Raw genomic sequence first — 222,177 nt, 5'->3', positions numbered from 1 at the left:
ATTCTCAAATTATTTTAATGTATTAAGACCTTTTGAATCAGAGTAAATAAACACACTCAACTTGTTAAAGATGGAAGGAGGCACTAGAAACTCTTTTCTAGCTGTTGAAATACGTGCTGTAATTTCCATTGTGTGCCTTAAGTATGTGCAGGTGGTGGTGGTTTTCAAGGACCTAAGAAGAATCCAAGGACCAAGTTCAGTATTAATTTTGAAACAACTTTTCTAATTGAAGAAGTTAATTCTAACAAACAACAGAGGGAGAATAACTTTTTTTTTAAAAGTTGTTGCACCTGTTCTACATAAATAGATATGAGAGCGCTCCTACACACTCTGAGATGCTGGCATGTCGTTTTTGTAGTTATATATCGTCCCTTCCAATGTAAATCTTGCACAGGGGGGTTATTTAGCATCTTTTAAAGATGAGCTTCTGTAAAACTTCACTTGGCATTTAACAGTGAATTGAGTCAAAAGGGGCTTTGGGGGAATGTTGAATTAGAAAAGAAACATTGAATTACACTTTTTTTGTTTGTTATATTAGCACATTTTTCAAAGCCTGAAGGATTTTATGTACAATTTAGCCTCAAAACAGTGAAGGAGGGCACTTGAATCTTTGTTTTGCAGACTAATATAAACTGAAATGCAGAGAAGTTTATTTGCTACTTGTCCTACAACAGCTATAGAGAGAATAAAGTTTTGGAGCCTTTAGTCTTAAACTGATGATCTGGTGAGTGAAAAACACATGCTTTTATAGGACTAGCTCAATAAGGATTTTAGAGCTTTCAAATGCATGCTACAATGAGTATCTTTGAAATACCACTTGTCAGACAAGACTTCCCTGTTGAATGGTAATACTATGAAATCTAGAATTTCTGTTCTTATCCAAAATTTCACTTGTCTAAAATCTAAACAGGTCTCAAAGTAGATTTAGGTGTTTGGGGCGTTGTTTTGATTTGTTGTGTGTGTTGTGTTTTTTTTTTTTTTTGTTTGCTTGCTTTTCTTAAAGAAAATGTAGGTATTCTCTAAGAAGCAGGGCTTTTTGATTACTTCAAAGAGGATGTGGTCCATGAAGACTGCACACATATTCAAAGCTTCACAGCTTGGAAGAGATTAGTTTTACGGCTGGTATTCAAGAATGTCTGTTACTGCTGATTTTAAAAATATGCAGAATCTAGGACGTGCTTTCCTTCAGTATTTACTGTATTTGCTCGTCTGTCTGTGATGCTCCGTGAGGGAGAAGCGGTAACGTGTGAAAGGAAAAAGGTGCAAGAAGACTGATAGCGCCTGAAAGGGGAAAAAAAGCAAATAAAAACAAATAAACTAAAAATTTCAGGTGGCTCCAGAGGCAGGCTGCGGAGGGTCCCTCTCCCTGGGGAGATGCTCTCAGGGGGAGCCGTCGGCAGCCGTGGCCGAAGCCACCCAGGAGATGGTGCTGTTGAACCGGCGAAGCAGCGCAGCCCTGACCCAGAAGCATCTCTCAATGCGGTCCTCCCTGTTTTCCATCTGTGTTGCATGTAATTCTTTGGGGGTCCTGGTTTTCTTTTGGGAGAAGAGGGTGTCAGTGTTGAACCCGGAGCCCCTCCCGGTCTGGTATGTAATGCCGTTCCCAGACAGACATCCCTACGCCCTCGATGGAGATGACGCCAGAGCCTGAAGGCGATGTTTTCCCCTTGGACTGGGTGGCTGGTGAGATGGTAACGCCGAGGCAGGGAGCAGCTCCACAGCTCATCGCCCTCATCCGAGCAACCGCCTGAGACGTGCCGTGCCAATTCCAAGCCTTTGCTGGGTGTCCGCTGCCTTGCTGCCAGTGGTGGGGGGCAGCCCGGGGGCTCCTCGGGGACCCACCGGCTTCCCTCCGCCATCCTCCAAGGCGGCCTGTCCCCACGTACACGTGTCTGGGAAAGGTAAGCGTAAGGGCGGCGACTCGAGCGGGGCCGAGCGTGGGACATGATGCCATTTTGCCATGGGTTGGGGGATGTGGGGAGCGGAGGTGCCGCAGCACCCAGTGGGGTGGGTGTGCAACTCTGGGGCACCCTCACCCTGTGTCTCGGGGTACCAGGTACCTGTCTCCTTCCCGCACCATCGGGCCACAGCCAGTGCGATCATCTGCAGCTGGGTCAGGAGGGGAAAATTTGAGGTGGCAAAGGGGAATTTGGGTTTCTTTCAGTCCAGAGCATCTCATCAGAGCAAGAGGTCAGATGGTTGTGGTGATGTTTTTCTGTTGGTTTGCTATTTTGTTAGCATCCTCTGGTTGGGTTCAGAGGCTTCAAATTTGGCCAGGAAAGAACAGCAGGAGCTGGATCAGGTCACCGGATGCCCTGGCAGTGGCCACAGCAGCACAATGTCTGGGTATTTCCAGAATATTTAATGGAAAATTTGTTCAGTAAGGGCCTTTTCCCCAGTTGCAGGAGGGCTTACATCTCTGAGTGTTTCTGCATGCGTAACCAGTGACCAGGGTTTTGTATGTGACATAAATCAGCAGCTCGAATTCCCCAGTCTTCTACAGGAGCTGTTTTCTATCTGAATGAGTATTACCGAAAAGAGGTCTTTTCATGTTCAGGCACAGAGGCAGACAGCGAGCCTACTGCAGGTGTTGGGATGGTTTACAAGGCCTCGCTCGGTGCAGCCGCTGTTCTGCTACAAAGTTGTTTTGAGTCATTGCACCCAGCTCCCTGTGGTCCAAGTGAGCGTGGCCACTGGTGGCACAGCGTTTGTTGAAGATAGACCCATCTGTGGGGAGGGTGGCCAAGCCACACGTGGTATGGACCCACCCGAGAAGGCCAGTAAAGGATTTGAGGATTATGTCTGTTGTGCTGCATCTTATCTTCCTCTCTTCCTACACCATTAACAGCAATTCAGTGCTCAGCCTTGCCAGGGCTTGTGGCAGGCCGAGCAGTAACAATTCTTGTTGGCTTTTGCGTGGTCAAAGGTAGTCTGACTTTTTACATTTTGGTTTTTTTGCTAACAATAAATTACTTAAAGCTCATCTGATGCATGAGAAACCATTTGGCAGCATGTGAGGAGGCAGCTGGGTAGGGATGGGGTTGAGAAACTCTTGTCGGGCGGTAATTAGGTGTGTCAACAGCAGGAAACCAGAACAAAATACTGAAGAAGCTTCTAACAAGTTAGGAAGTCACGCAAAGCAAGCCTGTTCAAATACCTTTGCTTTTCACGTGGACTTGAGATGCAGTTCAGCTTGCCCTGATGAAGAACTTCCAAGTTTTAGGGCTGGGACTGGATGTTGCCCAAGTCCAGGCCTCAGGAGTGAGTGCTGTGAACAGGAGATAGTTTGGGGCTCAGGCCGCTACTTCAGCTCCATCAATGTGGTCCTGCACATCTCTCCATCTCAGAAAGATAAGCTCTTCCTATGTACCAAAGGCGAGTCTCAGCAGGTACCAGACACTAAGTTACATATTTTGTTTTAGAGACTGTTTTGCACTGAACTCTTGGATAAAAGAAAGTGCTAAGGATCAGCACAACGACTCAAACCTAGGAGACCTCTCTCCTCTGAGACCCCAAACCGCTGAGCTATAGTGTCAGGCTTCCTTTCAGCCCAGAAGCTTTGTGGTTCTTTCTGAGCCAGGAACCCTGCCCCAACAAGTGGGAGAGCCTATATTCTTTTCTCTCCTGGCGCCTGGTGACCTGCCTGGTGGCCAAATGCTTCATTTGAGATGGGCAATGCTGGCTTGACCTCCCTTGTATGCAGCCTTTCCATGTCCAGAAGCAAGTACTATAATAACTATGCTGTTGCAGAAAAGCAGCTTCCACCATGAGGTTGTTACTGGTATGGATTACACACTCCAGCTTTTCCAGCTACTGCCTTGTTTCTGCCTTTGGCAACTCTAAAACAGGGGGTAGGTGCCTTTTTTTTTTTTTTTTTTTTCAGCATGGAACAGAGCCATAGGTAGGTATGGAATTTCAGATCAGAATTTGCCCTTTTTTAGGTGCCTAAATCCTTATATCCTGTTTTTTCGTTCATAATCTTAAGCAATATGCAGGAAGGAATTCAAGACAAGATTGTATCTGAAGCTGCTAACAGACACATTAATGTGATACGGTCCAGTAACTTAGTGGGAAAGAAAGTACAGAAAAGTGACTGAAATTTGAACTTCAGGACATCTGTGATTTGGTCGCGTTGAGAGGTTTAGTCAGGAAAGCTCCTGAGGGAAGAGTACAGGAAGAAAAATCCTCATAGATGCCATGAATTCCACTTAAGAACAGTAATAGAGTCTGGAGGGCATGTATGTTGCTAATAAAAATAAGAGTAAATAACTGAATTGGAGGGTTGGAGAGCTTTTTTTGAGTCAAATGGGAATCTTTCCAAATTTGAAAATCTAACCTTAGCTTACCAATACATTGGTGCATTAATTTGTGTAAAGACTAGATGAAAAGGAAATTAAGAGGAAATACAGTGGGCTGCAAACAGCTAAAGATATAAAATAAGAATGCTTCATGTTTATCAGTCAGAAGAGTACAAATAATTAATTGGTAGTTCAGAAACTGGATCGCTGAAGATTAAAGGCAGAAATTAAAGAAGATAAAGACATTGCTGAGAATCTAAATTATTTCTTTGCATCACTCTTCAGCACAGAGAATATCAGAGCAATACCTACTGGGACTTGCTCTTTTCTGGTAATCAAGATGTGTCAGAAGAAGAGCTGGAACAAATCGATAATTTAAAAAGCAGCAAATCATCAGCTCCAGATGGTACATTGAAAAGTTCTGAAGGAGCTTAGTGTGAAATAGCTGATCTGCAGCAAAAATATGCCTTCCGTAATTAAAAACAGCTATTTCATTGGAGAAGTGGAGGGTAACAATTGTACCCAAAGTTAAGAACAGGATTGAGATAATTTGAGGAAGCACACACTCTCTTTACCCAGACGCACACTTCTGTTTATTAACTGGTTGAAAACAGAATGTGAAGTAGGAAAGCAAATTAAACAAAGAAAAAAAAAAAAAAGTGGTGTCATGATAGGATCTAAAGAGCAAGATTTCTGCAAAGAAAAATCATGCCTCATCATTAATCTGTTATAACTCCAACTGGGCCAGTCTTGTCATTGACAAAGAAGCAGCAACCACTCTAATTTAGGTAAACCTCAAAGGATCTTTAGCCAATGTAGGATCAAAGAGAGGGGAATTTGCTGCGTATCTTTTGGTTGATGTGACCGTGCCAGGCTGCATGTCCAAGAAGCCCCGACCGTCCTTGGCATCTCCATGCTGCATCAGTCCCATGGCTTGTTCCTGCTCTGTGATGGTGTTATCCCACCTACATGACACCAAGCCCTGCTTTCAGCTGCCCTTGGAGGTGAGAAACCGAGAAAGGGAATGAGTGATCCATTTCCAGCCTCTGAGAGAGGTTAGGCGGAGGTTGTTTCTGTGTGTCTGTTAGCTTTACAAGTCTGAAAAGATGAATATTTTTGAAAAAGCTGACATGCTGCTTTTGAATCTTAAATCCTACAGAGGATGTAAAGGCCATTCTGGGGAACTGCAGGAGGGCAGAAACTACGAGTTGAGAAGCATCAGTGGCAGCTGTGGTGGGGAGCTCTTCCTGCAGGTAGCACCAAGAGAGCAGCTTTGTGGTGGATGCACACGTGGGGCAAGAAAAATATTGACAAAAAGTTAACCCCCAGGGGCTGGCTGGCTGAATCCTCTTTATCATTGTCAGTGTCACTCACCAGAAGAATGTATAATACCATTTTTAAAAAAAAAAAAAAAAAAATCTTGAATTAGCTATCTAACAGGAGGAATTTGGTACTAGGGAAATAGGAAAAAAAAAAAAAAAAAACAAAACCATGGCAAAGAATCTAACTTCAGCAGATGAAAGAAGAGGGAATGTACTATTCTTCCCCCTCCCCCTGCCAATGCCATGCATGAATTAATTAGATACCGTTTCAACGTCAACATCGTTTAACAACACCCCTGTATGTTTATAGTGAACACTTTGGATTAGCTGAGAAGGAAATGTCATCATAATCCATACCTTTACCCTTAACAATGTGGGGTTTTTTCTATCTTTATTTTATGCAAATTGGGATTATTTGTGGCCTCCTCATTGTTGTTCTTTGTTCCCACGTGCTGCTTCAAAGGTACCCACCTGCTTCCATGCTGCCAGCAAAGGCTGACAAACTGCTCATGTTAACTGGAAAAAAAATCTCAGATTCTGTGGAACAGTTTAAAAAAACAAAACAAAAAAACCCACAACCAAACCAAAAAACTTTTAACAAATATTTCCTGCCCAGACCCATTGTTAGTAGAATAATCCCATACCCAAAACTGCTCTGGGCTGGATAACACAATAAGATATTGGTGATGGTTGCCTAGAGCGATTCTCAAAATCACTTTACTCATCATTAAGCAGTTTTCATCAACTTCTACTGGTGGTTCTTTGCTCTTTTAGACAGACAACAGAACTACTACCTCCACTTCTCCTTTATCCTTTGTTTTTTGCCTGCAAGGCCTTTTCCTCCATTTCTTCTGATCTCTGTTTCTGTGCATTTTTTCCTTATTCCTAGGATCTCTCCTTCCTTGCCTCCCTTCTCCCAGGTGTGTGATGCTGCTGTTGCTCATCTTCCTCTAGACCTGCCTCCTCAGAGCATTATCAGCTCACAGCCGTACTGACTCTGGTGCCCAGCCAGAGTCATTTATGCCAGCAAAGCTAATTAGAAGGCATAGGATGCTATCCCTCGCTCTTGAGATCTGTACATCTCAACATTGTGGTGTGCTCTGCTGACTAGGAAATACTGATTTATAGCAACATTAAATGACACAAACTAAAAAAAATAATTTACAGGCTTCCAGAATAACCCTGCTGGTTTCCTCTCTGCTCTGTTGTGTGCAACTATGTTCATATCAGTAAGCTCCAGTATACAGCACTTCTAGCGTTTCACTGGTTATTTGGTAGGGAACAGCATCAGCCGCAAGATGCCTGGAGAAGCACTATATTTATGGGTGATAAACTAGACTGTAGATTTTCGAAAGGCTGTGTTTCACCTTTTCCTTTGAATTTTCTATGCAGTCTCAGAAGGGAGGAAAGGATGGTGCAGAGGTGTCCAGGATGCTTTTAAATTAGCTAATTTAGTTGAAAAATCAGTTTAGCCATGGCAGCATGGAGCAGAGCAGCATGGCTGATCCACTCAGCTCCCCAACAGTACTGAGGGTCCCACTGCTCAGTTTTTTCAGTGCTCTTTTCTAAAAGAAAAGTCTTCCCTCTCTAATGCTATGGGATACTGTGGCTCATGTTGTCACACAGTAATTCAGCTGCTTGACGTGACAATTTGATGGTATGCAGACTTGTGGACTTTTCCAGATGTAAGATCCATAGTAGAGTTGAATCGCTAACACTTTGGGATCAGAAGGTTTGGGTCCTTCCTTGCCATTTATGAAAACATCCATAACTGTCAAAATTCAGAAGAACCAAGACCCTAAAAAAAATTTTAACAACTTATACATCAATGCCATCATCAAATGTTCTTTAGAGCTGGTTTCCATGTCTGAATCTCAGACCAACATGCAGTGATCTTGTAACTTCTACATCAGCAGAAGAGCAGACAGACCAGACATCTCTTCATAGAATGGTTTGGGTTGGAAGGGACCTTAAAGATCATCTAGTTCCAACCCCCCTGCTATGGGCAGGGACACCTCCCACTAGGTGAGCATCCAGCCTGTCCTTGAACACTTCAGGGATGGAGCTTCTCTGGGCAACCTGTTACAGCCTCACCACCCTCAAAGTGAAAAATTTCTTCCTGATATCTAATCTAAATCTACCTCTTTCAATTTGAAGCCATTACCCCCCATCCTATCACTACATGCCCTTGTAAAAAGTCCCTCTCCAGCTTTCTTGTGGCCCCCTTTAGGTACTGGAAGGGGATATACCATCTTCCCAGAGCCCTTTCTTCTCCAGGCTGAAGAATGCCAACTCTCTCAGTCTGTATTCATAGGAGAGGTGCTCCAGCCCTCTGATCATCTTTGTGTCCCTCCTCTGGACCTGCTTCAACAGGTCTATGTCCTTCATATGTTGGGGGCTCCAGAGCTGAACACAATACTCCAGTTGGGTCTCACCAGAGCGGAGTAGAGGGACAGAATCACCTCCCTCGACCTGCTGGACATGCTTGTTTTGATGCAGGCTTTCTGGGCTGTGATCGCACGTTGTCGGCTCATGTTGAGCTTCTCATCCATCAACACTCCACTTCCCATACCCAAAACTACTTTGGGCTGCATAACACAATAAGATGTTGGTGATGGTTGCCTAGAGCGATTCTCAAAACCACTTTATTCATCATTAAGACAAAGAAAATTTTCCTCCTCAGTAGCAGAACTGGAGCTTTTCTCAGGAGCAGGAAATATAGATTATAGGTGCAGTCTTGGGGAAAAGCTTCGTGTTAATTATCAATAATATCTTGTGAACTCTTCTAAGATGTTCAAGTTGTGAAAGTTTGGCTTGGCTCCAAAAATAGAGATATGTTTTCTGATCATCCTGCCAGAATAAGACAGATTGTAACTATGCAGTTTGTGTTTGTTTTTTTTTTCTTCATGGCTTAAGGTAGGGTCTTTAAGTTGGTGGACAAGTTGTTTTTCATTTTTCACCTCCAAAAGAACCGGAGTGGGAGAGTGAAACTTCAGATCCTGTGTCTAGGAGAAATTGCTATATAGTTTTCTACTTGGAGAAGCCAAAGTTAACAGAAAATTAAAGCAAATTTTTCTCACAAGAGGTGTATTATTTTGCCTGATCAGTTATTGTGAGTTCGTTTTCCAGAACGGCTGAGTTCAGCTGGAACTTTTGGTGCTTGGTTGCTTTGAAAATCATGCCCAGGGTTTCCAAGTCCAGGCAAAGGGTGGTGATGGTTTATGTAGTAATTCTGTCACTGAGGATGAAATAGAGGGTCTCCCTTTCAGAGGGGCCCTCTTACTTCAAGGACTTCAGGGATTATAAGTACTGTAACCTTGCTGTTTAAAATCCTTTCCACTTTTAGGTAAGCTGAATTCCACCAGGAAGTACAGTCCCCAACTTCAGCACAAAATTATGCAACCCCAAATAGGACACTGTATCTGAGCCCACTCTAGATTATTTTTTGACACTCCATTTTTCTTGTGGAGATCATAAAGAGTGCATGATGGAGCTCTGCAGCATCTCTTCTACAGAGTACTGGGAGCTAGTATCCTGAGAGGACAACAGGAATTTATCAGTTTGAATTTTATTAAGTTGGCAAATCCTTGTTTCACTGTGTCAGTAGTTGGGTTAATACTTCATTCTGTTCACTGTCCTGCTTTGATTGGAATCTCAAATGCTGAAGCCAGTCTGATCACTGTAATTTTACCTTCTGGATTTTATACTTCTGCTTCCAGTTGACCATGCTATGTTGCCATCTTGCTTTTTTCAGTCTGGATGTTTTCATTTAGATCTTCTGAAAAAAAGTTTACCCTATTCTGGCATGCAGAATATTCACAGTGAGTCCCGGAGACAGGTTTCTGGGGACCTACTTGACTTTGAGATCACATCTTGGAGGATGGAGGTATAGAACTATAATTGTTTTTTTCGGAGTTGATTTTCTCCTCCTATTAGTCGACCGCAGATGAACGATTTACTCGCTTAACTTTGTATTGGCTCATGAGATTGAAGAGCCCTTACTTGCACCCATATTTTAAACATCTCCTACCATTCCTTTATAAACAGGCAGTTGAATGATAATAAGTTTGAACCTAAAGTACCTATTTTCTTTACCACATTGCAGTGTAGCTTGAAAGCATCCAAAGTTCGATGTAGCTGTTAATAAAGTGATTTTCTGTTTTTCAAAACATACTGCTGCTTTTGTTGATATGCCCCACTGGAGCTCAACAAACGTGTATTACTTTTATTACCATGATAATACAAGCCTGTACACTTTCTGATGGAATTCAAAGAGGCACTTGTGTTCTCTTCTGCTTGTAATCAGGGCAAAGCAAATAGTTCAGGAGGAGACCCTGACCTCTTACAGCAGTTTGTATGGGGGCTGTGGTCATGATGCCAGAGCTGGAATGAGACTCTTTAGGCTTCGTTGCTGACTCTGCTGGAGATGCTTCCTCCAGGGCTCAGGCTCTATTTCCCATTACATCAATGACTTGACTTAACCCAATTTTTTTAATCAATGAACTAACACTGATTTACCCACTGAGTAGGGTTTGTCCTTGATCCTGTTTCTGCAGTGCCAGTGACCAGTGATGCTAGGTTTGTGCTGTCTCTGTGTCCTCCTTGGGAAAATGGGCTGTATGTGGTGGGACACACAAGCTAAAAACTACTGTGCTGCTGTGTCACAACTGGTGTGTAAAACCTGGGTACGTTTTAACATGAGAGTTAGGCAAACATTGCCACCTGCATGGAGGCATCTACATGTGAAATGGCCGTCTATGCTCTGATCATAGTCAGTGATGGTCAGTCAGTACTTCCAGAGGGGTCTGGAGAGGTGTGCACCAGGGGCTCAGTTCAGTTGCTTAAACATGAGTGTCTGGTGCCATTAGAGATGGCCTGGAGTAAGTGGGACATCCATAGAGAGCTGAAGATTTGGCACAGGACTTTTGCTGTTCTGGAGTGGCAGCTGCAGGCCAAACCAGGTACCTCCAGCTCTCAATTCACCCCATCAAACCCAGCTCTCTGCTTGAGGGTAGGCTGAATCACTCTTAAGGGTTTGCTTACTCTATTGGCAGAATCTCCTGGCGATTCCAACCTGGACACATCGCTCACATGTAGGCACCTGGATGGAGGCATCTTCACCTCCAACTGAATCCAGTCCCTTATGGCTAAAGATACAGGTCTGGCTCCTGGAGGCATTTAGAGTCAAGTATGTAGGTAACAGCTCTAGAGGGCAATATATTCAGCCTATTTTTAATACCTATGAAGTAAATTGCCCTCTGAAAGCGCCTTTCATCACACTGACTACAGAGAGAGACTAGGAATATCAGCTGTTTAACTTTCAGGTTAAGAAAGTGAAAAGCATCCCACCTTTAGTTCAGATGTAATCCTTTTAACTCCACTGACCCAGAAACAGCTTTCTTTAGCTACCCGCAGGAAAGGCTGTATGGGAGAACCTCAGGAACATCTTGAATATTTCTGAACTTTGCAAAATGAAATTGACTTAAAGATCACTGGAATTGAGCTAAGCATAAGCTAAAAGCTTACTGTTTTCCCTTCTCCAGAGAAAACTTTACACATTTGCAGCCCAAAATATCTGTGGGAATGAGAATACTTTCTTGCTCTGTTTCCCTGGACAATTTCAGTCTTCACCACCTGGATGATGTTTTCTTATCTCCTCCCCCTATTTCCCTTCTTTTTGAAAGACGAAAAGACCACAATTTCACTAAGGTTGTTCTGGGAGACATAGAAACCATGATGGCTGCTGTGGGATTGATGGGGGAAGTTTTGTGTGGGAGTAATGACATTTTCAAATTAAGGCTGGCTGACCCAGATGCTCTTCATAGACATATCTCATTTAGAAGCTTAAGTGAATTATATGGTCAAAGTTTTAAAAGGAGGTGGGAGAGGAAAAACTGGGACAACTGAAAAAGTGCGGCAACAATGAATGTCTGAAAAGTGCCACAGGGACTGTATAAATCTACAATTGACTGATCACCCTGGGGACATGGGGAAGTGGAGGTCAATGTAGAAAAGTAAAAGGTAAATCTTCAATGGGTGTAGACTGAGTTGAATCCAGTGGGATTAATTTTACTTCCACCAATAAGAATCCAGCTCTCACCATGTGGGCTGATGGCTCTGGTGAGAAGGTAGTAATGTCAACGCGATATATCATTAAACAATATGGTTTTGCTTCCATAATTGTCCAGAATGTAACATTCTGCAGTTGCTTTGATTAGTTTAGCTTTTTATCTGTATATAGATGGTGAGAATGACTGGAACTTTAAACAGAGCCCACTTATTTAGTCTTGATTTACATATACATATCAAAATGCATAGAGCTATTGGGATGAAAGAGCCAAGCAGATCTTGTCAGCTAGCATTTTCCTCAGGGTCACTATTCTGCACTTAGATCCATGCAGAGGGGTATATGTATTTGTATGAACTTTGAAGGAGACCAAACAACAACAGTACACTGGCAATTTGCTGTCTGTAATCCTGTGGTGCCTTGTTTATAAAGATCCTAAATGATCTTACAAGGTGTAATGAAAAGAGGGTCACAACAAATATGATGCCAGGAAGAGTGCCAGGCTGCTGAAGTCCAGCATTGGCAGGGGATTTGCACAAGAGCTCTCTGGCAAAAGCAAGAACAGAGTTGAGATTCCTGGCTCTTGGCTCTACACCACGAAGAAAAGGCTCTCTGTAGCAGTCACCTGGGCAGTCCAGGTTTCCCTCTACACATTCTGGCTGTTGCAGTCCAGACTGCTGTCTACTAAAGCTATTATCAAGGTTTGCTCTGTGCAAATAAACTGTAATGCCATCACTACTTGATGGTCTGGAGATCTGCTAGGTTGATAGGGTGTGATTGCAGCGTGATCCCATAAGTGAACTCCTCTTGTCTGGGACCACCAAGCTACTGACCTCCTGTCCAATTGAGGAACACTCTCCTGTAAGATGCCGTGTGCTGTTAGGAGGTACCCTGGTACCCAGTGGTCAGCCACGCGTGGGGATGGGCCCAGCTGTGTTCCCTGGCTGTAATTTACTGTCATGACCTGGAGCTTGGTATAGAGCAGAGGTTATTGTGTTGGATGAATAGCTCCCGGTGTCCCCTGGGGAATGCTTGGGAGGAAGTCCCATCCTAGAGAAGCTGCTGAAGGTAAGTGGACAGAGGGAAGGTGACAGGGTTACTTTTGGCATCCTGAAGTGGGAGAAACATAACTGGATTGTGCAATGTAGCTGAAAATGTGACACTTCTAATGAATCGAGTTGTTTCCCTTCTCCCCCTCCACGTCTGTGCCTCCCTCAGCTCAGCCCTCTGTACATCTTTCTTTCTTTGAACCAGCACCAAAATCACTTGCTTGGAAATTTCTATAGTCAGAATTGGATTAAAATAGACCAGAAATAAAGCACCTCTGCCTTCACATCCACTTTTACCACTTCTTGTAATTCTTTGAGTTGATTGTATGAACCCTTCACTCCTCCAGATGCTGTCACAGCTTTCGGTTAGCACAAAGCTTAGGTAGGGAACCTCATCAATCAGTCCTCCTGCCTCAGGGCAGCAGGTGCCTTCGCAGGCGTTATTTGCTGGAAGGAGAAACCTTGCTCAGGTTAGGCTGGGGGGAAGAGGAGTTGATGTTGGCAGTGGAACTGGAGGGAAATCATGGCCCCATCCACATTGAGGGTGGCTAACCGTCACTAGAAAACATCATCCCTCTTTTGGAATAATACATCTGACAAGTGAACCCACCTTCACTATTACTTTGGATCATGACAGGAAAATAAACTCTCCTGTATAGAAGACACTGCTTGTCCTTCACTTATGTAAGTCAGAGCTACGGCTTCTGGGCTCTCACTGAGCGCCTCCTTTTCTCTGTACTTTTCCAGCTCATTTGATACAGTTTTGTGTGGTTTTTTCTTTTTTTTTTCTTAAGGGTTTAAAAAAAGAGATGTATTAATTACACAAATGCTTGGTGGAGAGGAAGGCTCATGTCAAAAGGTTTAAGCTTTGGGTTCAATTTGGATGAGTGCCTGAAATTTAGCTCTGAACCAGTGGCAGTCTTTGAATTTATAAATACTAATATCCACCTGTGATTCTGGTTCAAAGCAAGAGCAAGACTTTTATTCTGTTCAGGTTCCTCACTCTCTGCTTATCACCATAGCAAATAAGCACTTTTCAGGCAAGCAACAAGTGGCATGACTAACCACCATGTACCGCTTATTCTTGCTTCCCAGAAGTTTTGGTGAGAACGGCCAAGGTCTGGCCATTCAGGCCAAGGACTTAAAAAGACATTTGATATTTTTGAGGACGCTTGCAAAATTTAACACAAATTCTCTTTGTTTGGGAATTTGTCTGGTCTTGGCTGGCCTGGGTTAATCAAATATGGAGTGCAGGTTCAGCATCCTTTCCATTCCCCAAAGCCATGGAGTGAGCGAGAGTCCGTAACAAGGTGTTTAGCCAAAGAAGCTGGTGCCCAAGAGAGGAGTGATCAAATCAGATAAATTAGCATCTGAAAACAGCTGAAAGCATGACAATAGGACAGGAATAATACTTCAGTTATGATAAAAGTGGGGGGACATGCTCATGCATTTAAAATTGGGAATTTATGTTTTCTTGCTATCTGAGCTGAAAAACATTAAAGGATTTAGAACTGACATTGAACAGATAAGTGAAACGCTGTATTTGGGACCAAATATGTGATAAAGCTAGGAAACTCAGAGGGGACTTTTTCTAATTGGTAGGACCATGGGTAGAAGTGTCTGTGGCGCTATGTGCTGTGTAAGCAAGTATGTCCTTTCAGGCTGCTGTTCCCTGCATGCATGTTTTCATGTGTATTTGCCAATTCCTCTTCCAACACAGACAGGGTCCTGCTGTAATCTCTTGGCAACAGGCTGTCCAGGTGGATTTGTGAATTTTCAGCTTATGGTAAGGCTGGAAATGTCACCAAGGCAGGGCATTTTGTGCGAGTTGGAGATTTCTGTTTCCAACGTCAAGGAAGACAAGACAGACAAAATGTTACCTTTCTGACTCCCATACACGCTTGGTCTGAGCACAGGGCTGAGGGTATCCAGCAATGCCTTAGTCTGAAGGAACTGTTCTTTCACCTGCAGAAGGTGAGCAGAATTAGGAGCTTCTTTTCTTAACCACCCATGATTGAATACTGTTAGTATTTAATACTTGTATTGAATCTCAGATAATTGCTAAAGTGCTGAACTGCTGTCTCAACTTATCCACATGCAATTAATAATATTGATCACCCTACATTGAGCTTGAGAGTTAATAACTGGTTTTTCCCTTAGTTTCCCTTGATGAATGTTGCTTTCTACATGCCAACTTATAATTTTGTCAAGCTGTCAGATCACAGGGTCTGATCCTGCAGACACTGAAATGGAAGTAGCCCTTGCTGCAATGGCTTTTTCTTTGGGATCAATAGGACTATTTACATGCAGACTGACAAAAGTACTTTTTTTACAGGATTTGGCCTGGGGGGAAGTCTGCACAAATGTTTGCGTATGAATCAAATTACTTGAAAGCTGGATAGCATACATATGTAAAGATTTGGGCGTCCAAAAGCTGGGACTTATTTTCTCCATCTAATAATAAAGAAGTTCTTTTTTTTTCCCCAAAGTCTTTGCTGAAGTAAGCACCCTGGTTAAGACAAAACACAGAAATAATTGAAACAATTTATTTGTCTCATGTCATTTGGAGGGACCTTTAGAGGTTTTTTTTCTCTAGGTAGTCTTAATAACATCTTTTTCCCAATTTGCCTTGAACAAACTGAAGAATTCAGTTGTGGTTACCTCTTATTTACAGGCTTCCCTGCTTACTTAATCCTCATTTTATTAGTATAATCTTATAATGAATCACCAGTATTGCTCTTGTTTTGTATGACATTTACCTCTGAAACTCCTATTGCACGATGTGCCTGTACAGTCATGCACATCCCTCTACTAAAAAATGTTCTGTTGAGATCAGAGCTACCGCAAGGCTGGAAATGGAGAATTTAGCAAGCAGGTTCTGTCAAAGTTTCTGAAACGTGTTCATTCTCTGCTGCAGAGAAAACCAAACAAATCTGGAATGTCTGGAGTGGCACTACCAGCCCAGAGCTTGGCATCACTGAGAAACGCTTTGCAGAGCCGTATTATCCAAGAGACACATAGCGAGGGAGTTTGGGGTAAGGAATACGCCTCCACATCAGTTTTCTCACATCAGCACTAACACCCATTGGCGGAGCAGTATGTGGGAACGATGTGCTGATAATCTCAGGGCTCCTTCTGTAGAGCAAATGGAGCATGTTGTGCCATAACAGCCACCACCCAGCACTTCTTTAGCACTGATTTGCCTCCCCTACAGACACATATAACCGCCCCCCTTCCTTTGGACAACTGGCATCATCTGAAGACACCTTATCTTTGTAAAAAGCATCTTGACAAACTATTCAAACGCTGCCTCTTCCCTGCCTTTGTACTCATTTATTCCCTCCCCATTGCATCCTCAGCTAAAACAGATTATTGCGAAATCCATTTAAAAAGCACAGCAGTTTTCTGCTGAAAGATATCTAGAGGGCAGCAAATCCAGAGGGAAATCTCATCCTTCAGTGCAAACAAAACCTCCTCTTTTATTTCATTTCTGAAAAATCAAGCATGGAGATCCATAAAGCCTCTTTTTCCCCTCTACGCAAAGCAGCAATAATAATAAGATATCTCTATAAGGTTGAGATATAATCATACCTGGGAGCAAATTTTTAATTTGATTAAAGCTTACTGTAGTGGGAAAAGACTCTGAAGTTCAGGTGTGAGTTAAGAAGAAACTGCTCGGCCATCTATAATCCTATCTGAAGGCAAATGTATTTTTAGAGTGCTGCTGTGTGACATGGAATGCTCCCGAGTTATTTGTGCATAACTGCGGTTGATGTGGAGGATATATTTAATTCAATATTAAGATTGAGCTACTGATTGCAATTCTGTCATTCTTCTTGTTTGGTTCAAATTGTAGTTGGTCAAACAGTAGCTGGGATCCAATGAACTGTTACCAATGGAAATGAAGGCTTCTTTGCCATCTTGTTTTATTGTATACTGTGTTCTTCAGCACATTTTGAAACCCTTTGAGAAGCGTTTCTACAATTACGGCTACTGACTTTCATCACCAACAGTTAATGCATACAGTAAAGGGATGTCGCAAACCTCTGTCTCATCTCTATATCATCTGTTTGGTACTTGAGGTTTGGAGCTTGGCCATCATGAAGTTATCAGAAAGCTTAAAAAATATAAATGATAGTTTAAAAGTATCCATGCAAATTATTTCAGTTTTTACTCCATTTTTGAAGATTTTCACTTGAATTGTGTATGAAAAACTGGCCTTTGCATGTTGAGAGGTGCAAGTAGAGGCAAATCAGTACAACTTTGTGTGGACACTGGCAGTAACCAGAGGGAAAACCAGACAAGCTCCTCTGAGCATACCTGGGAATACTGGTGCCTAAACGAGGAAGCCGTGCCAAGCGCCTTGAGACGCATCCCCCAGCACATGCGTGATACAGTTATGCCCTTTGAATTTGACCTGTGTTCAGTCCAGGCTGCAAGTACAGAGGTGACGGATCCCAGGGGAGCATCCCTGGGCGCCAAAGTCTGCTTCTGTTTCAACCTGCCAGGAGGGACGTCTCCCATTCCCCACTTTCTGAAGCTGCGAAATGGGGTTAATGAACTGATCTCTGTTGGTCTGATGTTTGCTTTTACATCTACTGATGAAAAATGTGATATGAGAGCTGTGGGTGATTGTTATTATTAAGGGGCACCACATTTTTGTTGAAATAGGATAGGATATATACAGGAGAGCAGAGGATCGGGTCTGCGTGCTGAGTTTTTTGCTGGAGAGCATAGAATCATAGAATCTTCATGGTTGGAAAGGATCTTTGAGATCATCGAGTCCAACCATACACACACAAAAAGCCCTTACAATCTCTGTCACTAGAGCATGCCCTGAAGTGCCAAATCTACACGTTTCTTAAGTACCTCTAGGGCTGGTGACTCAACCACCCCCCTGGGCAGGCTGTTCCAGTGCCTGACCACTCTTTCAGTAAAGTCATTCTTCCTAATACCTAATCTAAACCTCCCTTGCTGCAACTTCAGACCATTTCCTCTGGTCCTGTCATTATTCACCTGGGAGAAGAGGCCAACACCCACCTCTCTCCAACCTCCTTTCAGGTAGTTGTAGAGGGCAATGAGGCCTCCCCTCAGCCTCCTCTTCTCCAAGCTAAACACGCCCAGCTCTCTCAGCCTCTCCTCATATGACTTGGTCTCCAGACCCCTCACCAGCTTGGTAGCTCTCCTCTGGACACGCTCCAGCACTTCAATGTCCCTCTTGTACAGAGGGGCCCAGAACTGAACACAGCACTCGAGGTGATGTGGTACCCTGTCAGCATGTATGGCAAAGGCTATACCAGACCACAGGCAATTTCCTGCTAATTGCATTTCTTTTGATGTACAAACCCCTTTTCCTGTCTTATACATGCGGTGATTTTGAACAGCTGTCATTACAATACATTAAAATTTCAGGGAGTTTTTGTCACTAGAATAGTCAGTTGTTACTGAATATACAAAAGGCAGCAAGTTCCTTAAATGCCTGCTATCTCTGAGTATCCATCTGTTTCTTCTGAAGAAAAAGAAGATTCCCTTTCTGCCTCCAGCTTTACTGCAGTTTTCCTTTTGCCTGGGGTAACTGTTTATAATTTGACCACTCAGTCGTTTTCCAAAGCAGCTGCAAGTTGTGAAGTGCTGGTTCAGAATGATGCACCGCTGAAACCCACTGGCCTGCTACTATTTAATGGCCATATAGAACTGCTTTTTTCTATTTGAATGTGTTTTCTTTTCTTTTTTTTTAAAGATGCTTAATTCACATACTTCGGGCATTGGGCAGTGGCAGAACTAGAGGCTTTTGGCCTCTGAGAGGCGTCAGCCTTTCCTCCATACAAAAGCAGGGTCAGTCTGGCCAGCTGTGGGCTGGATGTGTGCCCTGACTCTTACAGAAAGAGGCTTCATGGCTGGGATATTAGCTCAGAGCCTGATCCGGGAGGAGAGATGCTCCTCGGGCAGAGTGGAGGTGGGGCACAGCATGCCGGGGTGCGGCGAGGCGGCTGCCGGGGCTGTCTGGGCAAGGGAAAGCAGCTGGCAAGGAGGGGAACCCCTGCTCCTGGAGCGGCTGGGGTCAGTGGTTGCTGCGCACAGAGGATAGCTGGTATCTGCCTGGAGTGGGAAATGGTTGTAAAATGGGGAAAGGATGCCCAGGTCAGGGGATCTCAGGCAGGAGATGTGAATTCTGCCAACAGCACTCTGTAGCACCACCCTCAGTTGTACTGTCCTTTCCCCTGGCGGCGTGAAACGGGACCATTTCATGGTGAGAGCTGACTGCAACGGTGGTATCATTCATACTATGTCCTGTGAGCAGCAGGTATATCTGAGCTGTGAGAGGTTAAACTCTTTTGGACTCCCTTGGTTGCTCAGAAAACTCTGCTGCCTTGGGCTTCATAGGTTAAATATAAACACCATTTACATCTGCTTAAAATCTGAATTGAACTTGAAATTTATGTTCAGTCCAGCGGTGAATGTAGCTGCTGTTAAATTGCTCCATTAACTATAAAGCAAAGTTTAATCTGCTGTGTTTTACTTTCATGAAGTGCTTCTAAGCACTGGTAATGTTCTCTTTATTGCGTTCTTTTAACGTTATGGGAAACTGAAAGCTTTGCCCTAAAAAAAAAAAGAGGAAGATCTTAGGCTTAAAATATCCATGAAAGCAAACGCAAAGATTCGAAAAAGAGAGAAGGAGGGATCAGCATTACCAGGAAGAATCAAGAGGAACAACATTTGAGCAACTTGCTGCTTTGCCTTTTCCTTTCCAAATATCCAACGTGGTCAAAGAGCCCTACTAAGTAGATTACCTCAAGTACTGGTGGAAAAGGGTACAAGTGCAATCCAGAAAGGCAATTACTTTTTTCATTCAGATAGAATTTTTCAGCTTATAACATGGAGTTAATTGCCTCTTTTTTTTCCCTTTTTTTTCCCCTGTAATGGTTCTTTGCATAGGTTTAGTCATCCTTGAGGGCAGCTGCTCCATCTATACAGCTATTGCCAGATGATTACCTCTTTAATGTTTTCACTGAGTACTTTGCTGGTTAACCTCCTTAACCGGAGAGCTGCTTATTGATATTTATGTCTTGTCAGCATAGAGGTTCATTAAGCATTGGTAAATGACATGTTTTCATATCTGCTGACACTAGAAATGCAATATGATCAATTGCAAATTGACTTTAGTGCAGCAATAGAGTGCATTTAACACACATCAGCGGATCATTTGTACAAGCAGAGCTGGAATTTTTATGGCTGTTTATGTCTCTCTAATATCCAAGTATAAATTCTCCCAAGTCGAGCAATTCTTAGTGAAACAAAATGCACAACTTAGTCCAACAAGCGATCATGTATCCCAGGCCGGCTCTCAGCGCAGGCAATTTTTGGATGGCAGGATGCTGAAGGTGGTGAAACAGCCCCAATGGCCTCACCTCTGGGGCATCTCTTGGAGGTGTTTTCTCCCCTGCCTTGGGCTGCACCAGGGGCAGCTCTCCAGGGCTCTCCCTTGCTTGCTGGCTTTGCTGGTCCTTTTCCATCAGGAGGGTAACACGGAGTCTTGCCTACAGCCCAGGCAGCTCTGGAGGTGGCTTTGTGTATGTGTGAGTCCCAGAAGCTGAGCTGACAGCCACCTGCGTGTCCAGGTCCTGCTGGAAGTCAATGGTGGGGAGTCAAGAGCTTGTAGATTTTTGGGTGTGCATGGTCTTTTCCAGCTCTGCTGCTTGCTCTTCTGGTAAAGAAGCTGAGCTCACACTAAGTTGGGCCCAAAGTGATATTCTGATATTTTCTTACTGCAGCAGAAGTTTCTGAAGAGGCTGCAGCTACTTTTAATGGTTCAACGCCATTGTTAAACTGACAGTCAGCCTTGGGGGTGGGGGTGCTGGGGTTGGAGGGCTCCAAAACCTGTCCTGCTGTGCAGTGTGATAGAGCATCACTGTGATAGCACTGTCAGGCACTGTGGATCTCCTGCCGTGTGGAGGCTTGGGGTGGTGATCATCCCTATCAGTGCTCAAATCTCTTCTCTAGGATGAGCTCTGACCCTATGCCAAAGGCAGCAAACCAGTGACCATGTCCCCTCAGGGTGACTCCTGCCCAAAGCCATGCATGTGTATAAGAGTTTTGCTGGGTGTCCCTCACTGGAGTACAAGTGCCCCATCCTGTTTCCTTCTGGCCAAAATTTCTAGGAGCTATTGCTGTTCTGTATTTCTGAGGCTGCCCTCTCCTTTAAACCAACATGCTGGGGCTGGAGTAGGTCACCTTCACAGACACCCCTTCCTTCAGAAATATGTCCCAGTGGCAGGGGTAAAATTTTCAACTTTACAGATCCAGGCAGATTATATGATACAGAATTGCCATCGGAGCTAGGAAAAGCATATCTTTAACAAAAAAAAAAAAAAAAAGGAGGGATGGAAGGAAGGAAAAAAGATCTTTTTCAGCAAAGGCCTTCATTAAAAAATACCATCAGCTTTCAATGTAACAAAACACTGTATAATTAAAGAAAGTTTTGAATGCAGGTGGTAGCCCTGGGAACATCCAGCACTGATTCACTATGCCAGGACATCTCTCCTGTAGAGTTACATTATTATTTTTCTTTACTGCTCTGTCACACATTGTTGGACGTCTGAGATTCCTCACCAGTAACTGAGAAAAAGCAAAGAGGATGTACTCACATTAAGTCCATTATGTTATGTACTGCAGGAAAAGAAATAATGGCTTATGTCCCAAGTCTCCTTGGGAAGAAAGTAAGATCTTTACATTGTTTTAATGGGGGCAGCTCTGGTAACTTAAAATCTATTCTTAAGTTGAAACATCTTGAGATTCATCTGAAGTATCCTGGCTCTTAGGTTATGCTTTTTTTCAGTTGGAATATTTGCAATATGCTCTTGGCTTTACATGCTTTTGTTTTGTCTTATGAAAATGAGATTAAACTTCAGCTTGTCTCTTCTGTATAGGAAAAACACAAGCTTCCAATCTAATCTGTTTGGTTAGTGACCTTCTTGAAGAAACTTTCAGGGCTGTAGTCTTCCTGGTTATAACTCTGCTCACTGAATATCCAGCATCACTTTTGTTCACACACAGCTGAAGTACTGGCTGTGTCTGCTCTCTGTGGATCGAACCAGGTGAAACAGCCATTATTTCAGCACCATGAACACCCAAATGCTAAATTAATATTATGGCTCCCTAACAAAATGGTTTTGATATAAGATTCCAATATCCTTTTTTTGTTACAGAGCCATAACACTATTTTAGCCTTCTGTTATTCACAGTGCTGAGATGATATTGATGGACTTATTAGGAGTACAGCCGTGGAGTTCATGCTAAGGTAGAGTCAGACAGATGAAGGCAGATTTCAATCCAAGTTTAAGACTATAAGGTGGAGCAGATGGCAGAGCCAGTGATTTCAGCCTTGGTTATCAATATGCTGATTATCCCCACACCTTTTTCCCAACTCCACCATTTTTTAGCACAGTGCAAGTCCAGATCCTGCCCCGGGGAAAGCCGCAGTGCGCTGGCAGCACAGGCTGCAAGCTGTGTGTCTGAACAAGGCATGTTTTAAAAAAGAGGGAGGAAAAAAGGTACCCGTTGGTCACAAAATTGCAATTTTTATTTAAGGAAAACAATGATAGATTTGGCAAAGGTTAGAAAGGTGAAAAAAAAGGGTCTGTCTAGGGACGTTTGAATGTCTAAGCAAGAAGTGTGGTGATTCCATTTATTTCTTGACAATTTAACCAAACTCTGCTTGTGCAAACAAGTAAGTATGAGCGACATTTGGAAGGAAAGAAGGAAGGAAGAACAACTGCCTTGTGTGTTTTCAGAGCCTACATTCCTTTCTGCATTCCCTAGGAGGGACAGTATGTAAAAGTATGGTATGCACTGAGACAGTAATAACCAAACAGTTTGAGATCATGGGGAGTTCTTACTATTTTCCTTTCCTCTCTTAAAATCAATTAAAAAGCAATTTTATTTCAAGAAAAAGCTTCCTGAAAGATCAGGAAAATGGTTAGGTAGATAACTTAGAGATAATTCTAACTCTGGATGATGATGCCCACTAACAACAAAGCACAAGAAAACAAGATCCCAGAGCTCTTTAAACTGATCTCTTAAAATCTGATGGATATCTGCCAACCCTGGGCTTTCTAGAGGCACTGCAGACCTCGTTTCTGCTGTCTCTGTCTGTCCAAATCGCAGAGCCACTGCCCGGCTGTAAGACAAGGAGGTGCCTTTCCTCTGGGCTGCCTCCAGAGCCCGGGCAGAGCTTTGGAGATGGAGGAAACCACCTCTGAGATGCTTTGCAGAAACCATCATGGTCCAGCTAAGGGGTGGGGGCAGAGATTTGTTCCTCTCTGGCTCGGTGTGCGTGTTGGGAGGCTGCTGCCCATCCTGAAGCTGTCACCAGGCTAGGGACAGAGCAGCTGGCTCAGCCAGGGGTGCAGGAGGACATGGAGCAGAAGCTGTAGGAGGACATGAAGCAGGAGCCATGGGAGGCTGTGGTCCCGCTCCGCATGGCTCCTCAGGCTTTAACAGACAAGAATTCGAGTTTCAAAGTTACACATAGCTGCAAGGATGAAGGAGAAAATTGACCAGAAATAGCAAAAGGACAAGTATTTCATTAAGGAGGATAGATTTATTGACAGTCTAGACTGAAGTTAGTTTTGTATTCACACTTTAAAAGTTTTAATTAAGTTTAAAGTTTACACTCATACTGTCTAGCCATTCCCTGGTTAGTTTTATGAAAACATTAACCTTGACATTTTGACAACTTTTTTCCTTTCATTTAGTCTCTCATTTAGAGTTGTTTTCATTGTCTGTGGTTTAGCGATTCCCTTGGTCCCCTTACACAACCCAAGCCCTTTGAAGAGCGACAGCTCAGCGTGCCCGGTGGCAGCTCCCAGCATGGCATTTAATTCTCAGTTCAAGCCGAGCAGCGGAGCTCTGCCTCTGTGGTACTGCACCAATGTGACGCCAGGTTTTGCAGGCAGTGATGCAAAATTTGCCTCCGCACTTGCACAAGGTACTTGTGAGAACAACACGCTGGTGCCTTCACAGCTTGCGGGGACCAGGGACCAGCAGAGATGCGCCCCCCCGACACTTGCCCCGAAGCCTAGGGCAAGCTGCTCCTGTTGTCCCTCCTGTCACCATGTACACACATAAGTCCTGTTCCTCCCAGTGCAGTTTGCCTCTCTAGAAGATGCTGGCAGCTCCTGTGCTGGAGGCCCTAAGCAGTTCCCAGGAAATTGTGCCCTGCACTGGGACAAAGCTGTGCAGCACACGAGGATGCTCTGATAGTTCCATGTGTTAACTTGGAAAGTCCAAGTTCAGCATCAGTGTACTGGAGAAATGCCCCAAATCACCTAAGAACTGAATGCAAGACATAATTAAATCCTTTCTGCTCCAGCTTTCTAAAGATATTTAGGCAGACACTTATGCAAACTCAGTAAGTTTATAGTGATGCAGGCAGGTGATATGAAAATCAGGCTGGTATCTTTCCATGGCTCAGGCCATTTAAACACCTCTTGAAAGGCTGAGTCTTTAAGTTTTACTGATATATTTCTACTCAAGTGTTTTTCTCTGCAAAGCTGCCATAGTTATTAATTCATTGGAGTTCACGAGGTGCCGAGGCAAGGCATTTGGATGTCAACAGCAGCACTTTGATAGACAAGCAGGGAGAGAGAGAAGCTGTAAACATGTTTCCAGGGAGATAGAGGGAATCACTAACTCTGCAACTATCTGAAGAAAGGAATAACCATCACCTCTGCATCCTTGCACAACCTGCCTTAAGACTGCATTATGTTGAGGAATTGCCATTCCAATCGCAGTGACTGAATGTAAGAAGCTGGTCTTTCAATTTTGCTGGAAAAGAGGAAAATGAAGGGTCTTGGTGTTGTATGAAAAAACAGAGAAAAAGCAGTAAGATGGCATCATTGCGACCAAACTCTCGTGGGAGGCTGTAAACGTTGCTGGTAGGAGCTACCAGAGGATAGAAATGGCTGCATAGGGCCTAGGAATGTAAATAGTGTGGTTGTGGACAACCTTTCCTATAAAAGCTGCCTGCACGTCCTCTCACTTCTCTTTCAAATATTGTCAAATATTGCTGATGACTAGATGAAGGAAGTGAACCCTCTGGTTCCAGTTTTGGGAGGTCAGAATGAGAGCACAGAGTCACTCGCTCTTACCGAAGGTAACTTCCTAACCGATGTGTGAATCAGAAGCTAAGAACGGTGACATTTTGCAAAGTTAGGGCTACCCAAAAATGTGAAAGATTCTGCCTCATGTAAGGCCAAGGGGAAAAGAAGGCTGGGGCTGCAATTTTAATACTGTTTGGGAATCCAGGTCCCCAAGACAGGCGATGTACATCCACATGAGCACAAGGGAGCACTGCGGAGAGTGTGTGACTTTGTGTCACCATCTCCCTCCTGGCGATGGTGACAACATGTTTATAGCTGGAACATGGTCCCTGTTCCTGGGGCAGGGAGAGACAACGGGGACCTGAGGAACCAAACACATACCACTTTTAAAAATCTTTGCTCCTGAACACAAATACATCTCTCTTTTCACGTAAAGTGAGCATCTGAGGATTAACTAAGAAATAGCAAATGACAGAATGACAGAATGGTAGGGGTTGGAAGGGACCTTCGGAGATCATCTAGTCCAAACCCCCCTGCGAGAGCGGGTTCACCTAGAGCAGGATGCACAGGAACGCATCCAGGCGGGTTTGGAATATCTCCAGAGATGGAGTCCCCACAACCTCTCTGGGCGGCCTGTTCCAGTGCTTTGGCACCCTCAAAAGAAAGAAGTTTTTCCTCATGTTCAGATAGTATTTCCTCTGTTCCAGTTTGTGCCCATTGCCCCTTGTCCTGTAGCCTCTGGCTCTATCCTCTTGGCACCCACCCTTTAGATATTTATAAGCATTGATGAGAACCCCTCTCAGACTCCTCTTCTCCAGGCTAAGCAGCCCCAGGTCTCTCAGCCTTTCCTCATTGGAGAGGTGCTCCAGTCCCTTAATCATCTCTGTAGCCCTCCACTGGACTCTCTCCAGCAGTTCCTTGGATTTTGGTACTGGAATTAGGATTTAGAGAAATCTAATGAAGCAAGTAGTGTATAGGGCTTTGAGATAAAATAGGCATGGCAATGAAACTCATAATAAGGGAAACACCCTTGTGAATCCCGTAATGGAAACCCTCATTGATTTCTTCTGACAGAGAAAGAAAAAGCCAGGTCAACGGTTTGACAAGCACTGTGTGAAGGAAAAATGTAAATTACAGTCAGTTGATAATCCCAAATCAAAAGGAGTTCAGAAGAAAGAGAAGTGTCTAAGCTTGTTTGTTTATAACTGAACTTCACAAGCAAGGATGCTATTTGCTGAGGACACAACTGTATTGATAATTCCAACAATAAAATTTAAGAGGAAAAAAAAAACAAACCCAGAAGAGCAGATTACACTGAGGTATCAATAAATTATTTGCTCTGCCATGCAAAAGAAGGAAAAGACTGCCCATAAGCATCTTGATTAATTCTGCAGCATCCTGAGGCAATGCCCTGTGTCAGAAATGCAAATCTTTTCTTTAAATGAAAATGTTTTTTTAATCATTCCAAAGATTAGTGGTACTGATTCACCACTAACAATTTATTTATTACTTATTAGCTGTTTATTAATAATTATAAAAATCTAATCTGTTTTCTTGTATTAGTTTCCTTTTCTCACTTCACCTATATTGGATTGCAAAATTTGGCTCAGCAAACCATCTTTTCAACATATTTGACCCTTACTGATAAGAATATTGATTTTGTTTCAAAGGACCTGGCCTGGCATTTAAGTCTCTGGTATCTAATTCCCATCTCTGACACAAACTTTATATATGATTTTGAATAGAGGGCTTCATTTTTTGTGCTTCATTTGCCTCTTTGTAAAAGATGACTTTTTGGAAGAAAGTTCCTGAGCTTCATCCTCCTAATAACTGGAATCCTTCTTCTAGTTTACAGGATGGATGTGTTTGTGGTAAGTTCGCATCCAATATCTTTATGTCAATATCTCTATTAAATTAAATAGTTCTTTTCCTCTCCTGGTACTTAGTTCTTGGAGACCTTACAGACTGCAATTGTCTCCTCTTTCAGTCTGTGTTTTACTGTGCAAGACAAGTTTTCTAGCATTCTGTCATGAAAAAATGCTTCTCTGATCACCTCTATAAGCTCTTCCATGCCTCTGTTTCCATGTGAGTTCTAGTGTGCAGTATCCAGATGGGATTTCTCTAGTGTTTTGTATAGGAAGTTCCAGCAAGAAATTTTGCAGAAATGCTTGTCCCCTCAAAAATACAGGAATCTTTCTGAGCCTGTTCATTCATAAGAAATACATTGGACAAAGAGACACTTACTTCTAGTACCCCAAGACCTTGTCTGTCACTCCACCCCCCAACAAACAAAGAAGGTCCAGCTGAAAGGTCAGCATTTCTTGGGGAAGCCTGTAGGATTACAATCATAGAATCACAGAATGGTTTGGGCTGGAGGGGTCCTTAAAGATCATCTAGTTCCAAATCCCTGCCCTGGGCAGGGACACCTCCCACTAGACCAGGTTGCTCAAAGCCCCATCCAGCCTGCGCTTGTTGGGTGGGATGGGGCATCCACAACTTCCCTGGGCAACCTGTTCCCCCTCAGAGTGAAAAATCCCTTTCTGATATCTAATCTAAATCTACCCTCTTCCAGTTTGAAGCCATTACCCCTTGACCTATCACTACATGCCCTTGTAAAAAGTCCCTCCCCAGCTTTCTTGTAGGCGCACTTCAGATACTAGAAGGCTGCTCTAAGGTCTCCCTGGAGCCTTCTCTTCTCCAGGCTGAACACGCCCAACTCTCTCAGCCTGTCCTCAGATGGGAGGTGCTCCAGCCCTCTGATCACCTTTGTGGCCCTCCTCTGGACCTGCTCCAACAGGTCCATGTCCTTCTTGTGCTGAGGGCTCCAGAGCTGGACATGGTACTCCAGATCGGGTCAAAATACAAAATCAGACACTATGACGATACCAAAAAAACAACCAACCAACCAAACAAACAAAAGAAAACCCCCCAAAACAAACAAAAACCCACAAAAAAACCCCCAACAACAAAAAAAAGGAGGGAGTTTCTACATAGCTATGTTTAATAAGAAATACCCATGTTAACCGAGTAAATGCTTGAGACCATTTCGTGTGTTAGCCGTGGGGCACCCTGATTGCATTACTCTCCCCTGGATCTCCAGACCCTCTGCTCCTGTCCAGGCTGGAGCCTCTCTGCCCTCTTGCACTTGCTAACTGCCAGAAGAGCACCTGGTGGAGGCAAAACCAGCCCAACCCGGGGCCCTGGTACCAGTAGGAGATTCCCTTCATGGCATCCCAGCAGCCACAAAGACAAGCATTTGAAAGCAGGTTGCTGCTGCCAAAGAGGAGCTGGGGTGGAGTTTTGGCTGATGTAAAGTGCTGTCCTTCTGCAGGACACAAGGCAGCTGTACTGCATTACCTTGTTGAGTGATGGTGCTGTGCTGTTGTGGGAACCACAGGTGATGTGTTTAAATGCAGTTAATGGGGCAGTATAGAGTAGTTTTGGTCTGGAACAAACAAGATTTTCTCTAGTCCCTGGGAGACAGGTATGGCCCATTTTGCTCATGATGTGGAGCTGAGATAAAGGGAAAATGTTGGGGACAAAAGTAGTCAAGTGGGGATTTAGACATGGCTGATGTTTCTGGGACTTAACTGATGATGGCTTCTATTTACAGAATACAAAAGCTGTAAGTAGCTTCATGCAGTCTTCCCTTGTGCAGAATTGTTTCATTAGAAACAGTGACTGCTGCTTTTTATTTACTTTTTTCTGAAGTCTTTTCTGCTCTTACAATTCTTGAACTGATCTGTCTTAGACTTTAAGTCTTAAGTATCATTCCTCGGGATTGAAGCATTTTGTTGTGTTGCTCCTTGTTTCCAGTGCCGAGATCACAGTCAAAAGGTGTCGCCGATGAAGGTTTGTCTGTGCAGCTAAGCAAACTGCTCATGGAGAAAGCTCCAAGTGAAGCAGGTCAGTTATATATATATGTAGTTTTGCTTTTCTGATTTAGGAGGTAAATTCTTTGTGAAATAATACAAAGTTAAATCTCTGTTTGTTTGGTGTTTTTTTTAAGAATTATTTGTGGAAAGTGCTATCTAGAAATAATTATTTTTTTTTACTGAAGTTGGCTAGGATCAAGCTAGACCTAAGCATGCTTAAGCTTGAAGAAAATATAACATGAATGAGGTGAGGCTCTGGGGTATCTTGTCTCTGGCTTCCCCCTAATTTTAGGGGTACCTAAAGCTTTCTATTTTTGGGAAAACTTAAGTGTAGTTCCAAACCAGGTTATCTACCTTTTAACATACCTCTGTGTGTTTCACTTCTGTTAGAGCAATTCTCTTTTGGTCTGTATGTATATGCCTAAGCAGTAAGTCTCTCAGGGTGGCTTGAGCATTTTACAGTATCACGTGCTAAGAGATTGTAAATGCCTGTGAATGGCTCTGTTTTGTAGAGAAGCTGGTTGCGTTGGCATTTTGCTGCCTGGAAAGGAAGGCTCAGGTGCACTCATAAGAGGTTTTTACTTTGTGATTGTTGTTTCAGACAAACCATGTTCTGAATCATCAGAGTTAACGGAATTGACCTGGGAAAGTTTTTAAACTGCTTTATAGTCTCTGGTTTAAAAATGTTTGTTTCTAGTGGGGAGGAAACTTGAGTTGCCTCTTCTTTCAGGAGTACTTTATTAGTGTTAGTCTCACTCCTAACCAGATTCGGTGCTTAGGGAGATGCATCTTTGTGCTAACATTAAATAAACAAAACCAGACACAGAATAGCATTTTGCTTTCTGGAGTCTACTGCAGATGAGGTTCCTAGATATCTGCACTCCCAAGTACATAACTCCAGCGTGTTGTGTCGGAGGATGAACCTCTCTGATCGCAACTAGAAAAAAACAGTACTTTGCCCTTGAATAAGAAAATTGCTCTCCTGTGGAAGTAGCTTATATAAATTATGTTGCTGGGTTCTCTTTTCATGCCATCAGCTGTTCCTTCTTCTAATAAAAAAAATAAAGGTGAGAAATGCTGATTCTAAATTGCAGCTGCGAATACAAACACTTCAGCTTTTTCAAAGCATCTCTTTTGCAGAAACTTCTCCTCACAAAGTCAAAATTGAGGCCAAAACCTCTCAGAGAAGTGTCTTGGCCCATTGTTCGGCTCTTTTCCAGGCCAAGCAATTTTTTGCTACTGAATTATTTACTGAGGAGGAGAATCGGATTTAATCATCAGAGGAGCATTAGAATTTAACAGGACTTTGAATACATATTTAAAATGTTTAGTAGTGTGTTGGCTTATTCATTTAAAGCCTTTAGAGACTGAGCTTTTCATTACAACCTCAAATGAGGTTTACCCTCACTTTTTTAACTTTACAGACTGTAAGATGCTTTTCTCAGCTTTTTGTTCTGCCCTGAGTGTGTGGCTGTTTGTTTTGTGCTCGAGGAATCAGAAGTGAGACATTTTCCATGGTACAAGGTTCTCTTACAGGAACATGGTATATGTGTGGTATTTTGAGTTCTAATTAAGCCATGTTGGGGGCAGGGGGGAAATCCCACTGAGGGAATGCTCTTTCTGCTGAAGATTATGGTGTGGTGGTTGCGGTGTTCTTGGAATATTACTCTATTGTGCTTGAGAAGTATTTAATAGTGCTACACTGGATGTCTTATTAAATCTCTCTTGTAGCTATTCCACTCCTGATGCAATCAAAGCTAAACTGCACTAATCCTTCATAGCTATTAGCATGTCAAAAACTTACACTTTAAATAGTTCCTTCGCCTTTCCTCAAGATTTTCAGAGTCGTCTTTTGGATTACTTCTCAGGATAAGAAAGACTATGAAATATTTATTAAGCTTTCTGGGAAAACTCTGGAGGCAGGATTTATTAATAGTGAAAATTCATTATTGATGCTGTTGTTCTCAACTGATAAGCAGTTTTATGCCTGCTTATTTTTTCTTTTTCTTTTTTTTTTTTTTCAAGATGGCATAGATTGCAGCTACTCACTATCAAAAATCCTTCCCTGGCTTCTAAGGAGACTGAATCCTTTGTGCCCAGGCTTAAAAGCTGAACCTCTTGACCTGTGCCTACAAATTCAGCTAGGCTCATATCAACTAAGGCAAAACAGTTTCTTGTTTATGTTGTCTGCTCTTCACACATCTCTCCCAAGGCTACTTCAGATTGTCCAAAGCTGACTTATCTTTTGATGGCTAGCATCTTTTTACCAAGGCTTCACGGAAGTCTTTCCATCCCCTCTGCCCTGACATAGACTTCCCTCTGTCCCAGTACAGCAGTCCATGATCTAGCACTTCCATGAGTCTGTGATATGACTGAGATTACGGTTATGCTGGGGTGGAAAAAGATGGGTTTTGTTATTGCTGAGGTGGTGGGCAGAGCTGCACTTAAAGGAAAACTTCTAGATCCCAGTCAGAGCTTTTCTGAATTGCTCACCTTAATTTCACATTCTTCGTATGCACCTGAAGCACCTATGGCTAAGGGAATGCTTTTAGAGATGAAGTGATGGAAATCCAACCCTTGCTGAGGTTAGAAACTCTAAGTGGCATTTTAGAGACTCTTTCTCTGGACTGCGTGGCTCAGGGTTTACCGTGATGTGGTAGGCATTAAGGCATTCATGTGTAACATCCTCTGTGTTAAAGAATAACACAGTCGTCAAACATATTGATGTTAAATCCTTTATTTTACCGTCAGCGATCCTACGCATCCAATAATATTCTGGTACAAACTGCTGTGTTGTATTTAAATACAATAAGTAAGTCCCATATAAAACTCAGTGTTCTGAATTCAAAGCATTTTAAATCAGTGTTCCTAAAACACCCAGACTCCCACTGCTTCATCAGCTGTGTAATCTGAACAGGCTGCCCCTTCTTATACACAAACAAGGGATCAAGGAGTGAGCACAGACCTGATCCTCCTGAAATTCGCCTGTCCCTTCTGGGAGAGAAAAAAGCAGCGCAGTGTGTGCTAGTATTACAGGGGCATAAACCAAACCCTGGTTTTCCCTTCTGCTTCCCCCTCCCTGCCCCCAAATAACATCAGTTGTCTTATTGTTCCTAATTTACCTACAAAATACACTTCCCTCTAGTGGAAGGCACAGTACCCCTTTAGAAAGCCTAGACTGCAAACCATATCCTGCCTGGTTTTCATTAAAGGTGTGCTTTGAACCCCTTCATCTTAAACCCAGCTTTTTCTGTTCTGGGTAGGCTGGAAGTATGTACTTAATGACTACCGTTGCTAAAACACAACCCACCTTGCAGTGATTGGAGTTCTGGTACATACAATCACCACACCTCACTGTCTCGCTTGTGGTGGGAAATTACTTGTTGAAATGAAACATTCTCTTATGTCCCAAAATGGATAATGGGTTTTGGGCAAAACCACAGTTAATTTCTTTGAGAAAGAGCTCATTAGAGCAGCTGAACTTTCAATAAGCAGCATGATGTGAGGTTTGTTATCTGTACAGGGTACTTGTATTCCGGATCCTTGTTCTGTTTGATGTTTGCTACCTGGCTAACTTCACATTTTTTAACATTTTTTTAAAAAATATATCTGAGAGCTGTAGGGTTGGTTGGAACCCAGAGGTCTCTGTGCACCTCCTCCTCTTCAGGGAGGGGATAAGACATCCCTTAGTAATTATCTCTGAAATTGCAAAACACTAAAGCCTTTATCTCATTAATGTCCAGATCTGTTTTGGCCTCTCTTCTCACTTTATCTATATTTAATTAGAATGCTGGAGAAAATACAGCTTTGCAGCTATAGTAATCATCCTAGAATAGTTTTTCTCCCTTGCTATGAAATTTTACTGATCCTTGTTAAGGAACAGTTCTTTCCAAACTGCCACGGTAAGTCTCCTCTTCCCTGGGCAAACAAATATCTCCAAAAAATGCTTTCATACCGAGTGTGCGCAAAACTGCAAAGATTTAAATTAAATTCGTAGCCACAAGAAACTCCCTGCATTTGTTATGCTCCTCGCAGCACCACTAGCCCTGGCTCATTGGCAAGTCTAATCGGCACTCTGAGCCCAGCCAGGTCCTTCCGCCCACGCCGGGGAGGCTTCAGCCAGCCATGGCGTTCAAGGAGCCAGCGCTGTGTAGCTGCTATCTCTGCTTGTTGAGTTGACACAAGACAAGTTATTACCATATAAATGAGATAAGGTCTTCGATAATTGCAGACTGAAAGTAAAACTGAACTGGACTGCTTGTGGCTGGAAATCTTAAATGTACTTTTCTATCTTCATTTTTTTTTCTTTTAAGGTCTGTATACTTTTTTCCTTACATCCATTAGGCTACTCTATAAATGATATAAAGAACCCTTATGTTTTCCATCAAGCTACCAGTTAGGAACTGAATTCTTCAGAGCTGGAACTTTCCTGGTGCCTTTTGCTTCTTCTCTGCTGGTTATTATGAAACCTGTATGCAGAGGTAATAAAATTGCTTTGAGGAAAATATGAATGTCAATGGCTTCAACCAAAATAATCCAGTGCATTCACTTTATTCCATTTTCTTTAGAAAAATTCAAAGATAATATCTCTTGCTCATTCATTCATTGCCTCAGTGTGGCCTGACCATACGCAAAGGTGGATGGCTGAATTCAGAAGATACTTTTGCTCTAGGTTGGGATCTTTATTTTTTTGTTCCCAGGCATCTGACTGCAGCGTGGTGTGTAAGTAATGGAGGAAAAAGTGATATTCTATTCCATTCACCTCTATGTTTGTCTTTTCCCTCCCATATAGGACAGAACATCCCAAGAAAAGGAGGAAGTATTTGCGTGTGTCTCACCAAGGCATGGTGGAATCTTAAGGATTACTTCTAGTAGCTAAAAATAGCGGGGGGTTTTCAAGTGACAATCATCAAATAGCCTGTTCTTGCAAGGGAGAAACATCTGGTGAGACAGCCAAGCAGTGAGCAATGAATCTCTTATTTGTTCTGGGGATCAAACTTGCAGGTCAAGGTCAGGTCTTGCACACTAAGCTTGGATAAGTTCAGTCTTTCAGAGAAGACCAGGATGGCTACTGCGCGTATACCCAGGGAATGATGCCTGCAGCAGGGCATGGAGTTTGTGCTGGATGAATTGTGGGAGGCTCAATTTGTGAGCCAAAGGCAACTTGCCAGCAGCACACAGGAGTTAAGTCTTTATTTTCATTAATAGCAGTGTGAAGCCTAAAACTCCCCCAGGCCTCCAAGCTGCTTTGGAGATAGCACAGTTTGGGTTGTTCGTGGTTGGTAGGGTTTTTTGTGTGTGGTGTAGCTGAAGATTTAAGCGGCAAAAGATGAGCTTCCTGGAAGAGCTGCGAGGCTGTGGGGCATTCTTTTTGAGGAAGATACTGGAAACTCCTTAAGTCTGTAGTAGGTACACAGGGTGATAGGTATATAATGCCTCTAGAGGGACACAGCGTTGTATCTGCTGGCTCTGCTGTACTAAGTACATTCTCCCTGAAGGTAGAAGCAGGAGGGCTTTTCTGCTCACCAAACCTAGGGTCCTGCTGCTGGAGGCAGCTGACATTGCTCTTGCAAAAGTGTCTTTGCCTTAAAGTTAGCTACTGAAAATTTTTCCTCTCGCTTCCCCAGTTGTGAATTTGTTCCAGAACCTGTCTCCTTGGGTGGTTTGAAGACTTCTCTTTTTAAGCCTTAATACATTCATGGGCAGTTTATAATCCTTCGACTAAATCAGATGACACAAACCCATTGTTAGAAAAAAGCTTTTGTACTAAATATGTAACAAAATTCTATGCATTGACTAATAGTATATCATAAATAAACCACTAAATTAAAGCTCAGTCTGAACACCAGTCCATTCTTGGGATATAATATAGAACTTTTACAAAAGATTGCCTGAGTGGAGTCCCTCTTTAAAGAGTATCTTTCCCAATTTCCAATGGCACTGGCCCAGTATTACTGCTTGTGCTTGCTATCTCGTTTCACAATGTCCTTCAGTTTGGTGCCTTGCCTGCAGCAAGGGGATTGCTGAGGGGCTCACTTACTTTTTTTGTGATCTGTCAGAACATCTAGATGAATACCAAACCCAAGGAAAAAAAGGTAAGACTACGGTTTGATCACCTAAGGTACCTACAGTATTACAAACTTTAATATACATAGATGTTTAAATTTAAAGAGATTTTCGAAAGACAGGCCAGATCTTTCAAAGAAAACTGGCTCCATGTGAAGAATAAGGAATGTGTTCCTCTGGAACACAGCGAGGCTTAAAACACATAGCTCTCCCAACATGTGAGTCATCATATGGATGCAATGATGTCCAGAGGATATTGAAACATAAACAGGGAGAATATTGGATGGCATGAGAAGAAACATCAAACAATAGAGGCAGAGTGAAAGAATAATGAACGCTAAGATTAATATTTCAGCAGTCTATTTAAAACCATGTTATTACAGCGCTTGAGGCGTTAAATTTGCTGGGCTGACTAGTGTGGGAAATCAGTTTATTTTAAAAACTGTGCAGTTTTGAGAACTTGCAGAAGTTTTCAACCAAGCTAATGCGTTATGCATCTGAATTGGACAGAAAAAAGTGTAAATCCTACACATAATAAAAATTGATGGAGGTGTAGAAGTGCTTGGAGTTTAAAAATAAAGTATGAGGAGCATCCAAGGAGATGAAATCATGTAAAGAAAGAACAGTGAAGACAAAGGAAACTTTACAAATAAGAACAACTGGGAATTTCATCACAACACTACTCGAGGATATCTAGGATGCGCTTTTCCCACCGGTTAAAGTTAATCCGCAAGGTAACAGCTAAATCATCAACTTGCAGGAAGCCAGAAACAGTCAGTGGCTTGGTAATTCCAGTCCACGTTGCTATCAATAAACAGTGAGGTATACATTGTGGCTCCTGAAGTGGAGCGTGAATGCCAATATCCTCTGTACAAGATTGCCTGCTGTGGAAGAGAATGGGCTTCTGGAGGTATGAGCTACAGTCTGCCCCACATCCCAGCAGAAACAGCTTTCCCATCTTCCCAATGTGAGAGGACATAAGCGGGGCAGTTATTAAAATGCATGCTGACCTGCCTTCTTAAAGAACTTATTTTATACTACAATGAGAGCTGGAGAAGAGGTCTGATGTATTCATTAAACGTGGGAAACAAATGGTGTTAGAAACAACCTGGTTCTTGGTGCTGAAGAAAAAGGAGTTTATCTCCATCTTATTTAAGATTTGGTATGAGGGAACAGTACGATTTTGATTCTCTAGGCTCCTTTAACTGGTGCGTGAGTACATGTAGTGCTTTATGGTTTATTGTGTGACTCTACAACAGAAAAACTTGGGCTTTAATCTCTTCATTCCTTCCCCTCTTCCTTCCCTCCCTCCTCCCCATTTCCCCCCTCTGACAAAGAACAAAACAACCTTTCCTCTTCCAATTAAACACAACAGGATCCCCAAAGACACAGACAAAAAGCAACCCAATAAACAGATAAAACTGAAGCACGTGCAATAAGCAGTGTTTTTAGAAGTTCTAGAAGAAATTTTTGCCTTGCAGAAGTTTAACTTTAACCTATTTTGCAGTGTTTGCAGTAGAGATTTGATTGCCAGGTATCAGAGCTGGAAAGAAACAGGAAAAAAAAAAATAATCCATATTATATTATCAAAGACCACAAGCGTGTCTGACTTCAGTGTAGCAGAGCATTTGTGCTGTAAGACTTTAGGTAACTATGTTTTAATACCCTCTCAGTGTAAATAATAGAGTGAATCCTGTACAAAATATGGCCTTGAGGTCACTGAATGTTTTCCTTCTAACCTCCTCATTGGTATCTCTGGAGCATGAAAGGGGATGTGGAGGGGAAAGAAGCAAAAGAATAACACTAGCTGTGAACTGAAGCATTGGGGGACTATCTGCAAGGACTGAATTGAGCTAGGAAGGATTAAACGGCCTCTGCTTATAGAAGTACCTATCCTCTTCCTAGCACCTGTGGCAGATGTTTTCTCCAACAGTGCAGGGGTGGTGACTGGAGCCCTGCTTCAGCTGAAATCTGCATGGGAGCACTGTGGTGGCAGCATGCAGAGCCCCTGATAGGTCTCCCCCACAAAGACAGCTGCTGCCTTTTCATTTTGCAAGTTCCCACCCTGCTGAGAGATGGTGCAGGCAGCCAAAAGCAGAGCCTTCTTGGGTTGGCACTGAATCAGAGTAGCTGTCACCTGGGCTCTGTGTGTGTGGGCGAGCTTTCTCAAGGAGAGCTGGAAACGGAGTCATAGTCTCAGTTGTGATGTGCTATAATGAGGGATCTTCAGGTTTTCCAATTGCCATGTCTGTTCCTCTGCTGGCCAGATGGCCCATTTGAAACCATCTCATCTGAGTTATACCTCCTTACTGTCAGCACTTGGCTTTCTGTCTGAACTTCTTAAATACAGCCCTAGAGTCATATCCAGCCTTTAACTTCTGAACACAGCATAGTTATTATTCACCTTGCAGTTAATTCTCCGACACAGGATTTTTTTCATGGTGTGAATCTTTTTCGAGTCTTCCTTATGGACTTCTTCAAAACTTTTTTCCAATCTTTTTTTTCTTTCTTTATCAGGAAACTTTGCTTCACAAATTTGTTAAGATCTGGTTGTGGAACAAAACATTAACAGTCATAACCACTGTGCTACTAAAGTCTTTGTAGCCTAATTAAAAGCAAGTTCTAACTGGAGTCTATTTGGGTTGAACACCCCTGTGTAATCTTACAGCAAAACAACTGCTTCATTAATGAGTGACCGGAGTGTCACTCTGAACAGGACTTGTTTCACTGCCACAGCGGATCAGGTTGTCCTGTCTTTAATTAGCCCACCTAAAGCCATCGTGGGGTTTGCAATCGTGATGGGTTGGTATGTGGGTGGGACTGCTCTCCTCCCTGAGCCACAGGGCCAGGCTGGACTGCGAGAGAGCATGCCTGAGTCTCCTCTCAGAAGGAACCGCAGTGGTCGCAAGAAGAGGTGATCACACCATCTCTCTTCCTGACTTATGGGTAGGACATGGCAAAGGCATGCACCTGGAGACCAGGCGAGCACAATAAACGCATCTCATGCTGAAGCTATGGCTTAAGTCAAATAACCTGTTTTCTCTGTGTCTTGTTAGAATAGAGCATGAATGTGGATTAGTATTTGGATTGCACCAGCACCTATTCTGTAAGTCACATAGTTCAAAAGTATTTAAGAGGGCTGCAGTATTCATAAATCTCCTTTCTTGCCTTTAGCCATCTTTCTGATGAACTTGTGCTCTTTGTTGCAATGATCTAAAGACTTGGGACAATGTGTCTGTCTGGAGCAGAGCAGCATGTGGCTTTTGACTGTTCCTCTGATGTATTGTCACCTGCAGAAATTGCAGCCTGGATTGTGACAGCAGGGAAACTGCAGTGTGACATGTCAGGTATAATCTTGGTATTTGTAATGAAATCTACGTTGTAATTTAAATTGAGCCAGGAAACCCCTTTTGCCAGCGCTTTATGCAACCTCTTTTCCCACCTGAAGAGTTCCAGGTCTAAAAATAGCAGAGAGGAGACTGGCAGTGTGGGGGTATATAATGACTTGAATAATAAAAATATACCTGAGGTGGTTGTGAGCGTTTCTGAAAATGCCTGACATGTACTTTCTGAAATGCCTGTTTACGCCCTGTGTAAATTGGGATTTCTCCTATGGCAGGTCATTGTGCTGAATATCCAGGGGCCTGGGTTAAAGCTTAAACGGGAAAGACGTGGAACAGTGAAAATGCCCAACTAGGTTTACTGGGTGCAATGTTGTTACCTGTATGTGTACGGGTTGCAAGGTTTTACATAGTAATAGATGGTCCACCTCAAATTGCTTATGAGTATGTGCTCTCTGTCCATGTACATGAGTGCCTGTGGCTTTCGCATGTGGGTTCTAGGTTCCTGACCCTACTCTGTGTGGTTTGTTGTGCAACATTGAATACTTTCTGCGCTATCTGCGGCTGAACATGAGCCAGCAGTGTGCCCAGGTGGCCAAGAGGGCCAATGGCATCCTGGCTTGTATTAGAAATAGTGTGACCAGCAGAGGTAGGGAGGTGATTGTCCCCCTGTACTCAACACTGGGGAGGCCACACCTTGAGTATTGTGTCCAGTTCTGGGCACCTCAATACGAGAGAGATATCGAGGTGCTGGAGCGAGTGCAGAGGAGGGCAACGAAGCTGGTGAAGGGCCTGCAGAATAAATCTTATGAGGAGCAATTGAAGGAGCTGGGACTGTTTAGTTTGAGGGGAGACCTCATCACTCTCTACAGCTACTTGAAAGGACATTGTAGAGAGGCTGGTGCTGGTCTCTTCTCACAGGTAATTAGCGATAGAACAAGAGGGAAGGGGTTCAAGCTGCAGCAGGGCAGATTTAGGCTGGACATTAGGAAAAAATTCTTCACAGAAAGAGCGGTCAGACACTGGAATAGGCTGCCCAGGGAGGTGGTGGAGTCACCATCCCTGGATGTGTTTAAGAGTCGTTTAGATGTGGTGTTAAGGGATATGGTGTAAGGGAGAACTTTGTAGAGTGGGGTTGATGGTTGGACTCGATGATCACAGGGGTATTTTCCAACCTAAATGATTCTATGATTCTATCTACGTTCACTTCAATGTTTCAGCGCAGGAAATCATCCAGGATGTTTTTTCCCTTGTTTGTGAACTTTGCCTCAAAGTGTTGATAATCTCAAAAAGGAGGTTTGAGTGGAACTTGTGATAAAGTGGCAAATGTTTTGTTACATGTTACAGGGCTAGACTGTTCCAAGTCCTAAGCATAAGCTATAGCAGGTGACAAGCATGTACCACTTATGCTTACAGTAGGATTACACCTAAAACAAATGCATTGAAATTAAATAACATAAAAGTAATGAAGTGGTCTTCGTTCCCCAAATTCTCCAAATATAGCTGATGTTTATATTGTGATGCTTTGTTTTGACCAAAAAAAAGCTTATGAAATATTTGGATCATGAAAGACTACTTAAAAAGTACTAGGCAGCTGTAACTTTGTGTATCAATAAATACTTAGGCTTTTAAGAGACCTTGAGAGCTATTGTTGGCTATGAAAACATCAGTTGCTGTCCATAAGAACAGTACTGGAAACACTGATTCAGTAAAGTCTGCAACATAAACCCCTCGGAATAATAAACAACAGAATAAAAACTGTCAGTGTCGTAATTGTTTAAAAGGTGCCTTCAAACCTGAAGCTGAGACCACGTAGTTAGAATAATGACTGAAGATTTAAGAAACTTATGCTGGGCTCTCTCTCCTTGTCTGTGGATTTTCTGTGACCTGTGATCCATCCGTGTAGCTCGGCTCCCTGAACGCTGGCGCAGATTTCCAGCAGAACTGCTGCTTTCTGAGGTTACCATCTGTCAACCAAGCATGTGTGTGCTTTTTACTTCATGCTTGCAAGAGGTTAAAAGTATCAGCTTCAATTAAAAAAAATGAGGCTTTATGTATTGTTTTATTTGCGTGCGTGGCAGGTGTTGACACTGGATGCAGCTTCACTGGCAAAGGGGACCTTGTCAAGTAACAGTAACGACTGGGTCCCAAAATAGGGACAATATTCCTTTCCCTCAGTACTGCAGAGCCTTTGCGTTCTGCAATGGGAGCCATATTATACCAGAGACAAGTGGTTTTGGGTGGTTCTGGATAAAGGTTTATTTTCCTATTGAAGTCGTACTTAGTCATGCGAAATATTTTGCTAGCTTGAGTTGGGCTTGCTATTAGTCACTGTTCCACGCAGTTCAGTGGCTTTATGCTTGTGGCCACACCCCCCTGACTAGAGGCAAAACCCACTGCTGGGGAAGCTCTCCATCAGCGCCTTCCTCTGCAGGGGTGATGTTCCCTCTCAAAGTCCACTGCTTGCTCTCTGCTGGTCGTACCACACGTGAGACAAAGACACAGTTGTCAAGAGGTTATTGAAGAGGAACTGCCTCGAAAGGGAGATTTGGGATTAAATTATGTGCGTAGGTACAGGAGCTGCTGGGGTAAAAAATATTGTCTCTGACAGAGATGTAGCTGGGTTTGATTGGAGGAAAGACCTTCCAACAACTCAAGTAACCTCTTCTCTTACCTTGTCATGGCTTATTCATTGACTGACAAAGATGTATTAAACAGTTTAATGTATTCTTTCTCCATCCACGGATGATAGCTAGAAAAATTTTAAATCCCATTTGCCTCAACACTTTCCCCAAACAGTTATTGCTGTTAAAATTTCCATGGAAATTGTAATAACTAAAAATACCATAGGAGTTCACTTATATATTTTATAATTTAATTTGTGGTCAATGACAAGCAGCTAAGCAAATTCTGTTGTGCAAGAACAACGTGGACAAAAGCAAGTTTTTCATCTCTGTTTTAGGACCCTGTGGGTGTAGGTTAAGGCTGTGTTGATCCTTTAACTTTTTTTGTGTATTCTCTACTTATTGTCACTTAAAGCTGTCTGATAGAAATGTAAATCTTGGCCCCTGTTAAACATAAGCAGTAATAAACCAGACTTCCATCAAAATAAATAATAATTCAATGATTTCTACTGATAACCTCTGCCAAGATGGGTGTGGCAGCCATAAGGCAGCTTCTGCCAGTTGTTTGAGCATCCTGGGAACTTTGCTCCCCCTCAGGTTGGCAGAATTTAATATTGTCCCTTGTCTTTGGGCACAGAGCTCAGGCAAAACTGCCGACCTCAGCAACGACAGTTTTCTTAGTCTCCTGTCATATCTGGATGTGAGAGTGCAGTAGGAGGTTGCTCTAGGCTTGTCTAGTAGGAGGATGCTTTCCAAGAGCCCCTACACGAGACACTTTTCAGCCCTTACTCCGATGTGTGAACCGTGCCAGTGAGCATCACTGCAAAGGCTGGGTTTGTTACTTTTCTCCTCCAGTTGGAAAGAAACGCCGTACCCTGTCTCACTTTGCCATCTGGGTGTGTGGAGCGAGGGTATGAAAACAACCAGTACAAGGTCTCGGAGCTGTGTTCAAACTTGATAACTCAAGCTCAAAGCAAACGCAAAATTCTGATTGCCAGGTGTGCCCAGTGGAGGGGAGCCTGTGTGGGAGAGGGCCCAAGGGATGTGGTGGAGAAGGGGGAAGGGAAGAGACAGGCAGGGGCTGGCAGGCTGGAAACCTGTGGTTTAGGTATGTCCTTTTACTGTGCTTAAGAAGCAATTCTGCCTGGCTAAAAGGAGTGAGGAGTAGTTAGTTACTTGTTTTAATGTACAGCAGTAGTGGACAGTATCAGGATGAAAAAGTTACAGCCTATAAGAAAATGGAGACAGGATGCTTTCTGCAGAACTCTTGTGTTGTGGAGGCCCTTCAAGAATTTCCTCCTTGCAGGAGGGCTCTGCTGCTTGTGGGGCTGCCGGCCGCTTGCTGAGAGACAGAGCAGAGGCTCCTCACAAGCCAGGAATGGTCCGTGGGGCTGAAGACACTCCTGTCACCAGGCTGGTGTCAATCTGCATTGGGCATCGCTACCCAGCAAGACTTGGCAACCTAAACCTGTGAGTTCAGTGTTACTGTGAGAGGGGTAAAATTAAATTGGTGGACCTAGTAAAATTAACTATCTAGATGAAAGGGTTGTGAAATTATGGGTTTGGTGCTGTGTGGTTTTTTGATTTATTTTTTTTTTTAAATACTGGTTGGCAAGCTAAATTACTTGTCTTTTGAAAGTGAGGTTTCTAGATAAGGAGCTTCAGCCAGTGTTTTAGAAGCAACCCAACTTCTAATTCACCCCCAGACAAGTCCCAGTGGAAGGATTAGATGTGGCTGAGTAAAAGGGGTGTAAACAGAGAAACATGTATGAATTTGTAGGGCATCCTGTTGCAAGTAAGTTTTTGTTGATGGTGAAGAGATTAAAGAGAAATAGTCCTACTTAACTTAATTTAATTTTTAAATGAAGAAAAAGTGTAGCTGGTAGAGAACCGTGGTGTGTTTTGCTGGACACTTCCCTCTTTCTTGGACACTGAAACCAAGAAAACCCCAACCATTTACAGAATTGTGCATTTCACCACCCTCTAGGAAACTGGGCTTTGTGGGCTGACAGGTAGCACTCTCCTGTTGCTAGCAGTCTCGTTAGCTGGTTACAATTTCAGCAGTGAGTTAGTGTGACAGTGGGTCAGGCTGTCGGAGCAGGTCAGGGATGCTCGGCGCTCTGGCTGCAGGACCTTATTTCAGACAGAAGTGCACGGAGTGCTAGAGGGATGCAAAGTCTGTCAGGGAACAGCTCTTCCGCTGGTCTGTGCTCTCCATCTGGTCTGGTGAGGTGAAATGTGTGCTTTGGGTGAAATTCGTATTGGGAAAGGCAGGAGGAGGTAGTACATTCTTCTACTCATCTGCGTTCATCCACCTGTTAGTGAAATATCGCAGAGCGCCGATCTCAAAATGCAGCAGGCACATACGCGATCTCCTTCACGTCTGTTCGGAGTTTATAGGCTTATTTTTTTGGAAGGGTCTTTGTCAGGTTTAAGTACTGATGTGGATGCAAACACAGGCAGTAGTTTGGTGTCCTGAATATCATCTTTAAATGGCACCAACTTGCTGCAACATTTGCTTCACAAATAACGGGACGTACAGCCTTAGGTTCAAATACCAGCTTTACTTCAAAGCACCCCTGCATATCTTTTGGCTTCTTCCAAAATACTCCTGAGGTATAGAGAACAGGAGAAGGAGAAAGCATCAGTCTGGACTCGATACGCTTTTCTGAGTTTCCTCTGTTGTTGAATGCTTTCCCCAGCAATGGATCATCGCTTCTTTGGGGCTCTTCCACTCCAGTGAACTCGTAGTATGGGGCCTGACGCGATGGAAAGGTCTGGGCAGCTGGCACTGAGCCAGGGCCTTTCCTCACAAAAGCTGTCATGATGCTGTCCGTTGTTATGGGGACACCGCTTATTTTCTTTGGATAAGTTTTTTGGCAATATGCAATGTAAGCAGGTATAGATTTAGACAGTTTAATTTTAAAACAAACTGATTACAAAGCTACTTTCACTTGCTCTGCTCAGCAGCCTGAGGCGTTATTTATTTTTCCATAATACAAATTCTGGGCAAAAACCTGTCTATGATTGTGACTCAAAATCTGGAGACTAAACAATTACTTCAGTAAAGATTTCAGTGTGGCATTTGACGCCCTGCAGATTGCCCAGCGTATATAATCCTATTAACTGAAGTGGAGAGATGAGATCCTTTTATGTTTAGAATCAACAAACACTGCACACTAAACCCTGCTTGTCTCAGACAGCTAACTAAATAGGCACCGAGAGCTCAGTCTGATGGTTGGCTACTTGACTCACCAAAGTAAATACAGATAATACTAAGTGTTCTGAAAATGCCAGAGTGAAGTCCTTGCTGCTGCTTTTTCCAGAGTATCTCTAAGATCTGTTTGTTTGTTTGTTTTGCCTTGCATAACTTTGGGCTTGCTTGCTTTTTCTCTCTTCTCATTAAAATTTTCTTCATGCTGCAGTATTAACAATCTTACCCCATTTGCTAAATTCATGCCAAAACTTCTACTTCTTCCGTGTTTTCCACCTCTTAAGTGAAATGGAAACCCTGTGCCAGGACGAGCTCTGACATGCTACAGAAAATAATGTTCCTTTCAAAAAATACTGTAGTAAACAAATACCAACAAATTTACAATGTCAAGTATACAGAATTTAGGGAATAACAACTGAGAGTGTCCCATGCAATCTCTCTTCTGTGCCACTGTGCACGTTTGCTGTGATGCAGTCTTCAATTAGTTGTGTGCTCACATAGTACTTCTTTTCAAAACTTGGTAATAGGCATTTAATAAGGATTTTCATGCATAATCTCCTAAGGATTTCAAAATTATATTTATTTTTTTAACTATATGATTATCTCTTATTTTGGCTAAGGACATAACTGATACCAATGCAATGTTGTCTGTATGTGGACAAGCCCTAGAAGGAGATGACACATCTCTCCTTCAGTTGTTGTTTCCAATCTTATCTTGCTTTTATACCAATCCAGAGCTTCTAAATCTTCTTTTGGGATGCATTCTGTGCAACTGTTCCCCTGCTGCCATACAATTCCTGGTCTTGTTGTTTTACAACCGATATTTGGAAGTTAAAAAGTGCCCTTGGGCTCATTCTCTTTTTTTAGCAATGTTGTCCCCCTGTGAAGGGCAAACACTTGTAGAAGTCAGTCTTAATAGTGTTGCCTATTCTACTGTAAGAGAATTTCAATACCAATAAATCAAAGTAAAGAAAACATCATAAAAAATAATTTGGGTGGTACACTTGGTTGTTATATTATTGGTTTTAGAAGGCAAATGGTAGCTACATCATTAGGAAATATACTGAGAATCATAGAATTGTAATTCAGGTTGGAAGGGACCTCTAGAGGTCATCTGCTCCAACTCGTCAACTCCAGAGTTCTAACTAGATCAAGTTATCCAAAGCTATGTCTGGTCACAATCCTGAGTGCAGCGTATTGCTCCAGAATATCTGGGACACCCCAGGCCTGCTGGAGAGTTACCTGTGACTGTTTCCTTTAATGGAACGAAACAGGATGCCTGAATGAGCTCCTGGCTAGATAGAGGGATAAAACACAGTTAAATACAGGAAAGATTACACTGCAGTTCGTTCTCAGAGGAAAAGACAAGAATAAACCCAGAACAAATGAAAAAAGTGGGGAGGGAAAACAGGGGGGTGTTGATAGATGCTGTAAGTTTTGAAGTGCTGAGCTGGCAGAATGTGAAAGTGAACTCCATAGGTTACAAATTTTTGCCAAGGAATTTCATAGTCTTCCTGGAAAACTTGCCTCTAAGCCACTACTGCGATCTGGGGGCATTTATTCTGGAGAGAACCCACAGTGTTTCTGATGCATTTTGTTGCATGTGGTGTGCATGCATATCTCCCGTGGTGTGATGTAATGTATCATGGCATGTGGTGTTATAAATAGAATGATGAGATCTTGCAAAAACCTGCCTGGCAGGCAAACTCACTGTCTCTCCTTTTGAAGGCTTCCTGAGCTCTCCATTACACTCCCTTCTTTTGTTAAAAGGTGCCTTCCCGCCCCCCCCCCACCCCCCCCCGCACCCTCCCACTCAGGCTCCTAGGGAGCGATTGGGATAGAATGGCTTTTCCTCCCAAATTCCTTTTGCTTGTCAGCAGCACAGCAAAGACTTCATGGGGGCAGCGTCTTGCTGCTCTTGGTTCCTGTCTCTCCTTTCATCTGTGTCTACACACTTCTAATTTGCTCGGTGCTATGGGCAAGATGCTAATTTTAGCAACCTTGTGTAATTACTCTGAAGTCACTGGGGTTAATGCATGTGTACAGTATAGTTCCAATCAGAATCTGGCCTTATGTTGTCTTAATATTTTTGGCTTTTTTTTTTCCTTCTTTTTTTTTTTTTCCCCCCTGACAGTAAATTCAATCTCCGTGGCCTTAACAGCAATGCTACTGTTAGAATAATATTCAATGTTTTAAAATAGGCTATGGAGTCAGAGTTACCAACACGACAGCATGGGAGCAATTCCCTGGGCTTTCTGGCAGTGATGCTGGACTGCAATTTTATGCTCCCCAGCTTGCTCTGTGCTCTCTGGAAGAGTGCTGGGTTACTATATTTATGCCTATCAGTTAAGAATACTGCTTTACAAGCGTTTATTTCTAGAACTGTTTGGGTTTCCTGGCAGGCTTCTCCTCTGAGTGCCTAACTAAGAATAGTTCCTTTTAGCTGCATCTTGTGTAAGAGTTGAAGGTGATCTCAATTGCCTGCTAATAGTCAGTAATCTAAAGCATCAGCTGTAAAACTGGACTAATCAGGACTCCCTCTTATATGTTTCATGTTCTAGTGTCTGACAAAAGATACAGACAGGGACTAAAATTTCTTTTTCACTAGAAATTTTTAGTTGTTTTGTCTTCACTTTTCTTACAGACTAAAATGATATATTTCTGAAACTGTGTTGAAAGAAGCATTAATGAACAACAGCATGATTTACCCTTGTTGGCTCAAATACTTTGATAGATCTGTGAAGGTACTGTATGATATATGCCCGAAACTCTTACATACTGTGATTTCCTGATGCAAAGCTTGTTACTTCTGTTGAATAAAGCCCAGACGTATTGTGGTACCTTTTCCTGAAGTCTAAAGTGGTCTTGAGGCCCCAATTGGCAAGTCCGTACAAGAAGACAGCAGTTTGGTGCCATTCACTCTCCTTTCGTTGAGCCACCCAGGAGAAGTGTGCATGCAGAAGTCACTGAAATATTTTACGGGGAGAGGTTGCATCAGGCTTCATGTAGCTCCTGAGGGGTGAGGAGGAACAACCAAATGTAGCCAACAAATAATTGGCTTGTTTAATCACTTCCCGCTCACTATGAGTCCATACATAAGAAAGCATTAACCAGAGAAAATGTTAGCACATGAACGCTGCGTTGAGTTGAAACTCCACACATTGTGTTTGGCTCAGTAATTTAGGCAAAAACAAAACACATTCAGCCTAAAGCAACATAGCTCTTGTTAAATTTCACAACTCGTGAAACATTTGAAATGCTATAGTGTTACAAATTAAAAGCACATTTATATGCATGATTGGATGCATATCAGGGGATAGTTTTTAGTAAAGTCTTTCTTTTTTCTTTACTCTTAATCTTTCCAGCTACGCTGAAACATGATCCTTTATTAAACTTTATCTTGTGTTGTGTCACCCTGCCTCTAGTTATTGCGTATCTCGCATCCCCATTTGGATCTGCTGCAGAGTATTTTCTTTCTGGTTACTTTAAGGGCTGTTCTTTGCATCCAAATTCTTTCCCCTCTCTTAATTTATTCTGCTCCAGCTGCAAGGATTTATTTCTATCTGCAGCACAGAAAAGCAGTCAGACTAAGTAATGAAAGCAAATGTTGCTCTTCTTGCTGTCACAGAACATCTTTCTTCTAGATCTAAACGTGTGCTCCTCATCAGAAACAAATGGATCTAGTATGGGCTGCAATCCAAAGCATGTACAACAAATTCAGGACTTCTGCAGCTACTTAATTGATAGCCAGGAATTAAGATAACTACTGTGCCCTCTGATCCTGCTTGACGAGCAGAACCAAATGCTACAATTCAGGAGTATGGACTTGAAGCATTTTTTTTTTAATCTCAAATTTCCCTCATTTGAAATGAAAATACATGATAAAACATAGAAGTGCTGGAAGGAACTGCAGTTGCTTGTAAAACCTTCAAAACCTCTTTTTGTCACTGTGGTATCTTGTCTCCCATTGCTGATGGATAAGTGTGAAGGGGAGGCTAAGTGGATGCTGTGGGATTTTGGAATCCTTAATGTATGTTTAAATCGCATTTTAAATGTGTAACCACATTGAAGCCTGGATTCAGCAATGCAACAGAATCTGAAATTAAGCATGGCTTTAATAACCGCCTGGTGCTAAGGAATACTTCCTAGATTAATTTGAATAAATTTTATATAAAATCGTCCAAAGCTTGTTTTTGTTAATTGCCTTGTGATGGGACATACAGAGCAGCAGAAACACTAAATAGAAAGGTGAGGGGAGACTAGTTCTCCCTGAATTCCTCACCTGTGACTGAATCCCCTGGCAGGAGGTATCTGAAGTATCTTAAGGCGTCTCTTATGTTCTTAACTCCACCACCACTTGCCCTTAATCACACAAGAAGTTGGTATTGGGAAGAAAAGAAAATGCATCTGGTGCAATGTTTTTACATCGGTCAACTATCTAGTAGAATAATCTTTAAAACAAATCCTAATTAAACAGCTTTTGCATCTTTTTAAACAAACAAAAAAGCCCCATACAAACTTTTTTCTGTTGCACTCATAGACTTGTTCTTCCATGACACTCATGAGGGATTCCCTTTTACTGAAAGCCTAAGATTGGGAGCTTCACAGCATGTGGGGTTTTGTGGCAAAAAGCAAGTTATTCCTGATGCTACATTTGTTCACGTCTAACACTGTCTGGTTGCAGCATGAACCATCCTTTCTTGCAGTGAAGGGACTCAATAACCCCTTTGTGAATGCTGAAGAACGGTGGGTGAATATAGGGAAGGAATTAACTTCAAATCAGATGGTTTGTCTATGTCATCAGACACTTCAATGCATAGAGAGTTCCCTATGGGGAAAAACACCTACATAGTCAGGAAAAGTAAACAAAGGAACTCGAGGACACTGATATCTGGTAGCTGTTTTATGGTTTGCCTCCGAGCTGCTAAGGTACTCGAAAGTTCTGATCCACAGAGAAATTTGCTATGGGAAGTGGGATAGATCACCGTAAGAGAAGAAATATAATGTGCTTTTGTCACGCGGTGGCAAGTGCTGTAGGGACTCAGTATACCTGTGTTTCAGTGATGCTCTTTGAGATGTCAAGCTTGACCGACTGTGTCTTCATGGTGGTTTGCCTATGTAGGCTTTGGGTGTGTTGTTTTTTGGTGTTTTGTTTTTGTTTTTTTTTTTTCTTCTTCTATTAATAAAGCTTAAAAAAGAAAGCAAGGTGGGGGGGAAAAAAGCCTCTATGCATGATCATGGAGTGAATGATAAGGACACATCCCATACCTCGCTACAGCAAATGGTGTCGGCATCCTTAAAGTAAGTGGTGAAACAAAAGGTTTTCCCTTCGTTAAACCACAGTGCATATCGCAGCTCTGCAATGAAATTTATTCCTCACGAAGCTTGTTTGAGAGCTGCACTCTGGAATTTGCGTGCAATTCTTCCACAGTTGTCTTTGAGCTTAATAGTCTCCCACTGTGGCTGAATTAAGGGCCCAGTAGACTTTCCTTTGCCCACGTATATCTTGAATATTGGAACAGCTGAGATATGACTTTATGTATCTTTCAGTCTGTAAGCAATGAGATGAACTGAGGGGGAGTCTGCCTCTGCTCCAACCTGTTCTGCACATGCCAAGCCTGTCCCTAGTGGAAGCCAGCCTCCGAGTGTCTCTGCACAAATGTTATAACCAGACAAACTATATTCAAAATAACTCTGAAGTCAGAATAATCTTTCTATCAAGATTATGGGGTGCAATTGAATGAAACAGAAATTAGTTGGTTTTTTTTTTTAATACTCACTTGAATTTCTAAAGCTTATTACTAAATGAGAAGTTGGTTTATTATCCTACAGGTTCCTGATGGAAATAATTAGCTTCTTTCACCACTGAGAATCAACGCAATAAGCTATTCTTGAGACCTATCCTGCCAAAGATAGGTGTTTAAAAGTGTTCTCTCCGTGAGTAATTGTTTTCTGTGTTATCTGCAGAGAGAAATAGATTTACATCCCAGAAACAATTGCAGACTGCTAAAATTGGCCACTTACACAAAAGCCAATTAATTTTTTTCCCTGTTTTCTACCAAGGAGTTCAATTCTGATATGGAAACTATCTTGAGTTACAGTGATATGGGGTCAAACTTATCAGAATATATTTTCTGGTCATTCATCATTGTGCTGTGTGGGTCTTGACTTCGTTCTCCCCTGCCCCTCTCTCAGTCAAAACATGTCCTGCCTACTTATTTTCTTATGCTTTGGGTTTGGTTTTTTTCTTTCTTTTTGTTTTGCTGTTTGGGCTTTTTTGTTTGTTATAGTTCTCAAACCAAATTTGGATGAAAGATACTTAATCTTCCCTGTTTTACGTCTCTGAATGTGTTTCTCCTGTGTCTGGAACTTCCCCTTGAGGCTGGTGGTTCTGCTCAAGGGTGTTGGGGTTTGGATGGTAATCCGGGCATTATGGTTTACATTTGAACAGAAGGCAAGCCTGCTGGAGGATGGTGGTTAATCCTCTGGATAATAATGCCTGCTCCTGGTTTAAAAAATGGGCTGGTTCTGGTGCTCATGACCAGTAACATCAGGACTGTGCTCCCTGCGGGCTCCTCAACTCCTTTGCCATTTTTAAGTATGGGAGAGTGAACACTGATCTGAGCTGCTGAGTGTGCATCATGAAAGTTTTGTTCAGAGGGAGATCATACTAACATTGGGCTAAATGCAAAGTTTGTTTTGTGTCCCTAAACGGAAAAGATTTATAGCACCTTTGTTTTGATCTTCATATATACTAACTTTGAATAGAATGGTTAATGCCTTATTACTGCTTGAAATTACAAACCTACGTACAATAGAAGTTCAAATGGCTTCTTCATCTATTATGTACGAATACAACTCAGAACACAAACAAGTTTCCAGGCTTTGTTCACAAGAGACCAAGGAACGGTTAAAAACAGTAGAGAAGGAGAACACAATTTATTTAGATTCTTAAACTCTAGACAAACCCATCTTGACAACCCCAGTAAAGGAAAAATGAGGCATTAACTTCAAGGATTTAGGGGGAGGTGGGTGAAGCTAGAGATAAAGCTGTTAAAATAGCTTTAATAAGGATGAGGTACTCTGTTAACAAAGTCTCCTGCTCTTCTACTTGTAATGACGTGCTGTTGACAGATGCAATTATTTTATAAAATAAAGACACGAACGCCCATAAATGTAAGTGCCAGATAATGACTTGCACTTGGGTTTTTTGTCACTTTTTCTGTTCTCAGTAAATATTTTTCTCCTGAAATGTTTATCACGGCAGTTAATAATTTAAAGTTATTATATAGCTAAGGACTTCACTCAAGGCTGATGTTACGTTAGCCAATGCAGCAATATAGAATAGACAATGATCTCTACTGAGTTTACTTTCTGAAAAGTCAAGGCAGACTAATAAAAACAGGCAACAAATAGAAAAATGGTACAAATGAATTTCTATTTGAAGCACAGCCTGTGCCAGGAAAAGAGTAAAGCGTTCTTCTAAAGTATTTATTTCCTTCTTCAGCTAAGGGAATAGCCTTCATATGTGCAACAGCCAGGGATTTTCTTCTAAATATAACTCAAGTAAAAATTGCAGGGGTCTTTTCTATGCCTAAATCATGTTGTTTAAGTGTATGTTAAACGTAGTCAGATGCTGTCTTGCATTCCCATTTAGAAATATTAACTAGAGACTCTTTGGACTTGTTTTAAAAACAATATCCTAGAATATCTGTGCTCAGCAAGTGTTGTTCAGAGGTCCTGAGTTCCAGTGAATTTGCTCTAATCTTTGAAGAGGGATGCAGCACTGACTTCAGCTGAAAGGGGAATGGCCCAAATGGACTAATAAATTGGGACAAGTGGATTACAAAACCAATTCTTGATTTCATTTACCACAGTATGCCTGCAGCCCATGTGGACACTAGTGGAATTAACGTGGCAAGGCAGAATCCATTTTATCTATAAATTTTTTTCTACTTTTAATATAGATGCTGCATCTGCAAAGAAAATGGTGAGTCTGAATTTCAGTGGCTGAAGAGATCTGTATGTTTATGATTTCAGTGCAAAGATGAAGCATATAGATCTATGAAAGAACCTTCTGAAGGACCAAGTAATAGGAAAGGTATATGTTAACACCGGCTTGGTTTGTTATGAATATAGCTGGGGAAGGTTTCCAGTTTCAGCTGTACTAAGTAGGCAGATTACAATCTAATAATACATTGTATGGGGTGGGTGGAAATTGGGCTCACTTTTAAACAAGTGCAAATACAGTCAGTATATATTAATTTCTAAGGTACATGTGTTCCCTGTTCTTCCTCAGCTGTTACCTCCTGAAGTAAGTACCACCTACACCTTCTTTTTGAAGATGTAACAACTAAGCAGACATGCAAAATCATAGTTGGTTTTTTTTTTTCATTATTTTTATTTGGAAATAATTTAGTGACTTAAATGTGAATTGCAAAGATCACTTTTGGTTAGAACTTGTTTCTGTCAGGTTAATAGGGGGCCATATGACATGGTTCATGATATATTGGTGGATGTAGATTGCTCAGGATGCTCTACCCATGCGTTACATACACTTAGCAGCTTATTCCTATTGCATAAACTATTCATTTCTATGGTGAATATTTGAGATCCCGATGGCTACTAAATCCTCATTGATTTGTTTTATGTTATGATAGCTACATGGGTGATATACAGTGACCCCTGAACTTGGTCTGTGATCCCAGTATCCAACCTTTGACAAGAACAAGGTGGCCCTTTGTCCTTATGCTAGCTCTTGCCGGACAGTCCTCTCATGTCCAGCAGATCTCTGCTTCTAAGCTTTCATCTTCACATCCCTTTGATGTTTGTCAAACAATCGAGTCTCATCTTCTCCAAATCTTCTCACAATTCCTTTTATTTGTTGATGTTCTCTAATGGCCTTCATAGAAGAAATGTGGAAATTCTCTGGATCAACCATCTTTGGTTTATACTGCCTCAAACTCCACTTTACATGAAGGTCTATTGTTAGACAGAGGTCTGTTGTTAGTACACATGCTGTTTTAGCTAGTCTTACACTCCTGAATTTTTCATGAAGTGCAAAATTAACATTCAAAGCCTTATTGTAAGGCACAAGGAGACCCAGCAAGTCAAATAAATTGAGTCACCTGTTGAATACACCCAGCTCTTGATATGACTATTTTGCTGGTGCTGGACTTGTCATAGTACAAATTTAAGTGGGTGAATTGATATGGTATGTCTGAAATTTCTTTTCTTGTAAAGAATGTTGCTCTGGGGCTTTTATGCATGTCTGATCTCATCAGGTCCAGGGGATATGTAAGTATCTCTGCTATTATGCCACTTACGACACTATTTCTTGATTTCTAGTAGAAGTAAGCACAGTATCAAGTTTGAAAATAATCCACTGTGGGGAAGGGTTCTAACTTTAAATCTATATTTCAATGCCATTACAACAATAAAATTGTTAGGGAAAAATAAATCCTATAAACTTCCACAAACCCAGAAATGTCATAGATTAATAGCTTGTTTTCAAGCATCTTAATAAATAACAATGCATGAATCCTGAAGGGTTTAGGGATCAGATAGTTATTCACATTTAGTCCTATTGTGTAATGCATATGATTTAAAGAACATAAACATACAATCAAGTGATTTAGGTAAAAATTAAATAATAGTACGGACCAATCCAAGGTTCTAAAATCCTTTCTTGAAAACATAAAATTTTCGTGCTATCCCTGTTCAGGAATGAACTTTTTTATTACTGTTGTATTTTAGAGATTGTGAAAGGAAGGCACAGAGATTTTAAATCTTGTTCGGGTCACAGATAGAGCAAATATTAGAACTTGGAAGTTCCTGTTTCTCACTTCTGTGTTTACAGTATGAAGGTATCAACATCAAATAAGCTTTGTGTTCAGTTTCTTTTCGTTGAGAATCTTATCCAATCCACTCTTTCTTATCTCCTGTTAATTTGGGTTTCTTGTAGATAAGGGGAACTGTTCTCAGTGTATCTTTCTTTCCTGCTAATAGGATATTGGTGAGATACTGTCTCCGATATTGCCCTGCTTTCATACTTGACACTTTATTCCACAGCAGCAACCCAGAACACGTGTCAGTTAAATGAGACTTCCAGCTTTTGCCTGGTTATCACTATGATCAGATTTTGATGGAGAGGCCATTAGCAATTGCATTCACAGTCTCCAGATGTATCTGTACTCTTCTCGACCTATGAATCTAGGACATCTCTGAAATATTTATCTGGCTTCAGTAAGAAATCTTGCGTAGATATTGTTCTTTTAATACATCCTTATTGCAAGCTCTAAAAAATATCTTGAAAATATGTGTGATAAGCTATGAAACATTCTCCTAGAATAAGAACATTTATTTATAAGGGAAAGAATATTACAAAGGAAGAATTTAGTGATTAATTCACACATTTTGAGATGTGTTGGGAAGTTTTAGGAGCTGTATTGACAGTGTATTCCAGTAGGCTTGCTGTTATAAACTAGGATAAGCTACAGTGGCAGAATGACTGGTGCTTACACTGAAGCTTTTTTTTTAAAGAAATTTTTATGCTGATCTTAGCTGTATCGCTAAAGGTGTTTTCTAAGGTGAGGAGGTCAGCTAATGAAGTTGGAATGGGAGGCCAGTTTCCCAAATGCCTTAATGCGAGGCTTACTCTGAATTTTCCTAGGGTATTAACAGAATTCTACTTTACATATATGGTGTGCCAGCAGACTCAACCCTGATGGAAGTGAGTGGTGGTGGTGGCTGGAAAATGCTGAAGCTGGAACAGAAACTTCTGAGGTACTTTCCTTAGGATTTGGTACTTCGATAGTGTTTCTTTCCAAGGAATATAAAATTTCAGGACTCATTGGACAGTAAAGTCATAGAAAGTTTGAATGGTAAAGATGCAAAGGAGTGATGGCTGTGGGCTGTCAGTGGAGTGGAATCTGCACCATCACTATAAACAACATCAAATGAAAAATAGTATCTTGACTTCTGATAAGAAAATAAGACTCATTTCATTCATATTTTATATTCTTGTGTTAAGAGTCACCTAGACTCCTTGAGTTGGTGGAGAGAGAAATTTGACTGATCCTGATAAAGGCTATGAAATGCTCCTGGAGGAGCTTATTCAGAGTTTAGTTTTGGGGAAGTCTATGTGATTAGTCTCTAAACCATGTGGAATGCATCCTGCCCCAAATTTCAGTCATTAGTCGAACTCAAGCCTGGCCTTCTGTATGAGGTACCTTATACTGGGGGATGAGGGGGATTTACTCTAAGGTGAAGACAACTCGTGTTCCCCACAGCACTGTGGGTTGGAGGGCATGCTTAGAGTGGGTGGTGGAGAGTAGTGGTGTTTTGTGTAGCCCTTCTGTTCCATCATGGCTGTCTCTCAAACCTGATGGCCACAGTGCTCCCTGCCAGGCAGTACAACGATGCATCTGTTGATCACCTGCCTGAAACCTGGTGGTGGTCAGCCACAGTGAGTGAATCATGGTGAAAGTCAGACGTGTACGCAAAGGTGGGAAAAAACCCAAGTAATTGAAAAGTTTTAAAATAATCATTTGACTGATTACAGCTTAAGTTGTAAAGCTGCAAATGCTTTTGAAGGGAATTAAAGAAGCTGGGAAGGGGAAAAATATCAAATTACCAGTACGAGGAATGATTATGTTAATACCTTGCTGAGCTTCCAAGCATACCCTGTGGGAACTAGATGTTTACAGAGCCCTGAGCAAGCTCTTTCTCAGCTAGGTGCTTATGTACTAAAAAAAAAAAAAAAAAAAATCAACACAACTATCTTCCCTGAGCCAAAGCTTCTCAATGCTTGCTAAACAGCACAGATGGACAAGTTTCCATGGGCACTTGAATTGAGGAGTTTAAAGGGATGGAGGGCAGGAGTGGGGAAAGTATTGACTGCTGGAGAGATTTGTTCTAATACTACTACTTTTGATTGAAGGTGAATGGATGTTCCTACCTCAGTTAGCTTAAAAGTTTCTGTTGATTTTTTCACCATTTCTTTTGGATGCTTTGGTGAAATTCTCTGTAGCTTCAGGTGTGTGTATTACAAGCCTCATTTTAGCTGATCACCCAAAGCTTTCTGCAGAGCCCATGGAAACAGGCATTTATCTGCTCTGCTTTGCATGTCTGCCTCAAGGTGAGATGAGTTGTGTCCTAGCACTACCTGCTTCCCATCCTTGACTGTTGTGGGAGCTTAGTTGTCCATCATCCATGTTCCACTCAGACGACTTTCAGACTTTATTTGGATAGCTTAGCTACTTGGCCCACTTAAAGCAGTCCTTTTAAGTAGGTGTATATCTATGTTAAAACAATGTCATAGGCTAATGTTTTGCAACCTTCCCTTTAACTTCTCTTCATTTCCATGTCTAATCTAGGCTGTAGATTCCTATTTTTACTGTCTGAGTATCATGAAGGCCTTGTGGCATGCTAATAAATAGCCCTAATTCCTGCTAGGGACAAACTTGCTTTTTCTACACAGTTTTAAACTATCTGTTGGAGGCATGGCAATATGCAGTGATGTGTCATACTGCCGCTTTTTTAGATCAAATACCTTCCCTTTTTAGGCAAAAGGCTGCATATTGAATGCCTACAGGAACTCTGCCAGTGTTACGAGTGACCCTGAGCAGCTGGTGGAAGAGATTTCGGCAGAAGCTTTCCTCAGCCTTTGTGGCTCTGGGCTGGGGATGCTCAGTCCAGATGGAATCTGCAAACCATTCATCTGCCAAACTCAAATAAGCCTTTAGTGGTCATGTGTAAAATGGGACTTTTCTCAGTTTGGAAACAGAAAACTTTGGCAGGTTTTCCTGGAAACAGGAAAATTCAGTACCCTTCCAAAACCAAGATTCTTCTTAAAAATGAGCAGTTTTGGTGTGATTGTGGTTTTTGGTAGGGTTGTTTCGGGCTTTTTTGAGAAAGCAGAACTTCTGAATGTGTCACCTTGAAAGAGTTTTGTGGTTGGTTTTTTTTGTGTGTTGTTTTTTTTGTTGTTGTTGTTGCTTTTTAACATGGACAACAAAACGGTTATATGATTTTGCTGGGAATTCAGTCTGAGGCAGACACCCATTGGGAAATTTTCATGGCCCAAACAGAGTCATAAAGCAGGTTCTAGAAGGGGATGTTTGAGATATAGGCAGCACAACAAGCACTGCTGTCATGGTTTAACCCTAGCTGGCAACTAGGACCATGCAGTTGTTCACTCACCTTCTCCCACCTTTCCTCCTTCCACCTTTCGGCCCATCCCAAGCAGCGATTGTGGATTCCTGCACCCCAGCCAACCCCCATTTATATACTGAGCCATATATCTGTGGTATGGAATATTTCTTTGGCCAGCTTGTCCTGTCTATGCTCCCCCTCAGCTTCTATGGGAAGCTGAAGAAGTCCTTGACTTAATATAAGCATTACTTGATAATACATACTGTTTTAGTTGTTGCTAACATTATTCTCTTACTAAATCTAAAACACAGCAGCTGCTAGGAAGGAAATGAACTCTATCCCAGCTGAAACCAGGACAATTGTTTATACCATGGTGATACTTCTGGAGGTGCATGGATCATTTGTTACAAAGTTTTCATAGATTGCAGGTTCGTACCCAGGAAATAGGGCTTTTAAAGCTTTTTCCTATACGCACAGTCACTGCTTGGTACCCGTGTGCTCTGTGTAAATGCTAGGCTCTCTGACTGGGATCTTCCAAACCAATCCTGATCTTTTAAAAATGTACAAGCTGTAAATGCCAACACACAGAAACACCCCAAAAAGAATGATCTTTAACAGATCTTGAGGCAGCTGGTGTGTATAAATGTTTTATGTATCTCAGTGCACTGACACTGACTAGACCATCACGTGCCACGTGGAGCTGGATGTTGAAAGCTACTTGTGTAATGCAGTTGCGTTGCCATCCTGGGTTAGACAGATGGGTGTCCCTGTGCCATGATGACAGTGTGGATTGTACCCATAGGCGTGCAGGGCCTGACACAGGAGCTGCCCTGGGCTTGCGATGGGATCTGGGCAGCCAAAGGAGAAGCTTGACCATGGGTCTGCTGAGCTGCTTTCTCTTTGCTGTGATGATGTTTGGTGTGTGTGATAATGGGGCTAGTGGACCCTTGATTATATAGACCCTGCAGACAGCTGGCCCAGTGTGGATTTCTGAGTGCCAGTGATGCTAACAAAGTTTTGGAGACATGATGGATCTCTTCTGTTAGGCTGGAGTGGGAGTCTTCCCATTGGGATATTGCTCTGAGGACAAGATAAACAATCTGAACATCCAGTGCAGGATTCAATGTAGTCAAAACCTGAGATTTCTCATCATCTCTTTAAGGGACTGTGCTTACAAATAAGGAATAGGGAGACCTTGTCTCTAGGGCCTGTCTCTTATCCCTTCTCTGCCATAGAATGCATTTCTTGATGCAAAATATATGCATTATAAATGTCTTCTGGCTGTATTGCTTAGATTTTTTGGGTTTTTTTTTCCTCCTTCTTTGTGTACAATTGTACCAATTTCCTGCACTCAGGGGACAGTGATATCCCTGAAAATTACTTGGCTGCTCAGGAGAGTCAGTCAGACTGTCTGGTGGGGAAAGGACAATGATGATAGAAGGACGGCAGTATGTTTTTCTATCTATATTATTACCAAATCTAGCTTTTAGCAGAAATAGCAAGTAACAGCTTAAGCAGAGATCAGCCTTCATGATCAGTAAGTGCAAGTCCAAGCACTGTGCGCACTCTTGGGCATGGGCTGGCCCTGCTGGCAGCCGCCCGCCCTGTGTTGCCATAGAAATTCCAGGCATTTCTGGTGATGCTTTGTGCTTGGGAGCCCTGCCCCAGTGGTACCCATGGCCGTGCTTGCAGATCTGTGGCATCCAGTCTCAAAGGATGTCTCAAGGGCCTCCCTTGTATTCAGCACAGAGTCACAGTGTGACCAGTGTCCGCTAATTTCAAGAGAAGTGCTTCAAAATCATTTACCCATTGATTCTTCACCCTCTCACTGATTCATTTCAAATTTTGCCAGAATTACTTGTTTGGTTTGGTTTTCTTGCATTTTCTTTTCTTTTTTTTTTTTCCTTTACCCCAAGCCAAATTAGTCTTTATCTGCCGTTTGGTTGCTTTCAGGGTGGCTTTGGCACCTGAATGTAAACAATCTCACATGTCTTGGAGGCTGTTTTGTGGTATATGTCACCCCATTAAACAGCATACAACAAAACTAGAAATTTTAAAAAGGCAATTGTAACTTGAAGCAAATATTAGCCTAATTATTTGTGATAACTTCTGTCATGTATTTAAGGCAAGCCCCTGGAATAAGACAACTTTTTTTTTTTCTTTCCCTTCATACTGTTCTTCTGATATTCTTGACCCCTGTGGTCAAAATCAATGCACTGAAATCCTATTAAAAACATGGAAAGAAACATATACTTAATGTTCCATGCTCTCGCTGGGATTCTTCTGTAGATTGACTTTTAAAGATGTTTTTCTTTAGGCTGATAACACCTAAAAGTAGCTTAGGTTCTGTGGTAAATCTCACCTGTATGGGTTTATATCCCTCCACACACTGAGGCTTTGCTCTGTAGTGGTAGGTTTTTGGAAGCTTTTTATAATGAAAAAGAGGCCATGCAGTTTTACTGCCACGACCCAGTGAAGCGTGGTTCCATCAGAGCCTTTTATCGGGAGTTTACAAGTGCAGCGTTACAAATGAGTTTGCTGGCAGGGAGCTGACGCCTCACTGTGGAAAGCAGAAACTAGTTGTATAATTTGACGTCTGCCCTTCTGGGATTTCCACCTGAAAAAAGACCCTATCTGAAAAGGGCTCAGAGCAGGTAACTGTGGCACACGCAGAATGGCAAGCCCTGCCTGGCGAGCAAAGCTCAGTAAACACTCACTTCACCAGAGCAACCAGAGCTCTGTGTTGTGCTTGGAAGTTTTACCCTAATATGCTGTGCTTTTCAGCAAGGAGCTGCTAATCGTTTAAAAGCCAGCACAGCGCATCTGGGAATGGGAAATGGCATGGCTGCATCCACATAATGGTCTGCCTGCGCTGATAAGCCCTGCTCAAAATCAGGGCTTGCTAGCTGAGCTCGGCGCCGTGGGGCTGTGACTGTGGTGATCCAGAGCTCTGCTGGCTCCGGCACTTCTGCTCCAGCTTCCCTGGCCCTGCAAATTCCCCTGCCCACTCTCACCAGCGCACACATGCCCTCAGTCCCCTCTTGTCCCAATGGGACAGTGCCAAGCCCTGTGCTGGACTAGGGGCTAGAGTGAGTAATTAATTTTTCAGCTCACTGGGAGCTGTGAGAAAGTGTGTGTGTGAGAGTGGAGAATGGAACTCTTGAATTTTGATGGGAACTTTGAAAAAGGGTGGGTTTTTTGTGTTCAAAATGGAAGGATATGCTGAAATGAGCAGTAGCTGTAGCAGAGAAGTTCGAAAATGTCAAATGGAATGTGTTGACTCTTAAAATGTCTGCCTTTTTATTTTTAAGGAATTTAAGGAGACAAGGTGAATGTAAAAGTTCTGGGGGTGTTATTAAATTTATGCTTTTGGTGAAGAAACTATGATGGCAAAAAAAATCATCCATCTCTGATGTGGAATTTCTAGAAGAAAAGAAAATATAAGCATTAGAGGGGAAACTGCAACAACAAAGGTCTCTCTGGTACATGATAAAGACATAGAAAGATGAAAAATTAAGACCAGGCAGCCTGAGTAAAAATGGTAGTGTCAGGTGTGGGCTAACCATTAATGATAATAAATGCAAACCAAGGGAAACACTCTAATTTTTCTTTTCACCTACTTTGTACTGACATAAAGGACTACAATTAACAGAAAATTGAGAATCGGATACTTCAAGGGTGGCTACTTGTTTTCTTAAGTTTTTTTTCCGAAGACTATCTTGAGCCAGCATATTTCTAGAGTTTTTAAAGGCAGTACGGGTATCCTAAAGGAACAGCAGGAAAATGATTTGGCAGGGTCCCTTTTGATGGGAAGGAATATAAGACTTGCTTTAAAATTTGTATTTGTTTTTAAAGTCTTCCAAAGATACTTTTTTTTTTTCCCCCCAGTGTTCAGAGACTTCTGGGCACAGCGTATTTGTGTGTCTTTACGTTTCTATGAGCTGAACAGTACGTGTGAAGCAAGCCCAAGTGGGGCACACCACTGACTGAATAGCAATGTCTGTATAATTCTCCTTGTGCACGAGGCAGGGATTTCTCATTTCATACATCGGTAGAAACTTGCTGCTGCAAATCTGCAAATACAGATAACCATATCCTGCCTTTAATGTTCATTAGCACAGAGAATTTAGGAAGTTCCTTCCAGCCCAGGCTGTGTAAGGTGCAAAGCGTTTCTTGCCTTTGCATTCATGATGGGAGCAGCTTTGGAAGCAGCCCAAGGTGCTTGCTTAAACCAGCTTTCACACTGTCCTTTGGAGACAGGCAATGGCCCAAAGAGCTGCTGTGACAGTTCAGTCTTCAACAAGGATTCTGGGTTGGGACTTGAGTAAGGAATTTGGTTTTCTTGATTGTATAAACTGGATCCTCATTAGCATCACTTTGAGATTTACAGAATCTAATCTTGCAGAAAGCAAGAGCAGCTTTTATTCAGTCCATTTTAGACCACAGCACGTGCTGTAGGGGTGGCCAGCACAAATCATCTGCTCCTTCCCCAGCTCCTGCAGCCTTGTGTTGCTTTACATCATTATAGCTGCATTGAAGTGTGTGCTTCTGCCCCAATGCCGACACTTTCTTATGGGCAGGTGGCATTTGGCAGACTTGTTGTTTCCTGTAGCAATTATCTGTTGCGTGCCTTTTGGTACTGCCAGCTGAGCTGTTCCAGCACAGGGACTTTTGCCTGCTTCTTGGAAAAGGTCACAAAGTTATTTTGCTGTTAGCCGTTTTGCAGGATGGATGCAGGTCAGAAACAGTCTGGTGTTCTAGATGATCTTAGTTCAAATGAAGTTTATTTTTTGGATAGTGAAAATATTGGGGTTTGGTTTTGTTTTTAAATTGAGAAAAATGATCAGTCATAATACTTCATACTTTAAGCTGAGCGCCTGTCAGACTGTCCTCTGCCATTGCTTGAGACAAAAGCCTCCCTTAATTTCTTTCTAGCTTTTTTGACTTGAGCACCAACAGGTCCTGCCACAGTCCAGCTTCACAATAACTCTTTTCTGGGGCAGTCTTGGCTTCCAAAAACATGGTATTATAGCCAGGCTTTTTTCGTAAGCATCCTTTAACTATTCCTCCCTCTTCTGGCAGTGGTTGCTGCTCAGTCTTCTAGTTCTGAATGAGTTAGTTTGACTTATTTCAGCTGTGTCTTCTCCAAAACATCAGCGTGTTTCTCTCCTAACAATCCAGTTCTGCATGGGTCACTTCATCTCACGCCAGCCAAGATTTCCATTCAGATACTTCTGGCTTATGGAAAGCAAATACGATTATGACCTAGTGAATAGCTGGGGATGATAGGACTGCAATGCTTTGATTTTGTATTTGTTCCTGGGATTTTTTACTGCTTTTGAGAACTAATATCACTTATATTTACCCAGATGTCCAGTTATCTTCTGTGCTATGCCTCTTCCCTATTGTATCTTTATGTAATGAGCATTGGTATTTTTGTCCCATCTACACAATCATGAGATTAAATGACAGTTTGATCTTGGAGCTTTCAGCATTTTGAAGCATCGTATAAACATCCTTAAGAAACCTGCAGTGGTGCTGCATTTGATTACCATTCAAAATGGATCTCAACTAATGAAAATGGATGCTTTTAAATAAATATTTTTTTAAAAACTATGAGACCACTTCAGCTATTTAAGTGCATTTGAAATTTAAAGTCCAAACTTTTTCTCTTCTTTCATGAAAGTGCACTGCTTGGAATCCTTAATTTGACATTTTAGAGAGACCTATTTTCTTAATTCAAAAGGGGAGATGCCACATGGGGGAAGTGTGCCAACAGGAGTCTAGAGAATTGCACGTCTCCAGCGCTTGCACTGGTTGTGTCATTTTGGATGAGGTATCTTGTGCTTCAGTTTGCCTCATCTACGATCAGAGTTAATATTTACTTTATTAAGAAACCTTAACTTAACTTCAAAATCTCAAATCCCTATTATGTTATTGCTTATTGTAAATCAAGTTAATGCACTTAAAAGGACTCATATGCATATAAGAGATTACAAAAAGGACTGCTCACATGGTCCAAATGAAACACATTAGCAATATATCTACTTTTCCCAGTAGTGTGGTAGAATGCAGAGGCGTTTGCAGGATCAGTACTTTATAATGGAAAAGTACACAGCTTTATATTCTTATGGCAGGAAAGTTTTCACTCAGCTGTACATGATATGGCTCAGAAGGATACCAGACACTTTCAAAGCCTGTTAAAAGTTAAATGGCTAAAGGGAATGGCAAGAGAATGCATTATTACTTGGAAAAGAGCCATCAGCTCACATGCTGCCTTGCAATTAGCAAAAAAAGCCAAACTCATGTCCTTGAGAGAATGTAAGGTGGGACACCAGTTCATACCAGGGAGAGGAGAGAGAGCTTCTATTAGGAAGGTGGGCAGAGGGCTGCCTGGCAACAGAAATGAGGCTTAAAAATTTTAGGAAAAGGGGTTGTGTATGAGGGATAAAAAAAGATTAAATAGGTTTTGATTGTATAAAGGAAGATTTAAATTCCTTCTAAGTTTGATGTTCTTCTAATGCAAGACTAGTGAAGTAGATGGCTGAATACAGCAGTCTCCATCTCCAGAGAACTTTAGGCACCAGATAGACAGACTTTTGTTCGTTTTAATGTAATGGTTAGTTTATATCCTGTCCTTGTGTTTGCTTGGCAACCTCTTGAGGTCTTTGCCTGCAAATGTTTTTATAATCTTATGAAATGTGCTTGCTTCATGCATGCTTCTTTTGGTTTTAATCGCCTCTGATTCTGTGAAGATTTCATGCTGTTTCTCTTAGCAGTGCTAGAGACAGCTTTCAGATTTGTGTACTTGCTAAAATTTCGGGTTTGTATTTTCATTGCTCAGTGGAATGTTAAACACTCTGGCCACCAAAAAACTCACTTCGGTAAAATAAGGGATATTTGGCTTCAAATGTAGAATGTAGGGCTGTTTTAGGGAAATTTCACCCTTTTTATAGCACAAAAAAAAATAATCTTTGCAGGTGATGCTGTATGCCATATAAGTGATAGCCGCAAGGAGAAAACAAACTCTTCCCTGGCACAAGCTACTCTTTACTGTCAAATTTTACAGTATTACAAAAGAGGATTTCCTGCGCAGCAGCTGATGCACAAGAATTTCCTTTAGAGCTGTTGGCAAGTACAAACGTTGCTTGCAGCAGCTGTGGTCCTGCCTCCCCAGACATTCAGCCATTCACCCCTTCACCCCGGTTCCCACCTCCACTGAACTTCATTGTAGAGAAGTTGCAGTTCTTAAGTAAATGACATGAACCCAGTCAGCAAGGCAACAAGAAAATAAGTCCTCCTATTTGACTCTGCCTTGGGTGCAGATCTTCATCCTAAGACTGCGTCTGTGCATAGAGCACCACATTACAATCACTGCTCTGAATTTGCCCATCTCCCAACACCAATTTTGATGGTTGTTCAATAAAACCTTTTTTTGTGGTATTACTGTCTACAGATACTGCCCGCGGCAGCAACTGATAGAACTAGGATATTTTAACCCTCTGCTTATTGTACACCTGAGTGTATGGGAGAGCTCATGCGGAGGCTGATGCGCTGATTTGTGCTGCATGGTATTAGTAGATGGCTTAATCTTTCATTCCTTTGCTTTAGTGGTTTTTTTTCTGGCCCTGTTAGGGTGTTGGAAAAACAACATTTTTCATATGCATTTTCCCTAATAATAATAATGACATTTTGGGTCTCATGACTCTTTTTCAAGGCTGATTTGGCCTGATAGTTAAATAATAACTCCTGCAGAGTACTGAGAGGTCATTTTGGAAGAAGCTGCCATAAATAGTTGGGATGAAAAAACTGACATTAATGGGAATTCACTAAATAAAGTGACTGGAGAAGTCATCTAATATTTCCATGAAACTGATGAACTTTTTATGTCGGAGCTATGCTAAGTTTACTGTTTAAAAGTGTTACCCTGTACATTATAACCCATTCACTTCCATTTGGCTACACATCCTTCTTATTCATATCCTGCTTTATGCTAGTGAAAGGCTAGTGTTTCTCTTCCTTACAGGATTGGGTAAAATGAGGTTTTTATGGTTTTGACTAAATCTTGTCCATAGTCAGATTTTAATTCTATGAAATTCGCCTCTTGCCACTTTTTAGGATGTTCTTTGCCTTCTAAGAAAACTTTCTCAGGGTGCATGTCCATACCTAAAATTATATATATTCTGAAATACTCCTGGGTATTCTGGAATGAGATGACTGTATAGAAAAGCAAATATTCTTAGTTCACAGTTTTCAACCCAGGATGGGAAGGGAATAATATTCCAGTTCTGTTCACAACAACTACCAATTTTTTGCTTTAGAAACTTGTCTGCACCATGCAATTAACTAGAAAAGTTGTTACAGTATAAATGTACTCAGAGATGTCTGTTCTAAAATAGCTCCTCTGTAAACACTCTTACTGTATCCATGTGGGAGACATTCTGCAATAGCTACTGTGCTGTACCCTCTTATTCTCCTTTAATCTGGATTAATTCTCTCTCATGTATAAGTCAAAAGTGCAGCTTGTGTATTCAGGCTGAATTGACTTGGTTTCATAGACTTCACTGCCAGTTTATGGCATTTGAAATATTTCTTCATAGTATTAAATGCAAAAGGTATAGAAACAAGCCAAAATCCCCAATTTGAATAGTTGAGGTTTTCAGATGTCTGACTTCTGAAATGCAAATGTAACTCGGCAACCATATTTCAGAAGTGCTGCTATGTTCCTCATGGGTTGAAGCAGAACTCCCCAAAGCTCTTTGGCCAAGGTTTTGGCTGTTTGAATGAGCTCTGACCTAGAGAGCTAAATCTTGATGTTGCGTGTTGGACTTCCTCCCAAAACTCCTGTGATGACAAATCACTTTGGGGATTCTTTAATGCAGTAGCCCCGAACTGATGAAAGAGGAAAATTTGGGCATAAACCTGATCCCTTATCTTGTCTGGCTATCTAGCAGCTACTTGTCACAGAGAGCTCCCTGACTCTTTTTCCTTTTGGCCTTTGTGGTGTGCATCTGCAAGAGTTTTGCCTTTATGCGTCATGAGCACCTCGGTCTCCAAGGGTGTTTGGTGATGGGAAGCCATTTTGTATTCACCTCTGCTACAGAATAGACACAAAGATACATAAACACACAGATGCAAAGTTTTTCCGTCTCTTCGCTTTTGTTATGTCCTTACTCCACTGCAACACCTCCCCCCTGCTTCCTGAACCTCAGACTGAAAACATTTGTGTGTTCCCATTAAAGGAGGAGGGGGAGGACCCAATCAAACCTGTAAAGGTCCCAAATGCTGAGTAAAGGACAAAAGATTGTGATGTCTGTTAGAAGAACACAGCTTCAAATACTGGCCCGTTAATGCATGAAGGTGTATAGGGCTTAAGCAAATTCAACGCTATTGACAAGAACTCCAAAGACAGCCTGATTTCAAAGCTGACATCTTGATTTAAAGTCAACTTAAGCATGCTTAAAGCCCCTCTTGATAGTGCTGCCAGGAGGAAGGCAAATCCTGGAGCTATTCTAAATGTCAGCCTTGTATACTCGGGTTGCTGCAGCTGACAAAAACTTGATGGCCACTTGGAAAATTGACATGATAGAAAACACAGGAAAGGATACAACTGCAGCTCAATTAAAACCACCAAATCTTTCCTGATGTGGTTGCTGTCTTTCTTTGTGCTAATACAAAAAAGAAAGGGGCGGGCGTGTGTGTGTGAAGTCCTGGGTTTTGTATTCACTAAACTACGGGTTCATCTGTAACACTGGAAATAATCCAAGAAGGCACGGCAGCAGGGTTTTTCTGTTCTCAAAAACAAATTATCTATGAAAAACTTCCAGAATACTTCTCGGTCTGTTCCCCTGCCTGCCTTGTTCCCTTCCCCCCTTCCAAATTGTTAAGTTTTTATCATCTCTCAACTGTCATTGTGTAGAGGTCATCTTAGTGTTGTTTTCTCCCTCCCCCCACCTCTTTCCTACGTTCTCTTCAATTTAAAAAGTTCCTCTGGTACAATTTGTACCTCTCAATTGCTTTCAGTCAGAATTAAACATACAGCTTTGTACCTCTAATTTGTCTAGTACAAACACCTCACGCACTTGTCAGAGGGGATTCACTCCTTTGTTAGCTGCATTTATAAAACCAGTCTTGTCTCATGCTGGAAGGTTTTGCTGGTCCTTTGCCCTTCAGCAGGAAATGACATGAAGTCCTGTTTGAAGCATTTTATCTTAAACCCCAGGGTTATGCTGATACGCGCATGCTGGAAAGCCAGATTGGTGTCACAAATCCTCACCCATAGAAAATGAAAACCCCATAAAAGTAAGGCAGAGCGTGTTTCGGAGGTTGCTTCTCCCAGTGCTCCCCCCTCCCTCCTACACTGGCCCGGTCCTTGCAGAGGGCTTGGCTCTGTGCTTAGACTCTGTGGCTCCCTAAAGCCTCTCTGAGGCATGAAGCGAGACAAATTCAGCGCAAATTAACTACAAACCAAAACTACGTTTAACTTAAAAATGTAATTTTTAAGGAAAATCTGAAATTTGCTATAGAAATATTGGGAGGGGGGAATGCCTGCCAACTAACAAAAAGTTAAAGCTCTTGTACCTCTATAATTTCACAGATGAAAATATTTTTGCTGTCTTGTTATATACTCCATTTATTAGTCACCATCTGATTATTTTTTTTCTTCCAATTGTTATGATGTATTAGTCTGTATTAGATATAAGCAGTTAATATAGCTTTTGCATCTCTTTTTCTTTGTCCTTGTATAACTACCTGCAGAGTAATTTTAGAAACAGTATTTTAAAGAATCAGTTTTTGATGATCCAAACAAATGGAGAGGCTTGTATTGGGAAGGCCATGTCCAGTTCGTTCTTGTCTTTGCAATTGGGCAGCTCCCTAACCCAGCTTTATGTAAATCTGGGCTTAATGTTTGCCTGTGGTGTAAATCCAGTGGTTCACATCCTATAATGCGTGTATATAGTAAACTGCTCAGTTGATTTTTTTTTTTTTTTTTTTGGCTTGATGAATATTCCTGCGGCATACAGAAGCTGTAAGCTGACCCAGTAAGCAGAGCAATGGGACTACAAAAAGCTGAAGTCAACCACCAACTCTTATTGTTGTTGTGCTAGTTCTTGGGGTAGGATTGTTTTTGTCTAACTCTTAGCTAGTCAAATCTAGTGTTTTACTCTAACTCAGTATCTAGGCTTTTTCCACAGTCCGTGTGGAGAGACTGGCATGTCCAGAGAGCTATTAAGCCCACTCTTTAATACTTCTTTTGGAGGATATGAATTGCTATCTGCAGGTCACCATCTGACCGGAGACTATGGTTCAACAACAGCTTGGAGTAGGTGTCTAGATCTTCCAAGACTGAAGTTAGGTTACTTGAATCCCATCCCTAACACTTAAATATGTAGTTAGTTAAAGAGCTAAGCTGTATTATGAGACTGGTCTACAGCTGCTCTAATTCTTAAACTCTTACACCAAACATCTGCCATTACTCACCGTAGAAAGAAGAAAGGGAACCAGGCTAAATGGATCTGTTGTCTGGCTGTTCTTTCGTAAATCTGTCATGTAAATATCTGCAGTCCTTAAGGAAAGAGAATGTATGCCTAGCCATGGAACAGGGGATCTTGAAGCGACTTCAGGTGCTCAGATATAGCCACAGAAATCTACCACATGCATAATAAGCAACTGGAGAATCCAGCTATGTGCTGAATGGTTTCACGAATTTTCTTTTTTTCCTCTATCTGCTGTCTTCATGCCTGTGTTACGAAGGATGGGACAGAAATATATCCTCTTGTGACCAGTCACATTTGCCTTTCTAAGGTAGAGAAATGCTTAGTGGGAGATGTTAATTCTAGAATGAAATGAAATATTTACATAGCCACTTGGTGTCCTTGTTTTCAAAAGCCCTTGGATCAAGTTTGACTAGAATAGAACTAATATGTTTTTGAGCTTAGACTCTCACAATGTTAACGTATTCTTGGTTTTATGCAGTCTGCCACTAGTATGATTGTAAGCTGTGATTGCTCAGTGCATTGTTGGAAGGCTTATTGCATCCTGTATGAATTCCTGAAAAGACAGTCTCTTAGAAGATTGACAGGAAGTGGCCAACATTTACTTTCTACTTTTGCAGAAATTAAGCACCAAATTTTCCAGAAAATCACAAATACTTTCAGGACTGTTTGATCATCTAAAGGTCATCTGAAGACAGTAGTACAAATATCCCTGGTAAGCCAAAACACCACAGTTGGCCTGAACCATTTTAGTCTTATGCAGAGTGATCACTGGAAAAAACAATCTGTCACCAATGCCTGTTGCCCAGATAATGTCACAAAATGAGATATGCTGAGATAATCTTGGCAAGAGAACCAGGGTGGAAAAGGGGTTCTGTTCACCTTGGCAAGAGGAATGTTCCTTTGTAGCCCCTAATATGACTGCAAAGACCCAGACCATGTGAGCTGAATATTAAGCCAAGAAACTTGAAAAAGGATCTTCTCTGTTGCAGCAGGTTTCTGATTCAGCCATGAATGTCTGGGAAGTAATTGGAAGCTGTTGCAATCTGCTTGGCCATCTAACGCAGATTGAGTTAGGCTGTTTCAGGCAGTTCAAATAAATTTGTCTACGCAACTAAGTCATTGCCACAGAGAACTAGTTGTCTCTGCAATTTATCACTTAGTCTAAATGCTATTCTGGCAAGCTCAGAAACTTGTGATACAAGGACATGATTCAAGTTGCAACTGAACTGGAGTGCACCTCAAGCTCACCATGTGCACAAAGGGACGTTTAGGAATTAGCTTCTGAGAAAGCTTTCCCCATTCCCACCCTCCCACCTATGTGAGCTGCCAGGAAAACGGGTGTGAGGGATAAAACCTCAAAAATGACCAAAGAACTGGTGTTAATTAGTGCTAATATATATTTGTTAGTCTGTGTTAATGGAAGTTCACAATTACAAAAGATGAAGTACATGTTGATGAAAGAGCTTGCAAAGAGTTTATTTTAAAGAGGTAGATTCGTTCCTTTAACTATGGAGGTGAAAGGTTACACTTACAGTCTGAAAAGGATTAACAATCTTATGTTAAAAACACATAAGAGAATAACAGAACCTTTTGTAGCAATGACGTGCAAACTCCCAGGGAAAGACTAGGTTATACTAAATGTAGCTCATTAATTACCTGTATACTCTATCTTTTGCACTTGGGTAGCCTGCTGTCCCCATCACGTTATATCTTATGCCTTATTGTTTCACCAATAGAGTGGTGGTCTTATTGATCTAGTTTTGCAGTCTACAGAAATACTGTACGATAGATACTATTCTTATTTACTATATGGTGATTCTAAGATTGTTGGATGACCTGGCTGTTTCCAAGGGTGTGAGTCCAGTCTTTGAGTTCGATGTTTATGATGGTTCAGTTACCAAGATACACACTTATGACTGTGAACACTGTCTGCAATATTTTCTCTGCATATGTGATTTAATATGCCAATTATGTTATAATGAAGAATAAAAAATAGTCATTTCTTCAGCTTAATCCCTGACTCATCATGGACTTCAGTAGCATTATGGTATGGACTACCTTATTCCATCCAGTCTCACTGCAGTGAGGGGGGCAGTGAAAAGACACCCACTCCCCCCTGCTTTTCTAGCACATAGAAGCAAGGAAAGTCTGGCCAGTTCAGCGTCAGCAACAGAAGATGATTAATTTGAAAGTCTTTCATCTCTCAATCAAGAAGCTTCACTCATTGTTTCCTGTCTTCCACTTCTTCAATGCTGCCACTGAAATCCTCCATGACAGGGTTGTCTTTTCAAATAAGAATCATCCCGTAAAGTCCCCTTTTACAAATGGGACTAAACATAGACTTCTCAGTAAGGATACTTCATACTACGACTGCCGATTCATTCTGGTTTGCCATAAAAGTTGTTACACTCAATCTTGGAAACTTGGTGGCTTCAATACACAGCTGGTGTCCATATGGCTGGACTGATCTGTGGTGCTCAGTTGGGTTTGTGCAATACCCACTTGGTCTGCTCCCACCTCAGCTCACTGCCGCCTTGAGGATGTCATTTAAAATGCATGGCTGATCTGGTCTCCCACATTGCAGAAGGAACCTCTGTAGATGATTAAGGTCTGGTGGCTCCACTCTGGGACACAGGGTTGTAAATATTAGGGACCAATAGTGCAGTGCAGGTAGTTGTGAAGTTGCAGTGATCAAGTCTGGAGATAACTAGCTTTGACTGCATTAGTGAGGTGCCTTGGGGAAGGCATACATGGTCATGCTGGTTTTGGTCAGTCAGAGTATGTACAGAACAAGGTCCTCTCTACTCAGCGCAAAGGGAGGCAAATCCTTAATCCCTGAAACACTTAGTTCACACAGTGCTGAGCTGTAGTGCATCTAGGGCTTACCTCTGTGAAAAAACAGAAAAGTACATCCCTATCTCTTTCAGAGACGCAACTTCTCTGAAATGCTTAGAAACTTGTGGATGTGTACAAAAGAACAAACAGGGTGGATTGTGAACTTACATGAAATAGAATCCAAAAAAGTTAGGCACCCACTTGTTTTCATATGTTTCCACCTCTACCCCTGCCAAAACCAACCCATCTTTATCTATATAAATTTGGCGTACATTGCAAAGGCAAGCATCAGCGCTAGATCCTACAGTTATTTATTTCCAAACTCCTTAACCATTTAATTGAAATGTACAATTACTCTAACTTACCATGCACCTTAATAACCTTCATAATGAAGAAAAATTAAAGTAATAATGCATCAATTACACTTCTTATTCCCATAACAGCAACTGTTAAAGTGGCAGGGCATCAATTATGCTGACGTATAACCAGTCACACCATTAAAGTTAATGTTAAATTGGTGGCCTTTTCTAACACTGTTATCTCATCGTGCCACTCAGAAGTTGATGATCATTAATTGTCTTGTAAGTGTAATTTAAGGCTTCCTTCCTGACAGAAAAGGATTTCTGAGGGCCTGAAAAGAGTTGCTAAGTTAGATCCTGCTGGAGGACCCTGTATCTCTTCTCGCCTTGGGAAGTAAACTTCATGATGCTAAACCTGGCCTTGTGTGAGTGTCCATGGATGTAAACTCAGGCTGTGGGTCAGTTACAGACTGGCTTCTCTCCTTTGGCTAACTGCACTTTATCTTTTATCACTGATTTGCTGTCTATTTCTGTGGAAATACAAACTGACTGTGTTCATCTAAGATGTTTTCACAAGTTTTCTATGAACTAGAACCTTTTAAAATCAGCCTTGCTTTTATTTTCTTAGTCCCTTAAATTTAGGCAAGACAACTTCATGTTTAGTGGTGGATTTCAGTTATTCTGCTGTTGTACTGAAGTGCTACTGTTTCTAATACTTGTTCACATACGATTTTGGTGAAGTACATGCTACTAAAAGGCTGCCTTGTTTGTTGAGTTTATAGCTTTTGTGCTTTTACCTAAAGCCTAATGATAATGAATAGCTATTTGCAAACCCCTCTTCTTGAATGAAAATTGAAGCGTCTCAGTGTTCAAACGTTAAAAAGCAGGACTTCAGTATGTAGCGTTTGGGGAAAAAAATGTGAAAAGATTCTAGGGGGATTTAGGAAAAAAACCAAAACAAACAAACCTAGAAGGCAAGTAAGAAACCTCAGAACTTTTTGGCAATCTTCTGATTTATTTTGAGTCTGGTCCATGAATTTTGAGTGGGTTGGGTTAACAAAACTATTTTCATTTGCAGAAGTTGAGCTGAAACACAGCTCAAGTATTACATACAATATCCCATGTGAAATGAATTAGTCTCACTGGGCCTTCATAGACTTTAAGAGTATAGACAAAAACTTAGAAAAACAACTTGGTGCTACCATGACTTGATGATGAATTACCCTCCATCAGCTGAGCTACAGAACCTACCAAGGTCCTCTTCCTGGCCTGATGTAGTCACTAGATATGTGGTTGGTTAAGGTGATGCGCTTTGATTTGCAGTTAGTGTGTACATAAGATCACATTCATAATCAGGTACTAGCTCAAGTGACAATTGGTAAGCAGTGAAGCCATCACAATACATTTTATTTGCAGCTGGGGTGAACGAGAGACACTCAGATGGGCAGTTACCAAGGCTTAGCTGATACATTAAGTTCCTGTTGAGAAGCGGTAACATGATTACTTGTGATCACTGTCCTTAATTTCAAACAGTAGTGTATATCACCATTGACCCTCACCCTGATCAGCAAGGGCAGCACCAAATCAAGCTTGCAGTTATTAAAAATCTCTTCTTGGTGCAGGAAATGAAGACGTCTCAAGCAGTATCATGCTCAGTCGTGTCTTATTTCTTTTGTTATTGCTGCTGTTATGAATTTTTACTGAGATCTCAAGGAAAATAGAATATTACTTTCAAGTGCTGCCTTTTAAAAGCTGCTTCAGAAATATGAAACAAATTGTTAGCAGCCTTTGGAAATGTTCAGTAGGAACTCAGGTCTCAGCTTCTTTCTGTAAAAGCCTGAAGTAAAGTTTGGTGTTTCCCAAGGTAATGAATACACCTTAATTCTCAGATCCTTGAACTTACCAGCAGTGTGAAAAATGCCTGAGAGTCTGTTCAGGAAAAAGGACTTAAATCTACAAAGTATGCTTTGAAATGCAATAGCAAGCACAAAGTCACTCGAAGCCTCAGCAAAGTGAAGTAGTAAACGTGATGACTCTGGCTTTCTTGTACAGCATTTCTGGAGCTAATTTGAAGCTGTGTGTTCCCAATGCAACCAAGGGCTACAAGGTCTTAGCCAGCGTATTTTAAATGAGGCCCTTCCAACTGGGATAGTCCCTGAGTTGCACTGGACTGCAAAAAGATTGACTGCATTTACATCATTAGCTTGGAGAGAGCTTCGACAGCCAACTTAGTAAATATAGTAATTAAAAAAAAAAAAAAATCCCAAATTCTTGGTACTGATCTGATCCCACTATCCCACTGGGGTCATTCCTTGCGACTCTGGTTTGGTGCTTATGAGTTAGATCAGTGCATGTCCAAAGAACAGAATGGTGTCAGCTTTGGATGGACTTTGGTGATCTTCCTGGTCTGTTCTTTTTCTGGGTAATTTTGCTAGGGCATTGCATGCATTTGAATGTAAAGGCAAAGTAGCCCTTTTTGTCTTTTTTTTTTTTTTCCTTCTTTTCTTTGTTTGCCCCTGCATGTGGTCTTTCACATGCATGTAAAATCTGGACCAAGAACTTGGAGGAGATGCTAGGGGGTGGTCCCAACCATCTCTTTCCAAGAATTGTTGTTCCACAAGAATATTGGGTAACTAATGGTAATTAGAAAACTACCATGTCTCAGAAAACATCCTAAAAAAATACCTTCTCATAAAGACCTCTTAGCAGCCACTATGAAAGCAAAATGACTGAAGTTTCTGTGCAGAAGTACAGCTTCTATAAATGTGCCACAGGTATGCAATACAGAGGAGAAGCAGCCATTTACCCATAGTACAGAGAAGAATGGGCATCTCCTGCACAGCGAGTCTGTTGCTGCTGTTGTGAGACTTAAAGAATGAGTTAATCAGGACAGCTTTCAGAAGTCATGGGAGAACTGCACCTCTGTTGTGCTAAGCACTGTACAAACATGCAGTCTGTATTGCCTTGTTGTTTCCAGTAATAACGTACACACACACACACACACACTTAAAAACATCTTTTGACAACATGAGAGGAGGTGTTGGGGCTGAATGGTACCTGACAGTGTATGAATAAGTGCAGTTCCTTCCACAGCGTTTTTGTTTATGTTCCTCTTGTTCTAAAATGTCCTTTTTGGGGGGAGATGGAAGGAAGGGAGTTGGAGGTAATTTTTCTGGAGTTCCCAAAATTTTTCTGAGGAGTGTCACAGTGTGCCAGAGGCATGTTCCTGTAGTTTGAAGCCCAAAGTGTATGTTGCTTGCCCTTGGAGGTGGCATGAAAGTATCTGGAGGTTCAAAGCCTGGTGGGAGATGACTGAATGATTCGTAAGGATGGAGACATCCCAGCTGGGCACAGACCTGCTCATCCTGCCTGAAGCAACCAGTCCCTGGAGCGAAATAGTTTTAGAACTACACTACAGTTCTTTGTCTTGGAGGGAAGCAAGTTGGTTCACTTCAAAAGAAATTCCTGGAGTTAATTAATATAATGCAGAAAGATGATCAGTCAGAGACCTAGGAATGAACAGTGAAGCTATTTGACTTGAGAGAGTAGGCACTGTTTATCAGCCACTCTCTCTGTCCCTCTCTGAGTCTCTTTCCAGTGGTAAGAACTAAGGTGAAATGTAAAATACAAGGAGTTCTATCAGCTAATTATTTCCTGACAAATATCTAGAGATTACCTTAGGCTACATTATCTTGCTGCTACAAAAAGCAGCTCAAAAGATGAATGTTTTGTAGATGTTCTGATTGTTTGGAAATAGGATTTTATGAATGATATTTTAAATTATTTTTTAGCTTTTGTTGACCTAGGACTGCAGCACAATTTGCCTAGTAGATTCCCTGTATTGCACTCATATCTTTTGGCTTTACATTCCAATAGATGTAGAACATCAACAGTGGACTGTCACTTCAACCTGATCTCCATAAATCTCAAAGGAGGTTTTATGAATGATTGGTTCCAATGTCCTGATACATTAGGGAGAATAAGATGTCAAATTTAGCATACCACTGCTACTTCAGTGTGTCGGTTTTACTATTGCTCTAGCTGTGTTTGCCAGATGCATTTAAAAAAGCAGTTACATTTTTATTGCTGTAAAATACAAGAAAATTTATCTCTGAAAGAATGTGGTGGGGCTTATTTATTTTCATATTCATCTTTCATTAAAAAGAGTAATCCAAAATAGCTGCTTTTTCTATTGAGCAAAATAATGTTTTCTGTGCTACAGGTACCATGTACCACATATTGTTCACGAATGAAGCCCTTAGCTTTATGGCATGTGGTGCCGTTCCGCTGTTATGCATGAAAACTGGCAGTCTGGTGCCTCAGCCTGCAGTGGGGATGGGGAAACTTAAAGTGGGGGAAGACGTACTCCAGGACTTGGCACACTATCATCCTTTGCTTTCTGACAGAGGATAGGGCAGATGATATGGGATGAAGTCAGTGACTGTTCTGGGCAGGGCAACCACCTTACGAGCCCCCTCTCCACAATTGGTTTTGACCTCAAGGGTTGGCATTACTTACAGAGAAGCAGAAATGCAGGAAAGGAGAGTGTGAAGAATACAGCTGAAAAAAAAAAAAGGTGAAGTGGGATAGAAGAAAGAAGAGAAAGACAAGGGGAAACAGAAAGAGGAGTAAAAGAAGCAGAGTGGTGGAAGTCATTGAGAGGTGGCTTCTCTGTTGAGCTAGGCAGATCTGGGGGCTCTGAAGGCCACAAGTTTGGGAGGCTCTAGTTCTGTCCCCAGCAGCAAGAGACTGCTCCATATCGCTGATATAAGAGATGCTGGAATAATGTTTATTTAATTGCACAGCCTCAGTAGGTAAGCATTTTTTGGATGAGGTAATTTATGCAGGGTGGAATCCCAGGTCTCTATTAATACAGGTGCTGGTATCTGTTTCTATGGTTACAGTTGCAAAGCACAGCTCTCCGCTTTTAAGTTGTTTGTAAGTATATGAAACTGTCATCTTGGGAACAGAAATTTCCTGCACTTGGTACCTTCCCTGAGGGTAACACCTTTCCTTTAAGAACTGTTTTGAAAGCAAGTTTGAGAAAGACACTTCTGCTGTTTTGACAGGAATGGAGGAAAGTATAATTTTCTTACCTGCTGAGAAGGCGTATGTGTCATAAATGAGACCTAGTGCAGACAAACAGTGGGGTGTGATATCATGTTTGCTCGTTTGCGGAATGCTCAGCGCACCTCCTTTTTCTAGGAGTATTTCTCAGCCAAAATTCTTTGGCCTCACTCTTGCTTTCTGTCATTCCCATTCTTACCAAAGTGAGGTGTCATGGTCTATCTGCCTACAGGATGGTATAGAGAGGTCCAAGGTACGTAAGTTTGAATAATTTTGTTCTCAGATTTTGAGAGAAAAGGAAGCATAAAATGTACACGTTAATAGAACTGGTGACAAAGTGATGAAAGGCTCAGCAAACTGCTAGTGTGTCATACAGTGTTTTGAGACTATACTTTTTTCTCCAAATAATTAGTGTCCTATATTTTAGATTAATAGGCTCTCCTGTCCCATAACTTTTTCCAAATTGAATTGGCTTCCAAAAGAAAATTTAATCCTTTTCAAAAACCTTCTTTGAATGTTGACTTAGAAGTCAGTCACTGAATTTCTAGCTTTTGGGTTAGGCAATTTGCCAACAAGCACAGAAGCTGAAACAACATTTTATTTCTAAATTGAATTTGAGTGGAAAATGGAAAATGCTAGCGCACTAAGGAAACTCAGTAGTGGGGTTTTGGGGAGAATACTTTTGATGGATAAATATACCTTGATATGTCTCTCCTAGTTCCAGAGGCTTTCTTGTCTCTATTTGCATTGAATCACAGTATGTACTTTTCTGATATGCTCTTGTTTACAGATGCTCTGGCTTCATCAAAATTAGGCTTTTATAATGAGGTGGTTTTGTTTCTAGAAAATAAGACAAATCATGATACGGCTACTCAAAGACATGAGGTTATGAGGTAAAAATACTATGGAATTTGTCATTGGTAAAAACAGATCTTCTAGTGCTCTCCTAACAAGGGCTATAATTACAAATGCGGTGATTGTTTAATTTTTAAATTTAGTGTGCACACACACTCACAGATGCACAATTCCTGCTCAGAGGTTTACTAAGTAGCTACTGTCTTTGTAATGTTGTCCTGGTTTGAGATAGAACAGAACCAATTTACTTTGCAGTAATTCAATAACTCAATATGAAAAGGTATGCAGGAGAATTTGTTTGAACTCCAAGACAGAGTCAAAAAAGAGGGGGAATAAAGATTTATGAAACATGAAGTATGATGCAGAAGAGATGAGCTGTGGATGTAGGGGAAACAGAGGAGGAGGAACAAGGATCCAGAAGGAGTAATACTGTATAAAGAATTTAAGGTCAGTGCCTGGTTACCAAACCATATCGAAACAGTACATTTTTGGAATTTATCATCTATGAGTCCTGCTCTCCCTCAGTACTTCCAGAGGCTTTAGGAAGCATCTGAAATTTTAGATGTGTAGAGAGACCTTAGGTTCTACCACAGAAATCTCTGCGTGGGAGAGCGGGAGGTTTTGATCGTCGTGGTACAATCAGGCTCTCTGACTTCTGCGTATCAATGCATGGTAAATGAAGCAATAAGGACATAAGCTGGAAGCATCAACTCTACTCTTTTGTAGAGAGAATATTGGAGCCCAGTAATTTAAGAAAAAGCCTTCTTAAGAAAAGCTTTCTTTTTCTGAAATGCACTGAAAAGAATTACAAAATATGTCAGTGATGTGGCATTTGCCAATTGTGCTGCTAGCTCAGTTCAGTGAAACTGCAAGAAGAAAAGAAGAGGTCATTTTAGAAGCAGATTCATTCTCCTCTCTGCCAGAGAGAGTCTTTGGGACTCTGAAAATGTTCTTTATCATCCAAGTTTCTTTTTTGTTTTTCATCATGAAATAGGAGGAAAAACCTGACTTTTTTCTTTTCTTGTCCTTTGTCTATTTTCTTATATATTTTGGATGCTCTTTGCATGTTGGCTTCTTGTACTGATGTCTGTATGCAGCACGTAGCATGCTAGGCCGATCATCTACGTGTGTCTAGAAGTACTTCCATGAAGACAAATTTAATACCAAGTTCAATAATAGAAATTTGCCCTTCTTATTAACAAATGTTGCCTATGTTTGACTTCTGTTTGCTAAAAACTTTCAAAGTTTATTGTAAATAATCTCCAATGAAAACAAACTGAATTATTATAGTCTGTATTCCTTTCAGAGTGATTTCTGGCATGTAAGAAATAAATTATAGTGTATTCAAAAAAACAGCTGCTTCCATTTGGGTAGAATATATCATGATTTAATGAAGACAGCCATCTGGTCTGAGTAAAATCCTAATTAAATAATATATGAATCAGATGAAACTTAGCTATAAAGCAAATAGTATAAGTGTTGCTAGCAATGTATAGGAGCTAGTATGTGAAAAATTTCTTTCAATATAGCTAGCTTTCATCATATCTTAATATAATGAGAGGCCTGTAAAGCTTCCGTTGCCTGGAACTGATACCACAACATCTCTATGGTAGAATTTAGATTTCATAGCAGGAGCTAAAGCATTGCATAGAGAACTGGTACGTCCATCATGTTGTAAACTTACTAGTTGTTTCTTTTTCCTGTTTGTTGTTTAACATCACATTTAATGAACTATGCCACAATTCAGATGCAAAAGCATCTGAAAAAAGCTGTAGAAAATACAACCCTGCAAATCGTACAGATAAGCTGGACAGGTGATTGAACAAGCTGCATCTCTGGGGAAAGCGTGCCGGAACACATCAGCATTTCTGTGCCAGAAGTCAGATTTGTGAAGCTGATACTTAATTAAAAAGGGAAAGCTCCTCATTTAGCTTTTATGGCATGTCTCAGGCCTGCTTATGCAACTGTGCAAAGGGATACAGAAAGCTGGTTGAAGGGATCTTAAAACTGGAGTTGAGATCAGTGTAACGTATGGGCCCCAGTCTCTGAGGAGGCAAACTTGATACTTCACACAGCCTGGATGCTGATGCTTAAACTACAGGGAAGCTTAGAGAAATAATAATTGGTCCTGTATGCTTAATATGCTTTGGGGGAAATGTACTTTTTTGGGGGCAAATGTGAAGAACATGGGTCCAGTGTGGACCTACAGACAGCAGCTGACACGTGCAACCCCAGCTGCATCGCTGGGCTCGGCCCTGTTTGGGTTCCTATGCCATGGCTTCACCTCCTGGAGCATGAGGCTTGCGGAGAAATGCAGGAAAAGTGAAGTGATGGAATGGGCAGGCAACACTCTCATGCTCTGAGTTACTGAGATATATAGGAGGTCCTTGTGCACTGCTTAATGAAAATAAAAAACATTGTAAACAGCAGTCCTGTGTATAAGCACTGCTCCATCCTGTTTGTGGCAAATTGGTTCCTTCCACGTGTATGACTTACTTTCTTTGCAGTGCTGTCAAGAACTAGTAAAAATATGCAAAACAGAAGCTACGGCTTGCTTGGCATGGATATAAAATTTCATAGTCATTGAATAGACACTCTCTGTCTCTAAGCTGAAGTAACTGTCTGGGTCAAACAAAAATGGAGTAGTTGTTAAATGACGGAAATTAGGTAGTCTGTTCACAGATCAGCTCCTTGCCTTTTCTTAATCTTCAAAGAGGACATAGCCAGACTAAAACCATGAGACACATGTTTTCCCCGTTATTTCCTAGTGTTTGTTGAAGAGAAGAGGGGTTTTTCTTGGCTATTCAGGGCTATTGTAGCAGGGGTTTATCCTGCTGTGATCCCTACAGCCTCTGGCTTGCTGTGGCACAGCTATCTGTGTGCAGGCGATCCCTCCCCAGGACAGCCTCACACGCAGGGTAACAGAAACCAGTCCAGGAGCCAGGCGCTCCCATCAGCTACCAGCCGAGACCGGGAGCAATAAGGGATCAGGGGACACACACCACACATCTTCTGTCTGTGTTATCAAAAGTACTTCATCCATGACTCAAACTGAAAAGACTTTAAATATATTTTGTTGTTGTTCTTCGCTTTATCTCCAGGAACTCTTCTGGTTTTGTGCTTCCTGAGCAATAAATCAGCTTTTTCAGTTAGTCCCTGAAAAAAAATGTTCCTGTGCTGAGCTGGGCTGCAAACACTGCAGGAAAATGTTTTTCAAGCCAGACGTGAAGTTGTTCTCCTTTCCCCTTATACTCTTCTATTTAAATTCTCTCATTTCACACGTAGCCTATGCAACAGCACCTCTTTAAGGTGAAATCCCCTGAAAGAACAACTGAATAGATATCCCCTGAGGATGCTATTCTGCTGTCTCTGGAACAGCTGCGGTTGCAACAAATCTACAAGTTCCTCAGCAACGCTCAGCTAGAATGGCATTAGTGGAGAGACCCTCATCCTCTGTGGTCTGCAAGCAGCTGTTCAGCACTGTATGGGAAATTTATGCTGCTTTCTTCAGACATTCAGCTGCAGTGCAGCTTTGGAGAGCAGAGTTAGTCACATCACGTTTCCCATACAGGTGCTGGAGGGAAGCAGCTGCTTGTGGGGGAGCAGTTTGGAAGGCCAGAGATAGAGGACCGAGATGGCCATGCACGTTTCCTCTTTCCCATTAGAGATTTTGCTACTTTATTGCTTCCACTCAGATGATCTGTTCTGCTGCTGCAGGTAACCAGAATTTCTGTAAGGGCTACCTTTTTAATTTTTTTTTATTTTCTTTCTCCTTCCCAGTCCTCAAAATCAAGCAATGTTCTGAATCACTAGACGGATGTAGCTAATACTGCAGCAATCTTCACTTGTACAATCTAAAGCTCCTAGCTACATCGAAGCTAATCTTTTTTTCTAAAGAAAGGAGACTCAGCATTAGAGTGGTATAAAACGGCAGGAAACCTGGTGGGGAAGAGGTACAGTGATGAGAAACTTGCTCTGCTCAGTAGTTGTTTCTGAGCTCCAGTGAGGAATAAAAGAAAGATCATGGGGGATTCCTTCTCTTTCCCCATGTAGCAGATATCTGTCAGTCAGTGGTGATGCGGAAGATGAGTCTTTAGGCCTGAGTATGATTAATCCCATGATAAAGCAGGTTGCAGCTTTTGTCTCAACTTCAGTAGAAAGGAGAGGGAAGCCCTACAAAGGAAGCCTGTTTATATCATGTCACTACTGCAAGGATGTACCTCCCATGAGCTTGCAGACAGAATTTTTGATACATACCTACAGATATGTTTATCTAGGAAAACATAAAAGCGAAATGTAGATAGCCGTGTTTATCCTGCCCTCCCAGCTCTAGCTTTTCACCTCTTTCCATGACATTCCTAAGGACCTACACTCCTGTCCTTGGCACTGTTTCCTTGCTTGTATAGTTGTCATAACTGCTTTGAAAGCACGGTCTTGGCAGCTCTGGAGAAACTGTTTAGTGATAATTGCCCCATGTTGATACTTACAGAGAAGTCGGGTGTGTTTCAGATACCACTTTGCAGAAATTCAGTATGTGGCTGACTTTTTCTTTCCCAATGAGGTTCAACTTGGTCACTAGAAGTGTCTTTCTGCCTTCCTGCCATGAAGGTCTGAGTTTCTGGGCAGCTGATGGTCCCTCTGTTTGTTCTCCTGTCTGAAAACTGGTGTGTTCTGAGGTGTGGTGGATTTTTATTCTTTTTTTCCAACACCCAAGATATTTTTAAACAGAAGCGTTCAGATACATCCATAGCAAAGTTGCAGAAACATGGGGGCCCCTGATTTGAACAGCTGAGGAGCTTTTCTCTACCTAAGTGACTGGGCTGATGGCTAACAAGCCATTAGTGGATCCTCCATGACAGGGTGCAACTCTGGAGGGGCAGAGGATGCCCAGGGCTGTGCCTTCCTCCTCCCAACACCTGAAAACACTGCCAGGGAGGATCTTCTGCCCACTGTAGGCTCCTCTGCCAGGGCCCAGAGCCTCTCCCCTCAGATCCTGCTTAAATTTGGACACGAGCCTTGTGAGTGCCTTCACCCTGATTCTTACTCCTCAGGAGAGGTGTCAGCGTGGTAGGAGAGGCTGCCGCCCGGTCCCTCTCCCTGTCCCCTTGCTGTGCTGGGCCTTCAGGCTTCCCTCTTGCTCTGCCCTCCCTCAGCAAGGCCGTGCCTCCCCCTGCTCCTGCCTCCCTCATTTCTGCCACCCGCCTTCCCTTTGTGTGAAAGGCTGCCATGAGGTACTGGCAGTCTGCAGGTGGCCAGGTTTTGCTATGGGGACATCTTGCTTGCTAGGCCTCTATCGGGACGGGATGAGGTTCAGTTAAGGACAGGCCTGGAGGACAGTACAGTTGTGTCCTCGTCTTTCACTGCTGGCAAATGCTTTTTTGTCTCCCCTTTCTCAGGCGCTGGGAAGGAATTTGTGTCTTGAGGGGCTTCTCAGGGGCAGGCTTTGCATTTTGGTCAGGCCTATCCCCAGAGTCACAATTCAGTCATCAGGCATTGAGCCGCTCTGTGGTGGTACAGAGACACGCAGGAATTAGTCAAAATGACACTTCCCTTGTTGCAATCATTTCTTTCTTTAGCGTTAACAGTGTGTTTGGAACAAAAGCAGAGCTCTTGACCTGAAAAGCCTGCGTGGGCACCGTAGGAGAGCCAAGCAGTGTCCTAAATGGAGCACTAAAGGGGCCTGATGTGGCTGTTTCTCTGACCACAATTAGTCCTTGGTTCATGGAGCTGCTGCCGAGGCTGATTTCAGGGGGAGTGAGGTGAGGAGACAGGGTGGGTAACTTGGGCAGTTACTTAGCCTTGGATCTTGGGGAAGAGGGGTGGCTGAGACGAGGGACACTGTTACGAAAAAGGGTGAGAGCTGCCAGGACACGTTGTCAGGAGCTTGCAGCAGCAGTCAGAGCTACCTGTGAAAGCCACGATGAGAATTTTAAACTTGATGCTTTAAAGTTCAAGCATTTTCCCCCCCGCCTCTCTCATTCCCCTAATAGCATTTCTCTGAGACTATGTTCTATTTTCAGTGGGACTACTAACAGGTATTGCTTGAGGCAAAATCTAACCCTCACAGTTGAGGTTTTACATCAATGATTTCTGCACTTGAATTTGTACAAGTGATTTTTCCAGTTCCTACCTAAATGTTTTGTGGTTACATTACTTCTGCTATGAACAGTATTTAAAAATAACAGGATTTAAAAAAAATGGATCTAGTAGCTACTTTCAGTATGCTTCTTATGAAAGAGATATCTTCATATGTGTACGTCGTCTTTTATTTGCAAATGATGAAAAGGGTTTTGAGGCGTGAAAACCAGTCTAAATTTAATATCCCTTTTTTGCAGCTCAAAATATGAGGAAATGTCTATTTATTGGGCAGTCTTACCTGCCTTCTGCTGCACTGTGATTGATAATTTCTGCCTGATATCAATATAAAAGTCTTGTAATTATAGTGTCAGTTTGCCTGTGAAAGCAGGTCTGGCTCCAGCACTCAAGACGGAAAGAGGGTGCCCACGTGTCACTCCTGACATTTTCTCAGAAGTATTGCTGCCTCACTAGCTCACCCATCAAGCATGGTGAATTGCATTTCTTCTCATTGATTACTAGCTTTCCTGTGCAGCTGAAAGTGTTGCCAGCTATTCCCTGACATGATGTAAAATCAGTTGAACACTTTGGCAGGTACATTGTGTTAAGAAACTATATTTTTTTAAGTGCTATTAAGCAGATGTGATTAATGTGGATTTTTTTTTTTTTAATCTCATCCCTGGACTGGCAATATCTGTATTTTAATATCTGTGTATGCATCTCTACACCAATATTCTTCCATACTGTAATGATATGCAGTTTTGAATAGAGCATTCATAAATGATATTGAAAAGGGTTGGTTTAGAGAGTGATTTTATTTATCACTGTCACAAATCTTTAAAAGCCACAGGGAGGGCTTTTTGGCCAATGGCACTATAATTTTAAACACCCTTCCTGACCAAGTTTCAGAAATCCTACCTTGTCTCTGAATACCCCGAGAATTACATATTACCTTGTCAAAGATGGCACCGTTGTTATTCACTCACATAGTGCCAGTAGTGTTCAGGGGCTGTAATGGTCTTGTAGTGAGCCATGTTATTAATTTCAGTGGTCTGACAACAATTTACCAAATGCCACTTACTATATCAAGAATAAACCTGTCCTGTCAGCATCAGCACACGTACTTGCTTCCTGGAACACCTGAGGCATGAAAATCATCCAGGCTATTTCTGATTCATCTCACTTTTAAATAAAACCAGGTATTTATGGAGAAAATACTTCGGGTGCCCATTCATCTGTGCGTGGGAGTTCTGCATGGGACGCAGTTCGTGAGGGGACACCTGTGCAACCAGACCAGAAATTCCCTTCTCCTAGAGCATTTGGGGGCGTTTGCTGCATGGTGGCTGGTTGATTCTCACCAGTGGACATGTTAGCTTTCTCCTGCAAGCGAGAAGCTTTGCTGTGAAGCGAAGCTGTTTGGGCCCATACAGTTAGTTGGAGCTCGCACAGGGGGGTCTGTGTAGAAAAGGGCTGGGTGCCCTCTCTTGGCCACCTTCACAATAGCAGCCAAAACCAGGACAAAATACCACCTGGGAATGAAGCAATGTGACTGTTTCAGTAGTGGAGAGGCTTCAAGGATTGTGACCAAATTAAGAGAAATATTTATTTAAATCTAGGACCAGGAGCTGAAGATCCCAATCTAAACCCACTGTGCCTCTCTAGCTCTGGGTGAGACATCTAACTTCGTGGTCTCTGTTGGTCAATCCCAACAATAGGACTAACGTACCTCTGTACAATTCCTTAGGTACTGATAACAGCTACAAATGAAAGAGTCAGAGTTCCTTAGCCTGGTCTTATGAACTTTCCTGTTTGTCTTATGTCATTCATCACAGCAGTCTTTTGTCATGTAATTTACATTTTGATGAAACACTGCAGCTCTCATTATTTCAACGGGATTGCATTTGAGTGGCAGCTTGAGGCACGCATGTGTCTGCATGCTGATGCCAGCACTTTAGTAAGGCCTATTGAAGACCTCCATAAAATTTTTAAGGTTATTCAGTTTATCAGCAATCCAACCTACTAGTCCAGGACTACAGTATGTCAATCTTCTACTGGAAAAGCATATTATGATAGCAAATAGTGGTTTCTTTATCTATAAGACAAATGATCATTGAGACAGTTATTTAAAATACGAATAAAACTAGGCTGGTTAGGTAAAAAAACCCCAACATTTGATCAGCCTTTTATCAATCAGATAAGACTACCCATGTTAACTAGAAAATCGACAGTTTAATGAAGGAGACTACACCTACAGAAAGTCCTTATCATCCTAACAAAAGAAGGCATTCTGCGAAGGGTTTAAATGATATTTATGTGCCCAATAGAAAAACGTAATCATCTTTTTATTTATACTGAAGACCAAGCTAGCTATTGACTGTAATGGAGCTCAGGTGGTTAATACCTGCTAAGGATCAAGCCCGTCCTTTTTCTGAGCTTGATTGCTTAGCAATTTACTGATGAGTAAAAGGGAACATGGATTAGAGCAAAACTGGGTCTGAGCACTGAATTTGCACCCTGCTACTGTTCCAGGCAGCTTCTGGGGGTAAGAAGACAAGACTGTTAAGTAGCAAATACAAAGTTAGGAGTTGATTGTATGCACTCTGTTTCCAGCTCTGCTACGGTCGTGCTATGTAACTTTAAAGATCTCGCTAAACCTCTTAACTAATGGAGTTGTTACCTGAAAATTACAAACTCTCACAGGTGTGGTTTTGCATCTGTATGTAAGCAGAGGTTTATGAAGCACCCTGAAATGCCTAGTGGAAAGACACTATTTGAAGGTTCGTTACTGGCTTGCTGTCTGGCATTGCTAAAGGTACAGAAGTTACCACTACGAGATGGACAGCTCTTACTGGTGGGATGATGCTTGCATCTGCGTGGGCCTGTACAATCTTTCACCTTAGGTAAAACTCTTTGCCCAGAGTTAGGGACGGAGCTGAGCACTTGAGTGCGCATGAGTCTTTTGAAGAAGTGCATGACCTTGCGTGAATTTCCCTAGACTGAGAAAGCAGAAGGATTCAGAACAAGCTTCAAGCCCAACAGAATGTATGTGGAGGCAAAGAGCAAACTACCAGTTTGAGACAGCCATGTGAAAGAGGACAGAGGAGAAAGATGGGCCACAGTGGCAAAAAGAAAGCTCACAGCTGAGATATCTCAAGGATCTGGGGAGGAGTGGCCAGCCATGAATTAGAATCAGTTGCAATGCTCTGCTTTTAATGTGAGAACCCTTCGCATCCTTTGTGCTGCAAGAGGCTTATCAGATCTTGTTGCAAACGAATTCTTGTTCCTACTAATTAAAACCAGAACGCATTCAATATTAAAATGAAAAATACTCATATAACTTACCTGCATCCTTCTACTTGAGTTGGCAAGTCAAAACAGCCCTACATGAAATGGGACTACAATATGCTCTGACAGTCTACATACAGTGTTGATCAACCAGATAAACATTTCCCAAAATACATGATAAAAAGCCATTCCTAAAAGCCTCGGTACCCAGGACGGACTGTGCGGTCTGCCCACCCAGGCTACCTACTGTTGTCTTGTATGGATCTGGTTTAGGTTATAAACAGTGGGGTGGACAGGGTTATATTTTCATGTGGGTTTATTATTAAATTACAAAAATAGGAACAACATGTGAAGAGCAATCCTATGTTTCCAAAGGTAGGGGCTTCTGAGACACATAGAGTTGACACTCCACAAAGCTAGACCTCATTAGTTTACTTATGTTGCCTATCTATGTAACTCTGGGAATGGAGCAGTAGTTTTACATACAAATAGAAGATGTGGGTGGAGGAGGGAAGAGGGCTGAATTATTCACTTTCCTGCCCTGCAGCTTGTGTAATCGTGCGTGCCACAGCAAAGTGAATGGAAAATGCCATAAGCAAGGTTTGGAGCTGGTATAAATTAGTACAGCCCTGTTGTAGTTGACAAATGTGTCCTGGGCAGCTTCTGTGAAGGTTTAGACCTGCTTTATATTCACTGTTGTGAATGACTGTAAAGAAGAATCAGGTCTGAGGTCCCAGGCCTTGTTTATACATACTAAATAACCACAGGAAAGCAGGGGGGAATGACCTGAAACTAAAGGTCTTCAAATATTATTTTGAGATGTACCCGTTTCTACACTTGCATACAGGTAACTGGAGTCCACTGAAGCAAACAGATGTCAGCTGGCTGCTTTTGGAGAGGATAGAGGGTAGATTTAGGTTGGATACTAGGAAGAAATTCTTTACTGTGAGGGTGGTGAGGCACTGGAACAGCTTACCCAAGGAGGTTGTGGATGACCCATCCCTGGAAGTGTTCAAGGCCGGGCTGGATGAGGCTTTGAGCAGCCTGGTCTAGTGGGAGGTGTCCCTGCGCATGGCAGGGGTTGCAACTAGATGATCCTTATGTCCCTTCCAACCAAAACTATTCTATGATGAAAAATTGGGGGCACAGAATTCCTGTTCCAAGCCATTAATTGTCTCTGGTTTTTGATACTTCATAAGCAACCTAGATTGCAAATAAAACTCTCAGTATATGTGACAGTGGCATGGGTTAGTGCACAATGAAAAGACGAGGAAAATACCACATAAAAAACCAAATGCAGTTTCTGAGTAATTAATTGCTCAGCACTGGTAAAGCAATGTAACCATTTATTAAAATAGACAAGGTTTTGTGTGCAAGTCACAGTTGAATTGCCTGCTAATTAAGAAAGAGCTAATACTCATTTAGATAATAGTCTTGTCAATAACTGTGGACAAAAGGAAGAAAAATTTTATTATCTGGAAAAAAACGGGATGGATGACTTCTGGGTATTGATATCTGAAAAACAAACTGAGCTTGAGAGATATTGTTAGTAAATGGTACTGGACGCTTCCTTTTAAGTGATTATGTTCTATTAGACACCTGCCAGGGTGCTTTTCTCTCATCACTCATCATTATCATCGGTTATGGTTTTATTGTGTATTTGATAATGTGCTCAAGGGAATACTTAAATATACTGTGGGGGAGTAAAGAGGATGGGAATAAAAATTTGATTGTATTGTGTTGTTTGTTTACCTACTGACAGAAATTTGTGACTTCATAATGTGGTACAAAGACACAATTTTCAAAAGTCGGTAGAAATTTTATTTCCAAAAAGTCAGTGAGGGAGATTCCAAGCCCCAGATGATGTTTGGGCTGCATCCAGTAAAGGACTTGGGTCTCACAGAACATAAGTGGTGAGGTAAATGTCTTGCAGTGTGAGATTGAGAGTGGTTTTCCTGGGGAGACATGGCAATCCAAAATGAAATAGAGAAATGGGAGCTCCCAGTAGTAAAAGTTAGTGCAGGGACATCCTGAAATCCATCCTTATTTCCAGCACTGATGGCTCTATCGTCTTAGGTTTCATGGACCAGGACCTTGCTTTTGTTCTTTCAAAAAAACTGATGAGTATTGGCTCTTTTCATTTACATAACCAACAGTGGTGTCCCTGCCACCACCATCCTTAAGGATTACCTAGACATTATGGCATTTGCCTGAAAAGTGGGAGACTCATGTTTTAGGGATGCTTGTGTGTCACAAATGCTTGGGCTTTGCAAGAATTGGATCTGAGTTCTTTAGGTCAAACATGAGCCAGATATCACCTTGATCGCAGGGCATCAGACAGAAAACTATATAGTTTTTTTTTCTGATGCACTCCTGCAGTTTCCTCTGGCAAAGCCTTCTCTTTTTTTCCATGCCAGAAAAACTGATGGTTTTTATACAGACCCTAGGGGTAAGCTTTTGTATATCTAATCTTAGAGATCTGCAGTGTAAACTCCAGCTCCTGAGTGAATGGTTGAGATTCCCTTTATAGTCAATGTAGAGGAACAAGACTCTCTTGGGTGAAGTCTTACTGTATTGTAAAGCAGATGTGCAAAATAGGTTGGGTGAATCCTGCCTAAAAATACTTATTTCTTTCTTCTAGGGAGCTTAAGGCAACTAGCTCAAGATACAGTGCTAGAGAGAGCTGTACGTATTAGTGAGGTCCCTGTAAGATAAATCCCTCTCTAGAGTTCGAGGTCTTCCATGATAGAAAGTCAGTGGAGGAATTAATACAGGGTGAGAAATGCTCCCTGTCTTCTTCAACTTCTCTGTCTCAAACTGCTTCCTTCAAATTTACAGGAATTACACATAGTTGTAATCGGTTGTCCTGTTGTTATAATCAGAAAATCACTTGTGTTTCATCACTGGCCTTTTTGCAAGGATCAGTCTGGAAGCTTGCATGTCTTCTGTTGTTTTGCTTTTCTAAAAGGCCTCAACAAAAAACATGGATCATCGTAACTCACTTTGAATTAGAGCAGCTTTTCTGGGAAAACTTTTTGTATGTTTTGCTATTCCTCTTTTCTAAAGTTCATTGTTATGTTGTTTGTGTTGGGAAGTTTCCCTCTTGAAAACACTGAACACAGTATAATCGTGGAGAAACTGGTATTCACATGGTGCTGTCCTTTTCTTCTTCTCCACATCTGCTTCCAGTCTACATTCAGAATGTTCTGGGTTTAGGAACTTGTTCCTTGTGGACCTGTTAAACTCATGGTACGTTGACCATGACATTGATAAGTGAGATGTCACCTGTTACAACTGTAATTACCAGTTAACTTGGCTCTAAAACATATTTTAACTGACAGTTTTAATATTCATCATTCTTAACAGATAAATATAATGATACGTTGCAAGATGCTGGATGTCTTGGAAACCCTTAACATTTACAAAATAAACCCCAAATAGAAGGAAATGAATTAGTTGCTGAAAAGTTGTGGCAAAGAGAAGACCTGATCAAGCTTCACTACAAATACTGGAACATGCTGACTGTATCATCAAAAAGTTATGAATATGTGTGCCTATTAATACATAGCTTTAGATTGTTTTTCTTCAGATTTAAGCAACTTTTCAAGATGGAAACTGTTCTATATTCAGATAGTTCTGCCAAAAAAACTCAAACAAAACCAAAACTGTGTGTCCAATCCAGTCTTTACAATGTAGTTCTAATGAGTATAATATGAACCAAAACCCAGCATGTGCTGGTATCGTTTGGACTTTTTGGCAGATGCATATATAAGTCAACAACTTTCAAGTTGTCAAGTCCTTTCCAATGAACACTTATGTCATTACTTATTCCTATTAGGGAACCTTTTAATGATCTCTATGTAACGTGGTATATTATTAAGGAGATTTAACGGATAACAATCTATAGGTAACGCATGGATAGCCCATTGATGAGAAATCGCTATTTTCCAAGCTCATTCCAGTAAACACTCGTTCATTGGGGTTTTGTTTGCAGTGCCCAAGCTGAGAAATGCAATTTTCGCCTGATTGTTTATTTTGCAACTTGATGCTAAATCAGGAGGGAGAGGCTTCTCTTGGCAAGGACTGCAAACGCTTCTGAATCCAGAGATGAAGTCTGCTTGCCTGTGACTGTACTAGATGATTTTTGATTACTAGTGGTGATGAGTATGAGGGCTTAACTGATTGCCCTATCATGAGGACAAAGGAGGTAATTTACTCAAGGGGCTTAACACTGACATCTTGAAGAGAGAGTCCTTAGAACGAATTCAGCCACGCACCCATATCAGAGCCATCTATTGCTATTTATTATAATTTCAAAAACCTACCTCTTTAAATGTTTTAACAGGCTTTGTCTTGAACAGTACAGAAGACCTATGTAAACATTGTCATGAAAGCCAAGATCTTCCTGGGGAAAATGCATTATCCAAAGATTGGAAGAGTCAAATTGATGATGATATGAGTCTTCATAATGGTAAAGATTATCAGGCATAGGTTTACCAAGAGTGTGGGGACAGTCCAGACTCATAAATAGTCCACCGGGTTAGGTATCCTAGTATTCAAGTTTCTCTTGTCTTCCTATACTTGATCACATTTATGTTAGATTTGAAAGTTCTTCAGATCTTATTATGTCTCTGTATAGAGCAAGTGTGCATGCAATAAAATCTAATACAGCTAATGGACTGTATATGTCCGTGACTTAACACATTCTGAAATTTATTTTGCATGAGGGATGTGAATGAGCATCAAACCTGTAGGAAAATTCAACCAAATTCCCCTCACAGTTTATTCAGTGTGAGATCAAAACTTTACTAAGTGTTTGAGATTCACCTGGTCTCTGTCTCAACTTTTGCTTCTCATTGGGTTCATCAAAGCTTTTAGAAAATGCAGCAGCATTTTCATGAAAAGCAGGCCAGATCTGCAGGATGATACTGAATTTTGATCTTGTTTTGTTTTGCAACCTAGAACTTTTTTTAAAGCAAAGTACAGTGGCTTTTAAGAGGAAAAAAAGTGTGATTGTAGTTGTTTTAAAGTAGAGCACCTAGAGAGGAGAAATAGTATTTCATTTCGTTACCTCAAGCTCTTAAAAGCTTCTGGAAACTGATGAACCTTTCAGTAGTGGGGGGAAGTAGGAGGTCAATGTTAAACTGGAAATGTCATGCCAGTGTCAGATTCCTTCTCTTTTGAGGCATCTCGCAACTTTACCTACGCTCTGGCTTAGCCCTTTTCATGAGGTGATTACTGCTCTGAAAGGCATGAATGTTTTTATTTTTGTTACCAAGAAACTTTCCCTCCTTTTCATTGCTAAGTTAAAAATAAAGACAAGGAAAACTAGCCAAGCAATTCTGCCCCTAAATCGCCTTTATGTTTGCTGTTCCGAACATGCTTATTTCCCAGCTTTGCCTGCCTGTTTGGTAGGCTGGTAAAGAGATGAAGGATGCTTAAAAAAAATTATTTCTGCAGAGTGAGACTCAAGGAGAAAATACTGAAAATGTCTTTTAGGCTGTTTCCTCTTGGATTACTGAATTTCTGTCTGTTCAGACAAGGTATTTGGACAGCTGTTCAAACAAACTCTTTCTTAGAGGCCATTTACCCACAGTATAAGGACCGCTCTGCCAGGGTCACCTTGGTCCATTTTCATGTTCATCCTAACAGCCTCATCATCCCCCTGTATCTTACTGTAGCTCAAATCTCCACATAGACTCCCCATAACGACCTACCTCTCACCTTTATGCCTCAGGCTGGTGCCTGTTCAACAAAGCTCCTCCAGACTATTATTCCTGGTTCTTCCTCTTTTATTTTCTTCTTGTACATATCCCTTGGCTCCTTTCTGGGCTACCTTGCCTCTGCCTGCACCCCCACCACTTGACTGTCTGTATCCTGTATCAGGCTGTATCCTGATGTTAACAACTGGGTTCTCGACACTCTCTTTCTATGCTGGCACCAACAACTGACATCAGATTTTACATCTCATACATCTGCAAGGTTTGATCCGTGTTTGGAGATAATATTCCAACCTCCTGGTGACTTAGAAAGACATCGTTAAAACTGCTTACATGTAATTCATCTTCTTGATCATGAAAATAAGTTTCAAGTCCAACTCTATGGCAGAGGTCAAGTTCTACCAGAGCTGAAGTAGGAGAAGTTACTAAGCCCTCTCATGTGTTGAATGCTTACTGGATTATATATTCACCTTTACTGTCATGGACAAGACCAGAACCTACCTATTAAATATTTACACTCTACCCACTACTATAAATGAAGAGCTACTGAATGCTGGAACCTTGGTAACACTAGCACTGAACTAACAGGCACAAGTATTAGTTGGCATTGGTTAGAGACATCATCCTGTCCTCAGCAGAGATAGCTGTTCTCAGATGACAACCAGACACTGCTGAAACAGTAATTCTAGGATGCTGAAGAACTACATGGACAGGAGTGGGCAACTGGGAAAAGCCTGTCGTCAAACTGCACTAGAAGCTGTAATAGCACCCAGAGATCTTGGAAATATATTGAAAGCCCATGTGTAATAAAATGGAAAGTCTGGAATTCTTTTTTAAAGTGCAAGATGTAAATCAGCGAAGCACTGTAACAGCGCGGACAGCAATGGGTAAGAACACAATAGGAGTGACAAAGGAGATACCAGTTGCCAAAAGCCATTGCCTCACTGGTCAAAAGAAAAGCTGAAAGCTGTCTCTTGATCTAAATAGTGGATCAGAGTGTGGAAGTGAAATGCTAAAAGACAGTGCCTGGAGAGTTTCTGCTTTTGGGAGCAGTGGAGTCCGTTTTTTTCCTCCTCTGTGCAGTGTCACCATGGAAAGAAAGCAAGAGTTGCACTCCAGTGCATTTGATGCAGGTCTGAGAGCAGAGCCCGGCTGGCACTCAACCGCTTTTCTGCCTCCTTCCTCCTCTTGCTGCCACATGGAGCTTTTTTCTTTCATGAAAGCTACTGATTGTCCTCCTTCTGTACAATGGCCTTCAGGAAAAGGGTGAATTTCAGGCTTGTAGTCTGAGAAACCTCTTCATTTTCTCATCATTTTCTGCACTGAGTGCAGGAGGGCAGTGAAGTTCTGATAGAACTCCTGCCACCTTTCTTTTGCAAACCAGGCGACAAGCTGGCAGTGCCCTCAATCACAACCTTTTAGAGAGATGCCCAAAGCATAATAAACAGGCTGAAATTATAAAATCATTTCTGTCACACAGTTTACAACTCCTTAGTTGAACTGTTTGTGCTTTGTTGGTTGTTGTCATTCTGCATAGCAGCCTGTAATTAAAATATTCATATGCAGATTGCAGCCCATTTAGGGCTGAATCCTGTTAGATGCTGAGCAAAGTTTGGATAGTGCTGAGAGATCTTAGCTGCCACGGAAGTGAGAGGAGGCTCAAAGTAGTCCAAGTTGCCCAGCATCTGTCAGAGTGCCTTAACATTGATTTGTTCTTATGTTAGGATAAAATTGGCAAGGAACAGGAAAGCAGTTTAGGGCTCGATTAACAAACAGCCTTTAAAAAATGTATTTCACTCTCTGCCTTAGGCTTTGCCTTAGGGCTAGCCCTGTTCACAGAGCTAAGACTAAAAGAGCAAAACTGCTTATATACATAATATCCTGTAAACAGTCATCGCCTCTGTAATATGGGTAACTCAAAACATCTCAGTATCGCAGACACCTCTGTAAAGGGTGTCAATCAGGATGGTATTGGGTCAAATTATTCAGTAGAATAACTAAGATCAATTTTTAAGATGTTTTTAAAATTTTTTTGAAGCGTTTGAACCAGAGCAAAGTAACAGAGTATCTCTGGGATTTGGGCATAAAGTAGGCTGGGCTGAGTGAGTCATATGGCTCACGTCTAGGCCACAAGGAGACTCTGTTGCTTTGTCCTGGGCAGGGAGAATATTGTGGTGCAGAGATTAGAGCTCTCCTGCGGCTGGAACCTACGTCAGATACATCTATTAATTATGACAGTGGCCACTTCTTTCCTGTTGCACTTCACAAAGGTCCAGAGGGCCTGTGCTATACCTATGGGTAGGTTTGGTAACTCACTTGTGTATTCTTACCAAAGATTATGTTATGACAAAGGGAAATGCTTTTGGAGAGGTGTTTTTGGAGAAGCAGTGGAAGTCATCTCTGCAGAGCAGCTGTGACTGGTCCTGTGATTCACCTTCTAGGAGGAGCTAATGCGTGGAGAGATGATGTCCCACTGCTCCGTTCCCTGTCTGCAAATCATCTAGGAGACTGGGGAATTGAGGCTCTTCAACACATTACAATCTTTGTACTCCTTTAATTGGATCAACTGCTATGCCACCCTTGGCTGAATTTTCTGAGATTTTGCAGAGGTCTTTGTGCAGAAGTTAAAGCTAAATGAATAAAAGGGCAAGAGAAGCATTAATCTGCTTTGTCTTGCTAAGTTTATATCTGATTATCTGACTTTTCGAGATCTTTTTGCCTCTCCTTCCAATCAAGACAAATTCAGCTGGTATCAAGAGAGGATGAATCCTTCCAGAGCAATGATTCGCTGTGAGTCTACATTCAGTTTGTCTACGCAGTTTCCCTAAGTTATTATGACAGTGCCGAAATAGGAGATCTACTTAACTTTTATATTTATTTTTTTTCATTTGGAGAGTAGGGAAAGAGTGTGTCTGATCACTTTCTTTGCTCCCTTTGGAGAAAGGCACAGTGTAATCTTTCAAAATGAGGCTGATTCAAGCACAGCATGGGATGTAGGCTGCGGAGTGGCAGACGTTCCTGTGCCATTCTCCACCATCGCACTGTGGTATTCATCTTCAAGTCTGTAACAGAAGAAGCTGATCTAAGGGTGATGGTAAGAAACAAAAACATTCAACTTGACTCCTACAAAGGTTAGACAAAATGTAATTATTTTTTTTTTAAATTGTATATCAACTGCAACTTTAAGTTGAGGCTTAAAAAATAAGGCTGATATGTTATTTTTGTAAATCCTAGGAGTCCCTTTGAAAGTCCCTTTGCAGGTTAATTGATCATAAGCTTGTGAATAAGGTGCCTCTTTAATGAAAATCTGATTAATGACTTTAAACAAGCACAGGACCTCTTAAACCTATCCAAGTGGTAATAACTGATCTAAGTACATAAAATGCTATAATAATTTGCATGAGTGACAAATTCTTAAAGGAAACTTCTTTTGCAATCATACAGTGTGTTTTGATAATCGTTCTTTCTGGGGAATTGAAACTGCAGTTGTTATCTAGATTATGTAAAAATACTAGAGTATTTAAAATCTCCCCTTGAAAAGCCATTCAGATTTTAAAGAGGAGTCACAATTAAATATTACTGTCAGTTAAAGATGGATAGTAATTTTTTCATCTTTGCTGAGCCAGGATTTTTTCCCACAGTCTAGGGTATTTGAGTGCTTTGTCTTCTATGGGGCTGAAGTCCTTGATTTTCTTACCATGATATATTTTGATGTGGCACCTGCTGCTATTCTTGGTAGACTTATTCGTAATCAAGTTTTACACGCAGATCGAATAACAGGGGCATTGACTAAATTTTTTTTCTCGTTTCTGTTTCACTGTCGACTCCTATCATTTCATATCTTAACCTGATAGGGCATGAAATTGTCTACCAATTTGCTTGTGCAGTGCCTGGTAGACCTGAATTCAAGTGGGATCTCTCAGTATTATGTCCGTCATAATTAGCTGTTCATGTTGCATCAGCAGGAACAACTCTTCTGACTTTGTGCAGAACTTGCAAACGCTCTAGTTTAGTACAGCCCTTTCAGTTATAGACTGGCTATCCTATATTTTGCTAATCATGCAGAGATGTTGCATATCTTTATCTGTGATGCCTCTTTCAGCTCTGCCTGAGGAGCAGATAATGCTCCTTTTCTCTAAGCTTCTGTTGTGGTCTGCATGTCTGTTTATCCACAGAGTGCCTTCTGACAGCATTTGTTTGGCTTTTATGATTATTCGATTGCACCTTGTGCAATCGGACAAAATTCTGACTGGTTTTAGTGGAGTTTCTTCTGGTATAGATTAGGACAGAACTGGGTTTTTAAAGTGTGTAAAGTCTCCAAAAATCACTGCAGGGTAAGGAAAGGAGTGGTTAAAAGGGAGGTCTCCTGGGTCTCTTGAAAAACTTCCAGGTTATTTCCGGTTCAGATCAAAAATACTTCAGTGGCATCTCTCCTGGTACCTTGGTATTTCCAAATGCTGTCTCATTTAGAAACCAGACTGGCAAAGATACTTGCAAATGAGATTGGGGCTGATAAAGAAAAGGATCGTTACGACATTTCAGCTCCTCAGGAAATGACGGCTGAGTGTGTTTGTAAGAATGAGCTTTCACTTAAAAAGCACAGTTTGTAATCATAACCTGTGATCCTTTTTTACCTGCACCACAAATTTCTTGTAAATCACTTAATTTCTGCCAGTCTCAGAGCCTGTAGCAATAAAACTTCTTTACCTTGCAAAGGAAATTACAAGGCACAACTTTATTTCTCTTGCAAAGCAGTATAGTATCCATCTGTTGAGAATCGGTTTGGGATTCATGGACTTGGAGGTACTTTTTTTTCCTTTTCCTATTTTTTTCCTTCCCATGCAGAATATTTGCACTCCTGACCCCTCTTTCATCCGCCTCATGTTCTAGTCGCTTGTCTTAATATAAACAATCTTTGAGTTGGCAATATTTCATGCGGGGCCACTGCGCTATCTTCAGCTTTTCTGCAATTAATATTCTGTCCTGTCATTTAAGTCCAGCCCTGTGTTCCTAATGTCAGGCTGGCTTTGTTTAATATGACCAGCAAGGTAGCATATGTTTCTAAGTTGAGTCCCACTGCCATTTCTGGAGGTATCTCCCATTAATCAAGAAGGCTACTTTGTCATAGTGCAGTTAATGTTATCACCAAACTTTAAGTACAAAGGTGGAATAATAATGACTCCTGTTTCGCTAAATGGAGTTAACACAGCTGAATAGCTTCCCTGATGGTTTATTATATCAGTCGTTCAGAACATTGACTGATTTGTTTTTATTAACAAGAAAGCTTTTGTCTTATGAAAATGACTTAGGACCACAGGTCAATGTTTTTCATGTCACATCTCCATAAGAAGTACATTGCTTCATTACACTTTGTATTCTGCCACTGCAATCTGTATGTCACTTAAATTTATTTGTCATGATACCACTGCCAGGCTGCCATTAAATTGTTAAAGGATATTCGGAAATGTTGTTGCAGTAACCTTTAGAGGAAGACATATGGAAATGGACTATATCTGTTAATTAACTTTTCGATATGCAAACCTTCTGAAGTGTAAGACCTGCTATGGATCGCTAAATGTGAGCAGAATATTTAGAGTGAAGATGTTCATGGTTTTTTCTGAGAGACAACAGACACTCCAAGTTTCAATTACCTATCTATCTACTTAAACCAGGAGACTAAAAAGTTGAAGAGCAGAAATGAAGTCCATAGAAAGACCACAATATATGTCTCACTTTTCTTCATCCACACCAGTCTCCAAAAATAAAATGACCTGTGATGCCTGCCTGTCTCAAAAATGTTTTAAAATTGCAGCTCACAGAAGATGAACAGACAGCATAAGGGATACATAGGAAAGGAAACCATGTTGATCCGTTTGAGAACAAATGGGAGAAGCTCCTGAGGTGTTTCAAGTTAAGCTGAACCAGGGATCGCAGACCGCAGATCTTGGACACGGCACCTTCGCCTTCGGAGAAGGAACTGTCAGATACAAGGTCGCTAGCTCTGAGCTAACAAGCTGTGATGGTTCCCAGACATGTTCTGGGAGGCAAAAATCAGACTGCAGGTAGATAAACTGAAGGTGGGAAGGACTAAGCTTTACTCCTTCAGACACCATGATCTCTAATGAGATCAGTATGTTAAAGGATATTTAGAATATTAATTGTTCATATTTCGGGACTCGTCAGACTTTCTGAAGATTTCTTATTATTAAGTTCTTAATACGAGTTCTTAATACTGATCCCATACTAATAAAAATACTTGAAGATGGCATAATGCAGCACTGCTGAAGAAAGATGTTTGCTGTTTTTTTGCTTGCTAAGTGTTTATCTGCACCGGTTCCCTGACACGGTTTGGTGTGGGGTTGCACAAATTCTTGTGGCACCAAAAGTAGCATAGAAACGTTTTTTGGAGGTGGAAGAAGGGAGGAGCTGTGTGTAGCAAACCAGGTTAGAAGTTACAGGTGGAGCAGTAGTCCCAGCAGGTGGGTGCTGACAACATGGAATAGGGATAAAGGTAGAGTGAGGTTAAAGCAGGATCTGTGCTGGTTGGCCAGGCAAGTATGCTTAAGTGAAAATGTACATGGATAAGTGTGACATATGTGAAAAGCATAGTGACAGAGAACAGAAAGGAAATTCACAGGCTAGGGAAGACAGAATTGTTTGCTCTGAAAGGAATGATGTTGTCCATCAAACCTGGCAGAAAACCCAAATATTGCAAGTTTTGACCTACCCTACCTATGTTAGGTAAAAGCTGCAGCACAGTCTGAACAGTCTGAAAAATGGGTGGGAGGCAATTGAATACAAGCTTTTTTCCTGTGGACATCAAGGTAACTAGAGAAGTAGAAAGTTTGGGGTAAACTCAGATAAAACACCAATGGCTAAATTAAGATATTTTTTTTTTATAGTTTCCCAAGCACTAGATTAGTGAGAGATACCATAGATAGCACTGTTTTGTGCCTTACAGTGTATTTCAGTCTCCAAAATTACATTTCTGGAAATGTTCTTCCTACTGAGTTTGCTGTTTTCAGTAGAGTTATTCTTTTTCATTATTGCTTATAAGCTTAGGGCCAATGCTTGAAATGTCTTGCTTTTCTGAAAGCAGTTTTCTCTATGAAGGACAGGCCTAGATATGGACGCCCACAAGTTTTGCTTAAATTTTGGGGTAGCAGTAAACCCCTAACATGTTTAAGAATTTGGAGTTTTTACACTGGTTGGGTGAAACAAAATGCACTGTAACATAGACATAGAAGAAGATAAACTGCTTTAAGGAATATTCCAATGCAGTTCACTTAACCATTAAGTATTGTTCTACTTTTGTGAGCTTAAATCTCAACTGACATGAATCTTTTATATCCTGCAGTGCAAGTTCTAATACTTGGATAACAAATACAGTTAGAGCAGTTTTTCATTAGACCTGAGAAAGTTTGGAATTGCTCGTGATCTTTGAGCAATTGAGTGTTCGTTTTGTGGTATTGAAAAGTTTTTATGTTTTCATAAACAGTATTCTTGAAGGTATTCATGAACTGGATTTTAGTTAAAAAAAAGGTAATTTGAAATGTGGATTTGAGGTCAGAAATTTGCAGGTCTATTTTCTGTGTAGTAATATACTTGTTTCTTCACCTTTTTTACTTGTGGCTCTTAATGTGAGTTTATTAGGATGGATATTGCGAAAGTTGCAAGGCATTTATAACAAAACCAAGGCAAAAACTCTTCTACATATACAATCATGTGCCAAATTCAGCAGTTGTTTATGGAAACTATGTATAGTGAAATTATGGCATGTTTAACTGGAGTAGGACAAAACAAAATTGATGAACATTTTATTCACTTAAAAAAATCATAGTTGGGGCTGTCCTGAAACTAATCACATTTTCAAGCCAAAATGGGCTGAAAAAATATGTGTTGTTTTTTTTTTTTTAGAACTCTAGGTAAGTACCATTCTCCTTTCTGATTGATGGCTCTGTGGTTGGGTTGGCCTCTGAGATGTCTTGGGGCCCAAGTTAAGTGTCTCTTCTGTCCAAAAGAGCTTCGAGCCCCTACCATCTGTGCAGCCCCACTGACAGGATGTACTGGGGGGGGGGGACGACCCAGTTTCCCATGCTGATGTGATTCCAGTCTGCCCAACAGTGGACACTGAGGACCTCCCAGTGGCTGTCCGCTGCGCAGGACAGGCCTCAGCCACCTGCAGTCCAAACCTGTCCTGCCAAATGCTTTTCATTTTTGTCATGTTAATCAAGTTATACGCACCAGCTGTACTATAGCAATTGTTTTAGTACTGTAACGCACAAGGAAGGTAATTTAGCTTCAACAAGGTAAATCACCTTTAGCAATGAGGTAAATCCCCTTTAAGAATAAGGTAAATCGCCTGAGATCAAATTATTCTGTATTATTCTGAAGATGTTGTAGTGTCCCATAACCAAAGAGTAGTTGCACTAAAGTAACTTTGCGCCTCACTGCTTGTGTTTAGGCTTTTGCCTTCCGGGGACAATGAGGTAGTCTAAGGCATTTCTCTTCTTAGTTAATAGAGGTTGTCTTTTTATCTCAAACATGCCATGGAGCTAAAAGGTTGCCCTAAGATAGCAGGGTAGAAGGTACATTAGATGACGAACAGAAACTCGTTCCTGTGCGACTCCTTAGCTTGCACACAGAATCTTTGCAGCACCCAAGACAGTACTTAGACTGGTGTTCTCAGGTTTGTAACGTGGGCCTGGGATACAGGTGCCAAGAGCTGGACATGGTGAAACACCTGTGGTATGAGGGATGGAGAGCTGGATCCTAGTAAAAGCTGTTAGTCATGTGCAACTGGAGAATGAAGGAAGCAGAACAATTTAGAGACAGAGATGGAGAGGCTGGTATGTGAAATGGAGGTACAAATACAATTCTTTACAACTAATTGTGATAAGTCATTCCTGGGTCCTTTTCTGCAGGGCTGCTACTTGCCCAAGTAGGTTCCCGTGCTGTACTGTGACACAGGGCTATTCCTCCCCAGGGGCAGAACTTTGCACCATTCCTCAATGAACTTCATGAGCTTTCTGTTGTCCTAGACCTTGAGTTTAAGGTCCCTGTGTATTGAGTTGTGGCTTGGTATCTGCTGTAGCCATCGTTCCCTTGAAATGGGCATTACGTTACCCTTTTTTCCTGTCAGCAGGGACCTCCTCTGATTGCTGCAGTTTTTCACAGGTGACGAGGCAGTACACTCATGGTCACGTTGGCCACCTCTGTGGGTATCCAAACCAGCCCTGTAGATTTGAGTATGTCTAGCCCATAAGCAGTTCCTGGCCTATTGCTCCCCTGCTGCTGGTTGCCCCTCTTCTTTGCAGACTATATGATAACGCAGAGGTCCAGGAGCAGGCTTTGCCCGTGAAGATGAAGGCAAAAAAGACATCCAGCCTTTCCAGTGCTGTTCACTACTAGTGCTTCTTCTCTGCCCATCAGCACAGCAACGTTTTTGCTGAGTTACCTTTAGCGGGCTCAGGGACCTGTAGAATCCCTCCTTTGTTAGCCTCCATAATTTGAGCTTCAGACCATGCAGTTGTACTTCTGGTTCATTGCCTCTTCTTGCTTCCATTCCTTGTACACACGCTTTTTGCATTTTAGTCACCAGCAAGCTGCTTCCTAAGCCAGCTGACATTTCTCTTTTTACCCGTTTCTGAGATTGGAAAAGAGAAAACAGTCTGAAAGAGAAAACTTCAGTACAAGCAATCTGTTTGACAAAATCATAATCAAATGCAAAATTTATTAGGAGAAAATGTAGGGCTACTGTCTCTAGTGAAAAAAATGTTTTATTGCTATTGATAAACTGAAATATTTTTTCTTGGTCAATTTTGGTCTTCATTAATATCTTCTCTCTCCAATATCCGCAGGAAATGAGCACCGTGTAACCAGACAGCTATAAACCTTCAGCTGCGGACCACTGACAGGAGTCTATAGACCACCAGTTTGGGAAACTGCTGCTTTAAACCTCTAAATGATTCAACATTTATGTAAGTCAGACACATTCTGGTATTATGTGGCTAAATAATTCTATAGTCATGTTCATTGTAACGCGAAGAGGTTTGGACACTGTATGAACTGTTTATTAATGCAAATTTTCTCTCTAATAATTAGGTAATAAAAGTCGAAAGGGTATGTGAGCTATAAATATGTCCTTAAAACGTGCATATAAAGCTGTGTGCTGTTTACAGTCTGTTATAAAATCTGTTATAGAAATGCTTGCCACAGTGACACGTGACTCTCATATAGGTTTTATGGTGGGTACAAGGTTTGAGGTGGGTTTTTTTGCATAAAACTTCAGCTTAAAACAATATTGCTAAACAGCTAAGGTCCCATTATATTGGTATTTAAGGTAAGGCTCAGGTCTTCTTGTTTAATAATCCACATTACATAGAAAATACTGCATTGACAAACACCCAGAAAATGTTATATTGTCCTGGCCAACTTGAGTATTTCAGGCAAAGACAAATATTAGTATTTGGACTTTTACTTCCTCAGCTGTTCTGCCCTTTTTTGCTTTAGAATGAGAAACATGTAAATGCTAAAGTGTTATAAGGGGGAAAACAATTTGACTAATATAGGTTGAAGTCTCTTATGAATGGAAACTGAAATACAAGCTTTAGAGAAATCACTTAGGTCACTGCTGAGACGCATCCATCTCTGGTAATGCATAAAAGCTAATTAACAGTGCAGTGAATTGGAGGCAATTCAGAGGGAAACATTATTAGATGAGGAAGTACAAAAGAAAGTGAAATGTCTTTCGGCTTACTAACTAAGGATAGGTGAATATCTACAAATGTCTGTAAGTGACCTTGAGAGCAAGGAAGAAGAGTCTGTCTGGAGACGTTCCTTGGGGTGCTGTGTCTGTAGGAGTAATAGGATAAAAGAATAAATAATCAGGTTGTGATGTAAAAGACTAAGGCTTTTTCCATGCTAGTGTCTGGCAGCTCTTGAGAATGCATCCATATAGCCCCTAAATGCAGATAAGAAAACATTTTTACTTGATTGAGCACACTCCCGTGTGCCCAACTAATGTAAATTGTGGTTTTCTATTGTATATATAGCATCTGTAAGTGGAGAACAGCAAAAGCCATTGAACACTGAATCCCAAGCTTGGATGTATTTCAAGGCAAGGAATAGAAAAGCCATTGCTTCATGCCTTTAAAGCTCAGATAGAAACTGCTTCTCAGAGCATTTTGAGAACAGTCTTGCTCTCACAAGCAGGTAGACTTAATACTCTTAATAAGTCCTTTTAGACTGAATTTCTTGTTGCAGGATGATAGAGTTTCCTAGGGCAAGCCCTGGCTGAATAGGCTTAAAAAAGTTATTCACCTCAGACATCCATTTGCATAGACCTTGCTGGTTTTATTCTGGGTTTTGCTTTGTCAGGGCACATGCATAGAACACTTTGTGGAAAATAAGTGCTCAACTGGTGCCTGCCCCTGAACGTTGAATTTTCCTTTCCTAAATTTTCTTACCATTATCTGGATAGGTTTGGGATATGGAGCTGGTGAACAGTAATAGGCTACTACTGATGTGATCAAAGACAACTAAAATGAAAGACAAGCCTCAAATCTTCCTTGATTGCCTGTCTTTTGCTGTCACTTTCTTCCCTCCTAGATTTTTCAGCATCTCTCCTTGCTGTAGGTTTTCTATGCACGTTCTACGTGTTCTTACATCACTGTTAGAATTATGGGACTTTAAAGCTTTAACCCTATTTCTTCTATTCAAATGATAAAATGAAATTGATCTGTCTGCATCTTTATTGAGGTTAAGAATAATTAATGTTCTAACAAATTATTTCCCTTCCATCCATGATCAGTTACTTTCAGGAACTCTTTCTCTGCTGATAACTGGAATGAAGGTTTAATAGTGATGCATCTTATTTTGAGTGGTATTGGTGAAACTCAGTAATTAGTCAACCTATCAAACTATGCTGTTTAAAAAAAAAAAAAAGGTAAAACCATGAGCTTGCTCCTTGCTTGTTTGAACTGAACGCTTGCTGCATGCCTTATTAACTAACCAGTCATTTCAGGAGTTCACATACAACTCATTGATGCCCATCAGAAATACAAGAACAAAAAAAAACACCCACAAATCTTTTTAGAGTATTTTCATTGAACAATTTTTGATCAGTTACTGTTTTGACAGGTGCCTGAGCTCTGCAGATGAAGAGGGAAAGTGAGCTCTGTAGCAACTGGAAGCAAAGCTGTACTAGATGGATACTTTCACTTAGCCATTCCCCTAGTCCGTGTGAGCTGGCAGTTGGCAAAAGGAGACAGAAATATTTTCTTGAAAATGTCTCTGTATGAGCGAGGGTATAGATTTTCTAGTTACACTGGGGTAAAAACAAAACAAGTGTGAGAGAGAGGAAGTTGGAATGAAAATAGCAATTTGAGTTATTGTCACAAGGGACCATTACACATGGCATCACTAATGCAGGAGTTAATCATCACAAAATTCTTTGGAAGTGAAATAAGAAAGTACAGAACACAACAAGAATGATAATAAAATGCAATAAAATCTTATTTGAAAGTTGTTTACATTTTTAAAAGTAGATCCGTAAATTAAGGGTAGATGAAACTGTTTTGTGAGAATTCAAAGAACTTGGTGAATTCATCCATCCAGTGAAATTAATTTCAAGCTGTTTTTAACGTTTGATGTATTTTCCCCCATAAGGTGTTTGTTGCTTGCAGCAGGCTCCTCCTTGCTGCAGAATACCTGAATTCTGTGCATCACCCCTTGAGAAGGCAGGGCTAGCAAACCAGGCTCAAACCTAGTGAGTGAGCTTAAGTATCTTTGCACCATAGATGGTTCCTTCACAGGCATAATTTAGAGAAGTGGTGGCAGTGCATAGTGGCTGCACCGCTACCTGGACTCTGCAACAGCATGACAGATTGTCACCAAACCTCTGACACACAGGATGGACCCTCCCAGAAATTTTCCCCATTGCTTCTGACAAGAATATCTTCCCTTTGCCAAGCTTAGCTGCTTTACTCAGCAGAAAGTGGCCAAGTGGGGCTCCCCATGGGAGTTCCCATCCTGGTGCTAATCTAGAGGAAACCAGGAAAGAGAAACATGAGGAAAGACAGGATCAATAGAATAAATGAGGTGAGGAAGAAAAACATGAAAGCAATGGAGACAAACCAATTAAAACAAAAAACCAGAACCAAGGGGTAAATCCTCTCTCTGGGACAGATGCATCCCTTGAGCCTCACCAGTTCAGTCCTAACCATGATGGATAATCTGGGGGAGCTAAGGTATTCCCTGAAACATGACATTTGTATACAGAACACTTCTGCAGCATGATGATGTCTTCTAAACAAAGGTTTATCCAAACTATGGATTGATATCCAAACTTCCCTGAAAAATTGGGACCTTAATGTTGATATGGGTCATGACGTGGTTATGGATCTTAAGTGCTAAGAGTTATATATACCCTTGAAATTAATTTGACCGCCGTGTACCGAAATCTAATTTATTTTCTTATCACCTCACAAGCATCAAATTGCTAGAGCTGAGCTGTATAAATGCTTTAAAGAAAAGCAGCTCCTAGTCACTAAGGAATATTGCAGAAAATTTGCCTTCCAAGCATAGTTATATAATGCCCACTTATTTTAATTAGACTTTTGCTCTCAAAGTCCCACTTTACCTAAGTGGCATGATGACTGAAACACAGTAGTGATCTGTGATAGCAAATGCTCCTTTCAACAGTGACTTTGCCTTTAGTATTATGTCTCTCAGGCGTGCGAGCCCCCAGCAGCTACTTGCAGTGTTGTCTATTATTAGTGCTTACTCAGAATGGGTCTTGTTCTCTGCTATCAGAAGTGCAAGAAATGTCTGTGTAAGCATTACACAGCTTTAATTCTCCTGCAGAAGAGTGGTCCTCCGGGAGGAAAGTCAAATAAACAGCAGCCTAAACTGTACTCCAGATAGCTGAAAACCAGGAGCAGGACCAAACCCAATTATTCACAAGATGATGCTGATGTGAGTCTTTTCTCAGTAAGAAACACCAAGCAGAGACAATTTTTCTGAAGTAAGTAAATTTCAACTAATTAAAGGTTTCCCTTCCTTCCAGTCTTACTTGAGAACTATTGCTGTATTAAAGTCTTTGGCAAGCATGAGAAAAGGTATTGTGGTTATATCCATTAACTCCTCTACCCCTGCAGCCAAACGCCTCTTCTTCCTATGTTTTCTGTGCCACGTCCTGTTGCAGAACACAGAGACCTATTTGGGCAGGCACTGAATACAATTTCAGTGTACAAACCAAAAAAAGAAAGACAAATTATACATTTGTCATATTGTAAAAGGATTATTTGTGTATATAGGTGGCAACAATCCCTTTCTATTTTATGTTCTGGCATTCTTGCACTTCTAACTGAGCAGATCAAACAATTTGTTTCCATGTAATTGTGTTAAGCCTACAGGCGTCTGAAATTCCTGATAATCGTGCTATGCTTTGTTATGATGATGAATTACTGCGTATGTTTCTGCCATGCTCATTAGTCTTACTTTGCAGTCCTCACCCTGTGTGTGCAGTGAGATAAATTGGACATTGACCCTAAAAGACAGTGTCCTCGTGAACCATACTGTTTTAAAGCCACTTTTTTTTTATTTTGTTTTTTGGCATCAGCTTCTCTTTCAATTTTGAAAATAGGAGACATCATAGTTTTTTCTTTCACTGTCTGATTTAGAGACTGAATACTTTATAGAACATGTCACCCATCAGTCAAAAAGCAGGAACTAATTCCAAGAATAAGTGCCTTACAAAAACAATAAACAATCCTACATATAGACATTGAGAACTGTTTTGGAAAAGAGAGAAAAGTCTTGGAGCAAAAAGAAAGCGTGGGCTCTGCCTGGAGAGAAGAGATATAGCTGATAAAAATTTAGAAGTATATAGATTGGTGGGGGAATTTGAACAAAGCTGTTTAAGGAAAGAGAATGAGCAAGGCAATAATCGAATGCTACAACCCATAGTGAGCATTTGCAGCAGTTTATTTTACTGAGTGGGTTGTTTACTTCTCAGAGCAGCCTCTGCAGTCAAGCAGGAAAAGAAATGCAGTCGAGCATCTGCTGCATGTCTTCTTTCTCTCAGTGGACACTACCGTTTTTTACAGACGTGACACATACACACAAGAGGCATGTTGGGAAGAAGCTTAAAGACCTTACTTAGTGGTCTAGCAGTATCTAATCTAATAGAATAGCTCACCACCTAATGGATAAGTTTCATTGGGAACTAGACCTGTGTAAAGCTGCATCCGTAATCACATTTATTATGGTAAATTCTTACAAAAATGCTGTAGTGGAAAAGTTAAGAGGAGACTAAATTCACAGAGATTACATGAGTAATAAGATTATCTGAACTTTTTTAGGGAAACTGGTTTAGGGAACTGATTTTTATGGAGCGTTAGGCTATTGGCAAAATAACTACTTTTTGCTTAGATTGTTTTAATGAAAGGCAGCTTCTCTTTTTTGTCAAATATTGACTGTCAAAAGATGAAGTTGTGTTTCTATGTAGATACACTGCCTCAGTGCATCATGGTTCTTTTGTTGCCTAATGTCTCAATTTACCAAAATTGTGGTGATTTTGCAGTAAGGGGGTCAGCACCAAAATGTCTGAATACATCTAAATGATCAAAGGTTACTAGCTGGTGCCATCCATGTTCCAAGATACTGTGGCGTAGGCAAGCTCTAGCTTGGAGTGTAGCCAAGTTTGCCATCTACTGAGCCTGCATGAAGAAGCTGAGGGGTGTGAATTTTTACCTCAAATACTATCCTATGATAATGCATCTAGATGGCTTGCAAACCAGAAGTGATACGAAACGTGGAGTGGGTTAACTCATGACCATCTAAATCTGAATGTGTATCTGTGCCTTAAAATGACCCCTAAACCCCAAGATCGCTCCTCTGTAACCCTTTTGAAAGTGATTACTGGTGCTTTATGCTTGATTGGTTCAGAAGACAGCATATGCAATACATCCTTGTACTCTTGAGGAATATCTGTGAATGAGCCTGTGCTGTGCTTTTCTCCTGTTAGTTTCTTCTTGAATTATAGGAGAAAAACCATCATAAGCCACTTCGTATGAGTCCTGCATGCACTGTGGCAGTAACGTGGCCTTTCCAGATATAGCTCATCTTCAAGTTCCTAAATTCCAGTGATTCAGCTGGCAACTGCGATACCTAAACTTGTTATACCTACCTTTAGGAGTCTGTGGGCTAGAGGCTTGCTTCAGCCACCCACACACAGGAACTGGTGCCATTTCAGGTGCCTGAGAGTATGTGAGGCACCCTGATGGTTCTGGGAGACCTGTTGCTAGTGGGAGGACAGGCAGGTTACACTGTCTCATCTCAAATGGCACTGCCTCCCTCTGTGTGGGCAATGGATTGAGCCCTTGGTATCCAAGCCCTTATTACAGTCAATAAAAATCAAGCCTGGAGTCACTGAAACCAAGTGAGTGATTCAGCTCAGCAGCTGCTGGTTCCCTAGGTCAGGGTGAACTGAATAATGCTCTATGTTGCACGGGCTAGATTTCGACTGATGCATGTGTGTGTGCCTACATGGAGATAACTGTGTTTAGATAGCCCAAACACGAAATATCTCAAATGGTCAAGAATTAATTTTTAGACTTTGAAATGATAATTGTAGAAGCTTTCTTTCAGTACTAGTACAGAGCAATCAGAGTACCTGTAAAGTTTAAAGGTCTCACGGGGAAGTATCTGTCCTATGGAAGTTATAACTGGAAACAAAAGGTATTTACCTGGTATACAAAAATTAACAAATAAGGCAGACCAACTAACAAATGACCTGTCAGCAAGTTCCCAAAGGAAAACAAGAGTCTATTGCTTTAAAATAAGGTTTTTTTAAAATGCTAGAAGACATGCTAATGATCGGTAGAATAATGTCAGAAGCTGAACACGAGCTAGGTAGTGTCACTGCTGGTTTTGACTGCCCTGATCCCAGCAGCTTTGTGGGATGTGATTTCCCATTCCTCATTAATGGAGAGCTAACAGGGAAAAGGTGCACCGTTTCTTTCAGTAATAGATTTTTTAGGGACTAAAGGGTTGAGTTTTATGTGCTGTTTCTGTGCTACAGGGCTGGCCTTGTTGCACTGAAGACAGAGGTGCGGTAGCATTCACATGTGCAAAATTTAATTACTCTGATTTATCAACCAATTATTTTTCCTACTAGTTGTATTTAACTGTGGGAGATCTCATCCTTTCTTTGAGCGTAATAAGTGCATTTGCTCCAGGAGGCAATTTGCCATTCACAGATGAATTCTCTTTCATAGTGAGTTTGCCTGTATTTTTCATTTTCAAATGAAATTACATTCTCATAGTAAATTTGAGTGGTAGATTTATTATTGTATGAGAACAGTGAATTCTTTATTGCATGATGACATGGCTTCTGCAGGAAAGTGATTCCCATTCAAACCTTTCTTTTAGACAAGAATGTTAAGCCATGCTAGTGGAAGATGGAAATTTTGAGTTTGAACCAGCAAGCTGGAGAAGGTCTTGTATGTAGAGCTTCTATTTCCTCCATGAAAGCACTTAACTTCTAATCTATAACATAAATTACAAACACCATTTCCATTTTTCAGCCATTCAAACGAATTAAGGAGTCTTCTATTTCCAAAATAGTTGGTATAAATGCCAACATCCAAGAGATGGTTTGAGTCTGTTTCTGACTTGCACAAGAATTTCCTGTGCAGTTTCAGCGAGGGGACAGCATGCCATCTTCTTGCTATTACCTGTGACTAGCACAGTGCTCGCTATATTTACTGATGATTCTCACACCCATTCAGAAGCATCTAACTCTTCCTAGCATCATAGGAAGAGTTTGTTTGTGCCATGTATGTCTGTGGTTTCTTCTGAGGGATCAGATAAATCAAAGGAGGTGATTCCTGTTCTGAAAAAAACAGGCTTGATGGGGGAAGCGGGTTAGTTAGGTTGCCCTGTTTCCATTGTCCTGGGGATAAAGACAAGCCTTCTTTGAGAGCCTTTAAAAAGAACGATTGCTGATGAACCCTCAGTCACAGGATAATTGGGTTTATATCAGTCACAACAAGTGACTTGCATATGGCAAAACTCCAGATTTTGGTGGTGAGGGTCTAGAACCTGACAGTGTCTCTCATTGGGCTGTGGAAGCTGATTCCATCTGGTTTTCCCTCCATTCCCTATCTTTCTATGTACACTGAACATTTCCCAGTATTTTGTCCATTTTACTTTTAAGCATATTCCATTGTGAACTTCTATTTTTCGCGTTTGTAATTTCATATTATCTATTCTAAAATATTGTGCAAAATTGGTCTTTATAACTTCCAATTCATGTGGAGCATCTCATGTTCCCCTTTTTACCAAGCCTCCTTAGACTTCTTTGCATCCCTGCTTATCACATACATGTAGGGTGGCATCTTACAATGCCTGTAATTTAGCTTTCACCAAATCCATTTCCCACACTCTTGACAGCAGAAAACAGCCTAATTTTCATTAGAAAAACCATTCAGTTGGAACGAAAATAGTTAGGATGCAGCAGAAAAAAAATAATCCATGTGGACCACAACAGGAGAGAAAATGCTCCTCAGATAGCTTTTTTTTGCGTTTGCTTTCATTCTTGAATGCTTCAGAGTTTTTGCTTGATTGATCTGTAATAGATGCATTTAATGTAGTTGCAATCTAGGATTTAGAGGATCTCACAGAGTCACAGGCACTCGAGGTTAGAAGAGGCCTCTGGAGACTCTGCAGTCCCTCCAAACCCCTGCTCAAAGCAGGGTCAACTACAGCAGGTTGCTCAGGGTTTTGCATATCTCCAAGGATGGAGGCTCCATAACGTCTCTGGGAAATGCATTGCAGTATTTGATCACTGTCAGAGTAAAAGAGTTCTATTCTGAAGTTTGAATGGAATTTCTTGTATTTCAGTTGGAGACCACTGCTTCTTGCCCTTTCAGATCCTTGTGCATAGCGTTGCGGTACAACATTGTGAAATAAAAATTCATTAGTATCTTTGATGGTACACTGAGGGAACATTTGAGTTAATCTATTTGTAGTTTCCCAAATGCTAAGGCCAGAAGAAACCATTGGAGCCATGTAGTCTAACCTTCAGAAGAAAAACCATGAAGTCAGTGTCAGTAATTTCTGCATAAAGCCAAATAATCATCTGTTGCAAGACAGTATATTTCATGGGATGGAATTCTGTCTTCTAGATGCAAGAAGTAATTGAGAATCACCTGCATCCATTGGTGATTTGTTCTAGTAGTTATTTGCCTTTATACAAAAATATAGAGAAAATGAACTTATAAGTTTACAAAAAATAAAGCAGGAAGAGACTTGGGATGCCACCCCCATTATCTGAAGCTGTGTCATTTATGCCTAGGCCTTTTTTGATAGGTGTTTGCCTAACTTTTTCCTTGATAAACCTCAGTGATGGAGATTGAGCTGTTTTTGTGGACAATTCTAGTTGTTCACAAGTTTTTCTAGTGTGTGTCTTTAAATTTTTCTTGTTGGCATTTAAGTGTGAAACTTCTTGCTTTGTCCCGCGTGGTCACAGAGAATTGCTTTGTCTCTTGCTGACTGCTACCCTTTGTACATCTGAAAACTGTTAAATCTCCTTTTAGATTTCTCTCCTTTAGATTAAATGACCCCTTCAACCTTTCTTGAACAATGTTTTCTTGAATTCTGTCGTTCTTGCTGCTCTCTTTAATTTCTTCCAGATGGCCTGGACTATTCTTGAAGAGCAGTGCTTGTAACTGAAAATGTACTCCAGTGGATGCTGCAACAGCCCTTTGGCAACGTTATTGGCACACACTCAGATCTGATCTGCTTTAATCCTCAGACCTTTTACAGCCATGCAGATCTGTCATTCCCTATTTCCCTATCCTCTGTTTATGTAGTGTAATCTCAGTGTATAACTTTACTTCCCACCCCCTGCTCCTGCCCATATCAATTCTGGTTTTGCAGGAGAGTTCTCTAATCTGTCAAGATTATTTGGAGTTTTAGTCCTAGGACTTTCAGTGCTTGAAACTTCTCCTATTTAATAAATATATTCTATCTATAATGTCATGAAAGTTATTTATAAAAATACAGTATGAGAGTAGATTCTGCAGAATTTTATTTAAAATATCCTTTCATTTTGAATGGAATAGCCCAACATAGTTGTTGGTACAACTTCCAACTCCAAAAGTCATTAAGCTGTTTGTTGAAACCAGGACAGCCTACCCCAGGAAAGTTAAATATATACTTACCATATTTTTTCATGTTCTTCCCTGACACCTGCTAGTGGCTTCTGTTAGAGAAAGGCTACTCAGCTCAGTGAAATTTAATTTTGAGTTACTATGGTTATTCTTACTTATTTTTCCACTGTTACATCTAAACAATTCTGATCAGTTTGCCATAAAGAGAAATGGGTTCGTTCAGTAGGATTTGATATTGAAAGGTCTGTGTTGGCAGTCACGGACTGCCTTTGTCTTTGCTGTCTTTTAGCTGTTTGTGAATGATTTGTATGACCATTCGTTCCAGGATTTTTCCAGAACTGAAATTAGGCTGAGTATTTTTTTCTCCTCTTTCCTGCCTCTCCTCTCTTTTCCTTTTTTAAAAAAATAGATGTAGGAGTGGCCTTTTCCCAGTTTTGTGGTAATCATTTATCAGCCCTGGGATAAAGAGTTGGCTGAAGGGAAATACCCACAGAGAATTTTCAGTGAGCCTATCTTATCTTGAAACGTCTCATTTACCTATTTTCTGATCTGTTTGCCACTGTTTTGGTTTTATTAACTCATGTCTCCCTCTCTGCTGCTAATTTTGTTAGCAGTAAGATCACAGTTAACATTTTTAGTGAAAACAGAAGGAAAGATGTCATTAACACTGTGGCCTTCTCAAGATTGCTGTTGAGGAATAGATCAACGTTTTTCTTAATCTTCTCTACTTATAACATAAATATGGAGTATTTTCTCACGAGTTATGTTTTGCCTTTCTGATTTTATCCGTACACCGTTAATACCCTAGTTCAGGATATTTTGTGCCTATGAGTGTTCCTTTTTTTTTTTTGTGGTTTGTGTTTTTTTGGTTTTTAACAGATCTACCTGCTCCCCCCAATTCCTTTTGCCCTTTTTACTGACATTATGTAAAAATCTAGTACTTGCACCTCTCAGTGTTTACTGCACTCTGCTGTCTTAAGCTCCATGATTTATGATGTTTGTGTTCTCCTTTCTAACTGTCTGAGGATGGTTAGTTCTGTCATCTATTTCATGGTCATTCTCAGACAAGTTACTTTGCGTCTTCACGTTCTCAACCAGTTCTTCCAGGCTGGCCAGAAAGACAACCGGAAGACTTTTTCCTTTACTTGCTTTCTTCATCTTTCATAGAAACAAAAATGTCACCAGGACATTTCAAGGCTTTGCTGACAATATATTGCTGCTACCTTCCTTTCCCAGTGGTTGTCTGGATGATGAAAGAGTTCCACCACAAAACTGTCCTGTGCTCTTCATGTTTTTGCTGGTTACTCATAAAATGCCTCATCAACCAGGACTTTGTGACCAGGCCCAAAACATGACAGCATCCTTTTACCTTCAATGTTTTAGCAGGTCTTTATTCCTCCATCTCCTGGGATTTAGAAGAATATCAGTATATCCTTGATACATAGAGAAACATATCCTTTGTTTTACTTTTCATTGAGAGCTGAACAAGATATATAGACTTATGTCTGCTAAATAATTAAATTGGGCAGTACTGCAGCATTCAAACGCTGATACCTTTTGAGTCAAATTATCTGTTGGTATAACTCCGATGACTTCAATACAGTTTCTCCAGCAGAGAATGACCTACATTTTCCCCTTGAAAAGGAGGAAAAAATATGCAAGTCTTTTCTTAAAATCTGAAGTTAAGTTTTGATTTGAATGTGAGAACTCACAAAACATTTGTGATATCTTTTCTGACCCATGTTAATTATTACTTTAAATGTTACATCCAGGATAGTTCATAGACCATAAACAGTAGTATTTTAGAGGGAAAAAAAAACCTGCAAGATTATGAGAGCAAAGACAAAGCCCAGAACAAAGAGAATCACTTATCAGGTCTTGTGGATACTACATTAAAAGGCAATGAGGATTTCCCTTTAATATGATTAATTCAGATTTTAATAACTAGGTTCTTCTGCACAACTGCAGTCAATTTTTTCATCACCGGTGTAGAAATTAAAACAAAATGTTCTTTCTAAAGATGAACGGAGAAAAAAAATATAATATTATTGACTTCCTTAAACCTATCTCATGTGATGGATGTATGAAATGGAAATAATATAGAAATTCCTTAGACTGTGACAGGAAATACAAATCATCTGAATGGAAAGGAAGTTGCACTGAAATATAGACATTTCAGCAGATAATGAGTTCACTACAAAAGGGTCTTCTGTTAAGTACTTCCTATAATTCTGTTTTCACTGGAGCACCTGACAAGAGAGAGAAAAATGCATGTGGATACATCACTTTTTTGTTCACATCACTTTTTTAGATTTTAGTAGCTGAAGATATATTCAAGCTGTAGGCAAACCAAATGCAGTGAGGGTTGGAAGGACAGAAAATTCTGTGTTCAACCTGGAGTTACTGTTTCCTGGTTAGTACAAAACCAAACAAAACCAAGAAAAACTTGCATAACTGAATTACTGATACTTTAGTTTGAGTTAACATTATCCAGCCACAGTGATTGGAGGTATCATACCTAAAAAGATCAATTGAATGTGTCTTCTGGATCTCAAATGTGATCAGGGAAGGTCTACTAAGTTGTAAGTTTAGTTCTGTATTACCTCTATTCTGTTTCAAATATATTTTCTTGGAAAGAGGTCCTGATGCCTAGGGAGACATTGTTAGGGCTGGGAGGGATCTGTTGACTGGAAGTCTCTTGTTTTATCAGGAAAGGATGACCTAGGAAATAGCACTTACCATGGCTTTGAAAAAGGTATTCACACTCAGTGCTGGTGTCTGGGCTTGTGGGTTTGCACATTGCATGAATAACACAACATCATGGGAGCGTGCAGAGAGGCATAGAGGAAGATTCTTTCTTTAAATTCAATGAGCTGATCTCAAAGATATTGCCCACCAAATCCAGACAGAGACTACCTTTAGTAATGATGGTAGGTCTGAACACAGAGTAATTTGTATTCTCTTATTCCATATGGCGATTGCTAAGATGTACCATCTTGCTGTTAAAAGAGGAAGAATACCTTTGTTTTCTTGTAAAAGCTTGGGTTTGTGTTTTTTGTATGTTTGTTTCTTTTGGTTTTTTTTTGGTTTTTTGTTTGTTTGTTTGTTTTAAATAAAATCTGGGTCTATAATAGGAAGGAAAAGGGACAGGCTTAAAATTCTCTCAATGCTTTGCACAGAATTTTTTTTTTTATTCTTCTACTGTATAAATTCCCAACACCAAAGAATGAAAGAATAGGGGAACATTCTCAAAGGTCATACAACTGGAGCAAAATTTCCAGTGCCTGCAAAAGCATCACCTCAGACAGAAAGAAGTGCTGTTCAAATAAGTGTTTGCCTTTTTCTGTGGAAGTAATTGGTTCAGGTTGTTTAAAACCCATCCTAACAGGCTGAAAATGATGTCTCACTTGCATTTGCAAATGGTGATCTGAAAAAAGAAGTTCACAGAGCAGCAGATACCAAAACTAAAAACAGCTTTGGAAATTTCATTGTAGAACACTTGAATATAGCCCTCCTCTGTGTTTAATCTCTGTCCCTGTTCTTTTTACTTAAAGCACATCTTGTGCCTCATGTGCACTGGAAATCAAATTCAGGAATTACATAATTGGCTACAAGAAGAATGAGAGGCTGCCTTAAGGGGTCATCTCCTTTTCTGCCGCTTCACAATAAATCTGAATGAATTCCTATTTCAATGAAAGTGGTCACTAGAGGGAAATAGAACTGAATTTCATCCGTAGATTTTAACACTGAAACTGGAAAACTTAAAGTTAATTCCTAGGTGAGACAGCAAAATATCCTAAATGTGCTTTTGGTGTACCTGGTTTACTTAACAATAATTTAGAGGGTTTTTTATTTCCTTAAGTTAAGCTATTATTATCTTTTCTCCCTTTTTTTTCTTTTTTATATTGCAAAAGCCCAGATATAATAAATTTTGAGGGCATGGGAAACATCAGACTTAAGGAGAAAATATGATATATTGGTTATAACTTTCTGCAGCATAGGCCCACAAAACTGCTAAAATGAAATTTTTGTGTTGCCTTATGCTTTATAACATGCCCTGCTGGTGGAAAACCATGCAGCTTTCAAGTTTTTGATGAGCAAAGCATCTGTGTTGTGTGTTGAGTTGGACTACACATAATATGGGCTCTAAGACTGTTGTATTGGAAGGATTCTTTTTTTGAAGAGTTTTTTGTTTTTTTTTTTTTGCTTAGGAAAGCCATATCAGCCTGTTTAATTTTTCACACCTTCTCTTGCTTTTTATCTAATAGTTATTCTCTCATGATTTATTAAGAAGTATGGAAGCTATGTTTTGTTAAAACTGTAGAGAAATCAAGTACTATAACAACGAGATATTATATAAAAGGATAGAGAAATATGTATGCAGATTCTTGTGGAATTTTTATGTGTTTGCTGCATATAAATTAGCCCTATAACTTCACTGTGGAGAGAGAAGAATAAATAAGTTCTGAGAGGAGAAAAAGTTGAAGTTTTAAATAACTTGCTGAAGGAACAAGCTGAAAAAATGGGTAACAAAAGGGGGAAAAAATATATTTTCTTGGGTTTAGTTATGAATACCACTGTAGTTTGTGATATATACATAACTGAAAGTGTAAAGACTGAGATGAACAGCATTCTAAGAAATGGGCACATTAGAGAAAACCTTTCTGTAAATTCGATATGACTGAAGGCTCTCTTCTTTTTCTGGATTTCATTACAAAAGCTTTGTGAAATTCCACTAAATAATAATTTATTACGGAAACTTTACATTAAAGTGTATATGAGAACAGAATTCACCTTATTTTATTCAGCTTGGAACAGTTTAAATCAGAAATATAACTCTTCATAATGATCACCCAGGCAATGCTATTGTATTTTATGAGATTTGGTTGGGAGAAGTTTGTACATTAGGTGTTTAGAAAGAGAAATACAATGTAATAGATGAAATACATTGCAGAACTAGGTAATTGTTCTTGGTATGTATGCATACTTGTTAAATTATTCCACAGTCTGTGAAACAAAATATATTTTTGGGAAAATATTGCTCGTTGGTTCTCTTCATCTTCATGAGCATGTGTATAATATATTACATTAAAAAACAAAACAAAGTGTTAGAAGAGCATTAAAGTTGCAAAGAAAAAAACCCAACAAACCCAAACTTGAGTATTGAAGATTAACAAAAGAACATGAATTATAACCTAGTTCCTGATAACCTCAGAGAAGCGGACTGTTTAGTGTGCAATTTACTGTGTATCAAATTAGGATCGCAATTAGGGGCTAATCCTTCTTAGTAAATGGGACTTTCCTCATAGATTATCACTCCTCTAAAATATAATCATTATCCCATTTAAACAAAAAAATCACCCCTCCAGTTCTCCCTCCGAAAACCCCCAAATCACCTGCACATATTAGAAGCTGTAATTTGTTAAATACCTGGAATTTCAAAATACGTGGACAAAATTTTTTCTCTTTCCTGTAGTTTATCTGTGAAAATATTACCTGGTCTTTATTTCATGCGGAGTTTCACATGTACGTTTAAGATCATAAGGAGATGCTGTATTGACGAAACAGTATATGAAAATGGTATTCAAAACTGTGTATGCCCATGGCTGTATAAAGATTGTATATGCAATTATAATACTGTCACTGACTGACTTTTGGGATCTTAATCCTCCATTTTAAGACTATTTTATGGCAGCTGTTTGATCGAATAAGTACTGGATATATCATTTGAAATACTTTGCAGAGAGTAATACTATTATCTAAAACTAACTGTGGAGAAAAATGTATGCAGCTGAAGGAAATAGGCCTATGCAGACCAAAAGAACCTTAATGACTTTGTCTTCACAGGAGATGATATTTTCTTCACAGGATGTAAAGATCTTTTTCATCTGGTATTAAGTATTATAAGACATAGGAAAACTCACAAACGAAATGTGGAAACAGGATGTTTTTTAAAAGGGTGTAGCTTTAAAACATATATCTTCTAGTACACAGTCCTTCAACATTTATGGAACTGTTTGAGATTTCCAACAGGTCTAGGCATGTGTCTGCAAAACAAATCTTTTAAAAGTGATTTAGTGCGACACTCCTTGTGCTCCAAGAAAGATGGCCAAACCCCGCTTTGTTGACAATAAGCCTTACCCTGTTCAAGCTACTGGAACGGAGCTGGTCAAAGCAAGGGCCCCCCTCAGAAGGCGTCACTGCCCAGGGGCTGCTGATGGAGAGAGGAAGACAATGTTCAACCATGAAACTGCTGCGGGACAGCAGACATGGATGGTGCTCTCTGGTGGCTTTGCTGAATTAAGTTTTTCCAAAACTTTCAGCCATTATATTCACAGAACCTTGGTCCTACTGTTTCCCGCAAATTTCAGGCTTGTAACGGGATTGCAAGCTAATTCAGGGGGTCTACTTTCATTTTCAAGCAGCTGAAAGTATCGACCCTTGCCCATTTTCCTTCTCTAAATAATTCAGGTTTATGGTAATCAACTAAAAACATACTTTCCGTTAGATCTGCTGCGTTAAAAACAAAGGAACAGGTCTTTTCTTTCCTCATGCTAAGAATTCATAATCACACTTGAACAAGATAGCTTAAAGAATATATTATTTTTCATAAACTGTAGGAGAAAAATAAATGAAAAGGAATAAGAAATGATCACTTGTGAATTTAGATACAGAGTTTAGAAAAATACCGTGTTAGCACAAGAAGTTATTTCTTTAACGTAAGATGGCAAATAGAAAAGCTTGAGCTTTTATGGCTCTTTTGAACCCAGTTGATAAAATACTTCGTGAAATTTAACTATTTAGGAGTGTTTAGAATTCAAAACAACTCTTGGTTAAAATATTCATGTTACTGAAGGCTGCCAGCAACAGGAGCTTAAGACGAAGAGTGGAGAAAAAATACATTACTTAGTTGGATCTGTAGAAATTATTTGATGTAGTTAGAAGGCAATTTCCTGAGCTGGATTTTCTCCAAAGTTCTGCAGTTGTCACCTGAAGCTTATGGGAAAAGCCACGGGATCTTTCATGAGCACAAGTTATTGTTACCTTTGCTTTAATGCCTCAGGCCAGAAGATTCAGGATAGTTTTTCTTGACAAAGTGCAGGGTACAGTACAGGCGTGGGTAAAAATACTATTTATTTATTCCTTGCCTGTCATAAGTTTCTGTATTTTGCTATTCTTGGATAAACAGAAGAGATATTCTTAAAAAAACCAGAATAACTATACAAGAGATCTGGTAGACTAAAGTCAGAGTGTTAATCTTCAGTGGGGATTGTTAGTTAAGGAATAGAGAGCTAAGATTGCAAAAAGCTAGTTTGTAATGCGAATGATACTAGCATTTATGAAATTGAAATTTTGCTTTCTAATGATGTCATAAAGTGGTGAGGCTCTTCAATAGTCAGTAGGGGAAGTGTGCAAAGCATTATGCCAGAACCCAGTGTAATCTGCTTTCGAGAATAAGGATAAAAGTACAAACTGAAGACCAAACAGCAGAAGATTCTGCAGGAGTAAGAAAGAGCAAAACATGTGAATGGCAGTCTAGAAGTGGACTGAAAAGCAAAAACTTTCTTATGGATAAGAATAGTTTGACTTCAGACAGTGTTTTCCATCTGTGGGTTGCAAAGCATTTTACTAATTATAATGAAACCATCACAATGTCTTTTTTGTAGGAAATAAATATTATGTCTGGTTTGCATATGGGTAATGATGATGATACTAGCTACTCAGTCTTCAAATACTGCTCTCAACTGCTCCCTTCAAAAGCTGCAAGCTAAAATAAAATTGAGCTGTGATGATGAAAAAATGACAAGGTTTTTGGAATGAAATCCTTTTAACCTTTCCAGATTATTTTTTATATGACAGTCACAGGAGCGTGCTTACACAGTGAGACTGCTCATTGTGGCTGGTTAAGCCATGTTAATTAGAAACAGGTCTACACAGTCATTGTTATATTCCTTTTTATATGTAGCTTGATTGATATATGATGATTCTGTTGAGTTAATGAGTCACGTGAGATCCAAACATACTTTCTTTTTTGTTCAAATGGAGTTTAAAAAAATGTTACTGCATTTACTGTTCAAAATGCTCAAGAAAGGACTGTGGTCACAGGCTCTCTGTAATGCAAATGTTCTGAATGAATGATTAGGCTGAATCTTTCATATGCGATCTTTTTTCCACAAATCCAAACATCTTTCCCATGCAATGCATGTAACAAACCAGCAACTGATACAAAATATCTGCAGTTTATTTATCTGTGGAGTTTTTATCTGTGGTTTATCAAGCTTCCAGACTAGCATATAGTGAGAATGATTATAATACATTCATAATATTTAAGCACTGTCTTTTCTTGAAGGTATGAAATTAGAGAAAAATTGAAAAGAAAGAACAACAAAGTTAGCACGCTAGTAACAGCCTGTTCCTACAGCTATGCTTAAGAGAAAGCTGGTGCTTCTGGCAAACAGGCAAAACTGGGTCGAAGTCAAAGGTTGACTAGATGACCTTCTGAGGTTCCTTCCAACCTCATTTATCCTATAAGCCTATGGTTTTTAGAACACTCTTTTTGTCCTGTACGTGGTTGCCTTTACAGCCAGGGTTGTGATCCCTTTGGGATTCTAGTTGGGCAGCACTGACACTCATAGGCCTTGAACATGCAGCGCTTGGTGTAAAACAATGTATGATATTAAAACTGAAGCAAGGAAAAATATAAATTGGTATGTTCTTGTGGGTCAAAAGAAGTTAAAAAGCTGCTACTCGCAGCTTTTGCTTACCAGCTATGAGCTGGAAATTGCCATTCTGGTCAGCTGAGATACAGTAGCCATCCATAAGAGCATACCTAATCCATATCAATGCAATGCAAAACTGCATAGCTTAAACTGCTCCTTTGGCAGCTTGTCGGTGGTGACTTTTAATTTAGGAATGGTATTGAAAGGATGGGGCAGTATTTTCTGAAATTGCTCCCTCTCAGTTTGCAAGAACCCACCCGGGTTCTCAGTGAGAAAGTTCTTTGCCTCTAAGTATCCAGATTCCAAACACCTGTAGGTCATGTAGCAAATGCTAAAGAACTGAAAGAAATGCTTTCAGATAAACTTCAGTAAAATCTTTGTCCTGAAAGATTGCCTAGAACTGTTTAAAAAGACAAACAACCAAATTCAGATAATGTTCACCTTCTTTTTTCAATTATTGCCAGTGATTGGTTTCTGGAGAGTAAATCAGAAGGGAATTTGATCCAGGTAGTTAATTCTATGAGATGATCAAATTGCAGTTTGGGGAATCTTCTTCCTTTTTATCCGATTCAGGTAGTTTCTGACAGGATACCAGGCTGTTTGCTTCACACCTTTGTCCTTTTGTATGTGTTTCAGCGCTATCACACATGGCCCTCCTCAGCCTCTATCTCTGTTCTCTCTAAACCTCTTCCTTCAGCCTTTTTTCCCCTAACATTTCTACTACTTCTTTGTCCTAAGCCTTTTCACCACTACCTTCATCTCTGAGTTGGCCATCAATTATCTTTCTTCTTTCTGTTCCGCCTCCATTTTTTAATTTATCTTTTAACTTTAGGGGGCTGAGGGGTAATTGAGGACTTAGGAGTTTTTTTGAGAGCTGATGGTCCTAGCTTACTTCAGAGTGTGATGCACTCTTGGACCCTCTATAGTTCATGAAAGTTTCTGGCATTATATCGACGTATCCTGACAGCTTATTCTAGTTATCCTCCCATTCATCACATGCATGATGTCTGCCACAATTGTGTTGCAACATTGTCTTAAAGCAGGTGAAAGACCAGAGTAATTTTTCTTTGATGAAGGAGCTTCTGTCTCTTTGTGGACCATGAAAAAATGCTGCCTTTTTCTCAGGCTTGGCTTAGGTATTTGGGCACTTGAACACTGAGCATAGGACAATAAATAAAAAGCTGTTTGTCAGTTGAGATTCATGTTGACACATGCATTGGTGTGATCTAGATGTGTTTACGTGTATGCTCTACTCTTTTGCAGGGAACATAATGTACTTTGATCTCTAGGGGAATATCTCAAGATAGCCCAATGGCAACCTGTCCAGCTCTGCAGTGTTAGAACTAATTTTGTATCTGACATAAAAGAAATGTTTTAGCAAGCACTTGAGCTTAATCAAAACCAAACACAGCTGTTTAATTTCTTGCTGCTGTTGCTACTACTAGAAATGATCACAAACTGTCATTTTAAAATATGGCTGAACTTAAGCCAAAACCGAACCTTAAGCGTGCTGACTCAACTTCCTCATTCTTACGTATAGGGACTCGTTCTTTAAGTACAAATAAATTTATTCTGGATATGAATATGGATATGCACAGAGTGCATCAGGATTTATGTTTCTGGTTGGAAATAAAAGTAACATAATTGTTAAAGACAGCGTTTTCCACCCCTGTTTATGTCGGTGTTCCCTGTTTATTGTTTCTTCTTACAAGACTCTGCACCCTGGACAGTGCTAACTTTTAGTAGTTGTTATGTTTTTTTAGCATTTTCTTTTAGGTCTTGGGACCATTTTGCCATTTGATTACGTTTCACCAAGGAAATTGTGCAGGATATATTATTTAGTGAAAACAACTTGCCAAAATGCATAGAGAGAATTACTGTGGCAAGGATTGTCTGAGCAGGATAAAAGGAAAAAGTCTATTTGGAGGTCTTTTGTGCTCAGGGAGATGCATGTATTATCTAAAATGAATTGATCGCAGTCTGTCAAAGGGTTTTTTTCTTGCTAGAATAGTACGTGGGAAAAACCAAATGACACAATACAGCATTATGTCATGCTTGCTAGGATGCTGGCTCCTTGAGGGGCTGTATACCCTCACTCAGTTCCTGCTGACTTTCAAAAGGAGCTGGAGACACTCAGAGTCCTTTCTGGGACACTCGGACTCTCCTGGGATGTGAGGGGGATACCCATAAGTCCTCTGCAAGGGTAGTGTCACCTTCCTATGCAAAAACAACCTTTGGAGCAAATTCAATTTTTTGCAGTCAGTAGCTGAAATGCCATGTCTCATGGAAAACTATAGATCCTCTAGTGTTATTAATATCCTCGCTTTGGGACATACACACACTGACCTCTATTCCTAAAATGTATCTTTGAGCGCTGGAAGTATTTTGTACAAAATATGAGGCAAACATTTTCACACAAGGATTATTGGACCTGATGGAAGAGGGGTAATTCAGACATTCAAAATAATTTCTAGAGGCAGGTGTACTTTGTAGTGTCAAAACATTGAGTTCTTGATACTTAACAAGATAGTGACAAATTTCATGGTAACTGGCCTCTGTTTCTGAAAGAAGCTGCTGTTATCTTCTGTCTCTCTAATTTTTTCTCCTACTGTGCAATCTTAAAATGGTCCAGCCTTTCCAAAGTCCATTCAACATCAGACCTCTTCAGAGGTTTCTCAGGCTGAGAACCCAAAATGCCTGGGCGTGTTAAAAAGACGGCATGCGTGTTAAGTGCATTTAAAAGTAAAATGTGAGTTGAATACAGGATGGGAGATTTGTGCCATAACACCAGAGACTCTGTTGCGGTGACAAAGCTGGGGGTAACCCTTCATCTGTGGTATCAATCTACCGTAGTGAGCAATACACGTTAGTGTGCAGAAAGCGCTGCGTGCTGTATCGGTGGCGGTTTATTTTGGGGTGAAAGCGCTGATTGTTCTGTAATAGATGGTGCAACTGTTTTACTATGTTTTATTGTATGTGATGTTCTGTCAAAAGCTTGGCTGGAGAGCAGCCCTGTTCTAGTGGGAAGTCTCCCGAAAGGAGCAAACACCCAGCTAAATTTCAGAGTTGACAAGGAAGAGGGACAATTTCTTAGGGACCCAGAAAGGTCTGAGTGGAGTCGATGTGACTCAAAATGTCGCTGAAAGTTGCTGAACTGAGTGGTAGGCTGGGATTTTCTCTGCAATGCTCAAAAAATTGTGTTCCTACCTTCCTGTCTGCAGTTTTTCCAGAGGCAGTGGGGTTGCTGAGCATCCAGGAATAATATTTGCCTTCCACCTGGGCATCAGATATAGAGAGGGAATTGCCAGCGTATGGGACATACGAGCAAATACTTCCCCTACAAGATCAGTACCCAAGGCATTATCAAAGGGCAGGCAGTTTTCCATGCACATATAAGCTTAGGATGCTTGGATTGCAGCAAAATACAGAAACGTGAATATGGCAAAGAAAAGAATATGCAAACTAAACTTCATGCTACAGCTTTTTCAGGCAAAGCCCTGAGCTATGAGTGATTTCTTCCGTGCCAAGGATGTGGGATTTGCTGTATCTGGTGTGTGGAGTTCCTCAGACCTCAAATGTGAAACATGACATATTTTTTTTCCCCTTATTTTTCATATTTTCCTTGTATCACACAGATGCACATTGGCTTCAGCCTCTCTGTCCTCGGGGATAATGGAAATAGGCGTTAATTTTAATTTTTTCAAAATGTGATGTTTTCACGGATTAGAAGGGGTAAGATCAATCTCTGCTTTGGGGAAAAAAACAACCCAAGAATTAGAAGGGTTTAAATTCAAGAACTCTCTGTTCTGCAAGATTTGGTGGCACTGCAGGTGGGCAGTGTGTGTGGAATGTATGAAAGGTGACAGCTGGACTGTAAATTCATGCGGCTGGGGATTTTCTTTGTTTTATGCTTGAATAGCATTTGTCTCAGTGGCATTTTGGTCTGTGACTGGACTCATCATACAAATAAATAGAATGTTTTCTTTTTGGCCCTGAAGGGAACAGGCATGTGTTTGTGCTGCAGACGTTATTCGAGGAAATTCAGACCCAGCATCGCACTGTTACGTCCAGGAGAGCTTCGGGTCAGAGCAGGTTTTGAACCAGCTCCTTCCAAGATGTTCTCGGTGACTTTGCGGTCTAGCGATGCCCAGGGACACAGGAGCCAGCTGGCAAAGGTTGTCCCCCACAGCCTCTCAAAATCTGTTTTCCTGGGCTTCAGTGGGATTTGAATCAGGGTTTTTAGGCTGAAGTTCCCATTGCTTGGTGCCAGTAATTGGGTCAGTTATTCCAAAGTGTTCAGCACTTACGACTCTTGTAACAGCCTTCGTAGTCATTTATTCCAGAGAGCCCTAAGACCTGGTGTGTTTAGGCTATAGAAAGAGCAGTCACAAATGTGTTTATTTGTATCTCGGGGATGCAGCATTATTAAATGTTCGTTCTCCACATATGCTCCAGACAATATTGGTAATGATAAAACGTTCTGTGGTACTGATAAATGCTGCTTTCACATACACATCTCTGATAGATTTTTGGAGCTATCTGATAACGTTTCTCAGGGGAGCAGAAAGAATTACAGTAGATACATATACTGAATTTTTTTTCCCTCTTCCTACCTGTTTGCCTCTAATCAACAGAAAGCTTCTAATTTCCTTTGCACTCTGGCATGCTAGAAATTAACGGAGTAAATGCACATGCTGTTTTACTTTGCCAGCGACTGGCTTATACAACAGATTTTTACTCTGTAAGACAGATTTTGCTGTATTTGTGCTTTTTTTCATCTCCCCCTGAGGAGTATTAACTCAAAGCAATCGCAAGACACCCATCCTTGCCTGCTGCTTCTTGAACTGCTATTTCCTCTTCTTTGCTTCTTCCTTCACTATTTGAAGCTTTTTTTTTATTATTTTTAAGAGGAAAGGGCAACAACCGAAGAAACCTAAAGGCTGTCTCCTTTGCTAAAATCATAACTATTTGATGTGAGAAAGCTTAAACATGTAAAACACTTTTGTTTCTGTAGAATTTACTTTCAACAGCTATGTTCTTTCTACCCAAATGAAGATAGGTAGAGTGCTCTGTGAAGTGCAGTATTGGAAAAGGAAGACGTGTACACGCTTGGAAAACGCTGAGCTGCTCGTGAAGCTATAGACACTGCATGTTTATGACTTGGTTTTTTAAGCAATCTCCAGAGCTTGGACGGATTACAGTGATATTTTAACAAGGCTGCTGGCATCCATCACCAGCTTTCACTTACGGAGAAAGCTAAAAGGTCGAAGAATGTAATTATTTCCACGTAAGCTAAATGCTAGTGGGTGATTGTCGTGAGAACTTCGATGCTTTAAACTTCTTCGTCTCCTGTAAGGCAAACAGGTAAGTCTCACGGGCTTCTCTTCCAGTGTTCGTTTCAGTTAAGGGAGCAGGGGCTGGCAGGAGACTGGTATCAGAAGGGAATGTGTTCCATAGGAAGCCAAATTGTATTTCTTAAATTTTAAACGTGCAGTATTGGATGTTGTCTGTCAGGTTACAAATCCACTGCCTATAAGCTGAAATGTTTCTGAGAAATATTGTTGCTTTCCATAGCCAAGACTTGACTCTCATTCCAAATTAATCCCTAACATATGCAACTATTGTATACATTTATATACTATTGGAGGACGATCTGTGCGTAGTGAAAGATCTGTGTCTAAATCTCTTTCTGTCATCCTGTAATTACTTTTAGATTGATTACTCTGGTTAAAACAATGTTATTCCATATGATAAGTGCAATTAATATGTTTAGGATTGTGCTTTCTAAGGATAATTTTTGTTGAACAGTTTTTTTTCCTGAAAACATGATTTCCTGAACTGAGATCTTTGGGCAGCTTACGTTTCAGAGGAGTTCTGCATCACTGTAGAAGTACTGTGGTAAACAAGGGGTTTCCTACTTCACAAGTGGGAATCTAACAGCATCAAAAATAGATATTTCTTTCCCTTTCACCCTTGAAAGAACATTTATTCTCTTTGAGTAATGGCACTGCTGTGCCTCTAGAGGTGAGGCTTACAATTTGAAGACTTTTAACATAAAAGCCCTGATTACCATTTAGGAAAAAAAAAAAAAGACCCTTTGACCATGAATAGTTATTGTCTTAATGAAGATTTTTTGTTGTCCTCTGAGAACATTTGCTAGCTGTAAGTATTATTATTATTGAAGGGCAAAGATTTTACATGCTTCCTAAGATTTTTGTTTACAAGAATGACTATCACAGAAAAGAGTATTTTGAGCCAAAATATAAATATTCATACTTATTTTTTGGTTTAAAATATGGTTGTTTACAGAAAGCAATTAATTTAAGCTATATTTCCAATCTGGCTATGAAAATTGAAACAAAGCCTGCTGGCAGATATAATTACAAATAAACTTCTAAGAATAATTAGATGTGTAATTAACAGAAGGCTGAGTTGTTATCACTTTCTCCTCTGTACAATAATTCTGCATAAAAACATGAGAAGTGGCTCTTATTAAAATCTCACAGCAGATCAATCCACAAAAGGGAGTGAGACATTAAAACAAAGCATTCCAAGATGTGCAAACACTGTGATTAATTAATTAAACAGAGCCCAGCACTAAGGAAAAGCTTAAAAACAAATGGAATATTTAAGAAATACATATATTGTAAAAAGTTAGTATGTTTTGGCTGGTTTTGGTATGTTTGTTTTTTTAAAAAGAGGTATCTCAGAATACCTCGTGGATCTATATTTGTATATTTTGCTTTTATCTTTTGGTTCTGAGGAATCCTTCTGAATACTTGTGCGTTATTCATCTGTAAACTTTTCAAAATATTAATCAATGGAGTGAATAATTACTTAGGAAGGATTTAAAAGAGCCTGACAGAGGATGCTGGTGGAGTTTGGTTTCCCCGCAGCTAAGGGACATTCTCTGTCAAACTTCGGGGACTTGCTGAGCTGTTCCCAGTGACTTTCACCAGAAAGCTGCTTACAAGGACGCCTCTGCTAGTGGCAAACAGAAACACAAACCAAACAGACCAATGAGTCTCTTGTGAAGCAAAGAATAAAAAGGCATGTTTTGAAAGGCTTTACCAGTCAAAATACTGGGATCCTGGAGAATGATAGTATTCAGGATAGAAATGCCAGCAGTTACTTAAATCTGGCATCTGTCAAATTCCTCAAAGTGCATTTATTCAAGTCCTGTGCAGTATCATGCCAACACTCATACTCTGCGTTTTGGAGTATTTGCTAATGTTTAGGACTACTTTGGCCACTGTGCAGTATTCGTTCTAGCAGTGTCCTGTGTAGCATATTATTAAGAGCTCTAGGTGTGAATCATATGAATATGCAGGTTATTGTACTTAATAAGTTAACCCAGGAAAGGAAATTTCCACTTCTTCTATTAAAGGGCGGGGGGGGGGGAGAGAAGAAAGAGAAATAAGAGAGGAGAGAGAATGAAATTTTTGTTCTATGGTATTAAATAGTAATGTCATGTAATACACACCCAAGAGCTTAACAAAACCATAGTAGGACTAATTTAGCCAGTGCCTGTCTAATCTTTCATTAGCATACTATTATTTTTTTGCCCGGTGGGTATATTGCCTGTTGAGAAATAATGTGGATATTTATTCAGCAGTAATAACTGTTGCTGCTTGAGAGCTTTTTTTTTTTTTTTTTACCGTGTGTGAACATGGTTATCTAGAAAAGGATTTCAGGCAGGTGATCACCCTTGGGATTCAATGAATTCATGTGTTGCATGTCCTATCTTACTACACGGCTGTACAGCAAGATTACTGTTTTTCTAATGAGATTCCAGTCTGAAGAAAGACACTGCAAACACATCACCGCCTCTCAGAAAATAGGACCTGTCTTCCGGGTGCTTTAATGTACACACGGAAGTAGTTTATTTAAGCGGCATTAGGGGTGCAAGTCTGTCTCCATTTGGTGCAACAGGCTAGGCGGTTCTTGCCTGAGACTGTGCTGATCTCCTAAAAACACAGCCCAGCCCTTTTCCCCCAGAAATCAGGGAGTGTTTTGCTACCTAGGTCAGAGGAGTAGGATCAGACCATTTGTTTTGGCATGTAGCTTCTGTTCAGTATTGATGACCCCCCAAAAAAAAGCAACTGCCACTGCATCTTGCTTATACAAAATGGCATTTTATGTCAAGACATCCGTTTTTAAAATAAGCTTATTCCTTTATGTTCCATTTGTGTGCTAAGAAGTTAATTTCAAACCAGGTTTTCTTTTCCAAAGAAAAAATATACTTAGCGTATGTATTTTCTGCAGTGAATCTGGCTGTGCTACTAGGTAGGCAGTCATATTTTCGGGCATACCTTTTTGATACAGCTATATTGAAATGCTATTTTTAGTGTTAGGGTGATGTAAGGGAAGCAGTGCTACGTTATTGGTACGTAGTGAATTTAAACTGAAGTTAACTTTGCAATGAACAGTTATTGTTGTGTATCTATTGTTACTAGCTGTACTGACGGAAATTAAGGTCTATTTCATTGAAATCACTGAATGTAGGAGGTTTACTTTTCTGTAAATGAAATTCGAATCATTAGAATTTATTTCAGACTAACTTGTGAAAATATGAGCAAGCCCAACAATTAGTAACCACAAGCCGTAACCTTTTATCATTCCTTAGTCAATTAGTGGTTAAGTTGTAGTAGAGCAGCATTTATTTAAAAAGAAAGAGAACAACGCATCTAAAATGTTCTGCATTTTACTGGCTTTACTTACCATTGGTCATACTATTTTCTTACTATTTCAAGTTTTTGACGGCTATCATATCCTAGTCTGATTTGCACTGATGGAAACTAGAAAAGAATGAGACCAGTTACCATATAGAATATTGAAAATAGTTATTACAGTAATATTATAATTTAAGTATGTTAGAAGTAGTTTTTAGGATGCTAAGTGTACTGCAGATAGTTGGAACTATGTGTGCCTCCTCTGTCATGATTTGGGATTTTTTTTTTTTGAATGGTCTATTTCTTACGGTTAGATTTTCCAATTAATTGATGATGATGATCTGGAAATGCACTCACTGAAGCTCAGACTCTCATGCCTGTGTTATGGCATTTAAACTAAAAAAGGCAAGAAATCAATTCAGTTGTTTGTGCTGCAATTGACTGAATAGTAATTGAGACACAGGATATTGAAAGGTCAAAATGAGACACATATCCAGAAAACTCCTTTGCAAATTATTTTCATAGGGTTTTAATTAAAATTTGGTTCATAATTGAATTATATCTTTTATTTCATACTTTAAATAATTTCCATGATCTGTGCACATCTTTGTATTCATGTTAAAATTACTGTATCCTTTACATACAATACTGCTTTTAAAAATCTAATTAAGTTCTCAAATGGCAGCTACCAGAAAAGGTGCAACTTGCAAGGAATAAAGTGATGGTCTCTGTCAAGTATTAAACCACGATTGAGATGAAGGTCAATGTGTTTTGGTAAATGGGCTATTTCATTTGCTTCTAGTGGCCAGGCAGCTGGGTGGAGTGGAGAGGAGGTTTCCCCTGTCGCTCAGCTCAGAGCCCGTATGGGTGGCCCTGTGGGCAGGCATCTCCTGGTGACAGTGGCTGCTGAGGTGGTCTGAGCACCCAAGGAACAATGCTGGCACACCTCTACTTCCAGCTCCCTTGTCTTCCCTGCTCCTGACACTTGCAGGGAGATTTCTGGGAGATTTTTGTGCTTCAACTTCTTAAAGCCTGACAGCCGGTGCCCACATCTTCCAAGTCCTCAGGGGCCTCTGCTCTGCTTCAGTCTAGGTAAGAGACAGCAATTGCCCAGCACGGTAAGGAGCCCGTCCACCCTCCATGTCTTCCTGGGGACTTTCTCTAGTTATCAGGTCTCAGCAACGTAGAGGAGCCAGTCTAAGATCTGGAATGGGCTTCTGCCCAAGCGGTTGCCAAGGCTTGTTGCATCTCCTCATTATTTTGATGCCCAAGGCCTTGCAGCGTGGGCCCTGTCTGGCTACGGGGCTTGAACATGGAGGGATGCAGCCGGTCTGATTCAGCTGCAGTAACCTACGTGGTTTTGGTCGCACACCAGTTGTACCATTCCCCCGGGGGATGAGGGCTGACTAGGTACTAGCTTGCTCTGGTTCTTAGTCTCACAAGGCACTTGTTTTCTCAAGGAGGATAATGTTACTATTGAAAGGAAGGTAGAAAGGTGGGAAGAGAGAAGATAAATAGAAAATGGAATAGAAACAGAGCATGTGTATTAGTCAGCCTTTTCAATGCATAATAAAAAGCATTTATATGAGATTAAATTCAAGCCTTGTGTAGGTGAGAGACACTGCACTTGCTTTCTGTAAGAGACTGAATTTTATCTAAGCAGCTTTACATTTTCTAAAAAAAAAAAAAATAAAAATTGCACAAATGTCGATATCTCCAAACCTACCTCTCCTACGGTTTCTTTTAATAATCTAATGGCTCCTTCTTACACGCCAAACAGTTTGCCTTCATTCTGAAATCACCAGTTGTTGACTTGCTTCCTTTCTGTGGTTGTTTTGTTTTATTGCTTTGCCCTTCAACTGCCCTTCCCTAGCACTTTTTGTGATATTTGCTCCAATACAGAGAGCTTCAACACTGTCTGGTATTCCTCTTTGTAAAAATAAAGTGCAAAACAAGGCACATTAAAATATTAATAATTTGTTGTCACACTTTTTAAAGCTTGTACTATTGAGGATAAAAACGGGCACGGGCATGCATGTAAAGCAGTAAAAGTGGAAAAGATAAAACAACTACAACTTATCATGTTGAAACAAATCTTCCTTTACTATGTGTGTGGTGAAATACGTTCATGTAGACTTAATTTCTTTGTGAGAATTTGGGAAATCTCTCCACCTCCCTTTGTTCCTTTAGTCTAAATGTTCATATGTTTTCCAGCCTTTCATCACTCCCAAGCACTTACTCCGCCCCCCCTCAATCTTTTCTCTATTTCTATATCTACTATCTACTTGAGTTCTTGTGCTAGCTTCCCTCTTCTATTTAGTATTTCATAAATCGTTATACAATTTCAAAGGAAAAAATAGTCTTTTTTTCCTTATGCCCTTAAATTGAAACATCTTCTTCCACAGGTTGGAAGGACTTATTGACAGAGACACACAACCTAGCTGTATCGAATCTCCCCCTTTCTGTCACCCTATTTCATTCAGAAAAGAAAAAAAAGAATATTGAAGCACTATTTAACATTATTATCATGGCTAGATGAAGCAGTCCCCCCTTGTTTTCCAGTTCCTATGTTACATGGCTCACTTCCTAAGTGAGACACTCTCTTTAGTACCTTTTACTTTATCACGCATTACTGTGCATCCTGTACACATGTAATTTCACACTCAGTTTTCTGTACTCGTATGACTCAAAGGTCAGCGTGTGATTAAACCATTCTCTAAAAAATTGACAGAAGAGTAAAGGCTCAGATAAGTTTTTAATCTAGAAAGGGAAAAGACTGAGAAGAAACACAATGAATTTTATATACATAAAAGGTATTCGCAAGGAGGAACGGAGGAGATCTATTCCTTGATTGTTATGAATAGTGTGTTTAATTTTGCAGCAATGGAGCTTAGAAATACCCTTTTTGTAGTTATAGTAGTGAGGCACTGGAATAAATTGCCTTTTATAAGCATGGAGACTCCAGAAAGGAGACCAGTAAGCACTGGTTAGAAAGCCATTTCCCAGGACTGGCATGTGTGTGATTGATCTGCTGTGGGACAGAGATGGATTAGCTCCCTTTCAACCCTGTTTTTTGTCATTCTTCAGCTCTTTGTTGCAAGCAAGTAAACTTGTGGGCTAAAAGAAGCAATGTCATATACACAACACAACAAAATACACTATTTGCATCAACTACTGCTAGAGGAAACTTAGTTGGATTTATTCCCGTCCAGGAGCGAAGATTAGGTACTGTGAAAGATAGTCAAAAGAAATGTCCGAAGAGTTAGAAGAGATAAAGGGAGAATCACTGATACCAAATTAATTACATAAATTGGTATGACCAAGAACAGTCTATGTTTATTATGTGTGGTTTTAATATGTTTTAATGTGTTTAAGCAATGTTTAGTACGTTAGAAGACTTCAGGAGACACATTTTCACGGATCAGGTGAAGTACAGGATCTCTTGCTTGGAAATATACTGCTGTATTCTGTTGTTGCAGGAGGCTAAATGACTTTCATTACTAAATCAATACTGAAGTTCCCATATTTCTTTGTGTGTTGTACTTGAGGGATTAGGAATACCTAGTATATGCTCATATCAAGAGACGTATTGGATGAACTAAATAAGTCTTGCTGTTTCATACTGCAGCTCTGCTAACCTGATCTAATGGTCCTTCCTGAGCTTTGAGTATACATGAAGCATCTGGCTTTGCTAAGAAAATGAGGCTAAACTGAGTATGGTGGGGCTAAACTACTGCCAGAAAAGTTACTTTTGCTTAAGATAACCTGTCACTTTTTCACAAAGACCCTGTGTTTGCCATTTAGATAGCACACACAAGCTATAGGTTAGAGTTTTTCAAGGGAAGAATTGGATAATTCTGTTTATTTATGTGACTGCAAGCTAAGGCAGTTCTCAGGGCCTTGCCCTTTAACTTGTCCTATCACTGTAACAGAAATAAAGAGCTGATCTAGCTCAGGTCTTTGACGGTAATCACGCGTGAGCAGTTTGGCCAAGATCTGATATTGCACTTATTGCCAGGTCACGGGGAGAGAAATCTTACATCTTACCTGTGCAATGGAAAGACAGCTTACTCAGTGCTGAACAAATGCCATGATCTGACTAAGGATTTATCCAAAATGAGAGAACAAGAGAAACATCTTGTTTCGGACACTGGGTTGCTTTGGAGATCTTTTTTCAGGCTCTACAGTCACAGAAGTCAGCGGAAAGCCCTGCCACAAATTGCAGTGGTCAGGCAGTATTCAGGGTCCATCCATGTGGCATCAACCTTGCAGGAATCCTCTATGTCGCTCCTATGGGGTCATCAGTCGAGGTGCTCTAAGAGGAGCCTCTTGGAGCCATCTCCAGTTATCCCATTTCTTTTAAGGGCCAAAACTAAATGGCCTCATTGCTGTTTCTCTCCTATGAGGAATGTAAACACAACATTGGTTAAAGCAGTGACAAGTTTATGTAGAGCGCTCCATTTTGCAGTCTCCGGCAAAGATATCCAGGCAATTCCTCTGGATGGTGGCTTTGGGATACTGTGTGCCCTTTCGGCCAGAGAAGCATCTGCTCTATCTGAAGTGCAACATGATAAAGAGGTCAGAAATAAGTAATACATTTATGCCGTTAATGCAGGGACAGGGCTTAAGTGACCACAGCTTCAACTGGAAACTCACTTTTTAACCCATGAGTTGGCATAACCGTGAGAGTTGTTTTGTCATTTTAACGACATCTTTGCAGTGTGCCTGGAGAACTGGAAGGTTAACTCAGCTTTGCTTTTCGGAAGGGAACTGCACCACCCTGGTTTGTCTACCTCCCGCCCTGCCTGGGTGGGTCTGCCGTGGCTGCCAGCCCCACTGGCCTGGGGTGGAGGATGCTCTTTGGGGCTACAGCCGTGCTGTCAGCGTGAAGCAGGGCAGCTCGCCCGAGTCCTGCTGGTGCCACACAGGGTCGGGGGAGCGACTCATCTCCTCCCCCTGCTGCATTAACTTTTTCCTGGCAGCTTTTTCCTGGGCAAAGCTTCCTGGGGGTGGCTGAGGGCATCCTGGGGAGGGTGAGCAAGCCCCGGGAGGAGGAGGGAGACAGAGGAGACTGTACCCTCTCCCTGCTGCTGTTGCTGAAGCTGTGCCGGAGCCGTCGATGTGGCTCCCCAGAGTTAGTTGCTCAGCAACCAGAATCAATTAATATGCTTTGCAGAAAGTGCAGGGGAAACCCAGGCTGCTGTCAGTGAGAAGGCAGGAGGCTGAGGGTGACTCAGGATCCCACTCCCTTCTGACACCCAGTAGGTCCCACCCCATCCTCTCCAAGCCCCCCTTAGCCACCCATTCTTTATCCCTTTCTCCTTCCCTATGATGACTTAGTGCGTGTGTCCCCAGGCAAGGCATCTCCTTGCTCAAGAACACTCCTGCTTTAGGGGTTTTGCTTTTAGATCTAATTTGTGGTTTTGGGTTATTTGTCAAGCTTTCTCCGACAATTTTCTAGAAATTCTAATATTCATGTTCTTTAGGAGGGGGAAGGTACAGCTGATGTTTTTTGTCAGATGGTTTTAAAGATTCCTCAGGATGAGAAGGCTTGTTTGGTAGTGCACAGTTGAGCAGCAGTAATGAAAATGCATCATGTGTGAACTGGAAAAGTTTTTGCCTCTTCCTTTATTACAGGTAATCAGCACTGCATATATGAGACCAAAGAGGTAGTACTGATTGTTGTGAAACACGTAGATAATAGAATAAATGAGGGGTTGTTTTATTTTTTTTCTTCTCCTTTTCTGCATAGTAATTTTAGGGCTTCGGTAAGGTACTATTTTCTTTTTTTTCTTCCTTTCTTTCTTTCTTTGATTTTCTTTGGAGTCCCTCTGATGACACCACGAATCTGGGAATGAAGAACTTCTCAGAGCTGATTGGAAATGGCATTGCGGAGCTGAAACTTAACTGGAGGAAATATATCTCCTGAAGAAGAAAATATAATGCACTGTAAGAATCTGACTTCTGGTGAAAAATTCAAGCCTAGAGAAAACTTGTCCGCTTTGTTAGGAAGAATGGGTTGGACAATTTTCTTCAATTCCAAAGGATATCAGAATGCCATGCTGAGCTTAATCTCTGCAGCATGCTCTGTGCTTCTCATCTCCTCCTGATGCACTGCATGGTAAGGCCTTTTTCCTTCCTTTTAATAATAACCATATTTCTGTTATGGTGAGAGGTAAAAATAATAGCAATGATCAAATGAAAATTGAAAAAATGCAGAAAGCTAACAAAAGAGTGTATGTTTGTATGGTTTTTTCCAGGGGCAAGTGTCTTGATTACTGCAGCAGCTTTGTAAGATCATTTCTGCCTTTCTCCCTCGCTTTGTGACAGCGTGTGTGTGTGTGTCCACACCTGTGCTGTCATTTGCACTCGGACTGGAGCATCAGTAGCTGTATTGTACACATTTCCACGATAAAGAGGATGTTTAAGAATTTGCTTTGACATTTCTTTCTCTTTTTCCCTCCCTCCATTCCCTTCCTCCTGCCTCCTCTTTCTCTCGCTCTGTCTGTCTCTCTGGGGTCATGGTGCTATACCTTCCCTGCACCTTAGTTGTGCCCTGACCGCTAGAAGGCAAAAATAGAAAAGAAATCCTGTACCAATGTAAGAATAGTTCTGAATATGTATTATCTGAGTAAATAAAAGCTACAGAAGGGGTTTGAATGTCTGCAAGATCTGCAGGTACAAAAGATTATTTTGCTTCCCAAAATCAATTGCAGACTTGGATGCTGTGTTTTAGATACGGTGGGAGGCAGATCCTTTTACACATGTCAGAAAGCCAAAAAATGACCACTGTGAATTATGACAATGTTATTCTTGATGACCCAAGTCATAAAATGAGCAAAGCCAGTACGAGATGTTCTCGTATCAAATAATTTTTGTCATGTATTAGCAGGGTGTTGAGAATTATTATAAATGGCTCCAGTGGATGTTGCAAGATATTTTTCATTAACAGCTGCCATGTGCTTTCATCTTCCTGGATGAAAGGTGCTAGGGGAGTGCAAGGTGATGTTATTAACTAATTACCCGACTTACTGAAATTTAGGGTCATTATCAGCAAATTACCAAGCAGATCGGGAATTATCTAGTGAGTTGTTCTGAGATGGAAGAAAAGAAAGCCTGGTTTACTTGGATTTCTGTTTCAGAAATCAGGGTAGAACTAAAAGATGGAGTGGTGATGTGAAATATATATATTTTCTTATGCATTCTGGTGGATCACTGAGTTTGGAAGAGGGAAAGTTGAGTGCCTCTTGAGGGGCAAACTGTGATGAGGGCCTGCCCCCACTCTGACGGTAATTCTCTGCAAATCCCACTGCTTTTGATGGGGTTAGAGACGGACCAGGAGTGGGTTTGTGCGGCAGTTGTCATGGGCTGTCCAGCTGGGTGTGGAGTTGATGGGTTCCTGGCAGCAGCTGAGGGTGAGGGGGACACAAAGAGCCAAAGCAAAAAGGCCAGACCAGGCCACACCAGGACTCGTGAATGAGCATTAAAGCTTAAAACCTATTCAAAAGATGGAATTTTGTGGTAGCTTCCAATACATCTTCTCCTTGTACGATGAAGGACTCCAGAGGACAGTTTTTAGAGGGAGAATGGTAATGCGGGTTTTTCAAATCACTGCAGTAGGAAGAGAGATGATACACATTCCTGCGGTGTGACAGTTTTTCTGTAGGGTTCAGGGAACCAGCCTTGATTTTAGGATTAAAGGTTCAAAGTATGTATACGTGTGCACTGAAGTAGATTTTGGTGTATTTTACCATCTAAAATGGTAAGTAGTGACTAATGGTGACTAGTATAAAAACCAATAAGGAAAACTGAGGAAGGACAGCACAACCCTTAAATATCATGTTCCAATCTTCACTGCTGGAAGCAGCTCTTACGTGTGGAAGTGGTCCCCTCAGCTCTTTTTTGTGAGCAAGGACTGCATCCTAAACTCAAGTTTCCCACTGCAAATCTCTCCTCACATCAGCAGTTCTATTTCAATCAATGGGACAACTCGTATGAGTAAGAACTACTCATGTGAATAAATTATGAAAGGTTTTATAAGACCAGGCTCTTTGATTGTCATGGCAACAGATTTATTGGGCTTCAGGCATAATTTGTATTTCCCTTCTAAACAAAACCATTTTTCCTTTTACCCCTGTGAGTCCTTTTGCCTTGTAATTAGGACAAGAAAAATAGGTTAATTACATTCTTAAAGATCATGCAACTGTACAGATACATTATTAGTGAAGCATTATCAGAGTATGTGAAAGTTTACTTTTATTAGTGGTCTCCAAATCCAAGAGATGTGTATTCTTACTAGCATCATTCATTGCCTTATTTATTTTTGTGACAGTATTACCATTGCTACTAGGTATTGTCAATTCTTCCGGCAACTCAACCAAAAAAAAAAAAGAAAAATAATTCCTTCTTTAAAATATCACTGATCTTATAAAAGTATCCTCTATTATTAGGTTCAAGGATACTTACCAAGCTTTCTTCTACATTAAATATGTTCATTTTTCCTTTAATACATGATGTTTAGCTCTTTACTTGATCCAGGAACGTATTCATCCTTAGGGTATAGAAACACAATATGAAGTCATAATTATAATAAACTTCCTACAGAATATAGGTATATATTGAAATAGGAAGCATAAAATCATCTGGATTTTCTTTCCCTGTGCAATTTTGCATGCTTATAAATGTCTATATTATTAGGATATATATTACATAACAAGTAATATTTCCTTCATTGCAATTTGTAAAGAACAGTTCCTTTTCAGGATACAGTGCATAGGAATTTTTATTGCACTATGTTATGCATTATGGAAGAAAGAAAAATATTAGAAAAAGCAAGCATGGCATCCTTTAAATTGTATCCAGTACATTAATGCAGCAATAGGTTCGTTTGTTTCTTTTATCCCTATAATAGCAACATGTACATAACAAGAATAGCGGATTATTTTCTAAAGAGTCTGTGATCTTGAGAGAAGGTTTTGCACAATACAGGATATTCGTTATCTTTAGCAGACATTTCTGTCAATGATTCACCATGACTTAGAACTCTTTCTTTAGTGACATTTCTAATAATTTACTTTAAACATTTGCACAACAGCTGTATTTGGCTTTCTCTGTCAATTCTACAGCAAGTAAAATTAGTGCTTTCCTTTTCTTTTAAGATACTATTGAATAAAGGTCTGATGCTGAAAACACATGTATTTCATTTCAGTCCATTGTACTGTTTCTTTAGAATAAACTATGTGAATTAGAGCTTGAACCACCTGCATTATCAGGGATGTTCTACTGAACAGTGGGAATACTTTCCACACTCGCAGCAACTATTTCTAGTCAAGAAAAATGTATTTTAATGATAGAACACATAAGCAGTTCCTGTGCTTGGGCTGCCTTGAGCTGTCTTGATTCAAGATCCAACAAAAACCTGATTTTTGAAAGGCCCACAAAAAAAAAACAAAATAAAGCCAAATCTGTCTTAAACTTTTATTGTTTAAACAAAAATAGCCACAGAAAGAATATTTATCAGACAAGAAATTTCAGTACATCAGCATCTGTGTTTTTCATAAACCAGGATAAAAAATTGCAAAGGCATAAAGTTTTTAAAAAATTAAAAGCTCTAAAAAAAAGATATATATATGGAAATACTGATTTCAAAATGACACAGCATTTCATTTTAACTTTTTTAATCAGATTTTAATTTGTTACAAGAAATTGTACTGATACTTGTTCACCTGTTTTTCTCAGTGCAAATTCGCAACATTTTTAATTAATTTTTTTTTAATTTTTTTTTTTGACAGGAAAACATTTTGTCATATATTTTTTTAGCTAGATCTGTTAGAGTTGTCCCAATATTTATTGGCTCCCACAGGTCAGCTCTTTAATTAGAGGCTCTCTGAAGGGCCATCTTTAACACTACATATTGTATAGACCCTGATGCTAAACCACAGTTTTTACCAGGTCTGTGGTAGATGTAAGATCTGACTGCGATCCCATCCTTTAATTCGTCTTGTGTCTTTGAAAAAAGCAGGCCTCCATTTTGCTGAGAGTTTCACAGATACCAGAGGAAGTAATTTCTACTACAGAAACCTTCAAAAGGCCTTCAAAAGGCAAACAGGCACGGAGTAGAATTAATCGAGTATTAATATCCTTATTAAATAGATATGGAACTGAGGAACAAAGAAACTGCCCAAAGCTATACTGGCAAGGGAAGAGTTCGGAATTGAACCCAAATGTCCTTATTCTCAGTTCACCGCTGTCCCTGCAAGGTTGCTCTTCATTTTGTTCATTTTTTTTGCTTAATGACTTGCATTTGGACTTTTAAGTTAATACTATTTGAAGTATCAAATGTGAAAGGGAATTATTGATGCATACTTCCTTTCCAGTCTGACACAGTTGTCCTTAAAAATTCTTTTTTCTTTCCCGAGCCATTCTGTCTGAATGTAACCATTAATTATGCAATTGCGTTACTACTCAGGGGAAGTATATTTTAGATTAAACAGAAAATTACTAAATAGAAATATCCTAAACACGTCATACAGGTTCTGGGGGAGACGCACGTGAATCTGTTTATGCTGTCAGGGTTTGAGGATCGCTGTGGGGGTATGTAATGGTTTTGAGGGCCCTTGGTAAGTGAATCAAATTTCAACACAGAAAAAAAAATCCAGTTAAATCATAAAAAGACTGATCATTTGCTGTCTAGAATTCACAAAGGTCATTATGAATCTAGCACTTGTGTGCAAAAAAATGACACAGAGAATATGGTACCTAACAGTGATTCTTATTAACCCCGATATGCCTCCTCTGTCCGAGGGAATCTCTCAGCTTTTTATCCTCTTTATGAAAAAGGAAAAGACGGTTTGTACAAAAAATACCTAGCTGCTAAAATTACATTTGAAGTTGGAGAAAAAAATCTGCCTTGGCATCTTAATACAAACCCAGGAAAATGTTGAGAAGGAAAAAAAGCTTTTTGCTCTATTAATAGACTCTGGTCTATTTATACAGCTCCAGATGTGACACACCTCTGGATGCTGACAGGGACTGCACTTACCCAATTACCCAATGACGTATGAATGTAGAAGAGTATGAAAGACTGATTAAAAGCAGTACTTTCACTGGAAACCTCATCTCACTTGTGTTTTATTCCTGAGAAATGTTAAGAAGAGAACTTAAAATGCACCCTACAGCATCAAATACATTCTTTTTTTTTTCCTGACATGAACTTTTTACTGGCTTACAATGGAAGAGGGTTAGAAAGGAATGCCTTGGTGAAAACATACTCCATGCTAGTGAGCAATTGCATAACTTGATTTAAATTACTGTTCTCCAATGCACAGAGCTCAGGGCAGCCAGGGGGACCACCTACACTCCATTTTCATCAGCAGTGATGGTGCACAGGGTCATCCCCGTCTTCCTCTGTTCTAAACTAGATCTAATGTTATGTATAAATATCATAGGAGAGGTTCTGAAAGGCTTTTCCAGTTAAGCTGGCAATTTTTCCATGGAACCTGGGATATTATAATACATAAAAATGTTTAAGTTCAAACACATGCTGGTGTTGAAGAACTTAACATGTCGTATAGCCCTTAGTTCTTTTTTAAACCAGGGCAGGTAAGGGATCTAAAAATACCTTTGAGGACCTGAGCATGGGATTTATAATATTTTTATATATATTAATAGATCAGGAAAGTAAATCAAATTATTATAGTAGGGTAATTATTGAACCCTGACAGGTAAGGTGGTTTTTAGTTGCCTAAGAAACATTGGAGAACCACTGAAGTCTGTGAATATAAATAAAAAATTTCATTCATGGTAAGGGCCTCAGAAACAAAAGGCCTGGAGAAAAATAGAAGAGCCAAAGAGATCAGTAAGCTTTGATGAAATAAAAGGTTGCAAAAAGGGTAAAGGATGTCTGGTACACCTCTTTATGAGAAAACAGAGTGGAGGAATGCCTGTTCCAGCTTTCAACCAAGCTAGACAGAAGAGAGTAGTGTGAGTAGAAAACAATGTGGTGTTTGTGGATATAAATCATGCCATAATAGTTTGTTACCAGTTTAATGAGGATAGTAATGCAGTGCATATTCTTAATTTCTGACTTCTAAAATTTTGGGACTTACAATTTTATGCATACGTCTTTAGATATTGAAAAGCACCATTTCCTCCTCCATGTGAAACTGTGATGTAGGACTTCACCTTGACACATCCCAAAACCTAGCAATACTCTGTAAAGTGAGATGTTACTGAACTGTGTTATGAGTACCAGAAACTTTCTTTTAAGGAAGGCAAGTCTGATGCTTAAAAACAAAATCATTTAACTTTTTGGATGAGAAAGCAGATAGCAAGACTGTTTATTAAGACCTCTGACCTGTGTGTCGTTGGAATTTCTTTTTTACTTTGGGCCTAAACCAAAGACTGGTTGAAAGGTTTTTGTTCAGTTATTCACAACAAATGTAACTTTTCACTGACTATAGAAGCAGTACAAAATACTTAGCAGGAGAAAGTAGGATTTTTGCAGGGCTTTTAAAGCATTCTTGAAAGTGGGTCTTAATGGATGACCGCAATGGCCCTTAGGATAGTGTTGTTTCTGTGCTGCTGAACATAGTACTTGTTCTCTATCTGTCTTAATCAAAACTAGAAAACAAAGCTTTCCTTAGGAAGAGTCATCCGTTTCACTGATGTCATATCCATTTATTTTGGGTTCCTGTGTTTTCATTCCATAGCAAATGCTTTATGTTGCATCAAAATATTCTGGAGCTTGGCGCAGCTGGAGGCGTTCTCAAAACACTGTTATGGAAATGTGTGACAATCTACGTTGTACCTGCTCCTTTGGAGCCACGCTGAGATATTGTTAACTCAGTATAAAGGGAGCAGCATCTTTGCCATGATTTTGTGTAATGCTCAAGGTGTTTCAGTGTGTCACGTTACTGGGAAGATCCTGAGTGTGCAGTGTTACGTACCTTGTAATATGGTTTTAATATCATTAGCACATCAGTGCTGGCTGAGGAATGCTTGGTCTCTTACTTTTTCTCCTAATTGCTGTCCCTCAAATTCTGCATCTGATCATGTGCTTTCGAATGGAATTGTAAGGGATCACGTGTATCTTTGGGTCTAGTCGTTGTCCACACACTGAAAACCATGCAATGGATGTTTAATGCAGAAGAGCCCACCGAGCATCTGCTCCATCCATTCGTGCTCACCACAAAATAGTTCTACTCCTCCTCACTGAATTTTAGGAAGCCAGTAAAAGACCACAAGTCACATCTGCAATGTTTCACAAAAGGAGATAGATAAAAGCATCACTAAAGTCGTATATTCCTTTGGAGGGAAAAAAAAGCAAGTAAAGCATGCCTAAAGTTACAGAGAGAATCCTAAAATAGTTTTGCTGAATCTGTCTCCAAATTAGTTTCAGTAGATTTATGAGTACATGAAGAAGGCACACCAAATGGGCGTCACAGGGATTTTAACATCAGAAACACGAGTGCTCCCTACCTCACAACCTGTTCCTACACCCGGCCCTCCTCTGGAGCCTCACGTGGAGGTGCAGCATCTCCCTGCAGAAGTCAAGTCGTGCGTGAAGAGAGAAACAACCTTTCAGGATCCCTGCAGGTTAAGCATGGGAGTAGTACAGTGTGGATATGATGCAAATAGACAGGATCAATAAGCAATTTCCTTCCTAAAACAGAGGAGACTTTCTGACATCAGCTCTTTAAGGATAAATCACAAACATTTTTACTAAGTAACAACATCTGAAGAGACCACTTGGCCAATCTGGACATCCATAAGTCCATGGGCCCTGATGAGATCCACCCGCGAGTGCTGAGAGAGCTGGCAGATGTTATTGCTTGGCCACTCTACATCATCTTCGAAAGGTCACGGAGCACAGGAGAGGTGCCTGAGGACTGGAGGAAGGCCAGTATCACTCCAGTCTTCAAAAAGGGCAGGAAGGAGGACCCAGGGAACTACAGACCGGTTAGTCTCACCTCCATCCTTGGGAAGGTAATGCAGCGACTTGTTCTGGATGCCATATCCAAGCAAGTTCGAGAGCAGAAAGTTATTGGAAGTGGTCAACATGGATTTTCCAAGGGTAAATCATGCTTGACCAATCTCATAGCCTTCTATGAGGTTATAACTGGTTGGCTAGATGAGGGCAGAGTAGCAGGTGTCATCTACCTTGACTTCAGCAAGGCTTTTGACACTGTCTCCTATAACATCCTCCTTACGAAACTGAGGAAGTGTGGACTAGACAAGGGGACAGTGAGGTGGATTGAGAGCTGGCTGTGTGACAGGAGTCAGAGGGTTGTGATTAATGGAGCAGGGTCGAGTTGGAGGCCTGTAACCAGTGGTGTCCCCCAGGGGTCAATACTTGGACCAGTATTGTTTAATGTATTCATCAATGACCTGGACGAGGGGACAGAGTGTATGCTCAGCAAGTTTGCTGGTGATACCAAACTGGGAGGGGTGGCCGACACTCCAGAGGGCCGTGCTGCCATCCAGCATGACCTAGGCAGGCCGGAGAGTTGGGCAGAGAAGAACCTAATGAGGTTCAATAAGGACAAGTGTAGGGTCCTGCACCTGGGGAGGAAGAATGTCAGGCACCAGTATAGGTTAGGGGTGGACCTGCTGGAAAGCAGCTCTGAAGAAAAGGATCTGGGGGTCTTGGTAGACAGTAAATTATCCATGAGCCAGCAATGTGCCCTTGTTGCCAAGAAGGCCAACGGAATTCTGGGCTGCATAGGGAAGAGTGTGGCCAGCAGGTCAAGGGAGGTCATTCTCCCCCTCTACTCTGCACTGGCAAGGCCACAACTGGAATACTGTGTCCAGTTCTGGGCTCCCCAGTTCAAGAGGGACAGGGAACTACTGGAGAGAGTCCAGCATAGGGCAACAAAGATGACTGAGGGACTGGAGCATCTCCCTTATAAGGAAAGGCTGAGAGAGTTGGGACTCTTTAGCCTGGAGAAGAAAAGGCTGAGGGGAGACCTTATTAACATTTATAAGTATGTAAAGGGTGGGTTTAAGGAGGATGGAGCCAGACTCTTTTCAGTGGTTCCCAGTAACAGGACGAGGGGTAACGGGCACAAGCTGGAACACAGGAGGTTCTGAACAAATATGAGAAAAAACTTCTTTATGGTGAGGGTGACAGAGCACTGGAACAGGCTGCCCAGGGAGGTTGTGGAGTCCCCTTCTCTGGAGACTTTCAAGACCCGCCTGGATGCTGTCCTGAGTAATGTGCTCTAGGCAATCCTGCTTTGGCAGGGGAGTTGGACTAGATGATCTCTAGAGGTCCCTTCCAACTCTGAAAAATTCCGTGTTTCCGTGAATTACTACATATCTTAAGAATCTGGTGGCATGTCCTCCTTGCCTACACATCTCTAGCAGATGCCTGTACAGACGCATCCTCCCTTCTCCCTTTTTGTGTCTATCCCAGTCTATGTGAATACATGTTGCTAACCCCTGTGACAGCGTATCTGGGTACATCTGTCCCTGGTGCGTGCGTGTGAACTGAGCCTTTCGCCCCTTTGGTGCATACATGCATGTCCCTCCTGCAAAGGAACACAGCTGTGGGATCCCTCCCCATCTTGCCTCTCCAAGGACCTGCTCTCCCGGTCCCCTGTGGCTTATGGACAACTCCTCAGCCCTCGGTGATACTGCTAAGAACAAACCCCTCAGCTGCATAAATGATGTGTGCACACATGATGCCTCACAGGTGATTAAATGAAAGAGCCAGCATGGCCTCATGAGCCATGGCCATGTCTCGCTTTGTCTCTTGGTCGGTGAGCTCTGCCAGTATGATCTTGTGGGCCATATCCATCACAGCTCCTTACTGCTCCTCAAGGCAAAGCCCAAGCCTTGTGCACAGGACTCAATTTTCACCCACGTGCTAGTGTGTGATGACTGCTGCTGCTTTCAGAAAGATCCCACTGAAATGCAATGAGCTGAGATGCTTTGGATAGCTGTTTGGGTAAGCAAATTGCAATCAGGTAGGACTTTTCAACTTCAGCTGCCTGATTTGCTTTACACTGTGGGTGTGAAATGCAGTGCTCTGCACATGAACATACCTATGTCCTCTCTGCTGGGGTGAGATACTGTCCTTCTTGGGTTTGTAACAGCTGGTGTGAAATCTGTATTTAAGTCACCACAGCCTTGGTTCCCACAGACACAAATGGCTGGGCTAAAGCTGCTCTCTGCTTCACACTTCTTTTTCTTCTGGTCTGGAGGTATGAAGTCCCATCCCCTTCCCTGCTTTTATAAGACGTAAAGATGCTGGGTTCTCTTGGAAATCAGGTTACAACCACTGCGTGAGTCAGCTTCCAGATCTGTTCATCAGGGCTACTGAACCTTGCTTGTGTGTCCCAAGGTGAGGATTAATCTGCTAATGTTTGTAAAAAGCTATGTAAATGATCTGTATCACGCTGACAGGTCAAGTACTGCGTTGCTCACTGGCTGCTCCTCCTGACAGTTTAAGATATATGCCAAACAATGTCTGCACTTTCAGGTGGTGTTCACTGATGTAGCTTGACTGGCTTAACCCTCTCGGGATTTGGCCGTACTTCTTCTGGCTTACTGATCGGGTGATAAAGCACAAATATGCAAGGCGGATGCTTTTCACATAACCTAGAATAAAATAAATACATTGATTTATGCTTGTGCAGAACCACGAGCTCAAAGGAAACCTCTTGGATCTATTATAGCATGTATGCAATTCAGGTCCTGAAGGACACATGGACAGCAACAAGGGTGAGCAGAGCTCAGTGCCCTGCTGGGCTGTGGGAGAGACGCAGCAGCAGAAGCCATTTCTGCGAGCCATTGGCAGGATTTGGCCCTTCTGCACCCGCAGGAGCTGCAGGTGCTCAGAACGGCTGTGAGGCTCAGCACGAGCCCCTCCGAGAACACGAATTCAACCCAAGAGGAGGGTGGGCTTGAAATCTGGGAGCCTTTTTGTCCTGTGCTTATCACGTAGATTGCAGCTGTTGTCAGTTATTAAGACTAGGGCCTGACAGTGGTAGATACTGTGCAAACAGTAAAAGAAACAGCCTCTTCTACAGAATTAATTTATAAGTGAATGCAACTTCCATACCTAACTCCACAAGCACACAGAACAACAAAATGTGGCCAAAAGTTGAGTAGCTGCTTTCACTGGCTGCTTTACCACCTACCTGGTCCCAGTTATCAGCATTACATGTGGATTTTTGTGTTGATTTTTTGGTATGAATGATTAATGCTTTCATCATCTTCGATGCTTTTTGCAGTGAAGATCACTTGCCACTGGTCTTTGCTGATGTCTCTGTGGGTATATCTATGCTTTTCCTTAAATACCTAAGCTAAAAAGCAATGCTTCAGCATGAGGCAGGGGCTGTTCTCGGTACAAGCTGTTACTAAACGAGAGTACAACAGCCAAAAGAAAGGGACTTTCTGTGAATCTTCATTGTCACACAGTCCTCTTCTTTGAGGCCACTGGAGCTGATAACTTGCTGTGCGAGTCATTTGCAGGAACTAACACAGGGATAAGGGGTCAGTACATATGCTGGCAATTTGGGTGACTATGTTGTGAAAACGTATTTCTTATTTCTACCACTATTGCTTTCAAAGCCTAATACAGTACCTGGTGTAGTCAGGGAGAATTGTGCTACTGATTTCTTCCACAGCTGGATCACACCACTGGCCAGTTTCACCATCGCCACTGGTACAGGTGGCTGCCGTAGAAAATATGAACAGACTGTGGTTTTGCACTTTGTTTCTTTACCTGAAACTTTTTTTCCATTCTTCTCCTGCTTCAGATATTTATCTGCCACACACTTAGGGTTCAGTAAATGCTCAGTGCCTATCTCCGTGTCTCTGCACAGTGCTTTCGCATGCAGATCTCCACTGGTATTAGCAGAGCTGCATTGTAACTGGGTATCTCCGAGATTTAGCACACGTCTTGTTTAGTTTCACTCAAACAGCCCGTTTGTCAGCCACAAAACTCTGTGAAAATGATCGACAACGAAAGGAACTGATTTCTTCTTCCTCCTCATAAACTGACTGCCAGTCTCCGTTTAGGGTGTTTGCTTACACTTGTAATAAATAACCTGTATAAATGTACCCAGCTCGCGTTGATCTAGCTGGATTAAGCAAAATGCAGAGGAAAGATGGCAGAGTGTGGGCTTTGGGGCACGTCTAACAGATGTAGCAGGATGGTGGCTGTGGTTTCAGGTAGCTGCTCCTCATGGGGGTGGAGGCCCCTTCTACTTTCTGGGAGACGACTTCTCCCACCTGGCTCTGTTGGAGCTGTCTGGGGCACGCTTACATGTGCAGCAGTCCTATGACTGCAGCAGAGATCTTGGCAATGCCAGTTATAAATGACTGCAAGTTACAACAGGAGGAATTTATAGGCCACGTTTGGGTGGTTTTAAATACCTTGTTTACTGTGCTGTTAAAAAAAAATGTGCAAAATCATAACAAAATAATCAAGACCAAACATCTGTAAATCTTCCTTTGATGAGATGAATAGTGATATTCTAGTGTTTATGGTCTTGACAGCAAAATGACACGGGGGGAAAAAAAAACCAAACCAAAATTAGCATTTACAAGAAGTTAGGAATGAGAAAACAGACGGAAGGCAACAGAAACTTGTGCTAACAGAGGGATTATGGCTCTTGAGAGAGGGCAGTGTGCCATCTACGAAGAGCAGTCATTTTTGCAAATCCCTGTTTTCCTGGTTAGCAATTACCACCTGGCAACAGTGAGGGAGAAGCAGCCCGTACCGTGCTTTGACAAGATGGAAATCTGGTGCTTCAGTGAAATGTTTGGTGGCTCTGCACAGCACCCTCCTGGCAGCACAAACCTGGGGAGAGAGTGCTACTGAGCGGGCGAGACGGAGATGTGGTTCCTCAGAGCCCGGGTTGTTCATGCTGACCAACCTCCCACCTCCAAAGGGTGTCCCCATCCTCCACGCAGGTGCACCCTGGGACCCCAGAGGTCCTGAGTCCCCAGTGTCACCTGGTGCTTTGGGCACTCAGCCATCCTTCCTGTGATAGGCAACAGCATACAGCAAAAATCTTGTTGCAAGTGTGTTGTGGGAGTTTGTTCTAAACTGGATATGAAGTGGGCGGAGTGTGACATAGTCCTCACACTGGTAGAGGATGGTGTGGATGCAGGTGTCTATGAGAAAGCTATTCTGTTCCTTAATTATTTGCAAATATCTGCATGTGGTGGTGAAGTGCGGTGCATTTGTAAGTCATGCAGGTTTTCTCCTTAGTGATGTTTACTTTAGCCCCAGGGAGTGTGCAGAGAGAGTAGCTGTGACCAGAGAGGATGACTTCGTCAGAGGAGGGAACTTACCCAGCCTCACTGACAGATTTTTATGAAGGGTTTCCCAAGGCCAGCCTGCAGCAGCGCATCACTACAGATAGGCTTTTGACATTTGTAGTCCAAGAAGCAGCGGTATTCAAAGTAAAACACCGCCAGTGGCTTTCCATAAAAAGCCTGATTCTTGGATTATTTGTGGGGGTTTGAGTGTAGCTTTGAGTTGTACAACCCTAAGCTTTCTCTTGGAAGGACTCCAGGAGCTTACATCCTTCTTCCTTTCCCCCCTCCGAGCAAAGGGAGTCACAGCAACGCTGATTTGCTCTGCAAGCTACTTGCAACAACTCCCAACCAGGGAGCAGCTCCTGCTTTGGCTTGCACCCTCCAAGCAAGCTCCAGTGAAGAAAGGAATGGAGAAAGGAAGAAGGAATTGGGAGCAACTGGAAGAGAATCACGAGTTTGGGAAAACAGACTCAAGAGTCCTCTGAATGTTTTCTTTCAGAAATAAGACCAAAAATGCTCCTGTCCAAACCTTATCTTCCTGAAAATTTGACAAAATTAATTTCTTCTTCATAAAATAGATTATCCTGTTGGAAAAATAACTGGAGTCTTTCTGACTAGCCCATGCAGAATAGATCATCCAGTTTTCCTATGGCCGCTGCCATAGGTGCTAATCTGATTATAGGCATGAAACGTAGGCAAGTGTAATTATGATGCGGACAGATTTATGTGTCCCTAGACAGGTTTTCAAATAACAAAAAGAATATAAATATTGGATCTATGGAAAGAAAATGTCCATTATTAAAATCAACCCACAAGCTTGTACCGTGAAAAAGCTTTCTTCTTCAACTGAGCTGTCAGCCCCGCTGAGATTTTAAATTGGAGTTTGTCTAGTGTAACTCTCACTTTCTATTTAAAAAGCAAAGTCAGAAGCATTAAACTTTTGTCTTGGGTTTTTAAAATACAGGAAAGCTAATATAATTGCTGTACTACTGTAGAGTTATGAGCTTTTAGGCGCTCCAGTTTTTGGCAAAAAAATGTTATGTCTTTTGATTCATGGTATAAGACATTTCCCTCTATAAATTTGCCATACGCTTTCTCTTCAGAAAAAAAATCTTCATCCCTTCCTCTCCTCTGAACCATTTGGCTTGGCTCTTTGGTTTTTAACTGCCTGTGCTTCACTCGAGAGCTGGCTGCATTTCAGTCACCAGTCACTGTGCAGAGTTTCTACGTGAATTATTGGAGTGTGCTTGACATCGGGAGATCTAAGGAATCAAAAAGTGTGGTTCAAATGTCAGACTGGAACTTGAAAGGCTTCCGGAGATGCAGAGCTAGGTCTGTGGTCTGACTGAGGCAACGCCCATGCCAAACTCAACAGAAGTCTCTGGGTGACAAAAGGATGTCCCCTGTTGGACCCGTGTTGTGGGCAACATGCCAGCTCACCAGCTGGTGTAAAAAAGAGTGGTTTACAGGGTGACACAAAGTCACAAACCCCGTGAGGAGAACGAGGGTTGGATATGTTACCTGTGTCAGTGATGTTTAGAAGAAGCTAAGGACTGATAAGCTAAGCAAAATAGGACTTAGCTTGAGTTCTTAAGTTAGACAGGTGTCTGTGAATGCAGTTAGCCAGCATTCTCTGGAGCAAGTCTCTGGAGAAAAAGTACTCCAAACAAAGAGAAATCTTTGGAAGGTTGCTTCTTTATCAGGAGGAAATGGAGAGGAATTTAGTTTAAGGATATTTTTCTGAGTTGTGTTCATTTATTTTTATTTGTCATTGATATTGGGTAACACTGAATTGACAGGACAGTGTCATTCTTAATGCTTTATTAATCTTCTCTAGCAAAATAGTATGTATAATAGAAAAAAAAAAAGGAAACCCGCACATTTTATTTGGCTTTTTTGCGCCCTTCCTTGGAGTCTCTAGAGCCATAGATCAATTGCTAGTGTTTAGTGACCTCCTGCCCAAGCGTGTAGGGCCTGTGGGTGGGTCTTCTCCTATGGCTGGCACTTGTACAGTGCGTAATCTAAGATGACACTGACCCTTGCAGCCTTATGGGAATAGTATTTTCAAGAGGATGAGTTTTCTTGAATATTTTCTTCAATGTACTGTGTTACATGCCCAAACATTTCTTTCATCTTCTTGAGCATATGTCCTACATTTCCGCTCTGCTCTTTTTGTTGCATGGTTTTGATTGTAGCCAACAGCAAAGGTCAGAAGACATTTTAGTGTTTCTATTTCTATGTTTCTGTTAAGCTGAATTAAATTGTTGGTGCTGCAAAGTGACTTGTTAAAAAGCTTATGCTGCAAGACTTCAACCGGTATAAACTGAAGCTGAGCTGCACCAGTTCAAACCAGATGGTTCAGAGAGAAAATGTGGCCCAAAAAATAGGTACTGATCTGGAAAGCAAGAAAAAGAGTTCGGTTCTCTGGAGCTTCAGTGGGCAGCTTCATGAATTTAGATAAAGTTTTTCATCTTGCTCTGCTTCAGGTTTTCTGGATGGATGGTACAGTGACGCTGTATTTTAAAGCACTTTGCACATTCAATTTTTCTTATTCCTTTCACATCTAGCATTAATCATTACAACTGCCTGTTTAATTCACATTACAGATAGGTTCTGAAATCATAATATCTAGGAATGCTGTGATATCATTGAGTAAGTTAATTATGTTTACCAGTGTCGTGAGTATTCACTAGAAGGCATCACTTCTTGGTCCAGAGTTGAACCAGCACTGAGTTTTGCCCATCAAGCAGCCTTCCGTTTCTTTCCTACATAGTGTAGTGAATCCAGAAGTTTTTCTTGGAGTATGACTGATTCAGATCAGAATTTTCATGTTAACCTGAATAGTTAGTTCTGTCTTTTAAAAGCTCTCAAATGGCCTTTGGAGGAGTTTGGCCCAAGCGCCTTTTTTATTATTTTTTATTTTAATCCCAGATATGTGACTCATGCAGGATCTTCTTTTTTTTTTTTCTATCTATTAGAATTTCCTTAAATGTCATGAAATGGCAATACCTAAATATCTCTTCTATGATTAGTGCTTATTTCCAAATTTTGCTTTGTGAGAGTGAAAGTCCTTCCTCTCACCAGAGCCTGAAGAACACTGTTCCACTGCAGGGCTGCCACCTTCTGTGGGTTTTAGGTGGCATTCCTTGTTGCTGCCTTACAGCGCGAAAGGAGAAGAAATGGATAAACACCTCCCTAGAGGACCATTTGGCTTTAAAAATAAGAGTAGAGCCAAATGTATACTTTACAAATGTGAGCAGAGTATCTTAACCAAGAAAGCAGCAGTCCTATAGGGATGTTGCGACAGCTGCTAGAATAGCCAACAGGTCTGTGTGGACAAGCACAATATCTTGGCCAACAATTCATAACTGATAAACACTTTGTTTTGAAAATTAAGTTGAAGGAAACATTGCCAACCTACCGTTTCTAGGCATGTTGCTATTCATTCACTTATCACGGTCTCAGTGCTCTCCCTGTGTGTTATAAGGACGCTGGGAGCTACACACAATCCTTTCCAATGACCAATTTTGCATAATGCAAATACTATGAATTTTTTATTTTTTATTGTCAGCCTCTTCATTGCAAGCAATATTTTTAAAGAATCCATTACATGTTAAAAAAAAAAAAAAAATCAGGGTTAAATTTGGCGCTTTGTTCTGGGGGCATAAATCCAGATTAGCTTTCCTTTTAACAGTACTTTTACTCAAGATTTTGTGAACAGAACTTGGCTTGGTGTCCACTGAAGAAAAATGTAGCAAGATATACATTCCTCTCCCTAAATCCTTAAGAAGAATTACCAATATGCTACTGAATACTGTTACTATAAGAAAGCAGTGAAATATTTTCAGTTTTGTGGCTATGTTCTTGGTCTTATTCACATTTTATATGGGCATTGTTTTAAATTACTGGCACTACATTAGAGTATGTCAAGACGCATCATATAAACAGATACAATTTACCATGAGCTTGAGGCAACATGATGTGTATGTTGCATTACATTAGCTACCAAAATATATTCCTTATATAGTACGGTACTCACTGCAGACAAAGAAAGAACATGGGTTGTTAGGCATACTGTATGGAGTTGGAAGACATATGCAAATAATCTCTCTAGATCTATAGCCACATCCTTCGTATCTTTTTAAAGAGAATAGGAATAAGCTATAGGACAAAAAAATAAATCCAAATTGCTTTGCTCCATATGCAAGGCGACATCCTTTGCTGAACAGTGGAAACCTCTGAAGACTGGGAAACATGTTACTGTGAGGGTGACTGAGCACCAGCACAGGGTGCCCAGAGAGCTTGTGGAGTCTCCATCTTTGGAGATGTTGAAAAGCTGTCTGGACATAGTCCTAGGAAACTGACTGTAGATGGCCTTGCTTGAGCAGGGGGTTGGACCAGGTAACCTCCAGAGGTCCCTTCCAACCACAACCAGTCTGTGACTCTGTGATATCCACAACTCACAACAGCGAGCACTTGTTATAGCGATGCGCCAGTGCACAGGGATTAGGAAATCCAGCTCTTCCCATTCCCCTTTCTTCACTGCCCATCCTGATGGCCTTGCCAGAGCATTTGGTGAGTTAATTGTGACCTTTTCTCTCCCAAATCCCACTTGTCTGCTGTGCCACAGAATTCTACCCCAAGCCCTGAAGAGGTGTCACCTCACTAACGTGTTTTCCCACACATGCTACTCCCTGCAAAGCCAGCTTGTTCCTGTCCTGGTTTGAGGTAAAACAGAACCAATTTTATTTTCAGTAATTTCTCTTTGTGGCTAAGCCTCTTCTAACTAACTGAACTTTGTGAAGTTAATGGTGTATTTTTAAGACAGTGTCTGCTTCCAGAGTAAGACCTGATTTTTTATAATTTATGCCAAGGAATGGTGTGCGGAGACGCTCTTGGTTGTACTTACTGCTATAAAAACCAAGGTCAGCTAACTTTGTTATTTGCCCCATTGGAGGGTCGGAAGCGGAAAAGTGTAGAGGGGTCGCACCTGCGGGGAGGAGCGGACAGGACAGGTGACCCCAAAATGACCAACGGGGTATTCCATCCCATCTGCATCACGATCAGTATAAAAGCTGAGGGATCAAAGGGTCAGCCCTCTTTCTTCAGTGGGCAGTGTCCAAGGAGGACTATCTGTTCACCTGCCTCTGATCCCAATCCATGTGTTCTTGAATCCAGACCCAGAATCCAGTTCCCACCTGTTGCTGAGTCCAGTCTGGGACTTTCCCAGTGCCTGCTGATGATGTCATCCTGGGAGTTTGATATGGTTTTGTATAAATTGTATATATTTAATTATTTTCTTTTTATTATTTTATTACTATTTTCATTAAAGTAGTTTAGTTTTCTTTTAAACTCCTAAATCTCTCTCTCTCTCTCTTCCTCCCCTCCCTGGAGAGAGAGGTCGGGGAGAGCATCTGTCGTTCGTTTCAGTGGCCAGTCCGGCCCAAACCACGACATTTCCTCGGGAGCGTGGGACCTGTGCAAGCGGAGCTGCCTCTGCTCCCGCACGCCCGCGTGCTCTGAGCACGAGCCAGAGGGGCAACTGCTCCCGCGGATCAAGGGCCTGGCTCTCCTGCCTGCACTGGGTTTGTGCAAATCGACCTTCAGCAGCTCGCTTCAACCTTCTGTTCTTTCCCCCCCTCCCCTCCCATACTTCATACTGGTGTAATTTTGTAAGCTGCTCGGGCTCGGTACCGTTCTCGCTGTCTGTGTCTGGTTTCTAGCCCAGACGTCAGCAGGGGTTGCCACATGCTGCTGCAATATAAATGACTAATGATGATGATAAAAGGTGTGGGAGTTGGTTGCCTGGAGTGTTATCCTACTTTGATAACTTTGTTTTAGAAACTAGCTTCTTCCTCAAATTATCTGTTATTTTACCTTATTAGGTCTAATATTTTAAAGGCAGACAGGGATTTTTGGCTGCCTCCATTTTTGAATGCTCATCCCAGGACTTTGAAAGAGGCTTTGAAATTTTCGGAGTTTGGATGGTGTTTCTGTCACAGTGCCAGTAGCCTTCAGCGTGAACTGCAGGTTATTGGCACCTTTAAGACTCAGCTGCAGCTGTGTCCTATAAGAGGCATTCAATAGGGAAGTGCTCTATTTTTAAATTTGGGCTGATATAGGTAATAATTACACACAAAACAGTATGTGAAAAGAACATTATCAAGGTTGCACAGCTCAGCACTTGAAGCTAAGAAATGCTGCAAGTAAAATTGTCTCTACTCCGTTAATTTGCCACCTTGCACAGGTGCATCAGTCACAGACTATTTTTGCCCAGGATTCAAGTCTCGCTTGGTGTGCATAATAGATGACACACTTTGTGACTTCAGTACTTCATTTTCTTTTCACTGTTCAATGCATAGCTCAGACGCTGCTGTGAAGGCAAAATTATTTTCCGCTGGGGCATTCCAGGGTGTTCCATCGTGCAGGTCCTTGCCACGTGCAAACACTGACTTATTTCCGTTTACAGCACCTTAATAGCAATTCTGGGTATCATTACTCCCTGGTACAGCTGGTAACCTAAGGCAAAAAAGACTAAGATTACAAGTATCCATAATTGTGGGTGCCTGATATAATTTTGAGTACCTGGCAGCACATACTGCAGCTCCCATTGCCTTCCACTGCAATGGCCAGTACTCACCAGTTTCAGATATTCAAGCCCGCAGGCTCCCAGAGATACAGAACAGGGCAGCAGCTTTGAAAAGCCTGGTGTGAATGAATTGTCCCATTCCTCAGGGCTCCTCTTCTCAGGCTCTCCTGCCACCTTTTAAATTCTGCAAATAAATTTGAAGAATCCGACAAGCAAAAGCTTTTTTCTCTCCTCTTCTATGGCAAATTCTCTGACTGAAGCTGGAATTCGGTGGACACAATAGTGCTTAGCTAAAACTTACCTGATAACTCATGAACAGGAGGGGGTTGAATTTATCCTAGAATTTATCCTAGATCACCTTTAATTGCGGCATTTTTGGCTGATCTTCTGCAAATTAATTAAAAAAAAAACGAAATAAAGGATTTATTTTTGAAAAGCAAACTCAAAACTTTTTGCTATTCAAATTTTCATATTGATAGCCGTCAATGTCATTTCAACCTATTGAACTACTGCAAAGGTGCTTTGAGATAAGAGAGTAATTAAGCAGGAAAAAAATGACAATAGTGGTAATTTCTTTTATAACACTAATCACTTAAAAATTAACACATATGCACAAGACCTTCTGCAGCACTTATATCAGGCCATCTGTGCTACAACAAAATTGCCGATGAAATGAAGATACTTGAGTATTTCATAGAAAAAGTTGTCAGGTTTCTATATGGATAAACCCCCATTGATTCCTGTACAAAGCAAAACTGAATTTTCCCCAGAAAATACTACCCCTGAGACAAATGGCTGGAATGCATAATTTCAGACCAAATAGTTATAATTGGAAGAAGTTATAAAAAAAGCCTGAACACAACTTTCCTAAATCAGAAAGTGTCAGTTGGCTACAATTATTTGCAGTGTCCCTTGATGTAGCTGTAATCAATTTTTGGAATAAAGATACAGTTGGAACTAAAAGATTCAAGATATTTGCTGTACCCACAAACTGTGGGTCAAAAGCAGAGGTCACTTCAGAGGTGAGGGTGGTTAGATCCATTACCGGCCAAATTATCTTCTGGCCTTGGCAGAATTTAGGGACATTATATAGCAAAAATTTAATACAAATTTGTGTCACTTTTCCATCTCTTAATATTTCTTAAATGTCTTCTGAAGCAGCTCAGTTTCTGTTCCAACATGCAATGGTGAGGGCAGATCTTCAAATTGCTTATGACAGAGGTTATGTGCCTCCTGGCAGAGAATGGAGACCTGTCTTTCACTGAGACTTGGGTATTGTATTTTTTCCTTTACGGGGCTTCAATGTATTTTTACTCCTAAAAGAGAACCCTGGAGATGCCCTTGAAATAGAAAATGAGGTGCTGAGACCTGGAATGATGGAAAGAGATACTTTAAGATCTCATTCTTTCACATAGCTGTGTCATCTAATGCTACTTTTATCTGAGCAAAACCACAAATTTTGAGGCTTTTATCAGGGCTATTTTTAGCTGAATATACCAGCATTCAGGTGTTCTCATTGCAGATTTTTGTTGTTCTGCTTTTTTAAGCTCAGTAAATATGGGCAAAGGACTAAGAGAGAGAACTCTGACTTCAAACTTCAAATCTTTATTCTATCATAATTTCTAGGGTGTGGGAGGGAGAGATGTTAGCCTTTTTTTTTTCTTCTTTTTTTCGTTTTTTTCTTTGAATGAAAAGTGTCCCATCCACCAACCTGGGAAAGTATAAATCATAAAATCTTTGGAGTCAGGACAGTACATCTTCAGAGGGTTTAACACACAGGCTCCATGTAATACCAGAAGTCCGGAAGAGTTTTGTTCTTTGTTGCTCCAAAACCCCTTTTTATAACTAGCAAAGGCAGAGGGAAAGGCAAGAAAGAGAACCAAAAGCATGGACTAGCTTCTGTATGAGGAGCAACCAGACAGACCAGGATTTTTCAGTCTTGAACAAAGATGATTACAGGGATACGGTAAGAGACTTACAGCATTCTAGGTGGCTTGCAGAATAAAAGCCAATTACTCACAGTTTCTCAAATTACATAATGAGGAATCAAGTAACAGATTCAAATAACAAGTGGATACTTTTTCAGACATCCTTCAATAATCTTTTGAGCCCATTGCTAGAGGACTCTGTATAGAAAAAAAATAATAACACAAGTTCAAGAAGCAATTAGACAAATTTAGAGAAAACAAATCTATGAAGGGTCATTAAACCCAAAGATGCTTCCTCTGGGGGAGGAAGTCCTTGACCTGCAGATTTCTGGACTGTAGTTAGGTGCAGGGGGGGTAAGCATTACTGCACACTTGTGTTGTGCGTCTTTGGCATCAGCCACTGGCAAGGGGACGCCTGATCAGCTGGGCTGAGGTCTGGCTCCATTTGGGCACTTTTATGCCCATTAAGACAGCAGTGTGTTTGGCTTTTACTGGGCATCTTATAAGGCAATTCTGGGAAGTCTCCACTGTGGCTAGCTCTATCTGTCCTTTTCCCACCGATGGGAAAGGAGCAGCAGTGAGACAACAAATACCAGTTTGGGGCTGGTGTTTGGTTCTTCTCCTTCCCCATCGCAGCTGCTGCTTTGGAGCCAGGAGCCAGTCAGGCTCTGCAGGACGGGGCTCAGCAGACACTAGACGAAGAGGGAGCCTAAGAGATCTGTTCCCCATCATTGCGTCCACAATATGCAACTTTTATCTCTCAGTACTAACTGCTCATTGCAGCAGAGCAGTAAATTGTCTGAAAATGGAGCACACACATCATCAGTTATTTTTTTTAGAACCACTGCACACGTTGCAGAGGGATTCACGTGAACAAAATAAACAGAGACCATGTTATTCTTCCTCTCTTCTTTCTGATAGAGGGTATCAGGAGTTAATCTTGGGAGGAGTGGGAGGGAGAAAATGCCCTTTTGACTCAAAAGGTCTGAAAAGAAATACCGAGTATTTAAAAGGAGGAAAATAGCAAGTGTGTGCTGCAGTACCAACCGAGAGTCAAACACTTCTGAGGTGTAGCACCAAGCAACCAAGCACAGTGCTGTGTATCAGGAAAATGGACTATGAACACAAAATAGGCCAGTCTGAACCAAGAAGAATTATACTGATATTTCACCACTGTTTGGGCCAGAAAATGTATCATCTCTGGATTTGTGAAATTTGGAGTTTGAACCGTACATGCTTCCAGTTGTGTTTTAAGTAGATTGCTAATTTTGACCAATAACAACTCATTCTTCGTAGTGCATCTCGTAGCAAAGGGGAGAGGGCTACGTGTTAGTGGGTGACTTACTGTCATTTCAGTCAGGTTGGTTTCTTTCACAAACTCGGACTCATGAAGTTTTGTGAATCCTGGTATGGGAGACCTTGCTGTAGGTGGAGGAGCCAAAGGCTGTCTGGGAGTTTACGGACAGCACTGTCTGCACACAGGCAGGTAAAGGAGAGGCTGTAGTAATAGCCTGGTATTTAAGGATCATTATTCTGCTTCAGATCATAGCTTTGTTTCTAAGATAGGGATACTTGTATTCCAAATACCTGGCCTTTATATAATAGATTTTAGGTATCCTGAGCATTTCAGGGTTGTGCACGGTCCCAGAGACATGAATGAGGAGAGGAAGGTAAAACTGTAGAGCTGGCTGCAAGTCCTTTGCCTCCTCTGAGTTCTGAGGTGCCTGGGGGACAAAAACAGCCGCCAGAACAAACTGGGTTGGACCCATGGTAGGGACCAGGATGAGCCCTCTAATGCATTACCTATTTGAATTCTGCCCTCTCAGAATAACCTCTTTGCCGCTGAGTGCTTCCCTTTATTCTAGAGGAGGTCTCACATTGCTGAGACCTTTGGAAATATGCTGGCTGTAGTGCTATAAATAGCGTGTGTTTCCCACTGACTCAAACCTGCCAGCATAGCAGCAGCCTGACGTGGGTTTATTTTCCTGCTTGAGGACTACACAAGCGCTTGTGTCCTCTCTCCGCTGAGACATCACTTCGCTTTAGGCACTGGTCTCTGCTCACTGCTGGGAAGTGTTATTGAACCTGGCTCACATTCGTGCCCTTTCTCATCTTTTTTCTCTAATGAAACCCCTCTCCCTGGGCACTTCTTGTCTCCCCTCTCCCTTCTTTTATGGCAGGTGTCTGCTTTTCTCAGGTATTCTGATTGCTACCGTATATTCGTTTCTGCTCACATCATTTTGGTTCATCTGCTCTTCATATGTACTGCACACCGCCTGTGCAAGCTGCTGCGTCTGAATGAGCTTTTAGTAAGGCTCCTTATGACCCCAGAGCTTCCTTTGGCCTTATCTTGCATTTACATGGTGCCTTTCAGTCCCATGAAATCCAGCTCTAAAAATAAGCTCATCTGTGTGTCCCGACAACCCATCAGTGTTTCTCTGAGCAGGATCTTGTCTGGTAGCTGACAGCACGTTTTGTTAGTGGAGTTTAGGAGAGGATTTACCTAGTCAAAATGGCACAAGGATGGTAAGTGGATACAAAGTCATCACAGAAGTGATAATAGGCCAGTGTAATGCTTAGAATAAGGACTGCTAACGAGCACAAATGTGTTCGATAACTTTGTCTTCCTACCCCAGGCTGTGGGCAGCAGTTCGGTATCCACTTAACTGCCCTGCTCAGCATCTTGCCTGGGGGCTGTCCAGGACTTTGAGCTGAGCACCCAGCTTTCCCAAGTGCCCTTGGAGCAAAATGAGGTTTAAAGAACTTGTTGGGAGGAAAGGAACAAAACTCTGCATGTCTGTGATGTTCAAGTGGGGTTAAATCCTCGAGGAGCCTTTCTCCTCTCTGCTTGGTAATTCGAGCACTTCTTTGTGAGATAAGGGAAGGTGTCAGCTCCAGCAGCATCTGAACTCACACTCTGCTTTGTATGATTTCTGTGCCCTCTTCAGTTTGATAATCAAAACAAGTTTCCGCTGCGTGTTTCTTATCCCCGGAGGGTGGAACTATCCTCAGAAAATTAAAGCTCTCTTATCTCTTAATGTGTCATCACAACTAATAGCCTGGGGACTGTAAACAAGTTTAAATATCAAAACAATTTGGCTGGTGATTGTCTGTGATTATGGATTAAGAATACCAAATTTGTGCTCGCTGATATTCCAGCTAGATTGAATACAAGAAGCCGGATCCTCAGCTGGTGTAAACAGAGGGAGCTCAGCTGAGCTCAGGGGAGGGAGGCTGCTTTGCACCAGCTGAGCCTCTGACCCTGGGAGCTTTTCAGAAGGTTTCATTCTTGTTTTTCAAAGTGCCAGATAATACATGACAGTACGGGCTGATCAGGAGGAGCAAAGCCGGGGCCGTCCTCCCTTCCTCTGACTTCCCAGGAGCTGCGCTTCCGCTGGCTGCACCCTTCACTCGCAGCCTCTTTGGGGACCTCATAAATAATGCCTTAGAGGAGAAATGATTTAAGATTACAAAACTTTTTCAAGAGCAAGTCAAGGTGCCAGCATGTTCAAAAGCTGCCAGATACGCCGGGGCAGGTACTTTGGGAGGGATGTGCTTTGTATCTTCGATGTGACAAACATAGTGCAGTAAATTCACAAATGTGCACTTGCTGCTGCCTTTTCCAAAGCCCTGCCACTAAGCCGTCACCTTTAGCTCAGTCACTCCTCACGCTGAGTGTGAAGAGACGAGGAAGGATTATCTCCTTTTGCTAGAAATGCTTTGCCTCAAGCTCACTGGACTGTTTGCAGTGACAGTGATGTGCAACGGGTCCCAGTCAGCTGGGGAGATGGTAGTGGGTGTATTTTATAGCATCGTTGCATTCAAAATTTTTCATGTTAGCAGCTCCCTCTTTTGGAAGTGTTTGTGGGGCCTCGCTTTTGTTATGGATCGTTTTCTGGCAGAGTTTGGGCAGTTCTTCAAAGAATCTCACTGAAGAGAAACTGAGGCAGAGAGAGACTAAGTGGATTTCTCGTAGATATATAAGAAGTCAGCAGTAGTGCAAGGAGTGTCCTAACTGTCCTTTCTCCCTTGTGCAATGCAGAATACATGGAATACATATCTTTTCAGGGATAGCTTTTTGCAATACACATTTTTTTTCAAAAGGATGAAGTTAGGTTAATGAATATTACAAAATGAAGTAGGAAACACGTGAATTTCGATGTAGCAGGAAAGCATTTTCCTAATGAAGTAGTAATTAAATAAGAAGGATAGTTATTAAAGAACTGGTGAATCTAGTGCTCTCCATCCCTCCTCTCTCAGCATTTCCATCAGCAGTTCTGGGGAAGGAAAAGGAGTATTTCTGACAAGCATGAAGTCCCACCAGAAAAATATAAAAGGAGCAATGTGTCATAAGAATCTTAAAAATATGAAACAATGTCAAATAAATGAAATCAATTTCAGAAGAGAATAAGAAAGGCTGAAAAAAGGTACCCAGAAAGCCAGAAGACTTTTCTATTTTCTTAATTAGGGTAATTATACTAAAACTGACAGCAAATATTTTCCCAGTAGCAAAAAACCACCCACAAACCCCAGCCAGCCAAAATACTGCTCTGAGCGTGAGATCTGTGAAGGTTAAAGGCTTGAATCTGCCATTAGGAGAGTGTTCCTCTTCTCCCAAGGTTAGTCCTTAAACGTGGAGAAGAAATTTTGATTCTGGTCTCCTCACAGTTCAAAGTCAACGCTTACCTTGATTTCAACGGTGCTATATTTGGCAAAGTACTAATATAATTGTATTTGGTCCTAGTCTTGTCCTGTTTGAATGTTAAATGCTTCTTAATACCGAGCCCATTGTGCACTCTCTCTCTCATAATTAAGGTGATGTATAAAATAGGGAGTGGTGTGGACCTGCTGGAGCAATCCCTCCAGGGAAAATAATGGTGCCAGTGTCCACACTACACGTGTTTTGGGGTTTTACCTTTGGACCAGCTTTTGTCTGGACCTCTGCTCCCACAGGCTGCAGTTTCTTTTATTGTTTTTCTAGCACATGAAGAGCTCATGAAGCATATCTCTGGGTGTAGTTTCATCCAAAAACGATTTGGTTCACGCAGTCCCAGGCTTCATCATAGCGTGAGCCAAATACAGCACACAGGCATGGCTGGAGCAACGGAGATGACCTCCAACAAATAGCACTGAGCGTCAGCCCACATATAAACTCACAACTGCTGTTGCCTCCTTGCTTGTTCATTCATATTCATCATGGCCCTGGTCACCAGCTTCTTCACGCATATTTCACTGCGTCACACTGAGGACCTTCTTCCTCAGTTAAGGCCACTTAGTGGGACAAAAATAATCTGGCAGTCTGAGCCGCATTGGTGATGTTTGGATTTGAAACCACTAAGTCCCTCCTTGCTAATAATTAGAACTCACGAAGAAGAAAAAAGTGACTGTACAACCTCAGATCAGAGATTGTGGAGCCCAGGGACTCCCTCTCTTGCAGTAACCAGTAATGGGTGCCTGAGAGAGACTTTAATAACGAGACAAGGATATGGTGGTACTTCTCCAGAATACTTTCTTAGCTTCCAAAAAACTCACAACTCAAGAATTTCCTAAGCCAGAGGCTTTATCTTTATACCTAGTAGCCTTTCATATGTTTTGTTCTTTTGTGAATTATTTAACTACTTTTTAGATTTATGTTAATTTTAGGATCTATAGTGTCCTGCAGGGAAACAGTTTGACACTAACTTCATGCTGCACACTTTGGATATATTAAGAAAAGAGTGAGGCTGTTAATAAGAGGGGTTCAAACGCCCCTGTGCTGCCTCTGCTCCCATTAATCCTAGGAATAGGATTGTCTAGTGCATGTGGTGCAGAGTCACCATGCCCAAGTTAAGTGTCGGTGGATCCAGTGCATCTGCAAATCCACCCTAGCTGGGGCTCTGCACAACTTTGTGTGGGTTTATGTTGATGTAAATGGGAAACTCAGCCCAAACCATGGGATGCGAAGTGACCCGTTGTATCTTCTCTGGCTTTTTTCAGAGCCAGAAAGGCGGCTTGACCCACAGGATGCCTGGGTATGACCTTATTTCTGTGGCAGCCAGAGTGCTGAATCGAGAGAGCTCAGCTCTTGTAGGAACCAGCCAGCAAGGACTTCATCCTCCCCTCAAATCCTTGTGTTCCAGGCCTGGGATTTTATCAGATCGTATTTGTGATCCCACTTGGTTTTTCAAATAAAGAGTGAAATGCAAACGTTTGCCAGAGGGGAAACTTCCCAGTTACTGAAGGGGAAAAGAACACGATATCCAAATGACTCATGGCTTTGTGGGTGAAGTAACAGCTGCATGTCATAGCTTGGGATGTGGGTTTGTGGTCCGATGCCACACGGGGTGGATGTGCTTGGGTTGTGCGGTTAATGTAAATGGCTTTGGTAGGAATTCTGTGACTTCCCAGAGCCAATTTGCTTGTTAAGATATCACTGACTGCATGGCAGCAATTAATAAGATAGTGAGGGCACCTGCCAGATGCAACCAAGCCCTCCTCTGGACACCAGCTGTGGGCAAATATGACAAAGCCCTTCTGCTGCTAGAAGAGGTAGGTCCTGCAGGAGGAGCTGCAGGTGGCCATGGCTGGAGGAACTGTGGGGACCAGGGAGTTTCTGAGGGCTGGAAGGAAACCTGGAGGAGGACAGCAGGAGCCAGCATCCCTGGGAAGGTGCCTCTGAAGCTTTGCACTCCTGGGGCAGGTTACCTGCTGGATGAGCATGCTCTGGTGCCTGATGCAGTACGCCTCTGCCTGGTGCCCCCTGCTCCCGCTGACTTGTGTCTGTCGTGGGTGTACCATCAGGTTACCGACTCCCTCGTTCTTGTTTTTCTCTGAATCACTTGGTGTCGTGTAGGCAAAACACGTAAATGCTAATGCAAGTGTAAATGTCAAGGCCAGTGGCACCTCCGCAGACCCCCACTTCTGCCTTACTCACCACTAATCACTTGTACCTGCTGGGACTCAACCACGATGCCCTTTCTAGGAAGCTGCCAGCAGTTACTCGCTGTCCTACATATGAACAACTTGCAGATGTGACAAAATACAGGTTGTTTTGTCTGGATTCTCTGTTTTCCCTCTCTGTCTCTCCATTGCAGAATTTCCTCACCTCTCCCACGCCTTTTGGGACTCTGGTTGCTGCTCCGTGGCTGTGCAGCCCAGGAGCTTGGTGGAGCTTCAGGGCAGGCCTCCCCTCGGGGATATTTGTCCGTGCAGGTGGTGGCCTCTTCTCAAGGAGCTCAGACCGCCCTGAACATCCATGCTGCATGGGATCTGGTGGTTTTGCCCCACGGGTTAGTGGAGGGAGCAATGAGGGAAGCGCCTGTGCCCCCTTTCTCCTCCAACCAACCCTCTCCTATAGGCAGGAGCTGTTGGGGAGGATTTTTTGCTACATCCTAACACTGCTTCCTGCGGCAGAAACATCATGGGATACGGTTTACAGCTTGGGAGACAACAGCAGGGCATCGCCTGAACCCAGCTGCTGGCAGATCAGTTGGCTTTGGGAAACCAGCCAACCTTTTTCAGTTTTCTGGGGCGCTCCGGTTTGCCCGTGAGATTAGAATTCGCAGCGTTAGATAAGCACAGATAAATAGAATTTATCCATTTCTAATTTGAACAATCAAAATGTTTACCCAGGTCTCAGCACCTGGCTGGAAGACCAAAGGAGCTTCTTTGTTTGTGGCTCCAGCAGTGCCAGGAGTCGGGGCTGGTCCCACATTTGAAAAATCTTTTTTTTAAGCCGTTCGAAGGCTGGGGCTGCTGCTTGGGAAATGGTTGTGTTCTCCCTGCAGGCAGATCGATACACTTCAGCTCACTGCACTGCGAGTAACTTTTCATCGTACATTAAGAATGAAGAAAATAAAAGCCAAGATGGATGTTATTTTGGTTTTGCTTTTATTTTTAATAATTTATTAGGAAGTCACTGCTGCCTTCCTTCTCGTCAGGAGACAAAATGCCTTTGTCTTTGGTGATTTTTCCTATTAAAAAGAAACGAGGTCTTCCCAGTTTTGTTTCCCTCACCCACTTCTGTAAATCTCAGGTCTCCGCAACTTGACAAGATGGTCTCCTGCAGTCCTCATGCAGGCAAAGTCCCCACCGACACCAGTGGAGTCACACCTCGTTGGTACATGTCTAACTATTTCTGTAACGACATTGCAGATGAGTTGTATATGTTACAAATGATTTCTGGCACGTAAGCAGAGTGTAACAGAATTAACAGTAAGTAATCTGCCGGCTAGCTGAACTACCATTTTAGTTAAGCATTTACTAAATAGCTAGTAAAAATATTAATCTTTTTAAAGTGAGTTCTTAATATAACACATTATGGGGCAAAAAATCTGCAATTGGTTCCACTATTAATCTTAGTTTGCAAGCTCAAACTAACAATCCATTTTGGTGTTTTTCTTCCTAACTGTAGGTTATCCTGAAGGGGAGGATAAAGAAACTGGCCACCAAGATGGTAATCACAAGTGGAAATGAAGAAGATAAAGGCAGTCAAGAAAAGGAAAGCAAAGAAGAAACCATCTTGGCAATGCTTGGAATAATTGGGACAATTCTGAACCTCATTGTGATCATTTTTGTGTATATTTACACAACGTTGTAAAGTAGAAGGCATGCAAATAGACCAGATAAAACGGCCATTAAGAGTGACTACAAACATTGCTGGCTATTGACAAGTTGTTTAATCAGAATTGACTGTGTATTATATTAACACATCATAAAAGCACTGCCTGCAGGCAGCGAAGGCTGAAGCACAATTAATTTAACAAGACTTTTTCACACAGTAACAAGCTTAACTCTTCTGCCCTGCCCTCTTCCTTTCCGTTTGGTTTTAGGTTTGGGGGAAAATGACTGCAATTATGTAAATTGTAGCTTTGAAGAAATCCACCAGGGATATGCTGTTTTAACACAATTTAAAAAGAAAAAAAAAAAAAGAAAGAAAGAAACTGTACACTACATACAACTAGAAATGTATACTGTACACCCGCAAAGATTGAACTCGAAGATAGCTTCATAGCACTGATCACGCGTCCGTCAGGTCAAATGGGTTTTTTTCTCTTGGTTTTTGCTTTTGCTTACATTGAATCTGACAAGCTTTTTATTTAGAATGAACATATGGTGCAATGATGAAAAAAACAATTCCATTGAGCAAGGTCTGCCTAAACCTGATAAAATGTTGGGAGAAATACGTTACGTGGTTATTTTTCCTTTCTCATTTGCTTAACGTCTGTGTCTGTTCATACCAATGTTTATAAATATATATTTTTAATAAATGTGCTATATTTTTAGCATGAACCAAATATTTGGAGACACTCGTATTCATGCAGCTAAATTTTGTTTGACGAAGTGCCCTTTTTGACAATGGATGTTATTTTGCTCAGCAATTATACAGCAGTCTCGTTTGCAGCCCTCTCGCTGTGGTCTGAAGCGAGCTCACATCGTGCTCATATGCATGACTTGAAGTTGGAATGTCAGCTGAAAAGCTTTGCTGCTTAATACGGGAAGTAGCAAAACATTGTAAGGTGACCTTTGGAGACTGGTTGCAGAAAGAAGGCTCTATTTATAGTTTAAAAAAAAAAAAAAAGAAAAAAGAAAAGGAAAAAAAAGCAAACGAAAGGAATATTGAGGCATCTCACAAGATATTACAAAATTCACAGAACTGACGGCTTTCCAAATCTGGTCACGCTCTCTAAGTGCTTATATTGAGAGAAGAGAGCAGAGGTTTATGCAGTTGAGAAGAGAAATATAGAGCGCCTGTAGTGAGGGGCTTAAGCGAAATCCAGACTGTAAATACAGAGTATATTTTAAATGTGAGGATCATTAACCCTTTATGCTTCTCTGATGTGTGCTTTAACTGAGGTTGGCGCAGTGAAATTCTCTGACTTGTGTTTTTGACAGGAATGTACAGTGATGATGATCACCGTTTTTCTTCAGAGTTCAGTACCTATAAATATATGAAGCATTAAAAATATGAGACCTCAATTTTGCCTCAAGCTGCCTAAGTACATTGCCCATTAACTCTGACATATCCTCTTAAAAAATAGGTCAATTAATTGTTTACTGACTTGTGGTTTGGATTGCGTCCTCGGATAGACCAGGGGGATTGCTATTGAAGTCAGCTGGAGCTGTAAAAAGTTCGATCCTGGAGTCTCATTGATTTCAGTGATCAGTCCTGTCCTTCTGGAATCAGCAATGAGCTTTTCACTGGTTTCCAGGGGATAGGACTGGTCCGAAAAATACAGATTTTCGTTGCAGGCTATAAAAGCAAGCCTGGAAAACCCTGAGGGGCACCTCTCATAAACAGAGGTGTTCAGTCTCTTGTGGTATCTCACATTCAATAACAAAACCATTAGGAGAAGGGAAAAGGTCGGTAAATAAATTAAAATGAAATCGCATACGGAGACTGAGGGAAAAAATAGCAAAAATAATCTCATGTTAATGAAAACAGGACAGAGGTGAGAAAACGAGCAGAGATTTGAATGAGCAGAGAACGGCGCGGAAAGAGGGTGCTGAGCCGGGGTGGCTGAGGAAACGTTTGTGTTCGGAGGGTGCTGGTAGGGCTGCAGGTCTCGGGGTGGGGGTGGGGTGAGAAACATTTGTGGTACGGTTCAGAGGAGCTGCGCAAGGCTGGTCTTGGTTTTTAATTTATTGGTAATTCTTGGTAATTCTACGGAATTACCAAACTCTGCTTTTTGATCATCCTGAACGGGGAAAAAAAAAAAAGTGGATAAAATATATTTGCCTCCACTCTGCATTTTTTTCTTCTGGTTAAACTCCTGCTGATCACAGCACGTGGCAATGGCATCGCTCATGTCCCAGGGCACCTGCACACGCTCCGGGCACCCCCCTAACTCCAGCCTGCCCCTCGCGCTGACAGGATCCTCTCTGCAGCAGCTTCTCTTCATCCTCTCCTCCTCCTCCTCTGCCGCCAAACACTGACGGGATCTGCCTGAGGCTGGTACCCATCTTCCAGAGGGGAAGCCTGGGGAGGGATGTGTCCGAGACAAGAGATGAGCTCTCTTGCCTGGTACTTCTTTGCCTCTCTCTGCAGCAAATGATAATACCCGTCATCTTCTTGTGGGCACGAAGATGCTTAATGAATGAAATTTCGCTGAGTACTTTTATTAATATTACCAATTAAAGCTCTGCATTGTAAAACAACGTATTACACCCCCACGGCCCTAAAGTAAAGTAGCAACTTCTGCTGCTCATCATGGTTGCGCTCCTTCCGACATGGGCCTGCATCTGCAAATAGCCCAAACATGCCTAAGCTGAACGGGTGGATCAAAAAGCGGACGGACTCTGTCTTTACTCTGCCTTTCCCAAGAGAAGACCCCTGAGGGGATGAGTTTCCAGGAGTGGGCCTGCTGTAGTCTCAGCGTAGGCAGAGTGGGCACTACGGCCCTGCGCCCTCAGCAGCCGCGTGCTCTGCGCTCTGCCACGGGGCTTTTATCGCACCCTGGAAGAGGAAGAAAGGTTCATCCCGTTCCATAAAAAGTTTAGGACTTAATATTTTAATTTTATGGGTTTCTATTCACGGATAGTTCTAGAAATACCCTGGGGCAAGTACTTCTTAAGTAGATTCATTAAGTATTCATTTAAATAAAAATGAAGAGTTGCCTTCGAGGGCAATTTCTCTGCCTTTTATTTGGTATTCACGAACACTGATATAGGAAAAGTATGTTTTCAAGAATGAAGTGAAATGTTTTATACAAGGATTTGAAAGTCTGCCTTCCCAGGCAGCCGCAGGCAGGCCTGCTTTCAGCTGGACGCCAGCTGGAGCCAAACTCCCCTCCTGCTTTTTTATGTGAGCAGTTTTCAGCATGTGCCTATAAGAAATATTTGACGAGGTAACATACATATCATGGATACCTTGTAGTCCGTAACTGCAGTATAAATAGTTGAATAAAACATCTCATTACAGGTGCTGAATGGTAAATCTGTTTTGGCAAGGAAAAAAGCTGATAGTCTCATTTTTGGCTTGACTTGTAGGTAACGCAAATAGTTTCCAAAGTAAATTTTTTTTAGATAAAATATTACTCCATTAGCGACAGGAACTTTCACGTTTGCATTTGCGTAGAAGGAAATTAATATCCAATATCTTAATAAGATACAAAAACATCACCTTTTGCTTCTGTCAACTAAGAATAGCTTTGCATTTTTAAATTATCCTCTGTAGCTTGATGGTTTGTGTTACGGGAATGAGAAATATTTTCCTGAGGTGACAGGAAGGTGACATTCTCCCCACTAGTGTCTGGTGTGTTGTCTGGTGGGTACAGAAGACTTTCAAGAAAGAAGAAGATAAAACTATTTAAATCACATTACATGCACAACAAAGTGAGGAAAAAGAAGAAAGACGGGCCCCCGCTCTCATCGCCGGTTCCGACAACTGCCACTGAAAATTCATCCTCTCCAGAATCGCGTCTTCATACAGGAACATGTCTTCTGCTGCGCTGGCTGACGGGGCGGCCTTTTCAATTATGTACCTTTTGCTCCTTCTGCTTGCGCCCCTGCAGCGATGTGGGGCTCATCGCACCTCCGCACAGTTTTCACGTCCCCGGCCTGGGAGCCTCTGGGAGCTGCTGCAAAGGTCTACTGTGGGGCAGTTTCATTACTTATTATTATCCTTATTTATTATAAGGACAGTCAGTAATCATCCTCATGTTATTGTCTGATAATCTAGGGGTTAATTTGCTGGTTGAATTCCCCAACACATCCCTCCCCTGGCCCAGAGGTAAAATTTTGATTCAGTAGACATCCAAATACAAAAAAGGCTTCAGTTACACTGTGATAAAACTTCATTACGAAAGATTTCTTAAGTCCAAGTGTCTTATATTTCCATTTAATCTGTGTCCTGGAGCTCACCCCAAATGCCCCAAGGTCTCACCCACATCGGGAGTCTCATCGCTTCTGAGTGAGAATTGACATTTCAGAATGCATTGTGGCAGAGGACTTGGCCCAGAGAGGGGAACAGGGATAAAAAGTAACTTGACTTAAAACTCCAGGGAGGCAGCACTGCAGAATTTACTCATTAAATAGTTTGAGGTTTGGCCGGAGTACTTTGTTTCTGGCTAGCCGGTATTTTGGAGAAAAAATATTGTTGTTCCTTGGAAAGTTTCTGGAAGAAATATGTCTAGCTGAAAGAAAGAACCTCATTGAAAACATTTCAGCAGCAATTTCCAGCAGCAACCTTCCAAAGAAAACACCGAGCAGGCCTCTGAGTGACTCTGGCTGCTTCCCAAGAGTACTTTTTGGCAGCCCAGGAACACCCTGCACATATATGTAAGCACCTCTTGCTTACTGAGAGGCTTTGTCTTCTTTGGAGCAGAATGCACAGATTTATAAAGATCTAAAAATGTAAGGAATAGTACATTATGCAGTCAACAACAAAAAATAATCCTGTTCGCCTTCATTTCCAGCAGATACCCTGCAGACACCCTGCAGAACCTGCACTGCTTCCGTGCCTGGCTGTGCATTTTGGAGGCTCTTCCCAAAGGGTCTTATAAACCCAGCGTAGCTTTTCTTCCCCACCACTGATCCAAGAGAAACGAAACCTGTTCAGCATGGAAACCTCCGTGCCAGGCTGAAATCCCACGTGCACCCGTACACATTTATCTACATATGAACCATCTGGTATCCAGTAAGACCCTCCTTGTCTTAAGCATTACCTTTGCTTATCGGCATTTCACCTGGGGACTCAGATGGGGAATGGCAATTTGTAGGCTTGAAAGCACCCAGTTGTTTTCAATGATACAACTTTCGTCCTGAAATATGCCCTGAAGTCCCCTGAGCGTGGCACACAGTCCTGCGTGGGTAGTCCCTCACTGGCAGAGTATCCATGACTGCGAGGGGGGTGGGTTTGGGCTGTAACTGGCCCCTACAGCAGAGTTTTGTACCGAAACCTAGGTCCCAAGTCGAGCTCTGTAGAGTGGAGGAACACCCTGCCTTGTTCATAGGTGGTCCTTGTGAACCATAGATGGTTCACAGCACTGGGATCCCTTCTTCTGCGACCAGTACAAACTCAGTTTAGGATGATCTATGCGCACTCCTGACCCTCTTCTTGGCAGCAGAAGAGTTTGCTTCCACGTGGGTGAGGAAAACAGCTTTGGGCTTCCCTAATCTCTGAGAATAGGGACCAAAGTCTGTCCCGCAAGAGACAGCAGCACAAGCACCCATTTCTTGCTGACAACAACCAGGTTACTCACCTGGAGTGCTGACGGAGACACTTTTCCCTCCCGTCATCCTACACAGCCTGGGAAATGCAAGTTTATGACGTTGTCTCTGGGTTCTCCACAGGCTCAGTCACCAGTTAGACCCAGGCAAACTTGTTTTATGATGCTGAGAGGTCTTCATAAAAGGTCTTCAGGAATAGATTAAAGGCACTGATACCTTAATATGGCCTTGAGACCATGAAGGTCTCACCATAAGAAGACCCTTGGTCATTGGCAGTCTCTGGCAGCAAAGCGCTAACGTTAGCGAGGGACACCGGATGGGAGCCACCCTGAGCCAGAGCTTGTGCAGGGGAGGTTGGCTGCTTCCCACCGCACGTCCTTCCTTACCTTCTTGAGGAGCAGCGGTATTATGGTGGGCTGATATTGATGGTGGGTAAATGTAATAAAATGTATGTGTGGCAGGGGAGTGATTTTTTCACCTTTAGCTCCCGCAAATTTAATGGGAAAAAGTTTATAAATTATTCTGGCTTTGTCAATTTAAGATATGGATTAAAATTTACTATATATGTTTTCAAATTTTAATGTGCTGCCTTTTTTTCCCTTACCAGTCAATTCAATTTTAGTTTTGCAGCTACTATTCTGCTTTCTGTAATAACGGTGGCTAATGCAAAAATATTGGTATTGAATCCATAAGGAAAGAATGAAGATGACATCGTCAATGTTTTATTAGTTTGTTATCGTGGGCAGGAAAAAATAGGCAATGTTTTTCTTTGCATCCAGTGCACATTGTTAGCAGTATTTTTATAATAATTTGATACCATTATTTCTGGAGCCTGAAGGAATTCTGTGGGACAGAGATTCAGCATTCGGGGCCGTGCATTTTCAAACAAATGTCAGCAGAGAGAGAGAGAAGTGTATGAAATGTTTGCATTAGCTAAAAGAAGGCGATGTCAGACACATACATTTTTAGCAGATTCAAACTCAAAAGTGAGAGCGCACAACTCCCATTCTTACACCCCTGCTGCCATTGCACAGTACGCACCAAGCCATAATTTAGATGCTCGCCCTGCTAAGACGGTGCACGTACCTAACTCAGACTAAGGGGGTAAGTATCTTTACAGTCAATATGCGTATGAATATGTATGTACAGGTTTGGGGCATTAGCTGACAATTAGCTGGCAATTCAGCTATAGCAACAATGCACCTAATCAGACAGGGAAAAATACTGCATTTCCTGTACAACGAGCTATTTCTCTTTGCCTCATTGACCTTATTTTCAGTTGGTCTGCTTGAGACTCTATGATTGATGAGAATGGTACTAAAGCTGGTCTAATATAACCAATCAAAGAATCAAGACAACGGAGGAATATTCAGTCTACAACTTCCCTCAGAAACTAGGCATTTCTCTAAATTGCTTCGAAAAAATCTCAGTGCTGAATGTTTTACATTTTCCTTTATATGATTCACCATTAGCCAGCAACACGCTAACTCATTTGCGGCTTTATCATGTTTCTATTTGATTGTATAATAATATTTGCATACAGTTCCACTGAGCTCTGCGAACACGAGCAAATGGCTTTTGCATCCTTTCTTGCTTTTTAAGTTTTATAAGCCTCTTTCTAGTACATACTGATCTCCCATTTTAAAGGCCAAGAAGAGAAATATAACCACATCCTTAGAGCAACATGCAATTATCCAAACCTCACGACAAGTTCAGGCAGAAAGTATATGGCCTTTTACACAAACCAGGGGGTCTTATTTCTCGAGCCGGTTCACATGGCCAGCCCCAAGTGACCCCAATACCGCGCTCAGTATGGCAGCCCTACGAAATTAGGTTCTTTCGATTTTAGAGAAAAAAAAAACGGAGTTCAGCTGTCCAACTTCGTGAAGCAGTGCATTGCACCGTCTTTGCGGCAAAAAATCTGGTGAGGACGGGCAGTGCTCAGCTCCTGGCTGACCTTCCCTGTGGTGCAGCAGCCCTCGGCGCACCCCGATGAACTTCACGCCCGGTGCCCCGTGGACTTCATGAAAGGCAATACATTATATCGTTGAAAGCCAATAATAGTCAGGCGACTGACTTTCCAAAATTTGAAACCTCACCATCACCAATGTGCCTGGTTCCATTGGTGCAAAGACGTAACCTAACACCAGAGCTATGAACAAGGCAGCAGCCAAACACCGGCATGGTTCAACACAGAACCCTCGCTCTTGTGTTTGGGGGTTAAAACACCCAAACTCGGGGCTTTCCTCCCATTGCTGTGACTTCTCATCATCAGAGATGCTGAGAAAATGCGTTTTCTGCCCGCTGGGTATTTGTTATTTTTTGAAATGGTTTTTGACCTGAGCTGAAGCCAAAACCTCAGCAGTTCAGAGATTGTCACAGAATGGCATTTGGAAACAATTGTTTGTCGCAATTTGGATTTAAATGTCTTTTAAACAAGTTTTGGGTTGGCTGTTTTCCTTTTCTTAATAGAAAATCAATTTCAGACTGAAAAGTTGTTGCAGATTAAAATCAAAACTCAGTTCCAGAAAGCCACAGTACTTTGCCCACCTTTTTCCTGAATGAATTTTCATTGACGTCAAAGAAAGTCTGGGGGAAAAAAAAAAACAACAAACCAAGCTTTTTATTGCATTATCACATTGTCGCTGAGCACAACCTGGATTACAGTGCTCAGACCCACTCTCTCAGTCATCTGTAGTCCCTGTGTATGTGGTAGAAGGTATCAAATAAAGATTTCTGATGCTCTTTGATTTCTTCAGTTATGTTTTCCCCTCTCGCCACTTACTTTCACAAAGGTGGACGGTTCCTCTCGGGCCAGCCGCAAACCCCACAACTCTTGTGCTTTAACCTCAGCATCACGGTTTCCCCCCTGAGGTGGCCGTCCCCTACAAAGTCCAAACCAGAGCCTGTGTCCGGGCAGCCGGACCCTTGGCGCCGCATCCCTCCCTGGCACTGATCTGCCCTGGGAATGCTGTCCCGCGGACAAACAAAACTGCTCAGCGCTCGGAAGCACCGGCTGCAGACTTGGCTTATAAAACTTGCTGTGTGAATCAGCAGAGCGTTCAGCATCGAATGCAATTTTTTAGGTTGATTTCCCCCCCACACACCCTCATAAATACTTTGTAAACTGAGACCGCCGCTCACGGCGGAACTCTTGTGCGTCAGGCTGCTTCTCCCACGCGTTCGGGAGCACTAGAGGGAGGCGGAAAGCGAGAGGCCGTGAGACGCCCGCTTGTCGCTGACAACCCTGTAACAAATCTTCAGAGGTACAAGATTCAGGCTGCGAGCACACGGCCACCCCCTCCCCGTGCCCGGCTGTTGGCCATGTTGTCCCTGGTGCTCCCAGGGGGAGCGAGGGGAGCCGGCACGTTTTTCCCATCCCCATTGAGTTACATGTTCAGCTGGCTTGGCTGTGGTGACGGTGACTACGGCAAAGGCCAGGGCATCAGGGGACCAGGGCTGGGGTGTCTCAGGGCTTTGAAAGGCTTCTCTGCGGCATCAAAGTCCTGCCGCGGTCAGTGGCTGCCTCGTTCTTCCATGGACCATCTCTATCAGCCAGGGTATGGGAGCTTCCCGATTCATGCTGCCCAGGTTATGATTTCAGGGGGAAAACTTGTCATATCTTTCTTTGGCAGTGTTGTTAAAACGTTAGAGTGAAGAAGCAAAATAACCCCAATGCCTAATATAAAACAGAAAAGCAGCCAGGGATTTTTTTAAGGTGCCCCTAAATGTCCCTCCCCAAAACACATCTTTTTTGAGAAATGGGTCTCAGTGGTTTTGAAGGGCCCTTGGCTCACCCGGTGTGGCCCTCGTCCCCAGCAGTCACCACTGCTCCGACTCAAGTGGACTGAAATGGTGTGTTCCTGAACGGGATCGTGCTGCCTCCTCTGAGGATGTTGTGCGGTGCTGCAGGCCCCACTCTCCATATCTTCCTCTGTGTGTATTTTCCTATACCTGAATAGAATAGAATAGAATAGAATAGAATAGAATAGAATAGAATAGAATTAAATTACAGTTGGAAGGGACATACAGTGATCTAGTCCAACTGCCTGACCACTTCAGGTCTGACCAGAAGTTAAAGCATGTTCTTAAGGGCATTGTGCAAATGCCTCTTGTACACTGACAGGCTTGGGGCATTGGCCACCCCTCTAGGGAGCCTGCTCCAGGGTTTGACCACCCTCTCAGTAAAGAAATGCTTCCTCATGTCCAGTCTGAACCTCCCCTGGTGCAGCTTTGAATGACTCCCATGTGTCCTATCGCTGGATCCCAGGGAGAAGAGCTCACCTCCCTCTCCCCATCCCCTCCTCCGGGAGGTGTAGAGAGCAATGAGGTTGCCCCTAAGCCTCCTTTTCTCCAAACCAGACAAAACCAAAGTCCTCAGCCGCTCCCTGTAGGAGCTGTCTCACGCCTTGGTAGAGTTTGAAAAGGAACCCGGTTTCTGCATCCTTGTGTTCCCCAGTCTCCTGCCATCCCCATGAGGCAGCGTGGGTGGGAGGACCACGGGATGAAGGCCTGGGAATCCAGCTGAGATTTTCCTTCACTAAATTTTTATTTTGTTTGGGATAATTTGTAAGTCCAGCTCAGCTTTGAAGAATCACTCATGTGAGTCTTACTTGACTTGTGAGCGCTTTCGTGACATGGTGTTGTGCGAGTTACAATAGTGGCGTGTTTCATCCACAGTGCCTGGAGTGCTCACAAATTCTTCATGTAATAGCTGGAATACTCCCATCATCTCAGACACATAATGAAATGTAAAAAGAATAAACACAATAGAAGAGGTTAGTCATTTAAATTGATTCAAACGTGGCTTGTACTGAAAACAAAAGTCCTAACATAACCAACAGCTGAAGTAGGGTTGTTTTGCTGCCACAAAACCTGAAGAGGATCAAAATCCCATGTTATTAAAATACCATAATGTTGCTTACTTTGAAAAAAGGGGATCCAGGTAATCAGTCTGGTTCTGAGACATCTCTGCAATTAACAAATAAGCTCAAAAATTTCATACACCTTTTCGTCCCTTCACAGAATATAGCAAAGGGTCTGAAAACAATGATCCTTGTGTTGTAATTCCACTGCCTGGAAACTAAATAAGGAAATCGATAAGCATGCAGGCTGTTTCTCCATCCGCCCGTGCTGGCTTTGCAGGAGGATGTACTGAAGTGTGGCTAACAGTAAAACAGAGTCTGACTGGTACTTTCCAATATCCTTTCAGATCAGTAAGTTTTTATTTATAGCCCTTGTCCCCTGTACGGAAGCTGGATATTCTTGCTTTCACCCAGATGGTTTCTTCCTTCTGTGCGTCTTTTTATTCATCAAGTCCTACATGATAATATTTTTGTTGATATGTCATTGCAGAAAAGAAGTTTTAAGACACAAAATAGTCCAGATGTAAAAATAAAATATATGTCAGTTTGTGTCAATCATTTCAAGCTACACAGAAGAAAATGTATAGAACCCTATAAGCAATAAGTACTTTTTAAGAGACTGTGATTTCTTAAGGACTGGCAGAAGCAGAAGGATGTACAGTATATATCCAGCAGCTCTTTGAAAACTACCTTGGAAGATATATCTCTGTTATGTAAAAGCTAAGTATATTAGTTCACTTCAGTGGCTTCCCTTTGGTAGGAGGTTTTTTTTCCTTGCATTCACAGGTACGCAGGGTGGTGTTTCCCAGCTCTCAGTCCAGCCCTGACTAAAGTTACGTGACTGGAGCAGAAGGCAGAATCGAGCTCCCTGGTCTGAATCTAGCAGAGCATTTATATTCATAATTCTCTCTAAGAAAGTCGCGGTCCTGGTAGCTTTTGGGCTGCCCATAAGCTTGAAAGTAGGTGTTTAAGTGCTTCGCTGGAGCAGAGCAGCATCCTGCAGCCGCGCTAAAACATTCGGTCCAATTTGCTTTGCAGGAAGGTTATTACGGCTTGAAAGAGGTATTTGTCTCAAAGAGAAGAAGGGAACAAATGTCCCAGAGCACTCATTCATTTCCCTCTCTGCTCCTTCCCCCCTTTCTCCAACTCCCTTCTCCTGGTTTCCTGGCTCAGAACATCAGCCCTGTCAATTCCCTACAAAACATCACCGCTAAACAGTCTTGCTTAACGTTGCTATCGCCCTCTGCTTGGTATGTCTCAGGCTTAAATGGAAAACCTCTTCCTTGCCCAGGGCCCTATTTTCTCTTCTGACGCCATTTCCAGCCCCAACAGCACCGGCTGTTGAGCATCACCCTTTCCCACAGCCGCAGCAGCTGGGGGGGTTTCCCATGGCATACCCTGCCCTTCCTACCAGCCCCGCTCCTTCTTTTATCTAAAGCTTGCCAGGAATACATCCACACCGTGCAGGGATAATACAGCTACCCCTCTGCAGATCTTTTCTGGCTGGGAACAAAAAAAGGCTGGCGAGGGAGACCAGCGTACACGGATCTGTGGCCGCACTGAGTGCTGCGTGGCAAGGGCTGGCTATAATTCTTTCCTTACACGCTTCGGTCAATCGAGGAAAGAGCTGAGAGGTGTGGGGTGGGGGGTGTCAGTATCTCTTTTAATGAGGCCTCTGAGGGTTTTGTTTTCATAAAGCTGCTTAAAAAAAAAGAATTCACTTTGGTTTATTGCCTGGTGCAATCCCCTTCTTCCCTCGGTGTTAGTCTACTCACAGAACTAGTGATGGTGATCACGCTGATTTCATGCTTACAAGGTCACAGCTAATCTAATCGAACGTTTGCAGCAGTCTGTAAAGAAACTGCTGTTCAATAAATCTGCCTGCTTGCAATCCTGTCGGCTTTTTGAGCTGGTTGGTTTTTTTGTTTGTTTGTTTGTTTGTTTCAGGGGATTGGAAAAGCTCTGGAAGGCGCAGGCAGATCCAGTGAGACAGTTTTGAGATCTTACGTGCTCGGTCACCACGGATGCGGCCGGGCGGGTGGTGAAGAGGATTTGTGATCAGGGCGAGTGATCTTAATGAAGGCTCCATGAGCAAATGCTCTCTCCTTGCCGTGACTAAGAGCAGGCTTCAAAGAAACACTGGGAAAAAAAATCAAGGAAGTATGAGTCATCTGTAGAATGTCAGTTTGCATGTGTCTTTATGCCGCATGTAATTATTTTTATACGCATGTTTAATTAATTTTTTTTCTTTGTAGTTCATCTGGGACTACATTTGTTTGTCATTCTCCTTGCTGGGTATGGCGTCACACTGTTACAATGTCAATGACGGTTTTGGTGGTGGGAAGCCTTTGAAGACCATCGCAGCACATTGCGGTTGCCCTGAAAAGTGGCCTGAGTTGCAGGCGACAAGTTTTCTGCGATTAAAATGATACGTTCCATAACACAGCTCCCTCCTGCACCCATGTCCAAGGCCAAATCTCCTGGCTGGGACAGAGCCAGAGATGCTTCAGCTTTGGGACCTGCTCTGCTGGTCCTGATCCTCTCCTGGTTGCAGAGACACCTGCTGAAATGGGAACCCGCCCCATCGACACCCTGCCTGGGAGGGGCACGTAGATTTGGGGCACCTGGGATGTTGTTGAAGCCTGTACCCTGAGGCAGCAAGGAATGCTGGGGAAAACAGGACGTATAAAGCCAGCTTCTAGAGAGTAGAAACACAGGGGAGGAGGGTGACTCAGAGCAGGAGGGCTTGCCAGCGGGGCGTGGGGCTTGCCAGCGGGGCGTGGGGCTTGCCAGCGGGGCGTGGGGCTTGCCAGCGGGGCGTGGGGCTTGCCAGCGGGGCGTGGGGCTTGCCAGCGGGGCGTGGGGCTTGCCAGCGGGGCGTGGGGCTTGCCAGCGGGGCGTGGGGCTTGCCAGCGGGGCAATTTCCCTGTTCCTTCATCTCCACAGGGATAAACCTAAGACAAAGGGCTATTGAGCTGTTTGTGTTAGGAAGAAAGCAAAGTATTTTGTCCAATGAGAAGAAAGGATTGGTAGAATTTACCTTTGTCAGCAGGAAAAAAGTTGTATCTTAGGCAGGGCATTGGATTTTTTTTTTGTTTTTCCCCCCTTTACCCATGAGAAGAGGGCTCTGACTCCTCTGGAAAGGTAAGTTCTTAAAGCTGTTCCCTGAAGATGTGGTTTGCTCGTGTGTGGTGAAAGCAGCCCGTGGCTCTTCTGTGTGGTGGAGTCTGAGACACGAGGGAGAGAGGAGATCTTCCCGCAGTAAACCACAGCATTACTTTTACTTTTGGCTATTAATATAGTTATTGCTGTTGCACAGGAGGAGTTTAACTCCTGAAAGTCTGTGGCTTTTCCTCATTTAAATGAGCGTGTGCCACTGGAGTCTCCTGTGGCTGTGAGCATGGGGTGGGGGGCAATGAGGAGGCATCTGCTCTGCCCCGGGTGGGATTCCACCAAAGCAAAGGGCACGAGGCCACCTCTGGCCAAGTCTGTGAACCCCCTTATCTCAACTAGACAATATAGTTCAATCCAGTGTTGTTAAACTGGTACAAAAAAATCTGACAAAACTGGGCTAATCAGGCAATACCAGCTTTCTGTCAGATGCACAAGGAGTTTTTTGAGAGCGCCTCTACTCGTAGGAGTAAAACCCAATGTTGTGGTTTGTGCCAGTTCAGCAGAGCAGGGTCTCAAGGAATGAAACTAGTTTAAGCAGAAGGAGAAATCCTGTTTGCCACTTGTTTCTGGCATTTTCCCAGCATGTTTTCTGAGCACAGGATGCCCATCGCTGGCCACCTTCCCTTGTTCCCTCTCTCTGCCATCTCATTGGCATTACTTCCAGGTTTTTCTGGCTGGTATAACATCACAAAAGATGTGAAAATTTGCCTCCCTCTTAAGTGTTTTTGATTTTTGGTGTGTGTTTAGCCATGTGCTTTGGGGCATGTAACATCTTCTCCTGTGTTTTTTTTCTTCTGCAATGTTTGGGAAATTAAGTTTTGCTATTGTGCCTTTCTTTACCCGTGATGTTTTTATCTCCATTCTCTCTGGCTATCTCATAACATGGGTTTGTCCCTTTATATGTAAGTCCTTACCAACATTTTGCTTGTTCTAGCGTTTTTAAAGCCATAAATAACACTTTTGCATTCTTGCAGATTTTTTAGACGGAAAATACATTGGGAAAAAAAACCACTTTTTCTGTCTTGTGATGGGGCAGGAGAAGCATGGAGCAATTCTGTCACTTATTTGAGTCTCCCTGTACTTCCAGCTCGGGAGTTCAGCTCTGGGTGCAGCATCGCTGCTAACAGAGCTATTTATACTCTTTTCATAGCAACTTCTGCTGGCCCATCTCCACCTATTTGTGAGATGTATGGTGTGCTTGGATCTATTCTTTTTGTACTTACAAAGGAGCGCAGGTAATGACTTCATCTTTCCCGGAAGAAGCCAACAAGCCTCTGGCAACCCATGCTCTGCACAGAAAGATCCTTACTCTTACTCTATACGAAAGTAAATCGGGAGTTGCATAACTGCAGGACCCAGACAAGAAAAATTGGAAACAGTGTAGAACTTGCCAAGATATAAGACGACACCACCACCCCTGAAAAAAAAAATCTTCTCCCTCCTATAGCCACAGAGATATGATCAAATAAGAAACAGGAAAGCTTTCTGACTTGTCATATGTATTAAGATGTTAGTTATGCATCTGCACCTCTCTGTAGGTACATCTTATCTTTTCAGGAAAAAAAAAGATAAAATTTCTCATGTTTAAGTCTTTGGTTCAGAGCTTCCATTTGTGAAAGGAGCTGGTACAATGCATCATGCGAAGTATCCAATAGAGATTGGACAATTCGATAGGGATTGGATGCCCTTATTGAACTGGGCTTGATGTGTATCTGAATCAACACAAACAAGGGGAAAACTAAGATGTTGTCATTTTCCACAAAGATGACTAAAAGCCAAAAGCCTTTTTTCTGAAAAGTGGTTACTATTTTTAATTGAAACCTTTGAAGAGCATTTTGCATTTGACTCCATCTTCCATATATTTAATGTAGTGGGCAGAAAGTATCCCACAGTTTCCAGAAGGTCCTGGACCATGGAGGGAACACACACTGTACAGCCAGTATATGCTTCATGAGGAAAGGTTTGATCGGTCCTTGAGACTCAGCTTGTTCTAGCAATGGTTCTTTGAATTCCTGTGAATACATCAAGGGTTTCCCAGACGTTGTAAGGTGAGCACTGGTGACATGCAAGCCATTTGAAGATGTTGTATGGCCCTTTTGAGACCTGCTGCTCCTTTCTGTGATGTTGTTTCCTATTCCAGTGGCACTGATGGCTCTTCTTGGGCAGAAAAACATTTGTCAAGTTGGGGGATGAGTCAGGTCAGCTGAATGTTTCCCATTCTTTGTGATTTCTGTCTTCATTCCTGGCCAGGATGGAGACATGGGGAGGAGGGAGGTCTCCTTCTAGGCTGGCAGACTGGCTGGTACAGGCTCTGCAGACAAAGAGCCCCACTAGACCCAGCCAACGTAATTCTCTGTGGGGCCCATCAAGAGTATTCAAAACTGGAAATGACTATTGTGTTGCTTCTCTCTCTCTCCCCTGCTTTGGTTAGGGAGCCTGTGGGTCTCTTCTGTGAGCTGTGAAACACTGGGCTCCTTGGGCCTGTGTTCCCCTGCCCAAACGTGGAGGAACCCAGTATCCAAGCAGGATCCGTCCCCACAGAGCTGCTTGCAGAGCAAGGTGCCAGCCAGCCGTAATGTGCTTTCCCCCACGGCTTGAAATATTGTCAGAGAGAGAGTCTGTGGAGGATTGCTTGTCATCTGATTGCATTATTTTTCAACCACACGAGCAATAAATATTTAAAGTCTGGTTGTAGGCAATGTAACAACTCTGTAAATATGCAATTCTGAATAGAGAAGTGAGAGGCTGATCTTTTCTTTTAAGAAGAAATGAATGCGTCTCTGTTTGGCATAAAGTGTCCTCCTCCCCATCCTGTAAGGAGGAATATGTTGAGGCAATTTTGCTGCTATGAATGAAGGTGGAAACTAAAGGCGGAAAAGTACGGCTGCATGTTTATTGCTACCTCCTGGCTATCCTCTGTTCTCTTCCATTTGTCAGATTGAAGTATTAGATCAAAGCCCAGCAAGGAAAGGCAGGGACTGAGAGAGGGAACTGAGACACTGAATAGCTTCACTCTTGCTGCTGCTTGCGCCCTCCCTGCCTGTCCCCACCGCGTTCTGTCCCACGACAGAGAAGCTGTGGTCAGTAATGGAGACAGGAAGCAGTATGGGAGTTCCTGTCGGGTTTTCTGCCTTCTCTGCAGCATCACATGAACTTCTGCTATTCGAAGTGATTTGGTTTCAGGAATACTTACAGATGGCTTATGGAAACAGAGATTGATAATTGACGTGACCCTGAAGATGTTGGGCCCATATCAGCAGTAGTGGAAGAGGGCAGCAGTAGCAGAAGAGGCAAGAATGACTTGTGGGAGTGACTGAAAGACAGGTGCACTGCAGGTGTCACTGGACATTGACTACAGATTTTTCAAGTAAGGAAATAAATCCAGGCCCGTTTTGATGTCCTTTATTATGATTAAATCAGGTTTTGTGCCTTTGAAAGAGCTCTGAAAGAAAGAAAAAAAGCCTAGTCTGGCATTGACTGAATGAAGATCCAGGCTCTCAGTTGATGTAAGTCAAGCAGCAGAGCTACAGCAGTGGGGGGAAGACCCAGTTCTGCACATTGTCCTCTCTAGTTCTCCTGTTCTGTTTGGGTTTTTTTTTTTCAAGAGAGTTTCTTGTATTTTTTTTGGAAGTGGTTTTATGAAGTACTTCTGCAGTTCAGAAGTAACTCAGTGATTTGACTCATGTGGCTTGTTTCTCCTCTGTGAGGCATATTTACTAAAGTTTTTTCGAATGTTTAAGTGATTAGCAGAATGCGATGATGCGTGCTGCATCTTACACCTCTGCCGTTCCTAAAATCCAGTTAGCGAACAACAGCCCTGGTGGTCATCTCGGAACAGGCCATTATCAACAAAACTGCTACCTACCAAGTTTCCTCTTCAAAAAGCCCATCTGAGGTGTAGTAGAATATTTATTACATGGCTGGCAGTATCCTTCTGCCTGAGGGATGGACTGCAATTACAGCATGGTAAATATTTCATTAGAACAAAGCAAAACTGCATGGGAAGTAGCCTTCTCTTTATTTAAAACATTTATTAAAATACAACGTTAGAATCTACATGGGAATAATTCTTTCTACCCAATCTACCAACTCAGTTGCAGTTTTAGGCGAGACACTTAGGTATTACAAAACCTTGCAAATTAGAGTAATCTATCCTTCCCTCTAAGATGGACATCTTAACACAGATTAAACTTAGTGTACGCTGATGTTCCTTATACCATTCTGGCTCTGTTAAGGAAGTAATAGCGGGTACAAGCAGAGGCTGACCCCCTTAGAAAAATCCCTTCTCTTCAGAAGGGTGCTATAAATGTAATTTAAGCGCAAGACCTAAACACAAATGAGTGTGGAAGTCCGCGCACAAGAGTGGGAAGCAGCCATTTCAATACTGCGTAATGATGCATGTGCAGTATTGGAGACTAATTGTCTATATTAAATACCTTCTGACTTCCATTTGTTTTAAAAATGTCCACTTCTGTGGACACTGGAAAAAAAGACATGAAGAAAACCACTTTTTGAGTGCTCGTCCTGCTGCAGCAATTTCCTTAGTGAATAGAGGAGACATCTAAGAGCACACATGAAGAATGAGGTCTTATTGAACAGTTATCTGGAGATAACTCCTTTTCATTGGAGGACGTCTTTCTACTAGAGGACCAGATTATACAATGTTTAGCCAACAATACTCCACTTTATCTGCTAGAGGGTTATGGTGACCCCCTGGTCATGCAGTGGTAACAGCCTTCTTGCTTCTTCAAAGGCTAGGGAACTAAAAGAAAAAGATCACCTCCTCACTGTACCTAGTCACAGGGAGACCCAAACCCCTTTTTGCCCCTGTTTTCTGTCATTATTGGAGAGATGCTGCTTCCCCTTCAGGTTTCCAGGCAGCTGAACTCCTTTCCCATGGTATCTGTTGTTTGGGTAGCAGGACTTCGCTCAGTGTCTTTTTCTCTCTAGGCTCCTGGTCAGTCCTTCCCTGCCAGCAAGGAGACTGCTACCTGCTTCGCCTTGAATAATTTGTAGGCTAGATGTGCGGTTGCAGCATGGAACGCTGCCGTTCCTGAAGCTGCATGCTGTGGTCACGTAGGAGTGTGAAGCAGACCTCTCTGAGCATCCTGAGCCAGACTGCTGTCCTTCCTGTGCTGCAGAATCAGTTTTGCTCTTGATCTCTTCTCTAATCCTTCACAAAGTACTGAAACTATTTGATTATGCTGCAGCATGTACAAAACCGTTTCTCACAGGTCAGCGCTAACCTCAGAGCTTGCCTTCCCATCCCCACCAGCCGCTGCCTCCACTCCTGCCCAGCGGTGGACTTCTACGGGGAGCTGCTGACTTGCCTCTGAGCCAAATGTGCCCTTCCATGCCTTTTCATCCCCTTTTAAGTTGTGTGACCTGTGAAGAAGCAGGATGACTTTAGCAGAGAAGAGTCAACCAGAAAGATTTCTGACTTACATTAGTTAGTCGGGCAAATTTTATTGTCTCGTTGGTGTGCTTTGTCCTAATACCCTGAGCTCTGATAGGGACTTCTCCAACTGTACTGGAAAGCCGACGCAATGCAAAAGTTAACGTACAGTGAAACCTGTCTCTAGAGAGCCCTTACCATTCTTGATGTTACAGGCATGCAGATGCTGAGAAGCTGCATCCCCTTGTTTAAAGCCATGGCTGGCTCTCACCCTGGGAAAGGGATCCTGCAGTAAATCTGCCCGGGGCAAAAAGTAGCATACAGCATGAGCTAGCTCCCGAAATGCAGCATCAGCTCCGGAGTCCAAAATGTGTTTAGGTGAAATGCTGGCTTCCCTTGGGTGGCCTCCAGACTGTGAGGATGCAACTGCAAAGCGTTCTAGCAAGACTCACAACAGTCAGCAAAGGCATTGCAAGCGAGTCTCCAAAGTGTTCTCCCAGGGCTGGGCTCCATGCAGTGCAGCACAGGGGCCCCAAAACAGGGATTTCAGCCAGACCTTTGCCAGAGGACTGAGCCTGAGCCATGGGATCCCACAGGTGTACTGCTGTCTCCCCCCCTCAGCCTGCTGGACAGTTGGTGAGGGGAGGCCATGCTGCGCTTCCCGGTGCCACCTCATCCAGGGTTAGGGAAAAGCAGTCATTCCAGAGCCCTGTGCAGCTGCTCTGAACTACTTAACTACTTAAGCTTAGCTGCTTTAAGGTTTGGGTTTTTTTTTTTTAATTCCTTCTGTCACAGGTAGAAATAAGTTGCTCAAAGACAAGGAGTCTGAATACATAGAGTTGGCCATTGGGATGCGAGGCATTGCCTGAGCAGTGGAGGTTGAGGATTTCACGTGATAAAAGCAGCTGAAGTCATGCTAAAATAGCATTTGGGTGCCTAGTTCATTTGGAAACCTAAACCTTGGACTCACCCCTTTGTAGGTGTCGCGGGTGGAAATATTTGACATGGTTCTGATTTAGCAGCAATTCAAAATTTATTGATGATTCAAGATAGATCAAGAGGTTGAATTTTAGCAGCACTTAATGATTAACGGATCTAAGGATTTAGAAGATGATTTAACAACACATTTGAACAGGGACTTAATTAGATTTGAAAATGACAAGATTCACACTAACTTGCTGTAAGGTATCCCAAATCAGTACGTACGCACCTGAGCACAAACATACAAACACCTACATGAGTTTTAACTGCTAGGACCAAAGATCCCTTCGCAGTGAGCGGCTCCAGTGCCCCTTCTGACTCCTTATGTGTGCACAGACAAATGGACGTAAAGTATTTGGATCCAGTGAAGGATAAGAGCACACATACTCATAAGAGCTAATGTGTATATTAGAGACACATGGATGGAGAAGTGGATGAAAGAGAAGCTAGCCTATAGTTAAAATTTCCCTCTCCTCGAGTTTGAAGTAACTACTCACAATGCATCAGAATTTCTCAAAGGGTGATAATTGAGACTCGAGAGGGTTGACTTGCCCTGGGTTTTTAGCCCTGGAGGTATCTGCCTGAGCAGCATCCCAACTCAGGGGAGATGCTGGTCACAGCCTGCCGTGATCCAGAAGAGCTCAAAGGGCCTTACTAGAATCGCTACTTATAGGGTATGAGTGCTCTCTCAGTGGGAGCACTGGCGTACCTCCAGCAAATCCCTTACTTTGTCTCATATATGTATATATATGGATGTTAGGAATCCCAAAGACCCCCAACACTAGCACTTTGCAGTTATATTTAATATTTTAAGTAGTTATTGAAGGCATGACTATGTTGCCATCCTGTGATGAGGTACTTTTAAATTCTATAAGCTAAAACCTTTTCTGCACAACAAAGCATGTGAACAGCTGGCTTCTGGAATGGTGCCTTGGTTTGCCTTTTTGATCGTGAATTTCTATGTCTCTGTGCTTGTCTGGATTTTGTTAGAATAATTTTTACATTCAAACTCACGTGTATATCATCTGTCAAGCAATTACTGGAGGTTATTCAAAGGTTATATTTGAAGTACTCATTTGACATACAAAGCAAGCATTTCTTTCATTGATAATGGTTGCTGAACAAAGGCCTGAAGATCCTAAAGGAACCATCAGAATAGATTTGAACTTCTACACTGTGGGAAGAGCGTGGTGAATTCAAAGCGTGACCTTGACAGAAGCAGCAGGTAGCTGTGCTCACACCTTCTGAAGTATGAGGGACACGTTTGCATAATTGACTGAAGGTGCTTTTCATGTGACTGACATGTTGACAGCGATTAATTATCTCAATATTTGCTTGGGGTCCTGAGCTGGCACCAAGTGATTAAAGATACTTTTGGAAGTTAGTGGTTTTGTTTGCACTCCATCCTCTAATTGTTTGCTAAATAATTTACCATCATTGTGTTTCAAATCTCTGAGTACTGCAAATAGCACTTAAATAATATAGGTTAATGCAGAGGGAAGCAAATACAGATGTGTAAAGAGTATGTGGAAGAGGGGAGGAAGGAGTAAGCACACCTGGGCTTTAGGGGCGGAGGTTAAAAGGAACATGAGTATCTTCCTCACCTGAATAGGAGGTGATAATCTGCAGATGGTTGGTACCAAAGAGCTGTAATGCTTCAGGCAGACCTGTGGGATCTGTCTTTGTTATGAGGATGTTAAGTGGACTGTTACGAACTTAAAGACTGTAGCAAATTTTCCAACCGTTTGCTTTTCAGAATATCAAGTAATGCACCAAACGAAGTCCCTCCAGAAACCAAACTCTCTACCCCTCCTTAACAGATACCTCTTCTGCTGTGCACCCATTTGTTCTCAGTGGCCCTCATTTGAAACTCACTGGGCATCTTTCTATGTTATTTCACTGTTTTCTGGAAGGCCATAGTGATGCCTGCAGTATTCAGACTGTTCGGTAAACATGGTAGATAACCTTTCAGCATGAATTCAACTTAGCATACGTTTCACCTTTTTGTGCCCTACGAAATGCATGGCTCTGGTTTGTAAGTATGTCATGCATTGCTGGTCTCTCTTCTATTGAGACGAAATAAATCAAATGGTGCAGTGAGGTTATTTAAGCAGAAATTGAAATTTGGGAAAGAGGAAAAAGATGGAAAAGTTCCATCTTCGTGATTTCTGATCTGCCTTCAAAGTTGTGAGTAAAAGGGAAGCTATAAGTCTCTTACCCTTTTGTTATCTCGCTTAATCCACTAAAGCCCCTGTGACTTAGATAACACCATGAAGTCCAGAAGTGAGGGTGGTGAGGCAGTGGAACAGCTTGCCCAGAGAAGCTGTGTCTGCCCCATCCCTGGAGGTGTTCAAGGCCAGGCTGGATGGGGCTTTGAGCAACCTGGTCTAGTGGGAGGTGTCCCTGCCCGGGGCAGGGGGTTGGAACTAGATGATCTTTAAGGTCCCTTCCAACCCAAACCATTCTATGATTCTAAGTCAATGACCGAATGAGTACCAGAAGGCATTGGTCAGCCTTGGATGGCTGCAGTACCTGCAGTTGTTACTTCTATGCCTCATCAAATCTACAACAGAAACTTCTAGTATTAGGAAAGAACTCTGGCTAGCTCGGACCCGATATCCTGTATTAATCCTGGGCCAACTACCAACCTTGTGTGTGATCCACGTTATGTATGTATATGACAGATAAAATTGATTATGCTGATGTTTTGTAAGAAAATGGCTGGAAGCACTGATTTCCACAAAATACTGACCAGCTTCCCCTCCTCCTGTGTGACAATCCATCCCTTCATTAATCCTCAGGTCATCCCACTACTAAAGTCAGCTATGTCATCTTATGCAACAGTCCAGCATCAGTGGATGCTGAATGGTTGTGATAGCACTTTTTTGGGGAGGAAAAAATTAATGGGGATGACGTAGTGTTAATGTGGGAAAGTGCTGTTTGCAAATCTCAGAACAATCCTGGTAAACTAGCTTAGTTCTTCTTTTCTAGATAAAAAAATACAAGGAAACAATTGTGGAGTGCCTTGTGCCTCAAATTCCCTCGTGTCCCTGTTCATGTAGTGAGTCCTTTGTATTGGCATTATTCTTCACCCAGCCAACCCACTGACTATCCACAAGCTCATACTGGCCAACTCTAGATGACCTATAGACCTCTGGCAGTATATCAACCTACATAAAGACCTTGATGCGCATATAAATGAGAGTGTCTGAGTCAAAAGAAGCAACAGTAAATACCTTTTTAAAATAAAAATGAAAAGGAACCCAGGCAGTCCTTCCTGCTTCTCTCTCATACGCACAGTTCCACCTTAGTTTGTTCAAGTTGTGAGAAACAAGTTCCAGTCCGAATGAAATAGGCTCAGGCAGAATCCTCTGTGAAGCACATTTTTATTTACGTTCTTGCAAGAACGGGTGACCTAGCAAGTAGGCACACTTCCAGTTCTTGAAACACAACTTTTTATTCCCTAATCCCGGCCGAATTTTTCCCTCCCCTGTTTCCCGTTGGTTAGGTACTCCAGGGTCCACAGTCTGTCCGAGGCGCCTAAAATTCTTCCCACATGTCCTGCCTCTGTTTACTTCTCTTTATGCTACACCTAAAGGGATTATCTGACTAGTTTATTTCTTTCCTTTTTGGTAAAAGACTGCTCAATGTCATTAGCCCTGCTTAAATGTTTGACTACCCTTCTAGACACTAATCCAGTAGGAATCAGTTTGTCCTTTTGTCTGTGTGATAAGAGATGTTCTACGAGCCTTTGCTGGAGCCTCTTTGTCTTAGTCATTCCCTTATCATGCCACCTCTGATGGAAACGGCTTTTCTCCTCTGCAAAAGCAATATCTGCCTTTCTTACAAAGTAGCCCTCTTTCTCCAGTCTTCATGCTTTATCTTGGATTTCTGTCTTTTAATTTATTCTAATTTTTCAAAGTAGAATTCTTGGATCACTTCTTTCTTTAGCTAAATATTCAAGATATCAGCAACGGTATCATCAAGGAAATTTCCTTGTCTGCATCCAAATTGAGTTTAACAGTTACCAGATTTCATATTTAGGAGTGCAAAATAAGGTCTGGGCTACAACAGCCTCAAGTGAAAGAACCACAGAAGCCTTTTCCTAAGCCTTACACTGTCAAAAGGAGTCTTTGGTATGCTGTCAGTTGATCTAGGTAAAGCAAACAGGCTCGTGTGCTCAGTCAAAGGCTTAGGCTGGGCTCTTTCGCATTCACCAGATCATCAAATTGTCTTATATGCAAGTGGCACTTTTTGCAATTACGGTTTTCTTTCTGCAGGAAGAATGAAAAACAAAACTTTGTATTGAACAACTTGGTGAAAATGGCTCATGTCAAACCTAGAACAGCACAGGCAGAATTGAGTCACCCAAACCAAACACAGATTCATCTTAGAATGAAATGCATGCTCTCTTGAGCAAGATTCTTACCCTTTAAGCACGTTAAGGCTGTGCTCTTCTTTGTATCAATTCTTAATAATGCCTTCCCTCCAGTTACCTCTGCACGTCTCCCCAGAAGTCCTGTCCTTCTCCATCCCTTACTGGTATGCAATACATATTCCCTCCCTTGTGAAAGGTACATATGTGTGTCCTGGGTTGCCTGGTTGTTGAGTAGCTCGTTCCTCAGGCTCCCAGTGTATGACCGTCTCTTCTTGCACACTCAGCTCCTACTCTTCCAAATGGCATTCTCTTCCAAACAGCTTTCCCAAAAGCTATTGTGTCTGTGTTCCATGCACTTGTGGTATTTGGCCCTGTAGATATGATATGAGAGAAATCTAAGACCTACAAGAAATCTGGAATCTCTCATGTGAGCTTTGGAAGTTGTGTCACAGCTCCATATGCCTCCACACCAATGTTGTTACACACAGCAGGAGAAGGTAGACTGAGCCTCTATGTGCTGGCAGTTCAGCTAAGTACTTTTTCAATGGAAAGCCATTCTTTGCCCTAAAGCTTCCAACCTTTGCCACACGGTAGATGATAGTAAAGATAGCTCCAAGATTCTGAGCACTTGTGTTATTACATATTACAAACCATGGTACCCAAACTTGCTAAACAACCAAAAAACTCAAGGCTTTCTGCCAGATTAATACAGGCAGCTCCTTCCAGTTGTTATTTGGCTGTTCTGAGTACTTGGCCATCATCTGTTCCTCTCTGCTCTGTGTAGCAGGGCTGACAGCTGGGGACAGGAGCCACAGCTTCAGTTCTCCAAATTGAGAGAGAGACAGCAAGCAGGCTTCCAAGCCCTGAAGGCTACTAATTTCCTGACTGTTAAAGCAGAAAAAGCATTTGTGAATAGCAGGGCTAACCTTTGGAGACAGAACGGCAGGACAAATTCTCAAATCTTGTTGAATATCGCATAAATAAATATCATTTCTGCCACAGAAACCTGCAGAAATGTTGCTATGCTATGCACACACTCATGCACACCAGCCACGTCCTTACCCCTGGTCAAGGCAAAGCTGTGCGCAGTAATGGACATGGGAGAGCATGTGCACCGCAGCCTGATTATTTCCTCTACGTTATATGTGAACCCTGTATGTGTTCTTCTTGACTCCATATAGATTCCTAATGGCCAGAATATTTTTGACAGACCTGAGGCAAAATTCATTCTTTTCATGCCCAGGAAATAATGAAGTTCTATCTGGAAGAAAAAATAGGCTTTTTATGGATGTTTGATTACATAGTGAATAGCAATATTCTGAGTTCCTTGAGCTGAATTTGCTAGAGGAACTATGCTTATTTTCTTTCCTTCTTTCCTTTGCCTCCAGCTGCCTGTTCCAGAACAGGACTGCTATTCTTCTTTGTCCATCCATTACAAAAGCATAGTTACAGGAGAGTATTTGTGCAGAGAATGGTAGTGCTGCCACCTACTCGTTGAAGGAAGCATCAACGCTTTCTTGTTAATCATGAACACAGCTCGGTTTATGTCCCAAATCACCTTTGTTTTCCTTAAATCTAAATATTCAATCAGATTTTTTTATCTCACTTGCGCTATGCATCCACCAGACAATCCACCCAGGCTTTCCCTTTCCCCTTAGCCACAGCAACACAAAACAAGTAGTTGCATGATCGCTAAAGTTTCGTGATGGGATTAGGAGTACCTAATAAGATGACAGCTCTGACAGAAACGTTTCCTATAGCTATGGCATTAATAATGCCTCTCTTTCACATGGAGTCTCTTGATTTCTACTATGGCTACGTTCTTACTACAGTGGGGACCTTCGTTTGGCAGACCCTTCTTGCAAAACTTGTCTTTCTGATATAATAATATACATCTACTGTAAACACAATACCAACTTCTGGTTTGTTTTGTTTGGGCTTTTTTTTTTTAACATTTGTGTTTGAGGGATCTTTGAGATTCATGAAGGTGCCTGCCTGTGATCAAGAGCAAGTTTTCATCCTGTATGACCAAAACCACCATAACTTAAAATTTAACTAAAATGTAAAGACTCCAGAAAGGGCTATAACTTGCTCAGCAGGACTCCCCGAAGTCTCCGTTCCCTTTGATGTGAGAGGAGGGCTTTTTCTGACGCGTGACTTGCCCTCATGGTGCTGCCGTGTTTAACGTGCTGTTGGGTGCGTTTTGCTATCTGTGTGTCTATCGGGAATTCTGCAGTGAAAATTTTCTCTAGAATGATTTCAGCTAAAAAAAAAAAATCCTGATTTTCCTCCTTGCTCCTTGTTCTGCTTTTAATTTTGCTGCCTAAAGGGCACCCTATCAAATCAGCCACAAAAAAAAAAACAAAACCAAACAAAAAAAACCCAACGTGGCTACCAGCTTAGCTGCATTATTGGAGCACGAACATGCCTGTCTGATTCCTTTATGGAGTGGGTATTGAGGACATGCTTAAAACATTTAAGGGAATGTCGTTTCCAAAGCGTCTCATTGCTGAGCCTTTATCTGTCTGGGGATTTGCTACATGTCAAAATTAATACTAAACAGCAACTGTGTCTTGGAATTATTGGGAAAAAACCGCTGTACAGATACTTTGGTTCTGGCAATGTTTGTGCAATATATAGATGTAAAGCAATAGAGCTGACACTTTCTGATTTACAAGTTTAGTCCTCTTTAGCAAAATGTCTTGATCTTTCCTATGATACTCTTTTCAAATGCCAAAATTGCTCTGTGTATTAAAACACCCTTGCTGAAAGTTTTATACATTGGAGCTTCCTTCTGGCCTCCATAAATGCCATTACAGCACTCAAAGGAATACTATGGTCTGGAAGCACTTCTAAAAGCCTAGCGACAGAAGAAATATGTTAGATCTTGAAGAAGCAGGAATTAATGAATGCGTCCCACATTCTTTCTTTTCTGTCTCTTCTTTTAAACCTTTACCACTGGGACATGAGTTCCAAGCGAATTTTAAACCTGCTTGACTCGTTCTTCCCTTGGAGCTGCGCAAAGGGCTGCAAACAAAAGGAGGTGCCATGGAGGAGTCCACGGCCCAGTTTCATCTCCGAGTGACTCTGGGTTTGTTGAGGAAAGCAACGATGGGCTTACCATGAGGCATCGAATTTGCTCAAGGAGTTACTGCCTGCTAAGCAAGGGGAGCAGCTGGGTGACATTCAGGTGGGCGCGTAAGAGAGGTGCAGCCACAGATTGTGCACATTTAGTTGCCTATTAATTTGTTTCTCAAAGAAACAGAGTGTGCAGGACTAAGGGATGCCTCCAGTTGGCATTGGTCAGAGTTTCCACAGAGCTACAGTTTTCCTTCACTGTGAAACCCTCAGGCAGAAAATGGTACAGAAATTCAAATGATCATTTCAGAGAATACAACTTTTTATTATGATTTAATTCTAGACATCTCTGGTTCGCTTGTGCGCTGTTCAGTTAAAAAAAAATTGCTTTCCTTTTAAGCTCTAATGAGCAAAGCTACATTTTTGCTGCTAGATTCAGTGATCTAATGCATCTTTTACATCTATAAATGCCAAAACAGCTATTAATAGCAACTCTGCACCAGGGATTTTCTAACTATAAATATTTTGGTATATATACTGCGGAAAGCTCTTATAATAAAATAATAAACAATTTCATAGTGGTAAGATTTATATCCACAGCATGATTTGGTAAACTATGTCCAAATTTTAAAATGGATCTCAGTAGATTTGTAGGCGGTGTTAGCAATATCAATGGTTTGGAAAGAAAGAGCTTGAGATCGGCAGCTAGAAATGAATTAATAAGAAAATCAGCAATAGGGAAATAAACATTTGAAGGAGTCTGTACAAGAACTCATACTTAGTGCTTCAACAGTCTGCCAAAGTATCTTTTTGTTTTTTTAATGCTAGAAAAGGCTGATGTTTCTGCCCCGTCACTTAGAGCGTGGCCATTTTAACAGTAGAGCCACAGACCTCCAGCAAAGAGAGGGGAGGAGCAGGTGGGGTCTGGGCTGGATGTGGGGAGATGGATGGATGGATGCATGGATGGATGGGAGGAAAAATCTGTCTCTGACAGAGAGTCGCTGTTTGATGCAGCAGCTGATCCAGGTAGGGAACTCTTGGCCATTCCCACTATTTTCTTTTCATCCTCTTCTGGAGGCTTTCACCTGAACTGTGTTGTGCTGGATGTACTTCCCTGTACAACCGTGGTCTCACAGGGAAGTGAAAAAAGAGCTGAGACCGGGAAACTTAATAAATCCATGCTGTAGTGAATCTATGTTATTTCACAAAGTCCATTGGTCTCTCTGGTGTGGCACTGTACGTGTCAGTTAAGGACAGTAGTTTCAATTTTTTTGTGTGTAATGGAAAAGCATAAAAGGGCACAGAAAGGGCACCTCTGAAGGCGTGGGAAAGACTTGCCTGAGAACTGGAAGCTGGGAGGATAGGAATGAGGAAAGACCACTTTCTATTTCTGTATTATTGTATTAGTTCTTTAAACATTTGCTGCTGGCCACTCTGTGACAAGCCACAGGGCCGGAGGGACCTCTACCCTGACCCCATGAGTCTGGGCTTGGAGGCTTGCTCCCGGGGACAAGGACCAAGGCAGGATGCTGTGCAGGAGGCTGGCATGGAAATTCCCAGTGGACCATCAGGAGACACTCCCAGAGCCGCCACTGAAGGCGAGCAGATGAGCACCAGGTTACTTCCCTTTGGAAAGCATCCCACAGCCATTGTCACATTCTAAGATTCCATCAGGATATTTTCCCACATACATTTCTGTTCAAATAGACATGACAAAAACAGGGGTAGTAAGCTGTATTACATAAATTCCGGAAAGCTGCATCTAGCCTGTCCTCTCATGCACACAAAACATCTAAATTTTGTCACAGGCTGTACTCAGGGAGGGAGGAAGGATGCTCTTCGGATTTGTGCCCATTCTGGAAATAGTGCTCAAACTGATCCAAAAAAGGTAGTCTTTTTCCTCCAAGGTGATATATTCTGGATGGTGATTTCTTACATGGCAGAGACACCTGCTGGTGCTAAAGTCATCCTGCAGAGCACCCAGCTTATCCCAGCGTCACCCCGGGGTGCAGGCGGCGGGGATGAGGGAGCCCATGGAGGGAGGGGACCCGAAAAACAGGGAGCAGAGGTCCAGCCTCATGGCCGCCCTCTCTTTATTTGCAGAGGCATAATAATACCACTTTGGAGTACAATTTGTTAGGAAGATGAATTAAAATTTTAATCATTAAGAAAACTCACTATAAATCAATAATCGTACCTGTTTTAAGGCACCACCAGAATATAAATCATACGCTTACCCAGCTGCGGTGAGTTTTGCTATATGATTAATACCATTAGTATACAATTCATGCTCAGACAGCCAGTGATGCTGGTATTTCAATCTCAAAGCAAAATATTTTGCATTAGTGTCTGTAATGTTTTATCACAGTAGGAGGAAAAATGGAACAAGGTTAGTGTTCAAGTACCTGTAGAAGTCCCAAAAATATGGCTGTTTGCCATATGCGACGAGCATACCTAACGCACATCACAATATCTCTTCTTGCCAAACACAGCTTCTTTAATGGTCCCGGTGAATGATTTCCATGCTGCTGGTTATAGTGCTGGCGTGGCTGAGCCTTCCCTATCTCCATCCTCATTCTCCATGGTTTTATCAGGCAGAAGGGATTTCGGTAATATGACTTGCATATCAATAAGCAGCTCCTAGTTTACGGTGGCTCTGGAGAATATTATATGAAAATAAACCAATTATTGTGCAATACCATCACTATTGATTTTTGGACCGTGCATTTAAACTTTGGAGGGGGGCTGGGAGGGGAGGAACTTACCTAAGGAGCCCGAGTCAGTAACTAACTTTCAATTTTAAAAACCTATCTTGCTTTTGAAAATCTGTGGCATCATAAATTAGGGCAAGAGAAACGATAGTCATCTCCAGCAGTTCTCAAGAAAAAATAATGAAATTCTACCTGAGAAAAAAATGTCCACTTTTTACTTTCACACTTTCTGTGTAGAGGGAATCATCGGTATTTTTTAAATAGTCTGAGTTTTCATGTGTCTGTATTTATATATGTAAAAGCAGCCATATAAGGGAGGAGAGCTGTTGCGTATATGTGTATATATATGCGTGTGTGTGATGATCTGAGGCTGTTATGGCATCGCCCTGCGGACTGGCTCCTTCTGCACCTCCACAGGGAGCCTGAGGGCTTAGGCCCAGAGCCTGAGGAGGAAAACAGCCTTTCCCTAGAAGTTCTAGGGCGAAAGATGAGGTAAGCAGGAGCTCCTTGATGTTTGTTGAGCAGACACATTCAAAAATGGTAATGGAAGCTCACTGGAATGAGTCACAGCAGACTGGGTTAGCTGGGCTCTGTTTTTATGGGAGCTTTGTGATATTTAAGGGCATGTCTGTTGAATCTCACTGTGTTTGAAAGTTGCTATAAACATAAGCAACATTAGCAAAGAGATCTTGCGCAGCACCGTGTTCCCAGGGTGTCTGCGGAGATAGTTATATATTATATTATATTATATTATTTTATATTATATTATATTATATTATATTATATTACATACCGTTCATTATTATATTATACTGCAAAGCTTCCATTTTGCAGCTGGAGAAAAACAAAAATTTCAGATTAAATCGTAAACCTGTTTTATGTGGTGGTTTGGGAATTTTTGGTTTGGTTTTGTGGTCTGTGCCCCCCCGCCTTCTTCTGTGAGTAAAACTCCAGGGTCAGTGTTCTGCCTTCCCCTGGGCAGAGAGCCCTGGCATGGGGGAGTCTCAGCGTGTGTAAGCACAGCCACCTCCTGGCACACTGGGAGCCAGTTTTGGGAAGGGTTGAGGATGAGAACAAGAATAAATTTGATGTATTTACACAGAAAAGAGCTGCAGAAAGCGTATCGCAGTGGTCACAAGGGGGCAGAAGCAGCCCAAGATTAGATTTGCTGCTCAAAGGTGGCTTTCCCTCCCCTGGATTCCTTTTTTTACGGTCAAACTCATTAAATCCTCTTTGAACAAAAATGTAAGCACACGACTTAATATAGTTATGGCCAGCACATTATTAGCACAGCCCCGAAAAAAAGGTCTGAAACGATTTTTGTTTATAGTCTGGTGAAAGAACTAAATCTTGGGAACGAGGGACTCCCGGGAACCGGGGGTTTTAATGGCATCGTTACCCGCTCTCACGCTGTTCTCTTAAAATCCAGCTGCAATACAAGTGCTGTCGCTGGGGAAAAGAGAAAATGCAAAAAATATACTAACCTCTTCAGGTGCGATACACTTAAAACATGATTATCTCCCCTTGCACCTCTTTGTATGTTCATCTTTTCGTTCTGATACCAAAAGGTTGTTTGTACGCATTTGGCTTTAACTGTGTCGGTATCCTTGCTAATTCCAGCGAGGCCATAAGAGTAGAGCAAAGACACAAGGCTTTTCAGGATCATGGCCCCATGGTGTAATCCTTTAATGCACAGGTAACACCTGACCTTATATAGCTGGAAGTCCTGGAAATCTCTCTATGCGTAGACATTAGTCCAAAATTATGACAAATTACTACAAAGAAGCATCATGAGATTGGGCATCAAGTTATGTACATTTGTGGGGTTTAAGCTAAAATTAAATCAGAGCCTACTTCTTCCTGCCAACAGCTCTGGATATGATGGGTATGCAGCATCCCCCCGCTGCTGTGTAGACACGACCTCCTGAGCTCCCACTCTGCTGGCTGATGGCTTCCAGCAGCGTGGAGCAGCCAACACGGGCAAGCACAGGCCCTGTTGGACTGGGTACAGCCATTCCAAACTGATCCAGAGCTTCTGTATTAGACAATAACCCTTTAATTTGGAGCTCTGAGCAATGACTCATTTTTTCCATACTGCTGAATACCTTAGCTACTGAAATATGCATTATGGACAAAACTTGTAACGACCATTTTTAGAAACAACTCCATTTATCACTTAATGAAAAGGACAGGCAGAACACCTAGAGAACTTAGCTGAATCCTCTCCTTAATATAATACATGCCTACTGAATCAAATCCATTTATTAATGGGGAACTTAATTTACTGGGGAATGGAATAATATAAGTACTAAAGGAATAATACAATAATATAAAATAAATGAAACAAAGACAATAGCGTGAGTGGTGAACAGAATCAAGAGTCAAAGCCTCTTGTTTGGTGTCATTTGCACGTTACCTTGGGTAAAGAGATAGACCTTCACACGTGTCAGACCCTTGGGTAGTGTGAGACACAAAGAATGTGGAGATAAGTAAACAGTTTCCCATTGCACCAGTCCAAAGAGACTTTGAATTCTTGTCTGTGTGACCTTCATTACAATTTAGAGGCAGCATAAAATGAAATCTTGATTCTTTTCAGGGATTTCAAACCATGATTCATCTTGCAGTGTACTAATGATGATGGCTTCTAGTTTCTACTAATTAATTCTTAAATTAAAATTGCAGATGTCACTAAACCAAGAAGGACAGCAAATTCTTTTGATGACAAGAATAGAGTTCAAAATGTCCCTGACAAAATGGAAAATGGACTTAACAATAAGATGAAATTAAAAAGAAGCCAGACTTAAATTAAAAGAAGCCAAAGGCGTGATATGTAAGTGGAATTAATCATCTCCATTGATATGGATGGGGAGCAACTTTCTTCAACAGTTTTGAAGAAGAAAATCTGGTCTAGTATGGTCATAAACTGGCCTTTGGTCAGCCATGTCATATCATTACAAAAATGGAAAATGTCATCCTAGGATGTATAGACAGGTGCAAAACTTGCAAGATATGTGAAATAATTCCTTCCACTGTTCCCTTCGTCGGTAAAGCTTCAGCTCAAATACATTATTCACTTTTGAGTGCTGCCCTCTGAGGAATAGACCAATGGGATCTACTTAGTTTAAAGAAGTGAGGAAGAAAGAGAGTATTGACTCCTTGCTATAAGGTGAGAAGCAGGAGAACTGAAGAAATTCAACCCTCAAAACTGGGCTTTTACAACTGTGAAGAATAAAAAAACCCCGACTGTTAAAATCCCGACCAGAAACTCCAACAGGAGAAAGGGAAGAATAATACGATACAATAAATTAATAAATGAATGTGTTCAAACCATGATGATAGAAAGGAATTAAAGTAAGGAATTTAGAAAGTTTTAATCTCTAATTTAGAAATCACTAAATGATGGCCAGACATTAGAAGCAAAAACTTTGCCAACTTCCCTGATAATCAAAAAAAAGGCTTCCGAGAAGACCTAATAATTTCTGTGTCTGGCCTCTGTATGAGCATGAACTCAGCCCACAAGGACCGCTGTTTCGGAGGGAAGTTCTTCCTGCTTACCGTACCACAAACATAAAACTGTTCTAGTTTATGTATGAGAAGTGGGTATAATTATGTTGTTATTTCCAGCTAAGGTCATTTTGCAAACTGTGCTTCTGGAAAGTTCCAGCTCATCTCTTGCTTTTGAGACGTTTTTTTCCCTGCTCTTCTCTTTCTGAGAAGTTTACTTATGCTAAATAGTGCTAAGGAGAGGCTAAGGTGGTCTTTAACTCTTACTGCTTATGGTTTTCTAGGTAATTGTCTATATTTCGAAAGCAACCTTCAATTTAAATTCACTTCATTTAAGACCTAAGAGGAGAGATACTGTAAGTCTGGTCTACAAAATGGCATAATAACGTTTTCTAAATACTTAAAAGATAGCTGCAAGGACACGTGGTGGGTTGACCTTGGCTGGCTGCCAGATGACCACCAAGTTGCGCTCTCACTTGCCCTTCTCAATGGGATGGGTGAGAAAATAAGATGAAAAAGCTTGTGGGTTGAGATAAAGACAGGGAGATGGCTTAGCAATTACCATCATGGCCAAAACAGAACAAACTTGAGGAAGATTAATTTAATTTATTATCAATAAAAAATAGATTAAGGTAGTGAGAAACAAAGACAAAACTAGTTCATCTGGCTCGGAGGTGTCGCCAAGGTTAATTCAGCCTATGCCCTACATCAAAACTGCTTCCATTAAAAAAAAAAAGACAGGTTATTGTCATATAGGAGACTCCCTTCTGGAGGGAACAGAAGGCCCAACATGCAGACCGGACCCACTTCCTAGGGCAGTGTGCTGCCTCCCCGGCACCTGGGTTAAAGATGTGAAGAGAAAGCTTCGTACCCTGATACGGCCCTTGGATTACTATCCATTATTGATTTTTCAGGTACGCAGAGATGAAATTGCAACAAGAACCCCGAGGGCAATCGAAAGAGACTTCAGAGCCTTGGGCACAAGTAGACTTCTCCTGTATCCTTCTGTTGTAGGGAATGATGAAGGAAGAAACAGGAAGCTGGCTGAATAGGAGCCAGCAGCGTGCCCAGGTGGCCAAGAAGGCCAGCAGCATCCTGGCTTGTATCAAAAATAGTGGGGCCAGCAAGACTAGGGAAGTGATTGTCACCCTGTATTTGGCAATTGTGAGGCCCCACCTTGAGCACTGCGTTCAGCTTTGGGCCCCTCACTACAAGAAGGACACTGAGGTGCTGGAGTGTGTCCAAAGAAGGGCAATGAGGCTGGTGAGGGGTCTGGAGAACAAGTCTTATGAGGAGCAGCTGAGGGAACTGGGGTTGTTTAGTCTGGAGAAAAGGAGGCTGAGGGGAGACCTTATTGCTCTCTACAACTACCTGAAAGGAGGGTGTAGCGAGGTGGGGGGTCAGTCTCTTCTCCCAAGTAACAAGCGGTAGGACAAGAGGAAATGGCCTCAAGTTGCGCCAGGGGAGGTTTAGATTGGATATTAGGAAAAATTTCTTCACAGAAAGGGTTCTCAAGCATTGGAACAGGCTGCCCAGGGCAGTGGTTGAGTCACCATCCCTGGAGGCATTTAAAAGACAGTGTAGGTGTGGTGCTTAGGGACATGGTTTACTGGTGGACTTGGCAGTGATAGTTAACATTGGACTTGATGATCTGAAAGGTCTTTTTCAGCCAAAATGATTCTATGATTCTATGAAAAACACCTACCCCCACTCCCTCTTATTTCTTCTTCCCAGGCTCAACTTCACTCCTTCACTCCCAGCTCTTCTACCTCCTCCCTCCAAGCGGTGCAAGGGGATGGGAAATACGGGTTGTGGTTAGTTCATAACCCTTCATCTCTGCTGCTCCTTTCTCCTCACACTGTTGCCTTGCTTCAGCATGGGGTCTATCCCAGGGCTATGGTCATTTAAGAACTGCTCCAGTGTGGGTCCTTCCCACAGGGCACAGTCCATCAGGAACAGGCTGCTCCAATGTGGGTCCTCATGGACCCCAGGTGCTGCCAGAAAACCGGCTCCTGAGTTGGCTGGTCTCCACGGGCTGCAGCTCCTGCCAGGAGTCCGGTCCTGTGTGAGGTCTCCATGGGCTGCAGCGTGGGTATCAGCTCTACCGTGGTCCTGCATGGGCTGCAGGGAGACAACCTCAATGCACTAGCCATTCTTGCAGTGAGACTAGTGAAGCACTAGGATTTCATGGGAAGGCTATGAAATTTTGATTACTGGATATGTTTAAAAACAGACCAAAAAACCTTCTGTCGAAAGCGATCATATTGCAGAGCAGGGGTGGAGGAGAGGTCCTCTTGATACCTTGATGTCACATAAGGTAACTTTGTTCTGGGAGCTAAGCCATGATTTGGGACTTTAGTTGACTGATTTATTACATTTTCATATTTGTTATTTTGTGATAATGTCTTAATTTTTTCTTGCCTCTTCTTTCTTACCTTAAATTAAGTTTTTGCGGTTGTGTAGTCTCTTACCTGCAAGCTATTACCTGTTTCTCTGTCTGGAAGTTTTATAGCACTGTCCATGTCCATTACCATTCCAATTTACTATTTACTGCATGTAATCAATAGCAATAGTAGTCCCTAGCAGACTTCATAAAGTGTTTGGTTTTTGTTTTTTTTCCTGGCTAAAAACTTCTACTTTGGGGATTTGCCCTTTAAAATGTAGAGCGCATTTATGTTTTGTTTGTGCCATCAGCATTGCTCCTGTTAACGAACAGACTGTTTCCGAGAGTGGATATTTTCTGGTTATTGCATTTTTCCTCAGGTGCAGACATCATACATTCAAATATTCGGTGATGACCTCTTTCTTTTGGGCTGTCTACACAGGCTGTTAATGAGCTTGAATATTGCATTAAAGGCTTGTTGACGGCTCCCCAGAGAAGAGTAGTCTTCTCTGGATGGAGTAATAGCAAGTAAATATTAAAGTCTGTTCCCAAGACACTCAGCCTGTGAGCTTTGCATAGCGAGGAAGGCATTTTGCTCTTCATGACGTGCTGTTATGGTAGAGGAGGGAGCACGCTGCCGCTGCCCGCATCCTGGCGTGCCTCTGTGGAATGCCTCCCAAGACTGGGACAAACCAGATACCACCAGACAGCACCTCCTTCCCTGCCCTTTCCTCTCTGGGTCCACAGGGGAAAAAGTACCCTCAGCACAGGGATTGGGAGGGTTCCCAACCTGCACAAGCGGAGAACCAGGAGCTCTGAACGTGATGTGGGGAGCACTGACCTGGCAGCCCACAGACAGCCCCCATGGACTGTGGTGAGTCCGGTGGAGCCCTGGCCCACACCTAGGGCTCACAGGCACTGTGGTTATACACATGAACTCAGTGACGCAAGGTCCCTTAATAGCTATATTTGTCTGAGCATTACATTCACATTAAAAGGCATATCCGAGGCAATTAACTTTATTGCAGTGCTGAATTAGAGACACTAAGCTCCTCAAGGCCAGGAAATTTAGATAAACTGTAAACTTTTCTGAAACACATTTGATTTTACCTCTCATTTCCTGCCCTTTTCATAAACACTCATAAAAGTTTCCCAAGGCACTATCATGCAATCAAGATGGTGATTTACTTTAGAAAACATCCTGGGTTTTAGAAAGCAATTATTACCATGCTGGAGTTGTGGTGTAAAACCACAGTTGGCCTTACTGGGGTAGAACGTTAGTTTGGAACACCTGTAACAAAGTAATTAATGTCCCCCCCCCCCAACCACTGAAGAGAAGGTAATGCACGGTATATCTGTATTTGTGTTAATATTAGGGAATGATAAGACGGGAGGGATGAAGGAAGAAGCCACTCTGCGGAAACTCTCGTGGCTCTCCAGTTTTAGGCAGATTGAGAAAAATCTTTGGCTTCTCAATTTTAAAACTGATTTGCAGACTTCGGGTGTTTGAAAAGCTAAAGGCATCTGTTACTTGCTTTTTCTTTTAGAGGAAGCAGAATGTGACAGAATTTGGCCACTAAAGAGTGAGTGAGGTACTGCTACTCATTAGGCACCCCTGCTATTCCCAGTCCCAAACGCAGCTTGCTAAGCTCGGTGCATGCAGAAATACAAGAAAATCAGCATATCGGCAGTATCCAGCATTGCTTTTTAGAAATGGTACCTGAAGGGGCTGTCTGACAAAGATGTGAGCGTTCCTAACCACCTGAGAAAGGGAGACGGAGACGGCTGCCTTAAATCCTGTTGGTAACATCCTGCTCTGGTACGCTGAGCAGCCTCTCCGAATCAACTAAAACCACTGGAGGGAGTAGAACAGTCCAGTTTACGTGTTGCCGGGCTGTTACTCAAACCCTTCATTGGAAACACCCAGAGCAAACACCAGCAACAAGAAGGGCAAGAACGGTGCACGGTGTAGCGAGACCAAGCTTCTGACAGCGCAGAAAACAACACTTTCTCTGTAAGTCTCACGGAAAAATAAGAAATGTAATCGGTACCACGTACTGACTGCACAATGAGTATTTAGACATGCCAGGTCTGACAAAAATATGCACTCGTGCTAGTTTTTCTTATGTCCACTGTTTTTTCAAGGGGTAGTAATTCCACTTAGGATTTGGTAATGAAGTTACAGTAAATGCTACTTTAAATGGCAGTTTATAAAATGTACAAGATACATTGTCATCTGAGACAGCATGAAAAAATACTTAATGTGGATGCATAAATGCCTTTTAATACCCATAACTGCAACATTAGAAGATTGTGTGGTCACTTAATGAGCTTTTTGAGGAAAGACAGCAAGTGAAACAGGCTCTGACATCCAGTGTGCACCTCCACAGCTGCTCTACCACATGACATTTCTAAATGGGCTTCCCTGCAACAGCATTTGACAAGTGATGAAAGCTGGGTTGCTAAATTTGACAGTCACTCAAGTCTCTATCTCCAGGATACTTTTTCTTCAAAGGTGCTCAGCTTTGGGTCTTCCTGAACAGAACTCTTACTTTAATAATTGCACTGGCACCTTAAACAAGTCTCTTGTTTATCATGCCCTATTTTCTAGAATGAATCAAGGATTTAAAGACATCTGTCTGAGGCACCCAAAAAGGACCCAAAGTCTTGGAAAGCGGATGCACAAGATCATTTATCACCTTCCCAAGAAGCACATAAAGTGAGTAATTTAAAATATAAATGTGTGCTATATCATAATAATTTTACATTCAATATGATGTACAATGTATATCAGATACATAATTATAATAATTAAATGAATCCATATGGTAAAAATATATTTAATTATATATTGATATTTACTTTACATAATTATGTACTGTTATTTACTTTAAAATGCAAAATCTTTTATTAGCCTTAGCCTTTTGCTTCAAAAAGTGACCAGTTCTTACATTTTTAAATCTGTGAATTTTATTGTAATTTGCAGCTGCCATTACAGGCAATTTTGGGTATGTGTTTCAAAACTGTTATTGTTAAGTGTGTGAGAATATGGCGTGTATATAATATCCATTGAATGCATGACCGCCTCTTTCCAAATTCCTATATCCTTTCCAAATTCCAGTATCCCAGTCGCTTTCAAAAAAAAGAATTTATGATAAAATGCTTTAAAGTACTCCCTCAAAATGCTTCAAGAACAATAATATCCCAATATCCCCCTGAAACAGGCGTGAATGTTCATCTTCAGTAGTAGTTGGTCCAGCCATTTAGGGAATGCCTGAACTCCCCTGCCCTGAGGCACTGGTGTCTTGCTCTGAGGACTTCAGGTCTGACCAGCTCATCAGAACTGAGGGGCTGTACCATAAAATAATGCAGCAGTCTTTAGCATGAGGACAGAAATCATGGCCTGCCAGGCCATGTTCCTACTATCTGACCACGCTCAGGCACTCTCTTGTGCTCTCTCCGCTTCTCTGCATTGAGTTCTCTTTACATAGCGCATTTTCAGGAGGAGGAGTGGAGAATAACTAACCAAAATACTCTAGTTGAATATTTAGGAAGCTCTAATGAAGATGGGAGATATACAGGCTTGGATAGAACACGATCTGATATTATCCTATGTCCAAAATTTAGCCCCTTAAAACTCTCCTCAGTTTACACATAATACTTCAATGTCTGATTTTGTTGGCAAATTCCCTAAATAGCTCATTCTGGATGGGTGTAGAGACACCTTCATTTTGACAGAGTCTTCCTGTCCATCCAGGGGCCAACATGGGAAATAGTACATAGGAAATAAAAATACTAGGGATAATATTAATAATAGGAATAATAATAATAGGAAATAATACGTAGGAAAGCTGCCTGGTGGAAAAGGCCTGGGAGTGTTGATCGACAGCCAGCTGAATGTGAGCCAGCAGCGTGCCCAGGTGGCCAAGAAGGCCAGCAGCATCCTGGCTTGTATTGGAAATCGTGTGGCCACAAGGACTAGGGCAGTGATTGTACCTCTGTACTCAGCACTGGTGAGGCCCCACCTCAAGCACTGCGTTCAGCTTTGGGCCCCTCACTACAAGAAAAACATTGAGGTGCTGGAGTGTGTCCAAAGAAGGGCAATGAGGCTGGTGAGGGGTCTGGAGAACAAGTCTTATGAGGAGCAGCTGAGGGAACTGGGGTTGTTTAGTCTGGAGAAAAGGAGGCTGAGGGGAGACCTTATTGCTCTCTACAACTACCTGAAAGGAGGGTGTAGCGAGGTGGGGGTCAGTCTCTTCTCCCAAGTAACAAGCGGTAGGACAAGAGGAAACGGCCTCAAGTTGCGCCAGGGGAGGTTTAGATTGGATATTAGGAAAAATTTCTTCACAGAAAGGGTTCTCAAGCATTGGAACAGGCTGCCCAGGGCAGTGGTTGAGTCACCATCCCTGGAGGCATTTAAAAGACTGCCTTCCCCTCTGTCTCAGCTCTTCCTGTAGGGAACAGATTTGTGACCTACTGTTCTCTTTATGGAAATTGTGAGTTTATGAACAATTTCCATTAAATTCAATAAGAGAAACTGCCCAAGACTGAATTCAACAAAAGCTAATCAATCAGGCTTTCCAGCAATGGGATCTTATTCCTTAAATCTTCAAAGGGAAACAGTGTGTGAGTAAAGAGTGGAAAAGAAAACTGTGACCTTCTTTGGGAGGCAAAGCCAAAAGGAGTCCCCTGTGTGTGGGAGACCTAGGGCTCTGGCAAACCATACTCTGAGCTGCATTTGAAGTGTACCAACAGGTTGGAGAAAATGGTCCATCTGCTGTGTTCTGTGCTTGTGAGAGCCCCTCTGGAGTCTCCAGTTTGGGGCTCCCCAGTGCAAGAGAGATGTGGACATACTGGAGCAGAGCAAGATCAGCAGAGGGTTTGCAGGATGGTTGGGGGGCTGGAGGTGGGGTGTATGAGAATAGGCTGAGACACCTGGGGTTGCTCAGTCTGGAGAAGAGAAGATGAAGGCATCTTAGTGCTGTCTACAACTACTCGTGGAAAAACAGTGTATTTCTATTATAGACCTCACCATCTAGCTTTATGGAAGACTTTTTCAAATGGAGTGAAAAGCATTTGTCACTGCACAAAAGATTACAGAAAGGATTTTTTTACCAACTCAAGCCTAACTTGAGGAATTTTCACTAAAAGCAGGTAAGGCTTTCCTTAAGTTTGGAGGAAAAGACTAAAGCTTGGAGTAGGACACCTGCCACAGCAAAAATATTCTGTCCCTCTTGGAGGTATCTTTAAACTCAATCAGTGTCTGATTTGATAGGTGATTTCTTTCATTACATAGTCAATGTATCTGGTTTGATTAGATCATGTTTTATTTGACTTGATAGGTGGTACGTATTGGTCCATAAAGGATGGATCAGTTTTGACAGATGACATGGCTTGGAGCTCAGTCAAAAACGTTGATAGTTCTGAGATGTTCACTTTGGATAGTGGTGTACCATTCAGTGCAGCTTACCAAGGGGTTGCCTGCTTTAATCAATATGGGGTGTATTTACAGCATGTAACCAAACATACTTTTTCTCAAATACTGAATTACGGAGCCTCAAAGTGTCTTCCTTCTTACCTTTATTTTAGGTTTATTGTCAGGAGTGAGTATGTAGCGTCTATTAAGAATGAATGCACCGTGTTGCTATTTTTAGTTATTACAAATTTTCTTAATGCTGTTTCTTGCCCAGGTCACTGTGTCATGTTTGCTATTTGCAAGCTCTTTAAGAGAAACTTTCCCTTACTCGATGCTGTGTAGGCTGAGGTGATATATTCTCTTTTTTGAAACAAACTTTTTTTTTTTCATTATTTATAGAGCTAAAGCAAAATACTTTCAGGTTAGCACTTGTAAGGCTGCACTTGGTGTATAATATCCCATTCTAGGCCTTGTTTTCAAGAGTGATGCAGATTAATTGGAGGAAGTACAGAGGAAAATGAAAAGAGGTCAAGAAAAGCTCATGAGGTCTAGACACTGTGAGCTGTGTAGCAAGGCTGAAACATTTGGGGTTGGTTAGCTACGGGAAAGAGGGGAAATGAATGAAAAAAATGATAGCAGTCTTTACATCTTTGAATGTTTGCTATGAAAAAGAAGGCAATAAAGTGTCCTCCGTATCAGCTGAGGATGAGAGGAGAGTAGTCAGTTTAAACAGTGAAAAGAAGAAGTTAGATATTAGGAAAGGCTTTCTAAGAATTGAAGTAGTTAATACTGAAACAGGTTGCCTAGGGAGTTTGCAGATGATCTCCACGTGACCTCATCACCGGATGTTTTTAAGACCCGTCTCAGGAAAAGTCTAGATTCTGTCCCAGTGTGGGAAAATTGACTGGATGGTCTCTTCAGGTCCTATTTAGTCTTATTTTCTGTGTCTCTGTATTAACTCCGTGTATGTACAGCCACAGGTAGAAATTTAGTTCCCCACAAAGTATGTTTCTGGGACTCTTAATGTATTGCAGCCTTTCACTGTCACAGCAGCCGGAGCTGGCACAAATGCCAGCTAGAAGCTATTTTCTTTGTGAAGGGTGAAAGCCTAATTATTGATATCTGTGAATGTTTTGCATCTCAAACAAAGGAACAATTTTAAGGACACTATTTTCAAGTATTCTGTTTAAACTATATAACTAATAGACTAAGAGGCAGGTTAAGTTGACCACAGATTTTCAAAAATACGATGGGAAATCAGAGAAAAGCTTGGAGGAGGAATACATCCCACAGGCCAGCACTCTATCTGTTAGGTCTGTTAGCTTTTGATTTTTCTTTTCTCCACTATAAGCTTCACTTTGGGTCCGAGCTGTGTAATTCTAAGACAGAGCCTTTCCTTCCCCCAGAAAACAGAAGAACCTGGGACACTCTTGGGATCATCAAAGAGCAGCTCCCGTTTGAATACAGGAGCTCTGACGCGTGAGTATGGTGGGATGACATTGGATCACGTTCTCTGGTGTTGACTCCTTGCTCAGTAAACATATTTTCTCTATATACCGCAAATACCACCTGCTTTAACAATGATTAACATCAACAATGATGACAGTTCTGTGTTATTCCTGTTGCAAATAGACAGCCAGCCTTATTTGTGGATATTTATCTAGGCTGACTTTATCACTGGATTTCTTAACTGTTGGTGGATACGTACTCTTGACAGTAGTACATGGAAGATCTTGATTTGACTTTTTGCCTACATGGGCTCATGTTTGCTAGCAGCAAAATTGTACGTAGAAATTACTGAGACACATAAAATTTAGAAACACATTTCTTCACTTTCAGGGTATAACTATACCACAAGCTTTTAATATATTTGAAACCATAGTGCTGTCATTTTTTTTTGCCCTTGACAGATAAGTTTCCTGCATGACTAGAGCATACTTAGCACATAGCCTGGAGCCAACCCAGGCTCAGGCCAGTCATTTATGTGCACACGCAGCTTAAAAACTGTTCATGTGTTGCAGTGTAATTGTAATTCCTTATCTGTTTAAAAGGTCTGAGGAGACGGCGGCACAACCTTCCTGTAAAAACACAGGACTAAGAAAAGCACCAGAGCCCAGCTTTTGTGTTGTATGATGTAAATGGTAAGAGGTGATATCGTGATGAGCTCTGGGGAGAAGCAGACATCCCTAGATGCCTACCATGAAGAGACCTTGAGAAAACAAAATTTATCCCATGAGCTCTGGTCTGTAAGTGAAAAACTAATAGTGGAATGGGTGAAGTATCAAAGTGTATTTTAAGATATTAAACAGTAAGTACTATTATTGCTGTAATTACTAAAATAGGCATAAGCTGCAAAACCAAGGAATTATAGCATAAGCAATAATTATGTCTCTGAATGACAATTCTAGGATGTGACCCCCTTGTGTAATATTTTTAGATGCACAAAATATTTGCAATGAGTCAGTTGGGACGCTCTGCCAAAACCAGTCAAAGTCTAATTGCTCATGGCAAATCCAGTATGTTATTAAAGAAAGGCACAACAACAACAAAGATAATAAAATAAGTTAATATCTGTTATAAAGCAGAAAGCTCTGACATATGCCACTGGAGAGGGGGTTTGTGTCTATTGGAGACATTGCTCTCCATCTAATAATGCCCAATGCTGTAGCTCACAGGGGCTTTGAAGGTGCATGAGTGGCATAGCTCTGGCAAGTTGAAGAAGGAAAAGGGAACAATTTTTCTCTTTCAGAACATTTGCTGTTGTTTACTGGTCCCAAAACTATACGTCACTATATAATCTCGGTATCTATTTTTCTCTTGACATCCTTTTTCTCTCTCTTCAACTGGCATTAACACAGTAGCGATGAATTTGTAATACAAGGTTTCTTGGGAAGACAAAAACGTTACCTCACAGGCTATCCGAAACGAGACAGACCCTTTTCTGCCAGCCTTGCAAAGTCAGCTTATAAGGAAGGTACAGACCACGAAAAGTGAACAGTAGCATCTCTTTGTACAGACCAGATGGAGACAGAAGCCAACATCGGAGCAGACGTTGCCTTCGCTTGGATTCTGCAGCTCGCAGCAACCAGAAAGATGTGACTTTGGTCAGTGCTCTTTGGTCAGTGCTCTTTAGAATCATAGAATAGTTTGGGTTGGAAGAGACCTTTAAAGGCCATCTAGTCCAACCCCCTGCAATGATCAGGGACATCTTCAACTAGATCAGGTTGCTCAGAGCCCCATGCAACCTGACCTGGAATGTTTTCAGGGATGGGGCATCTCCCACCTCTCTGGACAACCTGAGCCAGCGTTTCACCACCCTCATTGTAAAAAATTTCTTCCTTATTTCTAGTCTAAATCTACCCTCTTTTAGTTTAAAACCATTAGCCCTTGACCTACCACAACAGGCCCTGCCAAAAATACATTGTGGATTTCATCGTGGGGTCCTGCACTTCTCTATCGTTTCCCTTTAATGCATTCATGGTCTCTTAATCATAAGTGAATGAAGCTAGGCGTGATAAACATTGGCAAGTGGGAGGAAGGAAAAAATTTATGTCTGCTTTTGTAAGCAGTTTTTTTTTGTATTATTTACTTATAATAGTGCTAAAGTGTCTCACTCGAAAATGCAGTAGGTGGTATTGATGTGTCAGGAATAGTAACTGGTTCTCCAACAGACCAAGGCATTTGTCACAGTTATATTTGTACATGAGATAGAAACTTTTTCTGTTTCTTTATTTTCTTTTTTTAATCAGAAAAAAAGTTACAACCTTTTCTGATAATTTCTAAAACCCTTGCAATGCTTAGACCATGACACCCTTTCCACAGACGCAGCACCGGCAGTAGCAGAGAACGTTCCTTTTCCTGCCTCTCACTGCTGTCAAGCAACTTCAGTCTGGCCCATTGACGTTCCTGCACTGAGGTGCCTGGTCGCTATTTTCCTTTATGTAGGTATGTCTGAGGTAGGGAGGCTGATCAACACCTTCATCTCATCATGACAAGTCAGGAAAGGCGCAGTATCTGAAAAGAGCTGCCAAACGACCCAGAACAATCACTGCTCCTAAATCAGACAGATTTTGCCTTCAGATGGGTTAATCAGAGTTAGACCTTTCTATTTAATTTGCCACTCAGTGCCAGAAGTACTGATGTTCTCTGTGGGGTAGGAACCTCCCTGATGGGTTCTGGGCTCCTAGACTTCTCTCAGAAAGCTACAAAGTTTTGTTTTATCAAAGGCATATGGGGCTGCCTTACATTTTGGAAGGGTGCAAACTATTAGAAGTTGTGGAAAAAATAGATAGATAATGTGTAGAAAAAAATACATTCCTATGTATTTTGACAGGATGAAAGACAAGAAAATCTTCTTGGAATCTACTAGCTTTGTGGAATAATCTCTCAAAGGAGTGTGATACACATAATATGATGCTGGGCATTGCCCTACAGAATGGTTAGTGAAATGATCCTGTCTCCTTTAGCCTAAAGGTAGCAAAAGCAACTGCATAGGATGCTTCAGTGGCAGACCTGTTTCTGGTGTCACTACTGTGTTTGTGAAATGTTTCAAGATATGTAGAAGAAAAAACCTGTGCAGATGCTGCAGAGGTGCAAACAATGCATCGCAATATTTAAAAGGAAAATTATTTTGAGACAGTTTATGGAAGACATCAGGAAGGAATTTGGCCCCTTAGGTGTCTTCTTTTCCCCATATTTTGAATTCTTGTTTGTCTTATACCATCTAAAGATAAAAGAAGCTGAGTCTTTGATGTAGCACTTTTGTCTTTCAGTGTTTGGAGAAATGAAACCTCATTATTTTTTCCCAATTGTATTTTCCAATGTGAAAGCCCCAGAACATCTAAATAATTTACACTCCTTTTGAAGTTTCTTTATCAGCTTCACTTCAGCAATATTTGAACAGAGATCAGAGGCAAGATGAATCTTTTCTTGATACCCTTTGATTGTAAGGTATCGCGCCAGAATGTTTGAAATATGATAGGAACATTTCAACAGGTCAAAGCAAAATGTAATATGGTAACATCTACATTTCATCCACTATGTTACCTCCCTACATTTGAAAGTTCCCTGCATCTTTTAAAGAGGAAAACTCAATTTCACAAGTGCTAACACATTAAACATGCTCTACATTGCTCGGAAAGATGTATTCATTAGCGCTGCCTCACTGGTAAGCAAAATTAAATGGCTGATGATGACCCAAATTCAGCTCAGTTCTGAATATCATGGACTAGCTCATACTACATCAGAAAACTACCAGGTGACAGAAACATAGAAATTCAATTTGAGTATTCCATGAGCTCACTCTTCCAGGGAAAGGGAGAAAAAAGGACGGCTCTGTATAAAATGTACAGGGAGCTTGTTCTTATTCTCCCACCTCAAGCCTTATCAAAACAAAGCTGTCAGAAGGCAATCAGCAAGTGTGAAGCTCTGTGCTATTCACTTCTGTGTCCTGGCTCCGTGACAGTCATTTGCAGTCCTGTCATGAGCCTGCTTTGGCACTGGCTCCAGGATTTCCCCAAGGAAGGGAGGTGGAGACAGCATGCCCAGGTAAAAGCAGTAGAAAAAAGCATCAAATTAGGCGGTGCTCATTGCCAGCTAATATTTCCCAGCACAAATGCATCAAATTGGGTTTTTTCTTACTTCAGGGCCAGAGGCCAAGTTCCACCCTGCCAGAGGAGAGACTGAGGCCTCAGCTAACAGGACAACCATGGCTGTAAGGGTACTTAAAGCCTAACCCTTTGAAATGAGGGTCAAATTTACATAGACCACCCCTGACAAATGCTTGTCCAACCCACTGGCAAAAACCTTCCAAGAAAACAATCCTACATCCTCTTCGGGCGTCTTGTCAGTGTTGCCTTTCCTCAGCAGTTAGAAAGATGATGCTAACTGGAACTTCTCTTTCTTTGTTTCTAATTACATAGATTGCTTTCTTTAATTTTTTATATACTCTTTGATTGTTCTCATGTTTTATTTTGGTATTCCCTTTTCTGGACTAAACAGACCCATTCCCTGCAATTTTCCACAAAGATTTTCCTTGTTATTGGTCTCCTGTGACCTCCAAAACTGCTACAGCCCTTCCTTCTTGCCACCATCCTTATCTCCCCCAGCTCCCCAGTGGCTTCCACACTACCCTCGAATCGTCTTCTGTACTTGTGTTGTCCTGCCATTTAATGTACTTTCTTTTGCCATGTATCGCATTTTGTAATTTATCCTCTCTGATTTTGTTCCTTCTGTACTTTTGTTATACTTCTGTGTTCACATTTAATTTGGTAATTTTTTTAATTTCAGTTCCCGGTGCAATTATGATGACTTTTTACTACAGCTTCTATCTCTTTTCCTTATTAGGGTGGCTTTTTATTGTGCGTTAGTATAGTGAAATTGTACTCCCTTATCCTCCTGATGACCTTCCCTGCAGAGCCCTCCTACAGACTCCTGAACTTGGTCTGAAAAGTCTGCTTTTCTGATGTTTATGGTCTTTATTCAGCATTTTCACTTTTTCTGTTCCTTAGCAGATTGAACACTATCCCTTCAACCCAGAGACAGGGCAGGTCAGTATGCCCTATCTGCACTCTAAATGTTCTTTTCAGCACTTCAGCACTTAAAAGCTTACACATCTTAGAAGATTTCATGACACATCAGGATATGCCAGGGATTATGTCACAATCTCTACAGTTCCATTCAACTACAGCTTTCACCCAAATTGCATTTAATTCTATCAGTTCTTCCCCACTAGCCAGACCCAAGTCTAAACCAAATGCTCTGAGAAAGGCTTATGAAATTGGAAGTTGTATTTAACATGGTCCATAAATTCCTGCTATGTTTTCCCAGTTTATATCTGAATAGTGAAAATCCATTCCCTTCTCCCATTACCATTATTTACTCTCCTATTAATTCCTTCTACTGGTTGTTCAAAAATGCTTCAGTTACCACCTCCTTCTGTAGGCCATTTGTGGCAGACCCCTGCCACGGCCGGGCTCCTGCTTTTTATTCTTCTTGCAAGCCAGTGCTATCTCAACCTTTTTGCCTCTGCCCATGGGATATTAGTGGTTTTCGTTTGTTGTTTGCCTCTAAAATGTTGCCTCTAAAAGACAGAATTAAATAATCACATTCCCTATTATTTTGTGCAGTAGGCAAATAATTTGGACCCAATACTAATATCAAAGAACTCCTGAGATCTGGGTTCTGCTATGAGCTCACAACTTGGCCTTCAGTCAGTATTTCAGAACATGTCTGCATCACGCAGTGGTATGGAGACCTCCAAGCCAGAACCAATCTGATACAACCATATGATGCAGCGCAGCAAAGGGCTGTGCTGGCATGGCCATTCCGCACCGGAATCTCTACAGACTTGTTCTTCAGATATTCTTGAGGTGATCAGTCTTGACCATTGAGTGCCCACCAATGGATGGCTTGTGGGGAATGTCAGCACCTGTGTTGCGGATACACTCACAACCTCTGTGTTCCGATTTTTTTCCATTGTAGCCTAACAGTATTTGTAAAGCATGCTGAAGGAATGCTCAATTAACATTTGTGCTGTGCTTTTATAAATGGTGCTTATTTTATGAAGCCTCTGCCTCCCTTAGATAACTCCCCTACCTTTTCTTCTCTGCCTTTTCTGCATCATTTAGAGGCCTACTGGGCCACCTGATTACATATTTAATCTCTTTTCCTCTAATGTGTGAAATAAGGTGAAGAATGAAACTGCATCAAAGAATCCTGGCTCTTTCAAGCGTGTATCAGGAAAATGAGAAGGTATATGCTCTCCTGCTCCTTGAGAGTCTGTGATATGCCCCAGCAGAGCCAGTTCTTCACAGGCGGGACTCATGAGTATTGGGAACAATGTAGTAGGGCAATGTATATATATTCCATAGTATTTGAAGAAAATATAGCATTAAGAGCAGCTATGGCATTTATGATTGAAATTGTCTGTTGGTGTTTTCCATTTTCCAGAGAAGGTGGCACACCAGGGGTTTGAGTGGCAGCCCAGCTCTTCTGGCAGGCGTGCTTGAAGCTGAAGTCCTCTTTAGCAAGGAGAAAGAACTGTCCCACAAGGGCTGGTAAATAATGATTGATCCTCATTCAAGGCAGACGACTGATGTGGGTAATTTCTCAAAGTCCTATGCAGTGCTGTCTTCTTCAGGATGTTTGATTATCTTCTAAAATGAAAGTCTACACATGTTAATAGTTTCACAGGGTCATCTCTTTTGCAGACTAATTCCCTTGAGAACTCTGGCTGGGACCATAAGCTTCTTCTCAAGACCATATACCCCCTTTCCAATACTTTTAATTAGTATCTTGGTAATTACGTCGTGGATTATGGTTCTTAAACGTATGCTGACATTCCAGACTCAGAACTGAATTCACATTGTGATGGCTGATTATATTGTTTCCAAGTGTGTACAGAGTGTGTCAACATCGAGGAATCGAATGTGCTGTGACAGGAGACACACTGCAGGGCTCACTGCTCACCTCAAACAGCTTGGCTGATCTAAGGACAGGTGAAAAGTCTGTCTGGATGGAGTAAGAAAGTACTGTGTATTTCCATTAGAAATGTTTTAGACTGTTAGAAGCTTTTTCATAGACATTTAGCTCTTGGTGATAGATAGACCTGGTGGAGACAGCTTCTCCTTTAGGGCTAGAGGAGGCTACTGCAGGCAATGTCCCCTGTGAACCAGGAATTCTAGCCTTACCGGCTGTGATCCTTTACTCATTCCGTTGTATCAGCTAATGTAAATTTGGGGAGGGAATAAATGTTTCCAATAGCCAAGAAAATTCTCCTCTTGAGTTTTTAATAATGAACAAGTATGCAGCATTTTCTGGTTTTGCCTTCCTCTCAAATTAGTGCCTCTTAAATTAGTGCCAAGTGCCAGATCCATCATGAATCTCTCTGTTCTCTGACATGAAATAAACTGATCTTGAGCCATTACTTGAACGGGCAATCTCTAAGACAAATGGTTCTGTAGCAAAAAACTTAAGAAGACTGTAATTAGGAAGAGAGGCTACACTGTTTATCTAGAGATGTTTTGATGCCTATGATAAATGTGTATCTCCACTGAGGGGACATAAACTCCTACCTATTCCTTTCCCACTTCTTCCACCTCACTGTCAGCTCTTCTCTCCCAGCTTCTTTCTATGCTGGGAGCGCCCGGTGCAGACCAGCTGCAAGTACAGACACCAGCCCCATCCTCCCCATGGGAAGAGTCACTGGTGGGGCTCCAGGGGTGGGCACAGCCAGATTAAGGTAGTTTAAGGAGCCAGATTTCTCAGTCTGCCTTTGCTGCTGCTTCAGTTGCATTTTCAGCTCACATAAATGGGACAAAAAATGTCAATTTCTTTAAGATTTACAGCAAGGAGCTGGCTGGGGCTCCCTGGAGAGTGCTGACTCCTACAGGGCTGAACGCACATCCTTCCCTTGGTGAGGACTAGGGGTGAAGTAGAAGGCAATGTTTTTTCTTGTCTCTACGTTCAGATACTTCTGCATTTGTCCCTTGTGTCAAAGTGATTTGGATTGTTTGCTTGTAAAGCTGCAGTGCCAGCAATACAAGCAGAAGCTTCTTGAACTTCAGAAGTGTTCTTCCCCATTAGAATTAAATTCTACATGAAGATAAAGGCTTGAAACATTAAGAATTCGAGTACTATTATAGCTCATCTGTGTGCTAATGATACTGTTTTCAGGGGAGTTTTAAATCTAAAACTCTTTTGGGAGGAATATTTTGCCCACAAAATATTTTGAGGGTAACATCTGACTATTATTATTCTTGTGGGAGCAACTGTGGGGATTCAGGAGTCATATAGAAAGTTCCAAACTTAATTTTCCTTTAAATTACTTGGTACTAACTCATTTTATCACGTTGTGTATGAGTGAGCCCTTCAGTATGTAACAGCTGCTGATACTGGAAGTTTAAAGGGATAAAGAGGGATGTAATCCACGCCAAATTTGTTGGACAATGTTGCTGCCTGATGTGATTATTGGGATATATCGAAAGGTCAGCAGGGATGCTGCACCTTGACTTACAAAGATGTTTTTGTTTGTCAAACAGTAGAGAGTTGTAGATGTAGATCTGACCTCCAGAATTCCACTGCTGATACAGCCAGGCACGTTCCACTGTGGGGAAAAAAACAGAAAAGAAAAAAAAAATCAGCCTTATTCTGACCAGTTCTGACTGAGGAATATATGTTGACACAGCAGTTTACCACAGAATAGTTTGGGTTGGAAGGGAGCTTTGAAAGTCGTCTAATCCAAATCCCCTGCCATGAGCAGGGACATCTTCAACTAGATCAGGTTGCTCAGAGCCCCGTCCAACCTGACCTTGAATGTTTCCAGGGATGGGGCATCTACCACCTCTCTGGGCAACCTGGGCCCATGTTTCACCACCCTCATTGTAAAAATTTCTTCCTTATATCAGTCTAAATCTTTCCTCTTTTAATTTAAAGCCATTATCCCTTGTCCTGTTGCAGCAGGCCCTGCTAAAAAGCCTGTCCCCATCTTTCTTACAAGCCCCCTTTAAGTACTGAAAGGCCGCTATAAGGTCTCCCTGGAGACTTCTCGTCTCCAGGCTGAACAAGACTGGAGCCTGAACAGGCTGAACAGACTCTCCGCCTGTCTTCACAAGAGAGGTGCTCTAGCCCTCCAATCATCTTTGTGGCCCTCCTCTGGACCCGCTCCAACAGGTCCATGCCCTTCTTATGTTGGGGGCCCCAGAGCTGGACGCCGTACTCCAGGTGGGATCTCACCAGAGCAGAGTAGAGGGGCAGGGGGCAGAATCACCTCCCTCCACCTGCTGGCCACAAAATGATGTCCTCTACTTGCATGAGACTGTGGAGCCTGGACTCGGTGAGCCAGGGGAAACTCTTCCAGATCTGTGTTCCCAAACATACAATGGACAAGGATGGATCTGGAGCCAGAGGAGACATCAGTCTGCCACATGGACTCAAGTACTTGTGCTTTGGCCAGAAGTATTTGTTTATTAATGGCCAGTTCAAAACATTTCCATTCACAGTTTGACAGTGACTACCTGAGGGGACCTGGGAAGCAAGTGGGGGCATTTGGATTCTACTCAGGGAAACCAGCTGCTTGAAATTTAAAGGCTGCAATGTGTTAAGTTGCAGGTGTCAACATTTTTTGTTGAAAGACAAAGTGCTAACAAAATCAATGCTCAGTTCCTGAACGAACAGAAGGAAAGAAAGAAGTCAAATGCTTCTGAATGAGCTCCCGTTTGGAATTCAGTCCAGCCAGGCTTCACCTGAAAAATTCAGCATCCTTGGCCTCCTTTATGATACATTTAACAGCAGGGGTCTGCCAGAGATAATGCACTCTGTCTTCAGATAAGATAGCGCTTGTCATTGTGGCTGATTCTTCATTAAGGGAACTAATTGCCCTGTGTGACTGCAACCTGCCGCAATGAGGCAACAGTAGGGTAAAATTGGGGTTCAAAGGGAATAGCACTTAAGTACATTGAAGTACATGTGAGATTTAAATGTGGTATCAGGGATGCAAAGCTAAAAATTGGTCCTGTATTGCGTAAGGTATCTAAATACAACATATGGTAAATAGGACTGTACAGATACAAGTCCATTTAAAATCCTTTTTGGCAGCAAGACTCAATTGTCATGTTTTGTTAGGTCTGTTTGGTGAAGCAAAGGCAAAGCTTATGCACACATGCAGTGCAACAAAGGATTTCCTACTATGCCCCAGGAAAACTGACAAACCGAACTACTCTAATTGAGTTGTGTTCCACTGTACTGAAAAATGTGGCCTTTTTAGCAAACAGCTTTAAAGCTAATTAAAGAGCATCTTAGGCTATCATAGCTTGGTTTTAAGAACAATGTTATACAACCGTGTTTGCAGTTTTAGCTGGGTGCTACAATGTCTGCCCATAGCAATAGCAAATCATGACATAATCTTTTTAAGTGGTCTAGATATTTTTGATGAGAAAGCCATACCATAAGGCTGGCAAGAGAGCTAGTAGATCTCAATTCAAACTCTGCATCGTCATTACTGGAAGATGGAAGCAGGTCTAAAACACTTGTTTTACAGAAGAACTTACAGACCTATTATAAAGCAATTTACACTCAAAATGTATTTTGGGGGAAGAGGGAGAAGCAAAGCTTTGTATTTTGTAGTATCATAATAAAAGCTTACAACACAAATAATATGGTTTTCCTCATAAATTATTTGCAGCTTAAATAGTATAAGAGCATGCTGTTCCACAAACAAGGCAGTGAACTAGAGAGAACGCAGAAGTGAAAACTGAAGAGTGATTTTTTTTTTTCCTCTATCCGGCTTAATAAATACAAATAGTAAGTTAATAGCTTGGAGAGTGAGGGTATTGCAGTGATTAAAAAGGAATTTTGGTAGTTAAAAAAATCTTTCTAGAACAAAATTCAATAATGGTTTGGATGGCTCTTTCAAATAGAAGTGCTGTTCCAATGAACCTAACGCGGCTCCAAGTAGGGAAGCAGGTTACAAAGCTCTACCAGGTAAAGGGTCAATTTCTCACCAAGTATTTCTATAAACACTGGTTTTGACTGGCACGGCCCCTCAGATAATTTAGCCAAATTCCCAGCTGAGATCAAGAATAGGAAGTAAAAAAAGGAACCCAGTATTGGATTCTATGGATGCGCATGGTTAGATCACACAAGCAGGACAGCTGGCATATGCAATAGTCCTTTAATTCATTATGCCATTACCATCTACACCTTAAATCAAACTTGCAGAGTGCTTAAGAGATATAATCACTTTCTTTACTACTGATAAATGTATCGCATCTTCAGAATATAATGATGGGTACTACTTTCCACTGGCATTGTATGTAATGAATGCTTCTTCCTCTAGACGAGTAGGAATTTACATTCACAACAGTCAGCAATTTTCCACATTACTTAAACCTTGTAAACAACGATGGAATGAAGTTACGTATTTTTGTGTTATATGAACTGAAAGCAGCTGACTTCACTGTCCCCTATATTGAACAATGATTCTGCTAAATCCAATTCTTTACCGAGAAAGAGTTGTTCCAGAAGTCAGTGTGGAAATAAAGATTTTGAAACTTGAGCAATTCACATTTATTTTTCCCCCAATAATTGGTCTGCAGGGTATTTCTGAAATGAGCGACTACATGAGACAAATAGGAGGAAATCAATTTTTGAGATAGCACAGATAAAAAGAAAATTTCCCAGGACTATATGAATAGACCAATGAAAGTGTTTCTCCATTTCTCAGTGGAAAGGCAAAATTAATAAAATTTGATGCCAAGAAAGCCAAAGTGATCACTAAAAGGTGAACTATGAGCAAGTGTCTTCTATTTTTACCTGTGAGAAAGAAGAGCTCAGCCAGAACCTCTTGGAAACTGTTAGTTGCCTGAACTTGCTGAATATCACAGTAAAATACCTGGAAACCTGACGGAACAATCTTGTTGCCATTAGCAATCCTCCTTGTGCTCTTTCAGGGGCTGGACAAGACACTGTAAGACTGGGGAAAGACAAACAGTATCCAACATCAGTTCTCAGAAGGCAAGTGACTGTCCCAAAGAAAAGAATCTCTTCTCCATGTCCCTGGTGGACACAGCCTTAGGAAATGGCCAGTGGAATAAAGCTATGCAACAAAGCTAGCAGGTAATGGAGATTTCCTCATTCGACACTTTCAAGAAGAGACTGGATAAAAGCCCCTGTTTGGGGGGTCACTGGTGTAACTGGTTGTATTTTAAACAGATGCACGGACTAGATTATTTCCTGAGGTCCTTTCCAGCTGCGTTTCTCTGTGACTCTCATACTCCATAGAATTAAACAAGTACAGCAGTCATTGTGATTTCAAAGCCTTAATTATTTTGTTATTCTAATGAAATGATCCTTACTATAGCTGTTGCCACAGATGCAGTGACTGACCAGTCTACATTCACCCTTTACATGCACTGTCTGTCTACCCAGTGCATGCAAAATTTATCTGGATGATAAAAGATTAACGCTGCTTTGAAGTTACTTTATGGCTTCTGACACACATCAACAGCCTTTCAAAACTTTAGCGAGAGTCCACAA

General features: G+C 41.6%; 1 protein-coding gene across 12 annotated transcripts; it reads left to right on the top strand.

The window, feature by feature from the left end:
• Positions 1-626: 626 nt before the first annotated feature.
• TUNAR (transmembrane neural differentiation associated intracellular calcium regulator) lies at positions 627-168,627 on the top strand. Of its 12 annotated transcripts, XM_074584087.1 has the most exons (7): positions 711-1,901; positions 28,654-28,743; positions 42,050-42,213; positions 102,607-102,726; positions 126,702-127,010; positions 136,145-136,439; positions 166,503-168,627. In XM_074584087.1, the coding sequence occupies exons 6-7, from the start codon at positions 136,401-136,403 to the stop codon at positions 166,686-166,688; spliced, it is 225 nt and encodes a 74-aa protein (XP_074440188.1). In that variant the 5' UTR covers positions 711-1,901; positions 28,654-28,743; positions 42,050-42,213; positions 102,607-102,726; positions 126,702-127,010; positions 136,145-136,400; the 3' UTR covers positions 166,689-168,627. The 12 variants fall into 12 exon arrangements, with proteins under 12 accessions (XP_074440194.1, XP_074440188.1, XP_074440183.1 ...); XM_074584082.1 differs by lacking the exons at positions 28,654-28,743; positions 42,050-42,213 and adding an exon at positions 131,121-131,410; XM_074584085.1 differs by lacking the exons at positions 28,654-28,743; positions 42,050-42,213 and adding an exon at positions 106,613-106,772.
• Positions 168,628-222,177: the final 53,550 nt, after the last annotated feature.

The sequence above is a fragment of the Larus michahellis genome, chromosome 4 (assembly GCF_964199755.1).
Source record: "Larus michahellis chromosome 4, bLarMic1.1, whole genome shotgun sequence".
Lineage (NCBI taxonomy): Eukaryota > Metazoa > Chordata > Aves > Charadriiformes > Laridae > Larus > Larus michahellis.
The sequence above is the reverse complement of the archived record's forward strand: the minus strand, read 5'-3'. Positions and strand labels throughout refer to the sequence as shown.

Coding starts and splice junctions, on each gene's coding strand:
- TUNAR (XM_074584088.1), top strand. CDS start 136,401: ATGCTCTGTGCTTCTCATCTCCTCCTGATGCACTGCATG. Junction 136,440..166,502: donor TCCTCCTGATGCACTGCATG/GTAAGGCCTTTT, acceptor TCCTAACTGTAG/GTTATCCTGAAGGGGAGGAT.